Source organism: Patagioenas fasciata, chromosome 3, assembly GCF_037038585.1.
Source record: "Patagioenas fasciata isolate bPatFas1 chromosome 3, bPatFas1.hap1, whole genome shotgun sequence".
Lineage (NCBI taxonomy): Eukaryota > Metazoa > Chordata > Aves > Columbiformes > Columbidae > Patagioenas > Patagioenas fasciata.
The window spans coordinates 50,932,992-51,221,349 of NC_092522.1; the positions used below are offsets into that span (position 1 = coordinate 50,932,992).

Here is a 288,358-nt window from a genome sequence, read left to right on the forward strand (position 1 = left end):
GTGCTTGGTCCTGACTGTTCCTAGCTATGTCCCAGGAAATGTTCTAACAATATCACATCATAGAACATGAAGGCTCAGAGACTGGGCCCATCCTTGCCTACGCCTGTTTGCAGTATCCTGTGTGTTCCTTCTTAAGAACAGAAAGTACATTTGATGGAAATCAAAATGTTATCAACCCTAAATGATGGCAACTGCTACGTGGATGTAGTCATACAATTTAGAGAACTTTGTGGTGTCCAACTAAAAATTTAAATATATTTGGGGTTAGTGTTAGGGGGTTGGTTGTTTATTTTCTTCGGGTTTTTAAAGATATCTGTGGAGATTAGAGGAAAAAAATATCCTCACATATTGTTTAGTTCCTCTGGAAACAAAATACTTTTACTTCTGGGTGCACGCAGTGAAAGCTAAAGATACAAGCTGCAAGGAAACTAAAATACTGCTTGCAGAATAGGTGTGCTCTCCCTTCCTTATACAGCTGTAGTTAAGGAGACTTAGGTTCATCTTTCTTTTTTCTGTGATCAAGAGCAGCAATATTTTTAAACTAAGGCTTGTCACGCACTAGAAGATTGCCTTTAGCCTAGGCTGATGAAGCTATTCCACTTATATACAACATAGATATGTTTTGTTTAGGTCATGGTGACTGTGAATGACTGTGTTCTGGTTGTTAGGATAGCCTTTGCTGTTAGGAAGGCACAGTCTGAAGTCTCTGTTCTGGTGGATATTCTAAATTTTAAAATGGTTATTTTCACAACTCTAAGTCATTTAAGAATGGATTACTAGCAATCTTTCAATGCAAAAAGCTTGCTTTTGCATGAAATTACTTTTCTGGTTTGAATATATTTCTCATCCCAATTTCATCTGAAGCTAGAACCTGCAGTGAAAACTCTCCTGCTTTCTGTCTTAGAGACCACTTCTCTTCACTTGCCTGGTCACACAACATTCGAGAAGTCATTGGAGCATTTGCTCATGTAAGAAACACTTTGGGTTTACTGCAGTGGGTAAGCAAGAGTTGTGTCAAGCCCAGGATAAAGGGGCCCAGCTGACACGTTATCAGCATGGTGTGCAATTTGGCAGGTGGTCCCAAATCATTTCTTGCACCAGGATTCCTGTCTGCTACTCTACATCACTGAATTAAACATATAAGTAGCTGCCTTTAATGCAGTGCAGCAGTGGTCAACATGGGCAGTCAACAGCATAAGGAAACAGCTCTTTGTAGACCACTTCCAGCACATGGACCATGGTTTGGGAACCACTGAACTAGCCAACAGTTACAAAGGGCTCTGAAGCGGTAATTGCTATGTCAGTGCTAAGTAGTATTATTATTTTGCTAGCTAGAAAACCCCAAAAGATAATGATATGATACACAATACATCACACTACACTGGAAGACATGCTTGTCCTTGGGTTTAGTTACAGTTTTGTGAAATCGGAAATGGAGGGCAGCCATTTTTTCCACCGTCTATAAAATGTAAACAGGAGAAAGAGGGTTCAGATCTAACACACAGCTGATAGAAAAACAAACAAGAAAATGTCAAGGGAAAGAATGCTTGTTATCTGGCCAAGACTTCGATTCTACTGACCCTAGCTTGTACTCCAGCAGCACAGGACCTGGAGCATCCCCCACTCCCTCACATGCAGATCTACTTGCAGAGAACAACCATGCTTGGGAAACACAGAATCTCTGCTCACATGGTTGCTCCTCACACTGGAGACAGTGACCTTCTCATTTACTAGCATATACTGGTGAAGACATTTTTTCCAATTAAGTTAATAACTTCTGGATCTTTAGTTGCTGCACGTATTTTCTGGTCCCGAGAAGATTCCTGTACTGCTAGGCTTCACACCTTAACCCTCCCCTGAATTACGTGAAACGTGAATGGTCTACAATGCCTACTTTGCAAAGAAGGGATATCATCACAGAAGCAAAGCCCAGATTTTCAAACTGGATTAGGCATTTCATTCATTTCTGGATTCCAGCAGGTGTTAGGTGCTAAGATATCTCTGAAACTTTGGTGAAGAGCTTGTGATCACACAGTAAGCTACTGGGACCATTTGGAATAGTTACCAGGTTTTCTAAATCCAGATTGACCAATCTAAGCAGTGGGATATGTTCATTGTTCCCAGATTCTCATCTTTTAAATTCATATTAATAAGATTTTATTTGTGAACAATAAGGCCAAGGAACTACTGGTTTTGAAGTTTGACAGCAATGATTTTACTGTAGTCACAGAGCTGCATGCCCCAATGCTATAAGGAATAAACAAAAAAAGGTATGACTTGTGATGAAACTATTAGTGTTGGTTCTCTGTGGATATGCAGGGCAATATCAGAAATGCTGGTTAAACGCTCTTTGTATACTGCACCCTTCCCTTAAGCACTAACCTCTAATAACATATCACAAGACAACAAGTCAGCATAGGGATGTCTGATAATCAGTTATTTTGTGGGCTGTGGATGGTCTTGCTGAAAGTGGGTCCAATCCCACACAGGCAATGCTAATCCTTGCAAATACAGTCAGAATCTATTTGAAGATAAGGGCAGGAACAGTCAGTACCAGTTCAGATTTTTATGGTTATTTAAATACCCAACAAAGAATGTGTAATTCGCATCCTGCAATTACTCTCACATGAATGGAACTCAGTAATAATGCCTCATTCTTAAAGGATATTTTCCACCAGTGCATCCTGAGTGGCTCTACAAAGGAACACACATATCTTCATGTTTTTTACAAGGTGGGAAACTAACATACACAGAGATGCAATAGTACAAAATGAAAAGACAGTAGTCTAGACAGGAGTAAATCCCAGGCAACCTGAGCCTGATATGCTCTTCTCCAGTGCATTGGGGAAGCTTTGAAGAGCCATGCAAGGGTGGAGTCATGGCTTCGGCCTTCAAATCTACCATAAAACAATGTACTCATAATCATTTCATTCTGTACATCATGCGGCCTCATTTATATCACCAGGAATTGCTTTTCAATCAGCATCTGTGAATGTATTTTACCTTTTGTATTTTTCTTTTTTTTTTTTTTCAAAATCTGTCTGTGGAAGAAAACAACATTTACAGTTACAGAGACACCAAAAGTGAAGAGACCTGAGTTATGCCTTCCCTTACTCTTAGGTCCTGATTCTTCCCACATATGAATAAGCTCATACATGAGGAGTCACAAGTACTTTATTAGGGTGTTTCATACTTCAAGCTAAGTCAGTGTATAAATGAGGAATATTATTCTTATACCTCTGCTTATAACAGCATTCAAGTATTTCTGAAGTGACTCAGAAAGTTAGGGGTATAAGTTCTACTGGAATTTGGAAGCTGTGCTCATTAACACTTTTCTGCCATTTGTGTGTATAAAAGCCAGTCATGATTGAGTACAAGGTGGAAGAGTGTGAATCATTCATTGGAATTACATTATTTTGGGTGAGTAGCACAGATATGTTTTGTTTTGTCAAAGAGGTACTAAATAATGACTTCTTAAAACCACATTCCCATTCCCTGCCCCACCTCAATGTCATTAGGATTTTTTCCAATTGTCATTGTAATGTCTGAATGCTCAGTCTGGCTAAAAAAATTCATTTAGTCTTGGCTAGGCGTTTCAATGGGAGTTGGGTGGCTCAGACTACAGAGAAAATCTAAGCTCTTATTAAAGTATTTAAATTGTAATCTTTTCTAGAACGCATTAGCTCTGACCCATTTCCCATGAAACCGGGATGAAGAGTCAGCTTTGTCTGGCATATTTGCAGCAAAACCTAGTCATCCCGTGTCTCTTCTCTACCCACTATTGCAGATACAATTTTTTAGTAATGGACATCCTTCCACATCTGGTTGCATCTGTATTAGTTACATGGGTCAATTCATCCCACTCACAGCTGTCAGTTCACTCACCCCACTTCTCCTCTAGCCCTTCCCATACCACATAACCCCAGCCAGAGGTTATTGATATATCAAACCTGCTCCCCTGAGTTGTTTCAAAGAGGAGTGACCTTTCAAAGAAAATGAACAATTCTGGTATAGGAGAGGTACGTAGCTGTTCTTCACTAGTCCCTGACTGAAACCAGACACAGGGCATTTACAGTCATGCAGTCAGAACAACTGTGGAGTAATGGACTGGAGGCAGCAATTATTTGACCCAGACAGAGTCAGCTGCAAGACACCTTTCCCTTGAGACTTCACTAGCCTGGTTGTCTATGTATCTCAGATGTATATAGTTTATGCACATGTAGTTTAGAGACTTATATGTGTATCTTATATGTATATATAAGATATATATGTGTGTGTATATAGATATATACACATATAAAAAAAATATGGATATTAATGTTTTTCAGTACACCAGTCAAGAGAGTTAGCCACAACAGAACTGTCTTTGCTTGATCAAAGGAAAAAAAAAATTGAAAGAACTCACAATTGCCAGACAAAATAGAAAATCTTTTCAGAAGACAACACACGTGTAAGCCCCCAAATAAAAGGGTGTGTTGCCAGGAAAAACTGCCTTTGAGCCAACATAAAAATGACAACAACATGCTGAAACCAGTAAGAAAACAAATAGAGTGAGAGTAAAAGAAAGACTCTTAAAACTCAGAAAGTATAAGGGTGCAAATAGAACTGACAAGATAACTGCTGAATAATTCAAAGGTAAAACTTTTAAAAAACTGCACATCTTTTTTCATTAGTTCAGTAACCTCTCTTTTCATGCACTTTTACAAAACATGCAGAACTGAAACTGGCTCCCTAAGTAACATGAATATTATCAGCTGCAGGCAGTATTTTAGGAAGATACAGATAAAGGACAAAGCTGAAATCAGATTCACTATCATCATCTCTGCAGGCTGAAGGTAGCTACTGCATGGGACTTCATAAGAGTAACCTTGCAGTGAGCTTTGAAAAAAGGGTAGCCAATGTTTAAAGCTCATGCTTGAAGGGGTCCATTGCAAAATGGGGGAAGTTCTTTCAAGTCCACTGGGCTCGTACTTAGTTGGGCACTGCAGACATCTCTCTGCAGGTATCTGAGCTCCAGTCCCTACAGATACTGAGGAACTGGTCTCGTAGCAGGGGAAAAAGTGGCAATGTTGGCAAAGAAATTAAGAGAACTTCTTATCATGGTGTGCTCCCTTCTCTTCACAGACAGGCTTCAGAGAGTTTGCTAAGCATCCTTAATTGTATGCTAACCTGACCAACATGCTCAGGCCTGCAAGATCCTGTATGATCTTTGAGGGTGTGTTTAAGCCTCTCCCTGCACAGACTATGAGTCTGGCCAAGGCCACGCTGACCTATCCCTGAGGGGCCACACAGATGCTCAAAAGGGGTGCAAAAATACTGAGGGAATCTCCTGGAGGCACAGAGACTCAAGGGAAAAATATATTCCTCAGGCACAAGTCAGCAGCTGCTGTCTATCCCCATAGAGCCTTGAGCTCCAGCAAGACTTTTGCAGAATTTCTGTCTTCTTCAATGCTAAAGAAAACACCAGTTCCCAAAGAAAATGAGGAAAAAGCTGTTGAAACTCCCCACACACAAGAATACAAGGTTTGGCACTTATCTTTAGTCTGAAGAACTGTGTCCTTATCTAAAACTCTTCTGAGGGTTCTAACCCTTTGGGTCTGCACAACTGGTCTGGAAAGCTCATTATCTGTATTTTCATGAAAGTCTCAGGGAATCTTGCTTCTCTCAGGACTGCATATAGCATGATGTTTCCTCATAAAACTCATCTTGCATGTGTCAAGTGCCTCCACACCTCCACAGCTGCTATTGGTTTGGGGCAAAATTACTAGGGAAGAGGCAAAGGAAAACTTCAGTTTCCAATCTGAATTATCTCCCCTCAAAATCCAAACTTCCCATAGCCTTCAGCCATTCAGTCATTTGTTAAGCACAACTTGTTTCTATCAATGCTTAGTTCATCCAGGTTATTGCTGTTTTCTGGTGTTTGTTTGTTTGTTTGGTTGGTTTTGGTTGTTTGGTTTTGGTTTGTTTGTTTTTTTTTTTTCACAGACTGGTTTAGACTCTCTCTTTCTCTTAACCATACAAGACTCTTTTCCCTCATGTTTTGTTTGGCAAGTGGTGTGGAAATCTTACACCCCCAGCTGCTTCTGAGCAAGCCTCCAGGATAGGTTGTCATTGCCACTGGTATTTAAATGTCCGTGGCAAGTAGTATGGCAATAGTCGAGAGAAAGTAAATACTTAATTTGACATAAACTTTACTCCAGGAATGTGCTTGAAATTCTGGTACCTCCTAAATGCCTGTGTTTGTGCCCTGCTAGATGAAGGCCCTGCAGAATTCTTTATTTTCCTTGGAGTCATATATAGGAGGGATGTGTGGCTCATAGGCTGATCCAGGTTTGTTTTCCAAAGTTAACTACATGTCATTTGGAATATATTATTCAAAAAATCACTAGTCAAAGAAAGAGAGCCTGAGAATGATTAAATACTCTAAATAAAAGACAAATAATGTGGGAAGCTACCACCAGTCTAAATTTTACAATCCATTGCATTTCATGTCGACTGATTTAATTAAAGAACTTGTCTGCAGCTAGTTCCATACAGAAAATGTGATGTGTTTCATTATTTATTTGCTCATTGGTGTGGTTTCTTTGTTTTGATTTTTTGTTTTGTTTAATTTTCTTCTGTACCCCCAGCCCACTGAAGGCAAAGGGTGATGTTCAAAAGGCTGTTTATATTAAAAGACAACAACAAAGCAACAGACCAAAACCACAGTCCTGTGCTCATCTATAGCTAACAGTTAATAATAGATAAACAAGGTCTAATAAAATAAAAGCCTACATGGCCACTTGCCTGAAACACAGAACGAGTCAGATTTGGGGGTTTGGAAAATCTGAGTTGTTTATTCTTCAGAGCACACCTCTGGAGCTAATATAGTTACTAAGGAAGGAAACTCACAGACCACTTTTTGTAAAGAAGGTTGTCCCACGGGATTCCTGAATCAGCCACGTAAAAGCAGACCCGACTACCAAGCATACAAAAAAGCAGCTATATAATTCTGTTAAAGGATTTTGCATTTACTCTTAAGTAAAAAAAAAAAAATATTTTCAGAAGTGGATAATTGTTGTCTTAATTACAAGTAACTATTCTGTTAAAATAAATTAAAGGTGAAATATATGAAGGTTAGAGTCTCCAGGCCAATGTAATCTCTTCAGTCTGGATTTCTGCAAAATACATAATATTTTCAGAAGAGAAGCCTGGGAGTTGGCCTACATAAAGTTGAATACTGATTTAGCTAAATCAGTCTAGAGTTTGTATGATAACATCTCAAAAAGATATTGTGTAATAACTTATTCTGGAATAATTTCCATCAGAAATGCTATTCAAAAATAAAAGCCTCTTTATTCCACAATCATTTGGATATTGTTGAAGTGGAGGGTTCTGGTTGCATTCTTCAGTACCAAAAAACAATTAAAAACCTTAATTTGTAACGTGCGAGAGCTGTGAGTAGAGAGAAGTGGTTTATTGCTGAAGATCCAAAACAGATTGCAAACATCATTCTTGATTTGCTTGTTAAAAATTAATTGTCTATAAAAATATCACAATCATTAAAAATCTGTTATATTTTAATAGCTGTGGCTACTTGGAATTGATATTGAGATGCAAACATGCACTTCTCAGTCTTTAACACTGAGCCTAAATTTCTTCACTTCTATCATATAGAATTATCACAAGAGAGACACAGAGGTACACTTGCATAACAGGGAGCAGTTTAAACTGTCTCCATCAACACAATTAAACTGGTTCTGGAGCTGTGCATAAGGATGGTTGATGCTGTGTTAGGAAATACGTGATCTATTCTCACTGTTCCTGACTGACTCTTGCTACTTCCACTGACTTGTTCTTCAACCTTGGACTTCATATCTAAGTCTTTGTGTTTCATAAATATGTACTTAACGGTATGAAGTGGTTTAATATTGCTATAGGAAAGATATTGCACTAGGACAATGTAGTCCCTATTATAAAAACTTCTCTTAGTAATAGCTCAACCAAATGTCCTGAGAGGACTATCATTTTTTCTTATTATTATAGAGCGGTGTTGGGAGGGAGCAAAGTGTTTTTTAGCCCCGCTTATTGCAGCATTTCTGTTTCAATGGTACCTTGAAACAAAACAAAAGTGGCTGTGAGCCCAGGGATAAATGAAGCCAGACACAGACCATGGACAGTAGGTCAAGTTGTGTCAAAGACCTGATAATAATAAATGCAGGAGAGAAGGAAGATGATTTAACCTGACGTAAACCACTTAACAGTCTAAGGCTAGGCATATGTACATCTGTCTCCGCAATGTGAACCATTGGGACCCATGTCCACATCACCTCTATCCACAGTTTCCTGTTACTGATGTGTTTACAGGGATAGTTTGTGAATGATACAAACCACCATAGAAATTAGAGAGGAAAGAAGAATAAGGACATGCCCTGTCCTTCACCACCAGTTAATGTTTCCACTATCATTTTATGGAGGTACTATCTTTCTTTTAATGCACTTCTTCTTCCAGGTATATGTGTCAAGGAACAGATTTTTGCAGACAACAATGTGTTGAATTCATTGAAAAGTGATGATGTGTAATTCTGAGTCTGTATTTAAAACTGGAAGTTTTGGAACAAAGGTACACTCAGTCTGCCCTCGTGCCCCAAGTCTTCATTTGTCTTTGTAGTCATAAAATATAAGCCAAAACGACCACTGCCATCTTTTGCAGTGGCATCAGATCTATCCAGGGAAATTGTAATGTATTAATATAATCGCAGTAAAAGATTGGAATATATTGTGCTGGAAAACTACCAGGTGAAGACAGGAAGGGAGTAACTGAAAGGAAGAAAGAGAGGCATATCTTATGTCCCATTCAGTGTATCATGATAAAAAGTAATAATGAGAGATGAATATAGTTAATCTATTATTAATCTCTAAGAAGATATGCCACTTATAGAAATAAGAAGAAAGCAAACATTCTTTGGACAAAAAAACCTAATTTTTACTCTATTGAAACCAATAGCAAAACTCTCATTGTCTTCCATGGGCTTGCATTTCATTCAAAGCACTCTTCCAAGTCTGCTAATGTATGAAACACTTGGGCATGCAAAGAATGCTGAATTAGTAGTCTGTCTTTTAGTATTATAAAACTTAGAGTCTTGCTGAAAGTAGAAGACCAGTAGGATCAGAGAAAATGGCAAGTAATTTGGGGGGAATGACTGGCTAGAGGCAAATGAGGAGAAGGCAAAGTCAAAGATGAATATTTAGTTATGATTTATTACAATATCATAAGTAGATAAGCAACTCGTGATGATGGAAACATAGTGACTGGCATTACATAAAGTCTTCGCTGGGAACAAAAATGTCAAGTGTGTGGTCAAGTGAGCTATTACTGTAAGTGTTAGAAGTCACCACCTACAGTATCTGTTGTTGATGATTTAAAACCAATTTATCCATGGTGCTTCTTCCATTATACCAGACTAGAAAAATGCCAAAGTGACATTTCTCAGATGGCCCCAGCAGAAGCAAGCTTTGCCATATATGCAATCACCAGGCTCCAGATTAGAAGGTGAAGAGGGTGGTGCAAGTTGTTGGGAACCACATAAAAAATTCTGGCAAAGCCCATCAGTTTTAAAAGTGGAGTGGGTTTATATCATCTGCAGGCATCAAAATGCAATCAGATCTTTTCTGAGTCATTTATCTTGATATATTTCTTTAACAGCTCATAAACACTAGCCTGTACCTGTGCATCCTCTATGGAGAGCAGATTTGGGGATGAGGAAGAGAAGTACAATGAATGCACCTGACTAAATCACAAAAATTTTGGGGATCAGAGAGGTGGTTGTGATGGCGATGTCACAGTTCCCAAACTAAGGGGGAATTCTGCCTCTCACTGTGTCTCAACCAGAGTCAAGTTTGCTAAAACAGTCAGGTCTATTTTGCGTAAACTCGCAGTGCTGGCACAGTTTCCTTAATTCTGGATGAAATTTCCCCAGGAAATTTCACTCATGTGGACAAGATCCCAAAACACAAAGGTCACAATGAAGTACCCTCTGAAAATTTAACATTGAGCAAAGGAAGGGACAATAAAGATAAAACACTCCAAACACTCCAATTTGTCCTAAATGTATCCAAGCATGGCTTTTGTGGTCTTCTTTTTTTGTTTGACTTTGTTTTGGGATCTTGCTTTGTTTTGATTGTTTGTTTTGTTGGGGGTTTTGTTTGGTTGGTTGGATTTTTGTTTTGTGGTTTTGTTTGGGTTTTTTTTTTGGAGACGGTTGGGGGAGGGAGCTATGGAACACCATATATTATCTGACCAGAAAAGACCGACTACAACTCAAGTGACAAGTAAAAAGATTCTAACCATAGTAGCTGCTGGGATGAACTAAGAACCTGTCTTCCCTAATTTTTTTTTTCATGGTTACTACTGATGGTTCAGCTCCTCTGACAGGAGCTCTGTAACACATATAATGCCATGTTACACTGTAAGCAACATTATCTCGATATGTTCAGAGGAAACAAGAATAGAAGGGATGTTAAAGTTCCAGCCTCAACTGGTGCTGCATCTACATTAGCACACTAATGGCAACACAGAGATGGGAAAGAGAAAGAATTATTGGCATAAAAAGTCCTTTGTTTACAGAAACCCTTGCAGAGTTCTGCAGTGATGACTTAGATGTTGTTATGGAGACAAAGTCAGCAATGCCATTCTGGAACTGGACCATATACCAATAGGCAATAATTTGCAGAAGCTGGAAACTGAGGGTGGAATTAGATATATTTGTTCAGGGGAAAAAAAAAATCTCAGCAGCCCCCATAAGTTTAAATCTAACAATCTAAAAGATTAAGAAAAAGATTCATAGAATAGTAGAAAAGAGGCTAAAGGGGAACATGAGATGATGTTTGCTCCATCCCCTTGCCCAGGTGAGAATCACTCTTGGTTGATTCTTGTCTACAACATGTACAGTCTGCTCTTTAAGACCCTAAGCATCAGCCCCTCCTGCAATCTTTAGCACTTCACTGTCCCTACTACTGGAGAGGTTTTTTTGTGGTCTCAAACTTGAACCTTTTCTGCTACAGTTCAAGCTCATAATTTCTGTTCCTTTCCTTGGTGGAAGACAAGAGCAATGCTTTCCTCCACAACAACATTTATAAGTGTGTGAACACCATTACAGTGTTCCCTTCAGTCTTTTCTAGTCTCACAGACACTAAATATACACAACTCTATCAACTTTGCAGTCAATTTATAATCTAATTACGTTCGTTTCTTAAGCTAAGTAATTTCGGGCACTACACTGATACTGTATGTAAGGGTTTTTTCCGATGGTTTTACATTACTTTTTCCCCATAGAAAAACAGTACAAGAATAACAACTCCCCCTTTTCTTGTAGTCTGAAAGACCCATACATTCAAAAGAGAGAAATGACTGATTATTCACTAAAAAAAACCCAAACAAACAAAAAAAAACCCACAAAGTTCAGCTGACTCAGTAAGTACTGTTGAGATGTTGAAACAGGGGTAAGACTCTAAAAGACTTCTACATCATTTAATTGTTTCAAGTGGGCTTTAAACAGTGACTTCCCAGGTCTCTCATGCACAAGCCTGGAGAGTTGCAGCCCTGTTGCACCCAAGCCTGCCTGTGAGGCAATGGGCAGACTGATCCCTGCCAGGCACAGCAGATGGAGGTGTCCTTCCATGCCCCTTTGACAGTTCAGGATAGAAATGCCTGAGGCAACAGCATGAAATTTTGAACTTTGCAGCAGAGCAGTCTCTGGGCCATGGGAGAACCATGCTGGCACTGTGGTATTTAAACTGTCTGGGTCTCATATGCTACTAAAATCTCCGTTTCAGGACCTGAAGAACCTATTTTTCAAAAACCTGCTTTCTCCCTTGAGGTCCATATGTACCAGCATAGCAGAACAAGTATGTATGTGGCTTTTTACACAATTTTGTGATGCTGTTTCAAGCATCCTCATTCTCAGGTCTTTGCAGGCTGCTTTTGCCACAGATCTGTTTCCATTTAGAAGCAAACATGGAACAACCCAGGTTGGAATGAACCTCAAAGGATCATCTGGTCTAACCTTTAAACAACACTTCCTATTATTCCCTTTACCATTTACCAGTATTTATCTGCCATTTCACAAGTTGTCAAATGATTATGCAAATCCTAAAAACTCCCAAAACAAATTCTGAAGCTTTTGTGGCATTTTAAAAGAGATGTAAACCAGTTGTGAAAGATTTATGGTAACATGACTATCTACCACCATGCAAAAGGCAGTGACAATTCCAACTTTACTGATTGCTGCAGAAAGACTGTCCAAAAACATTTCAAGTCCTCCAGCTCCTGTCCCATTAACCCAGTTGGCAGTCTGTTAACACAGCATTCAGCTGAAGAACAAATTCTGGCAAGTGCCATTGCCTTTGCTATAGAACAGCAATTGTGCTTACCAGCTCTCAGAAATACTTGGCTTTATAAACAACTGTTACAGTAAATGACTATAACTTCTCTATCTGAGTTTGGGCAGAAATTCACACAAAATGTGCCATCTCATATGACAGGTCAGAGCCCTACATCTTAACGGAGAGGCCTTCATTTGGAAAAAGTCTTTTCTGCTGTACCCTGGCGAGGGTCACCTTGTAATGAAGTAGTCAAGATGAAGCTCTTCTGTTAATCTTCCCAACCCTATTTCTGTCCAAGTTTCCACCAGACCTTCTGCAGCCAGCAGATAATAGCTGTTGCTTGTTTTCCTTGTTTGAACTCTTCCAACGAAGCACACAGCAGAGGTGACCATGTCTTTACTTGACACCTAAGGGAAAATGGTGTTAATAGGTCTTTTGTGTTAATTTAGGGTTTTATGAACTGATACCCTGGTCAAGACCATATCTGAACATGTCTAAAGTTCAGGTTAAAGCTCAAAAATGAGCCAAGAGATGCACAGAAATTTACTTGGATTTGGTTGACTGGAGGTAACAGCCCATATAGACTTGCTACCAAGATAACAGATTTAATAATATTTTTTATTTATTTCTGATGCAAAGAAGGCCTGATTTAGGCTGAATGGAAATCAAGTTTAAACTGAAGCAGGACAAGAGATCCACACATTGTGAGACCATGAAACACCAAAAGGCCATGTGGTCTGACAGGACTTAGAAGTTTTCAACAGCAAAACTGTATCTTCTAGAAAAGCCACCAAGGATGCACTTGAATACTACAAATACAGAATATTCTACTTCCTTGGGTTGTACTGGAGCTGATCACCCTCTCTATTAAAACATACATTTTATTTCTCCATGTCAGCATCCTAAAGAGCTGTGACAGTAGTCCTCCATGTCCTTGCCCACTCTATGGGACTCCCCTAGCACTGCCCAGAGCCCAGGACTTCATGTGAGCCCCTGGAGCTGTCAGCCCCTGTCCCAGCGATTCTGCAGCAGGGCCGTGCTCGAGCTTGCATCAACCCTGTCCTGCCTAGCCACAGGCCCATGTCCCAGCCCATCCTCAGCCAGTCTCCATCCCCAGAGTGGTGTCCAGCTCCCTGTGCTAGGCTTGCCCCAGTGCCCCGGTTGCCCTGCTCTTCTTTGGGGTGGTTTGGGCCCTGCCTGCACATCCTGTCCTGACTGATCCCCATAGGCAACCTGTTCAGGTCCCTGACAATGGCAGATTCAAGAGAGTAGTACTGGGCACTTTTACCCCAGGGAGATTTGTCATGCTAGTGAAATTGCTTCTCTGTCTTCTGTTTGATTATCTAAGGATATTGTACTGTTTACTTTACCCCTTGCAAGGTAATTTTATGAGCATTCAGCTCAAACTCTTCTCTGCACCTTCTCCAGTTCTGAACAGCCTTTTCAAACTGTCCATACCCAAGTACATCCCTGCTTTCCTACAGAGTGTATCTATATCATAAACAGAGATAATATTACCTCTCTGGTCATCTTCACAGGTAAGAAGCCAAAGGCCTCTTTGGAAATGGTTTAACCCAAAAGCTCACATTTATATGTTAGACCGATGTAATAAATCCCCACCTGGGCATTCATGTATGCTTGAGTAATGTGGTTTGAAAGCCATATTGTTACTTTAAAAAGTGCATTTTGCTTTGGAGACAAGGTCCAGACATCCCTTTTTAAGTCCCTTTTATTCTGATGATGCCTTTGTTAAGTTTAATGGTGATGTCCTGAGGCTCCTAAACCTGGCAAACATGAACAGCTTTTCATCTTCATAAAAACGAACTGAGATCTTTCACTGAGTTTTCCATTGTTTATCAGCCCTAGTAAATATTTGTGGGTGTCTCTATTTGTAAAGTATCTCATATTTGCAATGGAGCCTTTCCAAAAAAGAGAGAGGAAAAAAATGGGGGGAAATATCTGGAATGCCACTGGTAGCAGCAGCCAGTGCAGTGAATGCCAAAGCCACTGTAGCATTTTCTGTGATGGGTCCATTGCATCTTCCTATCCCATTCACATTGTCTTTTCTGTGTCAAAGACAACATTACCAATTTAAAAAAAAAAAAAAAAAAAATTGAAGACAGGGCTGACTAAGGTTAACTTCTGAAAGAGTTTAAAATAGTCAAGAAACAGATAGACAATCCTGACTAGTAGCTGTAGTAGATACTGTTTAAAGAAAGGCTCAGAGCTATTTTTTCTTGGTCATAACCTTCCTATCACACAGTAGCAAGACCTGAGCTGTTTCAAGAACATGTTCTTGTTTAGCATGGAGATTCCTGAGTATGCCATTCATAGTACTCCAGTCTCTGATGGGGATTTGAAAGCACTGACATTTCCTTCACTGAGAAAATATCCAAATATTCAAATCTGTGCTCATTTCTAGGGCATTTTAAATATAAAGATGCTATAGGTGAAAAGAGTCAAAAAAAAGTGTCACTCAAAGCTTTGATGTTCAGTTTGAGCAAAAAAATCCATAGTAAATCTGAATATTTTTGTTGTAAAATGTCATCCTGATGTATTACTTTTGATGTTTCAGTTACTTTCATCATTACTGACTAGATTAGGTCACCCAGAGCACAAAGTGGTATACGTCATACAGCATCCATCCTTCATGCTGAAGCCCTCGGGTTGTTCAGAGAAGAGCAAAGTACCTGAAGCAGAACAACTATGTAGCCACAACTCCGGATCTGATATTGCTGCATATTTGTTAATAGAAAGTTATTTTTTCTTGGCAAATAGATACTTTTGCGTTTCTCTTTTGTCTGTGAAAATTCATGCGCCGTTTCTTTTTTTTTTTTATTCCTACCTATAAGATGGCTCCAATGGGGGCCTCACAAGACATTATAAAGCTAAATCAGTTATGCTAAACATCTTAAAACTTGATTAGTTAAATTATCCTCACTAAAATTTGTTTTAAGTCATTTTAATAAAAAATAATCCCACTTATGGAAAGCAAAACGGCTAAAACAAAACCAAATAATGCACTAGAAAGACCTCCCAAGAGGCAAGAATAGAAAACATTATTACTTTGTTCCTCTTAATCTTCTGTCACTCAACAAAACCCCCATGTTGTGTTGTCCACCACCGGTTCATGCTGTAAGTATTAGCACACCACTGCTACCGTCTGCTTTATAGTTCAAGTGTTTTAGGGTTATGCTACAGACTGAAAAGTCTTATTTTGTTCTTCCTCATATTGTTGAAGTTGGATTCAGTGTATTTTTACAAGGTGGAAGTGTTGTTTTCAACTTGCTTTTACTGAATAAAAAGTAGGACATCCATGTGAAAAAAAAAAAAAAAAAAAAAACAAAGCCAAAAAAACAACCCAGTACTTAAACAACATTGCAGGTGTCAATCCCCATGCACTCAGAATTAATAACTATCGTGTCCTGATCATGGGACCAAACCATGTCCTTTTGTACACATATACATAATGACATGGTGTTACATGACAACACACGTCGTTTCTTGTAAATCTGGTTTCCTCCAGTGTACAGACAGCATGTCAGAGAAGAACTTACTAGAAATGTATATGTATATTAAATGATATGTTTCTATAATATATAAATATTTATATTTTAAAGCACTGCTCTGGAACTCACAGGAATTTGATTCTCTTTCTGGAACTCCCACAAATGTCCTGTTCAGTAAGGCTGTAATAATGCCAGTGTTTGAAGATGTCAGAGTAACAGGTTGCATACCAACCTCAGCCACAGTATTTCATGGGTTTTGCAGTCTGTACATGGTAGTAATGGTTGGCATTTTTGCATGATTTTGGGGAAGGTGGGAAGGAGCGAGGGAGGGATGTTGGGAGACAGAACTTTGGCAATAGGTGTGCAAACTCGAATTCAGGATGAAAAACATGAGAAACCCAAAGTACCACTGTAGGTCAAAATGGGAATAAAACATATGCATCTTAGTCATTCTGTCTCTTTTCTATTTATGAAGCAAATCTAAGTCTCACCTCTAGCTGCATACTCTGTCTACTTGGGAATATAAACAATTGTCAAAATTCATGTTGGCTTAATGTATTTTCATTGCTTATGATGAAATGAGTCCTTTTAAAGAAGCCTAGGTAATTCTGTCCTTGTTCATTATGTTCTCCTCCAACCTCTTTCACAAGATGATAATATTTGTATTAGAACAGTTGTCATTCTTGAGTTTTTCATTACTCCCCCTGAGATAGCTGTCAGTGCAAATCACCAAAATCATGTAGTAGAAACTGCGTTGCTGTTCTCCAAGATATCCCAAGTTACCAGCATGTGGTTCTCATCTGGAAAGACCAAGAAGGAGCAGTGTTCTCATCATAGCTCCAAACAACAACATTTACTTGAAACTGAAGAGCACAGTGAGAAGTAATGTCCTTAGGAATATATTTTCCGTTTTAAGCCAAAATCGGTACAAAAATATGCATTCATTTGGCACCTCCAGTGCCTGCCAAGATATAGAGATAGGTGTCCTATGTGGCCTCAATTAATTGAAGAAATAGAACTGAAAATGGGATATTTGCATCTGAGCATCATGATATCAGATTGAATCCACATCCTGATTGAAACTGAAGGGTATTTAATGGTTGATAAATTCTAAAGCATTATTGAAGTTTAATATTTTCCAGGCTGCTGCAACACAAAGCAACATTAAAACTACACTAGTATAATTTTCTTACCTACAGCCATGAAGCCACTTACAACCTTCCCTGGTGTCTAACATTGACAATAAAATCATAATTAATTTTATCATTTCAATACATTTGATTATTTCTATTTGACTTTATTGGTTATACGTAGGCATCAGTCATAATTTTGAAATCTCCACAACGCTACTGTTTAGTATAAATGTTAATTGTCTCTTCTACAGAATATCATATGTACAAGTTTTATGTGCCTAATCCTTTTATAGAATAACAAGAATGCATGGTCTGTGTTAAAAGGATCTTATTGGCCAGCTTCTGCATCTGAAAGATTCAGGTCCCAGACCTGTCTTGGTTTCCTTCTAACTTATAGAATTCAGAAAGCAGAAATGATCTGACAAAGTAGACAGAGGAGTTTATATCATAGGTAGCTTACTCTTACTATAAAAAATCAGTGTGTGTGAAGTATCTTAAGGAAGTTTGGCTAAATAGGAGGAAGTATAGATCAGAACAGAAATCATGGGACCACTGGAATGTGTGAAAGAGATGGTCTTGCTGGACATATTATGATTTCCTGATAGCAGAAGACATTAGTGGAGTAAAACTAAAGATTTATAATAAGTGGCAAACAGTTCAGCTTCTTATGAAAAACAGTACTCCTGTCCAGATGTGGAAGTAGAAGCAAGCCATATTACTTTTTAAAAGAGTCAAGTTTTTTGCTTAAAAAATGTGGAAACTCAAAAAAGTCTAACTTTTGCAGTTTTTGTTTCTGAGTAGATGTGTTCTTCCGCACTAAAATTAAGCTCAGATTTGATAAAATCTTAAAAAAAATCTGCCTTGAATGTAAAAGTATTTTTTTCTTTTTTCCTTTCTTAAAGAAATTTCTCCCAATTGATCCAAATAAATAAAAAAGAGCTTTAAAAATCTGTTTTTTTCCTATATCAGAAAATCGTTTCCCATGTTGCTTGTCTTGTTCCATGTTTTTATTTCAATTTGGGTAATTTGATTATTCTGAAAAGGAAAGACTTTTGGCTTTCACAGAGATCAGAGTTTGAAGTGACCATGTTGTTATTTTTCTTAGCGATATCGTTGATTACTCAACTGATTAATCCCTTTTGTCACCGGTACAGTTTATTTCCCAGGACCATAGCTTGAGATGAGAAGCCACAGAAAATCATATGTGCTTTATGACAGCAGGTGGGAAATCCATTTTTCTTCTGTGGAATTCCCAAAAGCAGTGTTAAAAAATAGTTCCCCAAAGCTTGCCTGAATGTGCTGAGGAAGGATGCAGATTCAAGGACACCCCACTCAACTGAGATTGTCTCATCAACCACCCAGAGTTTGAACTGCAGACACAGGCTTGTAGAGGAGTATGGGGAGTTAGGCACAGACAATGGAAACAAGACAGGTGGTGCAAATTCAAGTATATCTGTAGATATTCCACCTACCCAGTGTCTGAATCAACTAAACCAAACCTATAAACACTGCAGAACAGCTGTACAAGAAATCAATGGATTTGATTATAAGAAAGTTGGCTAACATGATGTCCATCTGAAAGAAGGGCCAGAAGGAGGATTCAGGGAACTACAGACCTGTCAGTTTAACCTTGGTGCTAGGGAAGGTCACGGAGCAGACCATCCTGAGTGACATCACAGGGCACATACAAGAAAACAATGCAATCAGGCCCAGTCAACATGGCTTTATAAAAGACAGGTCCTGTTTGACCAATCTGATCTACTTCTATGACAAGGTGACCCACCTAGTAGATGAGGGAAAGGCTGTGGATGTTGTGTACTTAGACTTCAGTAAGGCCTTTGACACCGTATCTCATAGCATCCTCCTGGAGGATGCATCCTTCTGGTAGCTCATGGCCTGGATGGGTGTACTCTTTGATGGATAAAGAACTGGCTGAATGACTGGGCCCAAAGAGTTGTGGTGACTGGAGCCAAAACCAATTGATGGCCCGTCAAGAGTGGTGTTCCCCAGGGCTCAGTATTGGGGCCAGTTCTGTTTAATCTCTTTATCGATGATCTCGATGAGAAGATTGAGTGCACCCTTAGTAAGTTTGCAGATGACACCGAATTGGGTGGGAGTGTTGATCTGCTGGAGGGTAGGAAGGCCATACATAGGGATCTGGACCGACTGGATCATTGGGCTGAGGCCAATTGTATGAGGTTTAACAAGGCCAAGTGCTGGGTCCTTCACTTGAGTCACAACAACCCCAGGCAGCGCTACAGGCTCGGGAAGGAGTGGCAGGAAAGGTGCCTGGTGGAAAAGCATCTGGGGATGTTGATTGACAACTGGCTGAATATGAGCCAGAAGTGTGCCCAGGTGGTCAAAAAGGCCAACAGAATCTTGGCTTGTATCAGCATAGTGTGACCAGCAGAACTAGAGAAGTGATTGTGCCACTGTACTCAGCACTGGTGAGGCCCCACCTTGAATACTGTGTTCAGTTTTGGGTCCTTCATCATAAGAAAGACATTGGAATACTAGAGAGAGTGCAGAGAAGGGTGACAAAGCTGATGAGGGACCTGGAGCACAAGTCTTAAGAGGAGTGGTTGAGGGAACTGAGGCTGTTTAGCCTGGAGAAAAGGAGGCTGAGGAGAGACCTTATTGTTCTCTGCAACTACCTGAAAGGAGGTTGTAGCATGGAGGGTGTTGGTCTCTTCTTCCAAGTAGCAAGTGATAGGACAAGAGGAAATGGCCTCAAGTTACCCCAGGAGAGGTTTAGATTGGATATTAGGAAAAAAATTCTTCATGGAAAGGGTTGTGAAGCAGTGGAACAGGATGCCCAGGGAAGTGGTGGAGTCACCATCCCTGGAGGTGTTCAAAAGGCGTTTAGACAAGTTTCTTAGAGACGTGGTTTAGTGCTAGAGTTAGGTTATGGTTGGACTCGATGAACCTGAGGGTCTCTTCCAACCTAAATGATTCTATGATTCTATGGTTCTAAAGTCCAGAATCTTTACCTTTAGATGGATTTGGTACCATATTTATTGGTCATTCAGATCATTTTGCTGTTCACTAATGTTATAAACTATGATGAACATGCTAATAAAACATGTTTTTATTACTGAATTTTCTCTCAGTGTCTTAATGCAATGTACAGTCATGACTTTTTTATGTTTTTGACACTCTGTGAGACATTATGAATGCAGATATCCCGATGGCAAACAAGGATGGGCATGGTAGGCATCTTCAGGTTTCTAGGCAGGTATTCAGAGGAGAAATCTTTGCAGAAGGAGGAAGAAGTACACGTAGCTAATTACAGTAATCATAAAAAACAAAACCTCCGCATAGGTTCCACTGGGAGGTAGAATAGGATGGGGTGGGAGTGGTGGTAGAGATTTCTGCCAGATGTGGAAAGCAGAGGGAGGACAATACTGGCTCATTGTACGATGCCTGTTTTCCTCCTACCAGTTTTGAATGATTGCCAGGGAAAGAGTATACTCAAGAATACCTCTCCCTTGAGTGCCTTTGTTCCTAAAAAGTATGAAATATAGGCAGGAGGGCTTGGCTATACCTTCAAAATGTGAAGCAAAACTAGTCAAAAAGCTTGAGCGTAATCTTTTCTGCTAGTAAAGGGGAATATGTCCAACAGTTCTCATGAAAAATTGTCTAGTTATTTTGTTTTGAGGTTTCCAGCAAAAAGACAAAATATCAAATTAGGTCTCAAGGACTGCAAAAGCAAAACTTTATATATATATATACACATATATATATATATATATATGTATACATATATATATAAAATTTATTTTCTTCCCTGGTAAAATGTTTGAGGTGTTTTTTTCACAATCTTTTACTTTAGTTTTTTCTCTATTGTGATTCCTTCTTTCTTTTGTTCTAATAGTTAAAACAGCAAAAGGAAAATAATCCAGTTTCATGACAGAAAGCCTTTTCGTATCACCTCCACTTCCAAAAATCTTCACATTAGAAAATAATGCTCCATTTTATCATTATAACATTTCAAGCAGAGAACAACTCCCTCAGAAGGCAATGCTCTGACCAGAACAAGAAGAGCCAGATTATCTGACCCTTCCTAATATGTAGAGAGCCCTCACAGGCTACTGGTGCTGTTGTGTTGTGTTGCCTTGAAGAAGGGACAAGGAAAGTGACTGCAGCCTTTTCCTTCTCTCACACTCGTGCGATCCATGGTGCAGAGCTAAGTTAAGCATCTTCAAAGAGAAAAGATTCAGACAGAGGGACCATAAATCTATCTGAAATTGTTCTCGAGGTGGTAGATTGTTAGAATATTGGCACACCCTTGTGTTTGGCTTTGTTTAACAGCTTGTCATTCTACAAAAAAAAATAAATCAGGCCTTTAATTTAGACACTAACTTTATGCCTTGCAGTTTCAATAATTTCATCCAAGATGTTTAAAATGTACCCATTACTTTTGTAGAACACATAATCAGATACTACTAATAACAATACTACCTAATTAGTTTTTGTTTTGGCTAGAGCATATTTCTCCAGTCCTAATGATTATAATAAAATATAATGTGTCAATTGTTGCACAAGAAAATAATTAAAGAACTTCAATACTATAATAGAATTCTGTTCCTGCTTAGATATATTACTTATTTGGACACAAGTTTGTAGAGTTGGAATTCAATGTCATCACAACTAAACTAAACTTGCCATAACTTCAGCAGAGATATCTTTGCAAGTGACTGGCTTTTCTTCTTATAAGAACAAATATGCAGCAATGTCTCGGTCATACTTAAAAGTCTGGATTCAACTCCCTACAGGTCTGGTTTCTATGATTGTTGTATCAAGCTCGAGTTTGACTGTAGAGAAAAATGTCAGGTTCTGTGCTATATGAAAATCATAGGTCTCTGATTAGACTGGATCTCTGTTCCTCATATAAGTATATTGTATCTCCATAGTAACATAACAATTCTTGGCAGATTAATAATAATAATAATAACAACAAGAACAATAATAAACCACACTGTGCATGAAGCCCTGTCTAAATGTGTCCTGGGAGAAGATCTGGTAGTTAAGAGCAAACACATGACAAAAAAAGAGTACCATCAGTACAATACCAATCCAGCTGGCATATTTATTTGAGAAAATGTGGTGTTCTTTGTAGCACAAACTCCAGAACAGTTAATTTATTGTATTAAAAAAAAAAAAGCCTTAACAGATTCCAAACAGAACAGAAACAGAAGAATTAGGGCAACAGTTCAACACAAGGCATGGAAAGAAATTATGGAGATCTTGGAAAGAATCCTTTTGTTCATCATCTTTCTGTCTCAACAGAAGAAAGAAATTTCTTGAAACTTATTTTTGCTAGGAAAGTATAATTGTACTGTGGTCTCCATAGGCTGATTATGGTTTCAAATTAATTTTCATGTGTGTACTGCTCCCTAAGCAAATCTATGTATAGGAATTAAGCAAACCACATACAAAATCTGTTAATTGGAATTTGTCCAAGAATTAAGGTAATATTTGCTAGCTCCACTTAATTATTGAAATGTAATAAACATGAGCAGGTTGGAAGTTAAAGTGGACAAAAGAAAACCAGGCTTCCATTTCATGGTGTCAGACTTACCTTTTGAGCAAATTCCATACCTACTTATTCTTTGCTTCTGTACAGAATGTAGCTGTTCTTCTCACTGAATTCTGCTGAGGTCCTGCAGGGCTTAACTTGTTTCAATATGCATTCAAATTTTCTGATGGTATTGCAGAATGTCCTGTATTAAACTTGCTTTGGAAGTCCACTTAAAAATATACTCTCAGTTTACGTGAACTCAACTGCCTTAAGACTGAGCAAAATTTGGAAGTGAGGTGGACCCACCTCTCAGCAAACTCCAGTTAAATTGTGCCAGTTAATGTCATGTCTGAATTTGGTCTACTGTCGACAGAGACCTTCAGTACACTTGGCTAATTATATTACAAAATTGTAAGAACAGAATTTTGTGTGTAATGCAGAACAAACTCACCCTTTCCATATTAGGGGATAATGAACCATGCCACCAAATTTTGTTTGAGCTCTGGCTACTTAACACAGGTAAACAGGTCTTGCTATTAATTACTTCTGGTTCTCCCTTTCCTCTGGATTAAGCTCATTGCCCTGTTACTCTTAAACCTGTCAGCTTTGTGCAACAAGTTGCCCTTAGTGTTCAGTGATGGAATGAAGCTTGGAAAACTAAAAGATGGAAAAATAGTGATTTATTTGTAGCAAGAAAACCACCATTAGGCAACTCAGGCACTAAAGTAAGTTTATTCCAAAGTGTTATAAAATATTCTCAGCTTTGGAGCCCAAATTGTCCTTGTCCAGGTGACAAATTTCATACCATGAATTGACTTACAATTGCTGCTTCTGTCTAGCCTCCTTTCTTTCTCTAGCAAAGTATATTCTCACATAGTCCTTACTGAAGGGACAAACATAAAGTGTAGATGTTGTCATTTAAGAGAAATATCTAATTTCTTTGGGGAGGCTTCTCTCTCCACTGGAATGGGTGTGTTGTTAGAATGGACACCAGGCATAGGATCTATTCTTAGCAGTTAGGGAGGGCTGATATTTCTTCATCACAAATTGAATTTGATATAGAAGAGTGATCAGGCACTCTAATTAAAACTAAAGCAACCTAGCCAGTAGGAAGGGCTTATCTGTATGGTTGAATTCTGCTGCCTTCCAGTGAGTAGAAGACAATGAATCATTTCAAGTGAAAAAGTTTCTCATGTCACTGGCTCAGTACCTTTAAACGAAAGTGGCATTGGATGAATGTTTCTTAAAACTTAGTTGAGCAGATTCCCTTCGCTCTGGTTTGACAAACATCTTGTAGGCTATTTGGAAAGGCAATTGTGGCTGCAACATTCTGGAAATACCGTTATAGTCTAAATGTTCATTGATTTTTCAGGTCTGTGTGATGGTAGGAAAACTCTTTCATTTCCACTAACCTAACAAGCTGCTTGTGAGGTGCTGTAACTGAAGCACAACAACGTCACATTCAGGCTACTCCCTGATGGGTTCATTCCATAATTAACACAGGCAGGATTAGAAGTGAGATCTCACTCCCACTGAAAACAGAGAGAAATCATTTTCTCTACTGAGCAAGATGATTATCACAAGATTAAAGCACTTAGCATACAAGCTGAAACTCACTTCTCTACATGGCCAGGTGGAAAAGATACGTTTAAGTACTAATTAAAGCCTTATGAATTCTCATGAGACTGAGGTTGTTCATTTATCTCCTGTCAGTCCTGAAATCCTTAAGTTTCAGACAAAGAATTATTCTGACCCTCCTGGGTGTAACACAGCATAACTTTGTAGATGTGAACATAAAATTTGGCTCCATGAAAGTTAGATATCTGATGCTTCTCAAATATAGTTCTTCGCAGTATGACAGTAACAACATAATGCTGTTGAGGTGGCTAAAGCCTCTCCAAGGAAATCTTGTGCTGCCAGGGGATGTGAACGGGATATTCCATCAAACAGCTGGATATAAGGATGTCGCTTCAGATTATGTATGTACAAAATACACATCTGGGATACATTTATCCTTGGAGATTTAACACCAAAGAAACATATAATAGTGACAGCAGTTTCTCTGTTTTTAAACACTAAAAAAAAAAACTAAACCAAACAAAACCAAACCAAACCAGAAAAAAAAAAAAACCACAACAAACATGAAGGCTCCAAAATAACTGTGCAATAAGTTCGAAAAGTTTCCAGTTGCATTGAACAAACGAAGGAACATGTTATTAACCTAAACTGATCACCTTATGTCAGGTGATGAGGAGGAAAAACAGAAGTACAGAAAAGAAACTGTTTTATTTTTCTTTTTTAGATGAAAAGTAAGACATTGTATGTTAATATCGGTTAGGAAAAAAATTTAGCCACTTGAACAGTATATGAATACTTCTAGTCAAAGACCAATAAAAAAGCTTTTCTTTAGAACAACACATTTCTTCCAGAGTTGCTAAGTAATCATTGCAAACACCTCTGAAATTCTGATGTTTTAAAATAATAAGATCCTAAGCAGCTTGAACAGACTGAATTCTGAAGAACTGCTGTTTTGTTTTCTACCTACAGCACTAACAACTGTAAGCTCAGATATCATGCACAAGCCAACTCTCATTTAATAGTCCTGTTTGGGAAATGATGCTTAATATTAATAAATGAAACAATAATCTAAACCACAACAGACCTCTGGTTTCATTTTACACAATAAAAATCCTTTGTGAGCTAGTGGTAGTTCATTTTATAGGCACTGGGACAGCAGCGGGGCGACAGATGCTTCATCTGGAGGAAAGCTTTGAAAGATGCTTTTATCAGCACTCTCAGGCTAGCTGAGCTTTGATATTTTGCTATAGTATCAATCAGTGAATGTGAGTTATGCTTTGTGGTGCTAGGTACCACCAGAAGAGACCTGATATTTTAAAGAGTACTCAGTCATGCCTTTTGTAGAAATAGTTAGTAAAACTTGAGCCTCACTGCATGTCTTTAGGTAGTTGTCTTAAGGTGTCTAAGTTCAAACATTTTAGTTACTTCCTATGAATTGTTAGCCAGATTTCCTGAGCAAGTATGATGTGTTTATTTGAATTCCTAATAACTTTAGAACTTCTCAGGCAATTGCAGGACAAAGGAATGAGGATCTTTAGGATATTGTTTCCGCAAGTCTCTTAAAATTTATATCTTATTAGATACAAGGAAGTTCAAATACACCTGTCAGAGCATCAAAAATCAGACCCTATCCACTGGTCATAGAAATACTGACTTTTTCTGTAAGTGTCCTTCCAGTACATACCTGTTCTACATCTATTTACATAAATAGCTTTATGAAACTTGTTTAATCTTCTGCATAAAATGTCAGGACATCTTTGTATTCCTAGCAAAGGCATAAACAAGTTAATGTAAGAAGTGAGATGAGATTTCCAGCTGGCCACACATGGATGAGTTCCAATGTGGGATCTTGACTGTTTCAATCTGCAAAGCCTTCCCAGAGTGTCTCACTCAGCAAGTGGTTTAGTTTGCTGAGTTGCCATGATGAGTAACTCTCAAAGGGTCCAGGACAGTCTCTCAAAGCTTTCATCCAAACACAGTTACATCTCATTGCACAAAGGTAGAAGAAATTAGAAGCAAACCTAAGATTCACAATATTGGTCAAAACAAGAATGACTAGTATTTGTTTCCCTCCCTTATAGCTTTTAGCTAACATGAAAAAAAAAGTGCCACTGGGCTTTGATAACAACCAAATGGCACAATATTGTGAAATTTTTTAATCTTTATTTACTTTAAAGAAAGGATTAAACAAACATTAAATCTAAAGTAGCATGCCTTATGTAAAACATTGGAGGCAATATTTCCCTCTGGAAATCTAACAGCAGTAAAGTTTGGCAGATCCAAGTCCTACAAATTAATCTCACCTCTAATTAAAAGTTATGCTGAAGAGATCATTTTAAATGTCACATTAATGGCACTTTACCTTTCCTCCTCTGTATTACATAGGTTTATTCTGAAATTCACAAGCTATGAAAGCCAAGAAGAACCACATAATCCACAGTCTGAATTCCTGTCACAGGGATCAACACAGACCCTCGCTCAGTCACTGCTGCTCCAGGCTCTTCATTCTGGCTGTCAGGGAATATCTACAGCGATACACTAACGGTGATTTTATAAGCGAAATTCTATCCCCACAAAAAAACATATGGAAAGTCTTCCCCATAGCTTGACTATATAATTACTACCTAAACATTTGTCTATGATGAACTTTAAGCAAATATGAAGAAATACAGAGGAACATGTTGATACTTGCTTTGCACATCTCTGTGTTCAGGATCTCCAGTGACGTTATTTGATGAAGTGGTCTGTCTCTAGGGCTCTGAGTAACTCTTCATTTCATTACATCTGACTAGAGATAGATTCAAAATGACATGCAAGCACACTGTAAGTGAGGCAATCAGCAGTGCTGCTACAGATACCAAAAGACAAATCAGCAAATATACCAGGCTGCATTATCAGTTAATTTGCAAACTGGGAGAAATCAGATTTTCCAATAGACCTCATAGCAGAATTGATTCTTTTCCAAGGTGCAAGAATAAGCATTAGCAGATGAAAATGAGCTGTAGTGGATTCATGAGTAGTATTATCCATCCTATCAGTATTCTCTGTCTACAGTGGTAGTCTCAAACTGTGATCTGCATCTACTTATGGTCCATGGACTGTTTCTAAGAAATCCATGAAATATAGTCAAGAAAGATCTACTGTCAGTAGCTCATTTTGACTCAAGCAGCAAAAGCACCTTCTTTGAAAAAACATAGAAGATTTGCAAACTGAAAAAGGTTAGGAACTACTATTTTAGGAGTCTGTTGTCTTGTTCCCTGCATTAGCAAATTAATAGGACAGTTGGCTCCTGAAAGAGAAGACAAGCTGAGACAAATGGAAGAGAAATTGATATATATATAACAGATTAACTTCAAATATACCTGCATAAAAGGATTATGAAATAATAGTATTTGCCCTAAGAATGTTACAATGATATTACATTTCTTTCATTATTTTTCTATGAAGAATGATACTGCCTGAATCCGTATTTGAGTAATGAATCTGGTGAAGCATATGGAATTGCTTACTATAAAGTCACCAAAGTATAACTGGCTGTCAAACCTGCGGGCACAAGGACACTAAACTGCATCCTAGGGAATCCTCTGTGGAGTGTTGGAAATATTGAATTTAACTATACTATATCCCATGCTTGGTGGCCGTAGTGACTATAGTAAGTGGGAGTATCTGTATGTTTGGAAATGTAGATTATAGCATTAAATTAGGAGGACAATAGATTAGCACTGTGGGTGTCAGTCCATTGCTCAGAGCAACAGAATTGGCAGGTGTAACTTCTAAACCTGCAAAGAAAATGCACTTTCACTGCGATGTCTGTGTTTCACTTGTCTTTTTCTATGTGTTGCTTACACTCATAAACCTTTTAAAAATAATTTGTAGTGTTTTGCACAACATCTCAGGTTTAAGCCCAGTTCACAACCTGGAAAGTTACCTAGAACCTGCTGCTATACCTCTTGTATTTTATTTGTTCCCAGAGAAAAAATGTAACCAAACACAAATCTCTTGTGTCTTATGTGCCTCTCACACAGACAAAACCAAAATTTGCTTCCAGGAAGCTGAGACGTAAGTTAATGACCCTTCATTTTTGTTTTTCTGTCTTCTGGCATCCAACACTCTTTATCCAACCTTAACAGAACCTCTGCATAGCTTTTCTGGGGACAGGTTTGCTATTTAACTAAATTAAAGTAGAAAACCATTATACACCAACCCATACTGATTTTTTTTTCTTCAGAATCAGTGCCCAAGGCTTTCTAGAACACATGTTTGTGGTGAAAACTGCAGATATGCCATGTTCCTGGAAACAGATGCAGGTATATATATATCGGGCTGTCAATGTTGTTCTGTAACTGGAAACAGATTCTCAGAAGACTTGTACAAGGATGGTGAAACTCAACAAGATATAAGCACTGTGGCTATATGCAGCAAGACAGATCTCATCCACTATTAGAAACAGTGGATAAACCTAATTTGCTGATTGACCCTTAAATTTTAAATTATGCACTTGCACCTAACTCAAATTTTTTGAGATCCTTTATTTTAAAACTTACAATTTGCTGACTTTTCACAATACACAGATCAGCATATTTTCCTTCTAATGATGGCCTAAATCATTATATCAGTAAAGAAGTCTGGATTACACATTAGGTACTTTGATCCTAGCTTCACCCATAAGAAAAAAATAAAATTAAATTTAAAAAAAATCTGGTTCATGAAACCTGCATTGCCTTGTTGTTGAAATCCCTATCTTGGCTTCACATATTCCTCAATTACTCAAAAAGTCAGTCAATAAGGACAGATATATTCCTTTGTATCTGGGGCCAAGTATGCCCTTTTCTGAGGTCTTAGCATGAATTAAAGTTGAACTAATGGTTGCCCAAACTCAGTGCTGGCAAGTGACCATCTCTCCTCCCAGCTCATGGAAGCCAGTCCTTGCACGCTTCTGTAATACAGAGTGGGTCCTATGTGTTTCATCTGTTTGTTCATGTCCATACTTATTAAACCTGATGGAAAGTCTGCTCTGAGCCTGGCACTGTCTGTAGGGGCAGCTCATGTTTGGGCTTGTCCCGGACTCTTGCTTAGTGTCTGAGCCCACAAAGTCATGATCTGAAGCGATGGCGCTGGAGCCCTGCTTTGAAATGCGCCCAAGCAACACATTTAAGCCTGGCACCTAATCAGATGTGCGTTTAGCAGTCTAGCAGCAGTCCTGACTGGTTTTTAAGGCAAAGAGCATAAGGAGGAACTCCACAGTGAATGGAGTATCACAAATGAGTAACAACCTAGCTGCAGTGAAGGCAGAAGTGGAGGAATAGCAGCACTTTGCAAGCAGTTCAGCTCACAGCATGCACCCGTTGCACTGTCAGCCTCTGGTTCCAGGGAACTGGGCATACTCACATTTCAGAGCATTTCTGTGTTCTCTCACAGGAACGAGATATGATAAAGTGATGCTACCATTCCCACCTCAAATCTGGTTTATTTTTGATGTTCACACTGTAGTCATTAGAGTCACAGACTCCGGTCTTGAACACCGCCTTAGTGTTCCCAGGGAACAAGAGCACAGCTGGTCTGCACAGTGTTTTAGAGAAAGGTGAGGATCTTTATGTGGGAAAAGAAATCTGCCTGTGTGTTAGATTGTCTGAATAAACATAGGTTTTGCTATTAACCACAGCACTGTTTATTGGAGGCAATTTGCAAAGGATATTAGACAGAGGGCATTATCTTTATATGTAGAAACATCTGTACACATTTTCTTGTAGCAAATGTAACATTGCTATCTATTAAATGTTGGTCTTAAAAAACTGAGATGAAAGCCCACCAGAAGGCAAGCTTAAGAATAGCACAAAAAGGCTTTTTACAAGTTTCCACATGTAGTTTTGTCTTTGCACTTCCACCTGTATCATTTGTATTCCACTCCTTGCTTTCTTCGAAACCAAGGCTGTCAGCCATATCCAATTATCTCATAGTTTTGTGATATACTGCAACCACATGGGGGTTAGGACAGAAATAGTCAACTCCCCCATATTTATGGTCTACACTCAAGGAATGGGAGACTCTGTTGTGAAATCATGCACCATGACAGTGCCACATAGATCAGCACAAGATGAATTTTGCTCATGAAAATGTAAACTTTGTGATATAATACAATGAATTCCATGACAGAATTTAATTTTGCTTTTCCTAAAATAGATGGGGTATTCTTTTTACTTTCATTGTTTCTTATTTTAAAAAATAGTAACTAATAGAATTATGATGGAAGCCAAATATAATCTAAATGCATGAAGAGCAAAATGTGAAAATAACATCAGCAAAGCATTGTCACCAGTATCCTGATGCTGCATGAGATGTCCAGTTAGGTCCCTCTCAACTGTGTTTTCTATCATCCAGAAGAAAATTGACAATACTATTCAACACAGGGAGCAATCTGCACAAGTGTGGTGTTTCATGTGTGTGAAAGACTGTTTCATGTCCACTAAAAAGAAACCTCAAGACAATACAATAAAAAAGATACACTAACCATTGCAACCAGCTAACGTTGCTACAGTACCCATTACTGGCTTCTCCCCTGAGAAAAGGCCTATATACTAGCAATACAAACTAAAGCAAGACATATAATTGAAAATATTTCCGAAACTTACAGTTTTCTATGGCTCAGACCATAATGACCAATTTCTTAAGCAAAATGCATCAGAAGTGATATTGAAAATTAGAAGAAGAAAAAAGGGGGAAGGGACAAGCAGGAGATGTGATGACTGAGTCTCTAGGTCCGGTATTCATTCCTGTGTTTAGCTTATAGTTAAAAGCAACGTTTAGTGCTTCTGACTAAACAGCTGTGGCATTGGGACCATCTCTTCACAGAGATGCCTTGCTCATACTGGTGTCCTGATCCCTGTTTCTCACTGTGAAGAGGATGCTGAGCCCTGGGAAGTGGCATGTCACAGATTTCAGGAGATGATGAATCTTCCTTTATACTTTAAAAAGGTAAAATGGACCAGAAGCTCCAGAGTTTAAAACAATCTTTCTTCCATACACACACACCCCACCCATGTGCACTGCAAGCAACCAGTCAATCTGTATCAGTTGTCTTTTACAGCTGTACTGCCTGGCTTAATGTGAAAGCCTTCCAGCCAGAAATTGTCCTGAGAACCACAGTATGGACTGGCTGTACTGCTTACTGCCAGGATGTAGGTTCTGGGTAGTTAAAAGTCTCAGGGCTTTAAGCAGAACAGCAGGCACTGATTGTAAGACAGGTTGGCTGGGCACCTACAGGGTCAGCCTCCTCCTCTTCACCTGGTCCCTCACTCCCATTCTCCTCCAAGCTGTGCGTGGACATGTAGCAGATCTCTCCCTCTCTCCCAGCTGCACCCAGGTAAAGGCCCTTCCCAGCATCTCCTGACAGCCGTCCCAGCCTATGTCAGTTTGCTATTTAGGACAGCATGTGATGAAGTTGTTCTTTTACCTTCTCTACTGCACTGACGAAAATCTGATGTATGGGGCATTTCTTGTCATTAGCTATTTTCCAAGTCATTTTCCAGATGACTATTCAAGGCTAATGAGGTCAAATTTCTTTTCATCAAGTCATCACAACATTTATTACCTTGAAAATAGTTCTAGTCTGAACCTATGATATTTTCCATAGGCTCCAAAGGTTTCTTGAACATATTTCTTGCACTCTGTTTCTCTGTCTTTTTCTCTCACACAGATACAAATCTTTAGATTAAAGACTAAAGATTTTGAAAAGTATTTAAATAATTAGTTTTTAGCCACCCCAAGAGTGAACATAAAGGCAACCACAAAAAAAAAAAGACAAGAAGCCAGCACTCTCTTGCAATCCTTTGCAATCAATGCGTTGATTAAAGAAAATGTTAAACTGTAGGATATCAGCCAAGTCTGTAGAGGATTTATTGGAACAACAAATGAAATAATAATAATAAAAAATCTAATTATACTTTGCTTGCATCTTTACTGAATAAGAAATACAAAAGGAAATTTATCTTTGTTGTGGTTCAGATTTCCTCATCCTGCTCAAATCTGCTCTTAATTTACAAATATGTTGGTTTCTGCTTTCACATTTTCATTAGATGTTGCTTAAACTTCCTGGATCTAAAGGAAGCTTTGGGCTTGGCTATGACAACAAATGTCTCTTGGAACAAAGCACTGGAATCACTGGGATACAGAGGATCAAATTCAGACCTTATGCATGGGCAGGGAAGCAATCCATGGGCAGGGTGGATCTCTTGTATATGTCATAAAGTGATGCTATGTAACAGAGATGCTGTGCCCAGGAAGAGGAAATGTAGGTCTCCTGTTCACCTGTGTCCCTTCTGTTATTTTTCTTTCCTGAGTCACTCACACAGGTCATGCCCATGAAAGTCTTATGGGCAGTTCTGTTCCTTTGTCTTTAGCATTTCTATCCTTGGCTTGTTTCCTTTCTTCTTTCCTCTGTCATTCCTCCCTTTTTACCCTCTCCCATTTCTACCTGATACCTCTCCTTCCCTACTTCTTCTGTCTCTTTATCTGCTCCTCCTTCACTCCCACACAGAGCTCTGGCCACCCTCCTCATTTCCCCTGTGGTCTCTCCATGATCCTCCTTTCATTCTTCGCCTGTCTCTGTTCCTCTGCTTCATTTTTTCCTCTGTCACTTTTTGTTATTCTTTTTTAAGCTGCATATTCTTTTTTTTTTTTTCCACTTCAGCGCCTTATCCTTCATATATTTTGTCTTGCAGAATATTTCTTGAAACCTATATAAATGAGCAACAATAGAATTCAGACTCCTGGGATAACAGTAAGAGATGGGCTAGAGGACAAGCTTCCTCACTCAGTGCTGAGTGTTCAACAGAAAGAAATGCACTACAGACTGAGAGAAGCACACCTCCCATCTGCAGAGCATTAAAGACCTGATGTGTGCAGAAACTGCTCTGTCATATGGTGCTGAGCAGAAGTAGGATTTGTTAGGTGGGACTTAACCAAGCACATGCATCTGTTGAGGGGTCACAGTATTTCTCAAATCCTCCTTAGCTGAGATTCACATTGAGTCCCACTTGGTTAAAGCATGACATTCAGTTGCTCTGAGCACGGATTTGACGCATTAAGAAGTTTAGAGTTTGTCATTGATGGTATAGGGCAGGAGTTTTCATTGGATTACAGCCCACTAGGGTAAAAAAAAAAAAAAAAAAAAAAAAGAGCTATGGAGTAATATCCTGTAATTTCCAGTTTGTCTCATCGTGGTTTTTACTGTCTTCTTTGTTCTGGGTCTTGGTCCCACTGATATCCCAGTCTGCGATCTCAGAAAACTGAACCTAAGCTGTGGGTTCAGGAAGACTACCTGGGGAGCCGTACATCAACAGAGACAGAGCTGCTCCATATGTAGTGGTCAAAATGGGGTTTGGTAGACACCAGCCTTTGAGTGAAATGGCTAATAAAAGATAGAGATATGCTAGGATATTATTTTAGGTTTGAGGATGTTTGCATTCAGTCTCATGGAAGGCTTGTTCTGCAAGCTGGAAAAGTGCCCTGTGTATTTCTTCAGGTCACTAATTCACACTGCTTCAACTGTGCTGCATAAGCAAAATCTAGTATAAATACCCTTACCCATATTGTGGTTCCCCTGATGTCTAATGTGCATACAGTGCTAAATCCATTAGTTTATCAAACTCAAGTCCTGTTAAATGAAAATGTACCACTTCTTTGCCTCATACAAGGACAGCAAGGTACTCAAAGACTTTAAAATGACACTCAGATTAAACATTACAAATTAAAGTTGAGAACCCTGACTTCTTTCAAACATGTACGATTTTTTTTTAAAGTTGGGGGAAGTGCAAGAATGCTGCTACTTTTCACAACATCTGAGGATAAAATTGGTGTCAAAATGCTCTTTTTCAGTGTTGACACTTCATGCTTTTTAAATAAAAGAAAGGAAGTTTTGACATAAAAATAACCACTAAACCAAAAAATACTTTTAAAAGTGAAATTTCAGGGAAACTCTCAATCACATGAAATTGGTCAGTCGTGGTTTAGTGAAAAAACTGTTTCTCAATGGAAACTTCATTCACCAATATTTTTTTTTTCCCTGATTAACTATTTAGAACAGTGTCCTGGTTTTGTTAAAAACAAGACCAGTTCCTCTTTCAGTGAATTTTCCTTTCAACTAGGTTCTTCTAAGTACCTGCACTTTTCTGAATTTAGCTGTACGTTTTTTCAGACACTGCGCTCCAGAGTTGCTAACAGTAGCAATGGTATGCGGAAGAGGTCCAGGTTTAGACTTACTGCTATGACAGCTAAGGTTACTGATAAATTTTGTACATCCCATAAGTAAGAGGGGTGTATTTGCAAGGAGGGCTAAACAGAACAGGTGACTAAAATTGACCAAGTATTCCATCCCATAAATGTCATACACCCTATAAAAGTGGGAGATCATGAGGGTCTTGCTCTCTTCAACCATGGCCGGCATCTGAAGAGGACCCTGCCTGTTGTTCCGGTGATCTGAGGTCTACTTCCAGGCTCTGCATCCCTGAATTCAGTTCCAGTTTGCTGCAGAGTCCAGCCCAGGACATGAGGGTGCCTGCCCTGCAGCCACTGGAGTAACACCAGCTCCACGGTGGACAACGCTGCACCACCATGGGAAATTCAAGAGTGGTTCTATATATTTTTTATTATTTTCTTTATTTATTAGTAGCATTAGTAAAGCATTTTTAACTTTTCCAACTTTCAAGTCTCTCTCCCTTTTCCTCCTATTACCTTTCCTTAGCGGGGAGGGTGGGGGGTTAACAGAGAGCATCTGCCATTGTTTATTGTGACCTTGCAGTAAACAGTGACAAACAGATATAGGCATCTTCATGGATTTTCTTCAGGTACTGAGAGGGCTTTCTGTATCTTTATAAACTTTTATTTGTGATGTAATACAGAATTGCAGTCTTCCACCTACAATCTCATAGACTGTGCTAATCTTTTATGAAGTAAAAGTACTCATTTAGCCAAGAATGGATTCTATGCCTGTGCAAAGAAGAATTCTGTATTTGATAAGAAACAAGCAATCCTATGAACTGAATTGAAGTGTAAAGAGCGTCTCTAGGGAAAGGATGCTTCAGATGACTGTATTTTAGGGAAAAGATTGTTCACATCACAGAATTGACTCTCATTTCCCTATCTTCCCTTTCAATAGGCTTTGTATTTCAGCAGTAACAATAGTTAGAGGACAAAGTGTATGACAAAATAGGGAAGGTGAACCTAGGAAAGGCAAAATATTACATATATTTCTATTGCTAACCTAGAAAAAAAAACGACAGACTTTTCTTCCTGTCACCCTGCTAACTGAATGTTCTAGAGGAATGTGTTGTTCTGGATGCTTTCCACGTGAGATTTTGTTTAAAGAAAAAAAAAAACATAATATGCTTTTTAAACAAAGGGCATATTTTCACTTATAAAACTTGAACTGAAACAATTAAATGTGTCAAAGTGTGTTGTTTGTATCAGTAATTTACTATAAACATTCTAATATTTCAAACATAAATAAACTTAATTGGTTACTATTCAATGTCAAAGTAATTATTCCAAATGACATCAATTGGGCATCCTAAAGAAAACAAAAGTAATAAACCTTTCACGTTCTGCTTTAAAGATTCTTTCACAACAGTTTCTATAACCTAGTTATACAATATCGTGGTGTAAATTTTTAAAAGGGACAACTAAATTATCTTTTCTAGAGAAGACCTTAATTTATAATACTCCATCTTTTATTTCTACTGTAAAAGGAAAATATTAATTAAATCTATTAAAGCTTGGACACAAATGTCTTTAATGATGCAATCTATACTTCTGTTTCTCCTTCCAGCTTTCTAGAAATGTCTGCTTCCTTGGTTTATAGCATTTATGGAGATCAAAAGCTTGGTTCAAATGAGAAAAGTACAGTGTATTCCTTGATTCATATGCAATGAGTATTTAGTTTAACTCTTCTCCCTTATGCTCATATGAACTCATGTTTTGCTGTTTATTTTTCTCTCTTATTATCTGAAATGGCATTAGCAAGAAAAATCATCATGCTAAGCACTAAACTAGGTCCCAGTTCTGCAAAATGAGTGTCTGAAAGCTACGCATTTGGTTAGACTTGCAGAAGACTCGGGATGAAGCGGTTTTGGTAAAACTGGAACTATGAAGTTGATCTACTTCTAGAGCTGGGAACAAGATGATAAATTCATCCAAAGTGTTGACAAAAAGTTGAACATTTTTCACTGTTTGGCCTGTTGAATAATGGATGTTGCACTAGGATGGACAAATCATTGAACACATATACACTTTTTAAAGTTAATAGTCTTCTACTTAAATCTTTTTAAAAGCTCTAAATAAATCTATTCTGTAATAGCTGGAACTAGAACAAATATTGGTCAATGAGAAGCAAAATATGTGTATATATATATATATAGTGCTTTCAATAAGAACAGAATTAAAATTGAAAAACTTGTTGTGCATGGAATGGATAAAAACTAGAACTAATTAATTACTGTGGAACTAAATAAACACCAGTGTTGTAGTGTGACTGGACTCTAACTGGAACTACAAGAACTTGGTACTGCTTGTAGAAAGTGGTATAATGGCTAGAAATTTAAATGAAGCATAAATGTGACCACACAAAATATGTGCAAAGATTAAATACCTCATGTTTGTGTCATCCTCTCCAAAGGCCACAGTGATGGAGTTAAACACTTCTTACAAAATGCTGCTATTAACCATATGGAGCCTACCTAGCCAAGTGCTTAGTGTTCTCAGGGTTTGCCTCTCTCTTCTCATTGTTTCCAGTCAGGTTGAAAGTTTCACAGCAGCTCACACTCAAACTGAGAGGAAAAGGTGTGATCTCTATCTACACCACATTGCAATTCGCTGAGAAAAGGCAAGAGACCAAGCTGAAACTATATGGAGATAGCAGCAACAAAGGATCTGGCCTCAAAATCACCATTTTGAGAAAGCAGTGGTATGAATAAGGCACGAACTACCTTAGGAGAGAATTCAATAAAGGGGCAAGGGAAGAAGAGAAGATGGACATAATGTGAGGTCATGAGGTTTCTTTTAAACTCAATGAAGTGAAGTTACCACTGAGCATACCTGCTCCCAAGCATGGCTATCTGTGTTACAGAACAAAAGTCATGAGCATAGTTTGATAACATACTGATCTTTAATCTATCAAGAAGATTATATTCAAAGTTTAACAGTATAAAAGGATAACAAATACTTTTTAAAACAAAAATACAAGATAACACACAGTTGCATCTTGGTTCCTCCTGCTGCCAAAGCTTAGAGTACAAAATTTCTGGGGTACAGTTCCACTGTATACACTGTATACACTGTATACAGTGTTTCCTATCACTTCAGCATACGTTGAAACTGAAATGAAACATTTATATTTGCAAAAAAGCTTTCCCAGGTACAAGCTCAAACCAGGGTGCTATTGTGATCAGCTAGTCATGTCAGATCCCGCACGTAATTTAAACAAAGCAGAATGAAATCACTGCTTGTTGCAACTTTCCTGCCTTTTCATGTCAGCTCCTAGATGCCAGCAGTCCATCTACCACTGCATCAATCAACCCAGCTGCTTGTAACTCACAGTTATTCAAGAGCTGAACCTTTTTTACTTGGGTCTCCTGCTCTAAATTCACATCCGCAAGTTCTTATTCCCCTCAGGCACAAAAACAAAAAAAGCATTAGGGGGAACAATGACAGAGAAGGTATGAAAACCTGTGAGAACTTTCAGACAGCAAAGGAAAAGCCTCAGGCAGGGGCGATTGAGTAGTCCCTCATGATGGCAACTGTTCATGATTTGTTCAGCTTTACCTCTAGCGGACCCCAAGGCAAACCAAAGAGCCGATGGGGGCAGCCAGGTGTAGTGCAAGAAAAGGCTGAACAATCTGTTTAGCCTTTCCTGTCTCTTTATAGTTAGATTTACAATTCTGACCCATGTAAACTCTGGTCCTGCTGTGCACTGACCACAGAAATACACTTTCAGACTCAGACTGAACCAGACTGAGTGACATTACAATCCACCTTACTCCTTGTTGGTTTGGTTACTAATAATGCAAGTGAAAATAAACAGGGGAAAAAAATCCTACCACAGCTTGTAATGGAAGGCGCCTCAAAAATGGATAGAAGGATACATTTTTCTACAAGTATCCCAAATGTAGAATAACTGTTTTGAATCCCTTAGTGGTTGCATTCTCATCGCATGATCTTTGGAAAGCACAATAATAGCAATTAAACAAAAACAAAACTAACATGAAATAAAATAGTGCCACCGATGAAAAATCTGTTCAGTTAAAAACTGCAAAACCAGGTAAACCACACTTCCCTCAATCCTGCAAATCTGACATATCCAACACTGTTTGGACAAAATTGAGAATACAGTAGACATTTCAGCATAACTCTACTTAAATGACAGCATTGATTAAGAAAAACAAGGCATACTATTGAAACCAAAATACATAGAATCAGGTTTCTATGCTAGTGTTTGCCAAAAAAACTATTTTTTAAAAAATGGTTTAAATGCAAACTTTTACAACTCCATCACGTTTTACATATTTCAGACAACAAAAGAATACACATACATTGTATGTGATAATTTTTCAAAACTAGCCATTACATTTTCACAGATTAAAAAAAAAAAAAAAAAGGTCTGTTTAAATATTTCATTTCTACAAAGTGAATTTACATTTTTAAGTACAAAGTGCAAATACTACAGTTGTTTTTATTGCCTTTTGGTGAGGAAATCTCCCACATGTCAAACAGATCTGCCTTGGATCAGTAAGCTGTTCACCCTTGCTTCTTAGAAACTTGCTGAAAGAAAGTTGAAAAAATGTGCATTATTAATGATGTTTTCAAGCAATCTAGTACAAACATTTGTCTCTATTTTTCAGTGGTGTCCACATGCCACTATAAAAATTAGTTCTGCACAAACATATATGAGGAATTAAAAAAAATTCTTCCTTGTAGTCCTTCATGTTATCTATAAACAAGGGTAAGAGAAACATCTTCACTATTTTTTACCTATGGCTTCTATATACTTGTCAAACATACAGTTTTAGAAACTGCCTGGGGAAGTCCCTGGTGTAATACACCTTTCTATGGCATGTGATGTATAAGGAATGGGCTGCTGGCCAAAGTGTTATGAACAATCTATAGTTTCCTTGTAAACTTTTTCTAGGCTACAAAAGACCCTCTGGGTCTCATTGACAGTGTGTGTACATGTATGTGTATGTTTGTTGGACAGGGTGGAGCTGAGCAAGGGACACACATCTGGGAACTACCCCAGTTCTGTTAGATCCATCATGCATTTGACCTTTGTTAGAGCAACAACAGGTGAGACAGCATATTAGTATATGTATATATATATATATATATGCTTCTTTCAGTAAGCTTGTTTGTGCATGTACAAATATGGATGTGTACATATATTTAAAAAACAATATTCAGGAATACATGCCTAAGCACACATAAGCACGTATATAACTGAACTGCCACAATAAACTAGTAGAAAATGAGCTCTTGAGTGCCCATTCCCTGAGTGGTGAAAATCTGATCAATCCTTCATAGATGGGTGGTTTCTTTGAGTGGCTCCTACCCAGACCAGTTGCTCTTCAATAACTTCCTTTCAAGTGAAAACTCTCATGATGAAAGCCACATTCTGCATTTTCAGCCTCGTATTGTTCGAGTATGAAACTGTCAACAGATGGTTTGCTGACCCAGCCTTAATTCAAGGCTATCATTCATCAGCAACAGCTTTTAAAATAGTTGGTGCTGACTCAGCAAAATTATTAGATAAAATTAAAAAACATAGATGCTCTAGAACACTTTTATTACAGATTCTCAAAGTCAGGATCGGATTACAAGGAAGGGGAGAGGGCTTGTCATGCTTCAAGTGTAATGCACGTGTGTCAGTAATTGCCACTATATAATTAAAATAACCCCTTTGAATGTTTTTGAGTTCCGACAGGATAATTGTTTTCAGGCTGTCTTGTTTAAAGCATAAGTGATTTGTGGGGGGAACTTGAAAAGTTAAGACCACAAACTTTTGTTTAAACAAACAGAAACTTATCACATCCCTCTAGCTGTGAGAATATTTTATATTCCATCAAACATATGTAGGAGGTCTCTAGTAGAACTCACAACCAATGCTGAGCTTGCCTTAGGAAGTGTGAGCCTAACATCAAACAAAACAGAGATAAAGCAAGTAACAAACTGACTAGCAACAATGAGAGGAAGATTTCTCTTGCCTTGTGGGGAGGTTCACCCTGGGTTCTGTTTTTAACAAATGGATCTAGCTTTCTGATAAGTGGGAAGACATTAACCACAACTATGGTTTTGGGATATTTTTTGCCAAATTCCTGTTTTCCAAGCTGCAGATTACCTGAGCTGTTCATATGTTTATATGAATATTTTAAAAAAACAATTCATCATTTACTGACGCTTTTATGGAAATTAATAATTTAATTCTTCTAATAGAAAAGTGAGGCAAGAATGTTGTAAAGATCAATCTTTTACTACACCATTCAAATAACTGGCAAACTCATAAGTCCTTCTTCAGACCTATCCAAAAGTGCCAGGAAGTTGTGACCATGCTTCCAGAGAAGTGAATCTTTAGGATTAAGGATTATAAAGATAGACAAACATACATGAGAAGCATTTTTTGAAGCTATTGCCTGAGCTTCCACTTGAATCCCTCCTTTTCAATGTGTATCTTTCCTTGATTTAAGGATTCTGCTTTTGTGTCTTTCAAAGCTCTGAACACCTTGAGTGCTACTCAAAATGTCATGAGTGACATACACTGGTATTATTCAGAAACACAAAATCAAGTCTTTGCAGAAAATTGATGCAAACACAAATAACGGATTATGTTGTCAGGGCAGCTGACATTTGCTACAATCATTCTGCAAACCTAACCAATTTTAGTGTTAACATATAGGAGCAGACTGATGCAAATCCTGGTTCTCCAACATCATTTTGCTCACCCAGCAAAGGCATTTGAAAGTGACAGCTCTTTTCTCTACACTAAGATTTTAAAAGGTGTTTAAAACCACCTTACAATAATTCAGTGAGGTTTCTGAAATGTATAGATTTTCATAGGGCATGGGAAATGTGTGGCTTTTTTTCAGAAATAATTTTTTCAATCAAAGTTTGTGTCTATAGTATGACTCACAGGAAATTTAACAGAATTCAGTTATAATAAAAGGTAAATGAAAATAAAACAGTGCACATTTAAAAGTGCGTGGGAATGTGAACATTCAGGAATGCAGAAGACTCATACAAGGGCTCAGTTACATTTATCTAATTATCACTAACCTAGACGTTAATTACACTTTACTAGGTACATCCATGTGCAGGCATAATCTTCTTCGCATTTATTGATTCAGCTTCTCTTAGACAGAACTGAAGTCAAAATTTGTTAATCAGGATGATGCTCTACATTTTCCTGGCAAGTCTGCAGAATGGCAGATGACTGTAGTTTGAAGCTCCAATGACAACTGCTAAAACCCTAAAAAATTTGGCTGGGCAAGGCAGGAATGGAGATCTTCCTTTCCTCAGTACTCACCTGCCTGCTGGATGAAGTGCTCTCAGTGTTGGTTTTAGGGGCTGCTAAAGGAGGAAAAAGAAAACAGTATTAATATAGTTTGCAAGATATACGTAGCATCCTGAAGAACTGAAGCCCTCATTCTGATATCATTTAGACCAGGGCAACTGCACCACTTTCAATAAATGAGACAAAATATTTCAGATTTTCCATTGAAACCTTTGCTTTTTTTCTTTCCTAAACACAGGTGTTGCTTCTATCATGTTGTATAGAAATTGAATGACAGCATTTCTTGCCAGCTGGTATGTGACATTTGGCTAGGACAGATTGCATCAAGTCAGTGTTGATCATTACAAACTTATTAAATCTTTAGTAGTAAATATAGCCTATTATTCCTAGTGGGAAAGAAGCATGGACAATCAGACTGGCTGGAAAGCATCCACTCCAATTAAAGAGATTGCACAGGAACAGCTCTACAAACCAAAGACATTGTTCACATTTAATCTATAAAACAACATGATTATGTCTTGTTTTTATGTTTCTTCATAGGAAACTACAAGACAGTGCTCTAAATAAGGAAAAAAAAAACCAAAAAAACACACCCAAACCAGCTACATGAGTCTGCTGGCCTATACAACTTCACAAGCAAACTTGGGAGGCCAGAGAGGAACTCATCCTTTTGGTTTTCCACATCAGCTTGTTAGTTAACTGAGCGGCACTGGAACAAAGGGGAATGAAACTGGGCCTTGAAAAATACTACAGAAACTCCCATTCCCCCAAGAAAATAAGTTTTGCAGCTCTCTGGCTCTTATATTGTTTCAAATGATTCTCACAAGATACCTGGGACTCACACAGAACACTACAGAGCAGCTTCCTTATCTCAGCTTTCACACCTCAGGTGATGAGGTCTCTCCTATTTCTAGAAATATAACTCTAGTGGAGTGCTGACTGATTTCTTTTGTGCAAGTGAAAGGACTATCAGAAAGGAAATTTTAATTATCAAGTAGGAGAAAAAACACAGAATGCTGATATTCCAACAGAAACAACTTTTGTTGTTTTGTCTTTAGAGATATCTACTTTTAGGAAAGAAACTGAATGTTTGGTTGAGATTTTTTTTTTCCAGCTGGATGCCATTAGTTCTGAGGTATTTTTCCTTCCAAAAACTAATGTTCTCATTATTGACTACATCTCTGTTGGAGAAGCTCTGTTAAAAATCTCCAGTTATGGTGAACATAATTTTTTTCTTTAGCTAAATCTCTGTGTGCTCTTCATATAATTTCATGCCTCTTACAACTTTCTTTTCCAAAATAGGCAGCTTATATAAAGCAAGAGAACCTTAAGCTTTTTTTTTTTTTTTCCCACTGAAATGGACACAGGGAAAGCTGAGTTTTGGTTTGAGTCTTGCTACAGCTTTCCTTTAAGTCCTGGAGTAATGATTTCAAGCCCAAATTTCATCAACTCAAACTCAAATTTCATCATTTCAGACCAAGGAATGACAGTTGCAGCAAGACAGAAGTGTCTGGATGGTAACACATGGAATGACCATAATGCGCTCCCCTTTAGTCTGCCAAATATTGAGAATTTAAAAGATGTTACATTTCAGTTTCCATGTTTATACCGTAAAGATAACAACAGTCATCCACCTTTATACACATTTTTTTCACCTCCCTCACTTAAGTGAAAATTGCGAGGTATTAGGTGTACAAAAAACCCAACCTATCAACCAACCAAAAAACCTAAAACAAACAAACAAACAAACAAAAAGCACCCCACAACAAAACAGAAAAAAAATCCTGCATTTGATATCTGTGTTTCAAGAGATCTGTTTCTGTAAGGCATAGACAATTTACTTTATAAGTACAACACAGAGCTATTCTCTCTTTCCTCAGTATTCCCTTTAATACATTTTTTTTTTTTTTTTCTGACTTCATTTCCCACTTGTTTTGCTTTTCATTTCCTATGATACCTTTGTTTTACTGCCCTGGTTTCATTTTAAAGTCCCAGGCAAACAAAACAATTTGCCTATATTCAGGTTCTACAACTTCTTACAGTATGGGGATCTACTGCTGTTGTTGTTTTTTTTAAATTCTTCTTTGTTTTCAGGAATTGTGTGATTGAACTCCGCATGGACCATTACACACTGTAGTTAGTTGTTCCCCTTTCTACCATTTGGCAGCACAGTAAGATGGCTGTGTACCAGCAATTGTTCCACCTGTTTGGCAGATGACCACATTCCTCACTGTATCTCTACACAACATTTGAGAAATGAGAAGTCATCAGAAAGCTCAACAATGTGCTTCCTTCCCAGCAGGAATCCAAAAAGCACAGGTGTGATACTTCCACTCATTCAGGACATAGTAGTACTATAATAACATTAAATTGGTTTTTCGATGACTGTTAATGTTATCATATCCTCTAAGGTTTCCTACTGTAATAAGTGTAACAGTCAGAATCAACAGGAATTTTTTGATTCTGTTGGAGTAAAGTGATGATTTGCGTACAGAGAAGCAGCTTTCTTGCCATCTGCCCTAAGCAACAGCTGCATTGGCTACAGACAGGTGTATTCTTTTATTTTGAATACTTGTGGTGTATACAACTATCAGACTTCATGAGCTTTGAATAATCTAGTGAACAAGGTAGAAAAGGTTCTTACTATGGCGTTTCTTTGTTTCTGCTTTACCTTCTTCTTTTGTTACTCCCAAGCAGCCCATTAATTCTTGTACTGATAAGGATTTGTCGTTGTTCACATCACAGTATTCCACAAACTTCTTCACACATTTTTTGGGTTTTGATTTCTTTCTTAGGAATCTCTTAAATGGCTTGATTTCTTTCTTGCCAATGTCACCACTGGAATTTTTATCTAGCTGTTTGAAATACCAGTGGACCACTCTCTCTTCCAGAGTATGATTTGGATCAGGCTCTGAAACCCTGAAACAGAAAACAGGAGTTTAGTCTTAATTCTGATACCTAAACCTCAGTTTATACCTTTATTTCAGGATAGTTAAATCACTGTCTGATGCTTTGTTACATAGACCTCCCTGCTCTTGGCCACTAGTTTCTTGTACTGAATTCTTCTTTTTCCACTTTGGCCAACTGTATCCTAAATTTTACACTAACGGTTGGAATCTGTTCTTAGTTACCTCTCTGAAACTCTGTTGAGGTCAGCACCATAGTCAGAAAACAGTGCTTTCCCCTTTCATTTCCCAAAACACAGAAAAGTGGAGAGAGAAATAAAAGAGAAAAAGACAGTTTCATAGATCAAAGAACCAATGAAATTGTGTAATATACCAGACCGAAGTCAACAGTCAGCATCGCCAAACACCTAGGCTCCAATTACAACTCACGATGGATGCTCTTAGAGATAAAATGTCAAAATACATTGGATTACAATGAAAGTTATAACTGTGATTGTTGATAGCACTGGTATGTTTTACAAGCAACTAGGCAAACTATGAATCTAGAAGGTAGCACATATTCATTAGGTAATGCTTGAAAGGACAACAGAGACTGAGACACAGCTGTGGCAGCAGTTACAGATAAACTGTAAGCTGTGCTGCTGCTGAGAATTTAGCTATCAAATGCATCTCTGTTTAGTGGACACAGTCTGCAGTGGTAAGTTTGAAGCAAGCTCTCCTAGATAGGTTCTTGGAAATTTACCCTTCGTGAAGGAAGAAGATTTACTTCTCAAAGGCATCAACAATTCCTTCACTGCTGTCGGAATTTTTTTAAAGACACACAAAAAGGATTGGAAACCCACCGGCTAGAAGACAATGATGGATCAGACACTGCATGCACCATATCTGTGGACAGTGCATCCAAAACACTAGTCAGGAACTCATTCTTCTTGGCTCCAGGACAACCTAGAAAAACAGATTTTTTTTTTCTTTTCTTGTTTCCTCTTTTCACAAAATTTAAATTCCAATGACAGTTCAAAATTAGAGATAAATGTGACTTCCTTTATACAAATTCCTATATGTTAAGGACAAGTTCATAACACATTTCAAAGAAAAACATCTAAATTTAGGTACATATCTGTAACATAGAGAAGGAATAAGAAAACACCATTTTGAACCCAAGCAACTATGAATCTTGTTTGCACACCTCGGGTCTCTTTCTTTCTTACAATTTTTTCCATTATTTTTCCTTTTTAAAGGTAATTTTCCATGGGCGTCACATTGTGAAAAGAACAGCTTTGAAACAACAGAAGTTTGTGTGTGACACAGACCATTTGAAACACGGACTAAAAGACCACAGCACAACACTTCTTTCAGGCTTCCATTTTTGCCCCTCTGAACTACCATTGGCTTTCTGAACATGCATTAGTTTTTCTCTTTAAAATGACAGTCCTTTCCTTTTTCACTTTTCTCTTGGACAGGGGTTAACTCCCACTGTACAGAACTGTGGCAGGTGTACTCCCCTGGCCCTGAAAGCAACAGAAACTTCTAAGCTGATGGGCCACTATGGTCATGCACATGCCTCTTGGTCAGCAGACATGGCCCTTGACCAATGAAATGCCTTGGTTGAGAGAAGTTTCTGGAAAACTACCATAAATGACCACAGCTCAGATTCAACTATGATATAAATGAACCACAGCCGAGAACCCCTCTTGTTTTGAGTTGGTGTCTCTCAAAGCAGTACTTCTGCAAAAACTCCCTTCCTTAGACTGGCCACCTAAGGAACGTTCCTTGAGGACTGAGACACCTTGTCAATGTGGTAGGAGATCTGGGTACCCTTGAAAATCTTTACTTTGTCACAGAGTGGGAAGATATGCATTTTTAATCATCACTTTAGAGTTCTGGGACCTGATCCCCTTGAGTTTGAGTCAGTTGTGTAGTAATTGAACTCCTAACTGGTATCTCAACCTGTGTTGTATAATGCTGTCAGAGTGCTGAATAATTCTGGATAAATCCCATTTGTAGTTGGTTTCTGTTCAACAGCACTGGTTAGAATAAAGTCTCTTTGGAGCTTGTTGCCTGCCTAAATTGACTTTTGGGGTGCTCCTGTGACAGGCACCTAGCCCAATTCAATGCTGTTAGGTGGTACCTAGGCTCATATTATAGGATCCTATGGTGATGCTAGATCATCCTCATAATTACATTCCCTATGCCACAAAGTTCTCTGAAATAAACTGACAGCACTTTTAAGATACATAATAGATCAGATAAATGTACTGAAAGACCCACTCTTAGAGCAGTGCAGCTGGAGCAGATAAATTCATCTGACAAGTGCACAGATATTGACACATGGAGGTTTGCTTATACAATACACCTGCTTCCTCTCCTCTTTTCTAGAGCCCTGAGCCAAACACCAGATCTTCCCCTAGCCCTGTAATAACTGAGTTAAACTCTAAGATAATCCACAGTCAGTGACACAGGGATGACAAGCTTGAAGCTGGAGCCCATGGCAGGACTTTCACAGACAATTCCATGCAGGAGGCCTGGTTTGTTGTTAAGTGAGAAAGGGAAACACTTTGAAGTGTTGTGGAAAAGTAAGATCAGTCAATCAGCACATATTTGTTATTTCCTTCTCAGTGATCTCTGGAGCAGGCAGTTGGATTATCTGAGCCTGAAGAGCCTCATCTTGCCCAGCAAATTATTTTTTAACACATGGCATGTTGATCCAAGGAAATGAACCTGTGTTATATTAGCCCTTAGCTGTGTTGCAGTAAGAATAGCTCAGCCATTATGTATAGCGGCAGCACCCACTACATATTATTATCTAACACATTCATGCAGTTATGAATTCCTTGTCTCTTACATGTTTGCCTTTGGCATGGGGGACATTTTATTCCAGTAACTGTAAAAGGCATGGAAGAGGAACTTACTAAAGCAAGTTTCACTGCGCTACAAGTACACATCTGAAACCAGATATCATTCTCCTAGATATGTTCTTTTCCCTTAGCCTTTAACCACTTTTTGTCTTTGGATTTTGTTTGTTTGTGTTTGATTGGTTGGTTGTGTGTGTGTGTGTGATGTTTGAGAGGTTTGGGGTTTGGTTGGTTGGTTGGTTTGGTTGGTTGTTGATTTTGTTTTTCTTCTTTTTTTCTGTCAAAACTGAAGAAAGAGAGACAGAAAGAATGAGAGAAAGAGAGAGAGAGAAAAAATGAAAGAGAAAGAGAGAGAGAAAAAATGAAAGAGAGAAAGAGAGAGAAAAAATGAAAGAGAGAAAGAGAGAGAGAAAGAGAGAAAAAGAAAAAAGAAAGAAAGGAAAGAAAGGAAAGAAAGGAAAGAAAGGAAAGAAAGGAAAGAAAGGAAAGAAAGAAAGAAAGAAAGAAAGAAAGAAAGAAAGAAAGAAAGAAAGAAAGAAAGAAAGAAAGAAAGAAAGAAAGAAAGAAAGAGAAAGGAAGAAAGAGACAGTGAAAGAGGGAGAAAGAGAGAAGGAGAGAAAGAGAAAGAGACAGAAAAAGTGAAAGAGAGAAGGAGAGAAAGAGAAAGAAGGAGAGAGAGAAAGAAGGAGAGGAAGAGAAAGAGAAAGAGAAAGAAAGAGAAAGAGAAAGAGAAAGAGAAAGAGAAAGAGGAAGGAAGGAAAAGGAAGGAAGGAAGGAAAGAAGGAAGGAAAGAAGGAAGGAAGGAAGGAAGGAAGGAAGGAAGGAAGGAAGGAAGGAAGGAAGGAAGGAAAGAAGGAAGGAAGGAAGGAAGGAAGGAAGGAAGGAAGGAAGGAAGGAAGGAAGGAAGGAAGGAAGGAAGGAAGGAAGGAAGGAAGGAAGGAAGGAAGGAAGGAAGGAAGGAAGGAAGGAAGGAAGGAAGGAAGGAAGGAGACCCAGCCTCTATGACTATGATACTACTATAATACTAAGCTGGAGTTCAGTGAGACAAGCACTTGAGCTTTCTATGTAAGGCACAGAAATGAGAAGGATGGCAAGACATTAGAAGGGAGGGACCGAAGACTACACCAAAAGGTTTCTGACAGCATTCAGTACATAATTCTAAAGTGTACTTTCTAGAGAAAAGAGCTTACTGGTAAGTAAGGCTCAGACACTGCAACCATGTAAGCAAACTGTGCATTGTGATTTAAATTAAGCCACATGACTTAGCAAGTCACAAAAGCACATTTGCCCAGAGATGAGCAGACAGAGCCCAAGCAGTTCCCATGCAGAAGGCATGAGTGTATTCCTGAGACCTCTAGAAGAAACAAAAAGATATGCTTTAGGTAGTTTCCACTGCTGTCTAGGGAGCTGCTGAGTGTACATATGCTACAAACGAAATCAAAATCATGACTTAGCTTGCTAATTATGAGATATAGCTAGGTAGGGGAAAGTATCAACTTTCAAATTTACAAGAAATCGTGGGGGAAAATCCATAGTTTAAAGCCTGCCTCTGATAATTTTCCTAAGGTTAAGAAAGGTTCCTGAACATATATTGCAAGAATAGCAACCGACAGCAACAGAAATCTTCTCATAGAAAAGAAATCTCACTGTTAAACACAACTGGTCGCTGTGAAACATTCTAAATTATAACTCTACTATTTAACGTAAAACGACACTCCACAAAATCCTCACCAGTTAAATACAGAGAAAATATTCAGTTTCTTCCAATTATAATTTTTGCTGATGTGTGGGCAATCGTACAGCAATTTACCTCACAGTGAAACCTCTGTTCTTTGCAGGTGTTATTAACCCAGAGTAATTCTCTGGAGGCTTCACACTGAGCTTTAATTTTCAACAAACTTGCGGGTGAAATGGCAAGACTGGGGGAACTTTAGCTTGATTGTAATGAATAATTCACTCTTAGTGGACTAAATACAGAAAGGGAAAGACTAGTCTCTTATGGGAGCCTTATGCTTCTCACTATGGTTTATGTGCTTTGGTTTCTTCTGCTGCAGCTGCTTGTCCTGTGTGGATTTGACAGCTTACATAAATAATAATTTGTTGTTGAAGGGTTGAATTTGAAACCACATAGAGTTAACCTACAGGTTCAGAGATGTAACATAGAGTTGAGTGTTTGCTTTAAGGATAGTTTTACCCAGAGCAAACCTTAGACCAACAAATACATACCACAAATGATGGGAATATACAAACACCTCGTTTCAGCTATAATATAAAGGTAATCAAAGAATCGTCATTATATATTATATTTCTCACATGTGCGTGTGTCTCTCTATAAATATATCTAGCTTTAGTACCAAGGATGGAATTTTTGACTTAAATCTGTAGGGCACTTGTCTACAAACCTTCTAAAATATGCACTCAAGTGCCTTGAATCTCCCTGATTGGTTGATAATAATTTACTGCTGTCAATCCTGGAAGACTATCTTTTACAACACATCTGAAGTCATGACTAGAAAAGTATTTTGTTCATTTCTGTAAAAATGTGAATACAATAGATAAGATTAATCACCTTAAAAGGAAGTTTACATTAATTAATTAATTTAAAAGGGAGTTTACAATAATCTTCCTGCAAGAGAGGAAACTATCTCCAGTCAGTCACTCAAGTAATTAAAGGCATGAGAACTTCCAATCAGAAAATCTAAAGCTTCTTTTTTTATTCTCTGTTTCTTAATATGAATATCAGGCTTAGCAGTGCACTCAAATAAAATTACCACTGAAATACCTCTGAAAATTTTAAATAAGTTTTGATCTACCAAAAGTCAGAATTATTCATGTTTGTTTTGCAGGTTTAACTTCACTGAAATATAGTGCTATATAGAAAAAAAGAATTTAACAAAGTTTGTCAGTGCTACTGGTTATGCTGGGAGAAGAAAAACAACACAAGGGAAATATTTTCTCTTGTTTTTCTGTTCTACACACACACATATGTACAGTTCATTAATTTATTTCTCTTGAGCCATAAATCACAAGTTTTTCTTTTTCTAGATGTGCTGAGGACTCTCCTCAACTTCTGGAGGACTTCCTGAGCTCTTCCTGAGCCCCATTGCAGAAAGAAAAAGCCCTTCAAAAGTTGAGCCTGGGAACTTAAATTTCTAACTCTGCTGGAGTCTAAAAATCACGGCCTCAACAGACTTAGTGGTTTTATGGCTCACTGCAGTTTTTCCCTCACTGCACTTCCTGGTAATCTCTCACAAACAGTAATTATATACCTCTTAGTCTCTACCCTAGAAAGGTTGAGGACGTTATAATTTCTCCTTGTTAAAATCCCTCAGATATTGCCCTTTCCTTTCCTTTCCTTTCCTTTCCTTTCCTTTCCTTTCCTTTCCTTTCCTTTCCTTTCCTTTCCTTTCCTTTCCTTTCCTTTCCTTTCCTTTCCTTTCCTTTCCTTTCCTTTCCTTTCCTTTCCAGTATTCTTATAAATTAAAATAATTAAGTGAAATTCAGAGCCAAATTATCTTTTATCTGTGCTTATCCAAATATCAGGAAAAATAAAGTAGAATAGAAAATATATTAGCTGGAGGTGAGCTACAGATCCATTGCTTTGTAACCCCAAATCTCTGTGTCTTACAAGGAAGAAATATTATTTCTTGAGAAGGACAGGAAGCAGATTTCAGTTCTCCACATATATTTAACTTTTGATTTTGTTACTATTTTAAATTTATCTTCTAATTTCAGGGCGGGGAAACAAAAGAGTTAAATAAGGATGTTCTTTCAAGGCCCTACCCTTCAATCCCGGGCATTCATATCATACCAAAATGCATTGAGTGGGATTTGTTGAACTCGAGCTTGGTGAAATGAGGTGTCTTACCTATAACAGTTATTTAAGCTCAGGATGAAGGAACCCATTCAGAAAGCATTCATCCCAGCTGCCTGAGACTTTTTATTAGAATAGGACAGGATCTCCCTTAAAACATATCTCTTCTTCCCCATTAACTACTGAGGAAGCCCAGACAGCTAATTTACACTCCCATATGATGTAAAACTGCTTGTGATCAATACTATGTGCATCTGTTTTGTAAGTTCCTTTAGGCTCAGACTACTCTGTTATTCTTTGGGTAAATGTAGTGGAAAGAAGGGATAATGTTCATAGCAGAAACACACATGATCCTATAAACAGTTTTCACAGGTAACTGAGTGACAAAGTTAGGCTAGAGCACTTGTTGGACTGAAAAGCAGTTCATTACATTTATTTAAGTTCTTGCAATGTTATTGTTAAACAGGAAAATAAGAATCAGAACATCACACCATAATACAGGTAATGTGAAATGACTAACGTCTGATTGACACTTTTTAGTTTGGTTTTTCCTCTATGAGAGTTTGAAAGGGTTTTGAGAAGCAAATTTCTTCCTGCTAACAGTTCAGAGATGTCACTGTGAGAAGAGGCAGGAATGAAGCAGCTAGAACACTATCATCATTTGAGATGCCATCCAAAACCCAGAGTAGAATATGAGAAAGACTGTGGACCTTATTTTCCTTTTTTAAACATTCTCTTGTGCACACTTAACTTTCTAGTTTCCTCTGGGAACAGGAAACAGGTCTGAAAACTCAGATGATAAGGAGGTTTTGCTCCTTTGCTGCCTAGCTGGACACAAGGCAGCTGAAGTTTTATTAGGTAGCAACTGCCTACCCAGTATCTACCCCAGTTTTGGAGGCCAAAGACACTTTAGTATGTTCAGAAGAATCTGAAATTCTGAGGACTTAGGTTCAGCCTGTGCCAATGCAAACAGCCTTCAGAGGCTTGTCACCTTACGTTTAATATGACCTGCAATATAGCCATGTGGGTCCAGCTCCAGCATAAGAAAGAAAACATTTTTCTGAAGTGCTGGCACAATAACACAAGTCTATTAGCCTACAAGTTAGGACACAGACAGAAATTATTCAGGATTAGAAAGGGGCCTAAAAAAGTCCAGAAGAGAAAAGCAACTGGATCCAATTTTCAGAAGTTTATACTTCTGCTTTACGTACCAAGTTACATGACTGCCTGTCCCTGAGATATACAGCTGGTACTTCTGATTGCAGGAATACTTTCAACAATAGCTTATTAAACTGAAATATTTTGAATTCAGTTTTGTATACTATGGCAGGCGTCTGAATCTCCACATTATCACTCTGAGAGTCTGAACAATTAATAACCAATATTACTTAGGGAGTCAAATGCAGTCCTTTTAGGAGACATTTATTACTTCCAATTCACTTGTATTTTCATCATGCTGTTATGTTTCCTCTCCGGAGATGGGTATGAAATAACCATATTTAATTACCTCAATTTAAATATCCATTAAAAAGGAAAAGCTATTACAAAATATGTATGTTGTTGCAATTATGGAAGTGACCTCAGAAATAAGGTGCATAATTCTGGTCTCCTGCTGGAAAAATGGAACTACGGGGACTTGCTTAGTGGGGATGGCTTTTACATTACTTGATTAATCTAAGCGGCCTGCCCCTTGGAAATGTGCATGAAAAACAGTCTTTTCTACAAACTCATGTTCTTTTTAACCTTTGTGACTGTCTCTTACTGAGACTTTTACCATTAGAGGAATCAGCTGAAAATCCCAAAAGCATCCACTCTCAACTAAAGCCACAAAAAAGCTCTCTAGTCAGACACTAAGAACTGCTGGTCATTAAAGCAAAAAAGATGAAGGAAACTCAGAGCTAAGATATAAACTGCCAGCCCAGCAGCTTACACTTATGTTAGAGCTATTTTAGTACAGTCCCTGCCCACAGAGTGCTATCAGGTTTTCAGAGAGAAGAGCAGAAACTTCGTGCTGGTCTCCGGTTCTTATACTGCCATAACATGGGATGGATAGAGATGTAAGGCCAGCATTCTTTTCAGTCCCTCAAAGGAACTGAATGATGGATTTTTTCATATATGCCTTTGAAAGATTGCACTTATTTTTTTTTCTTTTTCTAAAACCAAATGTATATGGTACAAAACAAATCCAACTTATGGTGCACAAATGAGGAATCCCACAGATGCAGTGATTTCATGTCTGTCTATCCTGAAAATGGAAGCAGTGGCAGAACCACCAATTATGAAGCTAAGTCACTGCTGGAATGGCACAAAGCTGATTGTTGGATGGTGTAGGATGAGCTGGAAAAGGAGATAGAGAAAGGAGGAACAGAAGGGAGGCAGATCTAGCTATACTAGAAGCAGTCACATGAAGTATCAGAATCTTTACTCATGCTTTATTTTGCTTATATAGATACTTACAAGTACTGAATTTGAACTAGGAGACAATTTTTCATCAATGTTATCTGATTATTTTTTCTCTTTCCCTCTCATAATTGGTAAATGAAAGATTTAGAAATTGGATTTCCAACAAAGAGAGGAGCTGGGAATCAAGAGAGGCAGGCATGGCTATTTCTTGGAACATTAACTATATACTGAATTTTAACTCAGGATGAGTTTTTACAGCAGTGATTAAACGAGGTTTATAAAATGGAAGTTCTGGAAGTAACTGAAGTTAAACAAGAGTCACTAAAGAACCACTAAAGCATTACTTGAACACTATGGAATGAACCAGTTCTTGGAAACCTGGCATCATGAAAATCTCTCTCTCTCTTTATGTAGTATTTAATTTGGGATTGGCAGTTGTGTTACCTTCCTGGACACTCTCCATTAAACATGACAGATATCCTCTGCAAATACCATTTCAAATCTCCTTGGCTCATCCTTTGCTAAATAAAAAAGCTGTAAAATGACTGATACAAAAGCATAAATACAGTCTTAGAATTGCTCAGTATGAAACTTTACAAGGTATGATATGCAAGAATGAAACATCCTTAGTTCCCACTGAAGGAAGCCAGCATATTATAGCAGACTGAAGGCTCAGGCCTTAATAATTAAACGCTATTCATTTAATTTAAAATAAAGGTCCGCTCCTAATTCACCATTACACAGCTCACTTCTCCAGGGTTGGCAGGGAGCAGTCTTCCTTTCTTTGCAAACTGACCTCTATCTGTCCCCCGAGTCAAATATAATACTGTGTACCTCATTAAACCACAATAAACTAATGTTCAAATAATGATGAGCTTTAGTTCATCCCGCAAAAAGTGGGACAATTCAGACTTAATCATACCACCCTTACTTTACAATTTACTGTAAGCACTGAGGAAATGAAAGCATAGCACTTGGTAGCAAAGATCCTGCAATGACAGAAGCACAATGGAGTAAATTAAAGATGGAGATGAATGTAATTATGGTTCTAAAGTGTCTGCCAGGAAGGAAGCAATGCAGCCAACATCATGTAAAATAGTTTTAAGTGTGTGGTTTGATTACAAAGTGACAGCAGGGTGATCCAATTACACGATAGCACTCCATTATGGATTATGAGGGCGGTTTCCTCACTGGACCAGTACCCTGTGTGCTAGCTTCATTAGGTACAGTGTGGTCTGTTGTCCTCATGTGCTGCACATCCTGCATTTGGCCAGGAAACCACCTAGGAACATTCTGCGGCAATGCCGTGGCCTGAGTTTCCTTATATTAGTTCGGAAGCCCACCGTGTCAACTTCAGCAGGGGTTAATGCTAATCACATTGCCCAGAGTCGGTCTCTCAGTATTGACAGGTAATATCCAATAGGGTTGAGAAGAGAGGCTGTCGAAAAGTGAAAGCCATCTCAGGCTTACTGACCATGGGACTTGAGAGTAAACAAGGAGATAAAATACCCTGTCATGTCCCTCCAGCAGTCAGGCTTGTTCTGAAAAAAAACATGACCTGTTTTTATACACAGGCTGACATGACATGGACTGCTGCAAGACTGAGCATATGTACAGTTACAGGAGTGTGTGTGTCCTGCCTCTGGAGCAGGCCATGAAATCTTGCTCTTTGAAAACACAGCAACTGTAACACATGAAGGGGATTCTCATGCATCTTACTGTCTGCTGTTGGATAAATGCAGAGAAATGGAAACAATACATCTTTGTGCCCTGGGCCTTGTGGGCGATAGGGGAAAGCACAATCCAAATGTACAACAGCAGCATCCCAAATGTTCATACCCCTTAAAACTGAGTCCATCTTGTATATGTATAATAACCATGCATTCCAGCCATGCATTTTGCAACAGTAAGTGCTTACCTTTTGGTTAATGAAACTGAAATTATTACTCTGATTATAATTCATACACTCCACCTTTCCATTCTAACTTTCCTGTGAATACTTCTTTGGTACAAATATGCATACTCTGATGTTGATTTAGTACACAGCAGTCATTTTCCATCTCAAGTGAATGGATGTAAAGCACTCTTATTCAAAAATTAAAGGTCTACACTCCATACTTGTAGATATGCAACACTGTAAATTCCAACGAACACAGACTTTCAGTCCCTGAACTTCATATGACTAGAGTAAACTAAACCCTCTGCAGATGGCTATAAGAGCATTTATATGCTAGATTGTCAAAAATCAATAGGTGGTCTACTGCTAGTTAAAAGGCAAAAGAGAATGTAATGAGAAAAAGTATCCTTCAGCCTTTAAAAATGCCTGGGATTACATTCAGAGATTCAATATGTGTGTGTGGATTACAAGGACAAGATAAACAGTTAAAACCCATCTATTTCTGTCAGCTGATATAAGCACATTCACAAGGGGTTTTGCACCAGGGTTCAACTATGTGTGCCTTCTTAAAGACCAAAGCTTAAGCCCGAACAATTTATTTTTGGGAAGCAGAAGGACATGAATATATGGTAAGGGTAGTGAAAGGAGAAGACAAGCATGGAAATTAGAGAGAATCAGGTAGAAAGCCAAGGAAGAGAGGCATGGAAACCAGTGGGGAAAAAAGCTGCCTGAAGTTTCAAGCGAATTCACAGGGACAGCCTGTGCTCTGACACAGACACCTCTGACAGCACCAACACTGACAGAATATTAATCTTCCTCCTCCATTCTCCTCAAAAAAAAAAAAAAAAAAAAGTAGTTCACTGAGATAGCTCTGGCATTCACATGAGTAGGCTTCTGGAGGTGTTTATGTATCTGCTTCAGCCAAAGCCATGCGGGTGACATGGCTGAATCTCTTTGCATCTTTAGCTGCATTTGCAGAGGCAGAGGGATTTTATATCTTCCGATTGCTTCTGGCATCTTGGTATGTGACCACAAAGTAGTTTTCTCTAGGCCTGGCCAGGAAACAACAATTCCATCATGTGGAAAGTGTCAGGATTGGGTAATTCAGATTTTATTCTGGTGCAGAATTAGGTGGGTTTTTTTTACTTTTTTATTTTTGAGAACAAAACACCCCATCTCATCTTGGCTAAATAGCTTGTTGAGGGCACGCAGCTGAGGCAGGGGAGACTGAGGTTCAACTCCCTGATCCAAACCAGACAGAGCAGGGAGTTAAAACCTGGCTTGCTGTTATCCCAGGAGAGTACCCTAATCTCTGACACTGGAGAGTCAGGTTCAATTCCTTGCTCTGTCTGGTTTGGATCAGGGTTTTGAACATAGGTCCTTTCCTCTTTAGCCAAATGCTCTAATCATCAAGCTGTTGTGTGTCCACAGAAGGATTCCTTTTGGTGTGAGCAAACTCTTCAGAACATAGAGTGTCAGAAACCACTTGTTTTGCTACATTAAGACATTTTCTTTAGAAAAATAACAATAGCATCAGACTGGACAGCACATTCTTTAAGTAAGTCAAGAAAGTGCTCTCACTAGATCAAATGAAATAATGAACTTAAAGAAAAACACGTGCTTCAGTGCTTTGCGGGCCAAGGCCACCGCACTTTGCACACTGAAGAGCCGAATTCTCAGTAAGGTTTTTTTCTTGCATATTTTAGACTCAAGAATTTTGGCCTTACCAAACAACAGTTGTGGGAACTGATACATAAGCAGCACTTTATCATCCTGCAACACCATAAGTCACTATTTAATTTTTTTTTGAGCAGTGCATGTATACAAGACAAGCTTGTTGTTTAATATAGGAGCTCATTAAGTCTGTTGGATTTTATTTTCTAACTGCAAATCCATTCTATTTAAAATTGAGTATTTAACTTGTCTATTTTTGAAGATAGGTAAATGTTTTACTTAAGAGACTTAAAGAGGGCAGACAATACAACTCCCAGTGGAATAAAGCTGAATTCTGAGCACAGTGGAAAACATAAGGGAGCTGGAGGGAATCACACATTCAGACATCATGGGAGAGGAAAAACGATCATTCACAGGGGTAACAAAAAGCATAGGGTACTTCAGTGGTTCTATCTCCATTTGATAGTTTTATTTCCATTCACAATGCAGAGTACAAGCTTCACTTCAGTTGCCTTTTTTGTTTTCAGGAACAAGTTTTCATTCAATTATCTAAATTTAAAATGGAAAGTGAACTTGGGTTCTCACACTGTACTTTCGGAAACGTTCCCAAACTTTATGCTTAATGACATGACTTAGTAAAGCACCTAGGATTGCCTTTAATATTAAAGATTACCTTGAGTTGTTCTGGTTCCTGTGATATGCTGGAGCAGAATGAATATGACCTATGAATTTCATGGATGTATAAAGATAGAAACATCTATCAAGACAAAGGGAGAGGATGGGAGTCCCAAATTCAAGTTTTACAATATTTTTTGTAGTGATCTCTAATTTTTCTGTTTTCTGCTTTTTCTGCATGAAAAGGACCACTTTTCATCTCTCAAATATTTGAGAAATTACTTAAATGCCACTGGTGTGTTTTTAAATGGTTACCAGGAAACACTGCAGAAGAGTATAACTGCCTAGCTATCAAGGCATGCTTTAAAAATACATTGCTCTTCTTAATGACAGGCATTTATGTAGTCTCTACTGAAAATATAATGAGTATAGAATGTGCTCACTTTATCTGTCCTGTGTTACAGAGTTCTCTTTTATCTGTAAACAGAGATAAAACCCAAAGAAGGCAACTGGGGCATAGAGGCGTTGAGGAATGAAGATTTTGCTGTTGAAGAAAGGAGTTCAGATTTTGGTTTGGTTAGAAGCAGTTTAACCCAATTAATTCCTACTTATCTCAAAATTACAAATGGTACTAAGGGAAAGTGTTGAAGCTAAACAACTGAGAGAGAAGACAAATCTGTAAGGGGTCTATGAGTCTATGTACAGGGTATAAATCCTTATACATTTGTAAATATATAGTTCAAAAAAATAAATTTATTCCTCAGTATTAGGACTGAAAATGGGCCACTTACAAGTGCCATCTGAGATATAAGGCATACAAAGTACCCTTCTCTTTCTGCACAGTTTAACAATTTCTGAAATTCATGGTAAAAGGAGGGAGAACTTCAGCAACACGACATTCACTGTACCCCACAATGAGCTCACTTTCTGTATATCAGCCATATCTTCCTGAATTAAGACAATAGCATAATAGTACACTCAGAGTAAGATCCAGTGGATCTAATCTGTTTTTGTTTTTTGTTTTTGTTTTTCCACCCTCTCTTCAGGAGACCAGGATTGATTTGTAATGACGAGTCCAGGTTTAACAGGCTCATTCAGGTAATACTTTTATAATTAGAAATGCATTCCTCTCCTTTAACATAAACCAGGGCTTTCTGACCTGCTTCTCAGGCCTACTTTCCTTGAGCAGACAGTAAAGAATCAGAGCAGTGTGTATGTGTTCACATTCCTCCTTCCCCCCACAGCCTTCCACAAGAGACGACTATCAAGTGAACCCTGCCCACAAGATACCCCACAGTCAGATATGAATGAGCGCTACCAACAACAAAGCATTCACTCCAAAGCTTAGCTACATCTCCAAGCTTAAAGCTCAAGTAGCTGTGGAATTCAACAAAACAAGGCTTCACTGTAGAATAAGCCATACAGTTTTTACTTTCCCAGAAAAGCTCTGCTTTCCCAAATAACCCTAGTTTCACCAAGCCACTTGCCTATATCAGGGAAATTAATGAACTTCAAAAGTAAAAACAACTCACGATGAACAGTGAGGCCTGTTTTTCTAAACATTGGAAATGCCAGCACCACGGCAGTGTGCCATCATTTTTTACCAAGTTATACAAGGAGCTGTAAATTAAAGCCTGATTCCTGGACTCTCTATGTCCAGCCACTGCACTGCACATTAATCTCTTTCCTTGATTCGGTTGCCAATTTTGCAATAAGGTTGTGTGATGCATGCCTAGAACCACAAACTTGGCTCCAAGAGAACTGTGCACCCTGTTACTGCAATACAGGGGTCAAAATACTTGTATTAAGAAACTAAGTTGTTATAGGAACTTCAAATGAGTTATTTTCTGTAATCCCTATTGGATTTAACTTTTCCTATTGACAAACATATCTAGTGAACAAAATGCTATGTATAAATCCTGCACAGCTGATAGAATTAATGAAATGGGCTTGTGAACATGTGAAACACAGATGTTGTGGTTCTGTTTGCCTTGATTTTTTATGAAGGAGTAAGAACAAGGGAAAAAGAAACACAGCAAACAAAGGATGAAATCAGCAGTGTCAAAGAAAGTGGACAGTGGAAACAGAGAACTTTCTTTCAAACAGCTCCTAACGTATCAGCTTTTTAGTGTTTGCAAAAAAAAGTAAACTTAGCTCAGTTTGCAATCGGAAAGCATTGGAGTTTCATGAAAAACATAGTAAAAAATAAAGTAATTCAGGAAATAAAGTTATTTTTTTTATAAGAGAGACTAGCTTCCTTTGATTCGGTAGGAACCAAACAAGGTTTAGTCAGAGGAACATACTTCCTTTCAAAATCTGACATTGGGATTGTATATCTAATATTAATTATTTTTATCCATGACTTTGGTTCAAAACAATATGGCAATGTCAATGACATCTAGAGAACGAACTCTCTGTAGGTGCTGTTTACGTAGTTTAGATAATTCCAGCCTTTACAGCCCAGCTGGTCTTTTAATTACACTGAAGTATGCCTTATACAAGCAGATAGGAAAACTTGGATTATACTAAACGATTAAAAAGGAAGAGAGATATTTACCAAAAGTTCTTAAATAACTAAGTAAGTGTCCTGGCTTGCCAGGGGAAAAAAACTCATACTGTACAGAAAAAGCAGTCCTTTTAAACATAGACAGCATAAAATGCATCAATCATACATTTTCAGAAAAAATCTTCCTGCTTTTCAAAGAGAAAAAATGTCGAGAGAGAGTTGTAAGGGCTGGAAAGTTACATTTTCTCTCACACTTAAGTAGACTCCGATTTGTTAATAGGTCTGCATGAGAAATCTGAAAGATAAGTATGCAGAGCAGATACAAAGGAGTGAAATATGTGACCATCTCTAGTGCTGTACACGGTAACCTACCACTCAGTAACTTTAAGATTCATGGAAATTGTCAGTAAACAGAGAGTGTGGATATACTTAAGGATTTGCATTGCATGTGCAATGAAGTTGACATCACATGAGGCTGCTGAGCACAATGACACAGTGTAGAGTAACCCTTCTCCCCGAGAGGAATGTGTTGTACAACAAGCTCTAGGCAAAGGGAGCAGGCACATACATGTGCCTACAGGAAAGGTGGGCTAGCCAGAGCAGTTCATCCCACTCCTGGAAGGGGAATAGTTCAAAACCCCCTCCTAAGTCTCACTGACAGGAGAAGATACAAGGAGCTCATTCATCACACTTAGTCCCCAGCCCAGACTCATGCCTGAGCAAGCTGGCCTCTGCCACGTGTGGAAATAGTTGATTGTCCTAACTCATCTCAGCACAGGGGTGCACACAGCTGGTGTCACTTCAGCCTCACCTCATGCAGCCCCTCCAAAGTCTGGCATCTGAGCAGCCTCGCTCCAGAGCAGGACAGCAGAAGCAGACAAATGAATCTCTGCTCAGATGTTTGGAAAGCAGAAGGCATGATACCTACACTCCAGCTCCCAGCACCACTGTCCAGGAAAAGTTAGTATTGTGAGAGATACTTGGACTGTAACACTGACACTTCTTGAAATCTTCTAAAAACCCTTGCTACTGAATCTCACTTATTTCTTCCATTCTGTGAAATAAAAAGCAAAAAACATACTAATGAAAATGTCAGAATTCTCCGCTTTATACTGAGCTCTTTGTAGGGATTGGTAGGTATGCTGTCCTGGTTATTGGTGTCATTTGTGCCTCTTTAAACCCTTAGAGAACTGGTTACAGTGAGATTATTTTCAATTCAAAGCAATTAATTAGAAGCAGAATTTGAAGCACAGTTCAATAAAATAAAATAAAATAATAAAAATCTCCTTTGAAGCAAGTAACCACCAAAAGAATACCAATAAGCTATTATTTACTAAGTCAATTGCAAAGCTACTTTCAAGTAGTTATCTATGTAATCATCTAGATGAAATCAACTAATGTTAGAGGAAATATTGACATAATCTGCATTTACTTATTTTTCTTATTCTTAATAAAATGACACTTAAATTGTAAAGTTCTGATAGCAAAACCACTGTTTTCTGAAATTAAAATAGCACAGTCAACTTAAGTGAAGCTAAGGAAAATTATAATTTGTTTCTCTAAATTATATCATAAGAGTTTATTACACACAGCAGAAATAGGATAAAGCTCACAGAATGTGTTTCTTTCAATTCAATACATGAGAAAACACTTTATTGAGATGGCTTCCATATATTCATAAGTATAACCTGCTTAAGACCCTTTCATAGGAGGGTGAGTTGAGAGGCACAAGAGGATCTCTGTGTGTACGCATGTGCATGGTAGTATAAACAGAGATTTAAATTCAGGTCTATGTAAGCTATCATATAACAGCTTTTAATCTGTGTAAATCAGAAACACATTATTCCTGTGTGGTGAAATCACAAGCGCACATCACCCCAAACAAACACTGAAAGAAATTAAACCCCAAGATACCTTTAAAACCCTGCACAAGCACATGTTTTCTAGGGGAATAAAGAATCAAAAACTGTCTTGTATAAATATTTTAGAGACCTGTAAAACATTTTGTTAGGAATATTTTTTGATACTATGAATCCAGCTATACAGATCTCAGAGGGAGCTAAACATTCTAACTAATGAAATACTTCTCTAAATAACTTAAAATTGACTTTCTGCATTCAAAGCCTAATGGATCAAGTATCAGATATATTGAAAAATTTCCAAGGGTGTAAACATGTGCTACATATCTTAATGGAAAACCAGGAATATTTTCAGTGTTTCAGAGATCTTGTTTCATGACAGTTTAAATATTGCTTCTCTGAACTGAAATTAAGGGGATGGAAATCTCCAACACACATGAAGGAGTAACTCTTTCAGTCACTAGTGATTATTTAGATGCATGCATATACACATACATACACAACTATTGGAGCTTGTTATGATGCTTTCCTGCTTGACATGTTGAAAATGAGAGACACATAGGAATAATGTCAAGTGAGACTGTAGAACTGAATGCCAAATGCAATTTGGGTGTTAAATCCAAAATGGAGTATAATTTTCTCACCATACAGTAGATACGATACAACTACATAGTTAAATATGTCAGTCAATAGCTATACCTAAATTCTGCTTTTCTCTTCAGAGAGCCAGCTAAATTTTTCAAACTCCAGGTTTATTTTCTGTGAACAAATCTGTCAAACTCTAGCAAATATTAATATTTTCTGTTATAACTGTGGATGGATACAAAACCTAGGAAGTCTTTGCTTATCATTACTTTTCCCCATTATGAAGTCCACAGCACAGAAGGGTCTGAAATGCTGAATAAGTCATAAAAAAGCTGATGAATATTCACTCTGATTCGTAAATGAATTTGATTCAATAACCTTTGCTTTGCATTTAACCATGTTCCAAAGCTAATTTCAAGTTGGATCACTACCAGCAAATTTGGATTACATATACACAAAACCAAAAATTCAGATTTGTAAGGATGGATTCTGTAACTCTCCAGAAAGGGAACAGCAGTAGTACCCTGGGACTGAAAAACTCTGACTTTCCACAGATTCTGAGTGCCTGCATCTCATTTAGCAATCAGAAACTACATAGCACGTAGAATAACAAGGGTTATGGAACCAACCTAAACCTTCATCCTACAAACACTTGTGCACATGTAAACGTTCCTTTGATTTTAATGGAACTAATCACAGGAAGAATGTGGGTAAGTGTTTGCAGGATTAGGGTTCAGCAGGTCATGAATTGTATTTTAGATATATTTACAATGAATTGCTTGTGAATCACTTACAGAGCAAGAGTCTTTACCAGAAGACATTTCTAGAGAGCAAACAAATTCAAGGACTTCACAAGCATAAAGGGCAAAATTTGTGAATAATTTATTTCCCAAAATTATTCATGGATTTTTGCCATATGCTAACATCACGAATCCATGAACAGTAGCACTCCTGCTGAGCTACAGAGAAGCAAGTTTCTGAATCCTGTGAAGCATTCAGAGTCCTTTGAAAGAATTCCCAGATGTTTGTATGGAGTAATTTCAGTTCTTCCTTGAGGGCTTTCAGTTGTGGAAGCCTGCAAGTTGTGTTGAACCCAAGGAAGAACATAATGTATTTGAAAACCACTGAGATAGTGTTGTCCACACTGTCATCTTTGTGAACAAGAATGTTTGTCCTAGATCTATTCACTGAACCCAGGGAAATGCATTCCCTGCTGTGTAAATACCTGATGCAAAAAGGGACCTGGAGGAGAACCAGCTGGCTTAAGCTCAGCCAGTATGAAACAGAGGTGACACATGTTGGCAGACTGAAGCACTTTGAGGAATTGGCAGGAACTTTCACTGCCTCTTTAGTTGATGGCATCTGTCCACCCATTGTCCAAGTGGCTTTGCAATCAGCTAGACTGCAAATTTTCCAGGCATCATCTTGTTATTCTGTGTCTGCACAGTGCCCAAAACACTGGGATCCCAGACTGTACAACTAAAAACTATTGTGATACAAACAATTAACTATACTAAGCACAGAGACTTCCCAAGCTCCTCTCTGGTTCCGGGATCGCCATACTAACAGTAGCAGGTATGCTGTCTTCTATTTCTGACTGTGCCAAGGTTGCAGCGCTTCTTTACCAAGACATAGCATATATAGTCAATCATGTCTTTGATCACACATAACCATGATGACATAACCTGGCATAATCTTTGAGCCTCAGCTGGAAACTTTGCTCAATACTGATATTTTACCTTCAAAAATAAAATCAACCTCAGTGAGAGCATTCAACACTGATTTTGCCTCTTACGCAAGTGACCCGTTCCACTGGTCTTCTCAGGTAAGCCATGCCAGTGTCTAGAAAATGTGAGCATAGAATATACTCTCTGATTGTCAGAGACAGCCTTTTTCTCAGAAGTAAGTGAACAGAAAGATTAATGCAGCAGACTAAAATAAAAATATTCTTTTCAGAAAAATATACCCACTGACGTGAGATCAGAGTACCTATAATTTTGACTACATCTTATTCCTTTTCCTTGACAAGTGAGATAAACTCATTGATTGACACTTGCAGTTATTACTCATCAGCCAAAATTGATGTTATTTCTATATTATACTTTATATTTTCTATTTCTATATTATACTTTAACTTACTCAAAATGTTAGGAAGTGAGAAGTCTTGCATTGGCTTAATTTTTCACAAGCCCTAATCTCATAACTCTGCCTGGATTTCAAAAAGTCTCTGTTTGATACAAAACACAAAATTGCTAGGGTGTTTTATTATCAGTACAGGGTATTTTCAAAGTTACTGGGAAATGAATGAAAATCTCACTGAATTCACTGAGAACAAAGTGCTCATTTTATTTGAAAACTGTAGCACTTCTCCAAGTGACTAAGCACACAGAATAAATGCCCAAGTATTGTTGTTCCCTCTTAAAAATAAAACTGCAGAAATACATTGATTCAGAAATGAAAATGTTTTTTTCCCTGTTCACAGATTAAACATGAGAGCTGTTTCTGCCAAATAATCAAGGACTTGTATCCAAGGTTGAAAACACAACAAAGCAAGATATCTGTTTTTCAGTGAACAGCCTTACAAATCAATGGCATGTTTTTATTCAGTTTATAGTCTATCAGATGAAAAAGGAGAAGCCCAATACCACACCTCTTAGAGGAAATAGTGTCTTATTATGTGACTCCCACTCACTGTCATGGTAAGGTTCAGGTGTCATTTTTCATTATGATTACAGCCCTGGCAGACTAAAAGGTTTTTGCCTTTTCCTTTCAGTCATATGAGTTTTTCCTGCCATCTTTCAGATTGCAAGATGATAATAATTGCAGGCATTCTGGTAGAAAACATTGAGCTTATTCTACATCAATCTTCCACTCTTCTTGTGTTGTTTTTTCTGCTTTTCACCCAAGAACTGCAATCCAGTTGCCTCAAGTTATTATGAGATACCTCTCCCATGTCTTCACTGTACCAGAAATTATTTCAAGATTTTTTAAAAGCATTTGTTGAAGATTAGTATCTTTAACAATACAGAATCAAAGTTTGTTCATTGTGGACAAATAATTTAATCCATTTTAGGTTCCAATGTGATCAAAGCTTCACTGTGCTTAAGTTAGGATTTTATACTGGGCACAGACAATACCTCAGTATCTACAGTCCTGTATTTACCAGGAGCTGTTTTAAAAGGGTCTGAGTTTTTTTCATTGTAAACTTCAGACTTCTTATATAAGTCACTAAGTGTCTTGATTTTCTTATTGCTCACGTATATTTTCCACAGGCTCCTTGCTTAAAGAAACAAAGCTGTTTAACATGCACCATTTTACACTTTCTTTTGGATTTCTTGATTAGGCTAATCTCTGCATCAAACCATTTCACATAAGTGCATTTCCTTCTTTGTCTTTTTGGTATTTAAAAAAAAAAAAAAGAGAGATAAAAGGAAAATATAATGTCCAGTAGAAAGGAAGCTCTCTCAGCTCTGAATTCTAGAGCATCTCTGTCCCCAAGAAGGCCTCAATGCTACGTGCTTTGGAGCGGCTGAATGCTTACCAACAAAAATCACCTGAAGTATAGATTATTAGTCCATGCACAAATGTTTTGGGTTTGTCATCAGCAAACAGGGCCACGAAATGTTAGTTTAAGGAGAATTAAATTGAAGATTTCATTAGACTAAATTAGTTTCAGGGAGCAATTAGTCATTCCTCTCCTCTTCCCCCTGACCTGATATCTGCAGTCTAGGTAATATTCCAAATACTTAAGTGAGATAAAGGAGCATCTGAAAAAATGCCATTTTTCAAACAGACGCTCTCGTACTCTATTAGCACTGTCAGATGTATTCCCCTGCTAAAAGCACTTCAGAGTGGAACAGTGCATGATCCAGTCTCAGCTGAATACCATTGACCACAGCAGAGATAAAGCCAGGCTGAATCTCACTGCTTGTGGAATATCATAGCTGTTCATTTGCATGATCTGTTCAGGTAAGGTGGGAATTACGTCATTTAACTTGAGCTATCAAAATATATTCAACTACTAGTATTAGTTACACTTGTCCCCTCTACAGTCCATGGAGACAAGCACTTCTGAAAGAGGTTCAATCTCAACCAGATATCAATGGGACACAGAGTCATAATTCTAGCATAAAGATCTGAACTCATTGAATATTTATATATCAAAATCTCTATTCTATCTTTAGATATCACAAAAATGACCATTTGCTTGAATGGGTAAGAATTAATGCCTGTTGGATTTTTTTTTTCCTCCTCTTTGGTGTGATGACTACAAGCCTACAATACACTTTTCTACTCTTCCAAGTGTGGTTTGACTAGTAATGCACTCCGAGTATCATCTGGGAGGGCTGTGTATTACATCTGCTTGTAACAGGCTAATCTGCCACGGCATTACAAAGTCTTTCCAAGCTTTCACTGACTTCCAAGACTTCATTTGCTTTTAGGTAGGAAGTTCACTCTTTTGATCCTTTTTAATGGGTGGACTCCTTCCTGTAAGCAGTTCAGAGAAATCGAAGCAAAATTATGCCATGTGGAGGTAGAGAACTACTAAGTATAAGCACAGATTGAGACAATGCTTGGAAGTTTTTCAGTAAAAGACAAACAAAACAAAAACAACAAACTAAACCAAACCAATCCAAAAACACCCCCTAACCCTCTCTAAATCAGCTCCATGAGTTAACAATCCTCGTAATAATGAGATTAGTATCCATGATGCTGTTCTATTTTTAAAAAGAAAAAAAACAAATGTGTTCATTCAAAACTTTTTCATTGCTGGATTTAGAACAATGTATATATTAAATTATGGATTAAATGTGTGGATTAAAATGTATAGATAAATTAAAGGTAAAAATGTAAATATCCTTCTAAAATGTCTTTTTTCAGTTTTACTGAAGTTTTATGGTGGAACAGGCTTCACTTAGTCTATTATTTCTCGTGAGGGGAAAACAAAGGTGTGGGGTTTCTTTAAGTGTGTGTCTTTATATATACAGATCCATGTATGTATATATATTCACTCCAAAATAATAACTTCCCTAGTAGGGACGGAAGAAAAGGTTCCACTTTTATCAGAATCAATGGCAAAATCATCAAGTGTGGGGTGCAGCATTTATCGACATATTTACAGCCTCAATTGGTACAAATTAACACAGTTTCAGGAGGGTCAGGGGAACTTTTCTGTGCACTCAGACTTAGAAAAGGCATTTCTGGGAGAAAGCATTTGCTCAGTTAATCATTCCTTGGCCCAGAAGATGAAAAACACAATCAGAAACTCATCTGGATAGAGCTGGTGCAGTGATAGTGACTGTAAAGCTGCTGGGTGACAATCTCAGGGGAAGCCAGCCAGACACAGGAGAACGTTCTGCCTTTCTGGGCATCTGTCCCTGGGCAGATGTGTCCTGCTGCAGAGACTTTCTCAGCTCCCACTGAGAGCAGGACCCAATGGCACAGAGCAGCACAGCAGGAAAGGCTGCTCTGCTTAACAAGGGATTTGGCTGTAAAGGAGGGACAGCAACAAGCGAGGTGAGAAACTGAGTTTATATTCCTTGGCACAGCCTCCAGCATTTTTTTAATGCTGAGAGAAAATGAAATCAGTGTTTGTTAGCCCTAATATAGCCCTTTAAAATAAACACAAAATTATTGGTTAATATTAAATAGAGCAATGAATGAAATGCTATTTCTGAGCCAGTATCATCACCTTTATTCAGCCAGCTTTTCTCTTTTGCTTGCTGTGACAGCTGTGTCTTTCACTGGCACTGTATTGGTAGCTCAAATGCTTTCACTGGAATTTTTTTAGACAAATTCACACATAACTGGGAGTTACAGCAGCTCTTAAATTATGTGCTTGAGCATTTTTTGTTAGTTGGTTTTTTTTTTTTTTTTTCCAGATACTAATGTCTCTGCTTTAGGTTGTAGACATTTTAATAAATGGCTACAAATTGAGGCAAAAATAAAACAATACGAAAAAGTGTGGCCAGATTATTGGTAAGTAAAGACAGGATGTGGAGATGGACAGAAGAGTGGGTGTGCAGGAAATAAATGTGATCTGCAGAGCCTTGAAATATAACTTACAGGCTTTCCTTCATCTGGAGCAAAACTGCCCACTGGGACACTACAATATAATCGCGTCACCAGACGATAGGGTAATAATATTGAAGCTACTAAATCCAAAAGCCCAAGCAAACTATTGTAGGTTAAAAACACAGAGTCCTCTTTGGGGGTTCAGCTTTTCCTAAGCCATGGTAATGTCCTCAGGAAACAGGACTTACTACTGGAGACCTCCCTCTTTATACAGAGGTTTGACCAGAAGGCCTATATAGCCATGAGAAGTACTGCCTTATCCCAGTGTCCTCCCCAGGCCATCACTACTCAGTAGTCAAATAAGCTTTTGTGTTACAGGGTAGGGACTGACCGAGCCCATGATTACAATACCAGCCCGGCTGCTGCCTGCACCCACTCTTCTCGTCCACCAAGAGCTCTGGAGTTGTGTTAACCTTACTGCACTGTGGACATGCAGGTCTCCTCTTTGGTACCCACATCTCTACCTGGTTCAGCATCCCCCACCACCATTGTCTCATGCTGACAGCACAGGATAATTGCAGTGGACTGTAACATGTGGAAAGGGCCCTTCACCAAGCTGTCGCTAACCAATACCATTATGAAGCATGTGGTATTGGGAAAGCATCCAGCTGCTCAGAAAAGCAGGGGACTAGAAAAACGGGCTTCCTCCTGAAGACCCACACATTAGAGAAGGTAGCTGCTGCTTTAGAAGTGGAAGCAGCCATTCTCCTGCCTTCCCCAGCACTGCGGAACTAAGGAAAATCAAGCCTGGCCCTTCAGCACCCCTCTGCACCTCTCAGTCCAGCCTCACCTCTCCCATCCTCCCTGCAGGTCCTGCCAAGCTCCAGGCAACCCCAATCCCTTCATCCTTGCCACATAGCTACTCCAGCAACGTTCACACCAGCTTTGCACCAACGTTTCCTGGTCATAGTTCAAACACTTAACTGGGCAGGTCTTCTCCACATAGAGCTTGTCTGCTGAGTATGTCTTGGTACATAAAGCAGTTTAGGGCTCAGGATGATAGTTATGGTCTCAGTCAGAACAGCCAGCAAATTCAAATGATAGTTTGACAATTCAGAGCTTCAAAATTCAATAGCAGAAAGGGATATTTTAAATGTTAGCTCATGCAGCCAAGAAGCTGGCTATGTAATAAAAATATAATATTTTAAAATCATAGCTCAGTGGAGAAAGTTACGTGCCAACTGACCTAACAGTTTGAAGCTCATGGAAAGGCAAGCATATCTATATAATCTGCATTAGGATCAGAAATACTCAATTACTGAGTTGATACTTTGAAAAACAAGCAAATTTTTAATCATTTGAATGTTTAAGAATGTGTAGTAAGGCAAGATTATTTTCTACTCAGTGCTGGTACCAGCCTCTGTAGAGGAAACGAAGACGTGTGTGCAACTACAGTAAGCAAGATTAGATAGACCAGTGGTGGTACCTCAGCATTTTAGCTGGGAAATCGTCTGTTACCTTATGAAATCTGATGGGTTCATGGTCAAAAGCAGTGCAACTGTAAAAATATAATGGATCATGCCTCAAAAGGAAAAGCAGTTAAGCCTCTATCACTTTTTTTTAAAAAAAGTTGCCTTTGAAGTAAAACACTTTATAGGATGGCTATTCGGCTGTGGGTCTTGCATTGTCGTGGTTTGAGCATTTCCGATTATTTCTCTTTAACTTTGGAAAAAGAAAATGCACTGCCAACAACCAAAAGAACTTATGTGTACTTATCCACACATAATTCGCCCATAACTTAAATAATGAGTTTTGCTCCACAGAATATAAACTGTTCAGGGTCAGTGCTGGAATATTCCATCAGAAACACAGTAAATTAAGCCATTACAACAGGAAGAGAATTGAGCAGTTGGAATACTTTCGTTTCTCTTAAGTAACACAAATTTGAAATAAGCAAATGAGATAAACAGCTCTCATGCATGATTTTCAGGAGACAATATTAACTGCCTGAATGCCAAGGTTATGAAGATCCCTAGGACAAAACAATAGCTGAGAACAGAGTCACCAGTAGGCTATGAAATCAGAAAACAATCTGTAGTTCAACACAATCATATTTAAGGAAGAGTTTTGAGGGATTTTTTTTTTTTCTGTTATGAAGTAAGTTGATTGACTATACAATGGACATACATCAAGGCATTTCAATTAAGTAATATGTAAACATTCTTAGCTTGACCTAAACTGTAGACCATCACAGTACCAACACAGCGATCAGCAGAAGTCTAAAGTGACTTCAATGCAATTGATGCATTCTGCTGGATTCCAGCTAGGTTAATTGAGATCAGCATCTCAGGAAAAGGAAATATTCAGCAGTGAAGAGCTATGCTATTTTGAGAAAATCGAAAAGAGACATTTTCAGGACTTTTAGTAGATGGACTTAGTGAATCTGCACACTCACCCAAGTCAGTAGATTGTATTACTGTTACAGTTTATAAGGCACTGTCATTTCCAACTAGTTTACCCTCCCAAATTATCTTTTTATCTGAGAGGAAGTATCACAACTATAGGAACTTGAAAAAACATCCTGTGCTAAAGAAAAGGAGAAACCTAAACAAACAAAAATGAAATAGAACCAAAATTAGTGGTCTGACTTAAGGCCACAAAACCAGAGAAACCCAGTAAAGTCTAAAAATCCAGCTTGACATTGTGTCCTTCTCTCAAGCTTGCGTGCCTTTTACTCATTTGGATTCCTATTTTTTTTCCCCTTCATGAAAGAGAAGGGTACTTCTAATTAAGGCTGTTATGTGAGCAAAATCACATTTCCCAACATACTTTTCAAATTTTTCCACTTTTCAAATTTCAGGTCTTGGTAATGAAAATTATGTTACAGAAAAGAACAGATAAATTCCCAGGTTAAGTAAGAATACAAAAATCTTATACTATATAAAGGATTATGCAAAGTTAATCCAGCCCTCATATACAACACAGCCTAAAACAGAACCTTTCTTGCATTAAATGCATAGTTTTTAAATAAGAAAAAGATTTGCCCTTGAGGTAAATTAGCTGAGTGGTCTGACATTGCCTCAATATGCTATCATGTCTTGCTCTCTTACACATACAAGTCCTTTCTTCCAGGTTGCTTAAAGTAGAGACAGGACTACCTTTATGAACAGGTAGTTTATCCTTCATCTAAGGCACTGGTCTCCAAAGTGGGGTGCACGTATCCCAGTGCGGGGCACAAGATAACCAACTGAAGTGCAGGAAGAAAACTTTCTTGTACTATTAATAAATGATTTTTTAAAAGTGTTTATTTCATCTTTTTTTCATCCTTTTTTAATTCTTATATTTAGGTATGTTTTGCCATGTACTTAATATATTACTACAATAGTACATCTATATAATTTATAAATAAATATACATTAATTAAGAGTGCATGATAAAAAATACCCCAACGTCTGAAACAAACCATTCGAGATTCTTTACAGAATATGTCAGTTCATCACAGGGCATCTATTTTACTGTATAACATAGAGGAGAACAAAAGGTCAAAGTACAAATGTTTGAAAACTCTGACAGTGAGAAAAGTAAAAACCCATTTTTCCCCAGTATATTACACTCTCTAGACTCCTTTCTCTAGACTTCTGGGGTTATTTTCAATATCTCAGAATAACTAGTTTCTGAGAAATATCAAAACCACAAGTTACCTCAGAAAAATGTTTTGGCTTTAAAAAAAGGGATTAGAAATTTAATGGGAAGAATTACTTTATATAACTTCCAGCCTGATCTAACAGATACAGGTGGTTTGGACTGTTCTTACAAACATTAGATTAGCCTTCCATTTCAGATGCTTTATATTAAGTTACCCTTAGGATGTGAGCATATATTCTTAGTTTGGTTTAAATCAGTGGGAGTTTTGCCATACACTCCAAGGGGTCTTTACCTTCTACAATTTTGCCTTAACAAGATAGAAATGTTTGCCAAAAACTGCATCTTGATTTATTTGCAAATTATTGCTAAAAATATTTGGCTTAACATGTAATAGGTTCAGATTTTCAGGTGGTATAAATCAATATAACTGTAGAACTATGCCAATTTAATCCACCTGAGGATGTACCAGTGGGTTTTATCCTATTTAAGATCATTCACAGTAGTAAAATAATTATTTTTAAATCTTCCTTGTTTTACATGGGGGCAGTCATAGTTGTTTCACCCAAGGCTACTGCATTTTTTTGAGTATAAGATGCAAATCAAGCATTTCAAAAATGTATTATTCGTTGAAAGTAAGTACACAATTAGCCTACACTTTTTATTCAGTCCTGGTACCACTCAAGGATCAGATGCTGTATTTAAATTTAGGCAACACTAACATGCCTTTGCAACACTGCTTACAACAGAGAAATTTTGAGTAACACTGGTTTACTTCTACCAAAAAGTTGATTCATATTAGCCATTTGTGTAATTTTATGTGTTACTTGTTAACAACTAGCCACACCTGTGCAAGATCCTTTTTCAATTCCTTTTTCAAAAACTATCTAAAGTAAACTCATTTCATTTTTAGGTGATGTTGTGTTTGTATGATGAGAAATTTACCAGTTGAGGACTCGGGCACTTAATAGACTAGTTGAGAAAGAGAAAGCCTTAAGAGAAGGGAAAATAAACACCTTAACACAACTGCAACTGTGAAGTAACCTCTTCCCCCTGTTACTTCTAGGGGCATGTACCTTCTCTGTGCTGCTGCAGAGTAGAACAAGGATATTTTTCTAGCTAATCCCTAAGTATTTATGAAATGTTAGGAAATTTTGGTATTCACCTTATTTTAAAATAATATAAAGCATTTGGAAGTGAAAGATTAAGCAATATAAGATATGGGAGAGTAAATAATGCCTTACATAATAATTTATGAAAATTATGAGCTCACATTTCTACAGCGTTTTTCTGGACTAAAGCTCACATAAGGCAAAATACCATAAAGTAGAAAGAGAAAATCAAAAGACCATTGCCTAACCTGACAAAACTTAATTTATCATGTAGGAGTTTACTGCATGAAATGTTCTTGTTAATTCTTTCACGGGCAAAGTATCTTGACTTTAGATAAATCTTTATCACTGTACTGTATAAAACACTACCAGTTTGGATAAGAAATAGATGTGTGAAAGCTTAAATCCCTCCACGTGCCCATCCTCCCTCTAAGATTCCGGCTAGCAAGTATTTCTTCAAAGTTTTTAGCAAAAGGCAGGAGTGAGCAGTAAGTTAAGTCTTTTAGTGCAAAACCTGTTTCTTCAGCTTCCATTCTGCTTTCTTTAGAGTGTAAGTTCTTTTCACTCAGAAAATACAGACATGAAGTCAAGTAATTATCCATGTCTGTAACTATGCAGATGCTGTTTGAAGTAAATTGTTGAAGATGGCCAACTTTCCATTGTTTTGCATGGAGTAAGGATTGTAAAAAATCATAGAATAGTTTGGGCTGGAAGGGACCTTCAAAGGTCATCTAGTCCGATCCCTCTGCAATGAGCACAGACGTCTTCGACTAGATCAGATTTCTCAGAGCCCCATCCAATCTGACCTGGAATGTCTCCCAGGATGGGGCATCTACCACCTCTCTGGGCAACCCGTTCCAGTGTTTCACCACCCTCATTGTAAAAAATTTCTTTCTTTTATCTAGTCTGAATCTACCCTCTTTTAGTTTAAAACCATTACTCCTCGTCCTGCTCCAGGTCCTACTGAAAAGTCTGACCCCATCTTTCTTATAAACCCCCTTAAATTGTTGAAAGGCCACAATAAGGTGCAAAATATTTCCCAAATTATCCCTGAAACACCTGCTAATTTCCTAGAATCTACAATAGCATTAAGTAACTTCAGTAAGTAAGTACTGACTGATGAAACTATGGAGGAACATCACCCACCAATCTGATTGTCAACAGGTATATTTATGACTAGGTTTCACATATCTGGGTATGTAGCATATGTGGTTCTTGCTGAACTCTGTGAGCAGCTAAACAGCACGACTGCAAGTCAGGCATGCTCCATCCCTTTTTTGTGAAGGAAAAGAAATGGAAACATTTGGTACAAGCTGTGAATTTTTAGTGTAAATCAGCTTTTCATCTCTTAGTATATATATATATATGTTCAGTATCTTAATTGATAAACCACAATGTGGAGTGAGTACCTCACTCATTCAACCCTGTCTCTGACTGTCTCTTTCATAAAGTAATCAAGATCTACCTAAGAAGCTAACCAGATTTCTGCTACATTTCTAGTCCTTTAGAAGGCTGTTGCCCCACTGCTTTATACCTCCCAGGTGAAATTCTTTCAGGGTAGTTCATATTTATTTTTCTTGTGACAAAATCATCATGGAGGAAAAGAGTTTCTCTTCCTCATGGTCTCAGAGGAACAATGTCACCCTCAGATGTCATCTTATTTGTTTAAATGAAGCAAATACCACCTGCCTTCTCTTGGAAAGGAGCTGCTTTCCCTGATACATTAGTACTAACTAACTTCTCCTATGTATCCATTTTCACGAACACAGATGACCAGAATTGCACTCATGGTTCTAGATAAAATCCAGAAAAAACAATAAGGCTATCTAAAATGGCATGAATGCTTCCTCGTCTGCATTGTCTGCCCTCTTCCTGTCTGCCTGTCCCATCATAGCTAGCTAGATTTTTTTTTGGGTCACACACTTGCCATTTTTACAGCCACAGTAATTGGATGGCTTATAGTTAATCCTACGATTGACTTCTTTCTATGTAGAACACAACATATAATTATATATGGTATAATTACATATCGTTTACATTTCTTACTTCCTTTTTTGTTATATCTTTTAATTAAATTTGTTTCATGACAGAGACTATTAATGTGTGTTTCATTTAATACACATTTCAACATCAATGAGCACATTTAGCTCGGAATTATTTTCTAGCTGTGTCTCTGAGTGGTTGAACTTAAACATTTCTCATGATACAAAAAATCTGTCCACATTTTTTGCTTGTTTCTCATTCTTTACAATAGCTGAATGTGATTCATAGCTCCCTCATAACATGCAATATCACTAAACCTGCTACACCTCAAGTTATTCAAACATGTTAAAAAGCCATTTTGAAAATGAAGCAAGTCTACTGACTTCTGTGTAGCTCCACTATCCAGAGATAAGATTTCTCACATGCTTATAAAAAGTTTGAAAAAGTGACTACCTGTAAACTACTGAAAAAAATGAGCCTTACTTTCTCTGACAACATCCCAAGACTCATATTTACATGTACTGTTCCAAAGTCAAAGCTTCAGTCAATGGTAAATCAATATAGCCATATCTAAAAGATACATTGTTTTGATATAGGTCAAGAAATTCCTTTCTAATTTATTGCAGTGATTAAACAAGGTATTGAAATGCATGAAACCAAATTTATCTGTTTTGCTGACCTTGAAGCTGGCGTCCTTTGTACAAATCCTTTGTTTTTGTTGGGTGAGCTCTGGCACCATTGTCACACTTAGGTTGTTCATACCTAAAGATCAAACAGGGAGAGAATAAGACCAACAAAGCTTAATTTGATTTAGAACTAATGTATTTCCAATGTCATAGTGCAAATTAAACTTGTACCTTCTTTTATTCAGGGAATAAGCTTGTTTTTCATTCAGAAGAGGCAATGCAAATTCATCTGCCCATTTTTCACTTACCTCAAAGAAGACAGCACATCTTTATTCTCCTGAGGTTGATACCAAACTAAAAAAATTATGGTCTGTTCCAAAGCCCATTCTATAGGGAGGAAAACTGAGGAAGGAGAGAATTGTGGAGACTTGCTTTAAAGGAACACATAATAAAAAAATAATATTGAAAACACACACAAAGAAATCTCAAAACAAAACCAAACAAGCAAACCAACCAACCAAACAAAAAAAGTCAGGCTGTCCTCTCACCTACCAAATAAAAAAGTTGTAAATAGTATGACAGATTCTGAAATCTGACACAGATTCGAAACACCAGAGAAGCAATTTCAAAATCACAGCAAGGCGGATACTGTAGTTAGTTACTACTGCAGCTCTAAAGCCATGTGCAACTGTATCATCTCTGAAAAAATGTTAGTTTATACAAGGGCCAACCATGAACAACTGACATTTTGAACAAGCGTGAAGAACTGATGGGGCTTCCAGAAAGAAGGGAATTGGGCTGGAACAGCTTGAGATGGAAAAAAGACTGAATCTCCACCTGCCACCAGAACATTCTTGTTCCTCTGTGCTTTCTGAGTTTACTTAAAGCCACTTTGTCAGTCCAGCTGTAAGAAGCAACTCTGTGCTATTTGTACTTCTAACAAACATTGACTTGCACAACAGCACTAGCAATATCTTTCATGCAAGACTGAGAGGCAGGAGACCATCTGCTGCTGAATCTGTTGGTTTTTTTTTTTTCTTACAATGCCTCTATCGATGCACAGTGGTTTTTAACTTGACAGAAACTCTGAGAAATTTACCATCTCATTCTCCTAAATGAGCTTGAAGCTCCAAAATTTAGTGTGTACCATTTCAGATAAAGTTTCAATTCTCAGTTAAAAACACTTAGTAATGTAACTTGTGTCCACGTACGTGTGTTTGCACATACATACCTGTTCAATGCATCTAGGTTCTTTCATATATTATGTAACTGCTCATCTTCCCTTAAAGTTCTCCTATTCTAGGGTTCCCCAAAGTGACATTTACTGAGTAACATACTAAAATGACTAATTAAAATATACTAATCCAAATTTTTGGAACAAAATGTTCTTTTAAAATGCATTAAATTGTGGGTGTCTCCTGGGTCCAGGCCAAACTGCCCCTAAGAAGAGTACATAAATATTCTGACCTTAATTACCTGGTGGAATTAAATCAAATTTTGGCTGCTGCAAGAATGTACAGTGTTGTTTCATGGACATGGGAGATCTACAGACAATTTTTTCCCCTAAAGAACTGCAGGAATAGAAGCTGCTTTGGTTGCATTGGTTGGATTCAGATACCTGATGGATGACCACTTCCATGAGCCAAGAAAAGAGTGAAAGGGGAATCTTTGAGCAATATTCACTAATGCAGTATCTGGCAACCAGCCTGGTCCCTGATTAAACTGATACCTGACTCTGCATTCCTCTCGTCCTCTTTTGTTACTGTCACTGCTCTGTGCCTACACTTTCTTTTTTGGCCTCTACTCTTCTACCTTCTTGGCTTATATTTTGTTAAATACACATAGAGTTCATCATATACAAATTGCACCTATTAAAGCCCAATAGGTGTTAAAATGCTATAATGTGAAAAGTCCATGTTTACCTCTTTAAAGCAACTGAAGAAGTTTAAATGAATCATTAGAAATTTACCACACAGGCGCAGTCACACTAAGAACTGATAAGAAAAACACACTTGCGTCAGCTTTCAGGGGGAAAGAGTGGGAAAGGGATAGCATGTCAGAATGGAGCACTGTCAGGTTAAAAATAATGTAGTCAAAAGTCATCCCAAGTTACTCTTTTGAATTTTAAAAGGAAAAGAATCCTCAGCAGTGAAAATATATCTAGAGTCATCAAGAGTTTATGAAGGCTGCTTTATACCTCTGAGCAGTCTGCTGGGAAGGACTGAGATTTATTGAGGTATACAAAGCAGTGGAGGATGGAGAGTTTAAAATCTACAGTATGGGCAGCCTCCTGAAGCAGCTGACTGATGTTCTTTTTTAAGTTTAGAGAATCTTGTGCACATGGATTGGGCACTACTTTGCCCATGATCCTAGTTGCTAAAAAGTTGCATGCGAGAACACAGACTTATGGCCTTGCTGAGCAAAAAGGTTGAGGGTCACACTGTGCTGTCCAGGAGGCAATGGGAGCCAGCTGGTAAGGACCATGTCAATAGAATTTCAAGGGAATGGTTTTGTACCCTTTAAATGCATTACCTCTTTTAAGTCATGTGGATGTTTCCTCTTGGCTTTCACAAAAGCCAGATTTATACCACAACTTTACATATTTCTTGTGAGTTTTACTGGCTTAAATATCCTAGAGTGGTGCTTCATTCACATATCTCTATTTTAACTCTAGAATTATATGCTTTTTTCTAGAATGCCTTCACTGAAAAATGATTTATCTTTGCTTCAGATGATGAGAGATTAGGTCAATGAGTATTAATAACTTCCCCTAATTTTGTGGGTCTAATTTAATGGGACTACTATTTATTGTGGTATTTGGAGCCTGATGATATGACAAAATTCATCCTCATGAATGCAATCAAAACAAACAACACGCAGAATGCTAAGCTCTTCTGGCTGTCTATCCTTTCACTGTTGTCCCCTAGTGATTTGATCCAGATTTGCAAAACAGAGATGCCCAAATGCAATGCATCCTTCTTGCTACCAGGAGTACTAAAGCTGTCGATTCCTGCCATAAAGTTTTAACAGCTGGTCTTCTAATTTGTATTTTGCAGTGAAAAGCTGGAAGATATCATACACCATTTTTCATGAGTCCCTGGTTCTTTAAACTAGGAGACTCACATGTTCACCCTTTCCATTCTGTAAGAAAGAATTACAGAAAAGACAACTGCAGAGTTTTCATTATGTTCTGATCCCTCTTTACTTCCCTCTGCTAGGGTAAAAAAAAAAAAAAAAAAAAGAGTTTGATTTTATCAACGTAGGAAAAAAAAATCAGGAAATAATTAATGGGATTCCAGCCCACCTAAATCTTTCCCAGAAATGAGGTCTAGACACTCCTCTTAAACTCTAGGCGGTAATTCCACCTGCTTGTTTACCAGGACTGTAAATTCCTAAATACCTCAGTCATTCTTTATTTGGTATGAAACTCCTAAAATTGAGTACTCTCCTTATCCATCTGTGCTCAAAAATGTCCTGTCTGGGGATATTACAAAATAGTACTTTCTCAGAGTTCTATGCACTGCATGCACACTATAAATATGAATAGAGGAGTGAGCTGGTTGATTTTGAAGGATCGCTACCTCCATTTTCAGGAATGGTTCATCCCAATGTAGGAATCCTGCACAGATGAAGAAGGAGCACCTAAAAAAATTGAGACAAAAAAAAGGAAGTATACAAGAGGCGGAAACAGGGTCTGGTGATACTGGAGGAATATGCAGACAATGTCTGTGTGTGCAGGGATGGCTTTAGGAAGGCCAAAATCCCTGGAGCTAAATCTGGTAAGGAACATAAATGGTAGCCAGGAGGTCTTCTTGCACACATATCAGCAGAAAAAAAAATAGGGAAAATGTGGGCCTGCTGTCGGGTGGGACAGGGGACAAAGGACATGGGTAAGGCAGAAGTACTCAATGCTTTCTTTTCCTTTGTCTTTATTTGTAAATTCAGTCTTTAGGAATACCAAGTTCCCGAGACCACTAGTAAAGTCTGCACCAAGGAAGACTTATCCACAGTGGAGCAGGATTAAGTCAGGGATCATTTGAACAAACTGGACAAATCCATGCAACTTCATGGGATGTACTCACAAGTGCTGAAGGAGATGGCTGATGTCATTATGAGGCCACTCTCAATGATATTTGAAAGGTCATGGTGACCAGGGGAGGTTCCTTGGGACTGCAAGAAAGCAAATGTCACTTCTATCTTCAAGAAAGGCAAGAAGGAGCTGAATAACAAGCTACTCAGCCTTACCTCAGTTCCTGGGAAGGTGATGAAGTAAATCCTCCTACAAGTTTTTTCAAAACATATGAAGGATGTGAAGGTGATTAGGAGTAGTTAGCATGGATTCATGAAGAGGAAACCACACCTGGTCAAGCCTGCAGCATTCTATGATGAGATGATTTGCTCAGTGGATGAGTGGAGAGCAGCAAATATGTTTACCCTAATTTTAGCAAGGCTTTTGATACTGTGTCTGATTACATTCTCATACACAAACTGATGAAGTATGGGTTAGATAAATGAACAGTGAGGTGTGTTGAAGACCAGATGAACTGCCAGTCTCAAAGAGTTGTGACCAGCAGTAAAAATTCCAGTTGAAAGCCAGTCACCAGTGGAGTGATCCAGCCAGTATTGTTTAGCCTCCTCATTAATGACCGGGATGCTGGGACAGAGAACAACTTCAGTAAGTTTACAGATGATAGAAAATTGTGAGGATTGGCTGATACTCCAGATGGTTGTGTTGCCATTCAGAGCGACCTCAACAGGTTGGAAAAATGGGCTGGTAGGAATCTAATGAAGTTCAAAAAATGCAAATACAAAATTCCCACAACTAGGGAAGATTAAGCCCCTGTACCAGCACAGGATGAGGACAAACCAGCTGGAGAGCAACTCTGTGGCAAGGACCTGGGATTTCTGATGGACACTAAACTCAGTATGAGGCAGCAATGTGCCTTTGTAGCACAGGACACCAACAGCCTCCCAGGCTGCATTAGGAATAGTATTGCCAGTAGGTCAAGGGAAGTGAGAAGGCTCAGGGAAGATCTTATTAATGTGTATGAATATCTAAAGGGGGAAAAAGAGAGAAAGAAGAATCAGACACTTCTGAGCGATGTCCAGTGACAAAAAAAGAAACAATGGGAATGAAATGAAATGAAATACAGGAAATTTCATTTAAACATAAGAAAAGGTTGTGGGGTTTTTTTGCTTTTTTTTTTTTTTTTAAATTGGGATGGTGATCAAACACTAGAATAGGCTCCCTGGAGATATTGTGGACTCTCCATCCTTGGAGAAACTCAAAGCCCAATTGGACGTGGTCCTGAGCAATCTACTTCAAATGACCTTGCTTTGAGTAGAGGGGTTGGACTAGGGAATCTCCAGAGGTCACTGCCAATCTCAGCTATCCTGTGGTTCTATAATAAAATGATACTCATAAAGAAGAACTACCAAAAAAATCAGCAGAAGTCCTGTTGCTTGATGAGCACGAGAAGATGATTTGGACTCAAATTAGAGAATAGGAACTAAGGCTCCATAAAATTATTTAAACTTTAATTACAGGAAGTGTTAGCACTAAAAACAACAAGCAGTGAACAAACCTAGGAGTGGAGATTAGAGGAAGAGCAGAAAAGCGAACCTCTGGAATCTCTAGAGAACATCTCCAGGTCCTCACACAACATGTGTACTGATCCTTCAGTTTCAGGACTAAATTTGGCCTAGTTTGTTTTGGCAGTTTATGGGTCTCAACTTGCCAGAAACAGCAGATCAATAGCAACTTTAAGTCCTGCTCATTTGAGCTCGTACTGTAATTGGCATGGTCTAGACTGTGGTATAAACAGCTGTTAGTAAATCAGCATTTGAATATGTGAAAAACATTCCCCAAGAATATAATACTATACAGTGAATTAGAATGTTGTGCATTTTTTTTTCACAATCTTTATGCGAAAGATAAAAAAATAAGTTGGGCTTAAGCTTGAAGAGATTTATGATTTCATCAAGATACCCATACTGCCCATCAGCTGTAGATGAGCTTCTATAGCATTATTTCAAGGGCCAAACCTCAGTAACCAGCCTAAATAATATCTTTCAGAATCTGATACTTGCCTTACCTACATGTGTTCTATGCAGCTAACAACACTTTACCATGTATTCAGCTCAGCTGAGATGACTGAACTCCAAGCTTCAATTAATAACACACTAAAACAATATTTCCTCTCTATGGGTTCCCAAGCAGTTGTTTCATCAAAGTCAGCCATATGAAATAATTGAGGAGGTTGCTGGAAAAATAACTGAACATTTCTGAAGTTGGATGTGGTTTCTGTTATAGACCATCTTACTTGGTTCTTCTATATTCAGGCCAAGGAGTGTGAGATTTCCTCTGGGCTTACTAATTACCTGTTCCACATCTTGGCTTCCCAGGACAAAACAGAAAATAAAAAAGAGGACTGAGGGAGAAAACTACCTGTAACATTTCAGTGAAACAGTCTTTGACCAGCTGACCTTAGCTTTTGGTGGCTCTCAGAAATATTTCGCTTCATCTTCATAGCGGAAGAAACCTATAGGGCATAGTTCCAGCAGCAATAGAAATCTATGTGCTGGTACATGAACACTGAGGCATCTTCTCACTACACCTTTGAGTGCTGAACTTGTGTTCCCTTACCTTGTTGATGTACCAGGGATGGGACGTCCTGTGTCCACCAGAACACACCAGCAGTAGCCTGTGGAAGGATGACACTGAACTGGTTTGTAGAGGCCACCCTGGGCACATTCTGGAATGAACACATTGTCTTTCTGGGGCTGTTTAGCTTCTTCCAGGGCTGACTGAAGTTCTTGATCACATGATGATGCTTTTGGAAGGAAAAGAATAACTACTGAAAAAGATATAGGGAAAGGGCCTACTAGATTTATCAAACAGTTTTTATATCTTTGGTTGCACATAAGGATTTTATCTGAAGAGGCTTGCTACAGTTCATATACCAGCTACATTGGTTTTTGCTGTATACTGTTAGGAATTTTAGTTTCGTTTTCATGCAGCTGCTTCTTAATACAGACCTATTAATACCTTGACACCCCCTTTCCTATACAAGATATAATCTACAGGTAACCAAATACTTTCTGTCACTTTAAAAAAACATCCTCACCCACTCCACAGTCCCTAAACTACTGATTCTTTTCAGAAACAGTAAAAATCCAGCTTCTTAGGACTCCTTATATGAACTATTCATCTAGATGTTAATTTATATGTGTACATTCTCCTCTTTCTTTCCAGCTTTAGAACAACCTCTTAATGCAGTGAAAATTCTTCCACCTTCTTTTCTGGCAATGTATCATTTACTCTGGAGACCAAAGACCCACAAGAAAAAGTAATACATTTTTATTTCTTCATTAGCTATACGTCCCCGATTTCTTCCGGATGTGAGGAAAGCATGTCTACACATTCCTAGCCTTTACGTGAAAATATGGACCAGGGGGCAAAGAACAGAAATCCCAGGGCCTAAGAATGCCAGACGTTCACACCAATTAGTCAAAAAAAGTCTCTGCTGAGGATTTTACATTACTCCTAAGCTGGTATATGTGGCACTGCAGAGAAAATAAATGAGGCAGGCTGTTTACTGAAGACATTATTTATTCAGAAACTTCAAAGTCAGTCTTCCATCATGTGAAATTTAGAACAGCTTCTGTATAACTCTCAAACTAATCCAGTAAACAAAAATTAAGTATTTGAAAAATAAGAATGTTGGTAACAATACACACTCTGCAAACACACAAATTACTGACAGGAAAATGTCGAGTTATCAGAATTTCATTTAAAGTCATTCTAATGTTACCAAAAAATCTGTGAGTAATATTTGCTCTTCTTTCAAATCACTTAAATACTAGTGACACACTTCTTCTGTGAACTAGCAGGATTTACTTCTTTATTTTTCACAGTTCAACCCACAGAAGAACAAGTTGAATCCTGACTGGATTTTCTGGTGCATTTGTAATGAGTTTCAGCTTCAGTCTAATCTCATTTATTCACAGGGCTCAGAAAACGCTTTGCAAATTGTAGGCAAAAACTGACCGAAAGTCACTAGTTATGTCTAGAAGTCTACTGCTCCTTGCCAATTTCTTCCAAATGCAGGTGAGCAAAATCAGTAAGACTTCTGCTGCAGGGCAAAAGGTGGCAGGAAGTTAACCATCATCATGTGTTAAACAGCACACCATCTCCAAAACAGCATATTTTGTTCTAACCCTTGTAAAAAGGTTTAAAAAACAAGTATATCACTTGCTACCTCAATTAGAAGGCACAGATCTAGTGTTTTTTCAGTTTTCTTCAGTTCATTTTTTTTGTTTTGTTTTACTTTGCCTCTTTTGTTTCTTATGGTATTTGAGCAGGACAACTAGATAAATTGATTTTGCATGTTTTTGTCTTGGTCTACCCACTGACATAATCAGAGATTGAATAGCTCACAAAGCATTAGCGTGTAGATAATAAATTGTACTTAGAGAATCAATGTAGTGAGGACAGAAAGACTCCTTTAAAAAAGGGAAATAGCTAATTATTTGCGTGCTAAAACCTTCACAGAAATAGGTATGGTTTCACAAATTAGAAACCCATCACCAAGCTCCTCTTAGAGTAGATACAACAAATCTTTCCCTCAGTGAATCTGGATTATGATGATTATCAAGTTACAAGGTATGACAACCCTGGAAAACACATCACTTAGCTTAGTTGTTCACTGTTTATGTTTTGTATGTAACCAAATGGGGTGAAGCAACTGCAGGGAGAGGGAGGAAATCATTACTCCTCTTTAAACTCCAGTGAATTATTTTCTCATTCATACTGATAAACCTTGGGATCATTCCATTAGCTACTGTGACCATCTCTCATTTTACATCCTTGTAGCTAGCAACATAATCTGGCAGATGTGCAGGTATTATTATCCCTTGAAAACCCAGAGGAGAGATACATTTTCATGCTCTCGCATTGTTTAGAAAACACATTGGTGTATAGAGACTATGTAGTCAGGTCATCCAGATAGACAAAATGTAATACTGTGGAGAGGGTGTGATGGAGAATTCCCGGTGCAGAAGCAGATATGGACTGTTTCAGCTGGGAGCATAAACTACACTACTAAATTTCTGGGCAGCTCTCATTTCCACTGATTGAGACAGCCAGCAAAGGACTGCACTGCTGGCTCAAAACCACTGAAGTCACAGGCCAGTGCAGTCACCTACATTGTGGTTATTTTGGAACAGGTGTTGCAGACAAAGTTAAAGGATCTTTACCCTCCTCAGTGACTTGCTATGGCAAGCTTTTCTACAAGCTGCTGCTCAACCTAGAAATTTGCCTCTTGTGCACTAGGTCAGGCTTGTTCTGGTTGTTTTTCTGCCTGGTTTTAAGTCTCGGGGACACAGAGAAGCAGTACTATGGGAAAGATGTCAAACAAGGGCTGCAAATGCTTATGACTTTAAGAGGGACAGTCTAGTGGAACAGTGTATTCTGCAGAAACCAGTTGTCAAATCTGCAGAAAACTACAAAAGCATCTGTATGCTACCTAGACTAGTGGAACTTAACATTGCAAGTGAGAATGGAAATAGGACAGCCAGGGACAGTAATCAAAGGAAGGTTTCATTAAAGATAGAAAGGAATGTTCTCCATGGCAAAAGTATAAAAAATAGACAAAAAAAAAATCAAACAAACAAACAAAGAAAACAAACAAAAAACAAAACAAACAAAGAAAACAAACAAAAAATAAAACAAACAAAAACAACAACAAAAACACAAACAAATCCAAATACCCCAAACCCCACGATTCATACCAAACACTAAGGTAGAAGTCCAGTAACTGAGAGGACTTAATAATGAAAAATATCTACCTTTGAAGAGCAAGCATCAGCACAGGCATTCGACACAAAAAAAATATATGTATAAAAGAAGTTATGGTATTTTTCAAGATAGACTTTGCTCTCCTTAAAATTTTTGATTTCTTACTCCTCCCCTACAGATTTTAACAAGAAGAGTTTATTATTAGTCATAAACTATTTTTCAGATAGAATATAGATTATTTTTGACAAACTGGAAAAAAAAAATCCGTGTGATGGACATTATGTCTGTCAGTTCTCTACAAGCCAAACAACTGAGCCTTATCACATATCTGTTGAACCAATTTCATTCATTTTAGTCATAAAAAGTGCAGAATAATATATTATTTTCCTTCCTTACCAAATAGCAGTGAGCTATCAGGCAATATGCTTAGTGACTGCTCAAAAGAGTTATTTTTGCAGAGTTCAATGCTTTTGTACACTTTGACACGACCATTTTACTACTTCCGTCTTTGCTTTCCCAAGTAGAACACTTCCTACGTAAATTAAAGGAAACCTGTTCTAAGGTGCTTAACCATAAGCCTGCCTGCTTTTCCCAGATCCAGAATATTAGTCCTCTGTAATTTCCTCTCTGAGGAAACCATTCATTCCCTTTCAAACCTTTTTTCAATTATTTACAACAAGAGTACTGGAAAGGAACAATTGTAGCCTGTGATGCCTCAGAGTTCTTATCACAGAACTGCCATATTGCTGCAAATAATTGCCTTTGTAATGTCAGAAGAGTCACGGTTAACAAACGTTCATTTACCGAGAGAACCAGTGATAAGTGTCATTAACTTAGAAAATGCCTGGCAGTTTGTCCAAACAATGTGACAAAAACTATGATCCGGAACCATAACAGATGTATGCCAGAAGTTAAAAAGTTAACAGTACGGAAAAATATCTATGCCACAATAAAAGCAGGATAAATACCTTTATAATTAAAGTACATCAAACTTTCTATAGAATGTGTTACTATATTAACATTACTTCTGAGAAGAGAAAAGCACACTCCAGCTTCATCTTTTCAGGGAATATGTTCACTCTGTTGTTCTTTCACTTAGTTCCTTCAGTTTTGTCTTGCTGTTAAACAAAACAAACAAAACAAACAAACAAACAAACAAACAAAATTCCAAGCACCTTAGTTCAATAAAGTAGCTGGAAATGGCTGAAAAATCATTTCCACATAGTCTACCATGTCAGCCAGCCACACTGTAGCTCAGCTGAGATCCTTCATTTCAGGAAATAAAAACTTCCTGCAGTTTCTGCCCAAAACTGTACTTTATTCCAGGTTTATAAGCATTAGGGGTCCATGAGAGCAACACACAAATTCTGCCAATGTAAGCAAATAGGTATATTTTGCCCAGTTTTACAAGAGCTGTGTAGCACCCGATAAGCATCTACTTATTCTGCAAAAGAAATTTTTGAAAGAGGGTGAATTTTAAAACATGATTTAAATATTATGTATGTTACTCTTCCTATGTCATATCGTTATCCCATTTCTTCCCTTATTAATTTAAATCATAGTTCCTAAGTATACTTTTCTTGTTCTGGTTCAAAATGACTTCATAGTCCATTACAAATAACCAGCTGAAATGCTGCATCTTTTGTCAATGCAAAAGATACTCCAGCTAATGACCAACTCTGTTGATAAATTTAATGTTTTGTATAAAATCTTGAGTCAGTTCTTGTTACTAAAGATAAATTCTCCCTAAAAAAAAAGTCTTCATTTCAATGAATCAAGTTAATTTACATGAACAGAAAAATACCTAAACAATAGTAGGGCATGACACTTATTATACAGTTATACGTTTATAATTTATTTATTATAAATAAATCTTTATTTATTAAACACTTCCTTTATTAATCTCTGATGGGTTACTTAAACTGTTAATTAATGTTACTAAGGGATGTCCTGGAGAAGAAAAGAGGTGGCTTTTCTGGGAAAGTCATCCTGAACAAACCACATGACTGTGTGTCATGTGCATCATGCGTCATACTGCAGTGTATCTAGAACACCGAGCACCCTATTATGTAAGTTATTGTAATATTCTTGTTAGTCTTGGAATAGACATTTTAGCACTTTGTTTCAGAAATTCTGGCAGTTGTTCTGTGTCTTATCACAACTTCTCCCAACATGTGGAATTTTCATGATTACAATTTTTTTTTTGCTTAAATATGAATCACCGTATTTATGTCTTAATTTCAATGTATTCTACAGAAACGAGTTGTCAAATCTGCAGGAAATTACAGAAGTATCTATATGCTACCTTAACATTTCCTACCACAATACAAACATTTCCTTTCAATTTCCTCAACCCCATATAATGTGTATATGATGAACAGAATCCATTCCAATAAATTATGGTTTCAGTTGGTTCCTTCTCCCTCCTTTTCTCGTTACTATAATGGGCCGTGAAAGGACAATTAAGACAGACTGGTTTCCACAGTAAAGGGATCTTTTATTAGGGCTTGAAGCTCAATATTGTCAATAGAAAGCAGGTAACAAGAAATCTATGAACAAAAACACTCTGAAAAGTGATACACATGCTCTGAAGGAGTGCAGTGTAACATTAGAGACAGGCAATACTAGAGTTCTCCAATGTTTCTGAGAGGATATACAGACAGAATATATTCATGTCCAAGTTTCAGTACAGGGAGACTTAAATTGTATGATAATTTCTGTTCATTAAAATGTTATGCAAATTCTCTTGCTGTCCTAGTTAAATAAGCCTAATTTAGGCACCCCTTCAAAACACTTCAAATACTGATTTACATAAGTTCTGTGCTAGTTTATTTCAAACCCATAATTAAAGTGGCTAAATAGTCATCTTATTGACATCCATGAAACGCTCCAACAAATTCATGTCTCCTGGGGTTAAGAATTTGATCCATTTGCTTAGGATGAACCCTTCTTGAACCAGTGAAGTTAATAGGCCCCAAGGAAACTGATTTCAATGTGTTTTAATATTTTCAACTAGCTTTCAGAGTCTTCAAATTTCATTGAATGGGTTTCCACTTACACTGCACCAAATTGTATTTCCACATATGACTGAAATGTACACTACAGAAAGGCAGTGGGAAGAGGGATGATTTCTATTCAAGCTATGCTCTTCCTGCGGAAGACTTCATATTGACTGGATGGCAAAGTGATCCATTACAGTAGTGGCCCTGTTATTCCTAACTCCAGCAAACATGCACCTTCAAGATAAACTAGCAGGTTCTTTACCCATCACTAAGCAATTTCATCACCCAGAATCCATCACATCTGTTCCTGCTATAAACTCAGCATCCAAGGAAGCATGTTAGCTAATATAAATGAAAAGAAAGAAAAAAAAAAATAAATGCAAAAACCGTTTCATTCTGTGAAGTAGAGGTATAACTCTACAGCTTCATATTCTGTCAGGGCTTCCAGCCTGCATTTAGACCTCCTCTAACATGACAGATTACTTCTCTGAAGAGGTAGATGAGGTGTTATAATGGGGTTTAAGATGCCAACATCAGACTCCTTACTTACACAAAGTTATTTTCTCATTCTTTATGGCCAGAGTATGGGCATCTCACATTAATCTTTCTTAAGGCCTGTTGTTACATGAATTTGCCCGCCTGCCCTCAACTGACCATTTCAGATAAACTCATCTCTAACAGAAACAAACTGAGGCTCAGTGCTACAAACAAATGCAGGAACACCTTTGCTCCTGCTATTAGCTTCTTATAAAAACTATTCATAAACCTAAATCAAACAAAGAGTATCTCTCTGGCCCAGTTTGCCCCAGTAGAAATCCATGGAAAAATAACCACTACATTCAAGGGACAACACATCAGTCCTCAGCTGAATATATTCACATGCAAGTATGTTTCCAATTAAGCCTAATATTTGCTCATGGACCAAGTACTGATTCTAAGGAATAGGTAACATTAATAAGCATTCAACCTTAGTCCCAACATCTAGATGACAATCAAAACCTAAGACTAAATTATAGTATTAATATTCATCTGGAACCACATGTTTTGATTTACATTAGGTTCAGATACGCATCAGCATGAGTTCTCAAGGCCTGAAGAAAGCTGGCAATATTCCTATTGATGCTTATTCTTGTTTACAAAAACTTGTGGGAACCAAATATTTCAGGCCACTTGTGTGCATCTGCAGATTATGCTCTATGTACAGCTGATCACTACATTGCACTTTTGGAGGTTGGATAGATGATTGTGGCTAAACACAAGGCTCAACACAGCCCTAAAGATTAATTTATGTACTTTACTCCACTGAACAAAGCAGGATAAATCACAGACAGATGTTCTCATTTATCTATGTGGTTTCATATGCAAAGACACTGCAACACACAAGAAAGGTCATCTGGAAATGAACTGAGCCCACTGAAACAAAGATCAAGAACACAGAGACCACTAGCTCCCATTTGGCTTTACCTGAAAAGAACATGGTCACAGCCAATCCAATCTACCTGTATACACCAGGATTTTCTCAACTTTTAGCCTAGGTTTGAGTAGACAAGTGGCACTTCATCAAATCAACATTTCTGCATTTTAAAAATTACAAAACCAATAGGCAAAAGTTTGAGGACCCATAAGACAAAGATCTCAGACGAAAACAGAATGACTTGTTCTTTAACCAAAATCCAAACTCACTTGTCTACTGGATTTTTTTAGAAGTGTTTCTGGTTTAGGGAAGGTTTTGCACATAGCTCTGCAACTCTTTATTTTTCTTAGAATCAGAAATACAAGGAGTGCTGTGAGAAAGACTGTAACCACAACACTGTAAAAGAAATGTTTTACCACAAAAGCCTGCTATTTTAGCATTTTGTTTGTTTGTTTGCTTCTTGGTATAATTTTTATCCCAGCTTCTTGGTTAAAGACAAATAATATTATGTAAGTATTCAAATTTCTCCTCTCACAGAATTATAACTGATTTAAATTACTCAGTTATTCACGTATAGTCCTTTTTGTCCTTCACTGAGTTCTCACACTGGCGTTGTACAGATTATAAATGATCAAACTAGATACCTGGTTTTAAACAAAATATAATTCTGAATTTTGCCATTCTTATTTAGACTGAATAAACCAGTAGTGTGAGATCTGTCCACTGACTTGATGAAAACTCACAGAAAAGCTAGTTTTCACTCTAAATGTTCAAGTATTAGCATTTACTCCTCCTGTAGATAGCTATCATGAAGTCAGTATAAACTAGATTATAAATCTGTGTTATTTCGAAGATGCATATTGCATTAGAACTAAACTGTATATCCTGAACATCCCAAGTCAAAAATTTACTATACCATTTATGAAATGTGAGAAAGCAGTAAACCAAGAGCAGAACATTTTTCTTAAATCTTTAATAATAGTGTATGAATATGATAGCAAGCCTTTGAAAAAGTAGATTGCATTAGCCAGACTCAAAAATACTTTCAAGCCTCTTTAAGCCGGTCAGTCACACGGCATCAGGCCTTACAAAGAGAGTGAAAAATCTTCTGGCCTTCTGAGAAGATGGGGTCCCTCATCCCCTTTTGCTCAATGAGTTGAGGACATTCACTCAATTATAATACAAGGCTGAATGAGGACGAATTATCATCTCCAGGTGCTTTACTTGACTTTGTTAACTTGACTTCCCTAAAACGAGAGAGGATACTGTGCAAAAGACTGCTCCATCCTCCAAGGATACAATTGAAAGCAGTTATTTGCCAAATGGGATAAAAACCGGTTTTTCTACATAAGAAGAAACATCAGTTCTTATTATTGCTAAGTATGGCTCCTTCAGCCTGCCAAAGCAGTGCAGTACCATACCATTCAAATTGGAAAACCAACCAAACAAAAAAAGCCACCACCCAAAATTACAGCAAATGAAAATCACTGACTTGTCCCAAACAGTGGCTAGCTGGACAGTTTGCTACAGCAATCTAAAGGCTCATTCATTAAACAAAACTGCGCAAAGCTACCATTCTTGATTTATGAGTATATATTACACCAGCAAATATTAGTCTTCTGACAGTGGAAAAATCTCTAATTTTTAAAGAAATATTTGAAGCAAAAATAAAGCTGGTTCAGTTTTTCCACAGAGCTGTGAAAATGAAAGTCTTTGCCAGGTGAGCTGAGGGTAAGTATTTGTTTGAATAGCTCTACTAAAAATTACAAAACAAAATGTACAAACTGGGGTGCTTAAATGCACACTTTGGCACTTAATTTTAAGACAGTCAGCTTACAGGAATGTTTATCAACCAAGCGCTTCCCCTCAGTGAAACAGGAGTTGTTTCTGCTCACCATTTGGGAAACTGAGATACTTATATCAGCACCTGCATATGACTTTGGATACCTGATCTTTGGAACCCAAGTAATTTTAATTTCAGAGGTGTACAGTGGCATTGCTGGCTGCAGTTTTTGCCATGTTCTTGCCATTGGTCCACACTGCTAATGCTGTTGGCACTGTGCAGTGTTTTCCAGCTTCATTGCTTAAGTCCTGCCTGAGGCGGCTGCACTCCATCTACACATCATTTTCTAAGTATCTGCTCATTTCCAGTCACCTTACAGGCAGCACCCCTGGATATATACTTACTCAAGACATAAACAAGATTAACTTAAAAATCAAGTAATCTTTTTCATTCACATATTTGTTTAAATTTTTTTCATAATTCATGTAATTGTTACATAATTCATGCATTTGTTTCATTACACCAGCTACTGAGGCTCTGGTGCTTGTCACCTGGGCTGCACAGTCAGTCCACAAAACAGCAATCTCAACTCCCTTCATTGGCATGCAAGGCAGAAATTCCTGCCCTGTACCCTGCCAAGGCACCTGGTTGCTCAGGTGAGCCCTGGGATACCAAAAGCAAAGTATTTCCATGATATGCATTTGCTTCTCCACAGAAGAAGGAGCGTAACTCTAGTCTGAGCTAGATTTCCTGAGGTTCCTCACTCACAGGGCTGGCCCTATGCAACCTGCTCATGTGCTTTGTAGTTGTCCATGTGTATCTCACTTCAGTGGTACTGGTGGAAGGTTCAGTGGCAAAGTGCAGTGGGACTTTTGATCATTATATCTTCTCACGTTTCACTGTAATAATCTCAGAACACAGGGACATGAACACTGGCTACTGTTACAAAAGCCAGCAGGAGCCAGGAGGACTTCTGACTAGTTTATGGGAATGTGATCCAAGGCACATTGTTAAAAAATATGCAGACATTAAAAAATAAGAGAAAAGTTATTTTGAATTTAGGTAGTCACCCTTTATATGTCTCAGAGTATCTTACAAAATAGTCTATCTAATATGCACGTCTCTCCAGGTCATAGCAGACTGGATGGGCATTACATAATGGTAAAGACTTGGTCCTCTGTCACTGAGCAAGAATAGAGAAATTAAACAGGTTGTTGAAACAGAAATTCTTTGTTCCTCAGTGTCTCAGGGAGTGCTACTTTGACAGCTGTAATGCAAAAGTTTATGCTCCCATCATTCCCATAGTCTCTTGTGTGCCTAAGCACAGAACGTGCTTAAGCAGAATGATTCCATACCCAGGGCTCTCAGATATGTACCCTTCAAACTTCTCAAATTCAAAAATCTCAACAGTTAAAAATCATACTAATACTGAGAATATAATTGCACCCTTAAAAGCTAATTAATGGCAGATGAATTAAAAACTTCCTGCTTTTACAGTGACTTGCTCTTCTTCATCTTGTCAAAGAGAAGGCAGGAAACAAGTAGAAAATGAGCATGCATATAACTGTTCATGTCTCTGATTGCAAGAACTGTGTTGTGCAATAAAAAGTCTTTTAACAGAACAAGAAGCAAATTCTATAAAGCGCCATCATCATCTGCTGGATCACACTGTTCCCCAAATACATTGATTTTTGTCCTCTGTACGAGATTCAACAAATAATGTGAACATGAATACTGGTGAAAACTGCACTGCCTTAACCCTGCACAAACCCAAAGACTCAGATTAAATGCTGTACAGGTCTTTCACACTTGGCACATTATACCTAAAACACACTATTTATATAGCATGTAAGAAGACAGTATTCATAACAGGAGAGGTACAGGATTCAGATAGATGACTGATTTTAACCAAGTTTCATGTACAATGAAGAGAATAAGTCAAAGAAGTGTAAAAGTGAATAAGAATATTCTAATACTATTTCTTTCAGCTCCAACTTTTTAATACAGTTTTATGTAGCTCTTATTTATTTTTTCCTCATATGGCCATGGCCAGTTCAGCTTGTGCTTTGGTTTCAAGAGTAAAGCCAAATCTTAGACTTGGCTTTATCTTTAAACTTGGGATAAAAACAAAGGCAATGTGAATTGAAAACAAAAATGCTAATTCCACCCCGCTTTCACCTCTGTTTTCAAATAGAAATATTTATCTGAACTGTAGATAATGCTGAATATGGTGTGATAGTGAAACATCCCTATGCCTCTGAAGGATGGAAGACTCCTTATCGTAACGAAAATCCCAGGCCACAATTTCTGCTCCTGTAAACTGGAACCATTCCACTGTACACAGCAAGGATCACCAACAGGAAAGTCAGTCCCTAGCATGCCCAGAACAATTTTTAAGGCTTCTTGGGTAATGCATATTAGCAAAGATTTTTTTAACCAGTAAAGTTAGAACTGTAAATCGCGACTAAAGATCCTTAATCCTTTACAACCCAGCATCATTTGGCTACTTTAAGTGCTCAGAAGATTATTAGTTTTAAGTATCTAATATATCACACAAATGGCCCATATCAATGGAAAAAAACTTGCAAATCTAACAATCCATTGTGTGTGAGAGTAAAGAACAGGATTCAGAAAGTGGGTTTTTTTTAAGTGTTTGCTTAACATGTTTCCCACAAATATTTTCAACCTTTTCAGACTTGCTCCCATCCTGCCTCCCCACACACATGTACATCTACCTCAGGCCTCATTTATTTTGAAAGTCTGCAACAAACACAGAAAAACAAAAAGACTGGCACAACTGTTCAAATAAAACAGATTCTAAATATTTAACTTCTTCAGATAACCAGCATCACAGGAAACAGCAATGTTGACATTCAGTCACCTAATAAGGAAACGTTTTTATTATAACTCATCCCAAGACAGTTCTGTTGTTCTTTCTACGTATTATACATTGTATGCTTTATTTTCTTTTTAATTTGGGAAGATTAAATGTTTCTTGATGGCTTGAAAGTAACGCAAAAGGAAGCTGAGTGCATGATGCTCCCAGGAGTCTGTGAAGCTTTTGCAACCAGAGCGGTTACTGGTTAAATTTGTCTGTTGTTATAAAGCATGCTGGGCCAAACCAATCAACCACTGGCATAATTAATGAAGTCCACAAGGGCCTTTAGTGGGACTTGTTTTCGTCAATCAGGAGGAACAAACAAAGGCTAAAGCAGAGTGGAAAAGCCTGAGTTTTTACAAACCTGCTTGCCTTGCGTTCCACTTGTGAATAAGTACAGAACAGTCACATAGCAAGTACCATTGATTACTAGAAATTTTGCCTCATACATCAGGGGTCGTTTACATAAGGAAAACATGGAAGTAAAGACACAGGCTCCCTCTTGTATCAAAGTCATGCACATCCTCTTTTTGCTTTTGTTCTACATATGTATTTATTGCAGCCACGTCATGGTAGGTACAGTTTTCAGAAAGGAGAGGAGGAATCTTTGAAGTTACAATTAGTCACAAGGAAAAAGGGTGAAAATCCAATGCCATGATTTACATGACTGAAAACAACAAACAAAACAAAAAGGTGGGAAGTCTACATGCAAAATTGAGAGAAAGGGTTTAGATTGTGTCTCTCCACTTAGAGAAAAGCAACTATTTCTACTGGTCAGCACACCACTTGTATTTTTTACTTCCACCTCCTATACAAGTCTGTAAAGTTCCTTCAGGAGTCCTGTACTAGATAGACATTGTCTCAACCATCTCCGTGCTGAAACTTTTGTTTCTGCTTGCATTGATTTGCCCAGACTCCAGCAGCCCTCCCAGAAGCAGAGCCAGGGTTAGAGCCCTGGAGTTGCTGGCTTGCTGCCCCGAATGTAAGCAGTGAAACCACGCTGTCTCTCTGCACTAGCTAATGCTTTCGTCAGATGCTTTCGCATACAATACTTTGTAGGCTGCTTAAGTCTCCACAGTGACATCCTGAGGAAGTAAAATTGGCACAGAACATATGCCAAAAATCTGAGCACTGGTAATTCAGAATAACAGTGTTGATGTTACAACACTTGCATTGAGTTTTATTTGAAAAATACAAGTGAGCTTCTACAAAAATACTCACAGCCTTGACTATGGAAACATTCTTACTTAGAAAAACACTGGATTAATGCTGAAAAATATACTCCTCTAGCTTTAGGATCAAACACTTTAAGTTTATGCCTTTGGCTTCACAAGTCAAAAACAGAAGGTAGAAGAATAGAGAGATGAGAAATCAGTGTTACAAGAAAACCCTAAGACAGCAGCATTTGAAACTGAAGAATGATACCTAGGCAAAAAACAAGAAATATGTGATGAAGATCAGCATTGACAGAAGAGAAAGCAGACTACAAAGAAAGGACTGGAAAAAAAAAATAGGGAATTCTGTATATGCAACCAACAGTGAGGATGACAAGTTATACTAGAGATAACAAAAGCTATGACAAAATTCCATAAGGCTCCATTAAAAGCAGATATGAAAAACGGGTGAATTAAGCTTACAGATAGTATTCTGACCCACAGACTTTCTTACTGAATTGTATGGGGAACAAGAAGATCCAAAGCGAGGCATTTTTCCTCTAACCTTTCTGTGGACAGGTCATGCTCCATATGAGAGTCACACTGGCTCATTTTGACAAGTGTATTGAAAAGATGACTGCACCATGACATTCTTGAGGCTAGCACTACGGTTAGTTATGTGACATTATATTCTCAGACATGTGTGAAGGTATTCATGAGTATTCAATGCTTCTGAATATGACTTCAATGTGCAAAACACATCACTTCATCTGGAGGGAATGAAGTTGTACAGAAAGGTAATAAAGAGAAAATATTTTTTTCACTCTTTCAGTTGGCAATACAAGTGGAGTAGCTGAGCCATTGCGCTGACAGCACACCCATTAAAGCAGAGAGGAGTTCTGGCTATGCAGTAGCAGTAGGATTGGGATGGACTGTCCTATTATCACTGATCCAGCAGACTGATATACCATGTATTAGCTTAAATAAACCTCTGTGCACTGTGTTGCCAAGAGAGGCAATGACACCATCATCAGTCCTGTACCACTAATGTCCCTATTTAGAGGAAAATTAAAACAAAAAAACCCTCGAGACCTGATTCTCTTCTCTCCTCATAAGGCTTCCAGTGTCATTACTCTTCTAACTGCAGTGAAGTCACTCCTATTTACATTTTTCTGAGTAAAATGAGGCTTCATGACTGCTGAAACTAAACCATCTCCTCCTACAGTCATTTGCTATTATTATATTGGACTGTTTAGTTAAGCAGATGAACTACAGGATATGTGATTACATTAGAAGTCACTGTTTCATACTTAGGATGTTGCTAGGGAAAGGGGGAGAAGTGACCTTTCAAACCACTGACACATACTAATATTTTTGGTTTTGCTGTTTCTCTGTTGTATCAATTCAAAGGAACTAAAAATCATGTCTTAAAAGTGATATTAAATTGATTTTTAAACCTGATTAGATAACTACAACAACAGTAAAATTTTAAGTCCCTCAAGTTAGGTGGGATGTAACCTTTATTCAGGCAATCAGGAGAGCAATAAGAATAATAATTCTCTCATTACCTTCAGGCAGTGAGGGCTATTGAGATTACCGCTTTATCTACATCACGGGAGTTTTGAGAAAGTCCAAGAGGAAGCATCCAGAATCAGAAGTCATTACATTTCTGCTCACCAAACCAATTAGGTAAGTAAACCAACAGAAAGGGTCCCTACCTCCTTACCAGCCAGAACAACAGGGCACCGTGCTGTTGTGAAAGAAGGTTGAACCACACCACGACAGAGTGCGATGGTCATGAACCTCTGCAACTTATCACACCCCTGTCTCTGTTAGAGAGTCTCCATTGTAACAGAGTCTGTACATAAATTCACCAAGTGACAAGGAAATGTAATCAGGCAGAAACAATCCTTGTCAGCCCTTACATCGATGAGAGTTTGCCTCAATACAGACCTCAAAATTTGGCCGAGGGACTGAGAGGGAGCATGGCAGGCATTCAACCCTTCCTACAATTTGAACCTGGACAGAACTTGCAATCCTGGACTATCTTCTATTTTCTCACCAAAACTGTATCTCAGCTTTTAGGACTACAAGAGGCATTAATTTGACTCTGTATTCTTCTGCTCCCAGACTAAACACCAACCAGTCTGTTGCCCTGATCTAACTGGGTGCACTGGAAAAACAATTCAAGGGTATTAAAGGTCACTCACGTTTGAGAAATTTATATATATGTAATGTATTCCAGTCCAACAAAAACTGCATCGAAACAGTCATCCAAATAGAGAACAATAAAAAGTCCTTTCATTTTTATAAGTGGTCTTTACTCACTGAAGGACAATGAAAGTGGTAAGTTTAAATAACATTTAGATCTCTGGAAAACAATGGAACAAGGTAACCTACTGTTTAAGTGGTAATGATATGAATTTTTTCATGGCTTGTTATGACTTCAATAGGATTGGTTGAAAAATTTCTTTGTGACTATCTTTGGTGGAAAACCAGGTCTTTAAATGAAAATATGTTTTTCATTCAAAGTGTTTGTCTTTCATTAAAAAACGTGATTTTTAATGAGATGAGAAGAAAAGAAAAACAAAACTCCAAAACATGTTGTTTATTTGTGCTGAACTTCCCAGAGAATTATAAATTCCAGGATGCTTATAAGTTTTGAGAGGTATCTCTGAGTTTTTTAAAAATGGGAGACCATTATATCCTGCATGTACATTCAACCTAAGGACCCTGGCCCCTGAAAAAGGAGGAATAATGAAGTTTTAAAATTGCTGGTCCCACAAGATGTTACAATAGCCAGTCAAGATTTTGAGTTTTGACACACAACTAGCCAGCTTTTGAAGGATTTGCTGGTTTTGTTGTTTGAATTTCCATCTTGAAAATAGATTTTTTTAGCTGAAAATGCATATCTTTTTTTTTTTCTTAAATCCCTAAGAACTCAATTTTTTTTCCAGACAATGCTGCATTTTCAACTAATTTGGTATATTAAGCTTTGTTCTCTCTTTTCTGTTGTGTTTTGTAATACACCAAGAGAATTTAAGATCTGAAATTTAATTTACAGCCTTAATCTTATTTAAACATAGTTTTATTTGTGGTTGAATGCAGATACTTGGCCTGCTGTTCTTAAACTAAAACAGGTATTAAAAACAGCTTAATGAAAAGCAGTGGTCTGTCTCTTCAACCACTGCTTCTTCTCCAGTAACACAGATATCTAGTATATTATGGCAAAAACAGTTAATGTTATTTCTAGGCAGTGCAGAGTGCAGGGAAAACATAGTGTCTAGCATTTATCTGGAACAGTCTCTTATGAGAGAGGACAGAGCATGATGGACAGGGTGGAGTGAAAAGGAAAGTAAGCCAGTAATAATACAATACTTGGGGTATACACAGCATCTTGCAGATTAAAAGATTCCAAAGTGGTTTTACGCACTTTAGCAATGTAATTTGACTAGAACAAGTTCCTTTGTGCCAATTATGACCCTTGGTGTGGCTTTTCATGGAAAGGAGACTCTACACCGGTCCTAAACAGAAAAGCCTATTGCACTATGAGCAGGCTAGAGAGAAGGATCCACAGACGACAGCATTAACCTGGGACCTTAGCAGTCCATAAAAGTAGACACAACTAGTAAAGGATTGGACTGATGCAATAGTTGCATTACAGACACATGGCAAATGCACAGGTTTTTGAGTGAATTCCACTCCTCCCACAGAAGTCCCTGTAGGAGTTTAACTTCTCTTGCTTTTTTACCAAATGGAAAATGCTAACATTATTGATGAAGCCTCAAAAAGTTCCTGCATCACATGGCAATTTTTTCAAGAATGAAAAAAGAAAGCCAAGAATTTATTGGAAAATAATTAAGCAATGCTTGAACTGTAACATGAGCTGCCAATCTTTTCAGGGAGTTTTTTCAGAGGTACATGGTCTGGCAAATAAGAAAGTTGGAAGTCAAATGTGATAAATCATGCCATTAAAAATTCCTCCAAATTCAAACTACTGTGACTGGCCATAACCTGATATACCAGGGAAACCCTAGAAATTAATTCAGACTGTCAGAAATGTACATATCAGAAACCTGAGGTAAAATTTTGACTCCAGCCACCAGGGCTGATCCATGTTACAGGGCTATATGGATCCTTCCATGGCCCATATTTCCATTAACAGCAGTCAGAGTTTTTTGTGCAGAATGTGGCCAGATCAGGCATGAGAATTCCACAGTTCACATAAGATATTAACAAGGGAATATTTTGCCATGACTGTTTTTGGCCTTTTTAAAAACACTTATTACTCAGTTATTGGAAAGGTGGACAGTTGGTCATTTGACTTAACCTCATGGAATAAAGAGAAAATTGTTTTTCTCAGAAGAGTCTAGTCTGTCTTACAAAACCAGAAAAATCTTGCCAGAACAGCTCACTAAGTGACTTCACATGAAATTAAGAGCACAACTTTAAGTTTTGGTATTCTTAATGTTATAATTTTCAAGAGTTTTTACCAGCTCACATATTAAGACTTAAGGAGTTCTTAACCTTGAAAAATGTAGGAAAGAGTTTGGTGGGTATCCTGGAATAACTTTCTTCACCACCTATATTCCAAACAGAGTTTCTTATTGTTCAAGAACAAAACCGACAGTTTACTGAAGTTTTGAAAATATAAGTGTCAGAGCTCTCTGACATTGCAGCTATTTTTTTCATTTTGTAATATATTTTTTTACTGTCTTGGCCTCAAGACTAGTATTGGATTCTTAGTATTTCAGAAAATGAACAAACAAACGAAACAAAACAAAGCAAAACACACACACACACAAAAACACCAAAAAAACCACAAGACAATTGTTCAGATGCTGGTTTGCAAATTTAGATGCCTAATTCTATATGTTTATGCTTGACCTGGGCCTTTTGCTCAAGCAAGTGCATCAGCATCAAGAAAAATGTTGCCTTTACTGTCTTGACAAAGATATGCAAAGGTTACTGTCTCTATTCATTGCTTTTGGGGTTGTTGGCTGGGGGCAGGGCAGGGAAGAGAAGGCAGCTCTACAATGAAGGAACATGGACATTTTCTCCTAAATCTCAGGTCATTGGGATGATGATGGAAGGCCTGCCAGCTCATACTGTTGACCCTGTTGGACTTACAATTGTCTACAAAATTGGGAAGAACTTTCTTCTATATGCCACCCAGCAATCATAGTATAGCCATAGCCAGATCCAGACTATCTTGACTGGGAGATTTACCTATTTCCCAGAAACATGTCTTTAGATATAATCCAGTCTAATATATTTCTGTGCATTAACGTGATTTATGTGATTTTTTTTTTGCATCTGTCATTACAATATAAACTGTTAGCCTGACATTCCTCTTAGGATTTATGAAGCTTATTGATGCTTTTATGATTATGCAATCTGATGTCTGGTAAATTGTAGAAAGCTACAGGTAGGTGGGGGAGTGTGTGTCTAAAAACTAAAGGAGAACTTCAGGCAGGACTGTTGTGTCATTTACTTGCTACAGAAAGTAATGTGATATAATTAAAAGGTTCAGAAAAGATTACTATCTTTTGGCATCAGATTTTAACACGTAGTAAAACAGAAATTATCAACATTGAATAAAACAGATCTTTTCTTGTTGTTTTTTTTATTATTATTATTTTTTATCTTCTTTTTTTTTTCCCCACAGTGGGGGTCCAATTAAACTCTGGAACATCCTGAGCATAAAGGACATTAATTGGATGTAAAACAGAACTCTTCTTTTTTTAATAGTTTAGGATGGAAGGATCTTCCCTTGTAGTAGGAGGAAAAATCTAGAAATATCAGAGCTTGATCTTTATAAAGGTTTTGAAATAATATGTAAAATTAAAATGAAGATAAATGAAAATGTTTGTGAAAAGGATTATTAAAGATAGGACAGCACTATAATAACCATGATCCAGCAGCCTGTAAATTAAGAATATATCATAATATACTAGGACTGTGGGGAGGTCTGGAAAGTATTATCTTCTTGGAAGAGGCTGAAAGAACTGAAAGAAAACTGTAATTTTCCTTTACCAATTTAGGATAGGCAAGGCAAGGCAAGTAAAGTAAAGGCTAGGTGGTAAAGCATGGAAAGGAAAGAGGACCGAAGAGTATGAAGATTAATTTTCTTCACAGGTGAAAAGGGTGAAGAGTAGTGCTCTCTCTTTGTGTAACAGCTAAATCAGTGCTAGGATATCATTAAAAATTGCTACTGAAAAGTAAGAAAAAGCCCTCCATTAGGAACCAAGTCAACCGTTTACTGATTGGCCCTAATCATGCAAACAACCAGCAGTTTCAAAGCCACAATTTTTTCAGCTTCCAAGGATTATCTTCAAACCAGTATTCTAAAAGAATACTACTGTTGAACTATTGTGTTTCTTTACAGAAAAATAAAAAATGGAAGAGAGGAGAACTACCTCCTACTCTTAAAAATATTTTAAAATAAAACACTAGGGGATACAAGATGTGACAGTGCCTCACACATCTCTCTCACCAACAGTTTCTTAAAAAATTCTGGTTTTATAGTAAACTAGAAAGCACAAAGTATATTTCACTCCAAATAACTGAGTTCATTCAGGAACTCTAAAGGGAACATTTAGTGAGTTAGCAACCAAAGCCAACTCAAAGAGTGTGAGGAGGCCATAAGATTGTTGGCCTGGAAGATTCCAGTCCTCTTCTGTATCAGTTTTTCTACTTAACTTCCTCACAATGCTTTTATCTTCCATGCACAACTTGCTGAGATAACAGGCAAAACAATAAATATTCAACCATATGATGTCTTGCAGCACCCACAAATTTTACAAGGCCCAAAACCCAGATCTATGGTCACCGCAAAACATTCAGACTTCAGCCGTAGATATCATGAAAAAGTACAAATATATTTTCTTGTGCAGGCAACTGATGTGTAGATGAGCTCGAGTCCACATTAATAATGTCTGGTTTTGAACTTGTCTAAAATTTGACAGAGACCACCCATCTGTAACGGACTGAGCTCCCATTGACAGAATCCATGTGTGGACTTCAGAGTCAATTGATATGTTTGAAGAGTTATTTAAAATCAATAGTTCTGCCTGCTACTTTTCTTTCATGGCTTGAGTTGAGGTTCTTAGGACTCAATTCAGTGCCATTTCAGGTACTCTGGACTATCAAACCTATATGCCAGAACATCACAGATTTCCAGTAGGCTGTCATGTCCATGCAGATACCAAATACCCTAGGCCATATGAAGGCACAAGATGCCTATATTTCAGCAACTTGTGGTTTCTTCAGCTACAGTGATCACTGTATTTACAACATAAGTGTGGGAAGGCAAATCCCATCTTTGGGTGTGGCTGATACCTCACCAACTGCTGGAAGGAAACACTGTCTTTAGGGCTGAAATGAGGTAATAACAGGGAAACAAACCTGCTGTTTTTCCTATGTAATTCAGTGGTCTGCAATTAATGAACCACTTCTACTCAAGCCATTTTCCTATGCAAATCTACTTTATATATTCATTTAAACTTGGTTTCTGAGTGTCCAACATAGTCATAATGCATTCAGAATGAGTAGGAGTCTTTAAGTCCTCACCTGCCTTTACTTTAGCACTGAATACAAGCAGATTCAAGAACCGAAGATTGGCCAGGATCCTGCTGACCAACACATGACTTACTAGGAATCCCTGCTGAAAAACTGAGGCAACAAGGTTTTAAAACACTTTCTCTCCCTCTTCCCTGTGTTCTTTTGTCAGTTTGTTATGATATCCATTTTTATTTCCCCTGTTATACCTCGTTTCCTATCTCAAATCTTCACATTGCAAAATAAGCCTCATTCAAAATAGTTCTAGAAAACTTCTAATTAATTTGCAATAAATATATAACTGGGAACATGCAACTGGGTCTTATTTTTTTCTTGCTAGCTTACACATCTTCAGCTGCACATAATTTATCTCCAATGAATAGAAAAAGCAACATCTGAAAAATGCAACAATTAATGAGAATAAATACAAAGTCATTGAGCTGTTACTCATTTTTCTGTCTGTAAGTTACTCATTTTCCTATGCTTAGAGAGGAATTGCTGTTAGTATTGATGTCATTGGGCTGACACACAACTCATACATTTATTTCCTTTGAAAGAAAATGTAAGAAGGTGATCTGGAATGATAAGTGCACAGGGATCCCACTGAACTATTGCCTCTGAGAAACAAAATGAAGCAATCTAACAAAACAGAAACCTCACTGACAGTCAACATAGTTTCCATGTGGGAAAAACTCATATGTAAACATGCTTTAAAGCAGTTGGATGACAAGGCCATGAAACTGCATTCAAATCTTAGAATGTCACTGTCACATCAGTCTGTCTCACTGGCAGACTTTGCCAACAGATTCGGACTATACGGACAGATAAATTCAAGCAGATATTTGATACATATACAGACACATAATTGCTAGTTTCTTGATCACATTAAATTCTCTATTTTAGTCTGTTAAGAATTTATTCACAGTAGACATTATACTAACTGTTTTGATTTACATTTGCAGGCAGTCTATATATACTACACTACCTTATGTGCACTTCGGTGTTCTACCTGATGGTGTTTTGAGAATGAAACTCCTGTTGGATCAAATACTCTGAGGTTCATTGATAAAGTCTTTTAACAGATTTTTTAAGCCTTGAAACGGATGCTCTGTAGTAAAATGGCAGCAATAAAATACTACTCTGTTGTGTCAGAAAATTAAATAAAAAACTACATGATCCTTTCATGTGCCCACAGCCAAAGCCAAAAATGAAACTGAAGATGGTTCCACATTACCAGAATATCCAGGTACACTGGCTGAAATCTGGGCACACTTCAAGTCACTAAAGCCATAATTTGGGAAGACAATGAATTCTGATTTAGGATTCTTCATTCTGGATGAAAAAAATCATAATCACATTATCCACTGCTTTTTGCATAGATGTGTTAAGAATTTTGACAGCTTGACCCTGCCTCAGCAGGCTTCATGCCAGGATAAGGTTCCCTCTGGGACAACCATATTTTACGTTAGATCATGTAGGACTTGTCCTCTAGCACCTGCTTAAAGTATATAACCATGAAGCTATCAGAAAGCATGAAACTGGCACAAATGCTACATCACGTGTCTGTGCTTGATCCAGGTCAATTGTGAACTACTGGGTAAATTAGTAGCAGGTAGTCAGAGCATGAACGGTTGTTCAGCCACTGTCTGGGAGTTCTGCCACTGACTGCCAGGGGCCCTGAATTTCTACCCATTCATTTCATATGTTCAAAATTTAGCACATGAATCAATGTTCAGTAAAGTATAATACAAAGAAATGCAACAGTTTTTTCCTGTCTTCTATTTTGTCAGTTATACCAGAGTGCCAACAAAAGAAACACAAATTTTTCAACCACTTTATGATGTTAATTAAATAAATTACACAACTGATCAATGAACACATAAATCATCAGTGCTAATAATGTCATACTATTAAATATTTAGGAAACAGAGCACAGAAGTATTAACAATAAGAGAATAGAACTGAATAGTAAATCCATGAAACTGTACTGTGTCTTAGCCAATGATACATTATTTAACTCTGGCTATTTTAACTTGAATTATGTTATCACCAGAATCTCTAAATACCTTAAGAACGTATGTAAGATTATGGATGACTTTTTTGTTTCCTGTGTTTGCAAAACTAGTTAAATTTTATACTGATTATTATTTATTCTCATTTGTGTGGTGTACAGATTGTACTTAGAAATTACACTGTCCTTTAAGAATTTTTTTGAACAGTAACAATATTATCAATTAAAGTCACCCTATTTATTTTTAATGGAAATGCTCCCGTGACAGACTATTAGAAAAATTTGCCTCTTAAATTCAAGCCAACAAAATTAATCCTAAACTTCATTGGTCATGGTGAATAGGATTAAACTACCCTTCCTTAGCCTATACTCAAAAGAGGGCATACATCCCCTGACAAATGTCATACTTGGTTTCAAAGTATCCAACAGGGATATAAGCTGCTGGTAGAGCAGATGTAGCAAGGAGAAACTAAGAGATCTGCGGTCCAGCCTGAGCTCTCCTCAGGGAACTGTATATTCCCTGTTAGGTGATGGGAAAGTATCTGTACTGTCATGTAGTATTCTCCACCCACAACAAGGTTGCATGAGGACATAGTACAAAATACCTAGTTTCTTCAAGGTAAAAAATCTTTTGTCCTCTCATCTTCACAAAATGCAAAAGCTCCAAAAGACTATTATCTGAATTTTTCAATTGATACTGGGGTGGGATTAAGTTCATCTAAAGCACAGGTACCTTCACAGGCTAGAGATTTACATGAGTCATCACACTCAGTGAGGTCGGGTTATCTAGTTAGCCGGCCATGTGCGAGTGTTGGCCCTACGATGAGGTGGGATGCTCTCTAGACCACACTGCCTGCACCCCCACAAACTACAGCAGGAGTTTAGACACTGAGTTCACATACAGACAGCAGCGTGTAGGCAGCTACATTTTGATGTCTAATTCAGAGCCCATGTAGTCCCATGTTTGGTGTTTTTAATGCTTATTTTTGCTAGCTGTTGCTGTAATTCTTATTTTTGTCACTCTGGTGCAGCAAACCCACAATATTTTATGTGAAATTGTGACAGTTGCACTTCCCCCCGGGCCCCCAAGAACTGGTGTGAAGGTTGCACATCCACCTTTCCTTCAATGGGGCAGTTAATGGCTCTTTTGTGAGACCGGAGTCAGTTGGCCAGGGTTTTTAGGAGAGGAGGGGGAGTGCTGAGAAGCTTCTGGAATGCCCACAGACAGAGTAGGGGATGCAGAGAAGCCAAGAAGCTTCTGGAATGCCCACAGCCAGATCTGATCAGCCTATAAAATGGGGTTCCTGCCGAAGATTCTTTTTGTGTGATCTTCTCGGAGCTGCGGGTCTGCTGAGCCAAGAGTTCTCCTCTTAGACTGGGATGCCCTCTAAGGAAACTTCCTGGGATTGGAAGCGCCTCACCTCCTCATTTGGATGAGTGATAATCTAGGTCCTTGCCGCATCAGGCAAGTGTAATTTCTTGCCAAACTCAGGCAAGTGTAAGTCCTTGCCTAGCCAGGCAAGTGTAATCCTTGCTGGAGAGGCAAGTGTAAGTCCTTGCCTAATTCAGGCGAGTGTGGTATCCTAGAGTCAGGGAGCTCTGGCTTTGTTTCTTGTGGGTACATGCATGCACACTGTGGATCCCCATTATTCTTATTTTGCTGTACCCCAATAGTCTCCTCAACTGATATACAAACCTGTATTTTATGTTAACGGAGTGCTAACTAATTATATAAACCCTATTTCTAGTTGTCTTATTTGCTATACTTTTCCGGTCAGAATAAAATCTGTTTTGGACTTTGTTGTCCACCTAAAACTGACTTTGGGCTCCCTCCGTGACAGAAATGGAGAAAGAAATGAGGAGTGCAGGGGTAAAAAAGTCCAGAAGAAACAAAAAATTCTCAAAATATCTGCAAAGGCGCCATTATGTATAAAACATAATCTCAGCAAACTCTATGTCCTTTTAGCAACCAGATCCGTATTTTTTTTCTAATTCTGGAAAGAAAAAGTATTTTAAAAATCATTGAAAATCATCTTCAACATATAAAAAGGGCTAAAATGGAGATTTTTTTACTCAAATCCACCACTCTAAACAGAGCTATTGTTACATGACTCAATGTTAATGGGTTTTTGCCAGCAGTAACATCTTGTCATTGAAAGCTAAAAGGTTAAATACCACTATACAAATGCCTTCAGTGAGCAGCAAAGATGTCTTTCTCTGAATCAACAAAAAGATAATGCACCCAAAGTCATTATAGAGCACAGATATGTAATCCAGCAATTCCATGCCCTGCATCTGTAAGTCTCTCAAATGCCACTACACTGTGCTAAACTAATTTAAGGGGATTTAACCAAATGAAAGCACTGGATAACTAATATAAACTAGAATTTCCTGAATTATTATTTTCTGTCTTCCAAAACTGAAAAGCTTATGCTGATTTTATTCATCAGTTGTAATTGGCAGGTCTCCTAAGGAGACTGATTTCTCAGGTCAATACAAGTTTCTTTATGACCATGGAATATTAAGACATATATTTAGGTAAAAAATAGAAAAAATAAAAGCAAAACAGACTAAAATAGTCAGCCTTTATGTAGGATATTTGGAATTTGCCTGAAATATTTAGCATTATTATTTTTCTTTAGTTATTTTCTACAAACAAGTCTAGGTCACAGTGTTATTTGCATCTGAAGAATTTCTTTGGATGCACTTGAGTAACTGTAGAATGAAAAAAGAAAATTTAGTCCATTATCAATAAACTGGGTTTCATCTTCTGTTTCATAAACACAGCTCATACGCAGACATAAATTCTCCTCCTTTTTCTGAGACAAATACATTTCAATAAGCTTTCTGCTGTTTGTATTACCAAGTCTGAATCAGAGTTTGCTAAGTAAACTGAGTGAAGAAGACATTTGTATTTATCCCTTAAATTGAAGTCTGGGTGTCCAAAGGTGGTTAGTTTACAAACCAGTGGGTTCAGTCATTACATCCTTCCTATTCTGCACATGTAGAAGCCCCAGGTTTTCTCTGTGAATGTTCCCAACAGCCTTGGCATCACTCTGAGAGATAATAAGGGGAAAATCTAACCTGGTTCTTTCAAGACATTAAAAGACCTGTTTACTGAGTATTAGTGAGGTTCAGCCATCAAAACAACTTGTAAATCTGCAGTCACTGACACACATTATATTTTTGGATTCTGGAAGCAAGAAACTGTCTGGCACAACTGGTGAAGATACTGTTTTCAGCACCTAGATTTATCTGGATTGATTATGTCATATTACCTATACAAAAGAAGTTACAGCAGAGAGCAGCAGTCCCTTCAGGTGCATCGGGTATGCCTACAAATTAAAGTCTGTCTGGCTACATAGTGTCTACTGATTTATTTCTGCTAGTCTGGGTATGGCCCCATAGACTGTAGCATGTGGTATTCTTTCAGAAATCCCCTGTACATAAGTGCAGTTGTGAGCAAGTTCCATTGTTAGCAAATCCAACACAATTGCGTTTTTGATATTAAATGGGCTAGCAATCATAGGACAGGTAGATTATGCGTGTGCTTTCTCTTCTTTTGTAAATATGTCTTTAGGTGGATGGGACAAGTTCCCAGTAATAAGCTCACCTTTCCTTTCGTGTTTTTCTAATTTGTGTGTGTGCATGTGTGTGTACGTGTAAGCTTTAGCTTCCAGCAACTGCATTGCAAACTTAAGAATTCTGGCTTTAAATCTAGTCTCTAGCTCTCCAAAAAATAAACAAAACTCCTAAAAGTGACATATTTCTATAGATATATTTTACACAACAGAAAACGCAAAGGAATTCTGTTCTTTCTAACAATGACTAAAGAAATGACAGAATAAATCTCTAGCATGGAAAGTGTTTCCTTCAAACTCTTGTCTTCACTCTGTGTAAGGTCCTTTCCTTAAGTCCCTACTGGAGCATCAAGGAGAGGAAAAAATATTAATAATTTCTGCTTTGACGTTAACAATAGTTCATATAAAGGAATCTGTAAAACTCTCAGTAAGGCTATGTTTGTCTTTCTTATGGTGATTGCTTGTCTTTTTAAGTCCTTTTGGGCCTCAACTGAGTAAAATACTTAAAGCACAGTACTTAATGCAAAGTACAATGTCAGCTTCCACTGGATCTGAAGTGTGCTTTTGGGTGATTTTCTGAGTCATAGCCTGTATCACTAATGTTTCCTTTTAAATTAAACAATTTTCCAGAGAAAAAGAAACCAGAATACCTAAGAAGAGTCTCTAAAATTTATCCCACTGGAAGGAAGGAACAGGAAGGCATCAAATTTTACAGTCTTCCAGAGAACTGAATTTATCTGAATATTTTAGGGCATTCAGTCTTGGGACATTCAACTGACATTCCTAGTGCAGGTTTACAAAGCTCAGTTCTGAAGAGTGGTGAAAAAAAAGGAAAGCTAAAATTCAGTCTGTAAATAATGAGTGATGTAGCAAAAAGCAGGTAACACTGTCTTTCCAATTTCCTGTTGACTAACAACTGGTTTCTGATGGGAGTTTGCTTCTTTTCGGTTTTGCAACCAAACAGGTTAACCCACACTGTCATTTTCCAAGCACCTCTTGCTATGCATCACCCAAAAAAAAAAAAACAAAAAACAAAGACGCAGATAATTAAAGAGGATGCAAAAAAAAGTGAGATCCATTCACAGACGCAAACAGATATGAGCCAGAAACTTTAATGGAGTAATGTCAATTTACACCTAGTAAAGCCCAGCCAAAATATTCCCATATAAAAGGAATGTATGAGCCTACAGAATCATCACAATGCAAACCATTAAGTCGCTATTATATGATGAGAGTGGAAGCATAATGGTTATTAAAATGGTTTTCGCTTAAGTGGCTTCAGTCTTAACAAGGTTTAATGCATATCCTCATGGGAGCTTTGCAAAGTAAGGACAACATAAGTTTCTTACCTGAGCTTTTATTGGTTTTGTTTTGTCTACTCTTCACTTGCTCAGTCCATAAGGTAGGATAACGAGAAGCTATATCTAGAAAAAAAAATTGTGAATGGTAATTTTTTTTAAGTATCTAGTGGTTGAATAGTAAGAGGCTGGTTTTAAAGATGCATGTATCTAAAAATAAAAGGGCACACTGGTTTGTATTAGAACAGTTAAAACCTCTATTCATGCAAACACATGAATAGTTCCTTCCTTATTCCATTCATACAAAAAGCTGAAATAAATACTTTTAGACTAAAATTATACTTAATCAGAATAAAAATATTTCAGTGAGGACTCAAAATATGTAATAGAGGTAGATCAGATTCTGTGAGATTTGCAGTGAGTGGTAAGGCAGCTGTAATACAGGACTATCTTCGCACGTAGGCCTTGAGCTTTCCATTTATAGAACACCAAATTTCCCCAAAGGCAAATAAGCCTAACAAAATGTCAACCTTAAGATTACTAGGCAATATGCCAAGGACAGAATTTACCCTTTAACTTCCTCATTTTTAACCTGCGCTCTGGCTCAAGTTTAAAATCTGTCTCTGTCCAAGTAGTGACAACTGAAATTGCTGATGTTGGAATCCATAGCTACAATGCCATCTCAAAACTATCACATGAAAATCATTGCTTGTAAAGACTTCGTTGTGTTTGCTGTCTTTATCTGGAAAAACCTACAGATGCTTTCAATTTCTTGCAACTGCTCCTAACTCTAAGGTAGCACTTGACATTGTGGTGTATGGTCCATACTGCATAGTTCAATTCAAGACTGTTAAATTCATGTTGATGCTCACCTTCTTCATCACCTTGCGGCTGAGTCTCCAGTGCAGGAGCTGAGGCATCATCTGAATTCAGAATGGAAAAGATTTGCAAGGAGACTACAATTATGAGAGTAAGCTAAATAAGTGTACATACATGACTGATACTAATGATTTGCACATAGCCCCGGCCGGTAAACAAACAATAAATTAAACATTATTTATAGGTACTACACAGCACAGGTATATTACATCATCACACTACAAACTATAAATGTATGGATTTTTGAGATTATGGCTGATGAAATGATTGCAGTGTCTTTGATGATTTATGAGCAGGTAGCTCCCTGGAAAGTAATTTTTCATTTTTAGTGCTGCACACCAATACTTATAGATTATAACTGATGAAATGAGGATTTCTGAAGAAGTAATTAGATGCATGTGTAGAAGGGTTAAGACCTGTGAAAGCAAAAGCAGTCCAGGGTGAATGAATGACTGCAGGCATTTTGACACCTTAAAACGAAAGTTTCTTTCAGCACAGCAGGATCTATTTAACAGTCAGCTGATTTTATAAGCAAGATTCAGAGATTAGAGAACTAGAATATTGTTTGCATAATTCTTATCCTCCAGTCAGCCACCTCCATCCATCCACTACCAATCACTGCTGCAAGAAAAGAGAGAGGAAAATTTACAGAAATGATAAGAGGATGTGGGTAATATTAGATTCAGTAAAACATAGTGGAAGTAGTGCTGGAAAAGAAAAGTTCATTATGAAAAATTATTTAAGTTAACATTCTGTGAGAAAGAGATGTACCCAAAGACCCATCTTTTCTTCATTACATTTTTGTTATTTTAAATTGTTTCAGTTATTGAGTAAATATGACCTAGCAGGTCTTGCTAGTACATATTTTCAAGTTGTTGCTGTTTCTTGTAGCATGGAGCCTACGCCAAGACGAAGAACATCCCGCAGTAAACAGCATCTTCTATGCAAGGGTTTTATTACCATTCCTTGCAGCTTCACAGCTGGATCTCAGACCAACATGTTTCCAGATTGTTTCTTGGTATTTTGATGGAAGGTAGAACTGAAGGTTACTGAGAAACTTCTTGCATTTAGCCCTACCAGGGTAACACTGAGCAGCAGCTTTCAGGCTGACACACTGCCTGTTTCTATTTCTTCTTGCTACTACAATTCAGAACAGCATCCTCCTGTTCTCTTTGTTGTCACCATCACACATATTTTTTGTAAATCTGCATCATTTTTATGCAAATCATACAGAGGATTTGGAGACACTCTCACCTTCCTTTCTGGAGGCCAAAGCATAGTTCACAGCAAATAAAGATATCAAGTAAATACTGACAGCAAGTAAAAACAAATTTGCAGCCATAGAACACTAACCTCCATGCTTTTCACAGAACCAAAGAAATAGCAGAAGAAACTTATTCTCACTGCAAAATGTTTTAACCAAAGGATAATGAGACTTCTTTCAAGAATATTCATTCTTCATGTCCACGCAAAGGCAGGATACTTTGCTCTAATGCCATTACAGACTGTCACTTCTCATTAGTTTTGCTGATATTTTTGTGATGTCTTCTGAGTGGTGAATAAGACCATCAATTAATTTCAGAGATGCCATCAAGTATCCTAGTGTACTGAGAATCAAGACTTACATTTAGACCATCAATGAATAAGTGATTCAGATAACCCAGAATTTCAGAGGGTAGCTGAAGGTAGGTAAGTATTACCAACACCCCAGCCAGAAACTTGGTTTAGGGTTTAAATGACATTTTTCTAATCATCTTTTTGTACACAATTTCAGTTTGTGACACATCTGATCTTATGTTATTGCCTGAAATTCAGATATAATGCTGCAACTTTAGCGACTATCAGCCCAATCAAAATTGAACTTTGGTCAAGCAGCATTTAAAAGAGTTCATAATTATATTTTTTTTCATTCAACAGATGTTTCATGCTTGAGTCATAGAACTGGCCTCAGGTCCCCCCCCAACCAAAAGAAAGAAAGAGGTCTGCATTTGGTCATCAGTGAACCAAACTTTTGGTTCAGGATATCTGTATAATCTAAAAGGTATTAACTACACTCCAGGACTGGAGGAGACACAATAGCTCCTGAACTACCCTTAATCTGCAGGAAAACACCCACATTAAATTTCTGTTTGCACTCTGTCAGCTACATTGTATTTTCAGAAAAACCTTTTGTGTTAGGAATGACGAGGCATGTGCCATTTCAGTGTTCAAAATCATATTCAGTAGAGAGTCATAACCAAGGAGCAGTTAATCTTCAAGTTATTTGGATATCTTAGAGGTTAATTGCATAGGTCTTCCTGACTGGCACATGCATAGCAGTCCATATGTGCATACATTTAAACAGAAACCATTCTGCTTGCTGTCAGAGTTCAGTTACCAAGATCATAGCCCTGCAGTCAGCTAAGAATTAGAAAAAAGAGATGTGATCCCATCTCTGATACCTGTGTTTTTCAGATGGTCTGAATATTTCCTTTGGATAGAGGAGGGAACTGTAGGGCCAGGGAAGACACTTTAGGAAATATCTTTCAAGCTTTATTCCTGTTCAGTTGAATATGTAAACCTGCAAACATGCAAACAGAGCTCCTGACCTCCAAATCTGCAGCTGGAAATTTTCTTTCAGTATTGGAATACCCGGAGAAAGTGAGGTGCACTACTGCAACAGATATGGCCTGCCACGTCGTTGTCTTCTGGGAGTCTCTGTGGGACATCTTGGAAGAAGAGACTGTCTCAGGGTAAATCTGTGCTGTCTCTTGAGTAGAGTCCTCAAGACCACACTTGAAGATCTGGAGCATATCTTCTGCAGCAGTGATAATGTTGTGAACCTGCCTGAGACTGCTGGATTACAATACAGGCAGGTACCCCTGTCCAGGCACCCCCTGTGTCCACAGGAACATGCAGAGCAAAGATGAGCAGGGAGTTCTATGATTACTTCAAAACCTACTGCTGTGCCCTTTCAAGCTGAGCTATAAGATACTTTTACTACACTGTGAAGTCAAAGTACAGCTCTTTAACTCAAACAGCTGACCCCGTTCACTACTCTGTGATGGTCTTGAAAGAGGTCACGATGTCTCTAACAATACAACTTCATTTAAAGCATGAGGCTGGCTGGAAGAAGGGTGAGGAAGTTAGCAGCGTCTGAAAGGAGCCAGGACCACCTGGGAACCAGGTCAGTGGCCCTTCATGCTGAAGAATAAAATCAGGGCCTGAGTAAAGTGCAACCGTATCATTTTAGACATGAATAGATGTGATGAGAAGAGACACTTGATAAATTATGATTACTCATTCCAGGTTCAGCATCTCAGACACCATGGTCACAAACAAAAATAGAGGATTCCAGACAGGTTTTATGTATGGAGTATTTCACTCAGTTCAAAGCTGAAAATGAAAGTTTATTTAAATGTTGGGCATATCAAAATGCTGCAAAAGTTCCTGTGAAAAAATATTTCAATTATATTTACAGTGGACCAAACAGATAGCATGAATTAGCATGAATATAAGGAACTTCTTTAAAATTCATTTATGCCAGTGTAACTAAAAAGCAACATTTACTATGTTATTGTCAGCTGGATTTAAAATTCTTTTAAGCTCAGGGAGAGTCTAAGCTTTAATTTTGCTTAAAGCACAGACATCTCTCTCATTTGCATCTACCAGCTATGTTGAAGTCATATCAGATTTTGTCCTGCCAACAATACATAAACCGTGATCTATCTCTAACAATAACAACCATCTGGCCATGAATGTAAGCCATCAGATGAATTAATCACAATATAGAGCAAAGTGCTGGGTCCAACATGACTCAAGAACTGATTACTATGGAAATAAAGTGAGAACCACAGTTCCTGAGATTTTGGAACTGCAGAATGCTGTCTTTATCAAACAGATGGAATAATCTGTCCTCTAGGGCAGGAAAACAGTATGGGAAAATGTTTCAGAGTATAGCTATGGGAAGAAAAGTTATTTTCCAAACAGTACAGAGTAGCAAACTCTGTGCGGCTGAGACAAGAAAAATATAATGTCTATGCATATACAGACAAAAAACATACATGCATGCATATGTGTTTATATTCCTGAGTTGACTAAATATCTACAATGCAAATATATAATGAATAGCATGAAGGCACATATATACATTATATATGCAGCTATGATACATGATGAATATATATTGATAATTTAAATCTATGGAAAATCACAGTGGTGTATCCCACAGCTATTTTAGTTTCTATTTAAAGACCAGCTATGATATTTACCTGTTTTTCCTGCACCTTCTCGTTGTGGCAGCTTCTCACTCACTGAACCTGCAATTGGAAAAAGGAATTAACCATAAAAATACTATTTTCACTTTTAATATATTTTCCAAGAAACATAGTTTAGCTTTAATGATTCATTTTTGTTTACTATAACAATAAATATGAGTAAACTCTTGCAAACCAAAGATTTTAGGTTTGCCTGACTTCTGCATTTGTGTACCATCAATTTACTCTCAGATGTTACTTCTTGACCACCACAGCATCTGAGAAAGACAAAACATTAAATACTACCTAGACACAAGCGCGAGAACATGCTCACATGCTGCAGAGTCAACATCTCCTTTCCCCACTGCCCAGCAAGGACAGGCCCTGCAGTAAGAGGCATCTCCCCGGCACTACTCCCTGGTGGTTCCTTGTGCAGGGCAACACCCTTCCTACACACCGAGTCTTGCCCATGCACCCCACCTGCTCTGTGGGCCTTCTTAAGCCCCTAGCCCAGTCCTGACTCAGATTAAAAACTGCCTTTTGCTGCTTTAAATATCTCATACACAGCCCTACAGAAACCGTACGCTGGTGTGGAAATTGTGTGTACTGGAGCATGCAGTGACAATGCCTTAAGAGCCTGAGCCTGAGCTGGTCGTGGGGGATGTCCTCAGAGCTGTGGCTCTTAGGAAAGGAAACAGTGGTGGGAAAAGAGGTAGGAAGTTTGCAGAAGATGAGTGTTTACAGTTTATTCTACCATCTTGGATTCCAACCCCACATCCAGTCTTGATTCCATGTCATCAAGAAGTGGAGATTCTACTGCTTTGCTTAGTTTTCTTTCAAGAGCTAGTTGTCCTTAGGTTTTAAAATAGAAGTACTTCCTTAGTTCTCACTGAGGTTTCATTACTACAACTCTTTATATTATTCTAACTCCTAGCCACTTCTTTTTGACACATCTATCTCTGCTGCATTAAAAAACATCTTTAAAAGTGGTATTTTTCTCTCTGAAGAGCCACATGGAGTGATCAAAAATTAAAAAGCATGATGTCTGTTAATTTTTAACATATCATCTCTTCTTACATGCGCCTGTTAAAAAAAAAAAAATCTGAAAGATGCTCAGAAATCTGTTAAATAATTTGGTTGCCTTAATTTTCTTAATTTCTTTCTCTATGGAATAACTAAATTCACTGGGTATAAAACAAACAACCAAAAAACCCCAAACCTTGCAGCACAGTAAATCTGTACTAAAAGCACAATTTAAATAAGAGAACCCACTAGATCACAGTCCTTGTTTACCATGTTGAACTGATGGTTACTTCAGCATGAAGTTTAGACACTGGAATCTGCCAGAGGAAAGACAGCTAACATCACAAACCTGGCATCTGATTATAAAGCCTCCATAAAAGAATACATGATGATGCAGCCAAGCTGGTATCACCTTCTGAAGGATTCAGCTTTTAATACATATTTAATAAATCCATATAAAAAGTATGCTAGTTTAGAGTTGTTTCCCTTTTTTTTTTTTTTTTGTGGTAGTGCATTTTTATTGTATCATGTTTGAATCACCAGAAATTCAATATACTTAGTGATGCGTGAGTATTAATTCAGACAGGAAAAATACAGCTACTGTCATTGCAGGAATTATATCCAAGGGTATTTCGGGATAGATTACTCTAAACAGACTGCAATACGAAAGTGTGTTGTTCACCCTGAGGAGGAGTCAGTTTCTTGCGTTTATGCTAGCTGAAGCCAGAAGAGCTGAGCTTTTTGGTGCTTGGCTTGAGTTTGATAAGAGGCTCAGCTTGAACTCAAATAAGATGTTCCAGTTTTAGGAAGCAGTGCATACAAAATTACAGGTTTTTCTAATTGCACTAAATACCAGTGATTTAATCTTGCCTCAAATTTCATCCAGTTACAATTAACCCTGTAGTTTCTCATTTTGATGTACAGAAGTATAATTAAAATTCTCTTGCAAATCTAGAGATTTTAGGTCTGACTCTCATCCACATTAAAGTGTTTTACACCATTTTTTGAGTAGAAATGAGGTCTTGGTGTGAGGAATGTGTGTGATCAACTGCCATTGATAGTCCCTTTGCACTAAAAAAAGTGGTAAGTAAAGCCTCCGTTTGACACAGTGCTGTCTCTCTATGTACATTCAGAACCACTACTATAAATTGAACTTAAAATTCAGTTTATACTAAAGTAATTTAACACATTTATAACAAATTTATATAATATTCCATATCTTAAACCAAAAGCAGAAAAATCTTTCCAGATTTCATTAGCACCAAGATGCCTTCAGATTACTCCATCTGTATGTGAAATGGTAAGAAATAATTACTATTTAATATTAACGTACAGTCAGGGAGAACTGAATTCTTTCTTTTAAGCTTTGGGGTTTTTTATCTTTAATTTTGATGGAAAATTGATAGATGGAGGAAGAGAGTGGCTTCCACAAAGGCTAACTTTATCATAGCGATTGTAATTTTGCTATGAAATTAAATTAATACTGGCAAAATTAGATTCACTGGGCTAACATTTTTAATAGTATTAGGAAGCTAACAAAAATATTCACAGAATTTCCTACAAAGGGAAATCTGATCCCTTCACTCAGCTTCAGCTGAAACTTTATGTTGCAGAAACTTTTCTTCATGTCTCTAAGTTGGAGGTGAGGAAGGGTTATTGAGCTTATATAATTTTTTTTCTAATTTTTTTTGAGGTAAAAATCCTTCTGGCTAAATACTGATAGCAAGTTGTATTTACAAGTTTCTGAGGAATTGTATCTTTAATACTCACAATGAATGCTCACATTTTTAGCTAGGCAAGAAACAAAAATAGCAATGTATAACTCATCTAAATGTTGGGCAATACAATCAGATTCCAAGTTTTCAGTGCACTGTAGGCAAGCAAATCATAACATATTTATGGAATGGGAGAAGAGAAGGAAGGATACGAAATTCATCAGTATTATTTCAGCAAGAAGAATTTATCGCCATTCTATCTTGTGCATTATTCTGATGGAAAAGAGAGAGAGACAAAGAGAGAGACAAAGAAAGAGAGAGAGAAAGAAAGAAAATTTAATGCCTTAGCTTATTGCAAACCCCACAATCATGCCCAGTTTCAGACTAACATCTTCTGAGGCACAATAAATCTTCTTCAGGGAATGTGATGTGTATTTTGTAGTTTGTGGCTCTATAGCGTATCAGTTTTCTATAGTTCTGATCATATGTGGCTGGGCTTTAAAAGAGAAGGTGAAAGTCTATTAGTATCTAGTTATTTCCTATTATCTCCTACTAAAGAATATTTGATACGTAATAACTGAATGCAGATATCAAGAAAATAAACTTCCCATGCTGTTTTTTATCTCACATGTGGGTGTTTCTGACTGTGTACATATAGGAAATGTATTATAATGTGTATGGGGATAGGAGACCTCTATGGTTCAAGGATGGATATTTTTTTCACAATTAATAAAATCCACATGATGTAAATTTTAAAAGTTCATTGACTTCTCAATTATATTTGTCTAATTATACCACTATACAGAGAGGAAGAGTTCTGAATTTTTAAAGGCACTTCTGTTTACTCCTTAAAAGATGATCCTGTCATCTAAATTGTAAAATAGCAAAACTGCTTCACAGAATAATAAAACATCTCTCCATACCTCTGCATTTTCACTGACAGAAGCCCAGAATAGCTAATAGGGCATAAAAACTGTACAATAGGAAAACACTGCATTTTCCAATGATAATTTAACACCTGCTTCTCAATTTCTGCCCCATTTCCCAGGACTCTGTGCCTATGGAATTTCTGCAGTTTCCTGTGGTGCTGATAACAGAGATGGGGAGTTGTAAAAATGTCTTTTTTATGTCTGGGGTTCTTTAGCGAAAGTATTGGGGGACATTCATCATTTTTAAGGAGCTTTCTCTTTAATGCTGTCATGGGAATGTGTTTGATTTACTCTCCTTCTCACCACAACTCCTGGAACAGTGGAGATTATTTCCATGGAGTGGAATGACATTCTGAGATTTATTGTGTGTGTTTTAGCAGTCCTAAGTGTTGGTATGGGAGTAACTGGAAAGGATGGAAGAAGAGCCTCTCTCAAGTAAAGATGTCGAAGTGAAGATTTCACATAAATCAGTTGGACAGTCCTGTGTTTTATGATGCTTCTTATAACCTTCATCCTTCCACACCTTGTGTCTCTAGTAAAAAAGACACCTTCAATAAGAGCAACCAGAACAACGCAACGAGCAAAAAACGGCTCATATAGCTACTGTAGATACATTAAAAAAATATATGTCTGCCACTTTTCTGTCCCAGGATCTAAGCTAGCTTTACGAAGCATTATGTTATGTAGCTAAGCAATATTAAGATTAGATAAACTTAGAGGTTGTTTCAGCTACCTAATATCACACAGTAAACGTGAAACACAGATAGGGGATGGAATCACAAAACGCAACTACTAACTGCCCATCCTAAATTCTGCTCCATATTTCATCTATTAAAATCCAGATTCTTCCAGGTTGACATGCACTTCTTTCCTATTTCTGGATATTCACCAAAGGTGGTTCTACTGGGAAAAAATGAAAGGCAAGAAATTATCCAATAATTTAGGAAAAGTACAGGTGATTAGACATGTATTCAAACCTTATCTGAAGTTATTGAAGAATTAACCTAGAATTGAAAAGAGACACTGAACATTTTCATTAAAAAATATAATTTTTCACACATTCCAAGGTATCACATCTCTTATAAGAAAGTCATTACAAAAGCATGTTCACAATTGACTCTACCTGTCATCTTGATTCTCTGTGCACATTCTCCTCTAAAGGGGAAAGGTGGCAAAAATGATCCTGGGATAAAAACTCTGGCACATATAAAACTTAGAAATTTGCATAGATGTCTTTGATACAGCTACAGCATCATGTCTGCAGAATACACAGAAGCAACTGAAAATGTATTAAATTGCTGATGCCAGGATGATACCACTACAGGAGATCTGCCTGCAATATCAAAAACCAGCAAGGCAATGCCTGCAATGAGGCTAGCGATGGCACAGTGTATTAGACTTAATAGAGACAACAGTGTTTGAATAAATGGCATTCCTGAAATACTAGTTGAGATAGGAGTACATCTACTCAACTTCAGTATACCCACTATTATTTTGATTGTAATTCCCGTACATTGGGATACTAAAGACAAAAAAAAGGGAATCAACGATGATCTGGAAAACATCAACAGCCCTTCTAGGGGGAAAAAACCCCTCCATTATCCTAAACAGATGGCAATTTTGAATATATACTGGGAAATGGAAGAAGGATGCATTTGTGCTTCAGGCTTTCATTCTGCAAAATAAGAGCAGAGTTTTGCCTTATTATACCACATAAACTTCTGAGAAAAACTGTAGCTGCCTTCTCTGCTGAATGAAAGGGTTTCTCCAGAACTTTAAGACTGAGCCCTTAGCCACTACCACTGCAGAATTCCCTAGCACTTCAAATCTATTTCCAAACTCTGCTGTAACTGGACTTCTTTCCTGAGGGACAAAGGAAAAATGGTGAGCAGTGATACAAGCAGAAGAGGAAATGTGCAGAGATAATCCCAAAGGGTCTCATAACAATTGAAAATTACCCGCAGTCTTCCATGGAGCAAAATCAGACTCTGCATACTCACCTGGGCCCTAGAATAGTCTATTTATCTCTGAGCTACTAAATTAAAATTGAGTGCTGCTACCACCTTCTCCTCAGCATTTCTGTGAAACTAAGTTCCCTTCCCACCCCTTCAAAAATGAACTGAAGCGGTCTGGAAATTTATCTTCTAGACACATGAATATGAATGGTGGTGCAGCACAAACAGAAATGCAATACATAGAGTATTTTTAGAGCTTTTTCTGTGCAATTGTGTCTGCCTCAAGGAAGGTGAATAGCAATCCTGGTAACCGTTCATACACTGGGGATTTACATTTGTTATCAATGCCAATGAAACAGGATCAGAAGCAAACTCCTAAAAAACAGTGAACCTGTTAATTGTCCTGATGAAAGATAAAGAGTTTGATTTGCCAATTCATTTATACAGACAATGATTCCGTTACGTTCTTAATGCTTTGTTTCATTTTTATTTCTCCTCTGTGCGAGGGCGAAAAATCATGGACTCCACATAATCCAATATGAATTCAAGTGAAGCCATTTATTACAGAGACAAGCCTCCTTATATATGCAGTTATTTCCTGATCACGCGTCCACGCTCCAAGCATGCATTAGCTGATTGGATATTGTCCATGCTCACGAGCTGTTCACGCGCCCGAGTCTCACTGCTGTTTTTCAGGGTGCTGTTTTTCAGCCTTTGAGCAGACCTTGAGATTCCTTTGGCTAGTTCAGAAATAAATCTCCATCTAATAGAAACCCATCCGCACAACAACCTCAAGAAAATCCCTCAAATCTCCCACACACCTCTGGATCTGGTCATTCATGGGATTTGCTGTGGGAATTCTTTCATTGGGTTGCGTTACAAATCAGGACATTCACACTCCATATTGTTTTTAAGAGTGTGTTTGTTTGTGGTTTTTTTCTATGTACTTTAAATACTTAAAATATCAAAAAGGCAAAGCCCTGTGATTTTTTTTTTTGCAAAGAGCTTATGTGCAAGAGAGTTTCAACATAAAGAAAGGATTACTTCAGGAAGTCAGTTGCATGGTTTGATATATTGACATATAAATATCATACAAATAAACACTGCAGAAAATCCCTTCAATAGCTAGAGTATAGTACAAATAAAGTAGATGGATCATAGAATCACAGGAAGGTTTAGGGTGGCAGTGACCTCAGAATTCATGCAGGGCTAGCTTAAAAGCTAGACTAACCTTCTCAGAGCCTTGTCCATTTGAGTTTCGCAAATCCCCGAGGAATGGACATCCACAGCTTCTGTCAGCACCTATTTCTAGCCTGAACCACTCTTCCAGTGAATAACTTTTTCCTAACGTCTAGTCAAATGCCACAGATTAAGTCTGCTGTTCATGAGACAGTGTCATAACCTAGCCAGCTAAACAAGTCTTACCTGGGCACCGGGGAGTTTTGTGAGCCACAGCAGTACCACTGATAGGACGACCATTGGGAGTGACACACCAGCAGTATCCAGTGTAACTATGGCACTGAACCTGTTAGAAATTACATGAACCACATGCAGTTTGTCAGACGTATGTCTGTTATCCCACAGTATTCATGACAGGAGTACAAAAGACTAGCCCAGCAAACTACATTGACAAAACCTGGAACAGTAAATCATGACAGATCTAATCTCAGTCCTACACATGATTCTTTAGCATAAAGAAGAATTTATTTCAAGCAAAGTGAGGTAGGTCCTTCAGAATCCAATGGATGAAAAAAAAAAATGAAATATGCGGTTGTTTACACCCTATTTTAAAAGAGTGAGGTGCAGGTGTTGTGAAAACCTCACAGTGAAGTTCCTCAAGGGGCACATAAACTGTTCCTGAGGCAAGAAATCTCAAGTTTTTTTTCCACATAGAGAACATACTGTTCCACCCACTGAAGGAGCAGGACAAGAGTGCTTCAGCCAGCATTATTCATCTCCCAAACTGTCAGAAAGGAAGCTCTTGGAATTCCTTTTAGAAATCAATTGCATTATATTTCCTGAGGGAAAACATCTCTTCCCTCACCATGCTTAAAACAAGAAGGATTGCCTTCTACACAACACTGCAACTGAAATGCAACAGAGGCAGCAGAAGCTGATCTTGATTTGAATATTTATCACACAGTAAGATTCTAATTGTATCCCTTCTGAATTCCACAATCTAAACTAAGTAAATTGGTCTCAGACCATATGCTTGTGCAGAAATTCAGCTGAGAATAGGAAAGAATCCTGTATGATTCATACTTTAGCACTAAGATATGGACTCTGGTTGCAAGATCTTTGGTTCAGATCAGGAACAGATCAGAAATTCCAAGCATTTTACGATCTGATGACTATTCGGGGGCTACAAGAATGACTCAGCTGCCTCAGCTTAGAAGAATAGGGAGTGTACATGAACAACAGTAATGTTTGGCTCTTTTGCTGGCCAACTCTGAAAAAAGAACACGGACAGCACAAAAAAATTATTTTTCCTTCTAATTTTCAATGTCAGTGTTAGCATAAATTACATTTCATTTTGAAATTACATTTCCTTTCATTACATTTGTCTCCTCTTCATCCTCTGCAAACATACATGTTCTGACTTTCTGGTCATGCAAGATATTGAATGAAATTTTTTCAACCTGACTATATGTGCCATCGTCATTGCATTCTGGGATAAACACTTGCTGAAATTCTTTGCGAGCTTGTTCCTGGGTGTACTTCCTCTCAGCCACACATCGGGAAACATCTAAAGAAAGAGAGAAGATAAGTCAATTGGATGATGCAATATGAAGAAAAGATAGGTGATATTCTAAATTAAGAAAAAGGAAGAAGGTTGTGAGACCCATGTAAAGAGAATCAGAATCATAACCAGTGAAAACATATGACCACTTGTGTTATCTTTAGGAAAGAAAATCAATGGAAGACAATAATTTCTGGACAATAATCCAGAACTGGGAAACGAGATGGAGAGATGTCTGGAGAGACAACCTTGCTGCCCCAGCTGCTGCCAAAGGGTGGAAGCCTAAACAGAGTTTCTCCTATCAAGAGCTGCCACACTGTGCCTCACAATATTCCTTCAGTGCTGGTGGTAACACCAGCCTTTTGATGCTTCAAGAAAGGCAAAGCAGGCAGTAGGAATAAAGCTGGTTTATATTTCCTACTGTGACTTTACACATCATTTACTTCAGTTAGGCAGTGATCTCTCAGTTGTGACTACAGGCGTGTTTACCAGTCTGGTAAAAAAATAAAATAAAATAAAATAAAATAAAATAAAATAAAATAAAATAAAATAAAATAAAATAAAATAAAATAAAAAATAAAATAAAATAAAATAAAATAAAATAAAATAAAATAAAATAAAATAAAATAAAATAAAATAAAATAAAACAAAACAAAACATACTGTACAGCACAACAGCTTGTTGGGGAAGTGATTCAATAATAATTTTGGACATGCCTAATTCCTGTTATGCTAAAATTTAGTGTAACAGTTTATAATTTAGACATGGCACAAGTCGAGTGTACCACATGGTCCTTTTTTGCCCACTGTGTGTTTTTTTGCACCATCTCCTGCGTTACTTAATACTGTTCTACATAAAAGACAAGGCAGCAAACTAGACAGATTAATTCAGTAGAGTTTCTATTGTCTATTAAATTATAGTGTCTACTACATATACTTTAATCAGGCAGCCAAGGGCTGAGAAAAGACACATAACATGAGCTGTTTTATCTTTTTTTTTGTTTAAAGACCTTACAAATTTTAGTCTGTTGCTGATGCAGAATCAATACTTCACGATCTGCTTGAGCTAAGCATTTTCAGGAGAAATGGGAATACCAGGCAAGCTTAAGGTAGTATTAATGATTTCAAGATGTGACTGTAACATCTGAATTAGAATGATCTCAAGCGTACAAGCAGAGAAATTTGCTGCTTCTGATCCCTGTCTTGTTTAAAGACTGCTTGACAGTAACTGGCTAATTCCCTTCTAGGGCTAAAACTGTCCAGCAATTACTTGTGAGACAGGAGTGTTGTGGTGATTTGTGAGTGTTTGTGCAGTTCTTAGAAAGCACAGGGACAGGCTTTCTTATTCATGCAAGTTTCATATTGAGCAGAATCTGAACAGTGAGGCAACAATCACTTCCCCATTAGATACCAGCAGATCTTGACAGGGTTTTGGAATCTAACAGTCCCCAGGAGCATACGTGAGCCAGCTGAATTCTCAGACCCCCAAGCACCCTTTCTGTGCCAGTATCATCCAGACAAGCACAGAACCAGCACGGAAGCCTGGTGCAACAGCAGAAGTCCTTTGCACAGGATGAATCTTTCACTGGTTATTTCTACCAAGCTTTGTATGACTCACCTGGCAACATCAGCACAAAAAATTCCCTTCAAGTCTTAAGCAACCAGGTGTGGAAGTATAGCATAATAAGGACAGAAACTGGTCCTCAGGATCTGCATCCTGAAAACAAAATTGGGGCCCCTTAATTCTAATCTTTGTATTGATTTCCCTTCTGGTCTTTGATTTGCATGCACTGCTTCTGTGCGTTATTTTACTCTTCTGACAGGAGCATTATGAGAATTCATGTTGGTAAAATGCCCAAAATACAAGTTGTTTCACTTTAAAAAACCCTGCGTTTCAGTCTTAATGAAGTTAATGGTATTATGTTGTTTCAGGAGGGGCATTCACAAAGATGCAATGTTACCTAAAATGGACAGAAAAGTTCAACCATACAGAAATGTGAGAAAAACAATAAGAAACTGAATTAATTTGTACTCTGGTACTTTAATAACTTGTTTCATCACGGTAAAATTATAGCAAATGAAATGTGAAGCTCAGGTAAAGTTTCATAATGTACACACTGACAAAGTTTTTGGGAAAGAAAAAAAAGAGAGAAACATTTTAAGCAAGCTTTGGTGTCGTAAGCCTTCTCCTGAGCATGGTTTGGTTATGCAGTACTTAATAACATGTGGTTTTAATGTAGCTAGTATTTTAACTGAAAATAAATCACTCCTTTGTTGGACCTCTGTCCTCGTTTTTCTAGAATGACATGTGGTTTAAATGTCTAAAAGGAAAAGTGATATAAATTCCATCGCATAAGATCTCTGGTATAGTACCAGCGGGGTTGTAAATTATCTTCAATATTTGAATTATCATAAAAACATGCCAAGGAGAAAGAGAAGTTCTCCAAAACTGTCCACCACTTGTTTCTAAACAGCCTGATGCTCTAAAGGCCTCCTACTAGTGGATGATCTAATATGCTTTAAAATCAACACTGACCAATTTTAGTGGAATATAAAATTCACATTTGAAGCTTTATTTTTTTTTTTTATTATATAACCATGGAAACATTTTAAAGCTGTTGGGCATTACTGTGCTTCAGTATACCCAAAATAAACCCATGAGGAATATCTCTTATCAAGTTAAGCATCTGAAACTGTGTATAGGCAAAATATTATTCCCACTTCTGGATTTTTATTTCACCAAGGTATTACCACAGGCAAATAACTATAACACAGAGATGTGGTCCAAACCTGATAGAAGAAATATAATAGTGTGGTTAAGATAAAAAGAAGACATATAAAAACATTCTTCCTCAGAATACTAATGAACATTAGATTATTCATGTAGAGGAGTTTAATTCCTTCCAAATATAACATCACTGAAGCCAAAAGAGGTTATAATATTTGTAAAAGAAATTTGTAAGATTACACCATCTCAGCATCTACCTTCATTTCCTGGTTGCAATAACTTCTAAAGCTACTGTGTGATTTCAAACAAATTTTCCATAGGAAAAGAAGAATTCAAGAGATTTAAGTGCTAGACATTTCTGTAAAATAACAGTTGAAAAAGGATGAAAAAATTAATTCTTGTCGTGTCTGCGAGAAAGACTGAAATACGAGCTCACATCAAAGTATCAGACAAGAGAGAGGTGTAAGAAAACTTGGCAGCTCTTAAGGGGCAAAGTCAGTGATGGGTGAGATCCTCATCCATAGGGAGACAAACCTTCCAAGTGGCCATGGCTCACACTTAGTGAAGCTGAATCTGAGACTCACTGTGCAAAGTCCTGTGAGTACATCCAAACAAGTCTTGTCCACAGGCCCCTCTGTGCACCTTGCACAAGTACAACTAATGGAAATAACTCACACGAATCTCAAATCAGTAGGATGATTCTAGGCTTAAGTGGCTAGCCAGAAGAAGGTTTATAAGAATGTTCATATCTAAAGGGATGCCAATGAAGGTTGTCACATACAGATTCAACTTTCCTCTTTATCTAGAACAGGAATAATTCAGAACAGGCTAGACCCTGGTTACTTTTGAATGAAGACCAAGAATGAAATGTGGTGGGACTTACTTGGTACCCCTGCTGATTAATCAGGTTACAGCTTTGATTTTGAACATCATGGACTCTGACCAAAGCAGACCAAATTCTTTTGGGGTGAACAGCATCACACTGGTGACAAACAACCTGAGAACAGAATGGACTCCAAGTCTGCAATGTGTTGGAAGAATGAAAACCACTGTGCATTACTGGAACAAGTCAGCCTTGTTTCACTGTTGCTGTATATATATATGTACATACATATAATCTCCTTTTGTTACACTTCTGGAAGCATCTAGAGGAAAAATAAAGCACTTGAAACTGTTACTGACTAGAATTCCCACTATACTTTATTTCTCTCCCTACTTTAAGTATTAATAAAGGAGCCAGCAGACTCAAGCTGGAATCTGATATATGACCTGGTGAAAAGATCATTTGCTTCTAAGACCTGCAAAAACCTGGCTGAAATTAGGCCTTATTTGCCTATACTCAGAAAATTGGAAAAACTAATTTTGCAGATATATATGCCCAGTTGTAAATTTGAATTATGTCAATGCCTCAGTGAGACTATCCTCTGAGCTCCAGGTAAATGGGCTTTTACATCCCAAAAGCTTGCTGGGAAAAAAAAATCCTCCTGGCATAGAAACTGAGCATGAAGATGTATGAGCTTACCTCAAATTGGCTCACTTGGACTATATTAGCTGTCAAACTGGGTTCGTACATGGCTTAATGCTTTTTAGCATAGTACATTTGCCAGTGTGTTGCTTGTACTGCTGTGGCTTATCACCAGGACTGCAAAGGCTGGTTTAAGGTTTAAGAAGACAAAAGCATCCTGAGTTATGTAACCAAAGAAAAAAATAGGTGCATGGGAGTGGAGAGAAATACACAGAACTGAGAAGATTATAGAGTTGTAGGCAACTGTTTGAGCAGCTCTGCACTGCCCTGGTGACAATTCTAGCTTCCAGAGGAGACCAGCCTCTGGAAAGCACAGGTGACATACAAAGTCATCTTAATTCTGTGCTAAGCTTTGATACACAACAAGGAAGACTTTCACCTACGAAGTGCAGTGGCACCGGTACAGTGTTGCAGGATCCAGAACTAGATTCTGTCATGCATTACACCTGGGAGCACAGGACTTCCTGCGGTAGCACTGAAGTCAATAGGAAATTGCAGTACTCAAGGAAACTCTGGAAACAGATTAGCCTTACAAGCAGCACACACTGACTTGGAACTAATCTCATTTTATGCCTTATTTCCAACACTACAGAACCAAAAATGGAGTATTGTAAAAAAAATGCAAAACATCCATCGAATTCAATTCCGCTGGCTAAACATGGAATAATATAACACAGAGTGAAGCTTATTACTGCAAAGTAGAAGTTTATCATTAAAACAATGACACAAACTCATCAAAGATGTAAACACCATCCCTGAAGTGACATGTAATACAATTGAATTTACAGGGGCTCCACAGGGAGATCTAGCCCAGATTCTCTCATGGAAAAATAAACAGTTTGCCAAAAGAATAGATATATCTCCCACAAAGATTTTGATTTAGTTCATCCAGTATTTCTTGGTTTGCCATATATTTCAGTAAGAATAAAAGTACCTTTCCCAGTCCCAATACACTGAACAGACTTTGCTTTCTTTCAAAGAGATTACTGTGTGTGACATGGGGTTGTTATGTATTTATGTATAAAGTACACTTCACAGTTTGTTATTTTATTATAGATAGAATATCCCACTGAACAGATCAGAAACATTTACCACTTTGTCAAAACTACCTTATAAAGTGGTTAAACTTAATCGTTTGAAGAAAAAGTTCCCTTGAGGGCTTTCCACAGATACTTAACTGTTCTTAGGCTAAAGAGAAAACTTTTCTAAAGTCACACAGATGTGAACAAGCAGACCTAGCATAGACACACATAATCTAAATATTTCTTACTGTTTCTCTGCAGGTTTCCCTTTTTGCCCCTCCATTATGACAGAATACCTATATACACTTACTTGCCCTTAAATTTAGAAATACACAGTGTAAAACTGTTCAAAGTTAGCTATTCACCTGAGCACTTTATTGAATTCTCTTACCAATGAACCAGATTTTTTTTCTACTTCTGTGTTTCTTTCTCACTGTTACACTCTTTGGCTAACTGGTGCTGATATTATAAAAGCAAAATGGCCTTAATTTGTAGTTAACTTAGCACAAAAATGTTTTCTTCAGAGCACAAGATAATGTTTGCTTTTTTACGGCATAAACTACTCATAACATGAAAATTTTCTATATTTGACCTAGGTCAATCTATATTCCAAAGAATTGATCATGTCTACCAACAAAGCATATAAATAGCTGTAGTCTCTAGTGACAGGAGACACATAGCAAGCCATACATTCTCAAAGTTTCAGTTTCAAAGATACAGAGATTATTAGCCTCTTGTGTTGGAAAGGATGTCAGTACAGACATTTAGCCTGACATAGCCATAAAATAAAGACTTCCTGCTTCATTACAAGGGCTGGCCAAGTCTTTCACTATTAATTTTTATTGCTGCATTCTGGATTCAAACAAAACAGTAGAGCAATCCTAACCTAAACTCTCCTTTATTGGCATCTAACAGAAGAAGGCAGTGTGGGGTTTCTTTTTTGTTTGTTTGTTTTGTTTTGTACTGTTTTTCCCACATTTCCCACCCAGCAATTTAGATAGCTAAACTTTAAGATAAAATAAGGAATGCTGTGCTGGATTCCTTCTTGTCACAACGATATTTATCTCAATATGCCAATAGTCACATTTAGAGAGACACAGTTGGACTAGAACTGAATCAAATATATGCAAGAAAACCTAAAGCTACAGCTTTCTGATTTCTTTACATGCCAAAGGCTAGACCAGGCTTTCTGAGCAGAAGAGAGATCTGATAACAAGTTTGGAGCAGCCTAATATGGGCCAATTTATAATTCTCGCACTGAAAATCTGAGAAAGCTTGCAATTATTGGTGGTTCCTTTTCTTCAGTGCAGTATTTTGCTTTAGTACTAGGAGTTTCTATGTAAGATGCTTTAAGATGTTAATTTTATATTAAACCTGAAACTTAAATGGAAAATAATGCTTATATATATTTGGCTTTGCAAATTCTGCTTGGAGAAATATTATCAAGAAAAACTGAGTTTTTTTAAAAAGAGATAAATTCCACCTCAAGTAAAACTGATACTATTCTAGTGTTTGTCCTGTGTTCCATGTACCGGTGGACACACTTGAAAGAGTGAAGGGTATTCCACAAAAAGTATCCCAAATGTACTTAAAACTTCATCCACCCTCACTAAATACCAACTAGAAAGTGTAATCAGAAGGCAACTCTTCTTGCTTTCAGAGACTATAGAAATTACAACTTCTGTATGTAGATAAATTTTGTTCACCAAGATGTTGAGTATTTTGTTTCTCAAATTAACAGTTTTACTACAGTGGCTTCATACATGACAGCTTGACACACCATAAATGAAGGCTCAGAAATAAAATGAGGTCAGGGCTGAACAGTGTTTGTACCAGGATTGCCAGCATTACAGTCTGGAAACTAATCCTATAGATTAAACGCAGTGTCTACAGTGAGAAAATACATCTGAAAAAGGAGGAGACATCTCCTAGCTAAAAGTATTTTCAAATACAAGTCTGCCCTATAATAATTTTTTTTTTCCCAGCAAGCTTATTTTCAAAAAAAAAAACAAACCGATACCACTTCTCAATACCTTCTCATTTAAATGTATTTTTTCCTAAACAATTTTAAAAAAAAGACATCCCTTTTTTTGTTTGTTTGTTTTTGTTTTTCTTCATACAGTACGAGGAAAAAATAAAAGGGAGAGGAGGAAAAAGAGAGGTGATGAGGATACGTGAAAACTGTTCTGCTTTCAATCTGCAGCCTATGCAAGCTCTCAGTGTGTGCTCATGTTAATTTTATAGACTGACACCTTGGTCCACTCCCACTTTCATTCATTTCAGTTAGGGAAAGAACCAAAAAACTCTCTATGTCTCTCTCTTTCCAAATGAAATGTGTTGGGAGCATGTTCTGCCTTCCAAATGCAGCCCACAGGACTGCCTTCCAGGCAGCAGGTGAACTGGCCAAGCCAATGTCCCTGCCCACCCGCTGGCTTGAGGGACGTCCTCAGGCCCTGTGAGCACACATGAAGCTCACACCCAGCTCGCAGGCAAAGCTGAGCTTGAGGGCAATCTCCATGTGAATACAGGATAAGATGTGCACTCAGAAATCATGCCCAGCATGTACAATACAGTCCTTTAGCCAAGAGGCGATAGTAACATTACCCCAAAGGATGCTTGATTCCATGAATTTTGGGACCAAGATTAATCTGAGCCAAGTGATGTCACCCTGTCTCTTCACAGGGAAAATCACAAAAGCATGTTTATCCAAGGACAGAAATGTACCTTAATTCATAACATTTCAAATCATTCAAGCATGTCCTTAATTCATTCATTAAGTCTTTGCACTAATAATTCTAATGAGTGAAAATTTTCACTTTTGCTTAAAGCCCCATTTTAATTAAACAAATAGTGGCTGTTTCTCTCTTTAAGGCAAGTATATAGCAAATAGTAAAATACTTGTTTATGGGAAATTCCACTCATATTTTGATGTGCTTCAGTTCTTTATGTGAATTGTGAGAATGAAGATAGTACCTTTGTTATGTCTATGATAGCCCGTAAAAGAATGGTATTTCTAAACAGCCAGGCTCTTTAAGATACCATAAATGAATTAAGTTAAACATGAGCTATCTAGGATTTCCAACGGAAAAAGGGGATCTACATAGTTACAGAATAACAATGACAGCACTGTGTGCTATGATTGTCCTTGGTGTGCTCACAAAGCAACAAGGTCCTGCTGGGGCCACCTCTGCAAACACTGAATACATACTCTGAGTGCCAGCTAGACTGGCTAGACTGTATGCCAAACCACTCACAACTTAAATATCATTCTGTGTAAAGCTCCTTGCACTGCTGTTTTGAGTATGAACCACTCAGAGTTGTGTCCCAAGTCCAGTTTAACAGTTACCTATAAATCCAGGTGCTGCTACAAGCTGATAGTGAAATACGGAAATGTTCTGTGAGTTGGAAGCTACAATTTTACAGTGATTGACAAGTTTTCTTCAAGAAGAAAAGAAGGAAAAAAAATTTTGAATGCATTATCCTATAATTCTTGCAGACCACTTTCAGGGCATAGTTCAGTTAAAACAACAGGAGCTCCTCTTAACTAACTCTATGAGGGACATCTCCATGGGAGACAGAACCTTTGTTTTTCAGGTGAAACATTCTCAGTAGTCACAGACATCTGAAATTCAGTCACAGGCATTACACATGCTCTTCATCTTCCTCCTGACAAGTTGCCTAAATCTCAGCAAACATTAATATAGAGAGCATAAATTCTTAAATTGAAACTACCACGGATGAACTACAGTGTCACCTGTTCCACGTCACCCTTACGCCATTAGCAGAACTGCAAATTGAACTGCTGCTGGCCACTAGTCACTGTTCACTTGATGATCCAGTAGAGAAAAACTGTGGTCCTTCCACTAGACACTGCTGTCACAGATATTGCTCTCTTTGAACGAGATGCAACCAGCTAGCAGACTTTCTACTCTGGAGACATTAAGTTGCTGAGATGGGAGATGAAAAACTACCCAAGAGGAATGGAGTTATTCAAGGTTTCTGAACTATGAAAAGCTTTATTGGAAAATCTTGCACTAACCTAGCTAGGACTACAGCTGGTTGTCATGTCAAAAAAAAGCACAGTTTCATTTAAAAAACCTCCAATCCCACTCACCTTCACCCAGCATCATTATTTCAGGTTTAAAACTTAATACACTTTATTCACTGTCATGAAAAAATACTTGGAAACTTTAGCATTATTCGAAAACTGCTGCAGGAAAAATATGAGTTCACATTTTCAAAATTCTGGGCAAAAAATTTGTTCAGTAGTGCAGAACAAATAGGGTAGCAAACCTGATAGAAGATTTCTATTGATTTTACCATAGACGAAACTGATAGGGCTTGCAGAAATGTGTTGAAGCATTCTCTCATTTTTTTTGTACCTATAACACAAATTTTTCATCACAGTAGAAAATTTGAATGCTCTTTGTACAATGCCATTCTACAGTGATAAGACTAAATTTTGCACAGTAATTCTGAACACTTGCTGAAGGAAGAAAAAGCAAAACAAAAGAAAACAGACTTTTTCAAATGGGTTGTACAGGATGTTTCATGAAAAAAAGCCAAAACAACCTGTTTCAAGTAGTGCCATCTGTCATGACTTGTGACAGACATTCAGCCTTACATTTATAAGATAAAGGAGATCCTCACTTAGCAATGCATCTCCCATTTCTGCTGGGGAAGAAGTTTTTAGCCAATATCTTTTGCATTTCTCTTTCCATACAAGCACAGCCTTTTGGAGCAACCTATATCTTGTAATAAATCCTGTAAAATCCCCATTAGATGTATAACTGTAGCTACTGGCCCTACAGGCGACCACAGTGCTGGGCAACACTCATTAAACATAATGGCAGCTGCATCATTCAGTGATATTAATTAAAGGGTTTTTTTCCCAAGAAACTTCAACTTGTACTTTTTGTACGTAATAAGAAAGACTATCAAAAGCTCAGTTTTGTAGCCTTCCTTTGTGACATCCAGAGCTCTCCAATCCCATCCTTACCCCCTGTTGCAGAGAGAACAAAGAGCTAAAGGAGTTGTGCCCAAGTTTGTATTAGTGATAGGAATAGACGTCCCCTGGCGCTTACCAGGACAGTCCTGTAAGAGTAGACAGGCTCTGTTATCAGGTTGAAATACCTTAAACTCCAATAAGAAGATGATTCTGTGCATGTTGCCTACTGGGAACAGTCATGGGCCCATCTAACCCCGGAGCCACATAGATACAGTCCTTGGAAAAGCACTAGTTGGCCTGTATGCAAAGTGCAGCAGGGAGCTCTCTACCACCTTACCTGTGTAGGCAGTCATACTGTGTCCTGGTACTGCCATAGACTCTGTGTCTTACTGAGCAGCTTAAAAACAATTATATTTCTTTTCCACTTCTCATATATTTTGTCTCTTTGGCTATGCTTGGCCAGATTTACTGTGAAGCATTCATGTGTGTGTGTGTAGTGGATCCCCATCACAGGTGATATTTGAACAGCCCCCCTAACACAAATAATATCTCTCAGCTGCCAACATACATTTATTTATTAAGTTCATAATCTTATTGCACAGTAAAAGCCTGCATCAAGCAGATGGCAAACCTCCAGAACTTCAGAGTTTAGATTTTGTTTGGAAAAGTGTCAAAAAATGTGGCTGTTCATCTACAGTGTACACAGATTATTCGAGATCTTTGAAATTGCAAAAGTAGGCTAGAAATTTTATAAGACTGTAAGTTCTTATAGCACTTCCAAGCTTAGCAATGGATTCCAGCACTGCTTGGAAGTGGATGGGGGAAAAAAAAAAAAAGGAAAAAAAAGGGAGAGAAATATAAAACTTTGTAAGGTCTTCAAAAAAGTCATCTATCAGAGTAGTCTATTTTGATGCACAGTTTTTCAGAACTGAGAGGAAGGTTCAAGGTTCATTCATTTTGGGGTTTGTTTAAGCTGTTTCAGTCTCTGCTACAGCCATCACCAGGAAATAAAGAAATAAAGAAAATAAAAATGTATAAATGCTGACACTGTTGTCTGTCATTTTAGCTTTAAGGTCTATGCCCTAAAAATGGTTTATTTTGCAATGCAGAAGAATTACCTGAGCTGTCACTGTGAATGACTCCTGAATTAAGAGAGGAAAGGAAGCATATTTAAAGCAAACTGTGCCTTTGTAATTTTAACATTTAAATTACCAAAAGCCAATAGAACTGACAAATGTTGAGAATAGGTGAGAGTCAATCTAAATTTGGCTTTCAGAAGAAGAGAAAGCAGCTATCAATCTGGTGGTGCTGCAAACTCTCCTATGAATGTAAAAAGAAATCACATTTCTGAATATATAAACAAGAAACGGCAGACTCAAAATTATGATAAAAGGTTGTCAACATAAATTGTCAAGGTGTTTAGATTTCTAGTGAATAGACTGAACTGAAGAAAAAGCTGGTCAACATGTACTAACTAATTAAAATGGTACCTGGAAGTTTTTAATTTTCAGACAAGATTTTTGTGAAGTGAACAGGGATTTTTACCTGAGAAGAAGACAGGAGGAGACAGTAACCAACTTAAGACTGCATTTTCTGATCAATGATAGATGAATATAAGACAGTTTTAAAGTTGTGAATCCCATACGAGGAATTATCTCTTTTGTTTCTTCACAACTTCCACGTGCAAACATGCATGTTTCTTTCACTGTTTTGTTTTTTTTCTTTTTTCATTAACAACCTCAAAATTTGATTCAAAAGCAAGGTTTTAATGTGTTGTTTTTCTCTGGTTTTTGGGAGGACACATGAATACTTCCAAAAGGATTTGTTTTCATTCCAACATGGAATTAAAATGAATTCTGAAACCTTGAAAGATGCCCTGAAATGGAACCATTGCTTTTTGGTTAGCCCTACTAAAACAACCCTCGTGCTCTTTGATTAAACATCACCTGCAACAACAAATTTTGCAACTCAAAATCAGCTGGCTCAAAAGACATCTTAATCTGAGGACTTTTCTAGCTCTTCAGAAGAATGTTTGATGAGACTATCAAGAGTAGCTCTAGCAATGTTCAAACTGAAACTGCAGCTAGGCCAGCAAATCTTCTTTTTCTTTTCTAAATCTTGTTCTCATGGCTTGAAATATTTCTGATGACTGCAGACAAGGGAAGAAGAAATACGTTGGTCACTTCAAGATTTAAGACTGCTTTGACTGAATAAGTAATACTATGAAAATGTAAAACTGAAAGAGCAGTGGTGTCTTGCTGATATTGACTAAGTATATTATTGGCAATCATGTGTCTACTGCCTATCAAAGGAAAAATATTTAAATATTAGAGTGATATTTACATTCATTTAATTGAAAGATTAAAAGCATCTCATCGGTGAGGGCATGACGTGTACTTGCTATTAGCAATAGTTAAGCTGTTTAACATGTCTAATTCCAAGTCTACAACTGTACTGATACACTACACATTAATAAATAAACAGCAAATGAGCACTTCTGCAAATAGTAGTTGTTGACCACAGAAAAATTTGCCAGCATTGCTGGAGATGCCTTCGGTAGGGCAATTCAATGTACCTTTATGGAAAAAAATTCTTGCAGCTGACATTGTCAATACAGTAAGATGAAAAACGTTCTGCGAAACTGATTTCCATAAAAGTGTATAATGCTGTAATGTATAAAATGAACAAAGTGCACAATAATTTTCTCTGTCGTTCATGAGTGTAACAAAAGCTTTGGCTCAGGTAGCTTCATTATGTTAACCTTTTTTGCAAAAGTAAATAGATCCATCAGCTAATACAATGGCTTATTATGAAAGGGCTGAAGAATTAGTATAGTGTTTCATCTAGGCAGAAGATGAGACAGAATGTCTCATTGAACCAGTTTTGATGCTTTAGAGGTTTGCTCAAGGTAATGGAGAGAGATGATGTGTAAAATTGCCTCCTAGAGGTTGAATTGGTGTGGTCCCTGGGGTTTTCTTTCCTCTGCCCGTGCCTTTTGGACAGAGAGAAAGGGAAAGTCTTTATGGCCACTGCTATTCTTACATTTTAAAAAAGAGATCATTGTGCTGGGAATCACCCTACATTTCGGTAAGGCACTGCATTGTCTAGCACCAGGGTACTCTAAAAGTTGAAGATTTAACATTAAATACTTTGTAAGTATTGGAACTGAAGTGCTAGGGCTGCTTATGCACAGTTTCTCTAAACAGAAGTAAAACAGTGGATGATGTAGGTAGGGACAGCCTGTGAGGGCTCTCAGCATTACAAACTGTTACACGGAATTTCAGAATTATACTATTTCAGGGTTTACACAAATTTCAGCTATGTAATATATATATATATTTTTTTTTTTTTTTTTTTTTTAAATCCTACAATTTGTACATATTTATGTTGGGGGATTAGAATACATTTTAAACCAAATCAAAACAACAGTACCCAGTCCTATCCTTCTTTTTTTTTCTTTTTCACTTTTCTTTTTCTGCCCAACTAAATCATTGCAGTTAGGAAAGACAAGACTGAATTCGACCATCCCTAACTCAAAATACCAAACTGCAGTAGACAAGAAACCTTGTGAGATAACAATCCTGAGAGCTACTACAAGCCTGACAATAATATAGTCCTTCAGAAAAAAGGACCTAACCTTACAATTGCTTTAATAGCGACTTACTGTAGTGTAAATGGGTGGGGGAGTCATATTTTTGATGATGGATAAAGATGATTACCATTTTGTAGCCTATTGTTACAGAATTAACAGGGTGGATTTCCACCTACTTGCTTTCAGACAACTCTTCAAGTAGAGCAATCCTAGTTTTCAATACTTAGACGTTTTCAAAAACTACTTGAAGTCCATTATTTTTCACTATGGTCAAGAGAAACTTTGATTTGCTCACCTTTGCAGTTGCCCCGGTAGGCTATTTCCAGCTGAGGGTCTTTGCATTTTGCTCGTTGAAATTCACACCGGGACAGAAAAGTTCTTCCATCAGATGCACAGAGTGATTTCTGAGGGGAACCCGCACAGTCCAGGCTGCATTCTCTGTCTTTGTCTTGGTCCACTCTCAGAAACTAGAAAAAAAAAGTTAATGTTGTAGGAATGCTATTGGCATGTGAAAACTGCTTTGTGACCCCCTTTCACAGGAAACTCATGCAAATATTACCCAAAACTGAAAAGAAAGCTCTGTCTTTTTAGCCTATTCAAATAATAGTTAATTCATCATATCTGGGGTTATTCGGCTGCTGCTTTGAAATGGTAGTAATTGCAACATTTCTGTAACATACACTAAATCCACTATCGCAATTAGGAACTCTCTGAATCTCCTTCAACCATTACAAAGCTGAAAACAGCAACTTGGAGTCTTAGAGCAAAACCAGTGATGGCAGAAAGGTTCTTCACAACAAAAATGCGACGGTAATGGAAACTTGTCTATTTTGTTAGCTGTGCACTAACTAGCCTACAATAACAAGCTGAAAAGTCTATTCTAAGATCAAATATGATTTTTAACATCAACAGTCCCCTAAAATTATAACCATGATATGTTGAACCGGTCTCAGTAAAAGAGGCCTGAAGAGAAAATGAACAAGGTAGGAGAATCTTATAAAACACTTTATGAAACAGAATAGATCATTTATTCTTGCAATGTCTGTATTCAAAATCTAAAGACTCCTCAACAAAACAGAAATTTCAGATGTCTTTTATAGAAATATTTGTATTTGTGCATATGCTTGCCTATAAAACTAGATGCCAAGACTGAAGAGAGAAATGTTATAGCTTGCAGTTTTTCCAGTGAGATCATTCTTATAACATGCACAATGGAGTCATCTGCCATTCCAAAGTGCCCCATCATGGGCAAGCAGGAAAGACAAAATCTGAGCCAGGCTGTGTGCAGAAGAGACGTGAGTCAGATGATTTTTTTTCATTTGTTACCAACCAACAAAAACTTGTGACTCCTGTTTTGAGCATTTTCTGAGCCATGGCATGGATTGTCCATAGCTGAAATCCCTCTAGGTATGTCTCTGCCACAGTGTAGTTCACCCATGGGTCAGAGTCCCAGGGGACTGTCCTTGTGCCAATGCAGGTAACTTGTGGTATACAGTGTTTTTTTTTGGACTGGCACAAGGCAGTTCTCTGACACTGGAGAGATGTGCAAGGCCCTTGCTACTCAAACCCTGTCAGTTCTGTCCATTGTACTACCCATTCTCCCTTTATCAGAAATTCAATCTCATCTCCTCCAGAAGAAAATGCGTGGATATAGGCTGACAGAAGTAATTTATTTTGTTCCCATTATGAATATTCACAGATGCTCCCCTTTCTACTTCTGCTACAAAGCCACACCAAACCTGATCTAACTGTTCATCCCTCCACCCCCAAGACCTCAGGCACAGTTGATGAGTTTGGCATCATCCTTGGCACTGTGAAAAGCAGGAGCTGCTCACCCAGAAACATGCTGCCAAAAAACTAATCTGTTCTGATGTTGCTGCATGCCAGTCAAAACCAAAGACAGGACTTTTAACTTCCAAGCTCCTGAAAAGCGGGAACTAGGGAGGAGGTGAACTCAGTCCTCAGATAAATTTCTGTGTCATTCTGCTGTTTCTGAATAAGTACAACATTAAGCAAGGCATATAGCTACCAGAGATAATTATTCTCCTAAGCATCAGTAGGCACCTGAAAAAAAGGTGTTAATCCAGCTGAAGTACTGGTTTCATTGGTGTTACTTCATCATCATAAAATCTAGGTACAGAAAATTTTGAACTTCAGATTAGAAACTGAGACTGCTAGGAGGTAAATTTCAAGGAAAAAAAAAAAAGGACAAAAGGTAGTATTTGAGCAGGAAAGAGTTGCACAAGCTACACAATTCAGAAAACATTTGCTAAATATCATTTCCCTGCATGCTATTACACACACCAAAAAAAAAATGCATAAAGAGAGTCATAAATTTCTGTAATCTTCATACTTGAACTGTGGTCTGTTTGCATTTCCTACCACTTTACGTGAGGAAATACAGATGCCTTTCTGGAGACTATGCCTGAAAAGGGAGAGACAATCTCAAAGGTATCACTTTAAAATAATAGTCATGTGGTTGGATTTTGACCAGAATTCTTATGTTTTAGTGGCACAGTAACATAATAAGCTTCAGAAGCAAATTATTCACAAATTACACAAAACCCCAAAACCTTTATTCCTGGAATTTAGCTATAGAGCTCTAGGAGTGGGGAAGAGATGTTCCTTCCCTCTCTCCCTTTGGTGCTATTTTGAAGATCCTTTTTGCTGGCACAAATCAATAATCAGCTGAGCTGTGTGGGAAGGGATGAAAACTAGAGTCATTTCCCTTTACCTGCAAAATGAGCAATAGTGAAGACAGGCTTTCATTACTCTGACCCACCTCCAAATTATGTTGGTCTCCAGGGCCTGACCAGGTGCCCTGATAAGCTGCAGTGCAGGAGGTCCCAGTGAGGTCCTCCAAGCCTCCCTTTCTGCCAGTTTTAGGCCTAGCTAGGACTGTGGAAAGGACTTCTCACAGAAAAACTGACCACATGGGGCCTCTGGCAGAAAAAAACGGACTCAATCCCCTGCTCTGCCAGACTTCCCCTGTGGATTTGCCGATAGCAAGTCAAGTGATCTCCCTCTTCCTATTTTGCAAAGGAAGGATCTGAGTACAGCCTCTCTGTGTGCATAAGACTACCCCTCTGTAAAGGCTAGGCACTTTGCCACCCTTAATTTATGCTCAGCAACATCCCTGTTGAGCAGAGAATTATCTTTCAAAAGCACAGGAAGGCTTTGTGACCCACAGCAAATCATGTGGTAGATCAGGGAACTGAACCCCAGCACCAGAAAAAAAATTACACAGAGCAACAGTCTAGCCTCTCTCCCAGATTTCTTCCAGACTTTCCTCATCTTTTTTGAGTTTTTGCAGGATTTAAGATGGGCATGCCTGATCACAGTGGACAAACCACAGTAACACAGTGGACAGAATAACCCCTTACTCATCCAAGGAACAAAATCTGCTCCCTTGAGAGCTTGATAGTTCACAGATAAAGTTATATTTTAAAGGGCATTTATCCAAAGAGTTTTATTTAAGTATTTTATTATTTCAAAGCCTTAGAGGAGATTAGGGTAAATTATGGGTTCAAGGATATTCGAGCAACCTGGAAAAGCAGAGGATGAAGACATACCCGGGAGACAAAACCACTTGAATAGCTTGTTGGTTAGCCAAACCTCACTGGAGAATTTGGGTTGTACATTTAAACAATTTCCACCAAGCTAGTGTAACGGAGGCATTTAAGAGCAGGAAGGAAAAAAGGCAAGTAACTGTGAGAAAAGATAGCATACAAGAGAGACGAGCAAATATACTTATAAAAAAAAGAAAATATTCAATTGACATTTGGAAGATACTCCATTGCCTTCTTTACTCAGCAGCACAAGGTGATACAAATCCAAATCACATTTAGCCAAAGGAATAGATAAGTATGTCAAAACTAATCATAGAATCATAGAATGTCCTGAGTTGGAAGGGACCCACAAGGATCATCGAGTCCAACTCCTGTCCCTGCATGTGACAACCCACAGTTCACACCATGTGTCTGAGGGCATTGTCCAGTCTCTTCTTGAACATGTCAGGCTTGGGGTTGTGACACCTCCCTGGGGAGCCTGTTCCAGTGCTCCACCACCCTCCGCGTGAAGAACCTTTTCCTAATGTCCTATCTAAACGTCCCCTGGCACATCTTCCTGCCATTCCCTCAGGTTCTGTCGTTGGTCACTAAAAGAATTCAGTGCCTGCCCCTCCTCCTCCCCTTGTGAGAAAGCTGTTGACCATGATGAGGTCTCCTCTCAGACTCATCTTCTCCAGGCTGAACAAACCAAGTGACTTCAACCACTCCCCATACAGCTTCCTGTCCAAACCCTTCACCAACTTCATAGCCCTCTTCTGGATGCTCTCTAATAGCTTTATATCTTTTTTATGCTGTGGCACCCAGAACTGCACACAGTGCTCCAGATGAGGCCACACCAGTGCAGAGTAGAGCGGTAGAAATGCCGAAATAAGCAAGGACTATGGGGTTTCTCATGGGCTTCACTGTTTGTATAAAGAGAAACAAGGAGAGTCAGTGACACAAAAACTGGCGTCCTGCCGATGCACATCTTAGAGCTGTACTTTGCTAAGAAAATATATCTTTTGATTAAAAAAGAACAGTTTATAGAAAGAGAAGGATGATTCTAGATGGACCAGAAGGTGATTCACCCTGAATACTGGCTCATCTATTTCTGTCTTTAAGTTCATTTAACAAACAAATCTGCTATTGTAAAAACATGTGATTCACTGAAAGGCAAGTTTAAAGCAGCATTTTTTGTTTAATGCTGGTAGCAACTGAGATTAAGCCAACAATAGCTGAGCAACCTGAGGTGGAACAAAAACTGGACAATTATGGTTAAACCTTATTAAAAAGCAAACCACTTTTAACAGAAAGGTGTTCCTGCCCCTAGCAACACAGAAACCAGCCTAGTCAAGTTTCAGAAAATTGTTTTCAAGTACAAATTGGAGCTTATGCTACAGATTAACAGGCATGAGTCCTCAAGTGGAGCTGCTTTAACTTACCTTCTTTACATTCTTAAAAAAAAAAAATATATATATATATATACAGTATCAAATTCATTTCAGCCTTTCCAAAGCATTATACTTTACAACACCCAATTTCCAAGGGATCTACTATTCAATACAAAGGCAGTGATTTAAATTCTCACATAGTATTTCTGAGAAGATGAATGGGAATATACCAGAAAAAATATTAATTATTAAGTTTACCTCAGTTAATAAAACCAAAAGTCACTATAAACTGCATGTATCCACTTGACAGAAACAAACTTTGATAAAATATTATTTACTGTCATGTTTCATGCACCATGGAGTTCCAGCATTTTGTTTCACATCTTGCACACCAAAGGCTTTTAATACTGGTTGACATGTGCCCCCCTGTAGCATCAGAAGTCCCAGTGATCTTTCATCCCTCTGTTACTGGAGTTTGCTAACACTAGAATTGTCAGAGTATGAAGCACCAGATACCTGAAACCTTACTTATGCTGGAGAAAATTATTTTTACTCTGTTTTCTGTCCTGCTTTATCATTCAGCTTTGTTCTTTTCACTGGTCCCACATCTGTGCTGTGAACAGTCAGGATGCTTATTTCCTCAACCACAAGTAGCATGTTGCAGTCGATGGGAAAGTTTTTCCAGTACCTCAAGAGCAGGCATTCCATGGTTTCTTTACTGTGCTATTAAACCATTTATCAAGATAAAACGCTCATAAACTTGTTCACTGCTATGGCAGAACACTTCTCTTTACTTTGCACTATTCACTCTTATGCAGTGACTCAGTGTCACTCCCTCTGATCTACATCCTGCCATCAGAGCACTGCTAGGGCAGAAAAGGTCTTCAGATGAAACTGATCACATACACATCAGTGTATTTCCAACGCAAAAATCTGGGATCCCACTGTCTATAGTGCAGAGCAAGTCTCTTTCCAACCAAACAGGCCACAGAGTATACTGGGAGAAAAATAGTGCATGGCTAGAGAGTAAACAACTGTATACATCTACAAACCAAACTACCAGTGCAAGAAAGCAGAAGAGCTGAAACGAGTGTTACAATCTGGTCATGGGTAGACCAGGAATCTCTCTCCATTGGAGGAAAAGCTGATGACAGAGGCTGAGGTGTACAGATTAGTTACTGAATCTGACTCAGAGCCTGTTAAACAGTAATGGGAAATGTTCTGCTCTACATTTCACAACATAGTGCACAGCTGTGGATTGTCTTTGGTCAGAGACCACTGTCTGTCTAATCCAAGCAAGGCAGAGGACTGTTCCCCAACTTCTTTTTTTAATTCTTTATTTTTTAATTTGGGCCGGCTTAACTCTAAGAAAGTTTGCTTGCAGTCCTGTAGAGACCTCCTCAACACAAACAGTCTGCACACAGAGTATAACTCCTAACTATGCTAAACCTATTTTTGCTTTGCCTTAATGCAAATTTTCCTACTACAGCTGAAGACCCAGAAACTGCTGCTTTTCTGCCTGTGGAGAGAAACTCCATTCTGTTCTGCAAGATCAGGTTGGAGTCTGTGCACTAGGAAAATAAAAGACCCTCAAGTTCATGGATTTGGATTCTTCATAAGAAGTTTTCAACACTTCTTCAATTTACAGACCCCTTCAATTTCTTCTGGACCTATATACCTTCCACTGACAGTATTTGTTTAAACCTACTGACAACAGGTTTTTATTCTGTTACTTTTTGTGGACCCCTTATAACTGATATACTTTCCCTTTGACCAATGCTTCAGAATCTAAAATGAAATTCAAGTCTGCTTGCAAAACAGGAGAAGGAGAATTTGTCTTTGGGGCCTCAGGGCCAAAAAGGCCTGAAAAAACAAACAGAAGAGAAAAGATGGATGCTCAACATCACTGCTTTGCTTGGAAAAGCCTAGTGCAGGCTATAGCTTTGAAAGGGAGTTTCTTTATCCTGCATCTGGTTACTGTAAGATGTTGAGCAGAATGGTCTGACTTCCCTGCTACTGGCATGGGAGATCTCTGAACAAACTATGGAGCAACGTGCTCTAAAGTGGCTCTGTGCTTAGGGTTTTGTGCTGTTGAAAAATGTGCTGATTTGCAGAGATTTATGTAGTCATGCTGTTTCTGTCTGATAGCTGTCTGAAGGGCAGATGTGGAAATCTCCAAGCTAGGAATATCTTGCTTCCTCCAAGTTCATCTACAATGGGAAATGAGTCAGACAATAATAATATATATTTGTGTGTGCGTATATATGTACATGTGTACACATACACCATCGTGTATATATATCCATACATGCAGACCATAATATGTAAAGTCATATTCCCATGTATATTTCAGACAAAGGCAATGATGTTTAGATATCAACATGCTATAGTCTGCCTCGGAGTAGACTTTAACCAGCTAGTCTGTCTCAGTTAATCTGCTTTATTAAAACATCACTCATTTTTTCAATGTTTATTTAACCACCCTTCTGCTAAAGAATGAAGGAAAACAAATCCTACTCTCATACCAGTGGCACAGAAAAACACTCAACCCTAGCATTGAAATGTATGGAAAACCTAAGTTCTCCTTATCCTTACTATTGAGTTATTTGGACAGTAGTAGAAGATACCTTCAAAATGACAACTCGGTATAACTGCTGTGTTTAACCTACCTTTAACAGATTTGTTCATCTTGTACTGTCTCACTGAAGTAAAACAGTCTCTCTTATAGCTGAGACATTGTTTTGTTGAAAAGGACCCTGTTATACCTCTGAACACGGACACCCCCCCTTTGCCTCATTATATTTCACGAAACTCTTCATGTGTAACTGAAGACATCATACCTCTTTCCAAGGAAACTTCAGCAAAGATGGTTGAAAGAAACAGCTAGGGTATGCAGTTTCACCAAGCGGTATGTTGAGGCGTGGTTTTCTTTGGTATTTTGTAGTTGTGGTGGTGGTGGGTTTAGGTCTTTTTTGTTTTTTTATTCATTGTTTGCGTGGCTTTTTTTGTTGCTGTTGTTTGGTTGGTTTTTGATTATTTGGGTTTTTTTAAACACTCTTGGGTCAGCACCCAAAGTCAGCTCCAAATTACCTATCAATTAGAACAGTGTTGTGCTTTACTCCCTCAGGGCCTGGAGGGCAGTGGAGCTGTTGGAGACTCTCTACCAAAACTACAGTAGCATGTGCAGCCACGTAAACTAGGAGGGACTGAGCTGAAATGGAAGCAAACTGCGTGACACATGTTCTTTCCTGCTTTGAAGAAAGGATGGACATAAATTTATTACACATGCAACCCCAAGTTTCATCACTACCATACCACAAAAATAGTTCCTCCCATCAGCTCACTAACTTGAACAGATTTCAGGTGATTTGGTGATATGACAGTATTTCAGTATTTCTGATCTACTATGGACTGATTATTTTGGGAGCTGAGAAGGCAGGGAACCACAACCAATTCAGAAAATGACTGGGAAGCAGGGAGGGAATGGACTCTGTAAGGGGTTCAAAAGTGTCATCTGAGTATATTTTTCTTCTATTTATTATATTTTTAATAAAAAATGAACTTAATTACTTTGGTCTCTGGAAGCATAAGGGAAGTTACAGCAAAAGAGCATTCTGTGCCATTTAAGCATTCTTAGTATATCAGGAAATCTGATTAAAAGCTACAAGAACAAAGGGTCCAAATCTTTTTCTCTCTATTTGGCTTTGTCTTGAAAAGAAACTTCAAGGTAGTGCAATCATACCTCTTGAAGGGTTATTCTCTTGAATAGCTTAATTCTAGGATCTGATTCCATCCCTACTAAGGTAAATACACAGACTTCAATAGGAGAGGGTTTGAGCTCCTATTGAGTAGCACTCAGCCCTGGTAAACTACCCTTTCAGAAGGACCTTTCACTGATTCATTTGAATACTCCTACAATATAGTCTTTGGAAGCACAGAGCACTCACTCCAAATGAGTGATGCCAGAAGCTGCAAAGTCTAAGCATCAAAACCAATGTATGAACGATTTGTTGGCATTGACCTCATATAGCTAAAAATGAACTAGTGGTCATAATTTTCAAGACACAATGAACACTGTCAGTGACACTAAAACACTCATTATCTTACTACATTAATTCACTTGCAAGATTAAGAGCCCTCCATATTTCACAAAACCACACATTTTTGCGAACTGAGGCTGGTGTACTCACTATAGATAAAAACAGTCCACACATTTAATACTGTAGGTATTTAGAAGTAATAAAAGTGCACAACAGCAACAACAAATAGACTACAAGTTTTTTTCCTTCCAAAAAATAGTTTGCTCAGATTTTTAGTGATCAAAAAAATCGTTCAGTGATTTTTATTATAGTTATTTTGAACTCCAGTTTAACATAGGTGGTTTATTTCATTTTGCACCATCAAAAAGTTAAATTGTAACCAAACTTAGGATATCAGCTTGCTGTACGTGTTGTCTGAAAATCAAACTGTAGATTGAAATGGAAAGCACCGCATTTGTAAGTACAGTGCTGAAATCAACATTCTTAAAAAAGTGGTAAAAAAAAATTACAACTCCTATCAGGAAGGTGGTGTCCTTTGTATATATGTACAACTTCTAATTAGAGAGATCTCAGCCTTTTTATTTCTTCAGTAAATACATAGTGTTTCTTTCTCTGTGTCCAGCAGCGTTACTTCTTTTGGTTTTGGAGTACTACTAGTGAAGCATAGGGGTTCAACAAAGTCAAAAAGCACCTACAGATAAACAGATCTTGGGTAACCAGAGACAAAACAATCTACCATAAATTTATACTGAAACTCAAATGGAAAGAGTTTCTAATTTGAAAGGTATTCTATTCTGCATGTACTGCAATCCCCTAGTTTTAAGATGCGTCATGTGTCCAGTGTTCTGCATTTTTCCCAAGTCAGTGGTAACTTTATGCCCTTCATTCTTGTGGTATTGTTACTCATAATCTTTTCTTTGGCGGGTTGCTGTCATTTATAGTGTTTCTTCTCACTTGCCAGAAGACACACAGGGAGAAAATAAACAGAGAAACAGTGGGATGCATTGTCTATGTATTGAATTATCCTCTAGTTTACTTAAGCTTTTCATGAGTATTGACCCAACTTTCAAAATACAAGTGAGCTAGCATGACCATCCTGTGAGCCAGTTTCCTCACACACAGTTAATCTGCTTGGTTGGTGTCTTTAGTAACATCAGCTATGATTTGGGAAAATAGACACATTTTATATTTTGATCTTGTTCAAAGGCAGCTCACATTAAAAATATTTTGGTTTCTAAAATGTTGAAAAGCTATTCTAAAATGCAAATAAAATCTATCCAGATCAACATTTCTATATTTGAGGATTTTATTTTAGGATTGAAGAACATCAACACATACCTTTAAAATGTCTGAGGTAGCTTAAAACAGTACTACTAAGAGCAATGACCTATAACTCAAAATAAGAAGCATTAGGTTGCACCTCTGTCACAATGGCCAGAAGCCTCTTCATCCACTGGTACAGCACATAGGACATGCAAAACCCCAAAAATGAGCTTCTACATGGTCTCAAACAATCATCTCCAGGGCAAAGTATTGCCATCCTTACTGTTCTCTGGAATCACAAGAGGGAAATCTTTTTCCCACCTCCCCTCTGCTCTCTTCTCACCACATTCCCAAGCAGTGACCAGCTCTCCATAGCAGTCCAGCAACAATTACATCGGGGGATGGCAAAAGGACAACTTCATTACAAGCTCAGGGAAAAGTAAATAATTTAATAAAGGAATAGGGGGACCTCCTCAAAAGCTAAAGTGAAACGGTACTGGATGTTGCGTTACAGACTTGCAGGAAACAATCTCCTTTTGCGGGGGGACAGAAAGGCTCAGCTGAACAAGGCTTTTCTATATCTGATTTTCTATGCAACTCTATTTAATGCCTATCGTGATCAGCAAGCAACTGGCCACTCTCCATATGGCTGGTTGCCTTCTCTTCCTGGGGAACTAAAGAACATGGAGGGCATCTCAAATGACGAAGACACAGTATGAGACAATATCACAACAGAGCATTTCTTTTTATAATTTAAATCAAGTAAGAAACTGATTCATGCAGGGTAGAAACTCAATAAGACATCAAAGGTCTAATACCCAGCCCATAAAGCTAACTTGCTGACAATAACTGCAGAGCTCTAACTCTCTTACATTTATCACTGCCATCAGCTTCTTCAAAACAAAGTGTTTTGGAAGGAAGGCAGTCAGCTGAGTCTGGGTGGCAGATTTTGCTCTTGTTAAACTGTTGATCTTAAAACAACATGCTGCTAGGTTTAAATACTGACATCTTTAGAAAGAAGAAATCACGCTAAAAGCGAACAGTTAAATAGTACACATTTGGAATATACAAGGGTTTAACAAGCAAGTCTAATGAGAAAAAAACACTTTCCATAAGGACACAAGAACCTGGCTGTGGTTTTCCCAAACCACTGGCAGTTCTACTTCCTCCCAGCTTTGGGATTTTATGGAACTCTTGTATGTTTGTTTGTATGTTGGGCAAAAACATTTTTCCTTTAATTTAAACCATTGTTTTCCAAGGAAAAAAGTCATTAGGAAGCCATTTTTTTCTAATCATTATGGGGACATTTGCAAAAAAACCCCCTTGAATATGAAAAACAAAATTTTGTATGTATCTAGAAGAGAGTAGGAGGAATCAACAAACCATGATCTAAACCAGGCAATTTACCAGAATAAAAAATAATTTTTCCAAGTTCTGTGTCACATTTTAACTGCCTTCTGTCTTCTTTGTAGCAGAACACATTTTCCTTTTTGTTCTTTGCCTTCTACATGCCACTTGGCCAGTAGCTTTTAAATCTGTCCTAAAAGATTCCCCAGCAATTCTAGAGCATGTTAAAGAATCATTGTGCCAGCAGTTCAAACCATTAGTCTATTTCCACGCTGGGCCTTTATGTGTGAGACTTCTCAATAGCTGAAGGAATTGTTAGGGATGAGAAACCTGATGGAGAAGAAATTGCAGAGTTTCCACTTGAGTACAATGAGCAAAGACCTCATCATGGTAGGGACTGTACTAAAAAAAGCCCCAAGGAAGCTGTGATGGCAGTCACACGTGCTGTGTTGTGGATGAAGAATCAACAATACAAGAGACTACTGCACTCCAGAAGAAAAAAAAAAAAAACAAACCACTGTGAACAGACAGAAGAAGATAACATCAGTCAATCAATTGGGATCTATTGGTAAAAATCACATATGTCTTTTTAAGATTTTTTTTTTAAATGGGATACAATCAAAACCAATTCTTACACAATTAATGAAGTCTAGATACTCTTTATTAGTGATAAGGAAACTCTTCCAAGTACTTTGAAAATACAATAGATAAAAGTACAAAACCTCTAAAGAATGGGTATTTCATTTTAACAGAACCCATCGCCTTCTAACAGACATACCCATCCCACCAGTTCCACATCCTCTTCCTCCCCTGTGTACAAGTTGTTGTCTTTCTTGGAGTCTGGGACCTGGCTCTTGAAAATCATATTCTGTCTTTCAGTGCTTGTGAGCTCAAGCAGAACAACCACAGCCACAGCTTTGTTTCTCTGTTGTGTGCAGTGGCCTAGAAAGCCAGCAGTGAGATGTCTAAGTTTGACCAAATTTAATTGACAAGGGAGGAAGAGAAGAAATAGAGAAGCCATTTAAAAAAAAAAAAAAAGCTTAAACTTTGCTCCCTGTCCTCTGTCTCACAGAGATGAGGAAGTTTAGATGCCACAGCAGTTGCTAAGGCATTCTCACCTCCCCATAGGCTGTTGCCTAAGGAAAAGGAGCATGAGGTGACAGGCCTAAGAATAATTGCTCATTCATCTCCCTTCCTTCTAGGAAGAGGTTGGCCAAGCACCTAAGCAGAATTACAAGCTGCCCACCACTGGCTACTGATGCTCTGTGGACAGTGCTTGACTATGTTAAAAAGCAATCTGGATAAAAAGACAGATGTCAATCTCAACATCTTCAGCCATTAATATCACTTGGACTAGATGAACAAGGGGATTTTTCCAGGCGCAACTTATTCAATAGTTTACTCTATTTCAACACATTTGCCATGGGTTTGTTGTCACTGGCTTGGACTCATTCTCCCAGGTAAGGAAGTACGCTCAGCTGTGAAGCTGTCTGACAGAAAGAGGAGCCAAAGTACCGCAGATTGCTGATACAAATGACTCCAATTACTTTGTGGCATTTTCCCGTTATTGAGGTAGTCCATAGAAAATGGACAAGCTTTTAAATACTTCTTGTGGATTCACACATTTTAGAAATATTCTCCTCACAATTTGTCTCTGAAGAAGAGAAATTCCACTAGCATCATTTTACAGCCAGTAAATTTAGTCACAGAGATGTGGTGGCTTATCCAAAGTCACAGAGGAAGTCTGTGGCAATACTGGGAATTAAACCCAAGTCTCCAAGAACTCATTCCTGTTTTCTAACCACATGCTTCATCTTTCCAAAAGTTCTTTCCTACAAAAAGATTTAGTCATGGCTGAAAAAGGTCCGGCTCATTAACAAAGTAAGGACACAGCAAGAGAAACTGTATGAATCTGTCAAAACTCACATGTGGATTTTTTTTGTTAAAAACATTTGAGAATGTTTTGTAAACTAGATTATGACCTTCTTTGTTTCCATTTAAAAAATCTTTGCTGAAGGTCATTTTTAATGGGTTCTAGGATGATGTTCCAAGGCAAAAGCATGGGCTGAGTTGTTTTGGCTCTGAACACCATTAATTCTCTCAAGTTTTGAAAAACAGTGTGGTACCAATTGTTTTTTTAGCTTTCAGGGCACATCCTGAATTCAAGGTCTCGCACAGTTTGCACTTCTGAGCCTAGGGAAATAGAAGAAAGCAATAACACAGATGGTAAGAGGTACATACCTGCAATATTCTTTCCTTACAAGAAAAGCAAACAAACAAAACCCAAAAAAACAATGACAGAATTGTAAACATATCCATCAAAACACAAAACAGGTGTGATACATTAATGTTTCTATAGAAAACTGTTACTGTTAAGGCAGAGGTATGTTTTTCAAGATTTTTCTAAACATTGGTTTTTGCCACCAATTTGCCTAAAAGCTGTACCATGGTGCTTCTCAAAGGCAATATTTCAACCAAATTACAAGTTTACCTGAGAAAAATAGTAAATACTCCAGCCAAGAGGGATATGTCCCTTAACATGGCTTCCATACCCAAATACTTGAATCTTTTCTTCTCTCAGTTGGAAAAGCAGAGAGGATTAGCAGAACAAGGAGCTGATCTCATGATTTATCTGCTGCATACCATGCTTTTAATATCACAGCATCTATCAGATAACCAAAATAAATTACAGTGGAAAGCCTTGAACATAGAGTATGCAAGATGTATGTCTGTTAGGTGCTCTAAGTGGAATGCAACTGTGAATTGACTAAACTCTTTACTGTCCTTGCACTGAAAGTTTTATTGAGGAAACTGGACTCTGCTTGAAGTTGAGAATGTTTTGTTTCTGTAAAATATTGTTGAACCACAAGAGGATCCAAGTTAACTAAATATGGAGCAAGAGATGTTTTTGTATACCAGCCCAAAATTTTCTGTTACTGATTCATTGTTAACTTATGACTGGTTTGGATGTGATCTTAACCAACCATCATTGGTTTTGGGAGGTGAAATGACATTAGTCAACTGAAATTAATATGATAAAGAACAGCTCACTCTTACTGCTTAAGTAAGTCCAGTCAAAGTTTGGCTTCTTGCAACAGTGTTCCAGTCCTAACCTTTGAGAAAAAGCAAATACAAGGAGGCATAGTTAATTTCATTTATCATATGATTCCTTTCTCCTGAACTCAAAAACATAACAGCCTTGTACCGATGGAAATGAAACGTAATATCATGTTTTCACATATACAGAACACCCAAAGAAACAATAGACGAATCCAGCATTTTTCCAATGGTAGCTTTATTGCATACACAGCTTCATAAAGTGTTACTGCTTGTTACCAAACATTATTCTTTCCTCTTCATAGAATCATAAAATCATAGAATGCTAGGGATTGGAACGGACCTCGAAAGATCACCTAGTCCAATCCCCCTGCCGGAGCAGGAACACTTAGATGAGGTTACACAGGAAGGTGTCCAGGCGAGTTTTGAATGTCTCCAGAGCAGGAGACTCCACAACCTCCCTGGGCAGCCTGTTCCAGTGCTCTGTTACCCTCACTGAGAAGAAGTTTCTTCTCAAGTATAAGTGGAACCTCTTATGTTCCAGCTTAAACCCATTACTCCTTGTCCTACCATTGTTTGTCACCGAGAAGAGCCTGGCTCCATCCTCGTGACACTCACCCTTTGTATATTTGTATACCAATTTTGTATTTGTATACCTATATTTGTATTCCTATTTCTAAGCCTAAAAATCTTGTTGATCAAGAGATATCCCACACTCTTTCAGCAAGGCTGACATAACCCTGCACAAGAACACAATTAAAATCTTGGTTTTTGCTTATAGTAAAGTCCCACTCAGAAAATATTAAAACTTAAACTCTGGAAGTGACAGAGGACTCTTTAAAAATGAAGAAAAATCCTGTGAATATATATAAACAGTGGATTTTGAGACTATATCTAACAATTCCTGCAGAAGTAGTACAGACAAATGTGAGTTTTTAGGCTGAATCTTGAACTCCAGATAAAGGACCAGGTGACTTGGTGCCACCAAGAGAAAAGAGATGGATTGCAGAAGTTATCTACTGTTAAGCATACATAAAATTCCAGTACAGAATGTCAGTGATAAGTGTGCAGGAGACATGGTTCTCAGCAATTAACAGTCTTCCAATTTAAACCTTTAAGCCCTAACTTGAATTGCTTTAGTTATCTGTGGGAGAGAACACAAACCATTTTAAACCACTATAACAGTATGTAGCTTTAAAGTTTTAGGGTTGTATGAGTTTCCTCAATCACCCCATAGGTTGCCTTTTACCTTCGAGTTTTCCCTAGTTTAGCTCTGCTTTTGTTTATGTGCAATATGTAATACGAACTCTTTTATAGTTGTATTCTGGCATGGTATAAATAGATATATTCGAATATGTGAAATACTGCTGTTCTCAAGGGGAATCAGTCTATGATGAATGGCAACTTAAAAGGAGGTGTTAGGATTTGTATGTTCCTTAGCGAAGACCCAAACCTTTGGTGAAGACAGGCTTGCAGATCTAATCATCTTCTTGCACTCTGTTTTATTACTGGCCGAGACCTATCTGAAGTACCATTTTCAGCTATCTGATAGAACATGCAATGTGACATTTCATGGGCCTCACTGTTTTCTCTCTTGCTCACTTAGTGGATTATATTTTCATGCTAAGTATTACTAAACTGATCACTGAATGTGTCTTACCCTTGATTTGCCCTGTTTTATATTGTTCTTGGCTAGAAGAGGTAAAAATGAACAACTCCCAGTGAGAAGTCTGACCATCTTCCTCTGGGAGAATTGTAGTTGTGCAGAGACCACATACCATCTTTGAAAAATAAAAATCTATAAGGCAGTTTCTCCTTGCTGCCATAATATGGTACAAGTCAGATCACTTTTACTAGGACAGAGAAGTCAAGCCCTCTCCTTTGATGAAACAGGAAAATAGCATTTGTATCCAAATAAAGATGCAATTAAAGGAATAGGAATTTCTTTTCATCTAGTGTGAGTCTGAAAACTCACAAAGATTAGATTCAGCAAGCCTGGAAAACTACAGAGGAACACTCAAAAAAGGATTCTGCAGCAACGCTTCCAGGAGTTCCTACTTCTAGCCAGGCCTAGAAATACCAGCAGAAAAGCCACACTTTAATCTGGAACAGTATATGCATACAAAAATAATGAAGGGGTTAAGGGATGACAGACACAAAAACACAAGACTTTTGCAAGCTCTGTCTAACCTAAAGAAAAGGCTAGGTTTCTTTACAGCTCAAAGTTCACTTGAAACCTTTATGTAATTCAACAGGGAAAGCCTGAGTGGAAATCAACACTTGATCCAGCTCTAATATTCTCTTTACCTCAAATACTTCTGTAATGTTGGTTCCTAACTGATGATGAGTGACAGCCTTAAAGATGAGAGGCAAACAGCACAATGACAAATCCAATGTCCTGACAGGGTCCAACAGGACATGGCTACAGTACGTGTGAAGAGATGGCATGAATGGTAAAAACCAGCGAGGTGGGGGAAGAGAGCAAGGATACAGCAGTGGCACTAGAGGGCTATCTTAAAAGACAGGTCTCAAATGGCCATTTTAGACAGCTGCCATTCCAACTCCTTTATATTTTGTGTTTGCTAGCATGTCTGCAAGATGTTCACGCACATGTGAAGACAGATTTTCCAAAAAGCTGATGCAAAGAATACATTTCATTTTTATACTACTAGCATACAGAGACATCATATGGAAAGCACAGATCTTTCCTCGCTTATCATCTACTGGCACCAGTTGCATTGACTTTAGTAGAGTTACTCCTGATTTACATCAGTGTAAAAATAAGTCCAATGTGTTCAAGGAAATACTGTGCACAGCTGGGACAGTTTAGACACATGAAATAGATGTTTGTAACACCATGTGGTTAAAGAAAAACCCAAACCACAGAGTTTAGATCTGAATCCAAATCCTCCTCAAGCTTGGTGTGTTTTAGATCCAAGATTTTGATTCAGACCTTTGTCTATATAAATTGTAGCAATTCACAATTTGCTGTGATTTTAACAAATACATCATACTGAACAGATCAGCACCTACTTCGTTTTTTACAGGCTTTGTGGTAACTGATAAATTAAGTTGTGGAATATGAACAGTAATGTGTACTGATCTAGAACAAAAGAGAAACATGGAAAATAAACATGTTAACAGGCAAGTGTCAACTTGATGTTCCATTGAAATTATAATTTCCATTGTCCATGACTCAGACATGAACAGCAATTTGCCATATCAGCAAATATGTGATAATTAGAAGAACTTACTCCACAGTTAAGCAGTAGGGACAACTACAAGATAAGTCAACAATTTCCAGCACAAAAAAATTGCTACAGCTCCAAAACTAGTTTCTGCTTAAAGTCAGAGGTCCACTTCTATGATGACTATCCATCAACCTCAGCTGTTTCCTAGCTCAAATATTTGTGGGAGGGATTGAACTCTGTTAGTGGCATTAACTTCAGCAATCTTATTTCCTTCCACAGGATATGCCATTGATCACTTATACATTAGAAAGCAGAACTTAGATCTATCTGAAAACTTTTGAAATGCAAACAAAACTTACAGGAAGTATTAAACAAGCAAAAAACCTTTCTCATTCAAGGGGTCTACCCTAACTTCCAGCAAAGGCAAAGATCCAATAATGTGAATCTGAAGTTAGAAAAATTCAAACAAGAAACAAGACTGAACCATCAGAAAGAAAGGTAGTTTATCAGATGGATTTCCAGGATTTACGTATAAGTATTAAAGAGAACAGAAGTTACCCAGCCGTGAATATGCACATACTTAATACTTCCTTCACTAATATTTTTCTGAATTTGAAAATATGCATTTTTAAAATTAATATCCTGAAACTGGTTGTACAAGAAGTAATTAACCCAGTAATAAAATCAACTCATCTTCCCACTCTTGAGAATCAGTATCCAAACCAAAATATGTCAACTATGTGGTTAGTTGTGGGAAAGAGGTTTCTTTCCTAAAGTCTAGGCCAGGAATCCCAGGTTTGAGAAAGCACTTTCAAATTAATTTAAAGGTCTACTGACTACAGCAACAGATGTGTTCTTTCAGAGATGGTATATGCTGCCAACCAAGCTGACAATTCAGAAATATAGAGAATATGCAGAATAAGCCTTCATTTCCCCTTTCACTCTGAGCTATTATAAACCAGTAATTTAAAGAGTTTTCATAATATTGTAGTTAGACAGTTTCAGTTCCCTTTCTTCAGTAAGCAGTAATGGAGAACAAAAATGCAAAATTCAAGCTCTATGCTGGATATTAGTACTTATGGTTACTAGATGCCAGCCTTTTTCTCAATGCAATGTTTTCACAACTAATCCTTCTTTCATCTTTTCCAAATGTGATAATAGCCTACTCACTTGCTCCCACCCAGCCACTTATACCATTCCCATAGATTTCCCAAACAAAACTGTGGCAAAACTATGTATTTTAATCAAAATCAGGTAGTGCTATGTCTGCTATTGTCGTCTGAGCACTAAACATGAAGACGGTGAACAGAAATACGGTTTCTTCGGTCTTCATATCAACAGTGACACCATTTATTAGAAGAACACTACCAAAGCTCTTTTTGTTTCCAAACATGCATAAATTAAGTCCAGTGCCTCAGAGTGATCCACACTGCAACACCTGTCACATCCAGATGGTTTTGTTTGCTTTTGTAGTAACAAACACAATGCTTTCACAAGTTGGGAAGACTGTTTCAGTGGGTTTGTTTAAATACAGGATTTAGATACATCAGTCTGTTTATGCATATATCTCCATATTTATTTACCTCTTCAGAATTAGCTTGCATGTGAAATCAGAATATTTTGTTTGTTTAATACAAAGCATATGCCTAGTTACAGTAGCCTTTTTGAGCACCTCTCCAAAAACCCCTGAGCTTGGAAAGACTTGGGGATTGAACTATTTCAGTTGAAGTGTATCAAGGTCAAATTGTCAAGGAAATGCATGGGAAACTCGCTTTACTACTGCTCATACTGCTGTTCTCATATTAAATATAAGAGCTTTAAAAGCCAGATTTATAGAAAACTTAGGTTTTTTGAGTGACTTAGGTATGCTGTAGTTCAGTTCCAGTAAAGAACAGATTGTTTACTGTGCAAGCAGGGAGGATAGGTATTGTTTTACCCAGAAAGTGAGTTCAGGAAACGGAATTAATTATCAGTATCTTTCTTTAAACAGGTAGTTAGAAAGTAGGAAGTAACTGTTTCCATTAGGCAGGACTAGAAAAATTCACCTATATTTGATTCACAACTGCAAATAACCCTTGGAGCTTGATTAAAAAGTCAATACTGAAATAAGTGGGAAAATGTCAACTGTTTCCAAGAAGATCAGGCCATCATTTGTCAGCCCAGCTTTATCTTAAGAGAATACACACAGATAAAACACGGGGTCCTGGAAGTACTTCATTTTGATTTTTCTGACTTCTGGCTGCTTGGAATATTCTTTCTACATTTATAGGTGGTAAGCATTCATTACAAAAACCCAACCATGTCTGCAATGATTGTTCACTCTGGCACAGGTTCTCAATTGTTTTTTTGTGAATAAAACTATAGTGATGAATTCACACACTAACAGTAACTGACTGAACAAAAATGTCTATGGTCTTTTATTGTGGATCAGAGGACCAGTGAACTGGAGTCCCAGTTATGTTTGTGACTGATGGATGCAAATCACAGTTTTTCGCGAACGGTCAGTGTACCATTGGCAAAACCATACCAGTGAAGAGGAATAGTCTGTCTGCATGAAAAAGAGTTTGATACAATGTAGCTACCTGTTAAACTCAGAAGACCCATCTATAAACATCAGTGATGTTTTTGGCTATTTGCCATTGGAGAAAATAATTTGTCCAAGTGAAATAATTTAATACACTTGGGAAATATTTTTCCAAGTAACTGATTAATTTCAGACTTTCTTTTAATTCTGCTTTTTGAACTCTGTACCAATCCATTATAAACTACACCAGCATGTGCAGCTATTGCTTTTTCTTGCAAGTTACATAACTCAGTTCAGCAGTACTGAAAATAATCTTCTAGATCTGAGCATTTAACCCTAGTAAGTTGACAACCTTCCCTACGCTGTGCCACTGTCTCAGTGAGAGCACAACTACCTACCAGAATCAGATAGAGAGATTTGCAGCTTGTGTTTTAAACTCATTTGACTTACTAAAGATTACATCATTAGCTAGATTGATCCATATCCATAGAACACATTCACTGGGTCAAGCAAAAGATCCTAAATATCCTTTTTTTCGGGACTCATAAGGACATTTCTTACCAAGATCAGGAGTTGAAAGTTTCCAGGCAAAATCAGTGTCTAAGGGGTGTTGGCCAAACCAATAGCTACTTAATTGGGAACAGCTTTAGCAAAACACATTACACATATGGAAAACCAGACCTGAACACAGTGAACTCTGCATCCTTGCTCTTTGAGATTTGAACCTTCTCTGGACTGTAGATTCAGCAGAGAAAGGCATCCCCATCTAACTTTTGATGGCTCTTCTAATAACTCACAAGAAAATGTGCTTTGCCAAGAATCACCTGGGATTTTTTTGAACTGTAAGCCTACCCAAGGAACCTGTAAATTACTTAAACTATATTATAGCTTTTCAGCTGGTGTATTTCAGTGCAGGTATAGAATTTGTGCTGAAAATGCTCAGCTTCAGGAATTTTCCTAGCAGCCTAAGAGAGTAAGAAAGTATTTACTACCTTATCCTGTGCTGTATTCTTTTCAGATTCTATTAACAGAAAAGCTCCATGGTCACAATCTTAATAGTTTTTTGAACTAGTGAACTCAAGCCAGTTTACAGGAATCAGCAAAGAGCTGCAAACAATAGTGCCTTTCTTCTCCAACAGGTAAGATCTTCATATGCCTCCAGGAGCCAGGTGGGCATGGATCTCTTCTGTTATTAACAGACAAGAAAACAGAAGAGGCTGGTGAACTTTTGCAAGGACCTATTTCTAATACAACCTTCAGTTAGACTTATTCTCCCAATCCTAGTATGAGCACAGACCAGAAAGTGTTATCAGCCTTTCTCGGTGACATTTATCTTTCAGGAAAGGTGCACGTTTCATCCTCAGACACCTGACAATATTGTGTATTTTTCCTATGGTGAAAGTCCCTATTCAACACAGGACTTTCTAGGGTGTTTTAATTATTTTAGTTTCATCCTAGTAGCTGAACAGTTTGACTACTAGATGAATAATATGGGCACATCAAGAATCACTAAGGAATGCTGCCTATCATCACTAAACACAGCAGTGTCTCACAGAAAACAAAATAAATAGCCATCATTATGATCCCATCTTTAAATACTACAGGTCAAACTCTTCCAAGTTGCAGCTGTGCAACCATTTCCATTTGAATAAATATTCATTGCTATAATGGGATAATTTTCCTCATGTTATCTAATGGACATATATAGCAGCTTTTATTGCAAGAGTAAAATAAAATCTTGAGGGTTTGAGTGGTGTAAGGAGGTTGACATTCAGCAGAATTCCCCAGAGTTCCCTTTTGAGAGATGTGCTGCAAATTCACTGATACAGAATGCTCTAGTGTACAACAAGGACCATGTAACTAAAATACACAGCAGTAACATAAACTAAGAATATTGGCATTGTGTCCCCAGCAATTTTGGATCAACTAACAGAAACACACACAAGGGATATAATGGCTTGAGCTCTAACTCTTCCTGTTTCCGTTGTTTTTGTTATGTGGCTCAGGGAACACCTTTTCAACATTCTTCACATGGTCCCCTTCCCATCATCTCCAGAAAGGGAGGTGACATTTAATCCTCCAACCATGAAGTTGTTCAACGAATTTCACACTGAGCTAATGCAAGAAAATTCCATCTTCTGAGAGCAACCATGAAGCTCTGAGTGCACAGGTTATGTTATGGCATGCAAGCTGGCATTAAGTCAGTTCTTAAGTTCAGCTCCATGGTCTTTTTCACTTCACTGCCTACAAGATTTTCCTGATGGTTGCTCAAACTACCTGCCTGACAAATCCTCTCCTCCATCCCATCTCTCCCCCTGAGGGAGGACTACATGGGCAGTAGGGATTTAGCCTCAGATTATCTAAACCAAAAAGGCAACGTTGAAGAATTTCAGTTTCCTCTGGACAAAGAGCTGGATAAATTCTCAGTTGTTCGTTTCAGATAGACACAGGTTTCTGCTGCCTCTAGGCCAAAACATCTTGACAGAGACACTTAGTTTGGAAGTCTGAGAGAATGGGATATTTCTCAACTCTTCTTTCCAATGACTTAATCTGTTTCCTCCACATCTCATAAGCAAGATTTCAACATCTCCCTCTTCCAGGTAAAACTAGATCAACCAACACAGTTGACCAGCACCCTTGACATCACTGCTGCTGTAAAGAGGTGCACAGACCACCTCACTAAAGCACTTCCAGGCATTTCACGGGAGTTCACAACTTCACACTTGAGAATAATCTTACCTGACGTACATACACAGAGATCTTTGCCATGAAGATGTTATATGTGAACAGGACAGGGTATGGAGGTAGCTGCAACAGTTCTGTAGAAGCAGGTGCCTCCCTCCAAAACCTTCCTGTTTCCATTGTTTCTGTTATGTGGTTCAGGGAACACCTTTTCTACATTCTTCACATGGTCCCCATGTGAAGGCATGGGAGGCCTTTCATTTAGGTAGCACAAAGCAAGAAATTTTAAGGCTGTAGTCACATGTTCAAATAGCTGCTCAATGCTGGTGCAGCAATGGCAGCAAAGAAGGGACTGGGGCCACCAAAACCGACGTTCTCCTCAGGAGACAACTGCACAGTAAAATGCCTGAAAGACACTAGACGGCATCAGGAGAAGATGGAGTTTAATTCCCAGACAGAATATCAATCTATATTGTCAAAACTCCTGCAGGATAGAAACACTATGCTTTTTTAAACCCTCCCAATTCTCTCCTTGTTACCACCTTGAGCTGAGGAGTTAAACTGTCTCCTGAATTACAGTTTGCTCGTACTGTACAACAGATCCTCGACAGCACCTACAGAAGTCATACAAGATACGAGAAGAACAGGAGACTACTTCCATTCAGACTTGCACTACTCAGGTTGCTTCCAGGTCTGGAAAAAACAAAGAGGGCACATGCTCCTTTCCTATTAGGCAAAAAAATATTTTAAAGTCACCTTGTCCCTACTTGTACTCTTATCAAGTAACTCCCATATAAAACTTTAAATCATTTCATGAGCTAATTAATGCCTATCCATGGTTAAAGCCATGATAACACAGTTATGCTGAGCTATGTGGTATCCTACAACTCAGAAATGTTTGCACAATACTCAGCTGTGCAGCACAGAAACAGTCAGAGAGCATAATGGCTATCCCCAAGAAAGATATGAAAGAAGGTCAAATAATCCTTCTGCATTAAAACAAAACAAAACAAAACAAAACAAAACAAACAAACAAAAACACAAAAACAAAAACAAAAAACAAACAAAACACTAACCACTTAGCAATGAAAATTTCCAAGACAACTGTAAGATTTCTTCCTATCATTTTATTCATTCAAGTTGATCAAAGAGGTTAACTACGAATGGAAAATCTGTAAATCCTGAAACTGAGTTTGACTTAATGTCCACCCTTATGAACAGATATGACAGTAACACAAATTACTTTGCAAATGCTTTCAGTGTAAAGGTTTCTCCTAAAGTTCAGAAAAAAAATCCTGATATGATGAAGAAAAAGCACAAAAGTAAAAATACAATTTCTGTTAGAGCAAGAAATGAGAAATGATTGTTTGGTTTTTTCTTCCTCTGGTGAGGAGAACGTGTCCTTCAGAGTTTTCCTGTTGTCTCAGAAAAGCTGGTGCTGGCAAGCACCTTTTCTTTCATAACTGCAAATAAGGCATGAAATTTGATCTTTTGTCAACAAGAGATCAGTTCTTGTGGCCCCACAGCTATTTCTGACCAAACCTTGCAAGATAATAGAAGCTCATTTCACTAAGGCATTTCTGAACATATGAAAACAAGTCATTTATCTGTTATTTACCTGCAACTTGCTTACTCAGTCTTCTGAAAATTGAAAACATTGCAAAATGTATATGATGATTACAAGCACAGTAATCTATAGCATCCCTGCACTGCCTGGTGGAGAACTGTACTGCCACACTAGTGTTCATGCAGGTGGATATGTTTACGCAATGCTGCATGGCTCTGAAAGCCGTAGCAGCTTGGGCACTGTGCCATGGTAACACAGTTATGCTGAGCAACATGGTCTCCTACAGCTCAGGAGTGTTTGCACAATAGTCAGCTGCGCAGTACAGAAACAGTCACAAAGCATCCATCCTGCTTCCTTCACCCATATACATGTAGACAGGCATGCACAAGACAGACATGGACGTGTCCCTTCTGCAGCTTCTGTCTCTGTCAGTCTGCCCATGCTTTCACAAGGTTTACTTGCACTTTTCAGTTTATACAGTATGGAAAGCAGAGAAAGCAATGTGGGAAGCAATTTGTTCATTTCCTGTTATAGCTTGTTCCAGCTCACACCGGAGGAGATTGTGGATGGAGGAACTTTATCTGCATGCTGGCAATCATGTCAGATACACTAATGTGAGTGGTCAATACTCTAGTAACTGCTGCCTTGCAAAAATATTCAATATGATGTGGAAACCTATAAAGACTAGTGCTCTCTAGACATACTGGGTGATGAGCTGTAAGACTGCTGAACACACATTGTTTCTGCAGTTTGTCTGAGACAATCCTCTGTGCAGATGGTTACATTTTGCTACAGTTCCTCACACTCACATCATTGCGATTAATTTCCCCGGGGTTCTCCCTTCAGTCTGTTTTCCTGACTTAAAGGGTGATGGGATCCTAGGTTTGGTGTTGTGCTTATCTTCTTGTTTGTGATTCTCCTTCCCCAAGGGAAAAGTCTTCATTCATCAATGACAAAGGAATTTCAGCATCATATCTGCGATTAAATCAGAGGTTTATTTTCTCTATTGTCTGTGTATTTAATTGCAACTTAAAGCTACAAAATCTGTATTATACAAAGCACAATGCTACACAATGCCAGCTATTATAGAATGAAGAGGTGGTTTACTGGGGTTCTTACATTGCCACCAGCCAACACAGTTTCTGTCCTGTAAAACTGGAAACAACAGCAGCTTGGCCTCTGCTGTCACCTTTTCCACATGAAATATCTGGTTGCTAGGATTTTTCATTGCAAGAATTACTTCACAGATTGCACAGCTATTTTTAGGGTGCCTACTGGATTGCAGCATTTAAAAACTCAGTTGGATTGCTCTGTTTGAGTCCTGAGAGCATGCTCCTCGTCAAAGTTTGGCTGCCTGGGCTCAGGGTCAATGGAGACAGAGCACAGCTGTGGCAGACCCCTTCTCCTGGTGTTCCTGGGGAGAGGCTCCCAGGTAGCACTGGGCAGGGCAACAACCCAGATTGGGATGTCCCCTGTCCATGGGAGCTGCTTTTCAGTCTAACTTTTGGGGCTTGGCCTCTGCCTGATTCAGTGCTCCTGACGTGTTGCAGCTTCACCATGGGCTCTGCACATACAGACCCAGACCCCAAACTATGGATAACTTCCCAGCTTGACATCAGCCCAGCCCTAGGGAGGTGCCTAATGCCCAGGGCTGGGGCTGCCCTGGTCACCCCCGAGCTGTCCTGTTCCTGACTTGAGGATGTGACAGGCTCTGGATACTCATGGGGACTCATCACTGCTCCAACTCCCTGGTCCTCACAGTGCTTGACACTAATGTAGACCGCTTGCCTTTCACATTGTATCTTTTACCATAATAAGAGGGTTTTGGCAGTTGTAGTGGTTCAAATAGAAAGGAATTGGTCCCACGAGAGATATATATAATGATTTGCTTTGGACTGAGGAAAGGAAATTCATATTTAATTGAATAATATGAGAAAAAGGTCTTACATGTGCTAATTCGTTGGATTCAAATGTATTTAGACTGGGTTATAGGGATGTTTTGACACTGGGTAATTAGAGAAGACAGTTGTAAGATTGGACTATTTTGACACTAAAGATTTTGATATGGGTAAGGTCACTGTGACACTAAGATCACACACATGATATAAATGTAAAAGAACTGTTGCTTACCCAATGAAACAGGCAACCTGAAATGTAATTTTCTATATAACACTGTTTCTTATAACATCTTTTAAAAAATACATAAATCAAATAGCTTGGGATTTTTCAAAGGCATGTTTGAAGAACGGATCTTTGGAGACATCCTCTGAATCACATCTTCAAACTGTTACAGATGATCTTATCTGCTATGCAAAGATTGTGAGTAAGAAAGAGATTAAAAACAAACAAAGAAACAAACAATTCAATAAAATAAGCAATTTCATTTTATAACAATTTGTCTTTGATGATAGTTATAACAGAATATTAATTTTTCTTCCCTATTTTTGCAGGCGTAAATCCACAGCTCTCTGTGACCATTTTAACATGCCTGGTCAGAAACAAAGTCAGAAAAAGTAACAATCAACCACTTGACCAGTCTTATCTCAATCTCTTGTAACAATAAACAATGATTCAAAATTGAAAGGTCAATTTTGCCCATATTTCAGATATATTTGAGAGATTTTCCTGTACTGACATCACAATTAAACAGTATTTATTACACCTTCAAATGTTTCCTGAATAAAGCCTGGTTTTAGAAGCTATTTCAAGACTGAAAGAAATTCAGCAAAATCTGCAGAATCCTTGGACATTTTTGCCATTCTGTATTGGAGGCTACGGATTTATGAACAGAGGGTGTGATACACTCTTTTAAAATCAGCTCAATATCCCCAAATCTTTTATCACAAATGTATATTCTCATATTAAAAATGGTAGAGGAACTCTCAATAGGAGAAAAGGTAATTGCAAAAAAGACAACACCAAGTACTGTTATATTGTCTTCAATATTGAAATAAGATGGCGTGATCGCTAACAAGGAGCTAAGTCAGAGAAGCTGAAGAGCTTGCAAATTTTGCAGAACTTCCAGGTTAGAAAAGATTCACAGAAGTGGCCTCAGTTGATGAAATTTACCAATTTGTATTAAGTCCTATTTATCTATTGTTACTGATGCACCACAAAACTATACAGGTAACTATAGTAACCTGTAGTTGCATCTATGTTACACTACACATTAAATACTACAGCTGCTTGAAGTTCCTTTCAAATAAAAACACCTACTTAAAAATTGCTTAAAAAAACCTGCCTACTTAAAAATTGCTAAATTTCCTGCACTTCTATCTTCTGTGAGATCTTTTAGGACACAAAATTCCTTTGCATTACTACCCATTTTTAGAGCACAATATAATGACAGCTTGTCCATCTTTTTAAGAACATCGGCACTACAAACCAAGGATTTCAATAAAATCCACGAAGTTTATAGAAAACTTTGAAACAGAAGAGCTTCTTGTTAAGAAATATTGTCTTTAAAAATGCAACATTCCATGAGCAAATTACTTTTAAAACATACTTTTAAAAGAATTGCCCAAATTTATCCGTTCCTTTCCTCTTTATGCTAATATAGTTTTTAAACACTTGCAGCTTTGCTTAGATAATTGTTATAATGAAAGAAAACATTTAGGCATTCAGCTAATCAGACTGGCTAACAGAGGTTTCACTTGTTTTGTTATTGATAAAAATTATTTTCAAATCCCAGCTAACGAAAAGCTATCTATCCATAAAGGAAGGAAATAACTTCAAAACAACAACAACAAAAAACACACAAAGGAGTCTGTACATGCACGTACAAAACTTGTGCAAGAGGGGAGCATTTGCTCTAGACTGCCTGGAGCTAGATGGCTATCTTGTATATGACATTGATTAAAATATTCTCCACTTGCACTTTTCTTTTTTGATCTGTCCAACACAGATGCACTTATCTTTGGATTTATGTGACTCTTCTCTCCCAATTTTTTCAGCCCACCTTATAGGTGATATCTTCTTTGGTCTTTCCCAGATGGTCTTTTAGTAGGTGAAGGAACCATCCTTTTCATCAATTCATTTTCCATTGGCTCCTAAAAACTAGGCTTTGCAGAGATGACTGTAAAGAAACAGTAACAACTGGGCAACTGTAACTGTGCTGCATGTGTGAGCTTGTTCTTAGTGTCAGCCATCAATCAGAAATGCAGCAGTGATTAACCAGTTACCTAGGAATAAAGCAGAAATATTTGCCCCCCCCCCTTTTTTTTTTTTTTTGACCAAACCCGCCTCCTCTGGGTTTGAGAGGCACTGTAGTCACACCGTCACTAATTTGGCCATTATCAGAGCTTCATAACCAGCTCCCAAGCCCTAATATACACTTTCTAGCAGAAAGGGGTCCCCAGAGGAGTTCTCAAATGATCTAATATATGTACAGTGGAACTGCATTTCTCCACCGGACAGATCCGCCACCCTCTGTGGGATAAGGGAAGCATCCACAATGAAGCTGAGTGTCGCTGATAAATTATCCCCAGAGTAACAAAGTGCTGGGTATGTATTTCATTAGGTGATGAGCAGAAGAAGGATAACATCTGGTTTCACAGTCCATCAGGCTAAATCTGCCAAGTGTTCGATTCAAGTTACAGTGTATTTGAACAACACCATAATAGTTAAATGTATTCCCATGGCACAGATCCTAATGCAATTTGGAAAATGAAATAGCAATAGTGCAACAGTGTTCACCTTTGACATGAAAGGTGTTACGAAGAAAAAAGTCTATCTGAGAGACAGCATGGAGTCAACAGCTGTTTGAGAAAGCAAAACAGTGAGCAGCAAAGATCTCTGGGCTAGAAAATGCTTAAAACCCTGGTCAATGTACTGTAACAACAATGCAAGTGACCCGTACATTGAAAGACCAACCCTTCCTTTCATAGCACCATTCGCAGCTCCAACTTAATGGACATGAGGGATTGCTGGCCACATTAACTGAAAATAACAACATTAACTAGTTTCATGCATCATACAGTCACCAAGACAGGGGCTGGCTGTTGAAAATACAAACTCATACATTGCATGCTCTCACATGCAGTCTCAGAAGGACTTTTAACACAGTGTGCAAATACTTCTGGACGACGAGGCAGATTATCAGCTAAGGCAGCAGTAGGTAAGCAGCAGGAGCCTCACCTTACATATTGCAATCAAGCTCCGGCAGGATTCCAGGCCGCGGGGGAACAGCAGGACTGATGGAGATGTGTGAGCTTGGAAAACAAAGCACTTCATGAAACCAATGCATCCTGAGTGTGCTTGCCTATATAATCAGTCAGAATGAATAACAGGCACCTTAGCACTCCCAGTTCCATGAGTTCTCTTAATGATTGCGGTGATGAACAATACACATGCAGGACCTTAGTGCTAATTTGAGAGAGCTGTATACACAGATAAATTATGTGACTCTGATGTAATATGAAACCTTTAGAAGATTGCCTTGTAGCCTGCTTGTAAGAAAAGAACTTCATAAAAATGAGTTCATTTTATTTAGAGCCAATTTCATTTATAGCCCATTTTATTTTGGAACAAACATACCATTTTGAAAACAAAAGAAAAAGAAAAAAATAGTATGACTTGAGCTTTTTTTTCTTCCTTCATTTTTGGGATGAGTACAGCTTTCCACACTGCTGACCTTGATTACTGCCTCTTCCAGGTTCTGATCACTTCTATTTCACCTAGGCCAGTGCTACCACCACTTTCATGTATCTTTCAGCCAATCTTTGGCTCCCAGAACAGATTTTGGACCCTTCATACAGTATGTCATTTAAGAATGGCTCTGTCTCAGAAGAGATGTTCCCCTTGCTGACAAGATAAAAACCATGATTTTCACCAAAAAAAAAAAAAAAAAAAAATCAATAGAATAGTGGTTTAATAATGGTTTTGGTGAATGTGTGATTTAACTCCAATTTATCAACCTCCTATCAAGACAGTGAGTTATATTTGCCACACATGGTGAGAGGTAGACAGTATTTTAACAAGTTTTATTTCACAAATTAGTGGCTGTTTCAATGGGACTTTAAGTTCTGTAGTCACATGACTGACAACAATATGTAAGAAGCACGAATATGATGACAAGGTTGATTCAAGAAAGTAAATACCACTCAGCAGAAACAGACAGCAGGGTGAGGTAATTTTGTACCACTCCTCTGTACAGTATATGCCCAGTGGTATCCACCTGTTGATCATCTCCTACCTATATGTACAAAAAGCTGACAACATGTTTCTGTTTTATTCAAGGGGCATGGATATAAACAGCCTAACCATACAGACATGTACAGACTGATAGAGATTTTATCACCTCTCCGAGGCTTCGCATCCAAACATGCTCATTGACAGTAGCAGTTTCAGATATTGCAATCACCTCCAAGTTCTTCTGCAAGCTCCTGCCCTTATAGGGGAGACCCACAGTCAAGTTTATTCTCCTTCATTCCTTTCAGGAGAGAAAATACAGTTTCCCTTGTTTCAGAGTCAGGGGAAGAGATACATGTCAAATTTTGCCTTGTATAGACTCTCACTGGACTCAGGAGGATGTAGTCCAGAAAGCTGGACACGTCCGTTATAAAGACTATGAGTATTTGAATTGCCATCATGGAAATCCTCTGGTACCTATGTACCAAAATCCTCTGGTACCAGGTACCAAAATCTCTGGAACCAGCAGTTCTTCTATCTATGACACACATGACACCATCGGAGAGCTCCAAACTTACTTCTGTTGCGTGTCTGTCTCAGGCACTTCTGCTCTCCAAGTCACATGAAGGTGTACAAAAGCAAACTGATATTCCAGAGGGTCAGAACAGAAGCTGTGATTGTGACCTTCCTCTTTATCCAGAAGGACAGCAGCCTGGTGAGGCAGAATCACTTCTGATCTCTCAAAATGGTGTACTAGGGGGGCAAACCACACTTTTCCACTATTTGAACTGCCTTGCAGATGCCTGGCACACATCCTACCACTTCTTAAACAGTGCAGGACACAGAATGTGTCGATGTGACACATGCAGGCCTCAGGCGATTTTACAGTCACAAAGAACTGATACAAAATTAAGTAATCAGCTCCAATTATACCTTGTTAAAAATTTCTAAATGTCACTCTACTAAGCAGTGATGTGATAGCAAAACCAGAAACAACAAATCACAAACTTTTAAAAGGTGTTGACCTTTATTCAAACAAGAAACACCAGTTACAAGAGATAGAAAGAATCTATTTCTGCCCTTTTCTCAGACACAGGCGCACACCTGTTTTCCTGACAGCAGATAGCCACAGGGTTCTTCCTGAGAGACATCCTGCACACCACAAAATAGCTGTGGAATATGAACTGTGACCCCCCTTCAGCTTTGATAGACTTGTCATTTCTCTCAAGCTTTTCCATCCATCATGCACACTCTTTATAAATGTTTAACTCAGTTATATGAAGATCCCCTGAGGGAATTTCATTGCATCTCTGACACTGCTTTAATTGCTGTCAGGTGGAAATAGTGAGTTTTTACATGTGATTATTGCTATTTGTAACCACTTAATTTCATTGAACACTTCTGGTTGCTTCTTACTCATATTAAATGAGAGTGATTTCCTGACCTGGTTGTGAAATGAATCTTACTTTGGAGTTTCCTCACCCCCAGGTGTGAGGAGAAGACTCAGCATAGCAGTTTCAAAGAAATAATTTACTTTTGTGCCAAGAAGAGAAACTGTGTAACTTTATGATTGCTCCTGTCATAATAAGCAATTCAAGCAGTGAAAGCTCTTTCTATTCTCTCATCATTTAGGATGATAGTCAAAAGAGCTACTAAAATAAAACCAACTGTTGCCTGAGACAGTTCCTGAAGTGGACCTGGTCTGAGATTTGAAGGGAGATGGTGTTCTTTTCAGTCTTCAGATAAAACGAATTTATCACCTACCAAACACAGGTGCCCTGCAGCATCTACAACACAGTCAAAACCTAACAACTTAGAAATCTTGTCAAATGAAAATGAACACTAAACTTCAATGTGCTATCCCCTTTCTTAGACCAAAAACCACAAACAAACAAATAAAATCAGATAAAAGCTGTTAGATCAAATTGCATAAACTTCAGAAAAGGAGAAATTCTAGTTATTAACCCCAAGGGAACCTTATGCTTTACAGGGGGGTTCCAAGTCTTGCTGGAAAACAAAAGGAAGAAAATAATTGCATGGGAATGTATATAGTCCACCCCTGCATACACATATGTGACTGACATACGTAGTCTTAAGATAGGTGATGGCAATCTAGGGAATTTTTGCCGGCCCAGGTAGCCTGCAGGAAGAAGAACTGTGCTCCTTGATAATGCATGACACCTGTCTAAGCTTGTCAAGAGAGCCTTTGGTCTAGTTTTCTCGGAGGGTTCTTGGTGCTGCTGCTATAGAAAAAGAGTACATATTCAAGAGGTGGTAAATGTAGCAGCAAGAACATCTCTCAGCTCTTTGGTCTGCATCCACAGGATGGAAGTGTCTTCCATTCAGACCCAACTTCCTTTCTCCTTCAAGAAATTGTAGTGAAGGGCAGTGGTCAGAGAATGTCCCAGATCCGTGCTGAGCTACATGCAAAAATAGGAAGAGGCATCCAAACTTTCCCTTATTCTTTTCAGGAAAGACCAGGCTGGATTGGTTCAGGGCTTTTTTTTCTTTAGAGGAGAAAAAGTTTTGCACCATGAAAGGAAACATACCACAGCCTGAGAACCCCACCTTTAGGGCAATGATAAGGTTGAAACACTAAGCTCTCACATATCAGGAAATACCAAGCAGATGACACTTGGACCTCTGCACTATGCAGATCCCCTTTGGCCAAAAGCATAACAAGACCAGGGAATAGATAGTTTTTCTCATCTCTTCCTGTAGTGCTGAACTGATTGCTCTAATTCTTCACAAAAGGTAGAGTTGGTTTAAAGAAAAATAAAAAATAAAGTCTATACAAAGTAGCCAGCTTGGATACTACACAGAAGATGTAAAGAACCAGACTGTGGCCAGAACCGCCTGATTAACTCCACTGTTTGTATACTCTCTATTATTTCTGTTCAGCCTCGTCTGTAAGCAGGTGTCATCCAGGATTTACTTATTATTGAACTTGATAATGATGGTAGACCAATAGGGCCAACCAAGAATGAGGCTCTTTTGCCCAAAACATGGTACAAACCTAGAGAGCTTACAGTCTATAAATAGGTACAGCATGTACAACATTGGAGAAGAAGATGTACTAAGGAAAGAAGATCAACTGTATGGGGAAGGAGAAGGTTGGAATAAAATCTGCAGGGGCCAGTGACAGCCCAGTCAAAGTCATCAGTCACAAAAGGTGTCATCTTCGAGCTCTTCTGGGCTCACTCCTAGGTTTATGCCAGCTATTTTCCTTGGTTTTACCTCAATACTACACACATTGTGAACCTGTGAATATCTCACCAGTTACTCTATCAAATCAGCAGTGCTACATCTGCTGTGCTTCTGTGGGTTTCTAACCAGCTAACCAGATGCAAAAAGCCATCTCTAGCAGCAATATTCAAGTCATTTCACCTTGATGTCAGATCTGGCTTTGCCATCTAGTAGGAAATACTCTGACTCTCTCATTGCCTTGTATCTCTTCTAGCTTTGTGTCTAATGAACATAAGCACTGGCACTTCAGAAGAGCAGGACCCTATACCCACTATACCCATTTTGCACTGGACAAAATTGTTGCACCAGGTACAGACAAATAGGTATTTGAGCTCTGCTTTTTGCCATTTTTTCTTCAGAAAGAGATCGCTTATCAGTACACAAAATATGGCCTCGTAATTTTATTGCAAACTAATGGAAGTCCATCACCAAGCAATGACAGAACTTTTGCTCTGGGAGTCATTCAGCACCTGGAAATGGGAAACTTAAACAGAAGAGCAATTTACCAAATGAACACTTCTTTCAAAAAATCTTTCCCTTTCTCTCAGAAATGTAATTTATGGAACCTTTCAAGGAGGAAAAAAGAGGGAAAGACAAAACGTCATGTACAAAGTTCAGATTTGCAACTAAATCCACTTAGGCTGAAATCCATCAAAAATCTGACGTGTTTGAAAACTACCTTCCCAGAAGGACACAGTCTGAAACATAATCCCATTAAATACAGTGTGGAAAATAAGTTGCCAGCTTTGTTTTGTCTTGCTCACAAGAATTCATGTAATAAGCACTGCAAAAAGAAACAGCATGGATACATACAATAAACTGAACAGCCGACACGCTTTCTGCAGGTTGAACCCCTGGTGTCTCACAGTCAAGAGCAGCTCATATGTTAGACCATATTTCCTCTCTTGCCCACACCAGCCTGCTTTGAGCTCTCACCAGTGCTAATGATTAATTAATGTCAAGGCAAGCCATGTCATTAAAGACACTTTCTTTTTACAGAACTGTATTACCTTTCAGTAGTTTCTGTTGATTTTTTTTTTTCCATTTGAGTTTTTTTCTCATTTGAGGACCTATCTGATGGGCAACTGAAAGGCAAGTGCTGAAAAATGAAGGTCCCCGGTTTTCCTCCTGCTTTCCCCCAGACTCACGCAGCTAGAAACAAGGGATTCCCACAGTCTCGGCCCTCCCCAGAGGGGACAAAGCAGATCGGGCTGCTCTTGCACTCCCTCCGGTGGCAGATCCCTGAAGTGTCATATAATAGAACAAGACAGGTGACCTCTCTGCCTCTCACTACTGTTTACTAAGTAAATAAACATGTGATCAAGTCAGAGCCTTCTTCAGTTTCTTTGTTCCTAGCCTTTTTCATTTCTGTACCTTCTTGTGGGAATGAAGATGTCATTAGAATATGTGTTATCCTCCACTATAACATATATACTTGGGGCCAGGTTTCACTTATCTGATTTCATTTATTTGACAGAAATTTTCCATTTTAAGAGTGTTATTTGCTACAGTGATTTTTCGCTCTAACAGACACATCAGTCTACATGATCACAGAATCACAGAATGTTAGGGATTGGAAGGGACTCTCTGGCTTTGAACAGTGCTATACAGCACTATTGGCATAACAAGGTGACACACAGTGCTACCATTTCCAGAAAGACGCCACTGTAAAGAGCAGCACCTAGCAAAGAAAAAGGTTTGGGCATCAGTTCTCTAGATTGCATGATCTAGATCCCAGGCAGATCACACACTTTGTGCTCTCTGATAATTTAGGACACATGGTCTAGCTCAGCAGCATTTCTCTCCACATAGTCATGCTATGGTTAAAATATGGTTAAATGTTTTGTATGTCCACCAACATGTTGCCCTTTTCTTTCCCCCTCCTTCAAAATAGTAATGAGACTCAATGGCAGACTTTCACTCAGACTAAACTTCACCACTCCTCTGCTTTACTCCAGATTAGAGAAAGATAATAAAACTGAGTCATTCCCTTCCCTCGCCTCCCTAATATCTACATATCCCCACAAGCTACAGGTTTGCTCTGTACAGAAGCTTGCTACATGGATCATAGTGAGTCCATCCTGATTGCCATTAAAATGATTCTTTATCTGCTATTACTTTCATTTCAAAAAAGCTATAGACCTTCTCTGAGTATTTACACTGCTTATCCACTGACAGTATCTTGCTTTAATACTGAAAAAACAATATTGATAAATGTATGACACATCTAGCCTGAATAAAAGAAGACTGAGCACTTTATGGCAGCAATTGTATCCTAAAAAATTGTAAAATACAGCAGGAAGCCATGGCATAAATTAAAAAAAAAAGAGCATTCCAGAGCAATGGAATTTTTCATGTCAGTACTCTATAGGTGCTCTGAGATAGAGTGTCAAAGATTTATAGCACATGTGTGACAGCTAATTTGTATACAGTTTAAAAATTAACACCTAAAACACAGGAAAGTATACTATTACACCCTCTGAACAAATTTAAGGTAAGACAAAATACAGAAAGATCTTTGCTCAGTGACTCAGAAGATGACAGAAAAAACAGCCTAAAGTAAAGGAAAGAAAAAAAGCTATGTTTTGGAGAGGTATGAGGTAAACATTCTTCAGTGAGTTTTCTACCAGCATACTGAGCAAGCCACAGAGAAAGCTGGAAAGGATAGCCTTCGGGATATGTTTTCTCTTTCCGTCCTGACAAGAATTCTAGGATGTATTCTCTATTACCCTGGATTTTCAGCAGCTAATGAAATACACAGTGGTCATTTTTAAAAGCTAAGAAATTAGAAAGGGGAAAAATATCACTGAATGTCAGTTACTAACTCATCAAGGCAATTTCTTCTGCAACGACTGGCTAAAACTTCAGTTTGGGGGACTGACTCTACACAAAGTTGCTTCACAGGTTCCGTGGTAAGAAATGACAACACAAACTTTGCTTTTTTGAATACCATTAATAATTTGGTAATGTCGTATTAAGAAACCCTCCGATACTAAGTGTTACCACACCAGTCTAAATACCAGTCCATACACTTTTGGGTGGCTTTCACCCTCACATAGCCAAAGCTTGTATCTTTGTATCCCAAACACACAATTGTATTACACAAATGGCTGTAAATCAGACCAGCTCCCTGTGTAGATTGGGTAGTTAGGCAAAGATCAGAGAAGTGCATGAAAAAGAAAAAACAAAGTAGTTATTTATGCTATACCTGCTCTTCTCTGTTCAGTTCTTTTCCTGAAGGGAATTACTAGGTACTCCTTATGGTCAATTTCTTGCTACATCTTAAGTCATCCCTGCTTCTCCTTTAGCATAAATTGTTCTGTGTAACATCAGCGTACTCTAAACTGTAATAGTTTTCCTGAAGTATTTCCTCTTTTCACTCTGACAGCCAGTGTTGCACTGGAAAGTGTTTTATCTACCACTGTAGACAAATATGAAGGCAGTGTCTATCAATTAATAATCATAAGTGGATAGAGAAATGTCCACAGAAGGATATCCTGAAGGACTACACATGGCCATTCAGACCAAAATGATTGGGGTCACCAGAATTTTGTTGTAGAAGGAAGCAGAGGGGCAGAGGAAGAGAAGGCAGTATTCACACAGTCTGGAACTATTTTAACTAGATTCTTACAAAGATTCTCCTTACAAAGCATTTGGGTTTTGGTTCTAAAGAAAACATAAAATATCTGGAAATCTCACTCTGCAGCTTTCCCAAGAACACAGGTTTTTCTTTAGATTAAAAAAAAAAAAAGCCATTCCTGAATCAAACTCAGACCTTCATTTGCTGTTCAAAAATAGGTCTTTGATCCCAACTCTTCCTTACTCAGTTTTTAATTTTCAGGCGTCTCTACAGTTCCTGGTCTTGGGCCTGACAGGAAATGGAAGTACCAAAATACCATCGAAATGGCTGAACCTGTGTTGAGTCTGGTCTGGCTGAAGAAATGGAAACACTGGCAAAGTCCTGAGCAAGCCAGATCTTGAAAAGTTTCATAGCCCAATTTCCAAACCAACACGGTTCAGATAGGTTTTGGGCAGCAGCTAAACCTTTGGAGGCTTCTCAAAATGAACCAAATCCTGAAGTTTGCCAGCTGTCAAGGAATACACATGGCTGTTCCTCGAGGTATTCAGCGGGAAACGGAGGACAGACAAAAGCATCACAACTAGACAAAATGTGCATCACTTCCTTCTTTTTGTTTTCCCTATCCTGTTCTTCCCTCCCCACCTACGTTCACTTCTACTCCTTGCTTCTAGTTTCAAATCTTTTGAGTGTGCAGTCAACGTGCCACCTCCAGTGTGTCTTTCACATTATAAGGTACAGTTTATGTTGGCTGCATGCAGAAAAATTACTTCTAACCCCTGATCGAAAGTTTTGCTGACTCTTCAAATAATAACTCGCATGGGTTTTGTTTTTGTTTCTTTAGTAAGAAATGTCTTGAGAGTTCATTGCAAGGAAGCGTTGTTGAAAGTGTTTTATTTTCAGAGCTCATGGAACCTTGGTTGTACCAATGCCCATTTGCAGTAACAATGCTCTCAGGATCTGGAGCCACTTACAGTTTTATTTATGGTCTTGGTTTTTGAGTCACAATTAGAGTAACTTTTCCAAATGTTTGAGTTTGCAGGCGTCATCCAAATGGGTCCTTAACTTGCTCTGATTGTGTTTAGCTTCCTTTTACTGAACTACCTTAGTGGGCCATCTTAAAACAGTGAGTGTTGTGGAAGATATCCAGCACATTAAATGCTATTGAATACTCACAAAGCATGTGCCGAGGGAGAAAAAGGACAGAATTGTTACCTGAAATATTCAGCCACTGATGAAAGGAACTTTTAACAGGCAAAGGTGTTCATTTCAAGAAGCGATTTCAAACAAACTTTCTTCCTTTTTAAGATCTAAGATCAATATTGTATCGAAAAGGACACATGGTTCAGCAAGGCTTTGAAAGAAGAAAATTACATAGTTTGTGGTATGCTATAAGTCATCAAGATTTTAAAATAAGAAACACTTGTTTCTTATTGTTTGTACAAGTACATGCACACACAACACGGCAGCTGAGAGAAAAGCTAAGCTGACAGCTCTGAAAATACAGCATAAACAATGCCGAAGTGTGGTGGTAAGTGCAGGAATCTTAAACTTAGTTATATGAGGAACAAAATGAGCTTTCTTCAAAACATTGTGTTTCAAAACAAAAGTACCTATATCATCAAGATATGACTATTTCCCTAATATAACAGGCCAATAAAGCTCATCTCTCATTGGTTCCATACATCTAGAAAGAGTGGTCACAGATTAGAATATAAATACAGTGCTGCAAAGTGTTCCAACAATGTGTCACAAGAAATGCAGACTATTACCTGCCTTTCCATAAACAAGGTAAAAGAACAAGGCTACTTAAGACATTTTCTGGAATGTAAGAATGTTTTACATTAGTATTTGACACAAGGGGAGGAAAAACCAGGAGCAGCCAAATTGGCTACAGTCCCTCCAGATCTCAGGGTTTCTTATGAGACAGCTCTCAGCCTACCTTTCAAAAATGAAAGTTATTGTTCTGTTACCAATGTTTGTTTATTTGAAATAACAATAAATATAGTGCTAAATAATGTTCTCCTCCCCCACGCATCCCTGTGGCTCAGTTAGCAATTCAGAACTGTAATATTATGTTTCCCCTCACTTTATTATTGCAATATGCTGCTACTCGGGAGACAAAGTCCAGGAGCAACTTTAGCAAGGAGTGTTTTTCAATGACAAGAGGTCAAGATTGGTACAAACTCGAAGTAGCTTTGGGCCATCTCTAACACAGTGAATACACAAAAACTGTGAAACTCTTGGACTCTGATGCACATCCTGGTTCCCCATTAAGATTCAGGTGTGCATCAGCCCAGCCCTCATGTTCCTGTGTACCCTGGCACACATACAGGGACTCAGGCGAGGTCTGGCTGGGTCCACAGCTTAGCAGAGGCACATGTTACAAAACTCATGCACTCACTTGATACAGCCACAAGGAACAGGAGACCATACTCTAGACCGCCTGATGCATCTCAACTACCTGATGACTACTCTGATACATCAAGAAGTCAGAAATTGTCCTGATGGCTGTTATCAAGGTTGTAGGAAGCCATATGCTCATGAGTCCTTGCAGTCACATGAGACTGTTAGGCAATCAGAAATCTCTTGCAGGTGTTATTTGTGTGAAAACTCCAATTTCTTGCTACTGGACTATTGCAAAGTTTCCAATATCTGAAAATCACATATCACCCAAACAATAGACATAGGTGGTTGTTGTGGGGTTTTCTGCTCAAGGGAAATTGAAGGCAAGAATATTATTCCTAATTAAACAGGGATACAGCTCTGTAGACTACTGAAAGTCTTCTCTGAAAGTAATATTTGCTCTGCTTCTGGAGCTAGCAAGGACATAAAGTTAAAATAGATCAGAAACCTCTTTAGACAGATGAAAACATACAGACACTGATACCCCTATCCCTGTCCAACCATCATCCAGTTTGTTGCTTAGAACCCAGAGCTGTGGAACACCCAGACAAGGAAAAATCCTCTGACTGGAAAATGACCTTGACTTTAGTTGCTTTTGCTAGAAGGAACTGTGATTTTATTATCATGAGGTTGCTAAGGTTCATCTTATGAAAAATCTACCTCTGTGGTTAAGGAAACCATGCCCCTGATATTGCCATCACCTAGTAAGCTGTAGGTACCCATGACAGTGTGATACCATCAGGGATGTGCACACTCTCCCTGTAATCGTTCTGCAATTTTCATGAAATTCAGGTCCACAGTGAAACATACTCTGTCCCTGTCGCCTCTAGTTATTTATGAAAATGTCAGTCTTTCTTATTCTTCAAACCACAAATAAAAAGAAAGTCTTCATCTGATGCATAGAAAATAATCGTAATTCTCTGTCATCACACAATGGCACAGCAGGTGAGAAAAGCCATGTATTTTCTTTGTCTTTCTACACACCTGGGTTTGTTTATTCTTATAATTACACAGATACTGTCCATGAATATTTGAGAAAGGCACATGTGGGAAGGGATTATACAGTCTGTGAGCTACATGCAAAATGACTAGAGGAGTAAAGAATGATTTAGTGCTGTGCTCTTTGTTGCTGTAATAGCACTAGTTTTTCTTCTGTTTAAATAGGGAAGTACACAAATAGTAGAAGTAAACGCACCTCATTTAAAGTTTAGTCTTGTGGGCAGGTATAAAAAATACGTGTGCATGAGTGTGTGTGTGTTGTTTTCTTCCTATGTGTGTCTGATTGTTCATTGGCCATTTTATGGAAGGATTTCTAATGTAGGCTGGTATTCATATGGGCTAGCCATCTCTGTAAGAAGAGCACAGGCAGTGGAAAAACTAGCATGGGCTCACTACCTACAGTCCACTATTCACAAGGCTAGCTTACTAAAATCTTCAAGATTAATTCAGTCCAAAAGCTTAAAGTCTCCAAAGCTGTTACCTTTTTGGTAGCAGAAATCTGCAAGTCCACCAGGACTGACTTTTTTATTCACGGTTCATAAAGCTGTGTGCTACTATAAGACAGAGAAATGAACAATATGCTCTGTATGGGTGAAGGAGGGAACAGAGGGACTTCAGACACCTCTCAGCTAAGAGTGAACTCAAATACATCGGCATGCGTCTATGACATTTAGTTTTTAAAGATTTTGCCCAAATGCCCTTGGTCAGATATTTCTTTCCTTTTGTGAGGCACGCAACCACCCACTGAATGACAGTTACATTCAGCAGTGATTTATATAGATCTGTTAAAAGGCTTTGGCATCATTTGATTCATATATCATTTAACAGTCACAATCACTCTTATTTTACATTTGGAGAAAATAAGTTTTGGTACCATTTCCAGTCTACTTCCATCCTAATGTTTAGAACTTTTTTATGTACAGAATAAATAATATAACAAGTAATCCCCTGCAAATTCTGTTTACATGTTTGTGCAAGTGAACTTGGAATTAATTTGCAATCTTAATCTCTTAACTAGAAGAGTATTTATCACCTGACAGTCTAAGGGTGTTTCAAATTAGGTTCTTAAAAAGTAAAAGATGAGACTCACTTGACTTTATCTGTCTACACTTTCAAATGCCACACACTATAAAATTCATGTAGTAAACTTATTCCTTTAAGGTTTTCCATTAGCAGCTTCTAATCTAAAAATCATTTTTAAAAAAATCCACACACAAACACAGAAAACTAGACAAGGCAAAAGTTTTTCTGAAAAATTTCAGGTATGAACAGCTCAGCCGTCCTCCACTGCCATTTCTCCTTGAGCTGTCCCTATCCCCCCTACCCAAAAATAAAATTAAAAAAAAAAAAAAACACTCGGTGTTTTACAGAAATTTTCTGAAAAACAGACAGAAATAGAGTCTATTTCACTTTGCCACCACCTGTAACTTTATCATAATAAACTCTAAAGGTCACAGCCTTCACCAAAACACTTAAAAACAGCTTGAAAGGGGTACTTGCTGGCCGTTATGTTTACTCAAGCACTTGTTTAAAAACACATTTAAGGAAAATGTTTTTATTTCTACAGATTGCATTAATTATAGCTTTGCAAACACTGCAAGCTCTACAAGAAGACTGAACTAAGCTATTAGCTTCAAACCTCAGGTCTTGGCTAGAGAAGTGGTTATGGCTTATTTAGCAAACCTAATGAATTGGCTTACCAATTTCTACACAGAGTTCCATGTTTAGCATCATGGAGCCTGGAATAGCCAAAAAGGCTTGTTTCACTTCGCTTTATAATTAAAGTAAAACTGGCCAACCCACGACGGTCCAAAAGCAGACCTCACTGTAGCATTATTCGTCTTCGGGAAAACAAAAGCATTAACGCGGACTTTCATACTGGCCCGAAGCTTTGCGGAGACCCACAATAATCTTCAACTAAGCTGTCGGGGACCGTGCTCTCCTCTGGAAAAACGCGAAGGGGCGGCGGTGCCGGCTGCTCCCCGCACTGCCGGACAAACCATGGCGGAGCTCCCCACCACGCCTGGGGACTCCAGCCTTCGCCCAAAGCGGGGAGCAGCCCTTGCTTGGCCCGGTAGCCACGGGACGCGGGGTGGTCACCCCGGGGAGAGCGCATCAGCCCTCTCAGGTGCGCCCCGGAGGACCGACCCGCCGGGTGGTCGGCGCCCAGCGTCCAGGTGGCCTTACCGTGAGGGCGGAGAGCTTCTGGGCCGGCACGGCGGGGAGCAGCTCCGGCAGCAGCAGCAGCAGCGGCACCCACATCCTGAGGCGGCGGCAGCGGCGGGCACGCAGCGGCTCCGGGAAGCGGAGGAGTGGGACTCTCCTTGGGATGTCGCTCCCCCTTCCGACGTCTGCTTGGCTCCTTTTCAATCTCTCCCTCTGGGAGGTCCTAGCTTAGGTCCTCTGCTTTCTTTTTCCCCACCCCTTGAAATCTGGGGACGGGTGTATAGCAGAGAGGCGGCAGTTTCTCCCTCTCTCCGTGTCCCTGCCTCGCTCCTGGAGAGTCAGCCCCAGCTCGGAGATGCTCCCCAGCTCTCCCGGCGCCCTCCCGCCGCGCAGGCACTGGCGGGGGGATCCGCTGGACCCCGCCGCCTCCCCCGGGGCGCCGCGCTTCCCTCTGCCTAGGACGGGCTGCTGCCTAGCTCTGAGGGTCTCTTTCCTCCCCGCCTCAGATTCCTCTCCCCCTTGGCAGAGGATGCGGGAAGGAAAGATTGGGACGGGAAAGGAGGACGGTCCCTCAACACCCCTTCGGTGTCCGCCGTCGGCGGGGTGCCGCGGGAAGGCAGCGCCGCGACTGCGGAGGCTGGTGGTGTGCGACCTCACCGAGCCGCTCTTCTCATTTTCCTCTTATCCTCCCCCCTTCCCCAGCCCGGCCTCCGCTTTCTCCTCCCAGACCCACAGATCCTCGCCGATTAACCCTCCCCGGTGCTGCCCAGGGGACGCCAAGTTTCTTCCCCCCCCGACTCCTGCTGAATCAACACGCACAAATACGGGCAACCCCTGGCACGGGGGTGAGAGGCGGCCCGACGCCGCTCGGTGCACCTCGACCGCCTCCCGGTGCGCCCCGCCGTTCGTCCCGCCGCCCACCGGGCACCGCACAGGCGGGAGCAGGGGCCGAGGCAGATAGATTTTTGGCGGGGGCAAAAGCCGGGCAGCAGCGCCCGATGAGGCGAGGGGAGACACTGGGCGTCCTTGGGGGCTGACAGGCACTCTGGCACGGCGGGGAGTGGCACTGCTTGCCGGGGTGAGTACCCCGGGGAGATGAAGGTCGGGTGGAGTACATGCCAGGTGAAACCTTCCTTGTGACAGTTGTGTGCTTTTCTCACTTATCTTTTAGGAAACAAATAGAGAAATTAATTTTATTTCTTCTCTGCAAACCACCAGATGATCTCGACCCCCTCGCCTGCCTGAGAAAACCCTTTTACTGCAACTTTGTCAATGGAGGAGTCAGCCGCTCCTCCTCTTAGAGCCGCGGCTCACTGACAGCCTGCAAGACCCCCAATGTTCAGTAGTGCTACCAGGGAGCCTGAAGCTCTCGGGGCTTGCTTCATTCTTAGGCTGCGCACATACGTGGGAGTGGACTCGGGCGTGAAAGGTCTTTAGGGAGGCTGCAAAGTGACACACTGCCAGCACACAAGTGACAATTTCCCCAAGCGTCCAGATCTGACCTCGCAGGCTTGTCACACCCTGGCAGACACACATGGTCTCAGCCAGGGCTCAGGATGGAGCATGCTCTCAGGAGCAGGAGTTGCACACAAAGTGAAACAAAGCAGAGGGAAGCAAGCATTACAGACAGACTCGAGTGTCATGCTTGAGAAACCTACTTCTGACTTTTCCAGTTCCTACGACGTTCAAAACAAGCAGCCAACAAAGTAGCCACAGCTTCTCCAGGTCTCATCCGAGCACCCAGAGTCACAAGAATTTGGAAAGCCCCCTTTTCAAAACGTTTGCTTTTAAACAGCACAATTATCAACACAAAGTATGTGAAAACGTGTGTGTGTGTGTGTGTGTGGCCTATAATATCTCCTGGGCTTTTTAAATGGGAAAAAGAAAAGAAAGCTATCATAGGGCATTGCCCAGGTCAGAGCATGTTTGGGATGATTTGCTGCACCACACAGACCTCCACCAGTCAAACTAAAAGCGTCTCATACAGACAGCAGATTGCCATTTGCTGCAGTAGGCAGCACAGGACATTTTGCCACCTTCACAGCCCTTCCTCTCAGCTGGGAGGTAGCAAAACTTGGCAATGTTGAAGTCTCTGTCAGAGCCAGGAAGAACTTTTATTCTTGTCACCATGATTCCAGCCTCCTTCATACTTTATTCTCTACAAGTACCTAGTCCCATTTTCCCCTCATCAAACCTCTTATTCCCATTACCTTGTCAATGCAGTCAGTCTCACCTCTCCAGAATCATCTTTCCAGTCCTGTTCCTTCTCTGCCAGTTTGTACCAGTCTGTTCTCCCAGTTTGGGTCCAGACTCCCTTCAGCCCCATGACTGCTATCCTTTTTGCCACAGTCTTTCTAGCTTAGTGTCCTTCTGTGCACTGATGGCCTGCAGCTGGACAAAGGCTTTTCATGGAGGACAGTCCTGTTGCTCTCTGTTTATCTGACAGGACCTACTAGATGGCACAGCAGTTTCAATTTGATATTGCAGGAAAAAGCAATGCTCAGCCTAGATGAAAAATTTATCTAATAAAAACAAGCTGCAGGTTTTTGAGGGTTTATAACTAAGTCAAATTTTAATGGATTTTCACAGAGTTGGCAATAATCAAAAGACCAAAACTTTGCAAAAAGGGAAGTCTATAGTCCAGAAACTGGTGGCATTATGGTTTTAAAATAAAGATGCCTTGCCAAAACATACACTGCTATTTTATCTACTGTCATTTGCCCAGTTTTTTTTTCTCAAAAGAGACTTGACTATGCCGTTTAAAATTTCTTCTTCTGTTTCTTTGAGCCACATCCCAGAAGATAATTCAACCTAAAATAAATATTTTTAAAGGAAAATGTGAGGCCAAGTGATAAAAACTGGCAAGGCTTAAGCAACTGAAAATAGTGTTTTATAATGTAAAAGATAGAATGATTTTAACAGTAGACCCTTCAGCCACCATCATGGTGGTAAGAAACCTACCTGCCTCCAAGAATTTCCAGTCTGATTAGATAAGGAATATTAAAAAGGCAAAGAAACAATTTTCCTCATTATAGCTGGGGAAGGATTATGAGAAAGTTGTATCAGTATTTCTTACAGGTGTTGATCTCCCATTTAAAAAGGAGAGACATTACCAGAAGGACTCATGGTTCCATTCACAACAATACATTGTGAGTGGCCCCTCTGCACAGATGCCATTGAAAGAAAATGTTGGTTTACATTACTTGCTTAGTTGGTCAGTAGTGGGTTTATCTTGAGCACAGCCCTCAGCCCAAATGGCCAGACATGTTCTGGGCCATGTGTCAGTGTCCATTGTGACCGAGCTGCGACCACACACTGGGACCATGTCCAGATTGATCTTTGCTACATTAGGAATTGTACCTGAGTTTCCTGAGGTCCTACACTTCTGCTCCTGTAATGACACCCACATTTTTTCCTCTTCCTCAAGTCTTTCTAGAACTGTTGTAGAAAGCAACTCATGTTGCTTAGACAAGTGAGCCTCATGGAGCAATCCTGTATAGTTGAACAGTAGTGAATCCATATATACAGAAAATAGTCAGCAGAATTTACTAGAGCATGAGTGCTTTCTTTTCATGCTTTTAATTAGGTCAGAAGAAGCAAAAGGGAATTATCTCTTTGCTATAGAATTGTGCAGGGTGGTTTAAAATCCTGTGAATGGTTGACCATCCTGCATTAGACAGGATTGTTCTAATAAGGATACTGGAAGTTCTAACTGTGAGAAAGTAAGAATTATCTGGCTCATAACAATCAAGGCTACAGAAAGTAAATCCTCTCAGGTTTCAATGCAGGATGTCATGATAGGGATGGACTGCTAGATCCAAGCCGTGTTACTTGGCTGGGGTATGTAAGTGTTCAGGAGTCTGCTTCTCACAGCAGGATCAGGTGTTGCTTGGCAGAGAATAATGCAGTTCTTAGAAAGAGATTCTTTTTATCCTATGGATTCCCGGCACCCTCTTTTAAAGAATTGCCCTCTGCTCTTACCTGCTTTTCAAGTCTGATGTTTCACAAGCAGCAAATGCATTCTGCATCCTCATTTGAGGTATACCAAACACTTGATTCATTTTTGAAGTTTGAAAAAATAATGGGAAATAATATTAAATGTCAAGCAAGCAGTTCCTGTAATACCTGGAGAATATACACACACTTACAAACATGCAAATAAGTGCAGAACAGTTATTTCTATGCTGTATGGCTAGGGCCTGCCTTCCTCCCTTTCATTTCCATTTTACTGAGCAACATGAAGTCCTGGTCAGTGACAGTGACTGATTTGGCCAGTAGCTAATAATAATAGAAGTAATTAATTTTTTTACTTGTAAAGCATTATCACCTAGCTTCTTATTAACAAAGGTGGTAAATCTAAACTAACTGACATCAATGGCAGGTCTCCCATGGCTTTAGTATGAATGTGAATCTGAATGTGAATATGAATATGAATATGAATGAAAAGCTCAAAAACAGCGATCTGAGACTCCAACCCTACCATCCTTGTGGTATCATTAAACTGTATTCACAGGTTTTCTTACTTGATATGGATAGTATCCCATATATATCATGTTTAGTTTCAAGGAAAAATAAAATCCTCTGTTGTCTTACTTCTTTGTGTTTACTATGAGTAGTATGGAAGATGGAGTCCAAGAGATAAGTAGGAGATTATGAGACTTCTTAATTAAAAAAAAAAATTACTCATTTATTTATTTTTTTCAAGAAGAAAATGGTCTTTGTAAACTTCTTTAATAAGCAGTTTGTTTTAACGCAGCTAGGAGCAAGGAGCTGATGACTAAGCTGTGCTCTGTGCCATGTGAATCGTGGGATGGAATTTTTGTAAGTGTTCCTGGGAACCAGGGACCATGATCCTGTTTTTTGAGAGCTACGGAGGTGAGCCAAACCCTCATCCCAAAACAGCAAGGCCCACACATTATTTGATTATGAAAAATCAAGTTATCAGACCAGCCTTTTAGAAATGGGACACAATGTAGAGGTAAAGTCAAAACTGTGGAGGAACAAGCCTGTGTGTGGATGGTCATCCTTGGGGAACACAGATAGCTTTGAAAAGCATCGTCCTTCAGTTAGATTTTCCAGTTTCAGCATGTTGCATTTTCCAGGATTAGAGTTTACTGTGTGGAGTTTTATCACACTTTAATGAGCAGTCAGTATGAGGAAGAGGACTTAATCCTTGAGGGCAACAACAACAACAACAACAAACCTGTGCCCTGCATCTTGTGGACTGAGAGCAGAGCAGCGCTAGTACCTTTCCCATCTCTCAGAGATGCACTTCTGCCCTGCACCCCTAAGCTGACACCAGCACACTCTGTGGACTTCTCAGAAGGAGGTTCCTTGCTGCAATGCAAAGAGAGATGTTGCTGCTGACTCACTCACTTGCCTTGCACTAAATCACCTTCCTATATCACTGCAGCTCTGTGGCCAGAGGCTCCTCTTTTGCCCAAATGTAGACCCTGGTGCAGTGTGGCTGGGAGCAGAAGCAAACCCCAAAAAAATGAATGGCTCTTGAGTTAAAGAAGCATCTGACATGACAAGAAGGATATGAGCAGCAAGAGGGGAAAGAAGAAAGAAAAAAAGAGAGAAAAAAGAGAGAAAGAGAGAAGGAAAGAAGGAAGGAAAGAAGGAAGGAAAGAAGGAAAGGAAGGAAGGAAGAAAGAGAGAGAAAGAGAGAAAGAAAGAGAAAGAGAGAAAGAAAGAGAAAGAAAGAGAGAAAGAAAGAGAGAAAGAAAGAGAGAGAGAAAGAAAGAGAGAAAGAGAGAAAAGAAAGAAAGAAAGAAAGAAAGAAAGAAAGAAAGAAAGAAAGAAAGAAAGAAAGAAAGAAAGAAAGAAAGAAAGAAAGAAAGAAAGAAAGAAAGAAAGAAAGAAAGAAAGAAAGAAAGAAAGAAAGAAAGAAAGAGAGAAAGAGGAAGGAAGGAAGGAAGGAAGGAAGGAAGGAAGGAAGGAAGGAAGGAAGGAAGGAAGGAAGGGAAAGAGAGAAAGAAAGAGAGAGAGAAAGAGAAAGAAAGAAAGAGAGAAAGAAAGAGAAAGAAAGAGAGAAAGAAAGAAAGAGAAAAAGAGAGAAAGAGAGAAAGAGAGAAAGAGAAAGAAAGAGAGAAAGAGAAAGAAAGAGAGAAAGAGAGAGAGAGAGAAAGAAAGAAAGAAAAAGAGAGAAAGAAAGAGAGAAAGAGAGAAGGAGAGAAAGAGAGAAAGAAAGAGAGAAAGAAGGAAAGAAAGAAGGAAAGAAGGAAGGAAAGAAAGAAGGAAAGAAGGAAAGAAAGAAGGAAAGAAAGAAGAAAAGAAGGAAAGAAAGAAGGAAAGAGAGAAAGAGAGACAGAGAGAAAGAAAGATAGAAAGAAAGGAAGAAAGAAAGAAAGGAAGAAAGAAAAAGAAGAAAAGGAAGAAAGGAAGAAAGAAAGAAAGGAAGAAAGGAAGAAAGAACGAAAGGAAGAAAGAACGAAAGAAAGAAAGAGAGAGAGAAAGAGAGAGAGAGAAAGAGAGAGAGAAAGAAAGAGAGAAAGAACGGAAGAAAGAAAGAACGGAAGAAAGAACGGAAGAAAGAACGGAAGAACGGAAGAAAGAACGGAAGAAAGAAGAAAGAAAGAAAGAAAGAAAGAAAGAAAGAAAGAAAGAAAGAAAGAAAGAAAGAAAGAAAGAAAGAAAGAAAGAAAGAAAGAAAGAAAGAAAGAAAGAAAGAAAGAAAGAAAGAAAGAAAGAAAGAAAGAAAGAAAGAAAGAAAGAAAGAAAGAAAGAAAGAAAGAAAGAAAGAAAGAAAGAAAGATAGCCTTTTGGAAATGTTGCTGACAAACATTATTACCCATCGTCTGGAAACAAGCATGGGATTCTGCATGATTCTTGAAGCCTTGGAAACAAACCATAGTGTGAAGAATGTCAGCAGGAGGAGCCCTGTCTGGGGATGGATAAATTCATTCCCAATGCTTGTAGCTAGATTTGCACCAACCATGAAAAACATATAGGAAAACAGCTGTTACATGAAGCAAAATACTGACTGTAAAATGCCTTTCTGAGAGCCAGTGGAGTAGCTGAAGTGACATAAGATGCAGTAGAAAATAAGAACACAACACCAGAAGGTGTAAGTCATAAAAAAGCTTCAAAACATTGGGCCCAAAAGTAGAATATGCTTATCTATTATCATTGTTCCTGTTGTTTTTATTGTTATTCCCTTTCCTTGTCCACACTTACTTTGTTATCACTTCCTGTTGGCTGTATAGCTCATCATCTTTCAGATAAAGTTATTTATACTTGCAAATAAAAGAAGAAGCAAATGGTTTGAATGTAAAGATGCAGGAAATCTTTTTACTGGGAAAATCCTGGGTGGTTGTCAGGGATGTGCTACTTTAGTATCCCATAAGTACTGCTTCTCAGAAGAATAGGAAGAGGTCTGTTGTGGGGTTAAATGCAAATGCTGTCACGGGAAAAGTGTGGTTATTTTATCAGTGGCAATTTAATGCAGTCCTAAATGTGGAATAAAAAGCTAGGTAAAGTGCATTTCCTGTCCCCAGTATTGACATTTGTGTTGTGTACCGGCTTGTTATTTCAGATTTGTAAACCTGTAGTAACCCAAAAACCATTACGTTCTCATGGTATCCTCAGTGTTGTGTAAAGCAAGCTCCATGATCCCAAACCAGCTGCCTGTGAGCACAAGGTATCTGTGAAACTTTCACCACACTGCGTAATCTCAGCCCAGATGCCAAAGCCTAAATGGGCCCGGTGCCAGAGACACACCATCACCACTGACAAAGATCAAGTGAGGACAGGATGGAGGTGAAGCCACCTGAGCGTGCAGGGCAGCCACCCCTGTCCCTTCCCACATTGCTTCTGCCTCGTATATAGACAGAGGCCTTTGGTCTCCAGCGCTGTTACTGTGACACCTTGCACAAAGATTAATGCCTTTTAAGCAATTAGGAAGTAGAAAGCAAACAGGCATAGGTTAGCTGTTCCTCAACCCTTCTCCCCTTTCTTCCTACCCCCTCCTCATATGGGGCACATAGGGAAGATAATTGTATTTTGTCATTTCTGCTTCTAATGACTGTTCAAGAAAGGCTAGAAAAAGTCTGTGCTAGGTGGGATAACATGACTCCTGACTGCAAACAACAGCCTCATCTGCAAGGGTGAAATCCTGGAAATATGAGCAAAAAGAGGGGGTGCAGGTCTGCAGCAGACGCCCTCAACCAGTTTTTGAATGCTTCTGAGCATAGGCAGAGAAGCAGGCACTGCTGCTGGGAAAGTGGGATTATCAGCATGCTGTGGTCTATGCAAAAATTGCTGTGCTCGACCTCACCAAATTCTGCTTTAAAATGGGTAAAAACAGTGGCTTTCAGCTGATTGAGAATAGTCTTGTCTTACCAAGCTCCCTTCAGAAAGAGGAAAAAAATGACAAATAATGCAAGAAACTCAGTTAAACCTTCAAGAAAAAAATACCACAGTTTGGGGAAAGTGCACATTTTTCTTCATCTTCAGGATTTTCATTATCTGGTTTTGTCCAGCTGGTAAGTACAGGTACATTCTCACAGGCACAGTGGCAGCAGTGAAACAGCAGGTTATCATGGCAGTGGACATGACTACCTTTCTGCTTTTAATCGATTCTTTCCTTTTGTATTTATTCAATATTTCAGAGACTGTGATTTTCATGGACTTGCCATTATTTTACCAAATGCCACTGGTTGCACCTTGTGCCACCAGTTTTTTGTTTGGGGTTGCTTTTTTAGTTTGCTTTTTTTTTTTTGGGGGGGGGGGGGTTTGTGTGTGGGTGGTTTTTTGTTGCTGGTTGTTGTGGGTTTTTTTGGGGGGGGTGTTTTTTGTTTGTTTGTTTGTTTTACTTTTGCTGACTAATAAACTCATTAACAATCATATATTTTGGACAACATGTTGGTAAGTGCCAAGATTTCTTCAAAACCCTTGAAGAATCCTGTAGTGTAATGTCAAGAATTCATTTGGGCATGTGTTGCTTTACCACTTTAGAGAAACGACAATATTTTTTTGTTGTTTTAGAGTGAGGCAAAAAGCAGCAAGTTTTATGGGTTTTGGCAGGCTGGTCTTTGTTGCTAGCGTTTCCCCTTAGGCTGAGTTCGTGGTGAACTGCTGGCTCTGCGGGTCTCTGAGGCACACCGAGGTACAGCGTAAAGAGGGTGTCAAAGAGGCAAACTTACAGCAAGAACTAAGTGGAAAGACATAACGAACAATTGAATAAGGACCTGTCTGCTTAGACAAACAACTTGGCAAGGCTTTTTTACTGTAGGGCTGACATTAGACAAAAAGTTCATTTCCCAGAGCTGAAGAAAACCTTTCTTTCATTGTGGTTTAAAATCTCTGACAGGCTTCATAAACATTAATCCATAAGGTGTTTAAAATTTTGTGCCTCAGCAAAGATTTGTGCAGGTTCTGTGGTTTGTATTTACATCTATGGAGTGACTATGGCACGAGAAGAAAGATTCTTGCTTTTGAAGTGTAAACACTGGCCCACTTGAGAGACAGAGATATGAATTACACTAAATATTTAGTAAATGATTGGTTTCCACTGGGAGAACAAAGTATTTTGCATTGGAAGAGATACAGAAAAAAAGCAGAGAAAGAAAATCCAGTAGTTTCATAACTATTTTTCTAAGAAAGAATGTGAAACACAATCTGTAACTGGCACCTTGTAACTCTTAGGTCATTTGGCCTTTCCTGAGCTCACAACAAGAGCTGATCAGAAATTCTTCAGTGAAATACGATTATGCATGTGTTTGTGTCAGAAAACAGCAGCTTTTAAAAAGTTGTCCTTTTTGCGGAGACACATCAGTCACAAGAAAATCCTTGTCAGGAAAGATTCCTTGGGCCCCAAGAAGCGCTTCTGTGGAAAAACAGATGAAGCTCTGCCTCTGAGGCCAACCAAAAGGCTGCTGTTTGAGTGGTCCAGAGGCACAGGAGAGCCCTTTTCCAGCTCTGGTGTTGCCAGCTCTCCCACCTCCCATCCCAACCACCAGTTCATTGAACTGTCCTGGAGCAGCTCTGACAGATGAGCACAGAGGGGCAGAGAGATCTTTTGACAGCCAGCAGGGCCAGGGCTGGGAAAACATTGCTAGGAGAAGGTGTCAGATTTGATGCAGCTGATTTGGGCAGAGTGGGAATGCACAGCTTTGTCTCCTACATGCCAGGTGAGCATCCCAAGCAGCCTTCTAATGTGGAGTCCCTGCTTGGTTTCTGGGGAGGAGTTTTTGCTGGCATTCTGTTCCAACAAAAAAAAGAAAGTCTTGCAGGTCTGTTGGCAAAAACCACTCAGGTTGCCAGGATATGCTATTCCATTCTCAGAACCAGTGTACTTCCAGGAGTTGCACCACCCCCCAAGGGTTTATTGATTCAAAAATTCAAGCATTGCTATACTTGAAAGCTCTTCCTAGAGCTTCACTATGCCTGTGAAAAAGAGTATTTGAGAACATTTGGCATTAATGGATTATTTTTTTACACATTTTTACAGAAACGTGAGATAAACAGTAAAAACAAGTTAGGCTAACAAATTCAGTGCCTAAGCAAATATTATAGGGTGCTTTGTTAGACTTGGGCTGACATTTGAGTTAGGGAAGAAAAACAAACAACAGTGTTACTTTTATTTGAGACTTGTCTATGGTCGGCCCTATTAACTGTAAATAGAATCTAAATGTCATCTCAAAAAAAAAAAAAAAAACACGCCCCCCCCCCCCCCCCAAAAAAAAAGAAAAACAAAACAAGATTCAAAAAACACCAAACAAACAAACAAAAAGCCACCAAAAAACCTCACAAAAGTGCTGTCCTTAATTCCTGTAAGTCATATTGACTTCAGCTGCATTCCTCTGGTAACACTGAGAGCAGAACTTGGCCAAGAACTATTAGTACTGCTCTTTTGCCCACAGCTTTTACATATTTCATGTGGAGATGTCTTAACTAAATATCAGATAGCTGATCATCTGCCACCTTGGCAGTTAGCATGGATCACCAAGGCCAGACTTGATGTAGTTGATTTCAGTACTACAAATCTGAGGGCAAATGTGCAGAGATTGTCTGAAGAGACCAGCAGAAGACAGGTCTGGCTTTCCAGGTGTTGTTACAACAGGTCTGGACAATACGGGTGTCCCCTGGCAGGATGGGTAGCTTGCCTTCAGTGGAGTGCCTGAGAAACCAATTTGCCCCATACATACATAAGTGACTAATCTACACCATTAGGACGGCTCCAGAGAGCGAACTCAGGCTCACAGTCAATGCAGTGCCGGGGAATATCAGCTGACCTCGAGCCATCATTTGTGCCCCAGCCATTACGAAATTTTTCCTGTTTTCCTCCCACGCAGCTTTGAGCTATTGCTTTTTCTCAACTGTGCCTTTCTCTGTTTGGGAGGCAAGATTTGGCTTTTCTCAACAAGACACCTCACTGCTGCAGGTGCCATCACAAATATTTTATTAGTCCATTTTCAGAAACTCAGAGAGCAAAAAGAATCTGAGGTAGAACTGAACAGTGCAACTTTGCAAATAATCTGGAAGGTATGTCCAACTTGGCACTGAGATTAGTCATCCTAGTTGGCAGAGGAGCAGAAAGTCCTTTTCTCTCTCAAAGATGAAATCTGTATGACTGCCAACTCCCTGTAATTACAAGCCCCAAAGAGTGTCTACTCCAGTGTAACTAGAGATCTATGGGCTTTGGCATTTCATATATCAATTACCACTTAGTGCTACATCATCAGGCCAGGATGGGAATTTCCTCTGTGAGGAGATTTCTTTTATTAATAAAATACAAATCACATTCATTCTTCAACATCAAGTTCAGCTGGGTCATTTATTTTTGGTCCCCCAATACAGACCTGCAGTTGAATGCTCCTGGGGAGTATCCTGTCTCTCTTGACTGTCTCTATGCCCATGTTTAATTCTGCATCAGTATATACTATACAGTCATCCTTTTTTCTCTGGGCAGCTAATTCCCATTCCAAAAAAATAAAGACCACAATATCACTGTGGTTTGAACCCAGGTTCAGTTTCAGGCTTTGGCATGCCTGCCCATCAATACCAGCACTCCAAAGTCACATCTGACAACATAGTCACACCCATAACGTGTTGCAGTGAGATTTTCCTGACTTCTGACCAGGTACATATCACTGGCTGCAGGCTGAACCTGAATCAGCATGAAGTTTTCAAAACTTTCTGAGAAGCTGTTAAACACTCGGATGTCTAGCCAGTGCTGAATGCACCATACAGCAGATGGCAACCAAAACAGCTCAAAACTGGAGCGTCGGTGACACAGATGTACAGGTTGTATCTGAAAATTTATTCACCAGGTATTACAGGAGACTTTCATGAGCCCTTATGGAAGAGTCCTTTGCTCAGAGGCTGATATGATGTGGACAATTACCATACTTTGTGCATTTACCTTTCTCCATTCCTGCCACTATCAGGTAGGGATGAACTGCTGGAAGATAAGTCTTTTTCTGCCTGCGACTGAAATGTTATCACAGAAGATTAAGAGAGAAGAAGATTATGATGAACATTTTGCCAGGAGCCTTCTGGTCCCCAGAGAGATTGAAAGGGCTGAGAAATACAGTAATATTATATAAATCTTGTTTAGTTATGAACAGATTCAAAAATTGTATTCAAATAAGTCAAAAGTATGGAGAAACTGTCTTCATATGTTTGCCACTTGTCAGTTAGAAACCTCTATGTGCAGTGATTTATAGTTCATTGGTAACCACACTCTCACAGAAACTTGAAATCATTTCACACCAGAAGGTTTTTGCAGATTTTGAAAACATTTGGTTTTGGTCTGATGGGACTTCTGAATCTTTTAGGGGTTGTTGGCTTCGTTTTTTGTTCCGTTGGTTTAGAATTGCAAGTTGCATCCCTTCCTTTATCCTCTCTCACCACTTGTTCTCATTATTTACAAAAATATGGATATTATTTTCCACACTTATAAACAATTATTTTTATGAACCGTAATCAGAAGGGATTTCTCTGGCCTTTGAGAATTCAGCCTAGGTGGGGTTTGGCTGTCTGCACTGGAGCCTGAGGTTCACATCTTATTTTGAAAAGTTGAAAATTAGAAGGAAAATATAGCTGAAGTTTCAGTTGGTTTGGTTTTTGAAGCAATGAGAGATAGGTTCAAAAACCTAGTACTGCAATTCTACTTTTTTTTTTTTTTGCCTACTCAAAGAAGGCAAACTTACCTTGTTCACTTCTAGCTTCAGCATCTACCCATGAGATTACCTATGTGGATTTGTCCCCAAAAACAAAATCTTCAGAAACTTTATGTTAACATCTAAGAATATAGCAGGAAATAGAGTTGGAGCATTTATATAATTTTATTTGGATTGTATATTGCAGATCAAGCTAATTTGTACCTTGATGGGGTCTTGTTAGGATATGACTGTATGTGAAAAGGGTAACATTTGACTAAATGCAATTATCCTTTAACTATTAAGCCTCTGCTCCCAAAAACCCTGAGCCAAAATAATGCCACAAGATCATAGTTTTTACTGTGAAAACAGGCATATTTTTGAAAAGTTGAAGATAAACACCATCTATAAGATGAAGGAAGCTTTCTTTCAGGAAAGATTCTTCATCACTGGAATAAGTATTTTCTTGTTACTACTTTAACACATAAAATCACTTCATTTTTTACAGTATTGGTAGCCCAGTCAGTCACTTCTGATAATCCATGACAAAGTTTCTCTGGCAAGAACCAGTAAAAAAAAAAAATTATCATCAGAAGTATAAACATGAATTGTATATAAAATATATTTCATCTTCAGTGATAAAACTAGCAAACATGAATGCAAACATGAATGTTTTGAAATGACCGGTTTTGTGTTTTGTTTTGTTTTGGTTTTTTATTGTTTCAAACCAAGAATCCCTCAGGAAATTTCAGTGGAGTTGAAAAATTCCCAGCAAAATGTTGGATTTGGTCAAAAAGCCTCTTCAAGATTAGATTAAAGTATTTCAAGCAGTTCCACTGTAGACTCCAAATGGTATCTTTAATCCAATGAAAATTCCATTTAATGAAAACCATCTGCAAGTCATATCATTGTTACTCCTCACCCCATTCTTACTGCTGCTGGAAGCATTTTTCTGTTGGTAGTTTCTATCAGTGGCCACTGGTTCCCTGCAGAAGCCTGGTAGCTAAAGCGCCAGTCCAGCAATTAGAACTTGGATGCTCGCTGCCTCTCGCTTTGGCTCACGCCACACGGCTGAGCCAGCCGAGATCACTCTAAAGCTCATTTTGCCCATCTGATAAGAGGATACTGTATCTGCCTGCCAGGTGTGTTGTAGGGACACAGCACTTAATGTTTGCAAAGAGCTGCTGTGCTACTTGAATAGAAATCATGCAGAAGGGCAAAGTTTCTTATTGGAGTTGCAGCACAGACTCATATAACAATTTCTACACTTCTCCAGCCTGAAAAGTTTTACTCAGGCTGCAGTGACATGAAATGCTGGCTAAACTAATTTAAGAAATCCCAGAGTCTTTGTTCCCACCCCTGTGCTACATCTCACAGCCCACTTGCTTGTGCTAGGATCTGTTGATGGGACTACACTGTACTTATCAGTAAATTGACCTAAATGAGAAATTATGTTGGGGAGGAGAGTTCTTTTTAACTAGATTAAGTTTTCTGAGCTGCTTTCAGTATCTTTCAGCAAATTCAGAGCGGCACAACTGCCAGGGCAGTGAATTGCAGTACATAGGCAGGGACAAGAAGATGGGATGGGCAGGAATCCTTAAACTGATGTCACTGGCAAACCACTTCCACTTGGAGACCTTATTTCAGCCTTTCAGTGCTTAAAAGGGGCATATAGGAAAGATGGAGACAGACTTTTTAGCAGAACATGTTATGACAGGACAAGGGGTAATTATTTTAAACTAAAAGGGGACATTCAGACTAGACATGGCGGAGAATTTTTTTACAATGAGGGTGGTAAAACACTGGAACAGATTGCACGGAGAGGTGGTGGATGCCCCATCCCTGGAGACATTCAAGGCCAGGCTGGACGGGGCTCTGAGCAACCTGATCCAGTTGAAGATGTCCCTGTTTATTGCAGGGGGTTAGACTAGATGACCTTTGAAGGTCCCTTCCAACCCAAACTACTCTGTGATTCTGTGACTTCACTAAACTGCACCTCAGATAGGCCTCCTCTCTGTGCTCTGTGCCTCAGAGTAGTGCTTCATTACAAAATTAAAAAAAAAAAGGCCATATTGCAAAATATGCTTGCAAGATGGGAGAAAGGATTCATAGTAATTCTCTGTGAAGCTGGAGGCCCAGAGACGTTGAAAGCAAATGACTCAACAAAAGTGGATTGCACAGCAGTAAAGAGAGAAAATCTGAGTCCAAGTGTCCTGCATCTCAATTAGAAAGCCCATTCTTCTTCCCATCCCACAGTCTGCATTTTAGATACCTTTCCAATTATTTTCACTCTTTACACATCTAAAACATAGTTTTGCTTCAATTCTGATTGAAATTCCCTGTGACTGAGATGCTGCAGGTGCTCTAGTGAAGACTGGGGAGCAAGATGTAATTTTACAGAGATCAGGGAGTCATGCATGGCACAGAAGTACAGAAACTAAAGCTGGGCAGTTTCCTTGGAAAATAATTTCTTTCTGTGTGCACCTAAACTCCCACACAGAAGGAGCCTTTGAAATAAGTATCTCCATATATGTTGACATTACTACAAAATGCTCACATTAAAGACAAACTATGAGAACAGTATACAGTAGATTCCTGGTGACGATGTCATTATTGTGTTGGGCTTGTGAAGTGAGCTTCAGATGTGTACTTGAGGGTCTCCCTGGAAGAGTAAGGATCTGGGCTGCATGCCTGTTTGTTCCAGTACTTTTTAAAGATACTCCTCCAAACATTTAGAAAAAGTTTTTTCATGTCACTGGAGATCAGAAGGAATGGATCTTGCCTTTCAGTTTCCTGTGTTTCAATTTTTCTGAATGTTATTTTTGAAGATATATTTTTTTTAAATTTTGTTTAAATTCAGCTAGATGTCCACATTTCTGAAGAGGTGACTCTAGGGCCACTTTTATATGTTTCAGTGGTTAGGCATATCTCTCTAGCTCTCAGCAGCATTTCCAGGAGTTTTTGAAACAGAGAAGGGCTTGCATGGCAGCAGCATAAGGCAATTCTCCTCTTTGTCTTTATTGCAACCCTCAAGTGAAAAAAATGAAATTAAACAAAAGAAAAACAACAACAACAACAAAAAATCACCAAAACAACACCCCTCAAAAAAAAGAAAAAAAAAAACACAGAGAAGAAAACCCAACAAACACAATTAAAAAAAAAAGTCAACAAACAAAAACACACGCAAGACAAACAAACAAAAACCAAAGAAACAAACACCAAATTTCTCATCATCATTACAATATATTGTTGACCAGGTGATGTATTCTTCTTGAGAATGGAAGTGCTTTCACCGTGACATCAAAATGACAGTTCTAATTACCCCATGCATTTGTGATTTGCTTTGGAAACTTATTTTGACACATGCAGAGACAGAAATTGGAATAGCTTAAGGGAGAAAGGAAACCCGTCACAGACATGAGCAGTGGAGCAAGAACAAAAGATTGTGAGTTTCCTCTTTGCCATCACAGATTGCTGGATTACCGTCTTTTTTCATAGCAAACTAGGAAAGAAAAATTCCTGAAAGCAAAGCTTTGTCTTATCAAGTGTGATAACATCTGACAAACTGTACAGATCTTCCCTTCTCCCTTCCCCTCTCTTTCGCAGAGGTTGGGGCTAGGCCAGCGACAGAGTAGCAGGTCATTGACCTATTAGCCTCAGGGATCATTTTACCCCAGGCCCTGAATGATGTCTGTAGACAGGTCTCTTGGGAAAGAGAGGCAATAAGGTCACCACCTCCCCATTTCCTTTTCACTTCTATCTCTGCAGCAGCAGCTTCTCCAGGCTTGACTTCTCCATGAGTAATTGATGTGTTGAAAGTTAAGCATGTGCTTAAGTGCTTTGTTGGAGTGGGGCCAGCATGTGCAGCACCTGGCAAGGTCTAGTCCCGGGCAAAGAAGGGGCTGGCTCAGAGCAGCTGCCCGTAGCTTCCCATAGAGCTCCTGAGAAGCTGGGCTGAAAAACCACCACTTACCTTGGGCTTCTCCCTGACAGTCCAGCCCAGGGAGCCATGCAAAATCTGCAAAAATCCAAACTCTTCTACAATGTAATGATAGCTGATTTGCTCTCTGATTTAGTAAAGAAATTAGACATTTATCATGATCTGCATACGTCCGCTTGCATCTCACCACTCCACCTGCCCCATCTCCTTTGAGTCCATTGATCAACATGACAGAGGAATAGCAATCTCTGAGAAAATTAAGGTTGTCCGAATTTCATTAAAATAGGTGGCCAGAATTAGATGCTGAGACAGAGAAAGAGCCACGGGATCCTCCAACTGCTGAAGCATCAGAATCGTCTTCGATTATATGTGATGTTATTGGGGTGCCAGGCAGCATTAGTCTTAGTGCTTCTAGAACAAGTTCTGTGTCCTGTGTGCCCTTAGTCAAAGTGTGTCATATATTGACTTGACACTTCGGGCTGGGATTTCTGGTAAAGAAAACTAAGAAAAAGGTACCACCTCAATTCCCCAAGGCTCCCAATAAAACTGAAATGTACCACTGGTATTAATAAACAATGAAAAACAAACTGAGGGCGGCAGGGGGAAGTATATGAATTCTTCCCGTTTGATCAGACCTGAGCAATATTGTGCAAACCAGGGTAGTTCTTTGCTTTATGTTAACTGAGCAGCTTTTCTGAGTTTGAATAAGGACTATATACTTATTTAGTGTTTAGGAAACAAACCAACCAAAAGATTCCTTTAAGAACTTATTTAAAAAATTGAACATACCCTAAGTGATCAATTCAAGTGCTCTTCTAGCAGTCTACAAACACGGAAAAGAGTAACAGGAAAATTGAAGTTACTTCTACTGTAAAGCAGGCTTGAAAATAGCTCCACTGATCTTTTAATTATGGAAATTGCTTTGCAATACAAACTTCTAGATGCTCCTGAAAAAAAGGAGTATTCCAAAACTCTTCTAACAGCTCTAATGGTTTTGCCCACCTTACGACCTAGTCTTTCTGTGGAAGTACAGTAACCATTAGTAGTGTGAGTGGTAAACAAAGTGTCTCAAATAAGCTTTTGCAATTTCAAGAGATGGAATAGTGAGATTCGTTGCCTCTACTGTCTCACATGGAGCAGTACATTACAGCTACCTTTCCTGTTAGAGCCACCAGCAGCAGCACCATGTTTAGATATGTTTCTGTGAAAGGCCAAGTGCAAGGCTTTGAAGGCCCTGGAAGACTGCAGGTGCTCCCGCAGACACGAAGCACAGTCCAAGAGCCAGTACTGGGCTTCAGCATCACCTGTGTAGCATTATCTGTACCAAACAATGGGGATTCACTCAACCACTTGGTCTGTGGAGCAAAGAGACAAGAGTGAAAAGCTTCCATTTTTGAAGGTTTGCTGAGCACAAAGTGGACTTGAAATAAATTGTAACCTGTAGCTGCTGATTTTACCTTCAATTGCAGAAGTACTGAAATGAGCAGCTACTTCTTTTCCTCTTGAGAGGGAGGCAGAAGTGGAAGCAAACATGAAAGTGTTTTCTTTTAAGGTTCCTTTTAAATTCTTCAAATACATAGATGAGCCAGGTTCAGCATGGGAACCCAGAGCTCTAAGCAGATACAGACTTGATCCAAGTCCACTGGATCTGATGGCAGCACTTTCACTGACCACGGTGAATTTTAGATCAGGTTGCATATCTATAAAATGAAGATTCACTTGAAGATGAAATCTTAAAATACGCGTAAAGTTAATAAGGACAAAAGAAGAAAGTGAAATGAAATTACATTATCATTACCTCATGAAGGAACTTGTATTTTTTAAAGCAATGTTTTTTGTTTTTTTCCTAATTTTTCCCTCTGCATTGTGCCGTTCTGCAGAGTACACATGGCACGCTGCTGTGATTATGTGTCTTAAGCCTCTGGTACCACTCACTGACTGATAAAGAGGTCAGAGGGGGAGTCTGGGTGATGATAGTGGAGAGAAATGTTCCAGAAGAAGTCTTACAAAGGGCTGTGAACTGTGGAAATTCACTCTCTCACTGTCACCAGCTATTAGTAGGGCCATTAATAACATAACATCCAGTGTATAAGTGCATTAGCTGTTGTGCGCTAGTAATGGACCTTCTACAGGGAGCGATGGGTGTCTTTATGCTAAAGGATAGTGATAGCCCTGTGCTAACCTCCCTCTTCACTCTGACTTGCAGAGGGAAAAGAGAGAGATCACACTTGCTTTTCTGAAGCAATCATTACTGAGAGTTTAACTCCTTTATGCAACAGTCTGCCATGTTGTTTGTGGCAAGTACTGCACCCAGTGATTTTAACACTCCTGCTTTCAATGTTAACATACCAAATGTTCTCCATTTAGGAACTTGTAAATGTTCACTGTCAGGTTACTTTGGTTTGAAACTGAGTCATCTGATATCATTTCTATTCCCAGTTGGATGATTTCTGTCCCTGAAGAAACTGTACGATTTGCACTTGTGCACTCAGTGGACACTTCTCAACATGATGGTGATATTTCAGCCTAAGACTTGCAAACAGGTCAATTTCAAGGTTCACAGCAGAATGCTCACTTTTGAAATTTTAAAGCTTTAATTGTGTGAACTAGCAACACTACAAGATTCTTGTACGTTGACTTGGATAGAAAAGTGTTATCAAATTCAAGTGACCTTTTAAAATGTATTTTTCTTCATTATTTATTTTGGTACATAATTCAATGTATCTCCTGCTCACAGATGATAGTCCATTCTCTAACCAAAGCAGCTATTTTTTAGTTATCAATCATTATAATTCTTTCTTTGATGGCTTGTAAAAGGTTTTGATGAGAAGTACATTTTCTTTATAAGACAAAATTATAGCTCAGCCTCCAGAAAAAAAGAGAAATAAGCAAATTGGAATGAGACAATGATAAAATGCAAATCTGTGGTTAAAATACAAAGATGTTTGGCATATTTCTTTGTATGTCTAGTAAACTCAGCAGAAAGCCAATCAGTCTTTAAAAAAAACCCCATGGAATTCCTATTTCTGTCCTACAGATTCGAGTGCTGATAACCTGACTTGAAATATGAAGCTCTGATGAAATCTGTGAGGATAAATTACATTTCTGTGACCAACCAAAATGAGATTTTGTACTTTGTGGGCACATAAAAATTCATGAATCTATTTAAAATTCCAGAAGATCAGAACTGAAAAAGTAATCAAAGAATCTTCTGTAACTGCAAGGAAATACATATGTTTATGCCACTGTCTATTTCCCTTTGACATTTCAATCTTTACTGAAACATTGAAGTCATAGTATTTCACTGCAGTGAATGCCCAGAGAAAATGAATTAGTAAAGTCGTTTGAATATTCTCCCATGAGATTATCACAAAAAATGCATGTGTGACAATTCTTGCAGGAAATGCTTTCCTGTTTATCAAATCTAGATAACAGAAATTATATCATATGATGCCACAAGCCTATCACAACTAGCTCCAATTTTGCAGATAGACAATTTATGGAATAAAAATTTTGAAGAAAGTATTTTCAGGGGAAATCACCACTGTGAAAACTTTAGTATTTCTGTTGATTGTCTGAGAACTGGAGATGATGTCCACAACAAGAAATACTTTCTATTTTGAATTGTTAGTAAGGGTCTTAAAACAAAGAGTGACAGATGAAACACTTAACAGGAATTTTTTTCAGAGCCTTGCCATGATGCGTGCACATGCATGCCTGGAGCACATGTGCAAAGTTATTGTCACTGTAGTTTCAATCTATCATAAACACTTGGAATATCATGTTTGGTCATGGCAGAGGAATGGGGTTGGCACACACTCTTAACCTCTCCCTGCAGCACTCATCACAAAGCACTGTGGCAACAGAAGACACCAGATACAATTTGTATGATTAAAAGCAGAGGAAACCTTATGGCATAGCCTGTACAACAAATAAAGCTTTTGGGTCTCTTAGGGAGGACTAAGATTTGATGAATAAGGGGGAGCTAAACACTTCCTGTCATATTTTCATTAGATGAGTCTTATTTGGACGTATTTTCTTGACCAAGTGCCTCAGAAGAAACCTTCCATGTGTTGTTTAAAATTGATCCAAATAAGCAAGAAAAAGATATAGATCTGGTAACCTGATGGTTAGACAAAAAATGGACAGGGCTGTATCTGGAAGGAGATGTCTCTTAACAGGAAGTCAATGGAAAGATGGTCCATGTATGTGCCAGTACCTGCTCTTTTTGAAGCTCATTGTATTCTCTAGCACCTCTTCATTAAAGAAAGCCATATGAGATTACAATTTTATTTCCTCTGAATTTTAGCTCAAGCAGGTAATACTGATGACAGTGTCTTTTTTTCTTTGAAAAGATAGCATGGCAGGCTCTGTTCATTTCTTCTTTAAGAGAAGAAGCCATTACAGAGCCATGTCCATCTCACTCCACTTGATCTAGATCTAGTTCTGCTCTTCTTAGCTTCTGTGTTATACTTTGTTGAAAAGGTATAGTTTAAATACTCTGCAGTGTACGGTACATGATAGTACTTAAGTGACTGCTGGCTGAGGGCTAGAAAGAGTCTATACATTATATAGTCAAAATCAAGCTCTGTATTTTGATTAGTCATATGATTCTCCTAACCAATAAGAAAGGACAGAGCTTCGTTGTGCTCCAAGCTAGAGTAAAAAAGGCAAATATTTTCCCACATATCCTGGAAGAGAAGTAGGTGGTATCTTTCCACATGCTCTTTTAAACCTTTGCTGTTCATCTTGTTGTCCCTAAGTCTATTATAAAAGCTCAATTCCTCTTATGAAATCACCGTGTTATGTCTTCTTTTTGTCTGGGCCTGTGTCATGTCAGGTCCTTTGACACTCTCAGACTGGCCAGGGCGAAATCAAATCACAGCTTTCTAAGGCTCAGACTATCTGCCTTGTATTGCTGCCATTAAATAACCATTCTTGTGAAGTTTCTAGTCCAATACCAGTGGCTGGGGAAAATCAAAACAAAATAACAGTAAGTCCTGTGGTTGTGGAGTGACATCACATGTGTTTGGTGTCATGCTGGGCATGTTGAGTGGCAGTTTGTTTCCCTTTGAGTGCCTTTTTTGGCAGTTGTGATGTGCTGATGTGCAATTGGAAACAGTTGTTCAAGAAGTCTGTGGGGATGGTATTAACAAGTGATTCAGCAGGACCCACATATTTACAGTAACTGGTCCTGCTAAAGGACAGCTTGTGTTCAAGGAGAGGAAAAAAAAGAGGAAAGCATATGAAGTTTATGGAAAAGACACGAACATGACCAAATGAAAGAAAATAAGCTGAGAATAGAGGAAATATGGGACAGAAACCAGAAGCAGAAAGGAGAATGATGGGATGGTGCCAAACATACCAAGATCATAAGGACTGACACAGAAGCAGTAGCCCTTGTTGTCACTGAGTCAGAAGAAGGCAGCAAACACATACTCTATAGTAATGAAGTCAGGAGAATTCAGCAAAATGCTCTGTTTCAAGTTGTTTGTGAGACATTTTTCTTACTCGGGGAACTGAAGCCTGAATGTAGGCCTTGACTTAAAACAGCACAAGTAATTAACAAAACCATTATTTTAAGTTAATTTCTTTTTAACTGCATGATCTTCTGTCTCAATAATTATGTAAAGAGTTGTTAAACCTTAAAAAAAAATCCAGCAACCCAAAACTTTCCAGTTTACCTCAGCTCACCTTCAAACCATTTTTTTTACAACATGAATAAGGAGAAGACATCATCTGATGTTAGCTGTGTGTCACACTTCTTGTTATTCACAGCTTATGAATAATTGCCTGTCATGTGCCAGCTTACCTCAGTTATGGTCTGGACACCTACAGAGTTGATAGATTGTTCTGTTGGCAGCCCATGTGGCATGTAAGTGCCTCTCATCAGGCTTGACTGAGGACATCTGCATTTATCAGCCTGCAGCTCTTTAACCTGCTAACACCCATTCTTAACGGGATAGTTTTGCACTTGAAGTAACAGGGTGAAAATAGATGAAGTTTCTAAACTAAACTAGAGCAAATTTGGTAGGCCACCATGAGGTCACATTCTTTTCTTAGAGTGCTTTGGTCCTACTATTAATACAACATCTTTGAACTCACTCTTTTTTTCTCCTCTACAAATATGTAAACCAGAATCACAACTTCTCTGTCTTTTCTCTGTAACGCAACCTATGAACCTGGGAATTAGAATTGGAAAAGACTTTCTGGATCATAGCGCAGCTGAGGTGGGAAGGTGAGGAAGGTGGGAAGTTGAGGTGGCGGGAACATGAGGAAGGTGAGGAAGACTAGAAGTCTCTAGTTCAGCCCTTCTACTGAAAGCAGAGTCAAGAGCAGTTCACTCAGGGCCTTGAATCTGTATCCTTTCCCTGCAACTGCAAAACCAACAGCCTTATCAGTTGAGCTTCAGCCCTGCAAGGAACCTTTGTAGATACGTTATTATCCACTCATTTCAGTGGAAAGTACTCCTGTCAGTGGGTGAGTGCAGAACTCAGCTTCGAGCCCATTGCTGGCAGAAGACATTGCAGATCCCAAAATACCTCCCCACTCCGTTGTCTTTGCAGAAGGCCAGCAGGGATATTCTTTTACCTGTCATTCTTTGCAGGGGCATTTCAGAATGGAAATGCCTCCTACCTACTCATCAGTAGGAGTTCTGTCTACTTGTGAATTTCATTTCCTCCACTGGTCTGCCAGTATCCCAGTTTGTTGATTTTTTGGGCAGGGTGCATGGCTCATCTGTTTGCTCAGGCCCTTGACTGAGGACGTGGTGGTGAACATGTCTGGTTTATCCTGGAGGGGACTCTGAGCTGAGCTGACACAGATCAACAAGCCATCTGTTTTATTTGCACATTTCTAATGGTAGCCAGAGGCTGTCTGGACACATTTAATAAATAAAAAAGTAAATAAAAGCCACTACGTTTCATTTGAACTTAATTAGCATAGGAAGAACTCACAAGGGAGCTATGTAAGGTTTTAGGGGGGGTATTATTTGTTAAAAGACAGAAAGAAGGAAAAAAAAAAGCACTGCCAGAACTTTGTTTCTCATTCACGCTGCTCTTCTACATCACAAATCAGCAAATTATGAAATCCAGACATGAAGAAATGCAAAAATTCATTTACTCTAAGTTTATATTTCATCACTCTAATTTTTCCAACTGCAATCATTTCAGAACACATTTAGATTGGAAGAGGAGAGGAGATAAGCATATTTAGGACGTAGAGGGAAAGAAATAGGGAGAAAAGGTTTAAAAGTTCAAGAAAGATGAGAGAACAAGGAAATTTGAGATGTTGGAGAGGTATGGATGTTTTCCGTAAGTTTGTTTCTGGTTTAGTATGCTCTGTACTTACATATTGGTGTTCCCTAACCTCTCATGCCACAACTGTCTCAAATGGTGTTATATCAGTTATCTGAAGTTGCTGTTAATTAGGGAAATAATATTGAGTAGTTTCAACACAACAGACCTTTTCAGGATGACAGATGACAGTCTTCAGCTGAAGCAAGATGAGGACTCTATTACTGTGTGCTAAAAAAGATAATTCTGGAATAGACTGCAATTGGCCACAAATTCTTTTTCCCTTCTGAATAAAATATGCTATCCACATAAAATTTATATGACATTTTAATAATTATATCTGTATTTATAACATGTTTGTATTTTTCTTTATTCCTCTGTCACCACCAAAACCTATTTTTTTCTCAAATGCAAAAATAAAAATGACATTTTTCCCTGGCAATTCCTGGAACCCTCAAGGGGTCCAGCTCAAATGATGTCTTTTCCTTGCCTGCAGTGACACCTAGCGCTCATGCCTTAAAGCAAGAGCAGCCTGGGCTTTTGACTTGGCGAGTTCTGAATATATTTTCATTATTATGCAATGTCAAAGAACTGTGCCCAGATCATTAATGTAGTCACACCACTGTATTTATAGTGGTTTGGATCTGGGGGAGAGCGGGGAGGATAGGAATCCCTTTAGTGTGAACATTTGTATGACAGTGTCTGTTGAGGCAGTGCTGGGCTGAGAGGGACCAGACGCAACAGCAGCTTTGCCACACAGATGGGATGTTCCCATGTCTCATCAGAATATAAAAGCATCATTTGGGTTCCTGGCTCAGGGAGGCTTTTCAAACAGCATTGCCAACATCTAGCTTTCCAAATGACTACAGATAAAGCCCTGAATGCAGGACTTATAATGTTCAATATGTTCCAAATGTTGCAACACCTGAAGGAGTATCCAGTCTTTAATAACGTGAAATTAAGTATTTGGAGTATCTCTAACTCAGTTAATCTTGTAGTTTACAAAGTAGTAGCTCCAGCGGGATTCACTGTGTGCTTGGTCATGACTTTGCTGCCCCTGTATATCTCAGACATTGGCCAGTCAGAAGGACCCTCACAAAAAGCAGGACACCACTAACCAGATGGTCCCTTCTATCTTGCATCTATAATGCACAAGCGCTGCTGAGTTTGCAACCACAGCCCTCAAAGAGGTGAATCCAATGTTTGCATCACTCCAGCCCAGAGCGTACATTTCTGCAGTTTCCCTTCTGCCTGTTTCTACATTCTCCACAGTGCCGCCACGCAATGCAGTGCAAGCCGCTGGGAATCTGCCCAGAGCAGGCAAAAACCAGCAGTGTCTCTACTCTTCTTCCAAAAAACAGTAAAACAAACAAAATTCAGAGCCCCCACCCCCCACCCCCCGCAGCTTGTCGCCTTCGTTTGCTGGCATTAACAGCTGGCTGGTATCCTAAAGACGGGTTAAGGAAGGAGAACTGTAGCCCATACGCAAAATCATAGAGCCACAGAGGTCCCATGGCAAGATTATTTTTCTGCCAGAGCTGGAAAGCCACTCTGCAGGGCACTGTCTTTTCCCAGTGGGATTGCAGGCATTTACCTTACCAAGCTCTGGCCGTCTCACTTCTATATAAACAAAATCTCAGTGTTGTCCCCAAGGGTTACTTGCCATTTCCTCTGATTCTGCTGTTTTTCGGAATTACAAAAACTTCCTTCCCACAAAACTCTCTCTAAATATTTGGTGTAACAGCTAGTTTATTTCATTAGTTACTTTTGATAATATGGTAGTAAATAGAAATTGGATAGTGTCCCTTCAAATGGATTCTGAACCTAGTGTCTGCTCTTGCATTACTTGCCCAGACTTCACAGGACCAACCATGCTTGCCTGTTGCCAGACATTGTAAAACTCACCTGTTCTCACACCACTTGCTCACGCCCCTAATGCTGTGAGAAGGGTACATACTAACCAACATCCAAAAGAGGGCTCAGCCTTCCAGAAGGGAATGTTTTGCCCCACACTCTTTGATCACTGGCTCCATAAAGCTCTTGTGAGTTACCTTTTCCTCTCAGTCAGCTTGAGATATTGCCATTTGCCAGTGGTGGGACTGAGAAGGATCCGCAGGACTGTTGGCCCCTCATGGCTATTCTGGAGTATCAGAGGGGCCCTGGAGCCCATTCACCACTGCCATGATCTTGCTGGCCCTGACTGTGGGACCTCCCAACCCAGCTGCCCATTCCTGGACCATATGTGTGTGCTTGTGTCTGGATTCAGACAGAAATCCCACTGCTCTGCCCCACTGCTTTTCATCCTTGCAGCAAGGGTAAAATTGAACATGGCTGTGTGAAGCACACAGACACTTTCACCTTCAACTGATAAACCTCTTCACATCCATGGGGCTGCTCCTTCCCATGCAGGAAGACCAACACATCTGTTCCTAGGTGTTTTACACTGTTTCAGGTGTCAAAAGTTTCAAAACAAATTTGAAAAAGACTTTTTATTACTATGACACTTCAAAAAAAAATCTGTTTCTTTTTAACAGCTTCAAAGCTCAGGCTAAGATCTGGAAGTCAAGTTGAATTCCCCTAAGCCTAGGACTCTCTTTCCTAAATGTTTGGCAGAGCACTTGCTGCTCTTGTGTTAACCAGTGCTGCTGAGTGTCTGGTTGCCTCTGTGCACCTCCAGGCAACAATGGGGGTTGCATCAGTGCAATAAGGGACAACTTCTAAATATGGAGCAGCACCAATTGCTTCAATAAAGCCACGTACACTATATCAAAACAGTGGTACAAGGAAGCCTTGGGCCTCCTGAATGGAAGTCATATCAGGGAGAAATTTTTCTTGCAGCCACCCCTTCCCTCTAAGCATTGCGGTGTCTGCCAGGGCCAGGGGTATTGCCATGTACATAGGAGATGTCTCCAGCTTCATCAGCAGACCACAACCCAGAGACCTGTGTCAGATATCTTAGATGGAAGTGTTAACAGCTGTGTGATCTGAGAGCAGCAGAAAGATCCTGTTCACTTTCTCTTTTCATGTTGTTCATGCAGAGATATGGATATTTTAAAATGTTATTCTGCTAGAGGAAGCAAAAATAATACTGAGCCATGTGGCTATGACAAGCCTCATAGAAACTGCCTTTTTCCAAAACCCCAGCTTCTTTCTGAAAGGGATTTCATGTTTCATTCTCAACAATAGTGATGCCTCTAATTCCAGTGGTTGTGGAGAAAAGCTAAAAATATATTTTAAGTGTATCACACAGAATCAGAAACTAGAAGTCAAAAGAGAGAAATAGCCTTTTAAAAGGAATCACACAGCCTTTAAAACAACCTTCTCCTTTTTGATGCCCGAATAATGAATCACATTAATTTATGCCTCATGTTCTTGGTATTGGCAATTGCTATTAGATACCTATGAGAAAGAAATCTGCTAAGAAATGTGTTTCCCTTCTTATCTTACTGCTATAAAGCACAACACTACTTTGTAACCAAGAAATGTTGTTTGCCATCTCCTCCAAATTAGAAACAGTAGTTCTACAAAATGGTGTTACGGAAAATAAGAGATGGACAGGTTTACTGCTTGACTTGCTTGGGTTCAGCTTCCTTCTGGGGTATACAACATTTTTGTTTCCCAAGGGCTAATTGCTTATCTTTTCTGTGCCAATCTCCCTAGCCATAAACTGAGGACAATAATGCACCCATGCTGTGGAGCTAATTACATGTAACAACATTTACAGAGCTCCATGGAATCCTCCTTGAGCACCACAGATGTTCAAATTTGTGTAAAATACATTGAACATTTTAATCTTTTTGTCAGCATTCCTTCAGATTGTCTTGCTTTGGCCTCAAAGGACTTCATTTGAGCTGTGGTGAGGAGTTGTCACACAGAACATCTGGAGATGAAACAACATCCATGATGTTCCTTCTCGGGTCTTGGCTGAACAGGCTGTACAAATGTCAGTCTCTCTTTATGGGGTGACAGTCACCAGCCGCCAAGGGTGTAAGTCTGACTTGGAAGAAACTAGTTTAGCCCTTAGAAAACCCATGTTTTAGGTAGTTTGGATTTATAAAGCACTTAATTTTCCGTCATGTAATGCTATACAAGATAATCAGATGCAGCAATGATTTTTCCTCACATGTACCCTCCGGTATGCAATTGAAAAATCAGACCCATCATGGCTGGTACTTTACATTTACTATTGCTACAACAGAATCAGTCATTCTTGGTGATAATAACAGCACAGAGGAGTCCTCTCAGTTCTTTTGGCACAGGAAATCCTGCCCACATGTTGCACTGCAATGCAGAAGACAATGGGAGAATATATCCAAAAGCCTCTCCAACACTGCTTTCTGCAAAATACCCAAAAGTGTGAGTAGCTATGCTCTCTGTTCATAGCTGCCTTGCAGAAAAAGGAAAACAACAAAAATGAAGAAAAGGTCCATTAAGTACTTAGGTTAGTAAAACCAGTACAATCTGTGATTGCTACACTTGACAAAACTTCAAAGGGAAAATGTACTCCTTTATTTTTCCCTGGTAAGGATATTTAAAGCAGCCCGATTGTTTATCAAGATGTATCTAACAAGTCTTTTCATAGTCATGTGATTCCTTTGCCGTGGAACTACATTTATCATGCTACTTTTTGTATTTTGCATTTTTAACATTTTGTATGGATTACCCTAACACTAAAAAAAGAAAGAAGCATTTGTTCACTTTGGGAGGTACCATCTGGTTTGTGTTTAGTCAGGAGGAGGAGGACTGGTCTCCAGCACAACGGTGCAGAAGGAGCCCAGAGCACCAGGTCGGGTGAGGCCTGTCTGTGCAAACAACCCCATCAGCCTCACCCAAAACACAGCTCACACCTAGGCCAGGGACACGCAGGGCTCTGCATACCCATTCCTGCTGGCCTGGCTTTGAAAAGCAGTTAATAACTTTTGCCCTCTGGTGTCCTTTTTGAAACATCACAGAAAATGATTTAAGAACACAGGAATGTCTCTTAAAAGCATCGACAGCTGTGCATGGTTATCGTGCTACTGCTAGACCATGGGGAAGGCAAGGCTCTACTGAAATGAAAATGCCAGCAGCTTATCAAAGGATCTGGAAGCTACATTAAAGTCTTCTGCCTCTGCCTTTTGAAAGTAATGCAGATCTGTGAGACACAAATTAATACTGTATACTGGTAGAGTGGAAACAAGAGTCACATCCACTAGATTCAATAACTAATTGCCTGACTGGAAGCTTGAGCCATTTTAATGTGCACATATCCCCAGTGTGCTTGTGCCCTCATTACTGCCAGTGTTGGAAGTTGGGAGTTTTACATGCACAGCACACCTGAAGTCAAAAAAGACCTAGTTTGTTTTGTTTTTGTTCTTTTTTTTTGGTTGTTTTTTTTTTTTTTTAATGAAAGTATTTAATAGGAAATGCTGTTCTTGCTATGGAATTCAATTGGGTTGACTATTTTATAAACAGTCACAGACTCTGGAGAGGATATATTTCCCTACATGTTTACAATAACTCCTATAACTCTCCTGTTTAGTTTAGGGAACTCTTTTAGTTTCATTCCTATCAAATTCTATGAACATTTTCTATATTCAGTCAGTACATTCATCTTTTAAAACTTGGATAAAATAAATACTGCATTGCCTAAATATTCTATCTCTGCTAATAAATGATTTTATTAATACCATAAAAGCTCTAACTGATAAACTTAGTTATAACACCAACAAAACAAAGTCCACCTGGAAAAACTGAAAAGATATAATATCAGAGGTATTTTTAAAACTAGTTTAAAATATTAATACCACAGTTCTTCTATGTAGAGACTATGTAGTGTGGTTCAACCTATCTGTGCATGTGTGAGATTGCACAACAGGTTAAACCAGACACATGGGGCTAGAATAATCTTCTCAGGCCTTTGATTCTGTCTGGGAGTCCCAAATGACATCTTCAATGCAATAAAATTACATTACCAAGCTGGCTTCAGCACAAACCAGCCCCTTGCCAAACACTATTCAGTGACCTCCTGGAGTGAGTTATCTTGCCCATGGCATAGTGATGCTATAGCAGCAGAGATTTTTCTGTGCCTAAGGCAGGAAACAAGCCCTTCCTCTCAGAATACACTGCCTGTAAGGCCTTCTTGCACCCTGTTAGCTAGAAGTGTGTGCGAGCATGACAAGCAGACTTTCAGAGGTTGTACAGATCAAGTGCCCCTAAAGGAGAACAAAGCACAGACAAATGACAATGTGCAACAACACATGTGCAACTGGATGTACACTATGTGCTTTCAAGGATAGTTTACCAAGGGTGGCTTCACAGCGGTACAAAAACTGCCAAAAAGAAAGGTTCTTGAGGTAATATGTTCCAGCTGATTCTTCAGCTGAGTTTATTTGTCTTTGGCAGTCTTTTTGCTCCGTGTGTGTGTATATATATCACACTGACAGAACTGTGTGACTTCCCCTGATCTGGTATGCAGCTGGGAGTCATAGTCAACCATCTGCTGAAGCCTGAAGGATGTTTCACCTGTTCCTTTCTTCCTCTCCAAATGGCAGAAACCTAGGCAAGAACATTTCTAAAGGTAAGCTGAAAATATCTTAGTAGATGCTGGTGAAAGAGTAACTCTGTGCTGCTGCAGGACAGGTACATACTGCCCAAGAAGGTGAGAATAAGCACACAAATTATAAGATTAGCTCTAAGTGATGTGTACACAGAGACAATTGCAGTAAAAGGCACACAGGCAGATGGAAAAACAAAGATATACAGAGGATGTAGCTTTTACAGCTAGAAACAGCTTGAACTTCTAGTCTCCTGACCACAAAATCCCTAGTGATCTGTTCTCTTATACATGTGGGACCCGATTGCTTTCCCTTTTACCCACTCACTTCAGAATCAGTCTTGCCTAATGGGATGTAGATAGGGATAGCCCAGTGCTGGTACTGGGCACATTTTGACACAAATCACCCTCATCTTCATCAGCATGTGCAGCATCTCAAGCAGGAATGCAGTTGCTATAGTGCCAGTAGAGACTAGAAGCTGATTAAGCCCATCTAAAGTCAGACTCAACTTTTGCTGCCCAGGGGGGTTTGTCACTATAGAGAAGGTTCATGATGCTGCCCCAAGTGCATATTACTCAGATATTCTTTGAACAGGATGAAACTGGAACTCCCGTGTAGAACTGCCCAGCGCTTCTCAGCATGCCAGACAAGGAGCAGCTGAAAAATTGTGCTCAGAAGCAACTCTGTGTAAAGCATAGGCTGGTTTTCATAATGTCACTAAGATTTAAGTGGCCTTTAAATTAAGTTTCTGTGGGAAGTCTGTAAACTTAGGTTCCTGGAAGAGAAGCTGTTAGAAATGGAAATTTCTTTTTCTTCCTGAATCTTTTTGCAGAGAACACAGATAATTATGCTATGCTTTATTAACCAACACATATACACTATTTCATATGCCATTAGCTTTCAAACGCCTTCCCAACAGTGCCTTAGCCTCCTGTTAATGTTTCCCCTCAGGCCACCAGAAGACCCTGCTTCTCAGGTTGGCTCATTTTTCCTCAGACCAGTGCCAAGAATTTTGAACCAGGTTGCAATTACCAGTAGAGCTGTTGTGAGCCATTCAGCCTGCAAATAATTCTGAAGTAAAGAAAGCATTTTAAAAGTGATAGGCTAAAAGTAAAATTTTAGTAAAACTGAGATTGTTCTTTTGGGCTTGTGTAGGCAGACCAATATTAGCAAGTATTTTATTGTACTGAATGCTGTTCTGGAGAATCAAGCCTACATGCTATAGCTTTACAAAAGGTTTGTAAAAATTATCAGCATTTTCAGCTGTTTCCATCTGGAGAGGCCCAGATGGAAGCTCATAAAGAGCACTCATATTCCAAAAGTGCTGAGTATGAGGGAAAGATGAGATCTTACTGTGAAGTTCAAATGAGCTGTACATAGTTTCAAGAAGCCCTAGGGCTCAGAGCCTGTTAAGACAGAAGAGTGCTTGGACATGTCTTGAAGCAGAGCTTGGGTGTCTAGAGACCTTTAAGACAAAAAATTAGTTGTTTCACCTCTGGGGTTAGGCAGCACCTGAGCTGTGGTTTACAGGATGAAAAATGTTACATTTGTGTACTGTAATTCTTGCTTAAACTCAGTTCAAGATATTAAATACTTCTTCATGTCCAATAAGTCACATACAGCTTCATCTAAAAGCAAACATAACATTCAGGAAGTTAACAGAATTTCTCACTAGGATATGAAAACACAAGTGTTGTTTTTTTTTTTAGTCACACAAACTTTGCGTTGTATTTACCAGTAGATAAAATTGCAAGATTTCAGCTCATTCTGCAGAACTCAAATACAGCAGGTCACCTATTTGCTTAGCCTTGATGAGGAAAACCTAGGATTAATATGGTGAGGAGTGTGGAGTAATCGCTATTGCTCAGCTGACAAGCTATAATTCACAACAATTTTTTAAAAATATGGCCCATTTTCCCATAACATAACCCTCCAATAGATTGTTCTTAAATAAGTGATAAACAAATCATTGTATCTTCTAATTAGACTTCCTCAGAGGGTAAAACAGTCTCAGAGAAGAATGGGTGCCCCCAGAAGGCAATACACCAAGACAGAGGTCTAACAATACAGTAATGAACTTTCCTCTGGAAGCACACACCTCTCTCTGTTAGGAAGATTCCTAGGACACTAGTCTAATTTCAAAATCTAGCTTTTAGGTAGCTGAACCTAGGTAACCTCAGTGCTACTTTGTATCATTCTGTAAATGCATCCACCCATTTTTCTGTATATGATGAGCTAAGCACAATTGTGACAGATATTATTAATACTAAGAACTAGAACAGATTTTTTTTACCGGCCACAACAAAGAATTGTCAGGTCACATTTTCTGAAAAAATATTCCCAAATGGCTATGTGTTTCTGAGTGTTTCTCTTTCATAGCTTTGAAACTGGTCTTCTTTACAGCTGCTTCAATCTCTATTAGTCAAGGAGGCCCAGGGAATTCAGCTACGCTTCTCATTCCCGGCATCTGATTCTGATACAGGATTTGTACAGGATTTGGCTGTTCCTTTGGCAGAGTTACAACAGTGTTTCTGTAGGCTTCACAGTTTTCCCTGAGTGGGCTTGCTGTGAAAAGTCTTTGGGTCCCAGCTCCACTGAGGAAACCTAAGAGGCAGAACAGGTAGGGAAGCATTGAGCACAGGTTCCTCCTCATGCAAGGCTGTTTTGTCCACGCAAAGTGATGTAGAAGGGACATATTGCTTTACCACTAACTTCCAGGAAACTCTGGTAGTTTCGTTGACAGAGTTTATGAGTCCATGTTTGTAAGAATGAGTCTTCTGGGAGGGTACAGTGTGATGAGCAGAAAACACGCTTCCCATGGAACCAACCCCAGTGGCTGGAGAGGTATTGAGCTAAGGGGGCAGGCTGCTTAATGGCAGGGGACATCCCCTACATGCCTATCTATTTCAGACATTTTGAAGAAGACACTTAGAAGCCATCTTTCATCCGACTTAAAACCAATGGTAGAGGACACATGTAAGCAGTAAACACTTTTGTCAAATATGTAACATACCATGTTACTGAAATGCAGTTTTCCATTCCATCTGTAGAATACATATTTTACAGTTAACTCTTCAGTTCAGTCTTAGGCAGTTTAAATTCCATGACAACATATTGGACCCTTAGGAAAAAAAATGCCACATTGGCCAAATTTCCCTCCAAAGTATCTTTATGTATCTTTATGATGATGTTAGCTGGTCTGGTTTTAAGAGCTGTTCCATACTATCACTATCTACTGATACCCATGGAAAAGAAATGCTCTGTAATTTTGAAAGTGAGGCCTCTGACTTTATTCATACATTGCCAACATTGTCCAGACAACTTAGAAACGAAAAGTGAACCTCTGAGAGTTGTCCTGATTCTGCCAAAAGACTGGGGAGATTTACGCCTATGTGTAGATGTGCATACTTTGGGTGCTAAGGATCATTATGGAGAGCACTGGACATATGGCTTGTTAATATGAAACTGCTATTGCTCCTGAAACCTAGCTTCTTCAGCACATTCTTGTTTGAAGCTGGCAGAATTCCTCCTTTGCAAAAGGATTTCATTAGAATTATGCCATATCCAAACCCAATTTTTAGTTTTTCAAAATACATTTCAATGTATATGGTGAGAGCTTCTGCCAAAATTTTTTCCAGGAAGAAAGGGCTTTTTGACTGAATAGAAAATTTTATGTAATTTTTTTCCATTTTTTCCAAAAATGTGTTTTGGTATTTCAGGTTTCAATAAAAGTCAGCATAAATATACATTCTTTTGATTTCACTTGCAGGAATGGCAATTTCCTGACCATTTCTATTTTGAAGCCTCATTTAACTGATCTTAATGGTTCATTATCACCTCTTGTACATGATTTCAGTAATACACTCACTAAAAGCTGAAATATGCTTTACTTTAAATACTAATAACTCCACCTCCTTTGATTCCTCATAGCTTATTGACTTTATATATCAATCACTGAAATGTCTGTTTCATTCAACTACACAGTCATGACAATTCCCAAGACACTGTTGAAGAGAAAAAGAGTATTCAGCAACAGTGAAAGTGGAGATGCATTGTGTAAAGAAGAAAGGGTTTCTTCCTCTTTACCACTACCTTCTTTTCACAACCTTAGGTTTATATTCAACTCTGGGTCCTGGACTAAAAGGCAAGGATTAAGAAACAGAGGAGCACTGAAGCATAATGTCCAGGCACTAGCTGGGGTGAATAACAGATTGAATTCTGAATTGTTCCGTGTTTCTTGACTGTATTTAATTTCCTTTACAGTAAACTGACTATGGAGAAATAAGATCAAAGAAAGATTTTCTATTATATATAGCAGAGGCATACTCAGAGCTGCTTTATTACATTTCAGTTCTGGAAGAACCTTCTAAATGAATTCTGCAAACGTTTTAGCATGTATGTCTGTGCTATAATTAACATCATTTATGTCTATAAGTACATGTTCTGTCAGAACCTTTGATCTCTGTATTTTTTAACATAGTATGAGTTTTTTAATGATAACAGTCTTTCTCATTGTGTTGTTATTTCTTCTTCCCCTCAAAAAAAATGCCACCCAACAATTTAACTGCTTCATTTTATGCAGGATATAGTGTTCAAGGTCTTGGGTTTGGAATATTTACAAATATTAATACTAACAAGAAAGCCTGTAAAATAGGTAATCGATATTTTCTCCAGACTGCAAGTAAGGAAAATGCCTTAAACTGTCCGTACCATAAACCCGTCCTAGCTGGTGAAATTTTTTCTTTTGATACCATGCCTTTAACATGCTTTTACTGAATCATACATAACTAGTGCATTGTTTCTATTAATATAAGCAAGTTTTCAGGCAGTTACACCATTCTGATTGCTGTGGACAGGTCATAAACAATTACATGTCCACAATAAATAAGGCCTAGAAAACATTGTCCAACAACAAGTCTGAGGATTGTGTCCAACCTGTCCTGACATTTCAGTCCAGACTTCCCTTTTCCCTTGGAGTCCAGGCAGAGCAATTCTCTGATAAACAAACATTGCTCAGGTGGCCCAGATCTGCTTCTTACTAGCCATCAGAAAGTTCGTGAGAGGTAATGATGGACACAGGAACCACTGAAGGCGGTACAGTGGCTTCCCCCCACAACTCCCTTCATGAGGTTCCAGCTGCAGCAGCCAACATGTACTGCATTAGGTGGAGAGAAGCAGCCAAATTGCGGCAGTTGTGCTTCCCCGCACCACTCCCCCTCTGCCCCAAGAACTGGGGCAGTTAATGGCTCTTTTGTGGGACCCAGAGTCGGCTGACAGGGTCGTTAACAGAGGAGGGGCTCAGAGAAGCTGAGAAGCTTCTGGAATGACCACAGCCAGATCTGATCAGACTATAAATGGGGCACCTGCCAAAGATCCCCTTTGTGTGGTCTTCTCAGAACAGTGAGTCTATGCCAGAGCCCTTCCCTTAGACTGGAACGCCATCTAAGGAAACTTCCCGGGATTGGGAGCACCTCACCTCCTCGTTCGGGTGAGTGATAATTTACTGAATGTATCCTTGAATGAGTCCTTGCCTAACCCAGGTGAGTGTGAGTCCTTGCCTAACCCAGGCGAGTGAATATTTCTTGTGGGTACCCTGGAGTCAGAGGGCTCTGGTTTTGTTTCTTGTGAGCGTATGCATGCACACTGTAGATCCTCATTATTCTCATTTTGCTGCACCCCAATAATCTCCTCAACTGACATCCGAACCTTTATTTTATGTTGTTGAAGTGCTAACTAATTGTATAAACCCTGTTTTGGTCAGCATATTGGCTGCACTTTTCTGGCCAGAATAAAGTCTGTTTTGGAACTTGTTGTCCGCCTAAAACTGACTTTGGGGTGCCTCTGTGACAAAATGCACCAAGACTCACACAAAAACAGCTCCTGTCATTAAACACTGGTTCAGCCATTTGCTAAGAGAAGTTCATTGCAGAATCACATCACATCTGTCTCTTTGGAACCTTAAAAATAATACATGAGAATTATTTCAAAACCTAGGATAATTCAGGACTAAAGTGTTTGCGTAACTACTTTTCTGGTGAAAAGTCATAAATAATACAGAATCAGAAAATGAAGTGTCTGTCAACACAAGGTCAAATCCTAATGTTATGCTCATTGCCAAAAAGCTAGTCTCACTTTAGTTAGAACTATTTTCACCTGTACACACTATTAGTCAGAATATCTTTCTAGACAATGGAAACTACCTCTCCCATTTATAAAGTTATGAAGTACTCATCCCAGGAGCACAAGTAGAAGTAGAAGATGGCTGCATCTTTGATGTTCTAGATCTTATCTGAAAAAACCCCATAAGTATGCAACTGAGTAGCTAGGACAAAAAGCTGTTAAATACTCAGAAAATATATCTTTTTAACGTTTACTAAAGTTGCCAATACTTTCAGAAAAAAATAATAAATGTATACCTTTGCTAGCAAGATGTTTCTTGATAACAAATATATAAATTCACTATTTTTCAAACAATGAATTAATTTCTTGCTAAAACAACAAGACCAAATCCAATGAACCTTAAATGATTGCCGCTGGATTTTAAGTCTAAAGTTCCCTTTACAGAGACGTGTCCAGTTTCTGTGCCCAGCCTAAAAGGCTTTAACTTTTATTGCAGCAAATCTGCAACCAGTCAGCACTGCTGGCCCTCTCCAGGTATAAGGGAGAGAGATGCTGTCTGTCAGGGTGTGCACAGGGTTGTGTCTACCCTGTTCCCTTTCAGTGGCCAGGTGGTTGCCCCTTTGCCATGCTGTGCTTGCTCTGCTCCCAGTAAAGGAGCTGAGCTGGGCTCCCTGAGCTGGGAAAGCCCGACCCAGCAGGCAGGAAGCCTGCGGCAAGGGCAGATATTAAGATATGACTGCAAGAAGCAGAAAATGACAGAGCCAAGCCTCTGAAGCAACAGAAAAATTCTTTCTTGGAGACCCAGAGGCACCAAGGGTGAGGTTGTGCAAGAAAGCTGGGACAATCTGACAGCTTGCTGCCACCAAAAGTGAGTATTTCATGCTGCTTCAAAAAGCTGGGGGTGTCAAATAAGCACAACAGCTCATGCAAAAGAAGGATCAGACAACTACAGTTGGAAGAGGGAAGTAAGCCTAGCCTTTGGGGCAGCCACTAGCTCAAATTTCTCAGGAATATTCAGCCTGTGTGGAGCCTGCTGCAATCCCAAATGCCATGAAATGTTGCTGGACTGAGACAAAAGCTATGAGGAGAGATTTGTTTGAAAGGCCTTTTGTATTATTATTTTCTCACTCAAAAGAAAATTTGTTTATGTATCTAAACATTGATTGTCCTTGTTTAGCTAAACTTAAATGTAGCCTTTAGAAGTTTACAGCCCTCTGAGTGATTATGGTGTGTCCAGGTAGGCTCACTTCTAAGCTTGGAACAACTCAAGGTCCTTTCACAGCTAGTTTAAAGAGATCGCAGTCTGGATGATTTGGGATGAAAGAGGCCAGAGAGCAGCTCCCACAGGAAATTTGAGGGAGCAGTTGTGTTTGGCAGGGATGAGCCGAAGGCAGCAATAACCTACGGGGCTATTATAGTTGCAGCTGCAAGAGAACGTGTGTCCACAGTTTCTGTAAACAGCACTTTATCACTTCACATTTGGAAACGTATAATTAACCCTCTAAAGCCTGCATACAGTCTCAGAAAAGACAGTTTACACGGGAAATGGAAAACCAATCTGTATGAAAAGGCTATTAATAACAGTAGGTTCAGGTTAAATCTAAAATGAGATTCACCTTAGCCTTGCTTTGAAAAAGTATGAGTAGGGCAGGACATAAGGTTGATATTGTTCCTCTGGAAGATAATTTTTTCATTCTCTTTAGAAGAAAAATATTAAGAGCTGTGTGTCTTAGGAAGGAGCTGTTTTATAATAGCCAAGGTTTACAGCCTGTACATCTATAAGCATACCTAGACTGAGAGGTCTGGAGAAGTAAATCCTTTAAGTAGGGTTGGGTAACATCAGCTGGGAAACCATAAAATATCACACATCAGAAAAGACTGAAGACAGAAATGCAAAACAGTCTGGAATTATGACTTAGTCAAAAGGAAATACAATTAATCAATTTTTGAAAATAAAACTTAAAAATTGAGGGATCAGTCAAAAGTAGCCGTTTTTACAGACTAAAAGAATTTAGGTCTCATCCAGGGCTTTTACTGCTTTTCAGAGGTGTTTGTGTGCAACCATTACATTACCTCCTAATGACCAAATCCAGTTTCAGCCTTTTAACCAGCAGGAGAGTCTGAGCTCATCTTTCCAAGTCATATTGCTATAATTTCTGTGAGAAATGTTGTTTTAGAAGCCAGAAGCCCTTTGCCCCTGTTGAGCTGAAAGTTAGGCTGCATCTCTCTCAGCTTACTCACCATTCACCACCACATCATCTAATTAAGTGTATTGAATCTTGGCCACATCACATAATGAGTCACATAAAGCATTTTCTAACACAGTTCTCCTAAGATTGGTTGGAAGTTTGAGATATTATGACTCAAATGTCAAATGATATCTGAAATACTTTTGATATTTATATGAGACCTCACAATTTTGTACCGTACCTGTCTGAGAAATAAATTGTTAGCGTGAAGTAGATATAATGCAGATCAAACATCAACTCCTCTCTTTTTTTCCTTCAAATGACCTGTTAAGATATTTCTCCAAGTTATTAGGAGGAAACATGCAGGTATCCAGTAATCCCAAATGCTGGGATTGAAAGGCATGGGAAGGGAGAGGAAAAAGGTACAAGAGTCTTGGTGACAGTTGTGTCTGTGTTCAGCACACAGGAATGACCTACATCCTGCAGTGGAGAAGGTCTATGGAAACACCAGTCCTCCTGCCCTCCTCCATGGAACAACCCCTGCTCCTGTGCCTTCACAGCAGACTGAAGTCATCATTAACCTGCCGTGAGCATTACTGCTGTGCTATGTGCAGTCACACACTTCTGGACTGAAGCAGTGAACTCTTCATAGAGCAAGCAAGACTCACCCATTTTAGGAAACATGGTGAGAATCACATCACTCCTCATTTCAGAGATTCCAAAGTTTCTGGGCTGCTAACAGCCTTTAGGCTACAAAATGCCTTTGCAGAGAAAAAAGCAATAGATATTGAAATACCATTGTTTTGCCTTAGTAAAGGCCTTTTGAATATTTCAGTGACTGTTTCCCCATTTCTGGTCAGGCTTGTTCCCTTGTTCAACTTCTTGAAGACATTGAGATGCACACTGCTTTCTGTTATCTAGATAGATCTAGGGAAACGTGGGGCAGGCTCTGGCAGTTGGGCCAGTCCCACCACCCCAGCCAGGAGCAGGGCAGGCCCATCCCCAGGCATTGGGCACCTCCCTGGGGATGGGTATGAGCTGAGGATGGGTCAGGACATGAATCTGTGGATGGCTCGACCTTGGCGAGGTCCATGGCCAAGCAGGGTAGGGCTGTGGAGAACTGGAAACTGGCCCTTCTGCAGCATCGCTACGGCACGGTCTGATGGCTACAAGGGTCTGACACAGTATGCTGGGTTGCTTGTTGCTCAGTTTTTAATCTTAGTGTGGTGTGAGAGTCACGTAGGCATATCTGTCTGGGAATATGGCGGAGGAATCTCTCTTCTAAGGAACTGAATTCCCTTTGCCAGATGAAGCCGACATTTCCTTAGCTGTTATAGTTTTCCAAAAGAATGGTTGTGATGAGACATCATGCAGCATGTTCTGCACAAATATTGCAGGGACATCTATATCAGCAAGGGGGATATAGAAATCATACCTATGTAGCAAAAATGTATTTATTTATGAAAAAGTGCAGCTCTAATAGTTTAACAACAGGGTTATGGTCAAGGCATATGCACATTTTACTTAGTTGCATCAGGTGAAGCACACATCCTACGCCCAACACACACCTAAGAATTACCACCTGAATGCTTCGAGGTGCCAGACTTAGGGATTTCTCTCTTTTGACAGATAGACTGGAGGGTTCCGCAGGAGTGCCACAAGGATGAAAAGGCTCAGGGAGGGCCTCACCACATTATTCTAGTGCATAAAGGGCAGCTACAAATAGGATGGAGGATCTCTGTTCACAAGAAGCCACATGGAGAAGACAAGGGACAACTGGTACAAGTTGCACCTGGAGAAATTTCATCTCAATATAAGAAATAAATTCTTTACAGTGAGAACAATCATTCACTGGAACAACCTCCCCAGGGATGTGGTAGAGCCCTCATCACTGAAATTTTCAAGATGCAATAATCCCATTTAGCCACCACTTCCCATGAAAGGTTGGACCAGATGATCTTTCAGGGTCCCTTCCAATCTGGGCTGTTCTATGATTCTATAAAAGCAGTGCCTCTGTGTGGATCTTGCACGTTAACATTAGCCCATAATCTGAAATTCGTCTTGAAATTCCGCATTCAATGAGATTAAATTCCCTAACAATGCTGATCTCCATTCCCCTTCATTCTCTTCCATCTAGCTTTGATGCAGTTTGTGCTGAAGTCATGGGTAAGATATCTTCTGTCATTAATTAAGGTTGTATCAGATCCATATTTTTGCTCATGATCTTTTTTGTGAAGATGTTACCTGATTTGAAACATTTTTGTTACAAAAAAAAAAATCTAGATACTAAATAATTATAATTAGTCTAGAAAGACTGAGTTTGGATAGAAAGAGATGAGATTATTTTTCTTCCAGGTGACAGCTGCTGAAACAGGGCTGTTAAGTTTATCTGAATATAATTAGTTGTCATCTTAGTCAGCAAGTGAGTATAGCCAAAGCAAGCCAAAGTTCTCACCTTTAATGCAAAATCCCACTATTCATCATTGTCGCTGTAAAGGCAGCTGCAATGCAATTATTACAGTAATTCGATCTAGTTTTCTAGTAGATAGCATTCAGATGATCTGAGAGCATATTGGAAAGCTCTTGCTCAAACCACATTCCATTACTATTCAGGCTTTACAGTACACATCATACTTTAACTTTGCTCCCAGTTTGGTTCCTCTCATATGTTCTTCAAATGCTTTGTCCATTTTCTCATTCTGATCTTCACTGAAAAGATTCTTCCAGTCACTTACACCACCTTCAAAGAAGTAAAGAAATTCTTGAAAAATAAGACTTTTTTTTTTTTTTTTTTTACTCTGTAGGTCTCTCATTCTTATGCCATTTTACACTAAATGGAGTTGGTCCATTTTTTGAGATACAGCTTCATTCATTTTTGCACCAATATAATTTTGTGAAGTTAGTGGAGCTACAGCTCTGTAAAACTGCTATGATGCAAAAGAACATAGGAAAAAGGAAAATACTACATACTCTTCTTCAGGTGACTGTCCAAAACCAGCAGCCTAAAGTCCTGTTTCCCTGCAGCTTTTTACTCCAGGCAATTATGACTGACAAGCTGGAAGACCATGAAGGCTTGATTAAGAACCACCTGGCAGGAGTCAAAATTGGGTTTCTGTTCGTTTGGCATCTTGAGTTTTCATTTAGTGACTTCTTTAATGTAAAATGCAGAAATAGATTCCAACAGCCAGGCTAGCCCTCTCAGTCTTGTCCTCCTCAGGCCTGTCCCGCCTATACTACACTGCAAAAGTAGTTCCTTTTGTTTCCCCTTCTCGGTGTACCTGACTCTGGCATGCTTGGCTTACTTCTAACCTGCGAGTGTGAACAGGGGGCTAGCAGTGTCCCTTCCAGAAGATCCTACAATCTCCTAAAACCTGTGATCATGCTACTCAGGCCAACTTTGGTCCAGTTTTGCCTGCTCAGGTAAGCCTTTAATGGCTGAAGAATCAGTGACCTTGGCACAGAGATGGAGAGAAATTCAGATACATGACATTTCCTGACATACATCTGTGGGCCTCCAAAGTTTGCTCTGTGCGGTTGCTTCTCCTTTGCTGGTTGCAGCGTGCTGCCAGAGCCTTGCTGGGTCTCTGCCTCACCAGTGCTGCATTACCAGTCTCCTCAAGCATAATAGTATATAACATGCCTGATAACAATCTGTGAAGCTAGCATGTGCAAAAAAAAGAAGTAAATTATGGGTGACACAAGATCTTGAGAATGTGACAGTTCTACCTCTGGACCTCTTGAAACGTCCTACCTTTGCGAAAGAGAATATTGCCAAATGCCCCGTGGGTCTTCTGTGAATTCTTCTTCATTGACTGGAAGCTGCACCTCTCTACCACACTCTGAAGCTCCTTCTCAGTCAGGGGAATCCCAAAGAAAGCAGCTATGTTTTTCACACCCAGGACTGGATTCTAAAAAGAGGAATGCAACATACCACATGACATTGAAACAAATCACACTGCTTTCCAAGGTGATAGCACTTTCCTACACCTCTCTACAGGCTGCATATATAGAATATTCATAGACTTCAGTAGGACTGGAGTGGCACATAGTGGTTTTCTTCTTCATAATTATTTCAGAGGAAATATGAGTTGAATTCCTATAGATCACAAAAGACTGTACATGATTTACAGTTGAGTAAAATCTACAGTTTATTATATAAAAGATCCCCCCCCAAAATTACTGAGGTTTTTGATCTACAGTGATTTGGGGTTATACCATAGCTAAAGAGAAAACAAGAATCATTTTCACAAACAGAATTCTAAAAAGTTTGAATTTCACCTTTCCTTCCCTTAAAACAAGAATCTCCTACACTATCACACAGTTTGAATAGACTACATGACTATAATGGTTAATTGGTTTAGGAACAAATGCTCTTTGAAGTGTAAAATATTTGTAGCTACTGGTAACCTCACCTCTTTTAGCTCTTCATAAGTTATTGTCATAATATTTTCATCAGCAGCATATTTGTTCCATTTGGAAAGGTATTCAAAGTAGCATCCCCAGGCTACTAAATAAAACAAAAGAATCCTCGGATGAAGCATAGGTGAAGATTAGACAAGTGCCTTATGAAATAAACCAACTTTTGTTCCTTAAATTGGTCCCTCAGCCATGGGCATTATTAATCATGTCTGAGTTTACAACCTTCTGTGGGAATTATGGGGGTTTTCCTCTAGGCTGTTCTGACGTGTGTACGTGTCTCAGGCATATGATACAATTTGTAAGTTGGTACAATAAAACTTGTTAGTATTTCAAGACAGATGTGAGTCCACCAAAGAGCAGTTGGTACTCAAACCTTCTTGCAGACTCCCTTAATCCAGTTTAAAATCTCATCTAGCCCCCCTTTCTGCTGGCCATGTGATACACCAAACTGAACAATTTATGCCATTTTAAACTAGCAGGATCATTTTCTTTCTTTTCCAATGCACTACTTAGTCCAAACCATTCCTTTGGTCCAATCTGGCATGTAGGTGTCCAGACATCTGTGTGGGCATGAACTGATAGACATTGAAGAGGAGGGGTGAAGGGGATCCAAGACAGAGATAAGAAGGAACTGCTTCTTCCAGAGAAAATATCGGTTTGTGCAAGTTAAAGCAATCTGTGGAAGTGCAGTTTTGATGAGGATTTATCCTTGGGGAGTAAGACAAGTATTGTAAACTTTAATTCAAATTTCTAACTTTCTGTCTTTAATCTCAGCTTTGGTACTGTAAACTAAAAAATCCTAGTGAAACAGATTTACAAAGTGCAAGGCTTTTAGACAAAGTCAAAGCATTGAATAATTGACACACAGAGAATAATATACTTTACTTTTCTTCGTCATGAAAGCTACAAAGAAATCATCCCAGGTCTCATAAGAAGGAAGAGTAGATATGCCATTGGAAAAATGATAAAAAGATGTAGCTACATCTTTTGGATTGCGAAGCAGTAACAATATCTAGAAAAAAAAGTGAAAATATTATATTTCTAGAGAAAGACATAACAGAAGAAAACAGTATGAAGGAAATGTTTGAAGAAAACAGTAATCTATAATTGCAGTTTGCGGAATTTCTAATACCTTGTATACTACTTGCAGAAGTAGCAATTTCATTCTAAATTCAGAAGGTGAAGTATTTCACTTTGCTTCAGTACCTTGTGCAGATGATTTCCTATAATTATTAAAATGTATTTTACAGATTAATCAAATTAACTATGTGGAATTGAAGTACATTTTGCTTGATACAATCATCATTCATCATTTATGTAGTGGGGAAAAATCACACAAATACAAATCCTCTCTGAAACTTACTGAAGCCCTCACATGTGACAACATTATAAAACACCTCCCATGGGAAATTGTGTGCCAAAATACATTTTACTGCTGGATGATTTGTTCCTTCTCAGTCTCACTTGTGGAACCTGACACAAAGGTGTCACTAAGGATGAATTTGGATTGAGATGAATGGCGGTTCTTAAACGAGTATGTAGAAATGGTCAGGCTGAACACTTCTTAAGTATGGGAGTTTTTCTGAAGATTGGTATAAAAATACTAAATTGGCTTTGGAAAAAAAAAAAAAAAATCTGTTGGAGTATTCGCTTACAAGACACTAAAATCAGCACTCACCTTGGCTTTATTTTTGAAGATAGACGTAGGAAGATTTTCAGGGAGGAGATGAGTAAATATAAGTCTTCGAGAAGGTAATTTGTTCATTCGCTTTAAGAATTGGAAGGAGGAAAGTGGACAGTTTAGTTAATGCAAGTATTCTTTTCCATCAGCCTATGATAAAATATTGCCTTGCTAAGCTTATCCACTTACTGGCTGATAGAAGCCCTTTTTCTTTGTGAATGTTATCCTGGAATCTTAGTCGACTGCTCTGAGCAGCTTAAATCTTTAAAAGCCACTGAGAATGAGTCTTTGGAACAAGATTATCCATTCCTAATTCTCTCCAGTGATAATGAATTTAGCATGTTCTGTTACAAAAGGGATCAAATCTAAAGGTAAGATGCAGACTTTAACTGAGGGTATGTGAAAGCTGGAGGGATCCCAAGGAGAAAAGGCGAGGAAGAAGAGCTGGTAGAAGACACAAAAGCCAGTATTTCAGTATTTGAAATTTTGTGAAACTCTTCTTAAAGACAAAACATGCTAGGTTGGATTTCTGCAGTTATTGCATATCTAATGAGCATGTGCTCCTCTGAAGTGTTCATTCATGCCTCAGCATTTCGTAATGCAGATGAGATTCATCTTGACCAGATGCCACATACAGACACACCATATATTTAATATTTGAAGCACAAAATTTTGACAACTTTCATATGTATTCCATGCCTACCTCATATTTCTCAGTATCTCCCATTTCAAGATAGGGAAATTCTTCTAGATTTTCGTCATGCTCACTGCTTTCTTTATTCTGTGTTTTCTTTTCAAATATGGCTACCAGATCACTTAAGATTTGGCCTACCCAGTTTGTGCCTGGAAGAGGAAAAATACACAGTTGTTTGTAAAACCTTTGGAACAGGCTGCCCAGAGAGGTTGTGGAGTCTCCTACTCTGGAGACATTCAAAACCCGCCTGGCCGCCTTCCTGTGTAACCTCATCTAGGTGTTCCTGCTCTGTCAGGCGGATTGGACTAGATGATCTTTTGAGGTCCTTTCCAACCACAACATTCTGTGATTCTGTGATTTTGCAATTCTGTGAAAAAGAAATGGATTTTTCTGGAAAGCCAAAGGGTAGGTAGTATTACCAGCTGAGTTGCCTGGTCTCCTTTCACACGGTATAATCACAGCTGACTATCTGGACAATTGCCCCTCAGGACCCCACCTTTGCTCTTTATGAGGATATATCTCCAACTCAAATGTCTCAGTGCATCGTAAATTAACTTGTGTGTTGTAAATTAACCTGTATATTGTTAATTAAATAATAAAGGAGAACCACTATGATTCAAACTGGAAAATATGTGTTAATATAATACATTTTTATCATGACAAAAATAAGGGAAATTGGGGTGGTAAACCCATATCTCAAAACTTAGTATATTATATATGTTTTCTGATGTGCTGCACAGGATTATCTTGGAGGGAAAGATGAATCACAGAATTTCAGCACAGGAGCAGAACTAGATCTGAAAATAGTGCTGTATGTGCTCATGGTTTTTTTTTACCATAAGCAAAAATTCTCTAAAGTAACATTTCCTCTGTACATTTATTGTATTTCTATTCATAACGTTAAAAAGTCTGTAGAGAACTCCCATCTTTAGTTTACCATTTTCTGACTTCTGGACACTGGGTTCCTACAGTTTTGTCACTACAATCTTAATAACTGGGTTCTGGTGCATAGCATTTCTTCAAAAAGAAAATGTGAAAAAAGACAAAAACTTTACAGTCCTGTGAACTGTGACTGTCTACTGCAAGACACTGTGAATCCAAGTGCTGGAGAAGAGAAACATTAAAACTGATACGAGACACATCTAATCCAAACTGTAGCTCTGATATGGACCGGTATAAGCTGCTTTCAGGCAGAAGGAGCAAAGATGCAGGGTAAAATCACAACCCTAGCAAAGATCTCCTCAGTTTCCCAATAGTCAAAGATCAGCAATATTGGTTCAAGTGCTACAAAAATAATTTTCAACAGTTATGGATTTCAGATAGTCCTGACATCTATGTGAAATAAACTGAAGAATATGCAGCATGGCATGCAAAGATACCAAAAGCTTTGTTCTGTGTAAAAAATATAAAGCCTTTAACTTTACAAATATAAATGTGACATCAGATCCCACAATATCAGGAGATCTAGTTGTATCTGGTGTGAGAATTGTATTTTAATTCTCTCTAATTTGGGTATTTAGCTTCATAACTATAAAAAGTACAGCTTAAAAAACCTTTACATGCTATAGAAATTAAAATCAGACCTCTTTTTCTCAGTCATTTGAAAAATGCCCTATATGACATCTTCATAATTAACTTTGTTGTACTTTTTAAAAACAAAATCAGTTCTACAAAATTTTGTGAAAATTCTGAATACTGTTGTTTAGTATAATATATAATATTATATGTAATTTTTATATATATATATGATACATCTTTAGTGCAAACCTACTCATTTGTCATTACATATTTTTATTTATGAAGAAAGTAAAATATATTCACCAGATTTTGGGTATCCTGCCAAAATGATATCATCACTTCTGGCTTCAAGAGACTCCATGCTTCTGAACGCTTCAGGACTGCAAAAACTAACAGGGTAGAGAATCCCTTTGTAAGAAAAAAGAAGTTTGTCCCGATCCAGTGTGTCAGCAGTAGCCATCGCCTTGCTTAGGATATCAACAAATTTTTTTCTGGACTTCTCCATTCTTCTCTCTCACGAACACACAGGCTCCGTCAGTGTGAAATGGTATGCAGAATGAGAGCAACAGATTACCTTTTAATAGGGGGTTAGTGGGGGCTTTGACAATGTGAGCAATATTTTACTACTATTTCTGAAAATATAAAGAAATACGCAACACCAGTCAAAGACCTTTAGTCATTTGAACCTTTCGAAATCAACAGAAGTTAAACATAAGCAAACAAGAACAACAATAAAATGCAATTGCATTCTAGGTTAAAGAGCTTAACTAACTTCAAAATATCATGCCAGTGAAATCTGTAATTACACAGAGTTTATAAACAAAACATGTCACAATAGAACAACTTGAATTTCAGGCTGGGGTTTAAATGTCACAATCACATTCCTCATTGCAGATCTGCTCTTTCTAGTACTCGCTCTGCAGGGATTTTTTGTTATATCACTTATCAGTCTCACTGACATGGGATCAAACATGTTGGGATTGGTAAAGAAAATGTTCACTGCATTAGAAAGTGAGCTGTGGGCCATCCTGTGAGGGTAGCTCACTAATCCCTCCAGCTGGTGCCCAAGAGGGCATGTGGACTAACACAGTCTTTGGTCATTGCTGGTACTACAGTACAGAGTTCTAGCTTTCTGGTGGTTATGTGGAAATTACTCATTTATATGTGTTCCTAATGAGCTCAATTGTTGTTTAACAACTGATCAGTCATTACTGAGCTGGTAACAACAGAGCCTCAGCTACAATGATAAGCATTTGTAATGCACTTCAGGTGATGAACTTTGGAGTACATTGAACTCAGCAGAAAAACTGCAGTTAGGTCCAGGCTTCACATTCACATTCTCGCAAGATAATGGGTCACAAGAAAAAAGAATATAGTTCTCCCAAAAAAATCATATGAAGCATTTGAATATCATTCTTTCTTATCTCCATCTTTGGAATGCTGCCTGTCGGACAGTTGGAGCAGGAGAACCAGTGACTGCAAGCCTGTATGCTTTTGCCATTTGCTTACCTTGAGGGATTCATGCTGGGATCCCTGAGGCATGCTTCAGTGCTCGCAAGATGACCTATCCCTACATTTTCACATCAATTTTGTTCAGTTCATGGAAATCCTTTGCTGTTCCCTTAACCTCCTCTTTTCTCTAAAACTATGTCAATATAGAAAGGCTTCCTATTTGCAAGCATCATCTGAAACAAGGTGGCATCATATGACTCCTCCTCAATCCATTTGTTGAATGAGATCTGTGTTAAAGCCCATACAACTGGCACCACCTGCATCAATTTACTGACGTTACCTAAAAGTTGCTGTACCATGGAACAGCAACTTTGCTGATTCTTAAAGTGTAACCAGCCACCTTAGCAAATCAAAAAAAGCAGCATGCCTTAATCTTTTACCTTCCCTTGATGTTAAACTTTCATGGACTGAAGATAAGAAAATATGTTTAGTAGGTGGTGTTTAAGTAGTGTTGGAATAGGTTTTCCATAATAGAAAGACAGCTCATTTCACTCTTACAATTCACTCATCACAGAATAGTCCAAAGAAACGTTGGCAGAGAAAACCCAGAGGATTTCCAGGGTATTTTTGCCAGAGAGGGCAATCAGGCCAATTAATCCTTGGAGGCATGTTTTATCCTTAGGAACCAAAAAAACCCAGTATTAGTGAGGAAAAAACAATTAGAAGACATAAGTCAGGAGGAGGGATTTTGAGGGGAATTAAATTTATTGGGGGAAAAAAAGTATCAAGACTTAGTAACGTGAGCCTTTAATACAGCCATCTGCCATGACACCTGAGCCAAGGAGATGGGAGGCATGTACCTTGCATTGTACATGTTACACAAGAAGATCCTCTGATCCTGCCAAATAATGAACCCAGAGACTTAGGGAAAACATCAGTTGATCTAAAGTTTCTAAGAAGCAGATTTAAAAACATGGAGATTAAAAACAGATTAAAGGTAATCTCCAAATTAATTGTATTTTTTGTTCAAACCACTACAGTGCCTCTGAAGGTTTTTGATTTCCCATACTTATTGAACCAGGTCTTTCCTGATTGTGGAGCTTTGCAGAAAGAGGCTGGTGACCTTTTCTGTGATAGCTACAGGACATTGCCAGCTGGCAGTTGTACTCCCTGTTAAATGACACAGCAAAAATTACCCTTAAAAATTGTGCTCTCAGGTGGTAAATAAGAAAAGGTGAGTTTCTATAACTATCCATATGATCTGGATTAATCTCAGTAAAACTGAGAAATTAGTCCTCCAAAATGACCTAATATGATTTAAGATGGATCCATTAAGACTGATCCATTCATAAAGGTACTGTAAAACCCCCTGATCATTTATCTGAAAAAAAAAAAAAAAAAAAAAACCTTGATTGGGAGACACATTCCCTGAAATCCTATGAATGAGTCCATGAAAAGTAGGGTTTAAAGTAGAATTGGCTCTATGATGGAAATGCGATATGTGGCATTTTTCCCCTTGAATAATTTAGCATGTGCCTGATCAGAGAGGAGTCAAAGCCTCCAAACAGAGACCAGGAGGGTAAGATGTCTTAGGTTATGTGACAAAAGCTTGCCTGCACCCCCACAAAAGAGCACAGAGAAACAATAGAGGGGGAGCCCAAATAATACCCTGCCCAGATACTCCCAGGCCCATTGCAATAGCCATCAGCTCATCAAAGGCCTGTCTACAGAAGCACAGAGGACCACGGGCAGACAAAGGCAGGCAGGAACCCAAGTTAAGGACTCAGCAAAGGGACACCCTGTCTGGGCCCCTTCTAGGGCTGTCCCAGGTGAGCTTCAGCCCCAGTGTCCAGGTGTGAAGATGACACATCAAGGTGATCAGTGCTGGAGCATCTTTTGAAGACTGGCAGAAGTTGCTGCCTGGGGGTACAGGCACATTAAGGAATGCAGTGGAGGAGACTTTCATTGTTGCACAGGAGTTACTATGTCAGGAGTTCACGACAAGTGTGAGACAACTGCCACAGAATAAATTATTTACCAATCCGCATGACACTATTTCTATTTACTTAAAAATACGGGAAATACCAAAAACGAGATGAAAACTAATCCTCAGTACATGATTCAGCCTAATTTTCTTGACTGCTCTCAAAACTGAGCTGGGGTCTAATCTGTTGTAAAATCCTCTAGGATTCTCTTTCATCTTTTGTTTTCCTCATGAATAGTAGAGTCTCCTTCATGACAGTCACCTTTCCTGACCAGGACAAAGCTGCTCACAACATCAGATTAGACCATTATCCCTAGTTTACAGAAGTATATGCAGCTCTGTCTTTCTCTTACCCAAAATTTCTCCCCTGTCTCTTCTAAACTTCTTTTGAGCCTCAGCTTTGCTGTCTCTAGAGATTTTTCACTCTCTTAATCCCCTTTCTGGAAGAAGGTAGGAAACAAGCAATTTTCCACAGTTTTCACCATCTCTATGAATGTATTGGGTAGTTGCCAAAGTACAGACGTAAAGGTTAACTGCCCTCGCCCTCCCATTAATATTCCACTGGGTAATAAAAAAGAACATGCTAGTAAATACAGGCAACTTCATGACACACAATGCTGAAGAAATCATCTTCTTATACCAGCCTGAGGATGCCAGCTATGTGCTAACAGCCTTCTCAAACGATCAACAAAAGAGTTTTATTTCCTTGCTTGTTTGTTTTATCTGATCTTTCCTAACCACACCAGTGAAATTAATTTAAAATTTTGAGGTATCTGGCTAGAACTTTGTTATCAAATAAATGTGCAGACAGACAAGTCAGGCCAGTGACCTCAAGAAGTGACCTGTTGCCTCATTGTGTATCTGTACAACCTGAGTTAACCAAAATACCCAGTCCCCTTTGATCTCAGGAAAAACACATACAAAACCACAAAAGCTTCTCTATTTCACCCTACTTCCTTCTAGTCTGAGGGCTCCCTCATCTGCACCACTCCCCTTTTTGATCCTAACACAATTCCTCAGCTTTCGCCTTTCTTTACAGATTTTCTAGGTCAAGTCCATTTTCTATATTGAGATTTACTTCATTGTGTAAAAATGCAGAGATTTTACATCCAAAACAAGATAAAAATAGACAGCAGTAGCACAGCTCACCAGACTTACTAATCTGTCCATGAAAAACATTTCCACATGTGGCTCAGAAAACAAAACTTCAGTGTCTTTTTAACTGATTATCATATTTAAGTCTTCTGCTGCCAACAGTTATGGCTGTTCCACATGATAGTAACCCCACAGCTGGTGTCACAGTTAATGACAAAATTCCTAAATACCCACAGCTTTTACTATCCTGATTTAAAGTAGTCTTAAACTGATAATATTGCCCTTGATGTACCAGGGATACCATTCAGTAACTGTTTCTGAAGCTCAGTCCTCCAGGCCTTACTTTGTCTCCTCCACTACCTCCAGACAGAGATGGAGGAGTCCTTCATGATGGTAACATAATGTAGACATCTGGGACAGGTCCATTTTCAAATCTCTCTCACCATATGGCTTGAAACCTGTTTTTCCTATTTTTAATAGCAATTTTATAACAGCTGTAACTGCAAACTTTATCAGAATTGTCAGGACTTAGAAGTCAGTGTGAGAAGACTACAAAAAGGCTCCTGCTAGTGTAGAGTGCCAAGTTATTAATTTTTTCACTCCTGATTAGTTCCAGTACTGTTCCCACACTTAGTCTCTGTCTCATGATCAGCAGCAGAAACTGGTAAGTGGGATCCTTGAATACCTACAGAAAGTAATGAGGCCACTGACCAGACGCCACCGAGACTAGCTTTGCTGGATGACCCTATTCACCAATGAATTTATGACATCCTTAAGGTTTAAGAATATAAATGGATTTTACTTGAAGGAGACCTAGAATAAGAATTATTACTAAATCATACAAAGAAGTTCAGATGGAATAGCACAGCTATTATACATTGTTATACCAGAACATATTGTGGGAAACTGTTATTCACTCATTACCTTTCTTCACAGCTGAGTTCCTACTAACCTTTGGCAGTTGCCGACTTGGGAAAGAGTAGAGCGATCTCCAGTTAAGGTGACACGTTCTAAGTAAAAGCAAGCTGTGGTAGAAAAGTGGTAGAAATGCATAAAATATCCTTTTCCCCAAACATGAGTACTATCAGGTTGGAGACTTGCAGCGTGAGGGAGAAATGGAGAACATTGCTTTGAAGAGAAGGATAAAGAGCTGCTCTGATGAAATGTCCCCATGAGAGAGACAATGGCTTCTATATTTTAAAGCACTCTTATAATAATGAGTATTCATATTTTTATGAGTATCAAATCTTTAATTAGTTGATTTGTGAATTGTAGTTACTCCACAGAAATGTTAATGCAACACCTGAAAAGAGCAGGTAGAAAACCAGTTTTCTGCTATGGAGGAACTGACTATCGCAGAAGAAAAGTTGCATAAATGCATTGCAGATTTCTTGAAAGCACACTCTCCTAGTCTGGAGGCTTAAAAGACTTTTTATTTATTGATTTAATTTTTGTAAGTCCAGTGTTTGCACTCTCCGTGTCTGAACTATGCAATTTTCTTCCCTCACCACTTGGGAACCAGCAGGAGAAGAACATTCCTAGGACCACGGGCAAGACAGAGTATCCATAATCAGGCTCAAACCCTTGTCCTACCATGGCCTGCAGAAGCCTGTAGCAGGGAAAAAAATCTGTGTCAGGGCCTTTAATCCTGGTCTGGAGGAAAATGGTGCTGCTCAGTCACTGCATGAGCATGGGTCTTGTTGAGTTCTGTCAGGCGCATGAGGCTGCAGAGTTGCTCCTTCACTCCCCAAGGAAGGTATACACATTGACTTCAATGTGCATGAGGACCTCAGAAAAGCAGGTGAACACGGAGGGCCAGCACACCGACTTCATGGCACAAATGGCTGCTACACACCTTGCCATGCTTAGGCAGGGTGTACTTGTGGAACAGTAGCTGAAGTTTAGCTGGGAAGTTTCCTCTGAGCTTCTATGAAAGTCATGGAGGCTAACACCCTGAGCAGACCTCAGCAGACTTCCACAGTCAGGGTAAAGACACATCCCTCCCACATAAACTATCTACCTACCACAGGCATGGCATAGTGAGTTGCCTTGAGCTCCCAGGAGCCCCCCAAGTAGAAGTCTCTAAGTTTGGGACCAGTGCTTCACTTTCTACTTCAGAGCAGACCTGCCTGGAGAGGAAAAGTAGCCAAGACCCAAGTCCAGGGAAGGAACATCTATTCACCACTTCTCCACATTCAAGCCAGTCAAGTAAATACCTGTGCCCAGTCTGTTTCTTACAGCAGTGGATTAACACATTAAGCAACCATTAGTGATTACAAATATTCCTAACATTATCAAAAAAGCTGTTGTTACCTGTAGGTAACTAAATGACACCATTCAGTGATGTAACAAGCAAAATTATGGCCAAGGATCCACTTCATGCTTCTCTGACCAAGACCAGACCTCACAGCAAGGTAGGTCTGGGACACGTTAGAAATACATGAAACAAAGACAAAGGCAGCTGTGAACTGTGGCTTTAGAGTACTGCGACAAAACCAACTAGGTATGACACATCTAAATTTGAGCTGTTTGTTTTATGACAACCATTTTCATTAGGCTCAGAAAATAAATCAGAAGGCTGAGGCTGGCATGTTATGTGTTAATAAGGTTCAGATTTCTGCTGATGCATACTTGCAAAAAAGCACAAGGCCTGGCAGAGTATTTACAGAGCAAACTTATCTAGGAGACATGCATCAAAATTACCCAAAGCTATGGAGACAGAGGCTGATATTCTGCCTATAAAAAATAATTATTCTTTAAATGGATTGAGTTACTGATGTGTTAAGAGATTAGTTTTTATCAGTGTTTAATGCAGATTTAATTCAATTTCCAATTAAGTCAATGAAAAAATTCCATTGATTTGAATCATAATTGGATGAGAGTTTAACTGCAGTAGAAATCTTTTTGCCAAGAAGTGACCTGAATTGTTAGTCTTCAGAAAGGTCTCTAGGTACCAAATATCCTTAAGCACTCTAGAAAGACCGAGAGAATTATTAATAAAAAGAGAAATAGAATATTCCTTTAAGAATGCATATTGTAAAGCAGGGCTGTTAGATTCCTCTGTATGTGATTAATTATAATACTGTTCAGTGAATGAACAACTTCTCAGTACGCCAAAGGTCTTACATTTAACATTAACATCTGATACACACTGCTGTCACTATAAAGGCAGCTGCAGTCTGAATATTACAACATTTATCTGCAACATCGACTTTTGTCCTGTGTATCGTGCAACTGCATTCCTGGTCAGAGTTCAGGAAATTATTGCTTTAACAGCTCTGTTTTATCTCTCAGGCTTTGCAATACACACCATATTTTAACCTGGAGTGGTTGCTGTGAAGCATTCCTTGTACATTTTCTCAATTTCCAAACCACGCTTTTCAACAAAATTATTCATCCAGTTGCTACCACCACCTACAAGGAACCCTTATTGATACTGTAAGATGTAATGCACAGGTTTTAGCATGCAATGTCTTTATTTTCTAAGGAAGCATTATTTATATCCCTCCAAATGGTAAGTGGTCTTCCTTGCTTTTGAAAGTTATTATTGGATTTGATTCCTTTCCAAACCTGAGCAGTTCTGCTAGTCTGTAGAGATCCACTGGGTGACGTCAATCTGTGGCCAGGTTTCTGCTTCATTTATCCAACAAACAGCCCTGGTCTTGGGGCAGGGATGAGTGAAGAGTCACAGACTAGCTCTTGGGTTGTTACATTGATGAAATAAAGTTAACTGGCCTCATTTTTTTGTTCACCTTAATACACCAGCTGTACGGCAATTGCACGTCAAGAACTATTCACCAGCTGCTTATGGAAGCCTACCACATGAGGAAAGACTGAGAGAACTGGGCTTGTTCAGCCTTGAGAAAATAAGGGTTAGGGGAGACCTTAGCATCATGCTCCACTATTTAAAGGGTGGCTACAAAGAAGATGGAGGTCCCTTTTTTAGACAGAGTCACATGGAAAACACGAGGGGTAATGTGTACAAGTTACTGCCAGGGAGACTCTGGTTGGACACAAGAGGGAAATTTTTCACTATGAGAACAATCAGATATTGGAATAATCTCCTCAGGGAAGTGGTAGATTCCCCAACATTGGACACTTTTAGGATACAGATGGACTGGGTGCTGGGCCATCTTGCAACAAAGGTTGGACCAGATGATCCTTGTGGTCCGTTCCAACCCAGTATTCTATAGTTTTATGGTTCTATCTTCTTCCTGCCATGAAGGCTATAACTCTAGAGTTACTTCAGTATAAGAGGGCACTGATCATCTCGAGGAAAAGGCTTACAGACACTCAGAAATAACAAAATATTTTCTTTCCAGAAAATAAATTGCTCCTCAAAAAGCTTCCATAGCTTTTCAAAGTAAAAATAAACAAAACAACACAGCAACAACAAAAATGCCTCTTCAGAAGAAAGACTTAATGGTCTTCATGGATGCACAAGCTCTGTCATGCTGTCATCTAATATCTGATTTCTAATATCCTTTTAGCCACAGAGGAGGAAAGAACTCTTTGCCACATCACCATCTCCCTTGCTCTCCCATCTCAGGTTAGCTGACTTTGATGAGTCAGATGGACACAATTTTAGAAGAGGCAAGGTGTCCAAAAAGCTGTGTGCCATGCCAGTTGTGAAACAGTTGCGAAATAGCACTTAAAGCTAGGAAATAGTTTGAATTTTTTACCATTATGCACATTAATATTGAGCTAATATTTATGGAAGGAAAATTCTGTTAATGAAGCTGTGAAAAGCACACCTAACTATACGAAGGCTGAGAACAGCGTCTCCAGAACGGCTGAAAAATTCACCTTTACAAAAGAGAATATCACCAAACATCCCATGAGTGTCCTTAGAGGTCTTCTTCGCAGATTGGAAGATACTCCTCCGTACCAACAGCAAGAATGTGTTCTTCATTCAAAGGGAACCCAAAAACATTCAACAATTTTTTTTACTCTTAAATATGTATTCTGTTAAGAAAAAAGTAATGCACTAGATATTATCCAAGGAAATACAGCATTTCCTCCCTCTAGCCTTCCACCTCTCAAGGTACTTCTTTTCACACCACACTGATGACAAGGTAGACAGTGATATACACAGCTGTTCCCAGGATTATTTCAACTAATTATTCAAGTCAGGCTCTGTATAGCTGAAATCCTCTGATAATAAGTAGAATCCATTTAGAGAAACAGTGATGAAGGCATGCATGTTCCATTCAGAAAGATACTTAAAATAAGAACCCCCAGAGCACTGGGTAAAAGCAAAGCACATAAGAAGGTAATAATTATATGACGAAATACTATTGAAGAATGAGTGCATGCTTTCCAGTCTTGAATCTATGTTAGAACTACAGACAGAGCTCCTTTCCAGCCAAATCATGTGCTGCTTCTACAAGAAAAGGCTTTAGCAATTAATGTCTCTTGACGGCTTTGGAAATTTCGCCAAGATCATTAACTGAGGTCATTGTTCTAAGAAATATCTACATTCATTTATCCACTAGATAAGTTATTTTGGAAATAACTATCATACTTCAACCATAAAATAGAGTTAGACATTCAAATACTTGTGGGTTTTGATTATCACTGCTGTTATCACTGCTTTGTTAACCATGCTGTTATTAAATGCCAGTATTACTTTCTTGCTTGAAAACAATGGACAAATACCCTTTAATAACCACGGTGAGTAGTGAAGGCTCCCTTAATGACTCCAGCATTCTCCCAAAGGTATGTCTTCACTGCTCAGTTGAGCTGGATGAACTGCGGGAAGTTCTTGGAAGGCCAGATGCAGTATCCTAGCCAGACTGAGAGCATCATCAAAGAAAATCCATTTCTCGTTACCGGACTGTGAGACTGTTGCAGTAGGCATTTGCTTATGCACGTCTATGTGCAACAGTCCTCTAGCACTCATTCCCAGTCAGCTGAGGCAATTGAAGAGAAATTTATGAGAGGGCCATTTTGAAGGCAAGATAGTGCTTGTAGCAGAGCCTGTTCTATGTTGGTGGTCAAGACAGTGCGAGTAAAACACCAGTAACCATGAGTGAATGTATCCATTAAGAAAGAATACAATATCTCTTCCAGCTGTGAAGTCTTTGAAGAAACCACCCCAGGATTCATATAATGGAAAAGGATAAAAGACTAGGAAAAAATGATAATAAAATGTCACTAAATATTTTGGATTTTGAAGCAATAGCAGTACCTGAAAGATATAAATTAAAATACATGTACTGGTATTAAGAAAGGGCTGTAAAGGAAATATAGCAATGTACATTTCAATTACCATGGCAAAGATTTCTTGGACCACGTACATTAATCTTGCAGTACTGATTTCACATTATAAGCAGAATTCAAATTATTTCACTGTCATTTATCTTGAGGGAAGTCTTTGAAATGTATTTATCGAGCACATATAAATTAATTATATAGAATCTAAGTGTGTTTTACTTGGTGTGAAGTTTTTCAGATATTTATGGTGAACAGCAGTTTTATTAAAATAGACCAGATAAAAAGTAAAATCATCAAGAAGGGTCATATTTGGGTAAAATGCTCATATTCTTTGCAGGATAACTTGCATTCAATGTCCATCCTTTTGCAACATCACAAGTAAATGGCCCCAGTAGGAGACTAGTTAAAAAAATCTAAATCAGCATGAAAATCCCCCGAAGTCAGTATGTCTCTAAATCATTAAAAAAGCACTTACTCTAGCTTTGTTTTTGAAAACGGACTCGAGTAAATTTTGAGGAGCCTTAAGGTACATATAAGTCTTCTTGGGGGTAATTTCTTCACCAGCATCAATAAACTTCAGAGAAGGGAGAAAGTAGAAAGCATAATTAACATAACATTAGTATTTTGAAACCCTATTCTGATGCAAAGTTTCAAAACCCTTAGCAAAAATTTCAGCTGGGACACAAGAAACTGTTAAGCTTTCTTCTGGGACAAAATACTCTCTTTTTTTCAGCAACCCTAATGTAAAAGCTCTTAATAACAATTGCTTAGGGAGAAAAATTGCCCTTCAGTCTATTTCAAAATGTGAGTTCATGTTTCTTTTTTAGGTGATGAGAGAAATCTAAAAATAATGGGTGGGATCTTGGTGGGCGACTTAAGAATAATGCACCCTTTTGGAGTCACAATGAAGAAGCCTGTTGAGGCTAAGAGGAGAGAGGGAACAGGAGAAGGAAGAACCTGAGATTAGATCAGGAAAGAGAAATCTCTGACATACAATAGCAGAAGTTTTTGACTGGCATCATCTGCATCTAACTTCCTCAGAGCAGCTCCCACAGCAAGGTCTCATTACACATGGGGACTGAGCTGTCCACTTGGCTCTGGGGCTTGTCCTTCTGCATCTGTAATGAAGCACATTAGCAAAACAGTGCACAGAAACCTGAACTAGTCAGACAGATGCTGCACCTCCTTATGAAAAAAAAAAAAAAAAGGTTTGGAAAGCAAAAAAATATATGTATATGCTATTAAAAAGCAAATGTTTGGCATACGAAAGCAGAAAGGCAGTAGAAAATTGAACTGGCTTGTTGCAGGTGCAACAGAAGTAGAAGTTCCTTATGGGACTATTTTCAACATTTTGTCTTGTGTTACATAGTCTTTTTATCTGTGCATTAAATACCTCCTTCATAACGTGTACAGGATAAAATTGGACTGAATTTTGGACAGTGTCTCACACAGTCCCTCTGAATCTTTTTTGCCTTACAGGGCTACATGGATTTATTTTAGTTAGAGAATCCCTGCAGTTGTCCATAGTCTTTACTCTGTAAGGATGTATTTGATATGTCACATGCTCAGTTGAGAAATTGCATATAAGGTTCAGTGTCCACCTTTTATTTCTCAGGATATCGAATTTCAAAGTAGAGAAATTCTTCTGGCACATCTTTCTGATATTTCATTTTAGTTGGGGTTTTTTTGCAGCTGCTATTATTAAGTCACTTCATATTTGAGCAAATCAGTTTGCACCTGGAAGCATGAAGAGTAGAATTTTTTTGAAGACTCTAAAAAAGTCTTGTATGTAATGTATGAAATGGTGCATGAGGGAAACAAAAAAAAAATATTTTCAAGTGTAGAAATTCACACTTACAGAGATGATGCCTTGTTTGTGACATTTAAAATATTGTTGAAGCCTATAAAGAAGTAGTTGAGGCCTCTTCTGCTCCAGCAGGATAAAAGGAGGAACTACTTTACTGGACTTGTACCAAAGAATAAAATAGGAGTACATGGAGGGTAGGGAAGTGATTTGAGACAGCCAGCATGGTTTCACCAAGGAAAAGTCCTGCCTGACCAACCTAGTGACCTTCTATGATGCAGTGACCACATCAGTGGTCCTTCTCTGCAGCCCTGTAGAGAAGGACCTGTGGGTACTAATGGATGAAAAGCTGGACATGACCCAGCAATATGCACTTGCAGCCCAGAAAGCCAACCATATTCTGGGCTGCATCAAAAGCAGTGTGGCCAGGAGGTCAAGGGAGGTGATTCTACCCCAATTTGGTGAGACCCACCTGGAGTACTGCATTCAGCTCTAGAGTCCTCAGCACAAGAAAGACATGGACCTGTTGGAGAGGATCCAAAGAAGGTCCACAAAAATGATCAGAGGGCTGGAAGACCTCTGCTGTGAGGACAGGCTGAGAGAGCTGGCATCATTCAGCCTGGAAAAGAGAAGACTTTAGGGACACATTATCGTGGCCTTTCAGTACTCACAGGGGGCCCATAAGAAAGATGGGGACAAACTTTTTAGCAGGGCCTGTTGTGATACAACAAGGAGAAGTGGTTTAAAACTAAAAGAGGGTAGATTTAGACTAGATATAAGGAAGAAATTTTTTACAATGAGGGTGGTGAAACACTGGAACAGGTTGCTCAGAGAGGTGGTAGATGCCCCATCCCTGGAAGGAGTCAAGGTCTGACTGGACGGGGCTCTGAGCAACCTGACTTATTTGAAGATGTCCCTGCTCATTGCAGGGGGGTTGGACCTTTAGAGGTCCCTTCCAACCCAAACTACTCTATAATTCTACGATCTTTAAAGGTCCCTTCCAACACAAACCATTCTATGAACTAGTCAACATTTTATCGCCACTTAGGCAGTAAAATGTTCATGCCTGGCATGGAAAGGTGCTGGGAGGTCTGATATACAAGGATGGGATGAGCACAAGAGCAGCACTTTGATCCTAAAGATAAACTAAAATGTTTACTTTCTGTAAACAATGGTCCACACATAACTGTTTTAAATGGTGAGCTAATGATTTATACTGGAATTTGATGATTCCAAGTGTTACAGAAATGAAAAACTGCTATGCTAGAAGCAAGATCTTGATTCATACTAAAAGTATCTAACCAGTTCAAGCCAAACCCTGCTGCAGGGTGCTGTGCTACTGAAAGCTAAGCAGCTTTCAAAGGGCAGCACCATCCTCATGAAAGAGAAATTCTCAGAGGGCTGTTAAATACAACTACCCCCAGATTCAAGATGTCCCTAGATTACAGATTTCTGTAGACTAGGAAACTATTTTGAGGAAATATCATTATGTGCTGGATACTCCCATACTCTTGTCATCTTCTGTTGGCCATACCTGTATATAGGATGCATAGCTAAAAGCAACTTGGGCCCGTTCTAGGATGGGACATTAGGGTCTCATATTCTTTAAGAACTTCATTTTAACTTGGCCTCATGTTGCAAGAGTCTAGCCAGAATCAATATTTATCCTGTAATGGATAAATAAAATATCTGATCTAAAATATGGCTTAAGCTTCAATACCTGTTTGTTTAAAGTACACAGTTAAGCTTGTTCTCAGGTTACAGTTGGTAAAAGGATCAGTTTTCAGTCTTTTATTTCACTATTCTGTTTGCTTAGCTGACAATTATATTTAAAAATAGAGGGGTTTAGCCTGCTCTAGATGAATGTGCTTGTAGGATCTGTGAGTACAGTTTCATATTACTTTATGAAGAATGAATCATGTCAATTTTGCCAATCATCCCAAAGCCTTTCACTCTAAGAATTTGGCTTGTTGCCAAAGACTATATTTTTGTGAGAATTTGAGTGGAAAATAATCTTACTACTTTTAAGTATGAGAAAAATGGTTGGGAAAATGTTTCTTCCCTCCTTTTTATGGCCATTATGATTAGGGCTTAATTACTGAAGTCATGACTCAAGCTTTGCCTTAGTTAGAGCTTTAATAGGCATGGTATGATTCACATGAGTTTTATCCAGTTGTATTTTCTTCTACATACTCAAAATAGTAAGGTAACAGAAAATTTTTCAAACCTTACCCTAGTTAGACCTTTAATTGGCATAGTATAAATTACATGAGTTTCATCCTGCTGTATTTTCTTCTGCACGCTCAAAAGAGTGAAATAACATAAAAATTTTCATTACTTATTATAGAAATCATTACTTATTATATAAATGATACAAACTTACCAGAATGGAAACCACAACTGCCACCAACTCAATGTTGCCTTACTTGCCTAGGTAGCTGAGCTGGTCTTTCCTCTACACGAGTCCTGGTAAAGCAGGTTCAGATGCAATGTTTTGAGACTCCTGAAGAGCAGGATCTTCAAAAGCAAGAAAAAATATTTTTCAAAAATGAGCTAACCAAAAAGGAACACTGTAAGACAGAATTTCACAGTGACATGTTCATACACCCCATGGTCTCACCTGGGAATTACGGTACAAGCTGTCAAATAGAAAATACCTTTCACAGTTCTAAGATCGATTGGTACAACTGCATAAAGCCCTGATTCCTTTATGTCTCAGAGTTCTCACTGTATTTAACCCTGGAATACAAAGCTAGAAGTTGTTTGGGTTTTTTTAAAAACTTCACATATGGACACAAGCCAAATATCTGAGGGCTATTATTCTGATGTTCAGATGTGCATTGTGCTGTTTAGCACACAGATTTTCTTTATAATCAGCACACACCAAACTTTTCTTCTCCAAATAGTAATGAGAAAAACCCTAAAACAACTGTTATCAGTTATCTTATTTATCACTTATTTTGGAAGACAGTTATCATGCCAAGAGGCATAGGATGAGACTCAAAGAACAGCCCCACTCCTTTGGCTGACAACTGAAGTTATTAGATGTAGAATGTCAGAATTAAGATTTTGAAAAGCCCAAAGAAAAAGGGTGAAAAAGTCCTGTAAAAAAATCGGGGAAATGTGAATCTCCCATTTGATGGACTATATAATCTTTCCCACTAATGCAAATGCTGTGTAATGAGTGTTATTTTACATTACTTTTAGTAATGGATTTGTCTGTTCCTTTTTTAACCCCTTTAGGTGCACAAATTTGTAATCACAGCACTATACTAACAAAGTTTGTTTGCTTTTTTCTGGAGAGAAAGGAAAATAGAATGGTATATGTGATTGGCCACCTGGCTTTCTCTGTGTTTTTTTTTTTTTTAATGACTCATTGTTCTTCCAGTTTTAAGTCACACTGGATAATCCATATTTTTACTTTTGTTCTTACTTGACATCTTGATTTTTTTTTTCTTAATGAGAAATAAGATCATTAATGTTTGTGCTGTTACCTAATATTGAATAGTTAATGCTTAGTATTCATTTTAAAGTTGCATAAAGTAAGCGGTAATATTTGAAAATTTCCCTTTGTTACATCAAATTTCAAGAAGACTCCATTCCTACCAGTACTTCAAAGGGTGAAAAATGCTCTTCATTACAGACAGAAAACCAGTTTGAAATGAAAGTGTCGCCTTCTACACTTGTGTACAATTGTCCCAACAACTGCTTTTAACTGGGAGAATTATGGCCTCCCATTCATAATCGCTGCTGGAAAAGCCCCATTATGTGCAAAGTGGTAATTGATATTACAGAATTTTATTCAAAAAGTGAGAAATAAAAGTTCTAGTTCACCACGTTTTGTCACTTATGTTAAACAACTGCACCTAAACAGACAAGATATCTCTCAGGTTAATTTATAAAAGTGTCCTTGCCACTGGATTCCAAAATTACACAGGAGTCTTTATTTGCTCTTACCTAAAATTATTTGTATATGTGGCTAGACTCTGCTTTTCCACAGGAAAACCAGCAGCAGCTGTCACTGAGGAGAGAAATGCTGGGAAATTCTTCAAGCACACATCTTCAGAGCAGATCGCTGGTTGCAATGAAGCACAGGGTAGACAGCCCTGCACCCATGGAGATTAAGCCTCTAAGTCCACAATGTTAAATTCAGTAGCATACAACTCCATATGCAGAATAACTCTGACACTCCAGGAAAACTATCTCCCTGATTGCATTTAGTGTAGCGCTGCCCTCAATTTCCTCCCAAACCTTCCACCACTGGAGTTATGCTTTATTCCCCTTTGTTCCTAACAAGTCTATTTATTTGTGTGAAGACTCCTTATTTCCTATCTATCTTCTGAAGAAAGTATTTCCACAATTAATTGAGTTCCACCAGTATTCAAAATACAGATTTGTTTTGAAGTCCAAAAGGAGCAACTCAGTATCTGATCTGACCACCTGTACAGAATGCGGAATTTTACCCAGTTTCCCATGTTAAAACCAATTATTTGCTTTGAACTGAATTGCCAGCAGCAGTCGCCTACTTCTAATTTCATTTCACCAAGGTGCAGTTTTCAAGACCTACTTCTGGCTTTACTGCACTGGACTTCAGGTACTCTCCCCCCTTATTTGGCAGTTCTGTACATGTGCTTGAGAGACAGCACTAGCTGATTCTCTGAAGATGGATGAACTTGTAACTAAGCTACATGGAATTCTGTCTGCTTTCCAGTTTTTAAGTATAGCATACAGCAAACTGTTGGTTTCTAAGAGCCAAATTATTCACATTGTCTTCTAATTGTTTCAGAAAAACTAAGTGCAAGCTCCATTACTGTATTCAGCTCTGGAGCCCTCAACATAAGAACACGGACCTGTTGGAGCAAGTCCAGAGAAGAGCCATGAAGATGATCAGAGGGCTGGAGCACATCTCGTATGAAGAAAGGCTGAAACAGTTGGGGTTGTTCCACCTGGAGAAGAGAAGGCTCCAGGAAGACCTTATAGAAGCCTTCCAGTACCTAAAGGGGACATACAAGAAAGCTGGAGAGTGACTTTTTACAAGGGCAGGTAGTGATAGGACAAGAGGTAATGGCTTTCAACTGAAAGAGGGTAGGTTTAGATTAGATAAAAGGAAAAAATTCCTCACCATGAGGGTGGTGAGGCACTGGAACAGGTTGCCCAGAGAAGCTGTGGATGCCCCATGCCTGGCAGTGTTCAAGGCCAGGCTGGATGGAGCTTTGAGCAACCTGGTCTAATGGAAGATGTCCCTGCCCATGGCAGGGGGCTTGGTACTAGATGATCTTTAATGTCCCTTCCAAATCAAACCATTCTATGATTTAAACAAAACCATGCAATTCCAATAAAAAAAGAAAAATGCAACTGAGAGTAAAATCCTCTGTTAAAAGAAATATCATGAAGAGGCTTCTATATTCCTTACTTGAGTCTACATTTGACAGAAAAACTTATTCACCTCTGACCACTAATTAATAATAAAATCCCAGTGAGGATCTCTGACACAAATCATGGGGACAGTGCTGACATCTCAGTATCTTACACTCAAAGACCACAGCAATGTTACCTGACCAGCCCATCACTGTTACAGTGCTTCCTGCCCAGGAATCTGGTTTAAAGGAAAGATGAACAGGTTCAGCTGTCAGAGAACACTCTTCCTGACATGGCCCTGACACATGGTGGTTGCAGAGGAAAATAAGAATTTAGGTCTTCATGGCCATGCCCCTCACACCTTTTCCAACCCCAAAGCTCTCCATCTTCAGTGGAAGCGCTGAATGAACTTGGACTATACAAAGTGGAAAGAGAAAAAAGTCACTGAGTATCACATGCACCATGAAGGTATGGAGGCCCATCTAAGACTGCTTTGGGCACACTAACTTTTCATTGCTTATTTTTTTCTTTGCATTATATTAATTATGAATTAAAGAAAATACATTCTCCAAATGCACACATATACAAGTTAATTCTGCATGCTTCTTATTAGCTTTCATTTTGCAGAAGATAAAGATTTCTTTTTTATGTAATTTAATTTCATTTTTCATTCCACTGCTTTCTATTCCATTTAAAATACTTTCCAAACATTCTAAAATACTTTCACTTGAAGCTGAGAAAAATAACATATTCACCACACTTAGGATATGCTGCTAATAACACATCATTCCTGACTTCAAAGGATTTAAGAGCTTTAAAAATTTCTGGTTGCTTATCACAGCAGGGTACAAAACTCCCTGGTAGGAGAACATCAGCTTCTCTGGGTACAGATTATCAGGGGCTGTTATAACCTTGTCCAGCAAGTCAATGAACTTCTTGTTGGCCATTTTTTTTCCCCATGGCTCTGTAGGTCTATGCAAACAATGACATGAAAGGGTAGTTAGGGTATTTGTTTCTCAGCAATTATGTAAAAGACTTGTCTTGCATGTTTATAAATGCTAGTAAACTGTGGATAGTTCTGAGGACTTGTAACAAATTCAGATGATTTTTGACCCCTGTATCAGGAGCGCTGGCAATGACACAGCTCCAATCCTTGTACTGTTTGCATGTGGCTGTCCAAACAGCTGCCAGCAAATGCTGAGCAAAACATCTATCTCACTGAACAGAGCAGGCTGCAGTGACCCCCTGACCAGCTATTTAAGTAGGACAGTCAAAGGGTGGCTTTGTCACCTCAGATATGATCCTGTACTAATTAGGTTGATCACAGTCTGTTGTCTCTGCACAGCATTACACTATCACGCCGATGGATCATCTTGGGTTAGTGCTAGTTACAGAGCCTTTCCACAGACCTCCATTACTCAGTGTAAATGAGGTTGGAATAAAAGAATGGCATATTGTGGATATCATCAGAAGGGGCCTAAAAGCTCTGGCAACATCTGAATAGCAGGGCTGTCCAACAGCCACAAATTCTAGAAGCTTGTGTTTGCCTCCAGGTGGGCTATAAAGGAACTACCTGCGTTCTACCAGAAGTTTCTTGAAGCCAACACATTAACAGAAAATGTTTCCATTGGAAAAAGTTATTCATTTTCAAATAAAATTTGTTCCCTCAAACAATCTCTGATTGTTTCCAGCAGCTACCCAGCTTCTCTGTCAATGTATCAGGCAGGCACCTGCTTCTTCAAACCCCTCTTCTTCCCATGCCTCTGCAGTCCAGTGTGTTTAAGATCCTTGAAGCTTGTTTTCTCACTCCCAGCTAATACCTGATGCACAGGCACTCTAATACTCTTCAAAATGTCTGGCTTCTCCTTGGTCCTCTCCTACTGTTCACCTACTGTTCACTGTGCAAGCAACACCCCCAGCATGCCTAGTCAACCTTTCATTACTACTATTTACTGCCAAGATCTCACTTTCTTCTGTAGGAAATCTCTTTCCAGTTCTTTTCAGTTATACCCATATCTTCTCCTCACCTTGGCTCAAATTTGAGCACTCCACAGTCTCTGCCTGTGCCTTTTCTGGAAGCATTTCTATCTGCTCCTGAGGCACTGCCTACTCCTGGTTTGCTAAAGTAGGCAACTTCCCAAACTTTTTCTCTTCTCTTCATCCCACCAAACTGGCCTTACATATGCATATAGCTTTGTGCCTGATTTCCACCACTCACCATCACTGTATTTACCCTTTTCTCCCTCTCCTCCTGCACCCCAGAAAAGCCCTTGATGTGGTACAACTGCTACTCCCCTGCACTTCACAGAGAGCATCCTACCTTAGAGCAGTAGCCTAAGGAGCAGTTGCCGACCCCTCAAAGCTAGAGTAGTGTGTGCTAAGTGCTGCAGAGTATGAAGAAGAAACTCCTAAGATCAATTTGGGAACAATGTTTCGATCTACAGCAGAAAATTTCTATTACTCTTCATTTGGGTTCTTTTCGTCCCAGAGACACATAGTGGTGGGAGACCACTTGGGGAGTCTGGTGATTCCATCAGACTGACATACACGCAAGGCTGTGAAGATGGCAGCAGCTGTGTGTAGAGCTATAGAGATGCCAGGGTCAATAATAACTGGCAAATTCACCAGCTTGATGTACTTGAGCCATGAGTAGATAGTGTGTGACTTCTGCTTACCCACAACACCATGATCATAGAGCTGTGGACTGGAGCAAGGCTGGAGAGCTGAATCCTGTGTTCCATGAAAGCAGGAAAATACCACACTGCTCTGAAAGATGTCAGAGGAGATTTTGTCAGTAGATGCTAGGTCACCATCACTTTTCATAAGGATTCACTTGCTCAGTCAAAACATTCACTCCTAATTTTTGGTAGGAAAAGTTTCTCACCTCCAGAATGAAACTTTTTATGGGAAGAAATGAAAAGAGACAACTCAGCTCAAACAGGCCAGGGCAACAAGGTACAGTGCCTGGAACACGGGTACAGGGGAGATCAGAAACAAAGGAGGTAAATATGCCTATCCTATAGCCTGGGTTGGGGGGAGAACTCCATGATAATTTATTGATTATTTTGGAAAGCTCTGAACCTTGATTTTAATCTCAAGGAAGAGTGGGAAAAGTTCAAACTTCAAGGACACAATCACTAAAAATAAACACACTGGAAAAAGCTACAAAGGTGTAGGTGGGGGTGTAATGCTTGTAAAACACTGCAATCAAAATGTTTTCGCAGATAGCATTTGCAAACAGTTCACTTTAAAGCTGCTATGTGTGGCACCCATACAGATTGCATTTCTTTTGTTTCCTTTCACACATGGTCCTTGCTGGATTTTGAGCAATAAAACTGATCCACACATATTTTTCCTCTTCTCATGCTCACCCTAAAACCTATTGGAGTCTGATCCTCAATCTGAACGTCAACCCAGAAGCGTTCCAACCTCTTTGCGCCATCTACTGCTTTCCACAGATCTCAGCATTCCACTCATACATCCTTTGGATTGCAGAACACTCATTAGATGTTTTCATAGAAATATCAATTATGATTGTATGGTCTTGTTCCTGGGAGGTCAAAGGCAGCTCAGACCCTATTTCACTTTTTTTTACCTTTTTCTTTTAATATTGTCACAGTCATATTGACCTCCAACAGGTCACAACCTATTCAGGATTTCACTGAATTATTTCTAAACCTTTAATAAATCACGACCCTTTGGTTTTAAAATATTCCAATGCTTAATTACCCCAGCTTCAAAAAGTATGTCTTGTTTCTAATAACTTTTATCCTCAAATAGTGTACTGATTTTCCCCTGAGATAAAAAGGGGTCTTTAAGAAGCCAACACAATGAAAAGATAACATTATTTGTCTTTCCACAAAGAAAGCCTACAGAGTAGTCAGTGCATTCCCAGACTACTTCCTGGATGTGAAACAATATATAATAAAACACCTTCCTCAGAGCTGAAGAAAGGACCAGTGTCTTAAAACGTCACCTCCAGCTGTTGGATACCAAATGCTTTGTGAGAGAAAGGCATCTTGCCTGAAGGCTAGAGATGTTCAGCTGAAAGCCTCTTCTTAGCACAATCAATACACAGTGAAAGGAAGTTTGAGGCTACCAAAAACATTTCAGCTTAATAATTGTCTAAGACATTGGATATTGGGTTAAGGTGACATGGCCATAACAGTAACTAATTTACCTTTAAAACTACACTCAACTTATACTTTGATTAAGACAAGCAAACACTTTTCCAGTCTGAATTAATATACTTGTTACTAAAAAATAAAATAATAATAATAATTTTTTTTAAAGGTATATGTTCAGCTTGTTATTTCTGGTGGGAGAAAAAACAATTCAAACAAACAAACAAACAACAACAACAAGAACAACAAAAATGCTGCAGGAAAGCTGTTACTGGAGTTTCATGTAACCAAAAAATCAGCCATTAGAACAGCCATAGGGGAGAAAGCAAAAGTGAAAAGTGCAGTTAGCTGAAATGCATTTCTGACAGGAACTAATACTAGATGCTAAGGGAAACAGTATATGTAATGGTACAGTCAGAGAATAATCCTTTCCCCTGTTCATACACCAGCTCTTTAACAGTCGGCAGCTGTTAGCTCCTGAGGTGATGGATGCACTCCAGCTACATTTAACAGCCACCAGTGGGCCAGTTCTTCATGATTTTTCCTAATCTTTTGTCTAGCTGTTGGAACTTTAGTCTTCACAGCATCCTGTAGCCATGAGTTCCTCAGTTGAATTTAGTGTTTTGCAAAAAGGAGTTTTTTGTACAGCTTCTCCACTATCACCAGCATGATAATATATCAGTCACTCTAGAAATACTTCCAGGCAGAAAGGTAAGTAGAAGCTCAACACCTTAATGTAAAAACCCATAAAGAAAATAATCCTTTGAAAACAATACATGTACTTCTTAGAAATCTCTTTTTAAAGGGGAAGACTCGTTCCTTTTTCCTTGATAAATCATCTTTGTCATGATTTTGCAAGTCTAAAAGATCACAGGAGGAACATGCTACCAGCACGTGATGACTAAACAGATGCAAAATGCACCAAAGCCAAGTGTACTATACACAACCTACTAATCACATTTTATACACCAATACACACAGACATATATAGATATATGTATATAGATACAACACAGCTAGATCTTTCAAGTTGGCAATTCTGAAACTATTCTAAATGGAAACTATTCTAAATGTTCATTACTCCAAATAGAACTCAGTCAAATTATGGTAAACAGGGAAACTGCTATTTCCCTAAAAATTTAGCTTGAATAATTTCAAATCTTTTCTTGCTATTGTTATGCCTTCTTTGGGATTAAATAATTTAAATGTCAGCCTCCTGCACTTGAACACAACACAGAAAGTATTGTTCTTGCAACATTAATTAATGGTGCAAAATTGCCTTTACTGGTGCCTAAGAGGGAATTCATACAGTATATAAAAATGTATTTCCAGTTTGTTAAGATTGGACAGATCTCTGATCTACAATTTGCACAGTTCGAAACAATGATGCCACAGCAAAGCACTGGGCAAAAATATTTGATGGAACATCTTTTATTAAAATATGCTGTTTCTGTCAAAGCAAAATATTTTGTAGGATCTTGTCATTTTTTATAAAAGCAGTTATATATGAAAAATTTATATCACATCAAACTCATAAAATAGCATATTTGGGATTGACTCCTTTCTGGAATATTGGCCTGACTTCCCCCTTTCACATTGTTAAAACTCACTGATATTTCATTAATCTATCATGTGAAATATTTTACATTTCTACAGGTAGCTTAACTGTGCCACTTCCTAACTTTGGACTACTAAACTTCCCAGCTTTATTCAGGTATTATATATTGAAGTATGGCTATAAACAGTGTTATAGATTAGTTTAACAGAGTCTATTTGTTTTTTCACCCCTGACAGAATTTACCTTGCCCTTGTCACTTGATAAATGGTTGGTAGCTATAGCTTTTTGTCCACTTAGCTCTCCTCAGACAAGGTGCAGTCTGGTACTGTGCCATTAGATGTCACTCTGGACCATGCAAAAGAAGTTCAAAAGACGAACTAGCATCTTCCCATCAGCAAACAATAACCCCCGTTTCAAAACAAGAGATGTATCTTCCAGGCCTGCACCTTACCCTTGTGCCCTCTCCGGCCTGTAGGCCTTGGCTGCCACCTCCCCATCCCTCTGTGGATACCAGCAGTGCTGACACCACGGCACACGACGGAAAGCAGTTCAGGTGCCATACAGCAAAAACCCAGTCCTGTCCTGCTTTAATTTCACAAAGGAACAATTTCTAAGGTTCATAGTTTTCAGTCACAAGAAGATACCATGAAAAAACACAGCTGTTGAGTGCCTCTGGATGGGGGCAAAGGGCAATGCTGAGCATGGCATCTGAGTTTAGAACAGATAATCTAGCAAATGGGATGTTTCGTGGGTTAGATCTGAAGCCAACTCACTAACCGCTCTATTGCTGCATTGCTTCTTATGGGTTCTGCTTCCTTCAGTCTTTTTGGTTGGTTGGTTCGTTTGTTTGTAGTTTTCTCCTGACTGGTGAAGCATTTCATCAGTCTGTTGTGACTCCCCCAGGGGAAGAGGGGAGTAAGGGTAACTTTGATCATGGGGGAAGAGATAACAGTGGCAAGGTGAAGTGCTCCCATGCCTTTGGGGTGGATTCTGCTGATGCTGAAATCCTGGGGGAGGCAGGGGGGGAAACAACAACAACAACAACACAACAACAACAAAACCAAAAAAAACCAAAACACCATATTGACTTTTTGTGGCAGCAGGATCATAGTCTTACAGTGCTTATGGTGTTTATTATATTCCCAAACTTCTGGTGTTGGCATCACGGCATTTTACACATAAAATACAGGGAGCACACCTGCTATGTCAAAACAGGATAAATTTGAAAAGTTCACAGATTTCCTGCTGACTTGACTATATTGCACACAATAGCTGTGGGCTTTTGGGCACATCCTGGAATTTCAGCCAAAGGGAAAAGTCCTGCTTGGGATAACTTTTGCCCATTGCCACATAGTTCCACTAATTCTAAGCAGCCCAAAAACAGCTGAAGGTGAGGCATCTTTGAAGTACCTTGTAATCTAATCACACTTAAGTCCTTTTAGGCAGAGTACCTCATATGTCACAGCAAGACAGTGTTGGATTAATTTAAAAGGAAATGAGAGAAAGGATTACAAAACCCCAGAGGTTATTAAAGTTTCTGCTTTCTGATAGCAGAGACATTATAGCCTCTCAGAAATCACACTGCATATGCAGACACAGGTGGAAAGCAAAAGAAAAGTGGTTGTAGGTATAAGCCCTGACAGCCATGTAAGTAAAATTCACTTTGAGTCAGGTGAGAAGCAGAGCACTGTCAGCCTGAGAGCTCACATACCAGAAACGACAACCTTCATCAGAGAACTTAGCCCCGAAACCAGTAACACAGGGAAGCACATCTTAGCCCTCCTCCAAAGATGGGTACCCAGAGCACAAGCTCCTGGGGTCACATCACATGGCTGTGCTGCTCCCAGTGTAGCTAAGACAGACCAAGTGACAAACACCGAGGACGCAGAAGTGCTGAAAAAAATACTGAAGTCTTTCAAGTCCAGCCTGGTGTGCAAATAAAGATTTGATATCAGCATCAGGTGGGGAGTTTTCTTTGGGGTAGGACTAAAGCATTTCAAACTGAGGCGGCCCATTTTCCAGCAGGAAATCAATACCTTTCAACTTCTGATTGCCAGACTCACCTTCACCATTACAACAGGCAAGCTGCTGCTCTGCGTGCTTGAAAAAGGATGGCTGAAGTCACACCACAAATGTTCTCCAGAAACCCCCGTGTATGATTCAGCTGGTGTCCTTGAAGGCTCTGATGGTTTGTCTGAGACAGTTGTCTTTTCAGCCTGCAAGACATCAAAACATGTCTTTTTGTGCCATCTCCATTCTCTTCAGCAATGTTAGAAAGGGAAGTTAGCATCTTCTCTGTTATACCCTCTTGAGTTTCATCTTCTTTCCTCATTTTTCCATATTCACCCAGAGGACAACCAGAGCCTCATCCCAAATCTCTGTCATAGGATAGTAAAGTAATGCCTGCCACCTCCTCTGCATTTCACCTCATGTGGTGGAGAGAAGAGACAATGCCATTCATTTCAACATTCCTTCCAGAGGACTACAAAGACAAATATTTCCTGTTGCTACTTTAATTCGATGTCCTGGCAGGGGTGGATTACTGTCTCCTAGCCAGGATGGATCTGCAATGGAATATGCTGATTAGCAAACAGAAAACGTACACAAAGCAAATCTTGCCCTCTAAATTTTCTCTAGGAAGAGCTTTACAGGATTTACACAAGAATTTACTTTCAGGAAAGGAGATTTGAGCATCTAATTTAAAACATCCTGTTCTGTGAAGATGAAATAATTCTTTGGGTGCCCACACATGTGGAGATGGTTTGGTTTTTTGCAAGTGTTTCTGCATTTGTCCTTAATCTGTACTGCAGCTGGTGCATTAGTGTTATTTTACAGGTTTTAAAAACATCCAGCAGGGTAGCTGCTAGCTAAGGTTTCAGACTCCTGATAACAGATGGCAGATGTTCTTCACGGTAGCAACAAGGATAGCAGCTGCCTCTGTTTTGGAAGAGAGAATGGAGAAAAGTTGATCCGCACTGATGTTTGGAGAGGGCCAGTCTTAGGGCTTCTAGCATACACAGCAAAGTTTAAAAAAAGCACTCATGTCTCACTTAAGGTCGGAAGAATAAGGCAAAAAAGATCTGCCTTGCTGCTAACATGGGCCTGAGCGCTAATGTCTCCACCTTTGTAAGGCAAATTCTGGGTAAGGATTTATGTTGAGAAAGAGCTTTTGAATAACTATATACAGAAGAGAGAGGAAATTCATCAGTGCTGCAAGGAAGAGAAATTTGAGAAGCAGGAATAGAAATGACCTGATGGATAATTTCAGCTCAGTAAAATGGAAGAAAAATGTCTGTGCTACATGATTGTACTTTACTCAAGCTGCTGCAAAAGACATGGATGTGAGAGAGCCATGGTGTCTCTCAGACAGGGTGCACAGTGCTCTCAGGGGACACTGAAGCCATGGCATAGGGCCATGAGCTGGCACCACAATCACCAAGAGCATGACTGTGCTAGAACAGTACTGAGGCACAAAAGAACTCTGGGACACCAACACAATGACATGCACACACTCCTGCTAGGACCTGAAGGTGTATCTCTGAACGCATACTGAACTGATGGAGCAGCCCACTCCAGATCCCCAAAACAGCACAGTGCTCCCATGGACAGTGAGAAGAGAAATAGCAGCAGTCTCTCCTGAGGGTGAAGAATGAAAGGTCTGAGCGATAAAGAGCAAACACATGCAGATAGGAGCAGGACAAGCCAGCAAATCCAAACACAACCTGAATAATTTTTGGAGGTTCAGTTAATCCCTTAAGTGACTTCTCATTTCCTCTATTTCTCTCCATGTTGTTCAGGATTCCTGATGGTATTACTGATTTTTTTCCATAATCATTCTTAAATATCTAGCTGTGGAAACACTTCCAAATAGATGCTGCATCTTCAACTCCCTTCTCCAAGCGCCAGGTTAAATTAATGTAGTGGGGCAGACAATCAGGCAAAGCTTCGACTGAGATCTAAAATGCTTGCCTCTCACTGACCTAAAAGTCACGCTTACCTTGTGGTAGGACTATACTTTCCTGCTTCTCACAGCAATACATGTGGCAGTAATTGTGTACCAGTGCATTGTAGTCTACAGTGTGGTACAAGCATGATAATTACAAAAAAACCCCAAGTGAGGGATAAATGCTCCTCTGAAATTCCTTTGCCAACTCTTTGGCATTGGTATTTAAGAGAATTAATGTGCCATAACACCAAAGCACAATTTTCTCAGTCAGCGGAACAGGAGCACTAGCAATTCCTGCAGTTATGTTGCACCCACTCCCAATGGCATCATGTCTGTTGTCCAAAAAAATAATCACAGGAGACTGTTTTACAGGCACTAGGTCAAGCTGAGACCACACTTAATTCCCTGGACATTTTTCAAGCTAGACTCCGGTATGCTCAAAGCAGACCTTGCTCGATAGCTTTAATAGACAGATAATTTATATACAGGGAGTACTGAGTCATTAGCATGAAAAATTTTTAAGCAGTGCCATAATTGAAATACATTTTAGTGTTACTTGTGCCTCTCTGGGAATTAGACAACGGCATCCTTTGGAAGAAGTTATCTTCTGTCTCAGTCTTGATGCAGGCTTAAACCAGCATTCTCTTGACATAGGCCTCTATCAGTTCTATAAGCTCCTCTACTCCTCTTCATTCAAGCAAGCCCTGCAGAACACCTCTCCAGCTGAGTATAAGAACATTCAGGAGGAAGTGAGACTCAAAATGCTTATTTTATAGCCTAGCACAAATGGGAAGAGTACCTGGTATCACTGCAGCCAAAAGGACAGCAAGACAAGTAGGTGGTGCCTTGTCTGCTCACATTCTTACATCAGAAAGACACGTGGAAAGAGAATAAGGCCATGTGGGTCTCCTGTGCTGAGGGATGAAATGTTATGTACAGTTGTACGTACAGAACATTAGAGTGTATTTCACACAATATCAAATAATCTCATGCCCAATTAACTGTGTTATGTCTTTTTGCAGTCAAATTATGATTAAGGATTATCTGGGCATGGGTTGCTGATGTTCATTTACAATACTGGAAGTGATTTTAAGAACCTAGTATTTTACAAAAAGCTCTAGTCACAATTTCCTGTCCCCTGTTTTTCCCAGGTGTTCACATGGCAACACACTTTGCAATCAAGCTAATCTAACAAAAAATCCAATTAAGAACATAACCAAGGGAATCTTCATAGGCACCTGACAATAAAGAAAAATTTTTTGAAGAGGAATAAATTGTAGAGAAGATGAGACAGAAGAGTCAGCACATAGGTAATGGATACGCATGTGTTTGTGCACAGTCAATTCACACACACAAAAAACTGTAAACAGACATGTTAGACAAAGCACAAACTTCACAGCCTCAGTAGCAGAGGAATTAGAGATCATCTATGCATCTCCCATTCATCTTCCCCATCCTGGAATGCGCAATATGTGCTTTAGCCCATCCCATTGCTGAACACACAGCCAGCGTCTCAGCATGCTTGTAACTTTTCTATTTGTTTTTCCACAGCTCACTAATGACATATAACTGCCCCTGATCACCACCCTGCTGCAAAGACAATGATGAGTTCAGCAGACCCTACATGCAAATGGTAAAGTATGCAAAAAACTCTCGGTACCAACACGGCACAACTGGAGTTTTGCAAACCTGCTGGTGTTGCACAACATGCTGAAAATATAGTTTCACAGAATAAACACCATTTTCCTGCCAGCACAGCTCTTCTTCTGCAATATGCCTAAGAGCAAAGAACCATTGTCTGTAAAGCAATTTGTTCAGTAGCTAATTTAGTTAACCTTTGTAGGAAATGAAGAAGTGAAAAAAAAGAAATATATATCAATATTTTAGTTTGCCACTGGTCTTTTCAGATGTGAAAAAATGAAGCGAAGGCTTTGCTGGTGAGAAAAATTTGCCAGAATATTGCTCCATTGATGCATTTAGCAATACTTCAGTGGTATGATATACACTGGTAAATTTTGCCAATTTATAATGCTAAAACAATCTCTGCTATGGTTGTATCACTGACCTAGCTATGAGGCCCAGACAGGCCCCAGCTTTGGGAAATGGAGACACAATTGAACCTCTGTGATTAATTCTTTCAGGGTAGACTCAGCAGGAGAGCATGCTTCCCAAGGCATGTTTTGCGTATGTCTGCTCCTTCTTATAAACAGAAGCAAAACAGCAGTTGAAACACATGATTCAGTATATGGGTTTTCATACACTTCCCTCCTAGTGGAAGGAAAGGATTTAACATTATCAAAATGAAACAAGGAATTTGACAAGACTTCTTCTCCCACCTCCGATTTTCTGACATTGATGTGCTTCTGTGGGGATAAACACATCTACACTTTCTAAAAGAAGTAATTTAAGTGAAAATGTTTCCCAGTCACTGCAGTGCTCAGTGTGTTTCTTACACACCATCATATAAATTTTAGTTCACAAAACTCAGAAAAATATGCCCACTAAGCATTCAAGTCAGCAGAGCAAACTGAATCTGCCCCATTTTATCTTTCCTAGAAAAGTGAATGTATTTTAAAGCACACTCAATAAAATCAAAGTACTTCAAAAGTCAGGAGGTTGTTGGCTTGTTTTTTCTCCTTTTGATGAAAGAATTCAAAAGGAGCAAGCCTATGAGCATCCAGCAAGCTAAGTGTGCATTATCTGAATGCGTTCAATGCCTGTTAGTCAATAAAAGTACATTACCATGCCATCCTCCGCATTGCAGCCTAACCCCCACTACCTGCACAGATCTCCAATGCAAATAAATACAAACACCAGCTAAATCAGCATGCTGTGAAAGAGGAATTCCTCTTTCTTTCCATGTTCCTCCTGAATATCCTTAAGCTAACAATTTTAACAAAAGATGTTTTGTTCTTAATGTCCTGACCCAGAATCTGCAGAAGTATTTGGCAAGATTAAAATTAGTGGGTCCTTATGCTTCAGTTTAGCAAGATATTAAAGCATGTCCCTAAATTTAAGCATAGAAGTAAAGCTTTTGACAGCAGTAAGACCACTCACCTACTTAGAGTTAGGTGTTTACATATCTTGATGAATAGGTGCCTTGGGGCTTTCTAACCATATGCCCTGAAAACTTTTGCCATCCTTAACTAAGATTGTCAATACATCGCCATGAAAGGACCCTTTTTTCTCCTTTTTTTTTTTTTCTGGCATTGTGTTTTATTCTCCTTGGAAAAACTATTTGAGGTTGTTTTGCACTAACTAAACTTCATGCTACATCTGTCCAGAAAAAAGGTAACACCCTTCCTTTGTAAGACCTCAGAGTTAATCAGTGGAATCCTACAGTGGGGCAGGAGGAATATTTTATACTCTGGAACTGTACACTAACATGTAACTTTTCCTGTTGGAAACACGTTCCTTTTTCAAAGAAGTAGACTGAGACCTAACACACATGAGGATTAGCTTTGTTTTTCAGGTAAGTAAGGAACTTTGAAAATTAAGAGATCACAGAGAGTTACAGACACGAAGAGTGGTGAAAAGAAATCCACATGCAAATGCGAGTTAAGAATCTGATGTGAGGCATAAAATGTGACATATAAAACAATGGAACAATTCTCTGATTGATGTAACTATAAGGGCTTTAATGGATTCATTTCTTATTAATGCTGGACAAGTGAAAGAAGAAAATTGGGATGCATTTGACCACAGGAAAATAAAAATGATAAATTATTAAATCAACAAAACAGCAGAGACTGTGATTCCAATTATTTTTAGAAAACAGCTGTCCAATCCAAAAATATTTCTAATATTAGCAGAAAAGCTCATAAGCAGACCCTGGAATGAGGGATTACAAATCACTTGGAGTAATCTGGCATACAAACAGAAAAGGTGGCAGCTTAGATATGCAAACATGACCACCTGTATTGAAAAGCTGTTGAATGGTAGTGAAGTGAAGGAAAAGCAATAATGAAGAGTAATGACCAAACAGTGAGAAGTGTTTGGAACTGTACTGTGATGTTGCTGGAATGTGCATTTGACATTAACAATCAGGAAGAGGATTTTAAACAACATTGTAATGAAATCTCCAGGTGATGTGAACTTGCTAAGCATTATGAATGATAACGAGGACAGAAAAATATTGCTGCAAATCCAACAGAAATCAGGAGGACAGGAAGAAAATCAGGTTCTGCTGGGAAAAAATACAAGCTATAATTGGTGGAAGGAAATATGGAAATGAGAAAGACTGCAAGAGAGAATTAGGGACTAATATCAGGATTGACAAGCAGTCAGTTCTGAATCTTCATCAGGATGCCAATGAGCGAGACTAATAGGTGTAAAAGAAAGTAGCGCTCGATGTTGAGAAATAATCATTATTCTCCTTGGCTTGTAACAGCACAAGGCAGACTGTGTCCTGGCTTTGTGCGCCTGATTTCAAGCAAGCATTGACCTGCAAACTGTTCTTAGCTGGAGCTGAGGAAGTGAGCACCAAGTGAGCACAGCCCAGTGCAAGGCTATGAGCCACACCAGAGAAGAGCTAGTGCCAGCGTGGACAAAACATGTCTAACCCACAGGGGCAGCAGAATGACTGTGCTTCCATTTCCTCTTTGCCTGTGCCTCAGCCCAAGTAGCCAGCCTGGCTCCTTCCATCAGAACAGAGATGAGGTTCTGAAGTGAAGGGGAAGGATTGCTGCCCGTCTCAGCAGTAAGTTCCTCATCATTCCTCTTCAAAAACTGCGGTACCCCAAATCTGTGGGACAGCCTTCTGGCCCAGTTCCTCCCTTTAGGTCTGTGCATCCCATGGCAGAAGCATCCAACATCCGCATTTGTCACCTCATTCTTAGAGAAGCCAAATTTAAATCTTCTTGTATTTCCAAAGAGCCTTACACCAACGTTGTGTCCACGAACATGTGGAGGTGCAGTGACTCTGTGACCTCTGGCCCAAGGTCAACTGTACTCAACACACGTGTCCCCCAGGCACTTGTGGTTATGATCAGTTTTAAACTCAACCTCTGCTGTTCAAATGATTTCTTCGTGCTTTGATTTCTCCCCTGTTAATTTAGGATGGCAATGTTTTCGAGATCCTTGGAAAGAAGCCAGTTACAGCCACACCAAATTATTACACTTCCTTTCCAGGTTTCCATTCTCTATTGGGTCCCCACACTTCCCATTCTTTCTGAACACTGGTGCCCTTAACTCTGCTTTCTGGCTTAACTCTCAGACTTCTGTCCCCAGACTCATCCTGGCTACTGTGTGCCACTCTTTATGCCTACCTGGATTTCTGACCCTCACCACTTTCTCCATCCTCCTGCATATTTTCTTGAGCCCCCATCTGTGCAAGAGTTGCTCATGTGCCCCCCAGGCTGCCCATCTATTTGCAGATTTAGGGATATACACACATTTTTATGTGGTCCAAAATATGTGCTTTTAATTTCAAAGGTTTCAGTTGGAGGGCATAGACTAGAGACAAGAATGAGCACTTTCAAGCTAAGTTTGTAACAGTCCTGGGCAAACTCTCCTCCCTTCCCTCCAACCCCCACCATTGTGCTGGGAGTGTCACAAGAGAATCAATCTGCAACCCCGCAAAAAAATAAACAGAAATAATCACAAAAACAGATGGACATCTCCTAATCCCTGGTAGCTAAAGGCTGGATTTTGCTCATGTTTTTAGAAGATTCCTCTTTCTAAAGACCTCCTCCAACTCAAATCTGGTTTTGTAGCAGAAGCTGTCTCCGTGAGCTCCACGCACATTTCCTTTCCCCTATCCATTACCATGTAAGCTATAGTTCAAAAAGTCATTTTTTCCTGTTCAAATCAAATTCTCTGAACTCTAGAAAGAGACCTTCTCATCAGTGATTTTTTTTTCTTCCTAATTAAATAAAGTAATCCTTAAGACTTCAGCCCTAAAGAATAATGTTTTCAAAGGCAGCTGCTCTGCTAATTAGACAAAATGCCTGGCTGATGGCAATTTACTTACAGTAACCTCACAGAGGGGCATGCAGGACTATGCATTCTCTGGCAAATGGCACTAGCACAGAACTAACACTACCTAGTGTGGGCAACATAAGGGTTTAGTCCACTTTCAGGATATTCTTAATGGTTGAACTTAACATTTCTGGAAAATGGCAGAAGGCTCCATCCCACATTGCAGCAGAACTCTATACCACTAAGCAGCGTCTCTGTCCTTTTACATGAAAGGATACGCTCAGTACACACCTTCTGGGGCATACAATGAGCAAGAGTGACAGGTACGAGAATTGCACTTTGTCTTCTCTTGAGTAGGATAATGGCTGTGTTACGCTTGGCTTAGTCCACTTGTGCAGTCACAAGTCCTCCAGCTAACCTTCTAAACATCTGCCAGGTGTCAACAGCTCAGAAGATTCCCTTAGACAGTACATCTGCATGAGACCCTCAGAGGCATTGATGGTAAGAGGTTTGTGGAGCTCCCAGGAACAACCACACAAGACAGAGGACGGAGAAGCTGGCTGGCAAAGTCAGGATGCTGGTGCATGCACTGAATTTCTCTCATGTCAAGAGACAGCCCTAAACAAACAGATTCTTCCTCAACCAGCGCTACACATGCCAATATACACACAGGCTGAAGATTATGTGGGGAGACTCTACATGCCTCCACAAGGTAGTATTACCAAAAAAAGTCTGAAATATCTTTCACAACAAAATACAAGCAAACGTGGGAAGCAAACTCCAATTTAGCTCTTGAAGTTGTCTGGTATACAAAAGCATTTTGTGTGCCCTGGACTTCATCCAAAGCAAGCATTCAACTACTTCTCTTTTAGACACATCTGGAGGTCAATACAAATTGTCCTACCTTTAACATTAGTCCCACACAAACTGGCTAATATACATCCACAAAAGAGGGAGTAAAGTCATTTCTGAGGTCACAGGAACGATTTGGCTTCACTTTCAAGTCCTACCACAGATTTCCTGTTCAATCCTGTGTAAAAGGGTTAACCTCTATGTACATCTCCATCTGCCAAGCAGGGTAAATAACACCTGCCTCCTTTCTGGTGGTTTATGAGGCTCTGAGGGCATGTCTCTACCACAGGTGCAGGCACACCCAAGCTGGCTCCATACGAGAAGCACTAATTGTGTTCCTCATTTTTCTAGACATTCAAATTAAAATGCCCAGTATTTAATTTACCAAAGTGCTGAGTGCTCAGAACTGCAAGTGAAGTCAAAGGGAACTCTGCTTGGAACAATAAAATAGGTATATATTAACTGTATAATACTAAGTACACTGAAAAATCAGGCCAAAGGCATCTCCAATGGATGCCTAAAATGAGTGAGTGTCTCTGAAATGAAACTCGGTGCCTCAGGTCCCCACCTAGAAAACAAAAATAGCTTTATACCTTTTAGGATGTTGTAAATACATTATTCATTCACACCAGAAGGCACTTAAAAGCTGGAATGCTAAGTATATTTTTAAAAAGCAAAAGGAAATTCTATCAGCAGTCCACAGCTTAAATGATCTGCAGGAAATAAGGCATGGGCTGGAGTAGGAGTACAGGAGACATTGCATAGTTGCCCACTGATCAACCATCTTTCAGTCTACATACTTATTGAGGAATAGACCTGTAGAACAACACTGCGCAATCACATCATATAAATGAGCACCTAAAATAAGGTTGCGTAGACAAATTCTGGTTGGTTGTCTGATTTTGCAACCACATAATTCCTTTACTACAGCTTTTTAATAAAATTTAACTTACGTCAGGATCCATAGGTTGCAAAGAGAAATCTTATTCTGATTCTTGCATAAATCAAGAATAATGTCGTTGAAATTAATTGAATTAAAGTAACGTAAGTGAAAAGTCAAACCTTTTGACTCCTGAAAAGTGCAAGCTACATTTCAGCATTTGGATTCAGGGTACTAAAGCTAGGCAGCAAAATGGCATGTTACTCATAAACTGCTCCCTTTTTAAGTCATTCTTAAAGTCCAGTGAAACTTTACAGAGCATCAATATCAAACATTGTTCTCTTTCAGTCATTAAGAATAGCAGAAGTTTTATAAGTCCCTACTATGAAGCTTTCACCTTCACCACTACCACTCCTCCACATAATCTCGTAGTCCTGAATTTGGGGGCAATTCACACCTTTTGACTCTCTCCCCCAGAAATTGGATAACACAAGCTATTTGTTGAGTTATCTGAAAAGATTAAGTGACATCACAAGGGTTCTGAGGAAGAAAGTAACCAGTACAACAGAATGGATAATCAGGAAGCTGATTAGAATAAAGATACTGCTGTGATATAGCCCATTTGGGATTTAATATATGAAAAGATAAACAGGTGAAAGAAGAGGAAGAACAAAGAGCAAGGGATAACAGTTCCTTGTAAATGAAGGAGGAAAAGAAAGATATATGACCTTATATTCTCTAATTGTCCTAGCAAGTATATACTAACTGGTATTTGTGTCAGTGACTCCTAATTGGTCGTGTTAGAACATGGCTTGAATAAAATACGGAACTATGCTGTATGTCTTTTTTTTCAAAGTCCCTAGCAATTTACAAAAAACGCTTCAGCTCTTCATACATGCAATGGCATTTTTCAAGATTCTTGCCACCTGCCGTACACTGATGGTTGTTTGCCACCTCCATCCAAGAGGTGATAGGTCTTCATGCTGTCTTCTGTCAGTGCCTTCAACAGCATCTCAGTTGTGAACTCAGTTTTTCTTTCCACCTTGTAGATGAAGAGTTCAGACATCCTGGCACTGAGGCATCGTTCTGAACAGAGAAATTCAGCAAGATGGATGGGGAAGTAAAAATAGTAGAGGCATATTGTTCAAGGTTTAATTGCAGGGTCACAATAAACCATGGCAGATGCTCTGTTAACCCCTTCCCCCCAACTCATCAGCTCCCCCCTCTTGCACCACTAAGAAAAAGCAATAGGAGGGCAAAGAAAGGCAAAAAGAGAGAGGGGACTTGCAAGTTCGAAAAAGTTAAAAATGTTTTACTAATGCTACTAATAAAATAGAGAAAATAATACAAAATATACAAAACCAATCTTGAATTCCCTGGCAAAGATCAGTACTGCTCCAGCAACTGCAGGGCAGGCACCCGGAAGTCCTGGGTTGGATGCTGCAGCAAACCAGAACTGGATTCAAGGATGCAGGGTCTGTCACTAGGCCTCAGATTTGCAGGGACGGCAGGCAGGGTCCTTTCCAGATGTCGGCCATAACTGAAGAGAGATGAGACCCTTCGTGATCACCCATTTTATATGATGTATCAGTTTTAATCACCTGTACAGTTTGCTCCTCCTTGCCCCTCTCCCTTGTGGGATGTGCATCCTTATCAGCAACCTTGCATTCCATTGCTATGTCTACAAAAACATGTACCCAACTTCAGAAAACTGCAGTTACTAAGAAGACACTAGCTGAAAAGAAAATCAACTAAAGAGAAACTGATCTTTTTTTTTTAAAAAAAAAAAAAAAAAAAAACAAAAAAACAGGACACATATTCGTTACAGCGAAAGAAAAAAAGCCCAAAACATGCCTTAGATTATACATGTCATATATCATACATACTTTAACCATGCACTATAGTGCTGTGACCATCACTCATTCTTGTTCCTGTAGTTCCATTTGCAGCTGGAGATATCTGTGAATATTTGTGTACAAATTGTCAGAATAGGACCTCTCTGGACCCCTTCTGACATAGTTCAACTTTGCAGGGTAAATATTATTCTCAAATCTTCAAGCTACATGAAAACTGTTGAAAGTGACATAGCGAAAGCAAGGCTTGGCCCTGCTGGGACTATCAAATAATGTGTTGCATGGGATTTGGTGAACAAACACGTGAATAACCTGGCCCCCCAGCAAGGAGCTGGATTTGACATTATTTTAGTGCATCTGACATTCCTACAGCTAGGGACTGCTACAGGGAAAGCCAGACTGGCTGCCGTGTCAGCAGTGGAAAAGGCCACCTGCATATGGTGTTGAAAGAAGGCCACTTGAACAACAGATGACAGAGCAGCTGGTTCCCACTCACCCAACTCATGTATCCCAGCACAAAGTCAAGTGGCATTCAAATTAAAGTATGCTAGCTTTTAAAGATACACCACAGAGTGAACAGAGATAACCACAGACAGATGAGTTGAGTCTGAGCTCACTGCTTTGTGGAGAATCATACACCTTTCCTGAAATTTTTTCAATCACTTGAGTGTGGCAGACAGTGATCTCTGGACCTGTGGGATCTAAATGCTTCCTATTTCAGTGTAGGCAGCAGAAAACTAGTCTCCTGTCAGCATGGTCTCTACTGTGTTCAACAGACTTTTGGTATCAAGACTTCTTTTCCCCCTTTCCATCACTACAGACCACGCATCCTGGGCTTTGCTGCATGCTAACCAACTACATCCTAAGAAGTTGCAGTTGCCTGTCTTGGGAGCTTTAAACACAGGCATTTAGTGGTACCAACAGCACCATGACCTTGTATCTCCATGACCAACTGTGTTTTCAAGTCCCATTTAAAGCTAGTGACTTCGGGGGAGTAGGGGAGGAGAGGGGGCTGAGCCACACCTTGACCTCACCAAACAGGTCTCTGACTTGCTTCCAAAGTGGAAATCAAAATCCAGTATGAGAAAGCAAACATCTGCAACTAGATAGCCCAGTTGGGTTGGTTTCTGGAGAGCAAGATGGGGAGTCCCAGTGCTGTGCCTGATAGGAAACACCAGCAAAGAGGGGAAGGGATGGAGTTACAAGCCCCACATTTTTGTGAGGGAAGTGTTATACCTGCGAGCACTCACCGCGCCACATCCCCGCATTATTTTCACTTGCAGGCGGCTGCAGCACGACGGCGGGCTCGGCTCCTGTCTCCGCAGCATCCCCGGAGCTCACTCTCACCCCGGCGCTGCGCCCTGGCTCGCCCACTGCTGTTTCTCCCGGAGGAGGCCGGGCAGCTCGTCCCCCCTTGCCGCCGTGGCGGGGGACGAGTCGAGGGCTGCCCCCAGGGCAGGGGCCGGGGCGGGCAGGAGCCGCCCCCGCGCGGGGCGGAGGGAGTGCACGGGCGCTGGCTCTTCTCCGCGCGTATCCACCCCGAGAGGTGGCCCCGGCGCTACAGCCCGCTTCCCTTCCCTCCCTCTCAACCTCCCTCCCCCGTCCCCACCTCTCCTCCAAAACCGCAGGAGCCGCTGAGGACCCGCTCCATTCGCTCCGGTGCCAGTCGCGGAGCGGGCGGCCCTCGCCGCAGGCACGGCCCGGGGCGGGAGCAGCCTCACCGCCTCCCCGCCGCCCCATTGCCATGGCCGGGGTCGCGGCCCAGCCTTGACGATGTTGCTGGGCGTCCCGCGGGCGGGCGGCTGGGATCGCGGCCGGGTGGGCGAAAGGCTGCAGGCGGCCCTGGCCGGCCTCCAGGAGCTCCAGGTGCTGCGGGAGAAGCAGCGGCAGCTGGTGCGGGCAGCCCTGGCCATGCCGCAGCGGCCGGCGGCGGGCGGAGCAGAGCAGCCCCTGTCCGCCCACAGCAAGGAGCACCGCCTGGAGGCCACCCTCACCGCCCTGAAGGAGCAGCTGGTAAGGGACGGGACGGGGCGTCCCGCTGCCCCCGGAGCCGCGGTGCTGCGGGCAGACGGAGGGGAGCGCTGCCGGGCCGCCCCGCGCAGCGCTGCCTGACACCCCGCTCTCCCGTGGTAGCCGCCGGCGCCGTGTCGGGGCCGAGAGCGGGCAGGGCGCTGCGGCCGCGGCCACGGCCACTCCCGCTCCTCCTGCCCCGCCGGCAGCCGTTCCCCCCGCGGGCAGGTGCGAGCGGCGGGGCCCGGGGAGGGTCGCTGGGGCGAGCTGTGGCCACCGCGCCTGTCCCCGTTGTGATAACGGTGGGTTCTCTTCCTCGGGCGGGGCTCACCTGAGCGCCTGTGCACGGAACCGAAATGCCTAGTGTTGCTAGAGGGCTCTGTGCCAGGAGGAGCACCGAGAAGTTGTTACCCGGCATTGCTCATTCATCGGAGCAGAAGAGTAGGAGATTATAAACTTCCCGTAATACCTGTATCACGCGTGCGAGCGCACAGCTCTTCATTGCGGCAGCCGTTTGAATAGGAGATCAAAAGACACACAGAGTGAGATGGGCATAAATAGACTCAGCGCGCAGGGGTTTGGTATGGGCGTGTGTGCATACACTGATCTGTGCACACCGATGTGTGCCCACGCAGTTGTGTGCCGGTGGGAGTCAATCTGGCAGGAAGGGTTTTTTGGGCCAGGAGTACTTTGTTCTTACCACGGACTGTGTGATCAAAAGAGGAAAATAACTGAATGCCAGGCCTTGTATTTGAAGTCTAACACCAGCTGCTTGCATGTGTTTTTTGTGACAGAAGGAAAAATAAATTCTGAATTGTGACTGAAGCAAGCTTCATAGGTGAAACAACAATCAAAGGGTAAAGAGCTTTAATCTCTAGTAGGGGCAATTACACACTTCAGTGAACTCAGACTTAATTCAGAACCCTTTCCCTCCCTGTACTGGTGCAAGGCTTGGCCATCAGTTATCAATCAGGTGTGAAAACAGCATGGTTATTCGCTCCCCAGAGGCAGCTTTATCAGGCAGCATCTCGGAATAAAATTGGCTTTAACCTTCAGGGAAACCTAACTACCACATGTGAAAACACAGCAGTGGGCATATCTTGATTAAAGTGAAAAATGCAGGACAAGTGGATTGCCAGCCACTTGATTACCTGTCATTGATAATATTAACTAATGGCTCTACTTTATTTATTTATTTATTTATTTATTTATTTATTATCTAAACGGAAGAATTAAAGACATCGATTGCCTGTCTGGGGCCACTTGGTTAACAAAAACAATCAATGACCACTGACCATAGTAACTGTTCTTTTTTCTTGTCAGCTGTTGTGTTTTAATTACTCATTTGTTTATATGTTTTTTCAAATAAAATATTAAAATAGAAGATCATGTTGTCAGGACTTTACTGGCACCTTGTAACACTTTCTAAGGACATAGGAAAAACTAGCCATTGAAATGGAAGAAACTGGGCCTTAGCTTTCTGCCCTTAGAAATGTGGGATTTGGGAGGATGATAGTGAGCACACCACAGGAGAGGGATGTATTTCACCAGTAGGTGCCAGTGCAATTATGGGAAACGTGTCTTCTGGGGATGCCTGGGAGGAAAGTGTTCAGAAAGCTTGGGAGGGATGACTCAGAACTACGTAAGTCCAGTGGCAGGTTCTTCAGCAAAACTGCAGTTGTGTGAATGCTTAAAGTAGTGATACAAAGCTCTTCTGGTTGATCCGTGGCTGCTGGAGACTTTTCAGACTGGCGTACGTGGTACCCTTATTGTTTTTTCCCCCTGCAAATTGCAGGCATATATTTGAGTAGAGGTACATATGTTGAAGCTGCTTAATAGCAAAGTAAACTCAGTCAAAAAGAGGCTTTTCACAGACCTGTTAGAAGTAGTCCGCAGATCTTAGGAACTTGGAGACCACAGACTGAAAACTGTTACTCGGTGACTCATGGGCAGCATATTGCAGTCAAAACCCTTGAAAATTCTGTTCATGATCACAGGAAATTGTTAAAACTAAAACCAACAGAAAATGCAAAGCACAGCATTGCTCAGGGAGTGTTACATCTTCATCCTTGTTGTTCTTGGCCCGTGAACGATAGAATATGTGATCACTGCTCTATAAGCTCTCAGATTGAGAAACTCATTAGCAATGTAAATGGAAGTTTGCCTTGCAGTCTGTCTTAATCCAAACTTCAAGTAGGGCTGTAGCTCTGGGCTTTAGCTTGTTCACGGTTTAATTCATAAAAAGTTTGGTCCTTGCAACATTAAATGGGGAAGCTGTATCAGCCAGAGCTGGCTTGAGCAATGGAAACAAGGCAGATAGAGTGAAGCCAGGTTTCTTCTATGGTGGTGAGGTGAGAAACAGAAAAGCAGAGGCAGTAGCCTTAGGAAGTCAAGTGCCACTACTGGGAATGGGTGGAGCAGAGCCACCAAGTGCTGTAGGGACCATGTGTGGATGCCACTCCAGCATCCTGGTCTCTTCCTCACCAGCAGGTACCAGTGACAGCCAGCAGCTGGCCTTTCCAGCAGCCTGGCAATGGCAGCATGGCTGCAGGCTTTCTGATGCCCCAGCAGTCATATCCTTTTTCTGCCCCAGCCAGTGGCTCTCCTTGGTGGCCAGGAGCAATTCTGTCAGCTGTGGGCTGCAGGCAGAATGAACTCTGTAGCGGAAGAGAGGCAGTGTTAAGTGATGCCATCTACTGTCAGTGACCCCAGAGGTGCTAAAATAGTCTCTTGGCCAAACTACATCCTGGTGACACAGAGGAAAAAGAAGAGATGGAAATGAAGGCAAATACAAAGAAAGAAATCTACGACACTTTCACTGTCAAAGTAGATGGATACTTACGGCTACAGCATCCAGTATTTTCTCAGATGTTTCCTCAGAGAACATATTTGTAAAAATTATTTGGTTTGATTTGAATCTAATGATTTTGTTTTGTAAGCTTTCAGGTGGCCTATGATATTATAAAAATGAAGAGAAGAAAACCCCACACTCAGTACCCTGCATTTTGCCCAGATTTTTTTCCCCTTTCAATAGTTTTAAATGGAAGAAAACATATTTTAAACCAGGAATTTTATATATTATTTTTAATGTTAAACTAACTTAAAGTTTTTGTCAACTGAACAAAGCGCTTCCATAAGGAATTCACTTCACTCTAGAATAAAGGTCTGGGATAGATAAGGTTAATTTTCCTCTGAAAATGGCTGCTTTAGACCATCAGTTACATAAAGACTCAAGAGTGAATAGATTTTAGATGTGTAAAACTAGAGAAGATTAATGCTATATTTTTTCCATTCCAAAATACAGTTGAATTAAGAAAATGATCACATGCTAATCTACAACCAATGAATGTGAAACTCCCTTCAACTGAAGCGATTAATAGTTGAGAAGAATAGTCAAGTATGACTAGGGGCTTTTGGTGCCTTGATTTGGGCTGCCAATTTGTACTGACTTAAAGGAACTTGCTTTTCAGAGGATGTTCTTCCTTCTGAAAAGTGAGTGTTATGATGATATCCCAGATGTGGCTCCCAAGAACTGTAGCCTATTGATAGCATAAGTTGATTTGGAAAGCCTGGTCTGGCATTGTGCAGTGTACAGAAGTCTTCGCAGATGTGTTGCCCAAAGCAAGCAGATGGTTTAATCTGCGAGGTTTTGTCTTATGTAAAATTAATGTTGTGAACTGAGAAAAAGTGTGTTTAAGGTTTATTGTTCTGGATGCTGCTTAACATGGTTATTAGAGCAATAACAACCTCAAGCAAACACACTGGAAAGCTGTCCTTATCCAAATGGTTTGAGGAATGCTTCTCCTCGTGGAGCGCAGAAGGAGTTAACTAAAAGATCAAAGCTATGATTGCTGCCAGAAACATGAAAACTCAATGGTGTGAGACACCATAAAAGGGTTAAAAATGATGATGTAAATCATGTGTGTTGGTTAAAATGCTGTGAAAGCGCAGACAGAACCTGGAGGTATAATAAATAATCTTTGAATACCTGAGAGCTTTGTGGCCTCTCTGTCATTAATCAGAAACCGTGGACTGAGGGATTGGCTGGCAAAACATTAATCATTAAGCAATTAATTCCAGCCGTGAAAACAAAGCTTTGTGATTTCCTGAGTAGGTGGGATTGAAGGAGGCATGGCATGGTTTTGCTTTTTCACCGTGCAGGAAATAAAAAAGTACTGAGGAAGTCATACATTCATCATTCAGATGGGATAGAAAATCTCCTTCGTTATCCAGTTCCTCCTTTTTGTTTATGTGAAACAGAAAGAGGGAAAATTACCATGGATTTTCCTAGGAAGCAGTAATGAGCCTCTTGAGCCTAATCTTCCTACATATGTGACGCTAACAAAGGGGACTATATTTCTTGTGTCTTACATATTCCTCCAGTTCTCTCTGAAAGCATGCTAGAAATACATTCTCAGCAGCATCACCAGCCAGCACAGTTGTCTTGTGAGACTGAAGGCATCTGTCTTTTTTTCAATTTGCCTTGAATCCGAGGTTCTAATCATTTACAGATTATCTTAGGATCTTGGCTGTCCTTGCTTTGAGTGTTTATAGCTATGGAGAAACCTAAAAATGCAAATATTAAAAGCTGAATAGTCTGAGCACAAAGAAAGTGGAGTTGAAAATGTGTATATACTGATTTTGATTTTCTGCATGTCATTTAATTTTGCAGATACTTTAATTAGTTTGCAGGACCTAGATTTTTTTTTTTTTCATATTTGACATTGGAAATGCTGCTAGAACTGCCACATATGTAAAGAAGAAGCTTAGTTGTGTTATTCTGGCCATTACTGAATAGAAACCCTACCCCTCAAGGGCTGTGAACACAACTTCACAACCAACTTCAAGAGACCACCTTTCTGTAAAGCACTGTTGTATGGGTGGTGAGGTGGGATATAATTAGAAGCTGCCTAAATAGCGACTGGGCCTAGATAATTTGCCAAGTGCCATGTGAGAAGTTTGTGACAGAAACCAACTGTGGTTCTTTGGCTGTTACCTCACTCCTGCCCATCTGCCTGGCCAAGCTGACGGCAGAAATACTGAGGGAGCAACTGCGGGAGCTGTTACCTCAGATCAGCCTGGTCAGTGATTGCAGTAGGCAGAGGATCTTGTTGCTGGCTTCTGATGGATTATTCACAAGCTTGAGACACCATTTATTTTAAATACAGTCATTTTCACAGCACTATTCAAGTGTCTACTTGCATAAAACGTGTAGAAATATCTAGCCACGAGACATGCAAGGAAAACTTTCAGCAAAGCAGATGTCACAATTTGCGCAGTGTACACTTTCAACTAGGAAGACATCATCCAAGCCCAGGGTTTTCCAGAAATGAGTATACTGCCTTTACTTTGTGTGGAAATAATACACCTCTACATACACCAGTTTCTTTTCATCAGGCGGCATCTTAAAGTTCATGCAGACAAGTGACTTTTATCTTGTCCTCTGCTCAGAGGCAGTATATGGCAAAACACAGGGCATATATTAATATGTTAATTAATGTAAAGATTGCCATCCTCTTTAGAGCTACAGTTCCTGCCATAGGTGTAACAAAAAACTCAAAGGTGAAAATAAGTGTATTCAGTATGAAAAGTTTTGAGAAGTTGTTCAGCTAGGCGGAAGACAGTATATACTAAGAAACAGAATGTTTTATACTTGTCCATTATGTCAGTCTCGTTACAGAGAGCCAGTTGCAGCAATCCCTAGCAAAACACATAATGAGAGCAGAATCTGCCCAGCACAGATGGCCTGAATTCAGGTGTTGACACTGAGATTCTAACTGTGACTATTCTTTATTTCCTCCTTCTTCCCTTGACTTGTGAATTAGTCTCGTTTGAGGAGACAGGATGTCGGCTTGAAAAGCCACCTGGATCAGCTGGACCAGCGAATAAGTGAGCTGAAATTAGACGTCAGTAAGACCTCCAGTGAATACTTGGATAGTGACAGCCGGCCCAGCTCAGGTAAGGTGCACTTGGTTGTTTATTCCTGAAAGTGAATAAACACCCTGAAGGGTGTCAGCTGCTCAGCAAAACTCTCTATATTGTTTGGTCAGAAACTGTGCCCCATGGCTGAGCTGGAGAGTAGTTACCTGGCACAGGGATGCTCACAAAGCTGGGGGAATCTTTCTGCTAAGTTGATTTAGTTGGAAAAATGCTTATTCACTCAAACAGTATTTTTTCTGTTTTGCTTTCTTGATTTTGTTTTTTGGTTTTTTTATTACTATTTTTAAATGCACATTTTAGCCACAAATGAAAGGAGAAGGAGCCACCTTTATTAGTTAATTGTCTTGTCCAATGCAGAATGACCATTGACAAAGTGGCTAGAGTACTTACTAGAAGTGAGGAAGACCAACATGCATGCTAGTGCTCCGCTTGAATCCAAGAAGGGTCCTGAACCTCACTAAGGCTTTGAAGATCACTAACACTACAGTGCTCTGGCCAAATGAATGTTTCATCCTTTATATATAAAAATGAAATGGCTCTGTTAAAAGACACTGAGAAAAACCACCCCAACAGTTTGTTGACTAAAGCTCTCATGAACAAAAAGAGATTGAGTTTCAGGTTTCGGATCTGATTCATAGAGAGAGCTGTACTGCAGACTTTTATAGCTAGAATGTCTTTTAAAACCAATTTCTGTTATCTGTTCTGGGACACCGGGGATACTTCTTTTTAAATAGAATTTTGAAAAGCCTTTAGTCTTCAATGAGACAAGAAAACAACTTTTTTATTTACAGCATACAGATTTGCAGCTTGATACTTACAGCATGTGTAAAAAGTGCAAGTTTCTGTTGAGTGTTTAAGTTCAGTTGTGTGCTTCGGCACATACACACAGTTCAAAAGGAAACAGTTTCCTTTATATAGAGTGGAATAACAAAAAATCCTATCTCGAATTTATACAGAGCCTTTTTTAATATTTCCATAATTAATTGGTATTGACTGCAAGACCCAGAGAGGGAAGATAGCTTCCATTCTCTGCCCATAGACATTCCAGCTATCACAGAGTTGGCAGCTCTGATCACAGGCTAGTTTTATCCTGCTTTCCCAGCCACGTTGTGCTTGTATGCACCTAGCACAAGTTACAACAACGTGAGACGGCCCTGTTTTACACCAGTTGCATAATAGTCCCCAAAGATGTTCTCCAGTGAAGAACTGGGCGTGATGGTGCTGCACTTCACTCCGTCCCGCCCTCAGAACTCAGCATGCATGTATGTGCCAAGTTGGATTGGGGCCTAAGTAAATATGCAGAAGCCCAATAAAAGGTGATTGAATTAGAGCATGCCTCTGCTAAAGTTACCCAAATAAATTATCGTAAATTTAGGCCTGTGGCACGTACCAAATGTAGATTTATTTTATTGTCTGATTTTTTTTTTTCTACAGAGCATGTTTAGTTACTGCAAATAAGAAATATTTTCCTGTTTCTTTTAACTCTGCAGGCTTCTATGACCTGAGTGATGGTGGTTCTTGCTCACTCTCCAATTCTTGTACCTCTGTGTACAGTGAGTCCATCTCTTCCTCCCACACCAGTCTCTTGCCGGGCTCTCAACACCCTAAAGCAAGGCTCAGCGTGTTTGATTACCGACCCAAGTCTGCAGATGAAACTACTGTGCACACCACCAGCTTCCAACAGCAGGGACCCTATGTCAGCAATGGATGTCGGATAACAGCTACCACAGATGTTTCTGGGACTCCTGCCAGGTCCCGGCCGAGGCCGGTTTCCACAGGTAATCAACAGCATAACTGGGTACTCATTCAACAGAGGGGCAGAATGCTGGTTATTACTTTTATGACCTAATATACCGATGTGTAATTAATATATAGCATTCATTTTCAATACACAAAGTGAGAATGGAAACCACAGAGCCAAACTGTTTACTGTCCATACTCAGATACTTTTAAACAATAATAAATACAATAAAAGAGTATTTAAGTTAAGGAGATAAAACTGTAATGAATGTTCAGATACTTTTTTTCGTTTACCTGCATAAATATTGGGGTAGTAGTGTTTCTTGAAGAAGTAATTTTTGCAAAGTTGACCACATTGCAGGAAGTGAGACGTTACTCCAGAAAACTGTCATTTGGAGAGGGGAATAAATTTCTCTTTTCCTCTCCTTGGTTTGTCTGCACAGGTAACTGCAGGTACAAACCAATTGCCATTTCTTTCAGTGGCAAGCGGAAAGCTTGCTGAGACACCACAAGCATTGTTCTGATGTTTTCCTGGTTTGTTTGCACAAGAGAGCACCATTACACACTGCCAGCAATTTCCTAAAGAATTTTCATTATGAAAATATATTGTTTGAGGAATCATCATCCTAACCTTTGCTGTAGCAGGTCTGTAAGTGCCTTAGGTAGGACGCTACAGACAATGCTGAATTTTGAAGTCTTTCAGAAGCTTCCTGTCACAGGTCAGAAATAGTCACCGTAAGTAAAATATGTGGTTGGATTTGATTGTTGAGTTTTCTGGTAGCATGAAGGAGTCAGGAAATCAGTGAGCTGAGGATTTGTTGGCACTGAAGTCTGTACTGTTGTACAGAGAACTCCCAACTAACTGCAGATGGTTCTAGTACTTGTGGTACCAGAGGTAACGCAGCATCATAGCGCTCTGTTGGATGGCTTGTCTGGATGGAACAGCCTTGCTTCACACAAGAACACAGCCTGTTCTCTCAGTGCACAGGAGATGCTCCTGAGAGGAGGGTGCAAAAGTCAAGTGTAACTTAGAGCAATCTTGACAGTACTCCAAGATTTAGAAGCTCTGAATTGGTGGCCATAAATGCCATCTTCAGGGACTGAGCCTCCCATATGCCTGAGCAGTTACTCTTAGTTTTTTTCTCTAAGTTTCTTTAGACCATTCTTCTACATCCTTAGGGTTTACTTTAAAAAAAAAAAAAAAAAAAAAAGGAAAACAACCTCACACATAGAATTATGGCATTCCTGGTTTTCTACCCTTTAAGAAGCTCTGAATATTTCTTTCTGGAATTAAATACTCTAAGAAGTTGCTTACTTGAGAAAGGCACGAGACTGGTCATGTTATTATCAAATGAAATGGGAGATCCAGTTAGGAGGTTTCATTTGATTTGGGTTTAAGGAAAAGTAGAATCACATCACTCTCTGGCCTATGTGATATGTGAGTTTTAATGGCTCTTCCATGTGGGTTGAGTGCTTCTGTTTACTAATAATGTCTTCCTAAAGCAAACTAATAAACAGCTACAGCTTCCAGCATTTAAGAGGTTAAGAAACACTGTAACCTAATGTCTGCTTAAGTCCTCTTAAAGCAGCTGGTTCAGTTCTATAGCTTTTTCCAAGGCACGTGATATAAAAAGGTTGGAAAAAAGCTGGAATACAAATATAACCACTTAAAAAAAAATACCACTGGCTCTGCATGCTGGAAATTTCGGGAGTTTCTGAGTTATAGTCACATATCCAGAGGAAGACTTTATCCTGTCCTGGGGGAAAAGTGTTCAATAACCATGTCTGTTGTACTGGATAATTTTACATGACATTCAGCTTCAGGCTTTGTCGTTGTTGGATTCACTTTTTATCTTTGCTAAGAAATAAAAATAATCCCATATTTTTGTTTAGTTGATTTGGTTCCTGTTAGTTTGTGACATTCTAGAATATTTTTATATATGCACAGATTTACTTTCATCCAAGTAGCAGGTTTTTTTTTTTTATTTGCATTAAAAAAGCATTTGATTTTCCATTATGCTCAGGTCAATAAAAGCCTTGAAGTAATTCAGTGATCTTGTGGAGTTTCCTACTCTGGAGACGTTCAAGACCCGCCTGGACACATTCCTATGTAGCCTCATCTAAGTGTTCCTGCTCCGGCAGGGGGATTGGACTAGATGATCTTTTGAGGTCCCTTCCAATCCCTAACATTCTGTGATTCTGTGTGATTCTGTGATCTTGGAGGAAACTATTTTCTTCCTTCATGCTACTGATTTTAGTAAAAGCTAGCACATCCCTCTGAAATAGCTCTTTTAGCATAAGCCAGTTTGAATATAATTGTCTGTGATTTAATTAGGTTATTTATTTTCATCCACTGTGTAGGTGACTTGGAAAGACTCATTCCAGCAGACACTAGGTTTCAGAAGGAGGCAGATGCCAAATCCGCGTTGCCTCTGTGCCATGCCGAAGACATGCAGTTGTTCAGCGTGGACCCCAAATTCCAGAACGATTTGGTCTCCAAGAATGGCATTGATGTGTATCCTTACCCAAGCCCCCTACATGCGGTGGCTTTACAAAGTCCCCTTTTCTCCCTGGTAGGGTCATCCCCAGAAGCAGACCTCCAGGCTCCTCCCTACAAACCCATTCCTAGTGCAACAGGTCCCAGCTTGATTAGGACTAGGCCAACTGCTGAGGCCAGGCCAGGGGGTTACATCAATAAATTGCTGCAGCTGACGAGATGCAAAGGGAACAATCGGGCTGATGCCAGTGAGCGGGTTTCAACAAAGAGCCAGCCAGCCACAATGCACCAGAGACTCATCATAACCCCCAGCACTGGCGGAGTGAAAATTAACAGCAGCAGTAGCCAGCTGGAAAAACAAGCGGGTTCTCTGGAAAGTAACAAAGCTGAAGGGAGGCTTCAGAGAGAGGTGCCAGAGGGGGAATGTGCCGAGCAGCAGGAGACTGTGCGCTGTGTGAATGAAAACCAGCCATCCACTCACCCTGACACTGAGCCATCAGCTGTGAATAGTTGTTATCCTGCCAAGTCAGCAGCAAGGGGCTCTCCTCTGGCAGAAGAGACAGAGAGCAGCGTGGAGCACAGTTCATCCTCCTCACAGTTGTGCCAGGAGGACTCCAGCCTGGGCACCTGGAATGCTAAAGCTGTCCCACCCAGAAAGGTGCCCCTCAAAAGGGGTGGCAATGCCAAATTGGCCGACTCAGGAGCTCATGAGCGAATGGCACAGAGTGAGTTCGTACATGCACAGTTCGTTCCTGCAGAATCCCACCAAGTCCGGGTCAAGTTTGCCAGCTCCAAAACAAAGGCGGTGAAGATAAAGAGGAGGAACAGTGAAAAAGTCCTGCGGCCTGGAAAGCAAGCCTTGTACCTGGAGAAGGCAAGAGGGTCCCATGGGGCTGCCAGGCTGTCTGCTGAGTGGAATCAGCCCCAAAGACCACACGGAGCGAAGAGCCTTGTGCAGAGACCTTCATATTCTGGTGAAGTGACCGGAAGGTCGTGCTCAGAGTCAAGCCTGTTCCCTGCGCAGGTGAGGCTTCCCACCACGCCATCCAGGCCAGAGCTCTACAGAGCCTCTGCCAATGCACTGCATTCCCTGGAAGCAGCTTGCATAGACACGGCCAGCAAGAAGAAGCAGCGCAAGTGGCAGTCCACAGTGGAGATCTCTGCTAAGGCCCACCTGGCCGGCCTCTCTGGTAGCTTTGGCCTAGGAGGACCAAGGCAGCCAGCAAGGAGAGCAGGTATCCTGCGCGCTGTCAGCATGAGGGCTCGCTCCAAGAGCCAGCGCCACGGAGCTTACACCAAAAGCGAGTCCGACCACTCAGAGTACTCTGCAGAGTGTGCTTCCCTCTTTCACTCCACCATCGCAGAGACCAGCGAAGGGGAGGTCAGCGATTTCACAACTAACCGTTTCGGGGACAGCGAGTCCAGTGACAGCGATTCGGATGGCAGTAGTAACAGTAGCAGTCTTGCCCTTGACTATGATGAGGGGGATGAAAGTGAGCTGATCTGGCCTGAAGGTTCTGTCAGACAATTGGGGACTGTCCAGGCCTCTTCCAAGCCTCTTCTCCCAGTGCCCAAAATCTGTCGCATCAAAGCTTCAAAGGCACTGAAGAAGAAGATTAGGAGATTCCAGCCTGCCTCTCTGAAGGTCATGACCATGGTTTAGGGGAGAGCAAGCATCTGTCTCTTACAGTGAGACATCCTGCTGGCTCTCATTTGCAAAACAAGAGAACTCATGTGCAGAGAAAAAGACTTGCTTAAATGAACTGTGAATAATCCCTGAATCAACACAAGGGATCTTGTTTGTTAATGCCTGGACATAAATGTCACTGTATCTAATTTCCTCTTTTGCCATTTATTCTGTAAATATGGATCTGTGTATATTGTGTGATGCCTTTTTTTACTATGCAGAATGGTCACCATGGTGAAAATGAAACCAACCTGTGCCATAAGGTTTTACAGGCAGGATGGTTTGTTGACTATATGCACCCACAGAATCAGTTCCAGACACAAAGGCTTCCCAAGAAGACAGGCTCTTCCCAACTGGATATTTGGTAGCATCCCCCCCTCTTGTGAGGAATTCTTTGCAGTCTGAAGTCTGTATTAGCCATCCAACTGTCACTGTGCTCATATGGAAAAGCTGTCAGTGCTCTCCATAGTTCTTTCTTTAAAATCAACCGTCCCATACCTTCTCCCAAACATCAGGAGCATGAGTCTGTTCTTCTGTAAAAAAATATGTGTTTAATCAAGGCAAATGTATTTGTGAACGAGAACAAGACTTCAGTTTTTTTCCTGTTTTCAAAACTGAAAGTATAGGTGGTTGGTTTTGTTTTGTTTTGTTTTCAAACCCCTTTTTTATGATGTTCCATGTTATTGTCCATTTGTTGAATGGCTGAAAGAACATGAGGGCTCAGTGCCACAGTGTGTGAATAGCTGGGACTGAGATTATATAGCCCTGACCCTGAAATTGCAAACTCAATAAATACTATTTAATGTACTTCTGAAAATTGTGCTTGTCTGATTTGGATGTCTAAAGAACATTATTCTGAACTCCAACATTGTGTCAGGAATCCAGAGGAGCTTTATTTGATGGAACAGATGTGTTTTTATGATTGCTGTGCGGAGGAGTTCTTTTTTATTTTTCAGAAGGTTGCTATAGCTCAGTCAGAACCAAGGTCCTTTCAGCTGCTACCTCAGGAACCCTGCTTCAGCACCTGCTTCTGAATGAGTGAATTTTAAAACAGTATTTGTATTGAGGAGAGGGTAATGTTTAAGTGACTCAAATTGATGCAATTCTGTCAGAAGACACTCTAAAACATGTATACATACTATGTTTTGAATGCATTTAAGGGCATCTATGTGAAGCTTTGAGTCACTTGCTAAACTGATGAAGTGATTTGTGTTCAGACACCCAGTCCTAATTCTTTCCTCTGAGCACAGCAATCTGGAAGTTGAGCTGAAGTTCACCCTGTGTTTACCAAAGAGCAGGTATTATCCTCCTACCCTGTTTCAGTGCTCAGTCTGCATACATTCCAGGCCTAGGAGATGTAGGCATTACCTCATTCAGCTGGGTGTACTGGGTCTGAAACAAAAGGCAAGTGCTTTCCAGAAACGGGGTAAAAGAGTGCTTGTTTACTCCAAGGATTCATTAGCAAACAAGAGTCTTTAAAGACTAAACTTGTAGCCTTCTATTCTTTGGAAGCTACATTATGTTTTTAAATTACACTTTCCAATCATTTTTGGGAAATGAGGTAGAGAAAAGTAGAAATTATGTGAAGTTATTTAATTAAAGTATTCAAGCTAGTGCATAACACCATCCTTGCTGCAACTAGGAAAGCAGTGCATTTTGGTCAATGGAATATGTTTAAACATTTTTTTTTTCATGGTCCCAAGAGTATGGGATGTAATCAGTCCAGTAGGATTAATGAAATAATTTCACATGTCTGATGGTGGTTTCTTGTTCAGCATGTCTAGAAACAGAACAAAAAAAATAGTGATTTATGTCTTGTTGACTTTCTACACCACAAAAGGATTCTTTTTCACATTTACACAAAAGGTTTTGTTTGGGGGAGTGTGTCAAAAGTTACATGTGAACCTTTAATCCATGGATTTTTTGCATTGGGGTGGGGTTTATTGACTAGACAGGAATTTTGGGTTTTGTGGGTTTTTTTTTGTTGGTGTGGTTTTTTTTGTTTTTTTTGTTTTTTTGGTTTGGTTTGGTTTTTTTGTGGGGGAGGTAATTGCTCCTAACTAGAAAAATGCTCAAGGTAGGAACATTCTGAAACCTGGTAAAAGCCACCACCCAGTAGCTCCCTGCCTTTTTACCAGAGTAAGCTCAAACAATAAGTTTGTGGTCCCACAGCTCAGTAAATCCTGCTTTAGGGCTGTTAATACTCCGTCAGAAATGTTGCCAGACACATGATGAAAGTGCTGATCCAGAATGAACTCTGCCAATTCAAATAAAGAAAAATGATGACTTAATTTTTTACTGACAGGTTTTATGCCAGATGAGGTATCACTGCCTCTACAGCTCACGCTTTCTGCCGGGTCAGATAATGTCTCTCCTCCCAGAGCCAGTGTAAAGCCAGCATAAAAGCATAACACTGGGACAAATGTCATCATCCCGTGTTATGGCTAATTTGACAGAAATACAGTTACATGCCCACATTTGATCCAGGAGAAACCTGAGACACTGAAGAACCTCATCAATGCAGAGAACCTACTGTTAAGCATTGAGATACCATCATGTGTAGTGATGCTACTGATCTGTGACATTCTGGGAAGGGCAGAATGCGTGGTGCCACCTCTTCCTCCTCCAGGACATTGGACCTTCTCCCTAGCACTGCCCTTTGGAAATGCTGCTTTCCTCTGGTGGAGCAGAAACAGCCTTGGGACCGGAGCTTTGGAGGAAAGTAGGACAGTGCAAAGCAGGGCAGGAGACTCGGGTGACTTACAGTCCAGCTATACTGGCACCAAAACCATGATTGTAGTTCAGGACACTGGTAAAAATTAGTATGTTTTGTTGGCATATTCACTGAGAATTTTGATAACAACTGGGTACAAATGTGACGCCTGTGGGTGCTCCATCCATTGAAGACTATGGGCTAGCTCTGCCGACAGCACCCAGGAATACCTGCCTCCTATGCAAACAGATCTGAAACATATTTAAAATCAAAAAATTGCAATAAATACTCTGATCCACTATTATATGTATATACTAAACATCATAAAACCAACTTTCAGCTTTATATGAAGCCTTCTCATATTGAGAATAGGGGATGCCCAGCTTTAATTGTAGTCATGGCAATACAAAATAAAAATATTCACTGCCAATTTTCCCATCCAGAAGGAATCCAGAAAATCTTTTTTACCTTGCAGCATCTTGTACTATAAAGGCCTAAGAGAATGCAAAAAATGTCAGTGGGTGATTCAATTAGAAGTCTAGCACCAAACCTGATGCACTTTAGGAGTGAGAAGTTTAGCACTTTCACTGTGACTTGATTAGCAAATGTATAGATCTGACAGCTGTTTCTCAACAGCTTTATGCAGCGTCTCTGTTGCAGGAGCTAACATCTATCCTCGCTCCAAGCTCTAGTGAATCAAAATCAACCACCACTGAAATCTGTGCACCAGATCAGCAGTTTCCTTCTGTCAAAGGCAGACACTTACATTTTGGTGTAGGAGCAAATTGCACATAAACCACAAAAACAAAAACAAACAAAAAAAAAAGGAGAGAAAAAGGAAAATTTAAAAAAAAATGGAAAGGAAAGGAAAGGAAAGGAAAGGAAAGGAAAGGAAAGGAAAGGAAAGGAAAGGAAAGGGAAAAGGAAGGAAAAGGGACTAGAAAGGGAATTTACAAAGCTTTAGAAGCAATTTGCAGAACAGATCAGAATTATTAATTTAAAAATTTCATTAATCCTTTTATTGCTCTAATAATTTTGGAACTGAATAATTACCCGCCTTCTTGTCCTTGACAGAATCTTAGATTTTCAGGTCCATATCAAGTACCCAAACCATGGGACAGAGTAAGAGGATTGATGTTTTGTTGGAGACGTCATCCTTCAGACCAGACCTGAGTTTCAAGTGACTTCTGGTCAGGCAGGTCACTGGTCAAAAGAATGGCAGTTTTCATGTGGTAAGTCTCAAAACCAGCTGCAGATGATTCTCATGCTGGTGAACATGAGTTCAGTGAACATTGTAAGGCTGTGCTGGAGTCTGTTTTGTGTTTGCTTACCCACACTGGCCCAAAGCTCTGAAGGTGTGAGAGCTGAAGGTGGGAGGTGCTCCAGGAGCAGCTGACAGGCAGGTGACAGTGGCAGCTCTTGGGAAGCGACTGGCTGCCTGCAGGACAACACAGGCTGAGCTGGAGGGCTCTGGCAGTCCTAGCCCCAGCAGCCTTTGCTAGTTTATTTATGGCTGCTAGGACTCTAACCCAGCCCCACCGCTGCTCACACGGCAGTGCTGAGGTTTGGATGCTGCACTTTGAATAGTCACAGGCCACTTGCACCTAAAGCCACAGGCTGATCAGTCCTGAGCTATTATTATACAAGCTCAGGGAGTGCCCCAGCCAAGAGTCCTTCCAGACTACCAAGTGCAAAATCCCCAGTTAGTCAAAAATTGCTCAGGGGAAGCAGGCAGCACAACAGGGCATCTGTGATGCCTCCTCTGATAGGGAACAAGACAACAGCATGCCTGGGAAGGACTGTCCAATTGCTACTCTGAAGCAATAGCAGCATCTTTCATTTTGCGGCCCCTTTTGAGCCCTCCTCAACCATCCTGAGGCCAAAGGGATCACCCCAGCTGTCCTCAGTGGAATAAAGTAGCTCAGCTTTTAACTACAGCAGCGCCTCTGCCCTCACACCGTGGCAAACCCTTGTGCTTCTGCAGAGAGCTGTAGTACCTATCGCTCCCTAACCATGAACTCAACCTTCTTTGCTGAACATGCTCCCCAGGGAGCTGACCTGAGATGAGCAGCTTGAATGACCATGTAAAGGAAAAAACATCAGTTAATCTGGAAAACATGGAGTCCTATGTCCAACACTTGCCTGTGAGGAATACAAACACACAATTACTCCAAAACAGCATTTAGGAGGTTTTCCATCTCTTATATGGATTTGAAGGAGAGCTGGGGTTTCACCATTAGCTGTTATGCTGTACAGACAGCTACTGTGATACTTCAGCTACAGATGAAGAGTGATCAACAGGAAAATGCTCAGCTAAGGGCTGTGTTTTGGTGTTTGTACTTCTGAGGTTTAAAACCATTGCAGTATGTCTAATTATACTGCAATGCAGTTCATCAGTATAACAGCTGAAATGAACAGAAGTCCAACCATCATCAGTTCTATTCATTCCACATGTTATCATTTTAATGAAGCCTGGAAACTATTGTTAGCTAATACTGATTTTTTTTCAAGCATTCTAGTGGTTTTCCTTTCTTTTCCTGGCTCAGCATATGTAAGTAGGGAAGCAGTGCATCAAATTCACCCATGACATAATTCCTGGGAAACCAATGGAGCTACCCCACAAATTCATTTATCCCCTTCACGCTGTTCTCAAGATGTCAGCAAGCAGGATGATTGGCATGACAGATGAAAAATATCAAGGATTTCAGACCTCAGTTTCATTTTTTATTGGGCTGCAGGCTGTGGAGGTAACTGTGTTTATGTCTGGTTTGCCTGGGAAGAATCCTGCTGCCATGTCACATCTGTGTTAGTGGTGAAGCAGGGGAGTTGATTAGGGCTGTGCACAGTTATGGCATTTCACATTCATTCTGGTTTTCAAAACGCAAATTGGAAGAGTATCAGCAGTCTGGTGATCCCGTAAAGCTACAAACCTAGAGAGAAGAAAGCCCACAGATCAGATTGACCAAGCAGGGCTGACCAGGCAATGTTGAACCCAAACTGCAGACTTAAAACCCCCAAATGAAGAACCTCTCTTTCATCAGGAGACTTGAGCAGCTGGATATGCTCAAAAGCTCTGTCAAATCACTCTGGCTGCCTGGTCTTCAGCATCCAAGATAGAAACATTAGACTAACAAGTTGCTCTGAGAAATATGCATACTGCAAACCTTTACTTCTACATTTACATGCAATATTTTCTCTCCTTTCCTAGTGTTTCCTGAGTCTAAAAGGCTGGAGGTTCTAATTCACTCAATGTGTTATTACATTTAGGACTCCACCAAACTCTTTTACAGTTTCCAAGATGGAACTATATGGATGCATTGACTCTTGAGACAACAGGAAGTGTCCTTCAGCTTGAATCCAAAAACGAAACTTGCACCCACATGACAAGAGCTTTACTCTTTAACATATAAAACTCCAAGATTTGTCTGGACCACTGCAATGCTAAAACACAAATAAATTCTTACATCTTCTAAGATTATTAGCTGATTCACTGATGAAAACTGATAAGTTCTGTTATGAAAAAAAAAAGTCTTTGAATTGGATCACTGTCTAGCTATACAGAATTTGGCAGAAAATGCTAGTAGTATGGCTTTTTATGCATTTTTTTTTCCTTTTCTACTTAACATTGCCTAGAGAATAAAATCAAAGAAGAGAAGTTCATTTTCATGCTCTTCATTAGGAGGGTCATCTGACTTGACCCTGCCTTGATACACTTGGATATGCAAAAGGACAAGAGACAGTAGCAGGTAGGACAAAATTGGTTGTGTCTTAAACATGCAATTCAGAAACCATTTTTTAACCTATTCAATGGCAAGGAAGTGGAAAAAGTTAATGGCTAGGGCATACCCAAAGTCTCCTGTGCTGGGATGATTGGAATTAAACAGATTCCTTATCTCAGAGGCAATTTATGGCAGAGGGCTATGTGAACAGAAATTATTTGCAAAGCAAAGGAAATTTTCCTGACTATGTACTAAGTATGCTCACTATCTGCATTGCTTACTATCCTTCCGTGCATAACCACATCACTATGTCTTGTCTCCTCAAATACTGCTATTTCACCATTGCATTAGTAGAAGAATAGGGTGCTTATCAGCTACACTGTGGGCTCCAATTGCTGAGAATTTCACCTTGGCATAGAACTTTCCATATTCCATAAGAACTGAGGTTTCCAAAGGTATTTCTTGGAATAGAAATTTGCCACACATCTTCATAGCATTGGATGTATATACAGGTATTTGGGAAGAGGCATTCAGTGGATGGGTGGATGAACATTGTATTCTGCATCTTGTCACTGACTCTGACTATATTTTCCCAAGAAAATAGGTCTCAATACTGGAGAGGTACTGAGAACGAGATGCTACTGATTATAATTAGTACTGTGAACATTTGTCTTTTTTGTTTTAATCACACCTACTGAAGCTAGCAAGTTTGGGGATGGTTCTATCAAATATGACTTTAAAGAATTTCTTGAAAACAATTCTGTGATGCATTTTGTTAAACCAAGATGTTCAGGGAAACTTCATATGTACTTCCCTGATTTGCACCTGAATTCTGAATCATCTGAAGTGTATTCATAACTGTCTATTAGAAAATTCTGTGCTTATTTCTCTCTTTCCCCAAAAAAGTAGGCATATGTGGCATACCTACAAAGTACCTCTAATAAAATGAGTACAATTGTAGAATGGCTTTTCTAGCTCTTCGCACTACATTTGGATTCTGTGGTTTTGATTATGTTTGCATCCTGGGTCTCCTTTGTTGTCACTGCAGTACTGGAATTGATATAATACTTGCATGCCTACAACCACAGCTTTATAACCAGTATTTATAGAATGCAGGTTGCTTCTAGGAGGTCAGAGAAAGGTAACTATGAATAGTAAGCCTAATGCCAGCAGGCTTAACTACACTGTACCACAGTAGGAGCTTTCATTTCAAATTTTTAGGAGGTCACAAATCAAAAAAGGCTGAAAAAACACATATTGTCTCTTAGGTGCTCAAGGTGAAGAGGACCTCAGAACAAGGAATCTATAAAGCAAGAAAGAGGAAGAATTCCAGGAGACCTGAGATGAGAAAAAAAAACAACAATTTCATAGTCTGATAATAAGTTACTGCAAATAAAGGAGGAATGCTCTCCACAGATGGTGTTAAGTACAGAGGACTGAAACAGGCTACACAATAGGCAGGGAGAGTGATAAAAAGGGACACTTTAAACCTCTGTTATTACAGGAGGGTTAATAATTTTCCAGCACTGTGGTTAGCATATAATCACATCAGCCTCCCACATTAAATAACATCAGTGTGGTTGTCAGGGAGGCGTGTGTGATAGTGGAAACCCACTGGGGATAGAAGCCCAGTATCCCAAATGTGTTTGCATCATCCCCAGCCACATGTGCCTTCCCAAGCCCAGCCTGTGGTGCCAGCTGCCTGGGGGATCACTCACCTTCCCACTGGGGTGCTCCTGCACCCTGTCCCCTCCAGCCAGCCCCTGTCACTTCCCAGGCTGCCCTGTCCCACCTCTGCAGCCAGGAACCTTCCTCCAGAGGAATTCATCTTTTCCTCAGAAGACTCATCAAGTTATAAAGATTAACCTCAAGAGCATACAGAGACTTTTTAACAAGAAAATGTTTGTCTATCTCTCCACAACCAGCCTACAGAAATGTCCTCTCACAGCTCATGCTTATTCATATGTCTCTGAGGCATGTAATTTGGAGACACTGGGGGTTAACTGTCCTAAATAGCAAGGGAAGCTACTGCAGAGAAGGATGCAGCCTGGGCTAGAAATCAAAGCCCAAAAGTCAACAAACAGACCCTCCACTGTCTTTTTTCAGATGTAACCAACCAGGCACTTCATGCAAAGAAGACACGATGCATGTTGGGTCACACATTGGGCCCACATTATGCAGGAGCAAATAACCCCACTCAAAGCACTACCTCTCAGTGTCCTCACTCACCACATCCGTTCAGCTTCTTGGTGCAACTTTCCATGATTTTCACGTTTAGAAATTAGAGGAAGATCAAGCCTTGTATGGTTGGATGTCAAGAAGATGGGACCAGACTTCTCTTAGTGGTGCCCAACGATAGGATGAGGGACAACAGGCACAGATTGAAGCACAGGAGGTTCCATCTAAACATGAGGAGAAACTTCTTTACTGTCAGGGTGTCAGAGCACTGGTACAGGCTGCCCAGAGAGG

General features: G+C 39.2%; 3 protein-coding genes and 1 long non-coding RNA gene across 8 annotated transcripts; 1 reads left to right on the forward strand and 3 right to left on the reverse strand.

Annotated features, from left to right (window-relative positions):
• Positions 1-37,241: 37,241 nt before the first annotated feature.
• SMOC2 (SPARC related modular calcium binding 2) lies at positions 37,242-181,720 on the reverse strand. Of its 5 annotated transcripts, none has more exons than XM_071806343.1 (13): positions 181,066-181,720; positions 138,207-138,378; positions 123,997-124,103; positions 122,783-122,882; positions 115,751-115,798; positions 111,494-111,544; positions 110,673-110,747; positions 82,788-82,974; positions 76,195-76,277; positions 45,401-45,503; positions 44,297-44,571; positions 41,665-41,705; positions 37,242-38,912 (listed from the first exon to the last, which is right to left on the reverse strand). In XM_071806343.1, the coding sequence occupies exons 1-13, from the start codon at positions 181,138-181,140 to the stop codon at positions 38,889-38,891; spliced, it is 1,341 nt and encodes a 446-aa protein (XP_071662444.1). In that variant the 5' UTR covers positions 181,141-181,720; the 3' UTR covers positions 37,242-38,888. The 5 variants fall into 5 exon arrangements, with proteins under 5 accessions (XP_071662444.1, XP_065691814.1, XP_071662442.1 ...); XM_065835742.2 differs by having other exon boundaries at positions 41,665-41,708; positions 44,324-44,571; positions 111,494-111,577; XM_071806341.1 differs by having other exon boundaries at positions 111,494-111,577.
• Positions 181,721-222,673: 40,953 nt separating this feature from the next.
• LOC136100044 (sulfotransferase 6B1-like) lies at positions 222,674-229,180 on the reverse strand. The gene is made up of 7 exons (XM_065834774.2): positions 228,846-229,180; positions 227,034-227,173; positions 226,328-226,417; positions 225,535-225,661; positions 224,643-224,737; positions 223,982-224,138; positions 222,674-222,970 (listed from the first exon to the last, which is right to left on the reverse strand). The coding sequence occupies exons 1-7, from the start codon at positions 229,045-229,047 to the stop codon at positions 222,840-222,842; spliced, it is 942 nt and encodes a 313-aa protein (XP_065690846.2). The 5' UTR covers positions 229,048-229,180; the 3' UTR covers positions 222,674-222,839.
• A 30,482-nt stretch (positions 229,181-259,662) lies between these two features.
• LOC136100641 (uncharacterized) lies at positions 259,663-267,122 on the reverse strand. Its single transcript, XR_010651217.2, has 3 exons — positions 266,834-267,122; positions 265,617-265,689; positions 259,663-265,270 (listed from the first exon to the last, which is right to left on the reverse strand). It is a non-coding gene; the product is annotated as an uncharacterized lncRNA (long non-coding RNA).
• DACT2 (dishevelled binding antagonist of beta catenin 2) lies at positions 267,095-280,264 on the forward strand. The gene is made up of 4 exons (XM_065835938.2): positions 267,095-267,596; positions 273,419-273,551; positions 275,024-275,311; positions 277,635-280,264. Exons 1-4 carry the CDS (start codon positions 267,357-267,359, stop codon positions 279,431-279,433), a joined length of 2,460 nt encoding a protein of 819 aa, XP_065692010.2. The 5' UTR covers positions 267,095-267,356; the 3' UTR covers positions 279,434-280,264.
• Positions 280,265-288,358: the final 8,094 nt, after the last annotated feature.

Bases quoted from the DNA above. Each gene is read 5' to 3' on its own strand.
- SMOC2 (XM_065835741.2), bottom strand. From the start codon at position 181,140: ATGTGGGTGCCGCTGCTGCTGCTGCTGCCGGAGCTGCTCCCCGCCGTG. The intron at 76,278-82,787 runs GTAAGGGAACAC...TTTGATCTTTAG, and splicing joins ATCCCTGGTACATCAACAAG to GTATGAACAACCTAAGTGTG. The intron at 38,913-41,664 runs GTGAGTACTGAG...ACTTTCTTTCAG, and splicing joins GCACTTCATCCAGCAGGCAG to CAAGTTTCTAAGAAGCAAGG.
- LOC136100044 (XM_065834774.2), bottom strand. From the start codon at position 229,047: ATGGAGAAGTCCAGAAAAAAATTTGTTGATATCCTAAGCAAGGCGATG. The intron at 224,738-225,534 runs GTAAAGTATATT...TGTTTTATTTAG, and splicing joins AGCTTTCATGACGAAGAAAA to TAGCCTGGGGATGCTACTTT. The intron at 222,971-223,981 runs GTAGGACGTTTC...ACTTCTTTGAAG, and splicing joins CAATATTCTCTTTCGCAAAG to GTGGTGTAAGTGACTGGAAG.
- DACT2 (XM_065835938.2), top strand. From the start codon at position 267,357: ATGTTGCTGGGCGTCCCGCGGGCGGGCGGCTGGGATCGCGGCCGGGTG. The intron at 273,552-275,023 runs GTAAGGTGCACT...TTAACTCTGCAG, and splicing joins TGACAGCCGGCCCAGCTCAG to GCTTCTATGACCTGAGTGAT. The intron at 275,312-277,634 runs GTAATCAACAGC...TCCACTGTGTAG, and splicing joins GCCGAGGCCGGTTTCCACAG to GTGACTTGGAAAGACTCATT.